This window comes from Phlebotomus argentipes, unplaced genomic scaffold, assembly GCF_947086385.1.
Source record: "Phlebotomus argentipes unplaced genomic scaffold, Phlebotomus argentipes genome assembly contig_5, whole genome shotgun sequence".
NCBI classification, from domain to species: Eukaryota; Metazoa; Arthropoda; class Insecta; order Diptera; family Psychodidae; genus Phlebotomus; species Phlebotomus argentipes.
The window spans coordinates 9,610,521-9,840,709 of record NW_026776165.1 but is presented as its reverse complement, the minus strand read 5'-3'; the positions used below and the strand labels follow the sequence as shown (position 1 = coordinate 9,840,709).

At 41.5% G+C, this 230,189-nt stretch overlaps 30 protein-coding genes, 1 long non-coding RNA gene and 3 other non-coding genes across 55 annotated transcripts; 19 read left to right on the top strand and 15 right to left on the bottom strand.

Annotated features, from left to right (window-relative positions):
* Positions 1 to 8,541: 8,541 nt before the first annotated feature.
* On the top strand, positions 8,542 to 43,837 carry LOC132255382 (protein kinase C-binding protein NELL1-like). Its single transcript, XM_059751386.1, has 15 exons — positions 8,542 to 8,733; positions 9,542 to 9,921; positions 28,742 to 28,864; positions 32,055 to 32,205; positions 32,381 to 32,675; positions 33,939 to 34,094; positions 34,161 to 34,386; positions 34,978 to 35,154; positions 36,119 to 36,238; positions 36,614 to 36,874; positions 36,969 to 37,307; positions 37,368 to 37,633; positions 37,702 to 37,938; positions 39,099 to 39,119; positions 41,102 to 43,837. The coding sequence occupies exons 2-15, from the start codon at positions 9,831 to 9,833 to the stop codon at positions 41,288 to 41,290; spliced, it is 2,652 nt and encodes an 883-aa protein (XP_059607369.1). The 5' UTR covers positions 8,542 to 8,733; positions 9,542 to 9,830; the 3' UTR covers positions 41,291 to 43,837.
* A 1,201-nt stretch (positions 43,838 to 45,038) lies between these two features.
* On the bottom strand, positions 45,039 to 46,162 carry LOC132255380 (ribosomal RNA small subunit methyltransferase NEP1). The gene is made up of 2 exons (XM_059751384.1): positions 45,845 to 46,162; positions 45,039 to 45,695 (listed from the first exon to the last, which is right to left on the bottom strand). The coding sequence occupies exons 1-2, from the start codon at positions 45,989 to 45,991 to the stop codon at positions 45,126 to 45,128; spliced, it is 717 nt and encodes a 238-aa protein (XP_059607367.1). The 5' UTR covers positions 45,992 to 46,162; the 3' UTR covers positions 45,039 to 45,125.
* A 216-nt stretch (positions 46,163 to 46,378) lies between these two features.
* Positions 46,379 to 61,923, top strand: LOC132255379 (homeotic protein female sterile-like). Of its 4 annotated transcripts, none has more exons than XM_059751382.1 (13): positions 46,379 to 46,663; positions 47,284 to 47,446; positions 48,858 to 49,916; positions 50,271 to 50,985; positions 51,974 to 52,297; positions 52,392 to 52,550; positions 53,875 to 53,994; positions 54,073 to 54,195; positions 58,178 to 58,248; positions 58,436 to 59,291; positions 59,354 to 59,843; positions 59,906 to 60,074; positions 60,155 to 61,923. In XM_059751382.1, exons 2-13 carry the CDS (start codon positions 47,402 to 47,404, stop codon positions 60,218 to 60,220), a joined length of 4,197 nt encoding a protein of 1,398 aa, XP_059607365.1. In that variant the 5' UTR covers positions 46,379 to 46,663; positions 47,284 to 47,401; the 3' UTR covers positions 60,221 to 61,923. The 4 variants fall into 4 exon arrangements, with proteins under 4 accessions (XP_059607365.1, XP_059607364.1, XP_059607363.1 ...); XM_059751381.1 differs by having other exon boundaries at positions 52,392 to 52,562; positions 59,909 to 60,074; XM_059751380.1 differs by having other exon boundaries at positions 52,392 to 52,562.
* On the bottom strand, positions 61,556 to 62,865 carry LOC132255381 (uncharacterized). The gene is made up of 2 exons (XM_059751385.1): positions 62,733 to 62,865; positions 61,556 to 62,629 (listed from the first exon to the last, which is right to left on the bottom strand). The coding sequence occupies exon 2, from the start codon at positions 62,611 to 62,613 to the stop codon at positions 62,068 to 62,070; it is 546 nt and encodes a 181-aa protein (XP_059607368.1). The 5' UTR covers positions 62,614 to 62,629; positions 62,733 to 62,865; the 3' UTR covers positions 61,556 to 62,067.
* Positions 62,866 to 63,971: 1,106 nt separating this feature from the next.
* Positions 63,972 to 65,052, top strand: LOC132255972 (uncharacterized). Its single transcript, XM_059752147.1, has 3 exons — positions 63,972 to 64,040; positions 64,137 to 64,940; positions 65,023 to 65,052. The coding sequence occupies exons 2-3, from the start codon at positions 64,158 to 64,160 to the stop codon at positions 65,050 to 65,052; spliced, it is 813 nt and encodes a 270-aa protein (XP_059608130.1). The 5' UTR covers positions 63,972 to 64,040; positions 64,137 to 64,157.
* LOC132256274 (uncharacterized) lies at positions 65,024 to 68,431 on the top strand. The gene is made up of 2 exons (XM_059752599.1): positions 65,024 to 66,094; positions 66,167 to 68,431. Exons 1-2 carry the CDS (start codon positions 65,136 to 65,138, stop codon positions 68,427 to 68,429), a joined length of 3,222 nt encoding a protein of 1,073 aa, XP_059608582.1. The 5' UTR covers positions 65,024 to 65,135; the 3' UTR covers positions 68,430 to 68,431.
* A 179-nt stretch (positions 68,432 to 68,610) lies between these two features.
* On the bottom strand, positions 68,611 to 74,436 carry LOC132255971 (anillin-like). The gene is made up of 7 exons (XM_059752146.1): positions 74,290 to 74,436; positions 73,942 to 74,214; positions 72,742 to 73,882; positions 71,524 to 72,677; positions 71,006 to 71,461; positions 69,055 to 69,227; positions 68,611 to 68,993 (listed from the first exon to the last, which is right to left on the bottom strand). Exons 1-7 carry the CDS (start codon positions 74,305 to 74,307, stop codon positions 68,888 to 68,890), a joined length of 3,321 nt encoding a protein of 1,106 aa, XP_059608129.1. The 5' UTR covers positions 74,308 to 74,436; the 3' UTR covers positions 68,611 to 68,887.
* Positions 69,284 to 70,962, top strand: LOC132265782 (BTB/POZ domain-containing protein 3-like). The gene is made up of 2 exons (XM_059766556.1): positions 69,284 to 69,671; positions 69,868 to 70,962. Exons 1-2 carry the CDS (start codon positions 69,411 to 69,413, stop codon positions 70,960 to 70,962), a joined length of 1,356 nt encoding a protein of 451 aa, XP_059622539.1. The 5' UTR covers positions 69,284 to 69,410.
* Positions 74,437 to 74,631: 195 nt separating the features above from the next.
* LOC132256281 (vacuolar protein sorting-associated protein 29) lies at positions 74,632 to 75,408 on the bottom strand. Its single transcript, XM_059752614.1, has 2 exons — positions 75,299 to 75,408; positions 74,632 to 75,242 (listed from the first exon to the last, which is right to left on the bottom strand). The coding sequence occupies exons 1-2, from the start codon at positions 75,299 to 75,301 to the stop codon at positions 74,697 to 74,699; spliced, it is 549 nt and encodes a 182-aa protein (XP_059608597.1). The 5' UTR covers positions 75,302 to 75,408; the 3' UTR covers positions 74,632 to 74,696.
* Positions 75,409 to 75,452: 44 nt separating this feature from the next.
* Positions 75,453 to 76,019, top strand: LOC132256283 (cx9C motif-containing protein 4). The gene is made up of 2 exons (XM_059752616.1): positions 75,453 to 75,626; positions 75,711 to 76,019. Exons 1-2 carry the CDS (start codon positions 75,563 to 75,565, stop codon positions 75,845 to 75,847), a joined length of 201 nt encoding a protein of 66 aa, XP_059608599.1. The 5' UTR covers positions 75,453 to 75,562; the 3' UTR covers positions 75,848 to 76,019.
* Positions 76,020 to 76,021: 2 nt separating this feature from the next.
* On the top strand, positions 76,022 to 76,236 carry LOC132256282 (NADH dehydrogenase [ubiquinone] 1 alpha subcomplex assembly factor 8). The gene has a single exon (XM_059752615.1). The coding sequence runs from the start codon at positions 76,030 to 76,032 to the stop codon at positions 76,234 to 76,236; it is 207 nt and encodes a 68-aa protein (XP_059608598.1). The 5' UTR covers positions 76,022 to 76,029.
* Position 76,237: 1 nt separating this feature from the next.
* On the top strand, positions 76,238 to 79,837 carry LOC132256278 (GPI mannosyltransferase 1). The gene is made up of 2 exons (XM_059752601.1): positions 76,238 to 76,375; positions 78,564 to 79,837. The coding sequence occupies exons 1-2, from the start codon at positions 76,238 to 76,240 to the stop codon at positions 79,767 to 79,769; spliced, it is 1,344 nt and encodes a 447-aa protein (XP_059608584.1). The 3' UTR covers positions 79,770 to 79,837.
* Positions 76,388 to 78,383, top strand: LOC132256277 (probable cytochrome P450 4ac1). The gene has a single exon (XM_059752600.1). The coding sequence runs from the start codon at positions 76,584 to 76,586 to the stop codon at positions 78,114 to 78,116; it is 1,533 nt and encodes a 510-aa protein (XP_059608583.1). The 5' UTR covers positions 76,388 to 76,583; the 3' UTR covers positions 78,117 to 78,383.
* Positions 79,823 to 79,895, bottom strand: Trnar-acg (transfer RNA arginine (anticodon ACG)). The gene has a single exon. It is a non-coding gene; the product is annotated as a tRNA-Arg (tRNA).
* Positions 79,896 to 80,448: 553 nt separating this feature from the next.
* Trnar-acg (transfer RNA arginine (anticodon ACG)) lies at positions 80,449 to 80,521 on the bottom strand. Its single transcript has one exon. It is a non-coding gene; the product is annotated as a tRNA-Arg (tRNA).
* A 108-nt stretch (positions 80,522 to 80,629) lies between these two features.
* Positions 80,630 to 87,917, bottom strand: LOC132256611 (huntingtin-interacting protein 1). 4 transcript variants are annotated; one of them, XM_059753126.1, is made up of 10 exons: positions 87,645 to 87,755; positions 85,289 to 85,460; positions 84,730 to 85,151; positions 84,530 to 84,591; positions 83,937 to 84,465; positions 83,707 to 83,876; positions 83,529 to 83,638; positions 82,618 to 83,463; positions 81,923 to 82,394; positions 80,630 to 81,748 (listed from the first exon to the last, which is right to left on the bottom strand). In XM_059753126.1, exons 2-10 carry the CDS (start codon positions 85,319 to 85,321, stop codon positions 80,847 to 80,849), a joined length of 3,546 nt encoding a protein of 1,181 aa, XP_059609109.1. In that variant the 5' UTR covers positions 85,322 to 85,460; positions 87,645 to 87,755; the 3' UTR covers positions 80,630 to 80,846. The 4 variants fall into 4 exon arrangements, with proteins under 4 accessions (XP_059609109.1, XP_059609110.1, XP_059609108.1 ...); XM_059753127.1 differs by lacking the exon at positions 87,645 to 87,755 and adding an exon at positions 86,574 to 86,592; XM_059753125.1 differs by lacking the exon at positions 85,289 to 85,460 and having other exon boundaries at positions 87,645 to 87,917.
* Positions 87,918 to 88,028: 111 nt separating this feature from the next.
* LOC132256615 (uncharacterized) lies at positions 88,029 to 88,622 on the top strand. The gene is made up of 2 exons (XM_059753132.1): positions 88,029 to 88,309; positions 88,475 to 88,622. The coding sequence occupies exons 1-2, from the start codon at positions 88,239 to 88,241 to the stop codon at positions 88,620 to 88,622; spliced, it is 219 nt and encodes a 72-aa protein (XP_059609115.1). The 5' UTR covers positions 88,029 to 88,238.
* Positions 88,550 to 89,140, top strand: LOC132256614 (mitochondrial import inner membrane translocase subunit Tim10). The gene is made up of 2 exons (XM_059753131.1): positions 88,550 to 88,819; positions 88,880 to 89,140. Exons 1-2 carry the CDS (start codon positions 88,666 to 88,668, stop codon positions 89,014 to 89,016), a joined length of 291 nt encoding a protein of 96 aa, XP_059609114.1. The 5' UTR covers positions 88,550 to 88,665; the 3' UTR covers positions 89,017 to 89,140.
* A 62-nt stretch (positions 89,141 to 89,202) lies between these two features.
* Trnar-acg (transfer RNA arginine (anticodon ACG)) lies at positions 89,203 to 89,275 on the top strand. Its single transcript has one exon. It is a non-coding gene; the product is annotated as a tRNA-Arg (tRNA).
* Positions 89,276 to 89,317: 42 nt separating this feature from the next.
* LOC132256613 (integrator complex subunit 10) lies at positions 89,318 to 91,269 on the bottom strand. Its single transcript, XM_059753129.1, has 2 exons — positions 90,783 to 91,269; positions 89,318 to 90,726 (listed from the first exon to the last, which is right to left on the bottom strand). The coding sequence occupies exons 1-2, from the start codon at positions 91,242 to 91,244 to the stop codon at positions 89,320 to 89,322; spliced, it is 1,869 nt and encodes a 622-aa protein (XP_059609112.1). The 5' UTR covers positions 91,245 to 91,269; the 3' UTR covers positions 89,318 to 89,319.
* A 38-nt stretch (positions 91,270 to 91,307) lies between these two features.
* On the top strand, positions 91,308 to 94,945 carry LOC132255750 (molybdenum cofactor synthesis protein cinnamon). The gene is made up of 4 exons (XM_059751896.1): positions 91,308 to 91,376; positions 91,437 to 92,027; positions 92,640 to 93,664; positions 93,727 to 94,945. Exons 1-4 carry the CDS (start codon positions 91,346 to 91,348, stop codon positions 93,865 to 93,867), a joined length of 1,788 nt encoding a protein of 595 aa, XP_059607879.1. The 5' UTR covers positions 91,308 to 91,345; the 3' UTR covers positions 93,868 to 94,945.
* A 327-nt stretch (positions 94,946 to 95,272) lies between these two features.
* Positions 95,273 to 105,119, bottom strand: LOC132255635 (dopamine D2-like receptor). Of its 2 annotated transcripts, XM_059751738.1 has the most exons (10): positions 104,404 to 105,119; positions 100,347 to 101,043; positions 98,827 to 99,017; positions 97,986 to 98,095; positions 97,280 to 97,744; positions 96,731 to 96,817; positions 96,454 to 96,672; positions 96,257 to 96,391; positions 95,710 to 95,810; positions 95,273 to 95,638 (listed from the first exon to the last, which is right to left on the bottom strand). In XM_059751738.1, exons 2-10 carry the CDS (start codon positions 100,726 to 100,728, stop codon positions 95,424 to 95,426), a joined length of 1,905 nt encoding a protein of 634 aa, XP_059607721.1. In that variant the 5' UTR covers positions 100,729 to 101,043; positions 104,404 to 105,119; the 3' UTR covers positions 95,273 to 95,423. The 2 variants fall into 2 exon arrangements, with proteins under 2 accessions (XP_059607721.1, XP_059607722.1); XM_059751739.1 differs by lacking the exon at positions 96,257 to 96,391.
* A 17,763-nt stretch (positions 105,120 to 122,882) lies between these two features.
* LOC132255464 (PDF receptor) lies at positions 122,883 to 129,485 on the top strand. 3 transcript variants are annotated; one of them, XM_059751514.1, is made up of 7 exons: positions 122,883 to 123,118; positions 126,214 to 126,366; positions 126,742 to 126,849; positions 127,059 to 127,219; positions 127,624 to 127,878; positions 128,538 to 128,828; positions 128,899 to 129,485. In XM_059751514.1, the coding sequence occupies exons 2-7, from the start codon at positions 126,267 to 126,269 to the stop codon at positions 129,286 to 129,288; spliced, it is 1,305 nt and encodes a 434-aa protein (XP_059607497.1). In that variant the 5' UTR covers positions 122,883 to 123,118; positions 126,214 to 126,266; the 3' UTR covers positions 129,289 to 129,485. The 3 variants fall into 3 exon arrangements, with proteins under 3 accessions (XP_059607497.1, XP_059607496.1, XP_059607498.1); XM_059751513.1 differs by having other exon boundaries at positions 126,156 to 126,366; XM_059751515.1 differs by lacking the exon at positions 122,883 to 123,118 and adding an exon at positions 124,894 to 124,987 and having other exon boundaries at positions 126,156 to 126,366.
* A 76-nt stretch (positions 129,486 to 129,561) lies between these two features.
* LOC132255466 (transcription factor MafK) lies at positions 129,562 to 130,496 on the bottom strand. 2 transcript variants are annotated; one of them, XM_059751518.1, is made up of 3 exons: positions 130,313 to 130,496; positions 130,140 to 130,229; positions 129,562 to 130,094 (listed from the first exon to the last, which is right to left on the bottom strand). In XM_059751518.1, exons 2-3 carry the CDS (start codon positions 130,179 to 130,181, stop codon positions 129,711 to 129,713), a joined length of 426 nt encoding a protein of 141 aa, XP_059607501.1. In that variant the 5' UTR covers positions 130,182 to 130,229; positions 130,313 to 130,496; the 3' UTR covers positions 129,562 to 129,710. The 2 variants fall into 2 exon arrangements, with proteins under 2 accessions (XP_059607501.1, XP_059607502.1); XM_059751519.1 differs by having other exon boundaries at positions 129,562 to 130,076.
* Positions 130,497 to 130,572: 76 nt separating this feature from the next.
* On the top strand, positions 130,573 to 131,821 carry LOC132255465 (dynein axonemal assembly factor 10). Its single transcript, XM_059751517.1, has 2 exons — positions 130,573 to 131,523; positions 131,583 to 131,821. The coding sequence occupies exons 1-2, from the start codon at positions 130,628 to 130,630 to the stop codon at positions 131,788 to 131,790; spliced, it is 1,104 nt and encodes a 367-aa protein (XP_059607500.1). The 5' UTR covers positions 130,573 to 130,627; the 3' UTR covers positions 131,791 to 131,821.
* Positions 131,822 to 132,064: 243 nt separating this feature from the next.
* LOC132256284 (uncharacterized) lies at positions 132,065 to 133,584 on the bottom strand. The gene is made up of 2 exons (XR_009468214.1): positions 133,134 to 133,584; positions 132,065 to 133,074 (listed from the first exon to the last, which is right to left on the bottom strand). It is a non-coding gene; the product is annotated as an uncharacterized LOC132256284 (long non-coding RNA).
* A 162-nt stretch (positions 133,585 to 133,746) lies between these two features.
* LOC132256308 (succinate dehydrogenase [ubiquinone] flavoprotein subunit, mitochondrial) lies at positions 133,747 to 136,662 on the bottom strand. The gene is made up of 5 exons (XM_059752648.1): positions 136,497 to 136,662; positions 135,143 to 136,366; positions 134,653 to 134,820; positions 134,238 to 134,591; positions 133,747 to 134,175 (listed from the first exon to the last, which is right to left on the bottom strand). The coding sequence occupies exons 1-5, from the start codon at positions 136,548 to 136,550 to the stop codon at positions 133,996 to 133,998; spliced, it is 1,980 nt and encodes a 659-aa protein (XP_059608631.1). The 5' UTR covers positions 136,551 to 136,662; the 3' UTR covers positions 133,747 to 133,995.
* Positions 136,663 to 136,733: 71 nt separating this feature from the next.
* Positions 136,734 to 140,162, top strand: LOC132256306 (1,4-alpha-glucan-branching enzyme). The gene is made up of 6 exons (XM_059752644.1): positions 136,734 to 136,860; positions 137,415 to 137,717; positions 137,900 to 138,072; positions 138,141 to 139,081; positions 139,202 to 139,337; positions 139,396 to 140,162. The coding sequence occupies exons 2-6, from the start codon at positions 137,626 to 137,628 to the stop codon at positions 140,121 to 140,123; spliced, it is 2,070 nt and encodes a 689-aa protein (XP_059608627.1). The 5' UTR covers positions 136,734 to 136,860; positions 137,415 to 137,625; the 3' UTR covers positions 140,124 to 140,162.
* Positions 140,163 to 140,258: 96 nt separating this feature from the next.
* Positions 140,259 to 142,438, top strand: LOC132256309 (serine palmitoyltransferase 1). Its single transcript, XM_059752649.1, has 4 exons — positions 140,259 to 140,468; positions 140,535 to 141,037; positions 141,394 to 141,957; positions 142,015 to 142,438. Exons 1-4 carry the CDS (start codon positions 140,418 to 140,420, stop codon positions 142,307 to 142,309), a joined length of 1,413 nt encoding a protein of 470 aa, XP_059608632.1. The 5' UTR covers positions 140,259 to 140,417; the 3' UTR covers positions 142,310 to 142,438.
* A 61-nt stretch (positions 142,439 to 142,499) lies between these two features.
* On the top strand, positions 142,500 to 143,550 carry LOC132256310 (zinc finger protein 431-like). Its single transcript, XM_059752650.1, has 2 exons — positions 142,500 to 142,742; positions 142,805 to 143,550. The coding sequence occupies exons 1-2, from the start codon at positions 142,500 to 142,502 to the stop codon at positions 143,534 to 143,536; spliced, it is 975 nt and encodes a 324-aa protein (XP_059608633.1). The 3' UTR covers positions 143,537 to 143,550.
* Positions 143,432 to 153,662, top strand: LOC132256307 (cyclin-dependent kinase-like 3). 2 transcript variants are annotated; one of them, XM_059752647.1, is made up of 6 exons: positions 143,432 to 143,532; positions 151,208 to 151,397; positions 151,466 to 152,692; positions 152,753 to 152,809; positions 152,868 to 153,443; positions 153,518 to 153,662. In XM_059752647.1, exons 2-6 carry the CDS (start codon positions 151,230 to 151,232, stop codon positions 153,557 to 153,559), a joined length of 2,070 nt encoding a protein of 689 aa, XP_059608630.1. In that variant the 5' UTR covers positions 143,432 to 143,532; positions 151,208 to 151,229; the 3' UTR covers positions 153,560 to 153,662. The 2 variants fall into 2 exon arrangements, with proteins under 2 accessions (XP_059608630.1, XP_059608629.1); XM_059752646.1 differs by lacking the exon at positions 143,432 to 143,532 and adding an exon at positions 147,864 to 147,989.
* LOC132256311 (zinc finger CCHC domain-containing protein 24-like) lies at positions 143,759 to 146,812 on the bottom strand. 2 transcript variants are annotated; one of them, XM_059752651.1, is made up of 4 exons: positions 145,995 to 146,812; positions 144,856 to 145,101; positions 144,625 to 144,789; positions 143,759 to 143,902 (listed from the first exon to the last, which is right to left on the bottom strand). In XM_059752651.1, exons 1-4 carry the CDS (start codon positions 146,178 to 146,180, stop codon positions 143,771 to 143,773), a joined length of 729 nt encoding a protein of 242 aa, XP_059608634.1. In that variant the 5' UTR covers positions 146,181 to 146,812; the 3' UTR covers positions 143,759 to 143,770. The 2 variants fall into 2 exon arrangements, 1 of the variants encoding a protein (XP_059608634.1); XR_009468215.1 differs by having other exon boundaries at positions 143,830 to 143,902; positions 144,051 to 144,789.
* Positions 153,663 to 153,693: 31 nt separating the features above from the next.
* Positions 153,694 to 161,429, bottom strand: LOC132256305 (SH2 domain-containing protein 4A-like). Its single transcript, XM_059752643.1, has 4 exons — positions 160,828 to 161,429; positions 155,392 to 156,160; positions 154,548 to 154,808; positions 153,694 to 154,475 (listed from the first exon to the last, which is right to left on the bottom strand). Exons 2-4 carry the CDS (start codon positions 156,143 to 156,145, stop codon positions 154,180 to 154,182), a joined length of 1,311 nt encoding a protein of 436 aa, XP_059608626.1. The 5' UTR covers positions 156,146 to 156,160; positions 160,828 to 161,429; the 3' UTR covers positions 153,694 to 154,179.
* Positions 161,430 to 166,309: 4,880 nt separating this feature from the next.
* Positions 166,310 to 229,640, bottom strand: LOC132256273 (solute carrier family 12 member 4). 10 transcript variants are annotated; one of them, XM_059752594.1, is made up of 22 exons: positions 229,486 to 229,640; positions 224,446 to 224,999; positions 223,053 to 223,092; positions 222,846 to 222,999; positions 181,313 to 181,392; positions 179,918 to 180,038; positions 178,664 to 178,797; positions 177,964 to 178,046; positions 177,795 to 177,897; positions 176,839 to 176,944; positions 176,593 to 176,722; positions 175,709 to 176,049; positions 174,942 to 175,098; positions 174,331 to 174,843; positions 172,128 to 172,490; positions 171,662 to 172,067; positions 171,488 to 171,595; positions 171,112 to 171,165; positions 169,719 to 169,856; positions 169,437 to 169,645; positions 169,223 to 169,362; positions 166,310 to 168,852 (listed from the first exon to the last, which is right to left on the bottom strand). In XM_059752594.1, the coding sequence occupies exons 4-22, from the start codon at positions 222,946 to 222,948 to the stop codon at positions 168,761 to 168,763; spliced, it is 3,381 nt and encodes a 1,126-aa protein (XP_059608577.1). In that variant the 5' UTR covers positions 222,949 to 222,999; positions 223,053 to 223,092; positions 224,446 to 224,999; positions 229,486 to 229,640; the 3' UTR covers positions 166,310 to 168,760. The 10 variants fall into 10 exon arrangements, with proteins under 10 accessions (XP_059608577.1, XP_059608578.1, XP_059608579.1 ...); XM_059752595.1 differs by having other exon boundaries at positions 222,846 to 222,975; XM_059752596.1 differs by having other exon boundaries at positions 222,846 to 222,975; positions 223,053 to 223,074.
* Positions 229,641 to 230,189: the final 549 nt, after the last annotated feature.

The window sequence follows — 230,189 nt, the reverse complement described above, 5'->3', positions numbered from 1 at the left end:
TTGCAGAGTGCTCGCGCGAAAAAGGTGTGTCTTTCCCACTCTTGCGCATTCATCAATCTCTTTCTGCCACGATCCGCGTCCAATTCAATTTTTCTAACCTCCGACGCTCTTTCAGATGCCTTTTTTCTTCCATCCACTTCTTCAGCTTTTCAGCACGAAATTGATCCAATTTCGACTTCTTATTTCTCTCTCTCTCTCTCTTCTCAAATTAATGATTGCAATTGAGTTTGTTGACTTGCCCAAAGAGTCTCACAAGACAAGGCAAGAGATATACTTTGCAAATAAATCAATTTATTTAATTTATTCATCAATGGTGGACAAAAAATGCGCCACCAAAGCAAGTTATTTAATAAGATTTGAGAAATAAATTTACATAGAATTATTGCCTTTTTCAATTGCTTCAGTCTCTCTTTTTCGTGTCTCACTCATTTTGGTATGTAAAATTGGCAAATTTGATGGTATTTCGCGGACTCTTTTCTCAATTCATTGTGAAGCTAATTTCTCAACTGTTATCCAGACTTTGACTTCAGGCTTCCTCTGAAAAAAATACCTAATTTTCAGCCTCAAAAACTCCCCCAAAAAACCCTCTAAAATGGCGCAACTACTAATTTGGCAATTTAACCTTTCATAATCTTTTTTTTTGGATTTCACGCAAGCGAAGCGATTGCAATTTTGGTGGAAAAAAATAGAGGCACAGAAAAGTGTGTGTGGAAAGGTTTGAGCAATATTTTGAGCAGTGAATTCTTATCTCCTCAGATATTTTTCCACCACTTCTCACGACTGATAAGGGAAAGTGTAACTTATGCAAATTTCCAGGCGAAAACCCGACATCGTATCGCTTGTTTTGTGCACAGAAAAAAGGCACAGTTTTCACGTGATTAACAATGCCCAAAACTATACTAGCTTGGGAAAGTGGGAAAAGGTTCTGCACGATGCTCAATTGTCCACAATTCTGCGTAAATGATCTTTATCGACGCTCAATTAGACTGTGAAGATAATCCAATATGATAGAGTGTCTGGAATATTTATCAGTCAAGTTCAATGAACGATTGGATTTCCGAATTTGAATGCAGTTTTGATTGTGTTGAGTTTTCCCAATGAAAATCATTATGAGAGCCAAGCAATTTACAATATTTACAACAAAGGGCATCAATGAAACTGTGAATATTATTTGCATTCAACCCTAAAGGGTTAAGAAGAAGATATTCTGAAAAATTCTGACTGTATGATCGTCATTTCTAAAAATTACCACGAAATATCTCCATTTTTGATCGCTCAGTTGCATTCACTACACCACTCAATGTACGCGTAAGTAATCGTCAATCTCGAACTCACGCACTTAAAAGCTGAAGTGAGAAAGAAGATCATGATTGAGATGCAGAAGGTGTGGATGGAAATTAATCCCGGCTGAGCATCTCGTGTTTGTTTTCGCCGATCGAGACGGAAGATAGCGACCAGTTCAAACTGCGCGTGAATTTTGATTCCACAGTTAGAAAAGCATTCAAAAAACTGGGCAGGAAACTGTATCTGGCCCATTTTCGGATTCGCTTCGTGGGCACATCTTCAGAATAAAGTTTCTTCTGGGCAATTTTAACGAGTTCACAAAATCGTGAAACGCGCTCTTGTGGACTTGATAGTTTTCTCGCCACACTTGATCGTCCGATGGTGTGATTGAGGCATGGATTCTGAGGAATCGACAGCAAGATTGGAGAGAGAGAACAGGTGCGCGAAATCAGGTGAATAGCCAGGTGAAATTGCCAGCGAGAGAGAGAATACCAGATCCTCTCTCTTTCCCTCTCAATTGCCAATCCAATCGCTCTGCGTGTCCTGAAAGCGCGCAGGACGCCGTCGCTCTCGATCGATCTTTCCCTCTCTCTCTTTTTCTCTCTCTCGAGAGAATGATCTCAGCGATCGTGTTGCAATCGATCACTCCCGCGAGAGCGCGTGTGAATGAGCGCTCTCTCGCTCCGACTGACACACTGAGCCGCAGTCGCTCGGTGACCTCTTTTCGCCAGCGCATTCCACTCGCGAGAGCCGCTCGCGCTCTCCCGCCGCTCTCCGACCACTCCAGCAGAGATTTCCATTCGTGTGACACAAATTGGCTCCCCTCCCGGCCCGCCGCACCGCCCCGCACACGCTCTCGTCTGCTCTCACGATCTCCGAGGGACTTTCTGACGACATCACTGGGAATTTTCCCAAACTGGCCGCACAAAGAGCCTCAATCGCGAGCTTTCAGCCTCTCTAGTCCACACTAACCTATCTCAAGTCATCGTGCTGCCTCTCTCGATCACCCAAAGTATTTGTGCAAGTGGTAAAGAGTGGCTTTATCTAATTAAGTGCACTGACTCTGCATCGATTTTCTCAATGCTCCACCGAAAAAAAAATCCACATTTAATTTTCACTAGTGTCAATTGAATAATTGACAAAATACAGATCTACAAGGGCGAGAAAATATGGTCAGAAGTGGTGTACAAATCAGTAGAAGTTTTGAAAAGTGGAAATACTTTAATGTTTCGATTTTCTATCGATTATGTTACTCATAGAAATTGATTTTTTATCCAAGTCTTTGTTGTAAAAGATTTAAATTACGATTTAAAGAAGATTTTGAATAAGCATCTTATTTCTAAAATCAAACTTTAAATGTCTCAAAATATTAAATATCACAATTATAATTAAATAATACATTTAAGAATTTGTCGATAAGTCCAACAATCGAATTTCATCACGTATAGATTCTTATTTTCATATTCCAACCCCTTTTTGTATTCAATTCTTAGCTACGTCACTGCTTCTAAGTTGCAATAGGTAATTAGAGAAACTAAGTATATGAGCAGAGTTAGATTATGTTATCCCAACACTTCAGAAACTTGGATAACTTAAACTACATACTTTAAAAGCTACCCAACGCTCTTTACTATCGTAAACAATGTCAAATCTAATCGCATTTCCCCCATTGTGTGAATTTGAGATTTTGATGTGAAGACAATTTGACGAGTGCCGAAAGTGATTATCTTCCTTTACCATCAGGGATAGAAACAGCGAAGACCCTGAAATTCACAACCCGACGTCCTTGCTTAAATATGATTAAAAAAACGCGCGCAATAAACCTCCTCACAAGGACACTCCCTGAGAATTTCTCTCCCTGTGTCCTTTGTCATCCCGCACGAGAGCACAATTCCCACGCAAAACCCACCTTTGTGACTCTTTGCAGAGCGCGAAACACATTGCGTTTGCCCTGAAATCACAACTGCAATCGACCAATTGCGCCACCAAAACGGCCTTTTTGAGTCCACATGGGTCGGGAAATGCTGAAAATTGGGCCCTTTTGCAGGCAAAACTCTGTGCAGAGTGTATGACGAAGGCGGTTACCATTCCATGGAAAATGCGGAGCGAGAGAGAGAGGGAGGGAAGAGTGAGAAAAGGGAATGAGTGTATTGATCGATGAGGAAAATTTCCTCAGTTCCAGCGACATTGAGTCTTCTTCAATTTAAGGGACAGCGAATGGCAGACGTTCTGTGGATTGTCCAAGGTCCTGTTCGGGAACGCGTTTCGCCTCTTCAAATTTTTCCAACCATGCGAAGAGTGTGTAATTGATGAATTATGGAAATTAATGCTCTTTCGCAGTGAGACTGATTGATTGTCTAGATAAGAGATAGGATTTATCAGCTCTCCTATCTTCAACACACAAACTGTGCGTACGTGTTGTAGGTTAGGTGAAAGTGCAGTTGCAGCACTGCAACTGTCCAAGTGTGATTTGAATTTAAAAACCACTTTGACAGTGAATTTGCAGAGAAATGACAACTCTGTTGGGACGCTCATTCCTCCCGGGATCCATGGAAAGTCCCCATCTCCAGGGGCAGTCCTTGAAATGCTTGTGTGTGTGCGTACGAGCCGTGTCCTTGAGCTGCCGAAAAATCGACCAGCACAATCCCAGAGAGGCTGGGATGATGGCGCGAGTCAATGTACTTGCCAGTGAGGCTGGCCCGTGCGTGCGCCGACGCTGGAAGTGCGCTGGAAGTTCACCATAACCCTACTTCCGCCCCCGCCCGTCCCCAAAGGTCACCCTGATGCCCACCCCCAGCGCCTTACCTTCGGATTCTCTGGGAGAAACGCCTCGCTGGCCAGGATTCCTCCTCAATCTTGGCGATGGTGCGGCTGCAGTTGACTCTGGGGGTGGACTGAGCTGGGGATCAGCGCCCTGGCGATAGACACGCACACACACTGACACTGCTTAGCGGGCGTAAAATCCTGTCACACGGCGGCTGACGTTTCCCGCCGGCGGGCTGTCAAACGTCACGTACACTTAGGCAGGATGTCCGTTGCCGGCGTCCCCGTGGCGCCCCCTGGGTGCACAAGGAGGACAGCGCCGGCCAGAGCGATCGAACGGTTCAGGAGATAACATGATTCCGCCGAGACAGCTATCTGGCCTAATTTTGACGCTGTATTGGTTTCTTCGCGGTCGGCTCGCGCTCACAGCCACATCCAGCGACACACATTTATCTCTCCACTTCTTCCCACCTCTGCGGCTCTCTCCGATGCCTTCACTACACGAATTTTCTCACAGGTCGATCGTCTTCTCGTCCGCCTCGCCGCCCATCCAGGTGGCCCTGCACACACTATAAATCAGAAGTGGGATGGCTCGTCCCGATTCGCAATCCGCCCGAAAATCGATACTTTCCCGAAAAACGCGACTCTTGACACTATTTTCATCCAGCGGCCTTCATCGAGCCGCGGACTCAATCGACTTTTCTGAGCGCGCGCGCCAAATTTTCCGACACTCTCTCCCGCCTGGAGCGCCCCACAGCCTCTCGTATCCTGTTCGCCCTACTTTCGCACTCTCTCTCGGGGGGGCGACAGTCAGTCTCTCGCGCAGAGGAGGCGATCGCGGTGTTGTCTCGAGCGAAGCCACACGACAACTGACTGTGGCGAGAGAATAGTGCAAGTGAACACTCTCGCGCTCTCTCGCTGCCAATCTGGCTTAGAGCGAGCGGAGAGAGGCTCTCTCGCCGTCGCGGGGCGGTAGAGAGAGAGCCGAGACGCGCTTCAGGAACGGAGACATCTAATGATGAACATATGCAGCTCTGGAAAGGGTTAGCAGCTAATTATTGAAATGCTTGTAGCACGTGTGATTAAAATCACGATAATTTAATGATGAAGAGAGAACAACAAATTAAATATAAAAAAAATAAAAAATACAAATTATATAATTTTTACTTTTATCTAAACGTGATTTACTGGAATCTTGATATCCTTACCAGCAAAGCGTGATAAATGAGAGTAAGTAAAAAGACTTGTTCTTCTAATTAGACATTCAATAATATAATAACTTGTGGAACAACGTTTATTTGTTCTTCCAAAAATTTAAAAACTTGTCACAAATAATCCAGCCTTCAAAGAACCTAAATTGACTTTATTAGCTCTATATAGTGTCCCGATTCCCATCGTTGTCCAACAATTCATGTAAAACAGATGCTTTTTTTCAGAATAAACATGGGGGAGTTATTTCGCTGTAAAGAGTTTAATGTGTTTTCTGTAAAAAAAAAAGAACAACAATAAACAGGTGTACATTTTAGGGGTTGTTCAATTATTTCTCATCCTTGAAATTAACTATAATCACTCACAGAGGGTTAGTCATATTTCCCACTGCGACAGCTTCATAGCCGAAATCAAGAGTGGTTGAGAAGCTCTGGCTGAACTGGCCAATCTTTGGAAATTATACCATTGGAGGTGCGCCCTTCAAGGATGCCCTCGGATGGCATCTCGTCAGCGTCGCAAACAGGCCTCCCGCGAGTGTGTCCTTCACCGCGCCATGTTGTTGCGATAGGTCAATTTACAACTCTCCGACGTGCGCCCATTTTCGCCCCGGGGCGTGCCCAGATTGGCCCCCGCGGGGGCGCAATCTTGGCCAAATTGCCCGCGAATTGCAGATGAGCAAATCATTGGGATTGTTGGCCACTGAGGCACCTTCGGTGCGGCTCAAGGAGCAATTTAGCAGCCTAAACACTTGTCGTATGTCGCAAGAACGCGACAAGGAGACATAATTTTTGGGAATGACTTATCAATTTTGGTGACTTTCCCTTTATTGATAACCTCGATAAACTATCACTTTACTTGATGATTCCCGAAAAAAAAATGAGCCCAACTTTCCACCCGCTTCGCATGCGATATCGATTTCTGTCACTGCCGACCTGCTAAATTGCTCCGCAAATGCATCCACCCTAATTGAATTCCTCAAGAGGAGGGAATACATCATGAGAAACCATTTAACTATCTCGCCAAATTGACGATGCGGAGAGCGTCTCTCGTGTCACCCGAGAAGCCTCGACAAATTGTCTGGCGTCCTCCGTTGAAGGGTGCGAAGATCCGTAATGATGATGATTCGGTGACGAGGGACGCCAATTTATCGGCAAAAAAAGGCCGAGACGCGGCAGAAAAGGAGCATCGTTTGAGCCCAACAAAATGATATGATGAATTTGACACTATTTCCGGTTAATTTGAATCGGGCGAGGAATAATGACGGAACAACTGTGCGCGATGGCTTCAATATGCGGCATTGGGACCCTTCCTTTTGCCACACCGTATCGTGTGTTGAGGCAATTGATGCCTCCCAGGGTGGAAAAGTCCTCTTTCCCTCCTATACGGAAATTGTCTCCCTCGAATGAGACGCATCATTATCGCCGAGAAACATTCACTCAGGGCCCCGGAAAAAGTGCTGAGATGGACGCATAAGGAGGAAAATTATCGCGAATTTGACAATCAGGCGCCCTTTGTCGACTGAAAATGGCACTAGAGGGAGAAAATTGGGGGAAATGCCAGCCGCAGAGGCAATTTTGCCGGAAAAAGTGCTTATCCAAGATTATCCATGATGATCCTCAGCATTTATCCCAACAATGGTGGAAATAACAAAGATTCCCTATCGCGCTGTGTAAAGTGATAAATTGACTGACAATCTCGGCAAAAGAAATAAATAATATAAATAATTCATATACGGTTTTTCTGCATGTAAACTTTTAAATTGTGTGTTTGTGGAGCAATCAATTTGACTTTCAGATGTGCAACTTGACATACGTTTGCAAAAATTATCCCTGAGCGTGAAAAGAGCTGAAGGCGCATCTCGCAGGAAGAAGAAGCGTCAGCAGAAGTCTGTGGCCATTGAGAAAAGTACCTGAATTTATCCACGGGCAACACGATGACAAGGCATCCAATTTCAGTCGTCTGCGAGTGGCTTTGCCAAATGTGCAATTAATTCACGCCACTCACATGTTCTCAGCTCTCGGAGAGCGAAAATGCCTCACTGAATTTCCTATAGATCAGCTAATCAATTGAATTTCGCCAACACAAAACTCTTGCGCGCTTCCTTCTGTTCTTGCCATTTGAAGTCCATTGAATTCCGTGTCGCCTTTCGCCTCATCATCTTAATTTTTTTTGTCTCTCTTTCGACCTTCTGCTGGGAAAAATCTCACATTTTCCTTCGATTCTCGCTGAATTGACGGAAAATCTCACTTGGTTCAACGGTCAGGTACAATAAATTCCAAATTGTTCGCACTGGCGATTTGCCTGCGCCGCGACACGCTCCGCCGGCCGCACCTGGCGTCCCTGCCGCGACCAGAGATCCCAAATCCAATCAGCAATTACCACCGGTCATGGCTGGGAAGGCCGGAGGAGGCACGAGTCGAGCGGTCTGCACATCCCTTGACCTTCTCCGTCTTTTGCCTGTGACGCATCTGGGAAGACTCAAAAATGACCTGGAAATCACAACTGTGAACGCAGAGTTGAGCCGGCGACTGCAGAAGGACTTCTAGATGTGATTTAATGAAATATTTAAAATTTCTAGCAGATATTTTGATGTGATTCCATTTTCATTCGCTTGTTTTGGATGTACTTTGGATAATAGTTATGATCAATCTTAACACTTTTTAACACTAAATGCTTGTGATCTTCATCAGATTTCATTTATTATTGTGTCAATAATTGAAATTATACCAGCTAAGGCGCAAGAATGAATGATTTTGTGATTATATAGTTGCTTAGTTTGTCTTAAATTTAAAATCACGCATGCGAATGCATAAGTTTCAATCGCAATCTTCAATCTGCAATTTCATCAACTCTCCTCTCATCCTCGTCAATTAGGCAAGACAACGCCGAGAAGTGATCCTTTCCTCCACTCTTTGTCGTGTCGCTCGTCCGGGATCGCTTCTGATTTATGACTCACAGACAGTCCGCTTCCTCGAAGTGCCCCGGAACAGTGAAAACTAATTTGGCGTGACCCTCGAGAGGCGGCTGCAGCGCGAATCCGTCCGTGAGCGCCCGGGTGTGCGTCCGAGGGGCAGGTGAGGGCCCTCCCGGGTGCTCCGTGGAGCGTGGAGGCGCGGTTGCGTTTGAAACGCTGCGTGGTGGCGCGCCAGAGAAACTCACCGCGAGTGGTGAGTTCGTCGGCGCCGAAGGGTGGCCGGCGGCCGGGCCGAGCACCAGCCGAGCGGTGGTGCCACCATTTCGGGCGTCGAAGGAGCCGTCCGGTTTGTGGCATTGGCAGTTTAGTTGCTTCGAAGACTCTGTCGTGTGTGGTTTGGCAGACCTCCTGACTTGTTTCCAGCTCTTGTGAGACTGTGTGCGGATTTGCCTTAGTTGAGTGGAAGAATTTCTCAAGTGGACTTTGCCGACGTGCGTGAAGGTGAAGTGAGACGGTGATATTCTGCGGACACTGTGCGTGAGCGAGAGACTGGCTTTGGCGAGGTGAATCGCGCGAAAAGGCGGCAATTTTTGCACATATTTTCGCTACACAACCGCACAAGTCGCGAGACATCCCGGGGACTTCCTGTGAATTCCACCCCACGAGGCGCCCTTCCGCTGGCCCCATTTCTCCGGCTAGCGCTCCTCTCTCCCCCTGTTCAAATCACCCGCCCCTCCCCCCAAGTGGCGCCCTCACACCCGAGTCCACCACTGCACACTCACCCCAGCGGGACAGAGAGATACACCCCACCGCGAGTGCGAGCGAGAGGGTGAGTGCGAATTCCCCCCGCACAGCCCAAAGACAGCTCCGAGCCTCTCGCCACCCCGTTCTCGCCCCCCTCGCCGCGAGGGGCGCCCGGCGGCCCGCGACGTTGCCTTTTTCCCTACCTCTCGGCACCGGCTCGCGCCCCCGGGCGCCTCCGCCGGACTCCCGGAGTGACCATCGCGCTCCGAGGGTGTTTTGAGTGGTAAAACCACAGGATTGGGCAATTGAAGTGACTCCAGCGAGCCTTCGCGAATCATTTGCACACTTGAGATCTCTTCTCTCGGCGGACATTCGATGCCTCAGATTGAGGTCTCAACAGTCTTAAACCCGCATTTGTCTCAGCAGAGATCTTCTCAGTGATCAAATTAGTCAGTTTTCTGTGAAATTATTCTGCTTTTCTGCAAATATCGCAGCAATATTCCATGGTGAAATCCCTCCAAGCGCTTTAAGGACACACTCATTGCTCTTCCGTATGGTTTTCGGTGGAAGATCACGGATTTTCGGAGCCGCGAAGTGGTTGTAACGAAAAACCCGCAATAATTGCAGGCAAAGCAGAAGCGCGCGTGGGAGAGAATTGGAGAAAGGTTGAGAAAATGCCGAAGAGTCGCCTGGGCGACAAGTGAGACTGCCCGAGACAGCGAACAGGGACGGAGATTGTAGAGGAGAGAGGAGGACAGTTAAGGACAGTTCGGGCTCAGTGGGACGATCAGTGGACTGAGGCCGACGGTGCGTGCGTAGAGCCAGGAATCTCCTGCCGTTAGGATTGTGATGGTGCTCGCCGAGGATTTTCACCAGGAGCCCGTCCGGCTGAGGCCGCGATCCGAGTAGCTCTGCCATGTCAACACTTCCTGGGGGCCATTGGACATCCTGGGGATGTGTCCAGGCTCTCATCGTGACCTTGGCCATCCTGCTTCTGTCAGATCCAGGTAAGTGTGTTTCCTCGTGTCCACGAGAACTGTTCCCAGAACAGACGAAATTGTGGGGTTGGAGGGATTGCGTTACGAAAAAAAAAGAAATATGCTAAAGAGGCGGAGCATTCATTAGCATGCACAATGAGGCAGGAATTGGTGGAGGGAGAAGAAATTGGCGGATTCCTTGACACTTGTCGTTACGACCTTTGTGTGTTGATGCGACAATTTTTCCATCGTGACTCACTGTTCGCCCCCCCCCCCCCCCCAAAGCCCCGAATATTTGGTCACGAGGGGAGAATCCAATGGTGAGCGGCCGCACTTTCCGGGACAGATGGAAGCTGGCGGTCTCGCGTGGTGTTTTTTTTTTGGCAATCCGTGCACACTTTTGCAATGTTAATGCCAAAATTTATGGGCTCAATTTGCATGTTTCTAGCTGACGCTGTACCACAATATTAAATAATAATGCAGCCAATTCAATGAATTTCCTCCGTGCTCTTGTGCATTTTAAATTTTCCATTCTCGCGAATGGCATATTTTGGGCGCGAAACAGCCGCGAAAAACGCGCGCGCGAAATGTGGAGAGGAGAAGCATGAGGCGATTGTGCTGTTGCTGGTGGAAATTGAATGCAAAATTAGACCTCGACTTGGGTCACCAGCAATAATCAAAATGTGTGACTAAGACAATATAGGTTTTAACCCATATCAACTCTTTTGTCTACACTCAATTGGTCGCGCTAGAAGGCCACACAATTGCCATCGCGAGGCGTTTGTGTGGTGGATGGAACACTTTTTGGGAACAGTTCTTTTTGGGAGAGTTAATTTGAAAACTACATAAAATCGACTCACACTCGAGGCATTTTCTCTGCGTCATAAATCTGCTAACGCGCGCAATTGTCACTCCTTGACGTTTTCCTTCTGGTTGGAGGTCAAGAAGGCCCCTGAATACATGGAAGGGTGATTGATTCGAAGGGCTGAGCGCGACCCCTTTCAATGACATTTCCGTCATCTTACCCTCAGCGCCGATAGTGCTTATTGTCTCGTCATTTTTCACCCACGAAAAGGGAAAGGAGAAATGGATGAAACCACAAAATACAACTATCATTTCAATCCTCAAAATTTCGTGGTGGCGAGAGGGTGAGGTTTGACTGTGTTCGGCCAATTGGAAGCAGTGAAAATCGAAGTTGCTTAAAAATTTATATGGATTTTTATTGGATGATATTGAAACGCGCGCGCTCACACCAAAAGAATCTCAATTTCTGGCCTCTCTTGGGGCATTTCTCAGGAAGTCGGTGTGTCTGGGGAGGATGATGTTGCAAATTGAAAGTGAAGCAGAGGCATTAAGAGCTCATGTTTTATTAAGGGTTCTGCTGGATGAATGGCAAATGTGCATTCTGGGGTTACAAATGGGGGAGAAATGTGATTCTGAGCTTAGAAAGTGATAAAATTTCTGATTTCTGAAGGAAATTATGAAGGAGATTGAGAGGAATTTTTGCATCTTTTACGAACTGAAATACGAAATTTGTAATAAAGCAACGATCCTTAATTCAAATGATCTTTGTCGAATGCTATTCGTACGATAATTGAGTGACTGTCTATCGATAGTCATAAACTCTTTCGTATAAAACACTTTCAGTGGGAGATGAAATAATTCATATCTTTTGCCCTTCCGTAATTCCAATTTTGTCTTTCCTTCGCATATCGTGATTTGCAGGAAAGTTTTTTCCGCTTTCCAAGAATTTTGCCATGCGGGGCAGAAAGGCGAAATGAGACAAGAGACGCGCGCGCTACAAGAGAAAATTTTGCGGAGGCACAATGAAGAAAAATTTCACCCCATAGAGAAATATTGATTAAGAAAATGTATGAAAACGAGAAGAAAAAAAAAAGTGCCTGGCGAACTACAAATGCTGTGCCGCGAGACTTGAGAAAAATGGTAAAAGAGAAGTCTCAAATGTGTATAAAAGAATAATTTAAGTTATGCGCATGTTTCGTTCATTAAATCCATAAAATATGCTCTTTTTCTCTGGGTGTTCTTCCTCTTTCTCGGGCCAACACACCAAAAACAACCCACAATACTTCTCCCAAGTGTGGTGGAAATTTTTAAATTTTCCTCATATGACTTTTCGCACAAGGCATTTTGTCAGTTGAAATGCAGCAATTGTGGCTATTTGATGGCCTGAAAATCAACCCCTTATCGCGATTGGTGGCACGGAAAATGTGCCAGAGCGCCATTTATCTCTGGGTGAAAATTAATTTCTCACCTAAATGCCCCACACCAAGCGCGCCCCCGTTCGTGTGTCCATTCATGTTGATTTATCGCACGGCTCGAGGGTGAGCTTATGCATTCATCTGGCCTGTTCATTGATTTGTGACAGAGCGGCTGATGCGATTAGGACGCCCTCAGATGTGTGCCAGTGACGTTGAGATTTCTATGGTCATTCACTGCCACCCATCAATTTATCATATAATGTGCGGCCAGGGGGATTAATAGCGCACACCCTGTGCAAGGGGAGAAGAGAGAGAGAGAGAGGAGTTGTGGGGAGGCGCAAATGAATGAAAATCACACCCAGTGGTTCACTTACAAATTTTCCATGACTCTGGCTAATTAAGTTTATTGAGGGATGAATAGAGCGTCCATTTTCATTCAAGGATTCTCGGCCTGTAAGTGCGGTTGGGAAGGCACTCACACGGGGGTGCTTTTGGTGGAGTTTTCCATCGGGATTATACATACATTCCCGAGTGAGTCACTGTCAAGTGATTTATATTCCTGGCAGGATTTATGGGGATTTATTAAAAATCCCCAGAGCAAATTTTGCACACAATATCTCATGAATAAATAAAATTTGTATTTGAGCGAGGGCGCCGGGGGGAGGGGTGGATTGGGCTTGAGAACAGTTTCCCAGATTAGATGGAGATTCTTTTTCGGCAATAATGAAAAACAGTTCCTGAATTCACTCAACATACGCCAAAATCTCTTGGCAAGATGCACTGAAAAATCTGTATAGCAATGAGCATCATAATTATGGGAAAATACGGAAACAAAATCCCAAATTATGGCAATGAGTCCCATCCGAACTTTCACACAAATTCTCAAAGCCCCAAAAGCTTTCTTATCATTTTTAAGGTAATTATTTAAGTTCACTTTTCCGATACAATATTGTAATTCTTATCATTCTTTATTGTATCGTAACTTTTCCTTTAAAATTTAGCTAAAATTTTCTATCATCATTGTGAAATAGAAAATTAAATTATAAATGGAAATGTTTCTCGTGATCTTTATGGCAATTGTCACCATATCGTTATGGTAAATCTGCCGAAATTCCACACAATATTCCCTAAACTATGGGAAAAATTGCCATGTATTTTCCTCAGTGTGTTGGCAATTTTATTGCAATCTCCTCTCGTGCCATGTGAAAGACAAATGGGCAAGGCTGCGGGATTCTGGGAGCCTCTCTTGGTGTTTCTGGGTCATTGGCGAGCGTGTATTGCTCCAGGGGAGAAACCCCTAAAACCCTGCAAGTCACTGGGAAGGATATTTGGGTGAGAAGGTGTGTTGGCTGGTGGTGTGAGAATCAATTACACAGGCCCGTACTTGACGGTAAATAATTGATATATTGTTTGTCAGGTGCAAAGTGTGTCAGAGATGCACATCATGTTTCTAAAGTGTGTCACAATGTGTGTATTTGTCCTGGACAATTAATCTCTTTTTCTCGCGCTTTTTTAGCCTTTTGTCGCGCCGCCCGGTGATGGGCAAAAATTGAAAATCAATGTGAGGGTAAAGTGTGTGAAAAGTGTTTTGTACGGGAAAATACAGAGTGTGTGGGAAAAATGAGAAAGAGTCGATAGAGAAATTTTTGGCATTCACCCAAAATCAATAGAATAATGCTCTCTCTCTTTCACTGTGGAGTGAATTTTATGTGTAAAAATAGATATTACACGTAAGACAGTCAATTGCACACACACTCCAACTGAATTATCGATATTTTATCAATAGAGATGATCTGAATATTCACAATGGGAGCGCGCGGAGTTGAGGAGATTCCGCCGTGTTGCGGTGACACCAGCTGTGGGGGCTCCGCATACCACGCCAGTGTCTTTTGCATGGGGGGGTCTGTGGCTAATTATCGACCTTGCCCTCTTCTCCGTGGAATGTCTCGAGCGCCCCCCGCGCGCTCCCCTCGCTGCTCTCGCGTCTAATAATGCAGTAATGCGAATATGCTCAACATTCCAGAGTGTGTGAGGCCAAGAGAGAATCGGTGCAAGAAAGGTGGCTGAGCATTGAAGGCATTGTTCTTGTCAGTCCCATCAAATGTGACTTTTTTCACACAATGCCATCAGCCCATGTGGCTGGGTGAGAGAGGTGGGCTCTTTGCGAGCTCCGGGAGCGCTTCTTAGATGAGACTCAAATGGGGGAGACGCCGTCAAATTGCACTAATCGCAAAACATGAATTGACTCTCCAAGGAAAATTGTTTCTTTCAGAGCCGTTGCAAGATGCCACACTTAAATTCTCCGTGGTGCCAAAGGGGGAGATATTCTGTGGATATTGGAGAAAATTTTTGAAAAAGCTCGAATATAATTTTCCATAATTAGTTTTTTCAGTGCGGAATTTGCTTTCTCTATGATTGTGATTGTGGCTTCATAGACCGCTTGGCACCATTTGCAGACAGGTGTGTTCACTTCACGCACCCTCAAAAATGTGCATTTAGCCGATAATTCGTACAGTGTTTGATCTTTATAAGCTTTTTCCCCCTTAAGTGTTAATCTGGTTGTATTTTATCCTTTGGTGACAGTTTTCCTCCCAAATAATTGATATTTTGCCAATGAAGATACTATTGAAAAATCATCGTTTCTCGTAAGTCACTGGACGTTCTCGAAGCCATTTCCACTGCGCCAGCTCTCTAGATAGTTGCCCCTTGTGTGAAATGAAGAAAGGAAGGAAGACAAAAGAATCCCCACAAGAGAGATGAAGAAAAAAATCTTTAAATTCCACATTCCAGAGCGCGGCTCCATTGGAATCAGCGTTTTTTTCTCTCTCTCTCCACTCTGCCCCCCTTTGCCCGCCATTTCTGCATTTGTATTTTTACCTCCTTTCGTGTGTATATTGCATTTTGTGTCTATACAAATATTTCGTTATATTTTCTCTTAACCATATTTATTAGCATTATACTTTTTATGGCCGGTGCCGTGCGCGTCTCTCTTCCCCATCCAACGCTCACCATGTCTTAATAGTTAAACAATAGAAGGCAGGAGATAATACCGTCAATCTCATTAACATTACTATGTTCCATCGTGGAGTTTTTTTTCTTTTCTACCATGATCGTTTTCTCGAAAAAAATAAGGCTCGATGCTCTACTAGATTCTCGCGTCTTTTGGTGCCTTTGGCTCTCTCTCTTGTTCTCGAAATTGCAGATTCTCAAGCGATTATCTGGTATTCGTCTCTTGCCAATTTCGACCGAAAGCTGTGCACCATGAGTGAAATGGTCCGATTTCTGTGCTAATTGTGTGAGTAATTGTGGGAAAAAGTCCATCAAGGGGGGCTTTCTGAAATATTTACGCATGTGGACGCACCGTTTATAGGCATGCCCAAGACAATTTACCTTCATTTTGACTTATTGTATTAAATAAGAGTGAGAGAAAAACATGGGATTCTTCAAAGTTCCTTCCCCTCGTCTGCGCGAGAAAAACACATCTCATTTTCTGACTTAATGCCGCTTAAACTGCACTTTTAAGTGTCTTTCAGTGATTTTCAGGTATTCCATGCATTTCCAGGGGGGAGAGAAAGGTTGATGTATTTGGGAACAGTTTGAATTTTGCGACTACAGACTTTAGTCTGGTGCTTCATCGAATCGTGAGAATCACGTCATATTGATATAATCCACCAAAGTACTCTGAAAGTTGAGAAAACATGACTGTGAAAGATTATCATTTGAGCCCATTTCGCCCTCCCTTGGCGAAGCAGAGCGACGACATTGAGCAGATGAAAATGGGGAATTGTCTTAGATGAAAGCATCTGCATTTGAAGCGACAGGCAATAAATAATGTTATTTTCCGCATATCAACTGCACTTTCTCTGCGGGCGATTCATGTTTTCTGTCAATTTTGGGAACAGTTGAAGACGACAAATCATCAAAACCCACACATTGGCATTCCTCACGCCTCGCGCGTGGGCCATTATATTGCAAATTACCAATTCATTAATTGTGTGGCGAGAAGCTCGTGTAAAATCTGGTCAGTGAATTGTTGAATTTCCAGGCCAGCGGCGCTGCCGAGGGTGAAACTGTCGCCGGCAGAAGAGATTTGGGAACACCCCTTCCATGTCCAGGATGAGGGGAGGATTTGGAGGGTGGACACCCTTGTTTGTCCTCAATTTGCACGCCGAGTCACCCAATATCGCCAACATTTAATTCACTTGCCAAAGAGAGATTCATTTCAATTGATGCGCCTATCTTAGGGTGAAATTGCATCCATTCATATTGATTTGCAATCGATCTAATGGGCATGGAAGGCCACAGTCTCTAATTGCTCTGTGCACTGCTAGGAAATGTGATGGTGATATTGTGAAAGTTTCTTAGGGGGACGTGGGGCAATGTTGTTCTGAAAATGTTGTTTCAACTGCAGAATTGTTTTCCTTGAAAAACTCGTCTGAATGCATTGAAATAAGCACTACACTAGAAAAAAAACCCTCGTTTTCTCCTCAAATCTGTGTATTTCGCTTGTATTGCCTTATTTTCCAACGTAAAAGACGGTTAATGTAAAAAATAGTGTAACACAATTGCCCACACGGGGTGTATTTGTGCATTTTCCACCACCCACTAATCAGTCGTGCGCGGGAGGAAAAGTTAATGCATATTTAAGATTTCTACTTAACCCTTTATAATCCGTAATAATGTATCACGCGAATGGTGGCATTTTCAGTGGAAAAAAACATACAATCAATTCTCGACAACAAAATTTTCATTTGCGGTGATTTTCAATTTTCACTTATTTTAAGGAGTACAAACACTGTCATTAAGGCTAGAAATTTCCATAGAACAACACTGCCTCATTTCTCCCTAATAGATTTTCTACTCCCTGACAATGTGAGCAAAAAAGGAAAAAGAAAGGCTGCAGTGTATTAAACCGACAAAAACACCCTCAATTTTGACTGTAAATTTGTTTTGGGGCAAATGCAAATCACTCCTCAGGTTGCCTTCAGAATATTACCCTAAACACACACTAATTTCCTCCTAGTCAATAATTTGCGCTATGTAACACCATTTAAAAGCCATAAAGACTCCCTCTTTTGCCCAGACACAGTCTAAGGCGAGGGATCAATTCAATTTTCTCTACGTGACGGCGCGATGGAAATTCAACACGGATGAAAGTGCCTGGATGCAATTTCCATTCTTTTCTCATTTGTCCTATTATTGGGGTGTGAAAAATACGCTGCATGAAACTTTATGGGAGGAAAAATGTGCGATGAGAGCGGAAAAATTCATCACTTTCCCAGCCTCTTTGGTGGCTCCCGAGGGATATTAATCTCACTTGAGTTCTTGCTCTCTCTCTCTTTCCTCCCTCTCTCTCTAGTGTTTCTTCTTGGGTGGAATTTCCGCGATGAGAGGCACTTTTTGAGGAAGTGCAGGCTTTTCCCCCAAACGAAACATTGCTCGCAGGAGAGAAGGAGTGTCTTTTTTGTCATATTCACATCTCGCCTACTTTTTATTAAGTGTTTATTCTGGGGACATAAATAAATTATTAATAGGACAGCGCGACACCCCACGAATGCATATCTCGAGGGGGTTGACGGTGTCCCTGGAAGTTTATAAATTTTTCACTTAATGCGAATGCTTCGAGGGACTGAAGCGTGAGGGTTGGGCAGAGCAGGTCAATAACTCGTCGGTGACAAATTCATTTTTTATTTATTTATCATCCACTTTGTAGCATGTCGTGAAAACAGAGGGTGGTTCTCTGCCAACATGAAAGTGAGCAAGATACGAAAATATACTACAAGTATTTCGATAAATATTTAAAAATAGAGGTCCATCTTTGGCTGGTGCAACCCTCACGACTGCTTTGACCTTCTTCGCTTGGTGGGAACGTGCAGCCCTTCAAGGATCCCACGCTTTGTTGGTTAAGGGTGTGTTTTTCTACAAGTCGACTTTCACTTCCTCCGCATTATTCTGCATTGTCTGCATTGTATGGATCTGGCCGAAATTTGGATATGTTATAGCTGAGACAAGACCTTTCCAATGCCATCCTTCTTATGGGGCTTAATGTTCTAAGAGTGGAGATATAGAAGGTTCAAAGTTCACGTCAGTGCTTAAGAACACGAATTAGGGCCGTTTTGAATTTTTTTTTGTATCAAAATTGGATTGTGTCACATTCTTGAGTTGTTTGCGTTGCCCATAAGTTAGCCTTGGCGTTTGCTTATCACATCCTTTCTTCTCGCAGTTGTCGCAGCTCAAAGAGAGCGTGATTTATCAGGGCGCACGGGTGTCTCCTTTGAGGATGGTCCGTGATTTAGTCGGGCAATTGAGGCGTGATGATTATGATTTGTTGGGGCGCACAATTTCGGGTGAAAATGATGCGACAACTTCCAAATGACTTTAAAAATAATCCCACCAGAGAGTGGAACTGTTTTCACAGCGAAAATAGACGTCCGACGCTGAGACATGGTGTCATTCTCTCATCCTAATCCCATCAATTATTGCAATTATCTGCCAAAGTGTGTTGGCAAATGGCAATTCTGGCTGTGTGTTGGGGTGGAGTCGCACGCGCATAAATTGCAATTTGACGAGAGAGTCAACTGCAATTATTCGTAGTGGAGACGACGTGCCATTAAATTGATTGTCACAGAGTGGCGCAATGTGGAAAATTGGGCGCGGAGAATGAGGAAAAACAGAGGAAGACAAATTAGTGAATAATTCAGCTGAGGGAATTTCTGAAATGCTACAAAACGGAGCTGAAAAAAATCTGGGAATTCAGGTGCCGGTAAATAATTCAAATAGTCTAATGAAGCCCCCGTTTGTTTTGTTTTCTGTGTTCGCCTGATCGGGGAGACAGCGAGAGAGAATCACATGATATGCGCTCACGAAAATGTTGGTAGTACAATTTATTGGACTGGCATGCACTGTGGGAACCAAATGAAAATGATGGGAGCAACACACCGGGCCACTCACCGTAATCGCCATGCTTGATGAAAAATAAACCAACACGCTGTCGATGTCTCACATTTAAATTAGAGACATATATTGGAGGAAATTTTCCATCTTTTCAACACACAAGCGCAATTCTCGGCTACTCGGGTGACCCAAAGGCGGCTGCCGTGGCAGGGTGGCCCCCGGGGGGACCTGCAGAGATGCTCAGCCGAGAGGAGTAATAAACACAATCCGCCCAATATGTGTTTATTAATTTCGATGATATAGAGGCTCTGGCGTTGAACAATGAGAGATAAAAGAGGGAAAAGGGTATTCCATTGATTCGGACCAATGTCTGGAAAGGCTTTCGTAATGCATACAATTATAATTGTATTAGTATCTATATTTGTAACACTTTCGATCGCTGATCAACTCTTTCATTTCTAATTAGTTAGAATGACGCTCTCTTGTGTCAATCTAATGTAAAAAAAACCGACGTTTGGCGTAAGTTGTGAAGGTGATGGAAACACCCTGTATTCAGTTGCCACTTTGTGTGTATAAAAAGTATAAAATATGGACCCATTGAGATGATCGAGGAGGCGATAAGCGAGGCAGAAGGTGCTCTCGCCGAGATCATCAATGCCTCCATCTGAATATCATCCATTTGAATGAAACAATTAGTATGATAATCCAATTAGACTATTACAAATTGACTACAATGTTGGCGATGAGACGAGCACAGACGCGTGGAATGTTTGTCTCTCGTCGCGCGAACTCCCGCCAAAAAGTCATGGAGTGACACCCAATTGGCCCACCGACGATCGATTGGCTCAAACGCAGAGATCGGATGATCAAATCTTTGCCATATCAATAAAAGCCGCATGGCGGGTTTCCAGTTGACGACTGCGCGCCCTCATTTGCGCGATCCTTTCTAAGAAAAAGAGCCGATGCGCGGAATTTGGAGATCGCATCGTGGAGAAGAGCATACATTCCGCATGCCAAAATATTCATTGTCATGTGCAGAGAACCGGCTTCGATCGCTGATGCAATTCCTAACCAATTTCGCTTCTGTGACTTACGTATACGGATTTTATTTATTTTTCGCCCCAATGAGTGATCTCGTGCAATCGCGAGAGACAACAGAGAGAGAGAGAGAGAGAGAGATCAAAGAGGCGAGATTTCAGCTTGGCCGACGCACAACTGAGTCATGATTATAGAATAATATTTCATTGAAGGGTAGGCGATCGCAGATGTGGCTTTCCTTGCCATCGCGCCAAAAAGTGGTGATGAAAAAAGGAGACAAGTGATCGCGTAGAAAGTGTTATTGCATGGCGGCGGCGACATAGAAGAGCCATCAAATGCAATATTTTGTCTCGAGAACACACAAGGGAACCCACAAATTATCTCTCTGGATGTTGCGATGAAGTGATGTTCGGCAACGTGTGAAAATATTGTATTCATCTCGCCGCAGAGTTGGGCTGAATTGTGACAAATGCTTCACTTTACAATGTCATTTATGAACGAAAAATCATCACTCGCTGCAAATGCATTCTTGCGTCAATGGAAGAATTTTTTCAAAGGGGAAAAGAGGCCAAAGATGTGTCAAAATTCAATTATTCTTGAATTTATCAATTAAAAAATCACTTCTTTACACTCAAAAATGAGTAAAAAGCATGAGAGCGTGTATGAAGATCATCTCTGCTGATCGGTTTTTTAAATATAGATCAGACTGAGAATATTTTCCAAGACACACGGATGTTGGACTAAACATGTGTTTCGTGTAAATTAGCTTGTTATAATTGTCATGCAAGGATTCCTCGCTCTCACACTCGATCGTCAGTGATGTTCGAAGTATCGCAGATTGAGAGAAAGACTCAGATGACATCCTCATGGTGTGCTGCCTTTTTTTGTCAAAGGCACACAGAGAGACACACAACTTGTTAATATAGTCGACAGATTGTGATAAATAGGCGATAAGTCTTCTCTTGTCGGATCATTTAACGCGCGGGAACTGAGAGGAAAAAAGTGATCCTCTCGATCGGTGTTTGAAGATCAAAATGTGTGTCTGTCGACAAATCAACATGATTTTTGAGCGGAGTGTGCTGTGAAGAGAGGCACGATCGCGAAGGCGTTGCTCGAATTCGAGGAAATCTCTCTCTTGCCTGGAATGTGACGACATTTGAGAAGGCAATTCATGCGAAGATCGCCAAGGACAGATGCTCAATTGCTACAAAATTGCGACTGACCCCCAAAAATGCCGTTCCAACACCGATCACGAGAGATCAATTGACATCGGCGCAATCAATTGAGCGCGAGAGGCGTGAAATTGACTCCCTCCGCGTGTCGCTTTGAGGAAAGTGTCCCAGAGAGAAATGCCTTATCGCGCGATCTTCACTATATGGGTTCGACATGTAGTCTTTTGTGCATACAAACGATCGATAATCATCACTGTCGCGAGCAGTTCTTTTATTGTCGGCGAGACCACACTCCAATCCACAACACCCAATTTAACAGTCAATTTAGAATCTTTACGACAGCATTAAAATGATCATAAAAGCACTTTTTTTTTCTCTCCACCACAAGAATCTTGCGTTTTGGGGAAGGATCGCGACTCTCGCCGATGCCCGCCGACAATGATCGTGCATTGAATGAGTTCTAATTAACATTGCGACCATTGCCATCTATTTAATTAAAAGATGGTTTTGTTCCAACAGAGATCCACCTTTTTCTCACACGATCACGTTTTCTTCTTCCGTGTTACCCGGCGCAATTGTCTTTGGAAGAGCGGCACAACACACACACACATTTCGCGAAACATTCTCCACACTTGGCCTGGGAAATGCGCGCACACACAGTTGAGAATTCACTTCAAGAAGATCGCGATCGTACGATACTTGCAAGATCACTTTCAGCATCTATATTAATAGATCATTTCAATGAGCTTCCATTCGGCGCTTCAAATGAGACGCGCGCGCGGGATTTATTAATGAAAAAAAGCAAACTCAATGACACCTCAGATAATCTGAGAAAAAGAGAGAGAGAGAGAGAGAGAGAGATTTACACCCGTGAATCTTTGCCACCTCAACGGCTTTATTTTAAGAGCACATCAACGGGAATGAGATCGTCTGGAGAGATGGGAAAATAGCAGTCCATCAATTAAACAAGCGCGCGAGTATATTTAAAGCCAAAGCCTTCTAACACAAAATTTATCCCACATGATTGGTATCTTGTGTGATCGACGAGAGCAACTCATGATCATGCCAATGACCTTCACGCCTTACGGGGGGATCTTCTGTTCACCGGCAACCACCTGAATTGTCGCCACATAAATTTGTGTTAGTGGAAATAATTCACCCCCGAAATTTCACATTTCTCCTGTCATCCATAAATCAGGTCAAATTAATTAAAGCCACCGCGGGATCCGAGCTCAAGATCATGAGACAACATAATTCTCGTGCAATAAATTGTCACGTCAGCCTCTTGGGCGGTTCTCAGGTGTCGTGTGGGGTTAAAGGGCAGACTTTACTCCTTCACCTCAATAGCGCTGCATTGCAGCACCCTCAATTATGCTCTTCAGATGAGACTCTGTGAATTGAGAGCTCTATTTTACAGTCAGGAGCGAAATGTGGCACAAAACGGAGTAAAACTATAAATGAGAGGGCGGGGCTTTTTGGCGTGGATTTGTGTTTTATGGGGCAATAGTAAGAAATTGTCATTATTGAAATAACTCTAATGTAAAAAAAAATTTCATGCTTTGCGTATTTTTTAATTACATATTGATTCTAAATTTTCTGGAAATTTTTTCAAAGTTTCCTTACACTTTCAATAAATATCAAATTTGTCAAATCTTTTAATTCACGTTGAATTAGTCAGACATTTGTCGTTTATGGAATTAATATATCTTTCTTTCTTCTTATCTAAACAGTTAAAACAAAAAGTATTTTTATTTATTCATGGCAGTGAAAAATATATTCAAGCCAAGATGTTTCTGTAAGAATTAACTGAGTTAAATCAATGACAGCAATAAACAATAGTTTTCAATTGTTTTCGTTCATCTTATGCTCTTATGTAGAAGTCATAATTCCATTTTATATGAAGACAACGAGCTTCCAGCGCCCTGCTGACCCTCGTCAGCAATGCAGAACGCAGCCAGGGAGATTGATATCGGCCCCCTGGTTATTTCTGGAAGTGCACGGATTTATGGCATGGTGCTTATGGAAACGGTCATCAACTTCCTCGAGAGCTGAGAGGGCAGAAAAAGAGTGTCTGTGTGCAATTCATGTCCATTTGCATCGATTGCGACTCGCTTCATTTCCAGCTCTCGTCACTCTTTAATCCCTTTCGCAGAAGGGAAGCAATAGTGAAATCAATAATGTCGCCAATGAAACTGTTCAAGGCGACTTGAAGTTTTCCTTTTCATGGAACGCCGCACACCCGACTTTTTTCTGGCGGGTGGAAAGTGTGAGAGAGAGAGGGAGAAATATGCTGAGGAAAATGTTTTTCACTCTATTTCTCCGGTTCGTAGTTTGTCGAGACTTTTCCACATTTTTTTTTCTTCTCTTCCACATTTTTCGAGGGTGAGATTTCTTACCTCATAATCAATAAATTGATCTTTCCTTTTGTTCTTTCGAGATTCTTCGCTGGCGAAGGAAGTTTTTCTCGAGAGAAAATAGAGGAAAGAAATAAAATTATAACTATGAGAGTCATTGAATTGGAATAAATGTTGGAATGTCTGCAGAATTTTGAGTGAGGCAAAGTTTGGCCAAAACAACTGTTTATGTCACTTAAATGGCTGTTTTGCGAGGCACAATCGATATTCAGTGATTATGTGAAGGAAAGGAGTGAATTTTTCAGGGTGATTTTCAAACAAATTTCACCATATAATCTGACTTTTGCCGAAAAGTGTGCTCTTTTGACGTCATTTTCATGACAAATCCCAAGTGAATTGCGTGCTTTCCACCAATGCTGCATTTATTAGCCATTCGGCAAGCCCACGAGACACAGTGAAAGGGGCGTTGAGACTTAAATGGACCACTGGATCGATGGATGGAAGAGGAAGAAGAGTGTCTTTTTGCCAAGAAAACTCTTCCGTGAATGATTCATGCCGAAATGCGCGGGCACTCGGAAAATCTGGCCCGAGACAGGAGAATTTTCGTCTGCTTGTCACAATGCCAAGCTCAATTTGTCTCGATGCTCTGCTGTTGTTTGAATTATTGCTGCCTGACTGATTGGAAAAAGAAGAAGAAAAAAAATGTCCAGAAGTCTGTGGGGGACCTTCAGAGTTTTCTAACCTTACTTTTTCCACACTACGACTTTTTCTGCCCACGCACTGACCGTCTGGCGGGCGTGCGATTCCTCCGGCAGACGCTGAAGCCAATTGGCCACATCAAAAGTGAATTGGCAGTAATTGGAGATGATTCAATTGAGGAAAGATGGCACGCGTCTCTCTTTCACCTTTTCGCATTTTCTCCGAATTCCACACTCACACACACGCACCTTTCCCGCCTTTTTCTGCTCCACCTGGCACCCCTATTCCCGTGCACCGTGGTTGAAACTCTAAACTGCCAAGGGTCGAAGCATCATCCAAATATCGAATTACTTGATATTACAAAAAAGAAACCACCGATCGATGACTGTCTGCCGATGATTTTCGGGCAAGTTTGCTGGCCTTTTTTCGGGGTGTCGCTTCGAAATTGCCCAAAAACAATCAATAACTAGCTGTATATTGTGTGCATGAGAACAGGGGGATTGCCTCAATTGCGGTCTTATTACATTTTCGGAGGGTGTTTTCAAGTGAAAGTAACAATGTTACATAAGGTGGGTTCGTTGATTGTTCTTTTTTTGGCCCTTTCATGCATTTTTTGTAGAGCACTGGCTGGAAAAACCTTCTGTTTAATGTAAAGATTTTAAGGGGAAATTAAAGGACAAATTGATTTACAAATCATCATAGTGAGTGTTGTAAACCTGCTGAAGATACCCATAGAATACATTTACCTAAAATTAGCATTATTTTTAGCTGATTTACTTCTGAGTCGAAGTGCTCATAATCGAGTAGTTGTCATATAGAAAAGCGCTCAGACAATGGATGAAAACGAGATAAACGTATGCACAATAACACATTAATTCGCGATCTGCAATTTGTGTAATTAGCTCGGGTGTTGTTTTAGTGAACTATATATTTGACTGGCACGTATTTTTATCATGCGACATCTATGATCGTGATTGGCGTACCAGTACTTTAACTAATCGGCGCTATGATCGCGTATAGTTATATCACTTCGACCTGAAAAAGAGAAGACATACTTAATTTTACCACGTGTACCAATAATAGTTAGTTTTATCATGCTATATCAATCTGCTTTTCATTTCTGGTGGTAATTTCTAGGTTATAAGACGATAATTTCCGTTTGTGGTTTTACTGCTGGACATCAAAGCACTGCTCATGGGGCGTTTATCTGCCACTGGGCTATTTTACCAACTCAATAGGCAATTATTTGATTAGATAGATGACCCCTCGGTTTCTCCCCATTAACACTTTCCGCCCGACTTCGATGGAAATCCTGCAGAGTCATTTGTGGCGCCCGCAGGACGAATGTCTGCAGATTTATTGTGTCTCACTCGAAGTTTCTGTTGCTGGCTTCCGTTTGCCCCAACCACGCATCTTTCACGTGGTCTCGAGGGCCCTAAAAGTGTGTGTGTGTATGTGTGTTTGTGTGTTGAGTGAGGAAATTGAGATCGATTCGCCATAGTCCTTCGAATTGTTGCAAATTTCAAATGCTTGGCGAGAATGGAATTTCGTTGCAGAAGCATGGATGATATTTTTCAGCTCGTAAATCAGTATGAAATTGCCGGCGGCGATTTATTTACTATCTCCGCCCTGAATTTTAGTCAAACTGTCGTAAAGTAATACAATGAAATATTAATGTGACTTTATTGGACAAGAGGCAGGAATTTATTACCACTGGTAAATGTTGTAGACATGGTATATAATTTCGGGATGGGCGGGGGTCATGTTTTTGGCAAAATATTAGGGTTAAAGATGTGAATTTTCCTGGGTGGGAAAAGAACTAGCCGAGACGCCGAACAGTATGCAATAGTATAGATTTTTTCTAAGCTACGCTCATGAATTTCTGCGGTGAAGCGGCCAGAAATAAATCATGAAAATACTCACCTTCTCACTCCTTTTGGACTTTCTTTCGGCATTGCGTGCCTGAAAATTTAAATGCAGGTGGGAATATAGCTAATTGGCATCCAACTATCATCTTTTTTCTGCTCTTCTTATTCCCATGTGTCCCTAACTCAATTCGCGCTGCGTCGGTGTTGCAAGAAGGGCGAACCTTCCATGAACTCGTGTCCCCGATTTTATCTGGGTGTAAATTTGAATTTTCACAGGGCTTCGGGGTATTTTGTGAAGAATCCACACATATCGATTGCCTTTTCCCTAACACAGTTCTTTTTTTTGGGGGTATTTTCTGCGGTTGCGGAAGACTTTCTGTGTGCACAAGAGTGAAAAATTGTGGCTGGCAAGAGGTCCACTTTGGCCACGCGAAAGTGGATGAATTCATGTCATAAAAAATATATGAAAAGGCGGCAAATGAGCTGAAATTGTACAATTAAGCAAACATAAAAAGAATGTTTGGGGCCTTTTGAGGCAGCAGAACAAATAATATGGTAACATGCAACGAAAGAATTTTGGCGAAGGTAAAATCAATTAAGAGACTCTTGTGTGGAAGTTTTCTCAAAATAAAACAACACAATCTAGGTTGAGAAGAGTTTCTGGTTTAATTTAACACTGAACAAAAGTCAAGCCCTCGTCTTGGTGTTTGTTTTTCTTTGCTACTTGCTCATTGATCAATCAAAGCAGTCCAGAAGCCCACTCAACGTTGAATAATATGAGCTTTGCATAAAACCAATAGATAACTAAGATGTTCTCTGGTAGAAAATTGTATTTAAAGCGCAGATAGAAGCAAAGCCTTCACTAGTTCATTGGAAATAGCGAAATAGGCAATATCCTAATAAAATTTTCACTGTCCTTTTGTGCATATTCATTCATTCATTGAACATGACCTAAATTCCTTAGGTGTCCTAAACAAATTCTCGCTACTGTATACTTCTCAAGTGAATTAAGTACTCTTGTTCATCTGCTCGGTGTTATTTTCTTCCCAATTGACCACCCTTTTCGCCCAAAATTTCTCCCACACACAGCAAATACGGGCGACCAAATAAATCTGAGGAAAGAGCAAAAGAATGTTTGTAAATTTCTCAAGACATTGTTTGGCATTCCCTGCCTCCTTTCGTCAACAAACTGTTCCACTCGTGATAAGATAAGAGCCTCATCTGACTCTCGTTGGTGGTCAGTATGTTGAGTAACTCTCTGAGAGTGAGGCCAGGTGGATTGGAAAACGAGTCAGACTGGAGTCCGCTTAATGGTTGTTTGTGGTTGTAAGATAAAAGTCAATCTTCTGACTTCCTTGCCACAATAAACACTAATTTTTTCTTCACCTCTTCTGGGTTTGGAAATGGACATATTCCACTCACCTATTGACCTCTGCGTGGGTTCACAAGGAGAGAGGGAGATGAAAGTTTAAGGTTCGGGCTCGGGGAGTGACTGTTAATTGATGGGGAAGTGTTGAGGGGTTGAAAAGATAAATAGCCAGAGGCAGCAGTGAGACCGGTCTCTGAATTGGCATCGACGAAAGGCTTCCCGATTATTTACTTGTAATTTATTGACACTGTTTATTTAGCGTACATTGAAAATGGAGTGGAACAATTTGGATTTGTTGACTCAGTGCGCGTTTTATATCTTATCTCGTGAGAAATTTCTCTATTTTAACACATTAGCTCTGAATAAATATGTTTTAATATATTGCCACACCGCAACTCCCCACTTTAATATGCACTGACGAGGTGAAGAGTGGCTTGTTTCTATGCCTTAGACGTCTTTTTTTTTCAATGTTATTTGTAAAAATTTCTCCTATGTTTTATTATATTTTGCCACACACGAAAAAAAACATACACATGTGTCTACTTTTCTTCCATTGTTTCTATTGGCCTTTCTTTGGGTTTCACGCCAATAAAACATCAGTAGAGTTAATTGAATCTAATGAGATTTGTTGAAAGTAGGAAATGTGTCTGAATTGAGGCTATATAGTTTAGGGGTTTTAAATTTTTCCGACCACTTGTGACAGCTGTCAAGTGTCACGCATGACGGACAGTGGATAAACCCCTCGCGCAATGCAACGCGAAATCCAGTTCTTAAGTGCCTCCGTGAGGCTGGCACGCGAGCAATTTTGCAAGATTAAGCAAATTAAGTAAATTAATCGATGGAATTTACTGATAAATCGCTTATACAATATTTACGGTTTTAAATATTGATCTTGCTTCAAGACCAACTAATTGAGTGCCTCCGCGGGGCACCTTTTTATGGTGTCTTTTCTGCCTTTCCAACTCAATTACAATTTACAACTTGATGGCTAAGCGCAAAAAGTCCCGCCTCGACTGAGGGTGGGATTATAAATGTTTGCTCTCTCTCTCTCACTGAGAATGGGAATAATGAACCCCCCATGAGAGGGTTAACAACCACTTTCTGAGGGCATTTTGTATTGACATGAGCCGCACGAGGAGTTTGAGTGGCGAAGGCGGCAATTTATTGATCAAATACCAATTTGTCCCGGGGTTGTATTATTTGATCGATTAACATTGTGATTCTCTTATCTTTGCAGCGAGCGCTTTGGATCCTGGCATAGATCTCCTAGAAGCGCTCAACCTCTACACGAATCACTCCTTCTACGACGGTGTCTCGCTGTCGGAGGATCCCCAGCAACGAATTGCTTATCATCTGCAAAGTGAGTGTGTGAATTTTGCGTCAGAGATTGTGATTGTCTTGTAGTGTTCCTATGCACGGTCCTATGACATTCTATGGAATCTTCAGTGGACACTCACAAATCACATGCACAAGTCATGAATTAATACATTGTAGTTTATTGCAAAGCTCTATATTGAAAATGGTAACGATTTACAAACAATTCTAAGATTAGGATAAAACTATATTTCATTCATGACAGCAGTTTAGATCGAAATTAAATTCCCAGTCAGAACAGTGCGCATGAAGTTGGAAAAACAACGTTTTAAAATTCGACACGATACCATAAAATATGCTCAGCGAACGGCAGAGAATTCTCTTATTTCATCTACTGACTCATTTGTGAATTTTACAGTCGACTTAATGGTAGTCGTAAAGAGTTGAAAAACAATTACTTCCTCCTGAGCATGTCCTCTTGATCGATATTCTCTAAGAATGTCTTTCGAGACTCTCGGGAAGTTTCCCTAGAGTGGCGGTTGTTCATAAATATCGGCCGAAGGCGGTGGAATCGATGGGCAGCCGTCCAAATGCTGTACTGTCTCAGGGGCGAATTGACGTCCACTCCAGGATCAAGATAAGGAAGTGCAGCTGATTTCTTCGGCACTGCGAAAGTTCCTCAACACTTCCGCTTGCCTTTCTCCCCACCACCGTGGCTAATTGCAAAAATCAAGACAGCAAGAGAGGAAGAAGAAGGTCTTGGAGGAAACATTCAGCAGTGGCGCATTCGATGAAATATTTCACATCGATGCGGCCAAGATAGGGAAATGTGGTCGAAATGTGTTACCAAGCAACAAATTCACGGCAAACATTTCATGTTTCAAATGCCGGCAAGTCTCGAGGGTGGCGCAAAAAGAGTTGGAAGGAAAAAAACAAACGCGCGTCGTAAAAGAATCAACTTGCCAAGCTCGCTGTCGGTCTATCAACTTGGAATAATAATGAATATGGGGGCAATGAAGGGAAGATTGAGATGGAAATCTCGAGTGATTTCTCTCTGTTGGGCGAAGTTTTATGTGTGTGTGTGTGTGCGGAAAAACAAACCCTAACGGAGAACCGTCAAAAGGGTGAATCATCGCAATAAGTGCTAAATTATCGCCAGCAATTGTCAAATTGGTGGGTGAGAGAAATTGTAACGTCTTTAGCGGCGAATGATTAATAACACAGCGTTCAGTTGTAAATAAGGAAATGATGAATGCGGCTCGAGACAATTTGGAAGTCAATAGAGCCGATAAAGCGGTTATCAATCATTTAACGATGGATTCCTTGACAAATTGACGCCTTTGCGGTGATTTATATGCCTGCCAAAGTGCGCCAATTGAAAGCCCTTCACGTCAATTATCGTCAGGAGGAGATATTCTGGCTCTGTGAGTAGCAATTTAACGCATTTGGGTCAGTGAAGAGTTGGCAAAATTAAGTGGATTCTCACCGATAAAAAGCCACCACCAAATGGTGCCTCTTTTCCCATTTTCCCTATCGATCCAGCCGAAAAGCGCGTTTCCTTCCTCTCTCTCTCTCTCTCTCTCTCTCTCTTTGTCTCCCAAACCCATGAAATACTATATCAAATTTATTAGCCTTCAATTTCACTCTTTACGACGACAAATCAACTACTGCTGCTGATTATTGGTATTTGTGTTAAACAATTTTACGATTGCCTCCGAGGACCCCATTCGATTTCGCCTCATTTTGTCACACACGCGGCCAATCGCTGAGCTTTTTCTCTTCTTTCCGGGGAAATGTTTTCATTTTGAGTGCATCCACTTTTCCTGGGGGAAGAAAAACAAGGCGATTTCCCTTCTGGCGACATCCTTCAAAGACCAGTCTCACTTGACATCTTGATTGCCAAAAAGGAGGGTTGATTTTCCCCCGGAAGAGGGAGAAAAGTGGCGGAAATTGTGAATTAAATTGTTCTTTGATTGTAAATTGCAACATCCTGACATCATTTTGATCTTATTTCTCAGAAGAAATTTATCCTCTTAGGCGTTGTGGAATAATTGAAATGTGTCGCATGAGAATTTGGTTCCGATATTATTGTGTGGTTGAGCTGGGAAATGGGAGAATTTTTCTTCATTTTCTATCAATAAAGCTGAGTATCTTCTTGTAATTTTAATTAAAAAAAAATACTGGATAACCATAATTTGGCATCAAATGAATTTGCTTCAAAATGACGCAAGAGCATTTCCTTCAGCAGTTCTAATATGCAGATTTAATTTTGTATGTGTGAATAGCAATGATTTGGAATTTCCGAGTGTTCAGGTTACAAATCTCTAAATTAGCCTGACTTTCTGAGATTTCCCCAAGTCTTCTAATCGATTGACAGCGATTTAACAAGTCATTATGATAATGACATAAATAATTCATTAAAAATTCTAATTCCAACTCATTTCCCTTCTCGATTTAAATAAATTGCGCTAAACATCTTCTCGCACTGCCAATAATCTGTTCGAGTTTATTGCATCAGAAAACGTGGCCTGAGACTCTGGGCTGATCTGCTTCTCGTCTGTGGCGCATGAAATGCAAGAAATGCCGATTAGCCATCTCTCGCGCTCTTGATTAATGTCCCCAATCGTGGCACTTGTTCAGCTGGATTCCCCTCGAAAGAGTCACTCTCGCTTTGACAAATTTTCCACCACAGCCACTAAATCAGTGCAGATGCTGAAGTGAGAAGAAAACCCGCCTAATTTTGATGGTATAACAAATTGCCATGCGTTGTGTTGTGTTGTGTTTGTGTTTTTTTCAACGGTGGCGGCGAACAGTGAAGAAGTTTTATTTTACAAGATATCAATTTTCTCGACAAATGTTTGGACATTAGTGTCAATTCACCTTTCCACACACACAAAATAGTGAATTAGTGGTGAAAAAGAATTCTCTAATTTATCACACAATGAACTTCTCACTTGGATTGTGTGTTCTCTTGAATGGAGATGAAGTAAGAAGTGGGAAAGTGGTTTTTTTTCTTCTTCTTCTCTCTGCCTCGCAGGTTATGTAAAGCCCTCTCATATAATCACTCAATTGCTCTGCGCGCCCCTGATTTGCATATTGCGAGGGTGACTATTTAGTGCCCTAGGCTGAGGGCAAAATGTCCCACGGCAGGTCATGAAATCGCCTCATTATACAAACCCTCTCGAGAGAGATTTAATTCAATTATCAAGTGATTCTAATGTTGCTCTCTTTTGCAGGTGGTCATCGAAATTTACTTCTTCCGCCATCAGTTTTCATTCGCGCAGCCAATTCAATACGAAAAACAAACGAATTCACACTCGCGGCTCATTTACGGCAGGACAGAGATAATAGTGGGTCCATCATTGCGTTCTCTTCTGGTGCAAATAGGTGAGATTTTCCTTTTTTAATGATATTTCTCTTTCTTGAAATCCTGATGGTTTGTCAAGATGTTTGTGTCAAGATATTTGTTGGTCGCAGGATTAAATTATCACATTGAATTACGGTCTTTAAAGTGAGTCTTTGGCTGATTTTCCACTTGCTGTGGTGTTCTTAATCTTTGCAGGTATCTTGAATTGCAATCGAGTGGCCGCCGTGATGAGTTGCGATTCCATTTTACCTATACGACATCAGAAGGTGTTTCCCAAGTGCATGTAGAATCCTTTCCGAAAGTTATCATAGACGATAATAAATGGCACAAGATAGCACTCTCAGTAAGTGGCTCCGAAATTCAACTACTAATTGACTGCCATCCATTGTATAGACGAGTGACACATTTTTTACCAGATAGAAATTTTAGTGCTTCCAATATGCAATTGTTTGTTGGACAGAGGAATCAACAAAATCATTCTTTATTTAAAGTGAGTATTTTTTACCTGTTCTTTTTTTTTGTCATATCACGTCATTAGTGATCAATATTGCTGGGGAGGCAATTGTGTGGCGTCACTTGAGATTAGATCGCAGAAGAGAGACCGGACTATTAATCAATTAGGCAATTAGGAACAGTGGAGAGATTAAACACCTCCGCATATTTTCTCGACCTCTTGAACCCCGCAATCAAATGATGACGATGATAAGAATTCAATTAGAGTCACGAGGAAGAATACTGGTCACTGCCGGAGGATTTCAATGCGCCAAGGACTGGCGGTTGTAATTATTGATGTGACATTAAGTGATATGTGTACTGCTTTTGAAATCATCCCTGACGCATACAATGAACATTAATCCCTCGATTCTGAGCGACAAGAAGACTACTTGTCCACCCACGTGAATGAATTACAGAAAAGAGAATTTAATGGCCAAACAGACGAAAAATTGTTTGAGTTAATTTGGTAAACAATTTAATTATTTCCATATCACTTACTTCCACCCCCACAAAGATACATTATTTGGTGAATGAAGGGAGAGAGAGAGAATGTCATTCGCGGGAATTCCGGGAAGAATTCCTGAAAGTAAGAGGGTGGAAAAGTTAATAGGCATGAAAGTTGTGTTTTGCTATTCGAAGCATATTAGATTTCACAATTTGGAGTTTAAAGCATTCTCGCTGTACACAGAAAGGAAAAAAAAGTAGGAATTTGTTTGTTTTTTTCTTATAATATTTTCGGAGGTTATGCAATATATAAAAGATTTTATATGTCTTTTTTCATAATTATATTACTGAATTACGAATTAACAAATTTTGTCACTTTTTCTACCAATTTTTCTTTCTGTGTATTTTATTAATGCCACAATTGCAATTGCCATTAAGTATGATTTAAATGTTAACATTGCCCATAAGTTGGCGCGAAAGGTCGCCTGAGCACATTCAGGCTGAAATTGTGCCCTATTTTCCGGCCTCGCATAATGAAACTATCTTCATTTTCCCTTCGGAGGAACACTCGTAAATCTCCTCTGGCTCCCCTTCCGCGCCGTGCCGAGAGAGCCTTCGCAAGGGGAATTTAATTACTGCGCCGAGTGCATTTTTGGGAGGCATTGAGAGCGCCACAGTGACTTTTTGTGGGTGAACGTCTTGCACGGCACGCAAAGTTGTCATTATGGGCGATGGGGTTGTGTTGAAAAGTCTCTAGGGGCGCTTTTGCAGTGCCGCAGTGGCGCGCTCTGTCTAATGATTGTCTGATTCGCAGGGTTACATTCAGGACGCTCGCGTGATCCCGAGCTCCTATGGCTACCTAACGCAGTGTCCCCACCTGGACACGCACTGTCCCACGTGTGGGCAATTTAGTCACCTGCAGAGCTCCGTGGAGGAGCTGCGACAGAGTTTGGAGGATCTAAAACAAAGGGTATGTTCACACACAAATAGTTGATATTGCGAATCTCACAACTGACACGACTCGCACTGAATCCAGCTAGTGGCTGCAGAAAGTCGCGTTCTGGAGCTCCAGGAGTGCGACTGCCGGAAGTCGTGCGTGCTGGAGAATGGCACGCGCAAGGAGGACGGCGAGGCGTGGGACGTGGGATGCGAAGTCTACAAGTGCGACCGGGGCAACATCAGCCACGGCGCGCGAGTCTGTGATCCTTTACCGTGCAAGCATCCCGTCACCCTGGAGGGTGAATGCTGCCCAAAGTGTTTGAGTGAGTACGCGAAGTCCCTTTCTGCACGTCACTAACTCAGGACGCCCGTGGTGGAGGGGATTGAAGAAGGCTCGTGCTGAGGGCAAATGTCTAGGCAAATTCGGAGGTTTTGTACTTCATTTCAACAACTAACAAATGAAATCAACTGAAGGTTATAGAAAATAATTGGAATTGACTAATATTATCAATTTAATGGACGATAAGAGGGAAAATTTAAGGGAAAATTAGGGAAATTACAAAGTGATTTCAAAAGTCAAACTTCAATTCGCTCTACTGAAGAATGGCGATTTTGACTTAAGTTAGAAGCACAATTTAAAGGACAAAGAAACATTTTTTACCAAGTATTTCCACATAAGATTTCTCAAAGTTTCCTTTTTTCCTTCCCGGATTTGTTTATTTTTTTTCTGCATCTTCTTTGGAAACTAAGTGAAATTATTGTGGAATTCTCTGAATTTGCCTATGAAAACTAATTCTAATTTTTTTGTGTGGCTTTCTTTCTTCTGGGGAAAGTTCTTGCATGTGGCGGATTGACTTACAGCATGATTGAGTGTGTCTTGAACCAATGTTTCCACCTTTTCTTCTTTCTTACAGAAAAGTGCTTCATCAAAAAGCAAGAATTTGAACATGGTGAAAGGCAAATTCTCGGATGCCGCGACTGTTCATGTATAGATGGAAATATGAAATGTGATATATTAGAATGTCCAAAGTTGTCATGCCCAAAGGAGTTGCAATTCTCCGTGACCGATGAGTGTTGCAAGTTCTGTCCAGGTGATTACGATGACAACCACGATGGGAACGATGGTGACGAGAGTCGTGGCGCGGAGGCGTTCGATGAGGACAACTTTGTGAAGCCTATTAAGAGATAACACACGCGCGAACGCACGAAACAGAAAAAAAGAGCTCAAGACATCCTCATGAAACAGATTTGCTAGAAAGAAAGAACAAAAAAAACGCCATAAATCTCCTTGCTTTTGCCAAAAAAAATGATAAAAATGTCCAACTCAACAATTCAAAATGTTACAGTGAGATTGCAAAGTATTTTGATGGTCTCCTTGAAGCATGAGAGAAAAAAAGAAAGAGAGAAAGAGAGAGAGAGAGGAGTTGGTCACGAGCCAAAAAACATTTAATCATCAATCAGGTTTCACTGTACTTGGTATTTGTGTTTTAACAAATTACCTTTCTTAGCGACGGAACAATCATTAGTTAGGACTATTTTTCTATGTATTAATCAATTTCCACATAACGCTTATCATTTGTGACTTTAGATCTTAGATCGACTCTTAATGTTAAGGATATCATCTCATGAACATTCCATTCAAATGCTTTCCATTTTTGGCAATATATTGAGAACAAAATTTGACGATATTCTGGCACAAAACATATGGAAAACCATGAAAATGTCGTACAAAGAGCGCATTAAATTGCTTCAAGAGTATTATTTTTTCACCCCTTAAATTACTGAGAACTAACTTTAAGTATCGCTTTAGATTCTATCTCTCTACCTCTTGTTAACTATCCATATATCCATATATCGATATACTCTACGCATCTGGCCACGCATTTGTGTCTTGCAGCCTCTCTCAAACCACCCGCCATCCTTCCTCATTGTGCGTCTGTAAACATGGGCTCTAAATACCACAGTCTAACAATCATTCTCTTCCCACCTTAACCCATTCTTTCTCTTCATGTAACTTCTGTGCATACTAAACACGCGCCAAATCCGCGGACACAGGAGACGATTACTGCTCGAAAGGTCACGCATGTCATACTAATGCTACGTGTCTTAATCTTAACACCAAGTACACGTGTACCTGTCGTCCGGGCTTCCAAGGAGATGGGTTTCATTGTGAGGGTAAGTGTGACTGATGGACCCGCTTGACTTTCCTCCCTCTGAGACCCTTTCGGGCCCCACTTGTGCTAACCTGGGCTTCAGTATTCTATTTCTAGAGAAGGGTGACTTAGTGGATAGGCTGTGCATGAGTATCCTACTAAATTTGTTTAATCAATCAAGCTTGTTGAAGGCGCGCCTTCACCGCCGAGAGACATTAAGAAAGAACGTACGAAGCTCCACCCATTTGTACGCTCCACCCATTCCACTTACTGAATTGCCTCTTGTGAAGTTCGATGCTGTGCAGCTCCTCCACTAAATCACCCCGCCCACAAATGCCCCTGAGCGCAGGATTTGGCCCGGAGAGCTCTCAGTCTGACCCGCTTTTCTGCTTTGCAGATATCGACGAGTGCGCTCAACAGGGCGGCCTCACGGGCAACCACTGCCACCTGAACACGCGCTGCGTCAACACGTCGGGATCGTACGTGTGCGAGTGCCTACCCGGCTACAGTAGGTTAGACAAATTCAACTGTGTGGAGGTCAACGAGTGCGACACGGGGCAGCACGCGTGTCACGCCAACGCCGAGTGCATCAACACGCAGGGCTCCTACCACTGTCGCTGCCGTCCCGGTTACTCCGGTGACGGCTACGACTGCAAGCGTGAGTATCCCAGTCACTCCAAACCACGCCCATTCGCTCGCTCCGCCCACGCAGAATTCTCAACTCTAAGCTGCTTTTTCTGGTATCTTTTCAGCTGTGTGCAACCAAACGTGCCTAAACGGGGGCCAATGCGTGGCGCCGGGCGTGTGCTCCTGCCGTGTGGGCTTCGTGGGTGCCTCGTGCGAGCAGGACCTGGACGAGTGCTTGGCCGGGATGCATGGCTGCCGTGAGTCGTCCGTGTGTGTGAACATGCCCGGCTGGTACTACTGCAAGTGCAAGCCCGGCTTCCGGACACGCGACACGGACTGCGTGGACATTGATGAGTGCCGCCACGGGACGCACAGTTGCCACGCCACGGCGCGCTGCGTCAACACCGAGGGTCACTTCGAGTGCCATTGTCCTCCCGCCCAAGAGGATCCCAATTGTCGCCTTAGTGAGTTCGCCATTGAGTTCCATGGCGTGATTGACGCTGATTGTGACCCTTTCTCTGCAGGTTGCATGTTCGAAGACAACGAGATTCCGGATGGCGCCAGTGTGTCGCCGCAGAATCAGCCGTGCAAGGTGTGTACTTGCGAGCGCGGCGTGATCTCGTGCGCAGACAAACCGTGCAACTGCTCAGCGTGGCGCGGAGGCGCCGGACGCGATCTCTGCTGCCCACAATGCGACCCCAAGGAGTCCTGCCAGCACCAGGAGCTGAAGCATGTGGTCTTCCAGAGTGGCGAGCAGTGGATCTACCAATGCCAAACATGTGAATGCCTCGTAAGTGGCGCAGATGAGAATCGTCGACAGTGTTGTGTGTCTCTCAACGCATTTTGTCCTTTTTGCAGTACGGGGAGTTCGATTGCTGGAAGTTGGAGTGTCCGCCGCTGACGTGCAGCAATCCGCTGCCTCTGCAGCCGGGCGACTGCTGTCCGCGCTGCGAGGACGACCCCTGCAACTTCTTCGGCAACGAGACGAGCGGCGCTGCGTCGGCCGGCAAGCCGTGCTCCTACCAGGGCCACGCCATCGCCTCCGGACAGACCTTCAACGATCCCTCCAGCCAGTGCACCACGTGCGCGTGCAAGGTAATGCCCCGTCCATCCGCACTCTCGCTCATTCTCTCTTTCCTCCCACCGACCCACGCGCGGGCAGTTGATGGGGAGCCAAAGGGAATCTCTATAGCGAATTTGCTCTCATTAACCACCATTAATTGTGCCTCTATCAGTGTTTAACTAGGCATGAGCCATAATTTGTCGTTTCTAATACTTTTACCATACTTCATTTTGTTGTATTACCTTGTTTTTATTCGCTAGGAGCCGCTATGCTGCCGCTAATATTAACACAAAAAGAGAGAAAATCTGTGGCAAAATATTAATATGATTCTAACCATGAGCGCCGATAAAAAAAGCCCACTAAAACTGTGACTTGCGAATGAATGATGGTAGATTTTAAAGAAGAGCAATTGGACGTTAATCTTTATCTTAGTGAGTTACTTGTTGGAACGTTTTATTCGTTGCCTCTATAGAAGTCTTCATGACACGTTCGGCTGTAGAAAAGTGAGAGTTCGAATGATGAGTATTTGTGGTATTTGTAATGTTCTTCAACACTGAGAGAAAATGCGAAGCAAATTTCTAATAATTGCACCGTGAGATCGATTGTCATGCAAATGCGGTATTTGATTTCTTCTGCAGTTTTAATACGGTACAATTGGGCGGGGCATGTGAGTGGGCGTGGACAAGAACAAAACAGTCAATTGACATTGGTTTTCTCTCAGTGTTGCATTTGAATATTCAACGAATTCAACGGACTTGATGAAATCAATGAACTGATCATTCGATCTTCTCACATGATGATTTGCGCGCGGAGAATCACTGTTAATGTGATTGAAAAGCTTAGAAAGCTTCTTCCCAGACGAAGAGGAAGGAATCGTGCTGTGTTTTCTGACATGAAATCACGTTGGAGGAAAATTTATTATGAGAAAAAAAAAGAACACACTCGAAGTTTCCGCTGATCTTCACGTGTTTGCATTTATAATGTTTTGAAATCATCAGCCCATTTTTGAGACTCATTCAATGTGACTTTCATGGTTCTCGCCTCTCTCACGGTGCATTTCCCGGGGCGGGACAGGCTCTCAGTTGTGGGGATAGGCCGTCATCTTGTGTGTGAGTGAGAGAGAGAGAGAGAGAGAGTGAATGAGAGAGGAAAACACAGCGCCAAAGTGTAACGCCTGCGAATATTCTTCCAGGTCCCCTACTGTGCCCAACTGGTGAGCAATTCCGCGTGTTGTGTGCATCGGTAAAAAATCACTCTTTAACTACACTAACTCGCTTTTCTTGTTCAGTTTCTCAAATGAAAGCTCCCTCGGGTTCTGCCTGTGCCGCCTTGTGTCCCGCTTCTGGCGCTGCACTTCGTGTGGCGACGCCGGAAAAGGGCCGCAAAGGCGCGACGAGGAAAGCCCGAGGGAGATTTGTTGACGTTTTTCCTTAGTTTTTTTTTCCTTTGTGATTTACTTTTCACATTTATTTTCGTCGAATTTTTCCGTTAAGTTCAAGTATTTCCTCAGTTGCTGATGAACACAGTTGATTTTATTCCACTTTATAGTCTTTATCATAATTGCCAAATATACACTTTTTCTGCTATTCGGTTGAAAGTTCGAAATATGGGTATATATATATATATTTACAGTGGAACCAAATGAGTTATTCTAGCGATGATGGTCGAAAATGGGGAGTTTCTCATGCGAAAAATCGCTCAGAATCTCCCCAATTTCGATATGGAAAAACTGCTCCTGGTTTTTTTTTTGTTTTTCATCTTGAATTTCTAACCAAAAATGATAGAAGCGAGAAATGTGCTTCGAGCTCAAAATGCTTAAGCTTTTTTGTCTCTGTGACTCATTTGTTGTTGACTTTTTTGTGGTGTCGAAATTCTAACAATGTTACATATATATATATTTTATCTGTGCGACAAACTAACCAATATTTTTTGTCATATACCCAAAAGAAGACTTTCATTGCTTTGAAATAATATTAATGCAAAATTGCCAAGTAAATTCCGTAATTTTTATCGATTTCAATTACACTATCAATCTTTAATCCTTATTTGGTGGTTTTTTTTCATTGAGTTTTAAACTGTATTTTTGATTTTATTGAATTTTCCTATGATTTCTCTGTGACTTTCAACAAATTTTTGTTACATCTTTCACACACAAAAAGACCTCTCACGAGATTGTTTAACATATTAGCAAAAAATGCACCTCTATGATCACTTATTCATCTCACTTTATTCACATTCTGAGAGAGGATAATATTTTTTCTAAATAAGTTTTGATATATATTTTTCAAAGTTTTTTCAATCACGGAAAATGAAAAGAAAAAAAATGCAGCACGGGCACAATTTTCGGCATGTTGCAGCGCACTTTTCCCCGCAAAGCGCGAAAATTCGTCTCTTTTTCTTCACTTTCGAACGTGTTTTCTATTTTATTGTTCGAAAATACAAAATCGACGAAGATTCGATGTTAGATTGCATGCTAGGCATGATCCACAGAAGCACCATCACACTTACTTCTAGTGCTAAATGGAATTCTTACAGCGATAAGATAGATGATAGAAGTATTAATATAATGTAGTGATTTTTATTCATAGATTGTGCCACTTTTATTAGCATCGTAAAACTTTTGGGGTGCTACAACTCGAAGGATGGCGAGAGAAAGGGCAATTTCATGACTGTGCGGATATTACATTTGATTCTGGAATAATTTGGGCGCATTTTACTCACTCGTTTTCTTTATCTTTTCAATTTCTCAAGGATTTTTTTCCTCATCTTTATTCACCTTTACTGTATGGTGAAGTTCATACAGTGGTGTAGTTTATTAAAAATATAGTGGAATTTTCATGTTGGTAGAATTTTTTTTTTCATTTGGTATTTTTTTCATTGGGTATTTTCTTTTGTATTTCTGAATCCAAAACCGCCCTCGAGTTGTGCACTTCAAGAGACTTTTCGACATTTTGCACTGTGATGGATAGAATAAATACTCTTGCGCACCATTATTTGGTAGACAGTTTTGACAAGCGTGTGTGTGACAGTCTTGACAGCTGTCAAGGTTGGCACACATTTTGAAGTTGTAACGGAAGAAGAGCAGACGTGAGAATAACTGAAAGTGAAAGAAAAATCGTGAATAAGATAAAGCGACGATTGGACACTGAATCAGTGTGAATTAATGCACCTAAAAATGGCTTGCCTTAAATCCAGGACGGGCGTCTCTGCTGCAGCTTTGGCAGCTCTTGCGCTGACCCTGCTGATCACCACGGATCTGCAGTCACTGAAGCGTCTCATCGCCATTTGGCACCGCAAGCAGCGTCCGCTGAGACGCCCACGCCTGTCCCACTGACATCCTTGCTGAGGCCCGCGGGCCCGCCGACGCGCTCGCCCGGCGTGTGAGCGAGAGATAGTAGAGCCCAGGAGATGGCGCGGCGAGAGTCTGACCTGTCGGAGCCACGATGATACTTTGCAGGAAAAAGTAAACACCATGATTCAAATTGAGATGAGATGATGAGAGAAGAGTGCCGCTGAAGAAGCCTCGAAGTATGGAAAGTCACACTTTAATTAACAAATGGATTCTATGAAATGAAATGATTATTAAATAATACTGTTGCATTGACATTCCTTTGTGCGGATAACTTTTATACAGACACCCAATGTTTGTTGTGTTGTACACAAAACGACAAAATACCTTTTCACTCTCATTGATTTTGTTGTAAAGTTTCATGGGAAAAATGTGTCACTTTAGTACCGTTTTAGTACATAATGGTACGTTTTGTTTTTGTATGAATTTTTGTATGTAAATTTCTTCTGTATAGCAAACGTACGTCCTATTTAAATGTCAAATGAGGGAAGAAGTGTAGGATTTATCAATTGAAATCAACCAAAATGTCTATTTGTCTTCTATTTATATTTGAATTATTTGTGCAAATCTTTGTTTTTTTTTAGTACTTCATTGCATGTTCCTTTGAATTTATTGGAAAACTAAGGGATTAATATTTTTGGAAGAGAACCACGTCAAATTTACCAAAAAATGTGACGTTTTTGTTCCTGATGCGAAAAGTGAGGGAAAACATTTTGAGATGAACAAAAAACAGCAAAAAAAATCAAGCTTTTGCGACAACATTAAGAAAGAGAAAAAAAACTTGTTATTTAATTCTAGATGAACCCAAACTCCCGTTTAACGAAGAACATAGTTTTAAAAAATGCGATTTTGAACAAAATTATTGATGAGAAATCCCACAAGAAGAAAAAAAAGCGGAAAAATATGCATAGAACTTTCATGCTAAGCGACGTTGGGCGGTGAGAAACAAGAAATAAGAAAAAAAGCACAAATATTTAAACAAAAATTAAAAACATGTTAAATAACTTTTAGTTCCTTCATTGTCTTTTAGATGTAAGAGCGCGAGCGCGATTGAGAAAATAGTGTGAATTTGCGAATTTCTTTCTTTTCCAAAAACATAAAATAAGCAAAAAAAAACAAAAATATTATATTATAAAGTTTTTCACAATTGAAAAGAGATGAAAAGTAAGGGAGAATTAGTGAAATGTGTATGGAAAATTCATGAAATTGTCCATGAATGTTAGTGTATTGATTAAAGAAAGGAAGTAATAATTGAAGAAAATAAACTTTAACAATTAATTATGAAGTCTTTTAAATGCCTTTTTGTGTGAGGCGACAAAAAACAACCCTTCCGCTGAGGAGGGGGGAGAAGAAATTGCACTCTTGTAAATAGAGGAAGAAGATAATTAATGAAGAAGAAGAAATCAAGTAAATATAAATGAGAGGAAATATTTAAATTAAAGAAATAATGTTTTAATTTCACTTAAGCCTTGTGTTAATCAATTTTGATGGATTTTGTATATAGAGAACAAATACTTAAAAAATGAATTAACAGATAATAAATATTTATTACACTGAAGGAGGGGAGAAAGAACACAAAGGAGAAATTTAGGCGTATTGAAAAATTAAAAAAAAAAATTTGAGAAAAGTGAAAAGTAAATCAAACATTCAATTACAGAAATTTCTAAATATTAAAAAAAAAAATGAAAATATCTCACAATTTTTTCATCACTTCTCAACAAAGATTATTATCTTTTGACGAGCGTGAAGAAAGGGAGAATGACAAGGAGACCTATTTAAAAAGTAATCTATTAACAACATTGATGATGGAAATGAAGAATGGAGACTACGTATTAATAATAAAAAAAAATGAAGAAAAATTAGCACAAATAAAAATAATTCTTGTAAATTTTGCGATAGATATAAAATATATTATAAATATTTAAAAAGAAAAAAAATATATTGTTAACTATGTATAAACAGACGCGAGGAAGAATAAATGAAGGATGTGGAATTAAATTGGAGGAAATTGTGACAGAAAATGCAACTCTTTAACAGCAAAAAAGGAAACTAGAAAATAGAAGAGAACTAAAGAAAAAAAAATGAACAGAGAATCAGAGATGAAAATCGAAAATTTACCAACCAGAACACATTATCAGAAATTTTCCCCCTCTTTCCCATGACAAGAAATGCTCACAGCAAAAGCGCCAATTTAGTGAGAAAGAAATTGAAAAAAAATATAACTTTTATCATATCTTGAAGTGAAAAAATGCCACGAAAACCACTAAACTAAAAAATTCACTAAAAGACGATTTGATGGGGTGGAAAAAAGTACTTTTTTATATAGAAGAATTAGGAATTTATGAAAATATAGTAATGAAAAAGAAAATCATGTTTGACTTTTCTTGCATAAATTTGACACTCAAAATATAAAGAACAAAAAAAATTACTTCACTAGAGAAAATGAATAATTTTTCGTGATAAAATTACCTTCTTTTTCTACACACAAAGATTAAATAAATGATGAAAAAAAGCATTAGTTTTCGAGTTGAATGTTGTAGATTTTTGAAAAATTAAACTCACTGTGAAGAGAATTTAATTTATTTTTGACTTTTTTTTGTGTATATTTATTGAGTCGAGGCGGAGATGATGAGGAAAATTGCTGAAAGAAATCACTTTAATTTTTGGAGATGATTGAATGTGCGGCAAGAGTCCCACGTAAATTGCTAGAATGTTTGTTTTTCTTCCATAAAATCAAAAAAAAAACACGATATTGTAAGAAATATTTTCTGCGAGAATTGAGAAAAGAGGCACTGCAATAAAACGATTGATTTTCACGGTGGGAAAAACACTCTGTCTCTTTCTATGGTGCTGAAATGCATTGTAAACTACTTCTTTTATTTTTAAATATTGAGAAGAAAATGGAAAATATTTCTAATATTTGCTAGTCATTGTGAAGTTGAAACGGGAGAAAGAAATGAAATTCAATTCGAGAGGAAGTTTCGAGAGGCAGAAGAATGAAAAAAAAAGTGGAGGCGAGAAACCTTTAAGAAATATTATTTTTATTACAATAAAGTATAGTTTAGTAATTGCGATGACGAGAGCGAAAGGGGAAAAGAGAGTTAAATATGAGGGAGAAATGAAAGAGAGAGAGAGAGAGAGAGGAAGAGGAAAATTTTATTTTTAAAGAAACAAGAAAAATAATAAATTTGATGATGAAGAAATAAATGAGTATAACTGACACATTGATTTTGTTATAATATAATGTGTGCCAATTAATATTTAGTGAATAATAAAAATAAATAGGCTGCATTCTATTCATCGTTTCCTTTCTCAGAATCTCGAGAACGCGGCATTTTTATAAACTTCTTTCACAACCCATTTATTCTACTCTGTCTTTCTCAATTCACTTTTCCGTGTGTCGCAAATGAGAAAAAAAACATCCAGTAAATTGAAGTCGAAATCAAAGCGAGAATACTGAAATTTTAGGTTTTATTGGGATGTCTAAGTCATCAGGAGAATTTTGCTAAAGACTCTTTTCATTAATAAATCGATCATAAAGTGCGAGACTGACTTTTTCTCTTGGCGGATTTGCAGCACATACTGAAGGTTTGGAAAATGAAAATATTTCACAAGATACATTTTATGTGTTGGATTATTTATTGCTCGATTTATTTTGATTGTCAGATTAATAAGCGCAGAATTGCTGAAGAACAGCACAAAGTTTGAGAAACTCTGCATTTTCTCACTCGTTATAGTTCAAACGAGTCTCTCGGTTTTGCCTACCTTCAGGCGAATCTACAGATAAAAAATGCATTCAAATCGCTCTTTTCGTCTATTCTTAGAAAATACATTTTACAACAAAGTATATATAATTTAATAACAATCGTCCTACTCAACGGCCCACGCTTCCTCGAAAGCGCTGCAGAGCTTCGTGCACGTGAGCGCCGCCGAGAGTGGGAATTTGCTGATAGACACCGACGCTTCTGTGTAGTCCACGTCCACGTTCCCATGCGCGAACGCTCCGATCACCACCACAATCGGCTGATCCTTGGGCACCAGTTCTCTGCAGTTGCTGACCAGATCGCCCGTGAAGGACATCGTGAGTTTCTTGCAGCCGGCCGGCAAGTGATTCGCGATGGGATTCTTGATCACCTTCAGCAGCTTCTCGCCAGTCGTCGTGTCCGCGCGGATGCAGAACTTGTTCAACAGCTGCACCATCATGCCGGCGAAGCGCTTGAACGTGCGCGGAATTCGAGTGGCGGGATTGATCTCGATCAGGACGTTCTGGTGCGTACGAATAAACACCTGAAGCAATCCGGCGCGGTTCAGCGGACTGTCCAGCAGCATCAAGAGGGATTGATGGGTGATGTCTGGCCGACAAGAGGCGGCAGTGCGATTGTGCTTCCGCAGAATTGATGTGTGATCATCGCAGTTCAACAGCTCGAACACATTCCCAACCTGGAAAAACGGCGGACAGAAAACATTGTGAGAATGCCGACGCTTGGCCAGCCGGGTAGTCAAAATCATGTCATGTGTGAGGTTATGCGTTCTGCGTCGCGTCGAAAATCGATAAGCACATCTCGGGCGGTGTTTGGGCGATTTCTCACCTTCGTGACCTCAAGTTGAGCCCCCTCGAGCACGACAATCAGTTTTCTCTCGTTCAGGCACACGAGGCTTCCCTTCTTCCTCTCGATCTCCGGCGTGTCGTCTGACTCCACAAAAGCAGGCGCTTTGCGCTTCTTTCCGTGCTTCATAGCTCACTATTTTGTGTTCACGATCCTCACAGACAAACTTCAAAGATATAACTGCGTGACACACCGTGCAGAAGTGTTGTTTTCACGTGAAAATCACCAACATATGCTGATGATTGACGGTGCGACGGAAACCCACCAACGGCAATTGGTCGATGAATTTAATCGAGAATGATTGTGAAGTAATCGAAAGAGAAAATGTCTGAACTTCCGACTTCGAGTTTATGTGGGAAAAATTGTGTAAATTTGTGAAAATTCACTCTCAAATTGGCGATAAGAGTGTGTGAAAAATCATGCTCGAATTTTCCACGATGCATGCTGCAGGTATTTCGCAAGGTGATGCAACATAAAGTGGTGTTTGGTGGAAAATTGTCGCGTCGTGATGCGCTTTTGCCTCGAAGACTGTGAGAGGAAAAGGCGAACTGCGAGTGATATTAGTTGGTGAAAACGATTGAAAAATCAATCGAAGAGACCCTATATCGTCGCAAAAGTGTCCTATCCGTGCGTGAAATGGTGTGTTTGATGCGCCCAGTATGCGGATGTGCGTGAAAAAGGTGGAAAACTGAGACGCGTGAGGTGGGAAGTGTTGTGTTATGCGGCAGCTGCTTCTGGAACCTTTTCACGAGCGACGCCGCCATAGCAGAAAGCACCTTCTCGACTGTGAAAGCCTCTCCCGTGAGTTTTTCACCCGCATTCCAGTCCTCTTTTCCCACTGTGACCACACAGAAAGTGCTCATGGGGCCACGGGGGTGCGACTGGGGGTGTTTGTGGCGGGTCCGGGGGCACAATTAGGGGGGAAAAGTGAGCAGAGTGGCCAAGGGTACTCCGGCGACGCATGAAATCGCGCTTCTGACATTTGTCGGACAGCCCGCCATATTAGCAATTGAAAATTTTTGCAAGGACTTTTTGGGCCTTTCCGCAGGCTCTGCGGCCCCAGTTGAAGTGTCTCTGTGATCCGTGGGGCGCAAGGAAGCGTCTAATGTTGCTCTGTAGAGTGTTAAAAGTTGTAAAATCGCAGCAAATGCGGTTGAAATTGAAGGTGATTGTTTACAAAAATCTCTTAAGAAGTGGGGCCCCTCTTAGCCAAAGCGAACCGTCCCGTGCCAATAGCCTGCTATAGTACACACATTCTGACGAAGGAGCACCCTCTAGGGGTGCAGGAGCCCACGTAGCGCCCCAAATGGTCAAGGTCCCGGCAGGTTTTGTGGAAATTTCGCCTCTGGTGGCCCATGAGCACCTCCCTTTTCGCGCCATCTTCCAAAATGTCCGAGAATCACGCCTCGAATCTCTTACAGACTCGGCCGGAGGTGATGCGACTCACCAGATGATCTGTGGACACTTTTAGAGAGACTTTGTGAGAACTGAGAGTTTGTGTGTTGTGAAGAGCCCAAGGGAAGCCACAGCTTGGGCATCATGCAGCAAGGATCTGATCCCATTGCCGACTCCAACAATTTCACGGTGAGTCGGGGCGCCTGGCGTTGAGTGCTTCCGGCCAGCCCGGAAGAGTTTGAGGGCCATTGCGAGAGATGTTCAATGACGGCGTGTGCGCCAAAGTGGCGGCACGCAAGCCAATGACGGCCAGTTTCACGTGAGATTTCACGCTTTTTAGGCGGTATTTGATGAGTGTGGATTTTTGGCAAATTTGTGAACTCGAAACATTATGGTGAAAACACAGCATTTGTAATTTGTAATTTGTTCACGATCATCTCTTTCTTCCCCACGCGTATCGTGTATTTTCCTTCCTACTCGCACAGTGGCTGTCTCGACATGTCAGAGTCAGACGCTGACAAAGTAGGAAGGAAAATACACGATACGCGTGGGGAAGAAAGAGATGATCGTGAACAAATTACAAATTACAAATGCTGTGTTTTCACCATTACGATACAGTTCAATGAGAAATCGCAGCGCGATCGGATGTTTTTGCGATAAATTCTACTGGCTCAAGTTTAGGGCGGGAAATGTCAAATTGAGCGGAGACTGTAAACATTCTATTAAATCACGCATCTGGAATTGAAGAGTGTAATGAAAAATAAGAAAAAACCATAATAGAGAAAGCAATCAATGATAAAATACACAAAAATAATGTTATTGTGAGAATCAATGCAAGCTAAAGTACTCGACAGAATTACGGCTTAAGTTGAGAGGCGACTTAAATTGCTTTAAGCTCGAAAAAGTCATGCATTTTGCGAAAAAAAAGATTTACGCTATAGAGGAAAATGCAGTTCAAAGCAAAATAGTTTTGGCGGGAAAATAGTCTCATTTTGCAATCTTTTAAAACTAAACACTACAGTTTTTCCAAGGAAATTAAAGTCTTAATGTGCGGAGATCAGGAGGGAATTCAGGAATATGCGTTAAATGTAAATATCTATTGGATAAATTTAACAATCGTACTGAATATTTTCTATAGAATTCATGGCAAATTAAGCTTCGTCGAGTACATCTCTTATTTTAAGAGATGTGATTTCCGATCTCTTCATAAAAGCGCGAAATTCTTCCTTCTGCTTGCATATCCAGAAATTTATCAGTTGTGAATCAACCGCTGAATATCTCAATACTGTATTTTGTCGAGGTTTCAATTCCGATGTGTAAACATTATTCCACTATTGACAGGGGGATTTTTCAAGAGCAGAAACAATATTTATATTATGTTGTTACTCTTTGTTATGCTAAGCGTGCTGTAAAATTGATAAGGCAGCGTCTCTCGCTGAACTTGCAAATCTCACAGAATCTCTTTCCCGCCGAAAGTGAATCTCTGAGAGAGTGAGAAATTGGCGGCCGATTTCGCCGACTTGATTTCTGGGTCAAATTATTGGTTGTTTTGGGGGCACTTTTTGGCGGAGTGAAACGAAATCTCTTCTGTATTTTACAGTCTGGCCCCGCGAAGATGGAGGCGGTGAAGGAGTCGCAGACGCGAGGTGAGCCTCACGTGGAGCCAGTGAATGGCGTCGTGCAGCCGCCGGTTGTGCCGCCGCCAGATCGGCCGGGGCGCAAGACGAATCAGCTGCAATTCCTCCTCAAGACGGTGATCACGGCGGTGTGGAAGCACCGGCACTCGTGGCCATTCCTGCAGCCCGTGGACGCCAAGAATCTCAATCTTCCCGACTATCACAAGATCATCAAGCAGCCGATGGACTTGGGCACAATTAAGAAGCGCCTGGAGAATAACTACTACCAATCGTCGAAGGAGTGCATTCAGGACTTCAATATCATGTTTTCGAATTGCTATGTGTACAATCAGCCCGACGAGGATGTCGTGCTGATGGCGCAGATCCTCGAGAAGCTCTTTCTGAACAAGGTCCAGCGGATGCCGAAGGAGGAGATTGAGATTGAGTCGTCGAGCAAGAAGAGCGGCAAGAAGAAGGCGCGCCCTATTGGGCCGCCGGGGACGCTGATTGGTCCGGCACGGGGGCGTCCCAATGCGACGCCCTCCACGACGCCTACGGCAATGATGGGCAGCACTGTGACGTCCACGGGTGGCGTGCCGCCAAACTCAACGGCGCCCGCCGTGGCCGGGCTGCCGTTGGTGCCGCCAATGGGGATTCCCGGCAGCACGAACACCACAACGACTGCTACAGCAGCGGCACCGGGCGTCGGCACGGCCCTGAGCTCTGCACTCCCTCTGCCCGCCACCGGTGGCCAACAGGCGCCGTCATCCATGATAAGCACGTCAACGGCGCCGGCGGCCGGCGGGCAGCAACCCGCGGCAGCGGCCCAACCGCCGCCGCCCTATCACGTGAATCTAAACAGTTCGCAGCAGACACTGCTGGACTCGGTGATGCCGCCACAGCCGGTGAAAGTGAAAAAGGGCGTGAAGAGGAAGGCGGACACCACCACACCCACCACGGCGACCACCTTTGACTCGCACTACACGCCCGGCAGTGGAAATGACTCCAAGAAGATCGCCACGAGACGAGGGAGCGGCCGTCAAGTGAGTATCCTTGCTGTTAGAATCCTTAGAACTGGTGAATGACTGGAAGATCAGAAGGCAGATTTGATTGTTTTTCTGTTCACTGATCATCCACGGCATTCAAGAATGCACGTGTTTTTGTTTATGTTGGCTCACAAGAGCAGCAATAGAAAGAATCGCTTTGAAATTCACATGCGTGAAATTTATAAGTGAAATCTATTCATAAATCTTGTCGGTTGAGCGGAATATGAGCTACGCGTAAAGTATTGCACTCTGCGTATAGCTTTTCTTCCCCAATTCTCTGAAGATTCACGTGCTTATATTGTGTGTCAAATGCGCGATATGTAGGCTAATAAGGAGATGCCATCATTTCAGTCGACGCCGTACCCCAAATCTCCGATGACGTCCACTGCGGGCGCGTCCGCTGGTGTCGGATCAGCCGGTGGTGGGGCGCCGAAGAACAAGGAGAAGCTGTCTGAGCCGCTGAAGGCGTGCAATGAGATACTGAAGGAGCTGTTCAGCGAGAAGCACATCAGGTATGCGTGGCCATTCTACAAGCCTGTGGACGCCGACCTGCTGGGTCTGTACGATTATCATGACATCATCAAGAAGCCAATGGATTTGGGCACGGTGAAGCTCAAGATGGACAACAGGGAGTACAAGACGGCGCAGGAATTCGCGGCGGACGTGAGGCTGATCTTCACCAATTGTTACAAATACAACCCCAAGGATCACGATGTCGTGGTGATGGGCAGGAAGCTGCAGGATGTGTTCGAGATGCGCTACGCCAATATACCCGATGAGCCCGTAACGAATGTGGGCGCCAGCGGCGCGGGGCCGGTGTACGGCGGCGCTGGCGGCAAGGAGAGCTCCTCCAGTAGCGGCGAGTCGAGTGACACAGACATGGAGTCCAACTCGGATGAGGAGCGCAGCGCCCGGCTGAAGGTGCTGCAGTCGAAGCTGGTGGATCTGCAAGAGGAGATGCGAAAACTCGTGGAGGAGTCCACGAACAAGAAGAAGGCCAAGAAGAAACTCAAGGAGAAGAAGAAGGTCACACCAGTGGGACCGGGAGCACCGACTGCGACAGCAGGTGAGTCTCTGTTCTGGCACTTTTCAGCCTCTCTCTCTCTGCAATCAATGGACGCACATATCAAAGGGTGGTGGAATTGAATTCTGTTTGAACACCTGTTTGAAGTGAGAAGAGATGAAATTGAATTACAAATTGCGTTGATGTATTTACAAAGTGCGATGCAATCACGGCAGTTTGCATTTCAACGCTGCCGGTGATTTTTTTGTCCCTTGAAAAGTGAAATGAAATATAAAGCAGAACTTTAAAATATATTGTGGGGAGATTTTGTGATGCATTGCGCTGCAAATTTTTATCATGACTAGAAATAATTGAATCTAACGGAGCTTTCATTGATGTAATCAATATCTCTTGTTATCTTTTGCCTGCAGCTCTTGTTTTCTAGTCAAGATATTCGATTGTGTTACAGTGATTTTTGATATTTCATTATGTCCTCAAGTTTCAGAGTTTTACTGATGTTTATTCAACCTACTCTAGGCTGAATTCAATCCACATTGTGCTAAGGACATTTTTGAGTGAGGATAAATAAGTTATCTGCGTAAAATATTGCGGTATCTTTAATGTGTTAAGAGAACACATCCTGTTCTCATCACTGCAATGCCACAATCACTGTATAGATTGGCAATGCAAATGATATTTGGAGTGTGTTTTATACCGCTTGTTGCCTGTCTGTCTGTCTCTGTGAGGGTGTCGTAAAGCAGTGCATAATGTGAAGACTGACAGAATTGTTTAAAATAGAATTTATTATCAGAATATTCTGTATTTTCAAATGGCACATTATGAGTTGATGCCACAGTTTAATGAGCATAATCATTTGCTGTGTACTTTATACTTTATGTGATGCCAATTTTGCAATTGAGAATCGTAACGACTCTGACTCTCTTTGGCATTTGATGCTTGCTTCGATGGGAAATGGAGGGAAAGCGAAGGAGAATGAAGAGGCTTTGCGTGTGGGAGGAAGGCTGATGGGATGTTTCTTTTGCTATTGCAGGTCACTCGAGTGTAGGGAAACAAATTAGTCAAACTGCTGGTCCAAATGCCCACTCGATGGCGATGCAGGTGCCGCTGAGTGCGAACGCCAAGGGGGCGAAGGTGAAGGGCCAGAGGGCGCCCAAGTCCGCCACCGTCGTCAATTCGGCGCAATCAACGAAGAAGGTGAAGGCGGCCAGTGGCAGTGGCGGCGGTGGAGTTCGTGGGCCGGGCAAGAAGAAGCAGATAGCGACGCACAATTTTGACTCGGAGGAAGAGGACACGGCCAAACCAATGTCGTATGACGAGAAAAGACAGCTATCGCTGGACATTAACAAATTACCTGGTGAGTTTGCACTGTTTTTCTTTTCTTTTTTTTTGCCGGGAAGGGGGAAATGAGCCTTTGAGATCGCTTATCGTATGACCTTTCGCTTTTGCAGGAGACAAACTCGGAAGAGTTGTACATATAATACAAAGCAGAGAGCCATCCTTACGTGACTCCAATCCGGATGAGATTGAGATTGACTTTGAGACCCTGAAGCCGTCAACGTTGCGCGAATTGGAGAATTACGTGGCGTCGTGTCTTCGCAAAAAAACTCGTAAGCCTTACTGTAAGTTCCTGCCAATGACACACACTGCTTTTCGAAAAGAAAAAAAGAAAAGAATACAGAAAGAATAATGATAAAGAGATACAGAGAATGACTGAGAGATACACTTTGAAAAGAAAATATGTATATTGTAAAGATCACAGGATTTGGAAAAAATTCTAGAGAAATGTTGTAACATTAGTGGACATTTTCTTATTCAATTGATTGATTTTAATTATTACATTGTTATTATTATTTTGCCCACGAAGTGATCCTTTCTCTACTATTTTCTCTTGAAACACATAAGCTCTAAAAGACAAAAACTGTTTATTCACAAGACTTTTTCGTTAACATTTTGTGTTATCTATACTTTTCCTTTTGTGTTTGCTATTTTTTTTTTATATTTGTTTACTAATATCACACATATTTATAATTTTTACATTGCAAAAATAGATTTTGTAATTAAAATCCTGTGTAAAATTCTCACTAGTTAGCTTCTTCTTTACCTCATCAATCGTCAAACAAATATCCAAGTGTAAATAGATTAAAAATTGAAGAGAAATTTAGTGAAAATATTGAAAAAACACATTTTTGAGAAGCATACCAAAGAAACTCAAAATGAAAGATTTGAAGTAGTGTTCGTGTGATTGGATGAACTACAAAATCACTTTAAATTCACAAATTTTTAAATTATTATTACAATTTTTGTCGTAGTTTGATATTTCTACATCATATCATTGTGGTTATTTTTCTTTGAGAAAATCCTTAAAGTCGGCTTAGAAACAATACTTTATGCCTCTTTAACATGTTATAAAAAGAAATAAGTATTTATGGTTATGAAATAATTATCTAATACAATTGAGATAATATTTTTGCATGCTAGCAAACTTTGTACGTTTTCTTAACTGTTTTTGCTTGTTTCTGTAACTAATCTCAATGGAAGGTGGAAATATTTTTACTTTTTTAATTAACCAGTGATTTAATATGCCATTTCTAAATATTTATGGATAGAATATTGGTGGAATTGTATTGAGAATGGATTTCAACATTACTTAAATTACTTCACTTCGTTCTACAAATAACATTGGGTAAAGTTTTGGTACAATTAAATGATAATTGTATAAGACAAATTGGCACATTTGTGAAACTACAAGATTCAGTATGAATTTGTCTGTTGAAATCCAATTCAGAGAAATGAAATTGGAAATGAAGTTTACTTGCTTCTTCTGTAGTTGATGGAATTAGTGGACATTATGTGATGATGCTGAAGAAAGTGAGAGAGAGAGAGAGAAAGTGGCTGAATTGTATCAATTTTTGGATATTCCTATCATTGCAGATAAGAAGATGTCGGGAAAATCAAAAGACGAGCAAATGGCAGAGAAAAAACAGGAGTTGGAAAAGCGACTTCAGGATGTCACTGGACAATTAGGGACGTCCAAGAAAGCAACGAAAAAAGGTAGAGAGAAAACACGTGAAGGCTGACAATGTGGAATCCTTTGCTGAACTCGAAACGCTCTTCTTTGCCTCTTTGCAGATGACGCGTCGAAAGTCGATGTTGTCCCGTCGGGACGACTGTCGTCGAGCAGTAGTTCCACCGACTCGTCGTCGTCAAGTTCGAGTGACACAAGTAGTAGTGATTCCAGCGATAGTGAAGCAGGTTAGATACAAAAATAGACACACAATTAATAGATTAAAAAGAAATTTATAATTCTATAGAGGAAAAGTGGGTTGAGAAAAGGAGCACAGAAAATGTGCTTTTGTCTTCAACGAGAGATAAATAATTTATATATTACAAAGAGAGTTATAGGACAAGTATTGAAAGGAGGAAAAAGAAGAAAAAGAAAGAGATAAAATCTACGCAAAATATTTAGTCATTCATATTAATTTCGTCATTGAATAATATAATTCATTTCTTTATGTGTGAAAAGAAGAACGATATTTCAAAAAAACCATTGCTAAATTATTAATATAAAGTGTTTGTACAAGTTGTAGTTCATTTTTGAGGAAGAAATCAATATTGAAAAAAAAAAATCATGTTAGGAAAATTTTGTTCAATTGTCATCATAACTGAAGAAAAAACTCACACACACATTTCTAGGCGTTTAAGGAATTCAGATGCAAATAAATAAAAAGATGATGTACAAAGATTAACAGTGAGGACATCAGAGTGTGACAACTGTGGAATTCTTCATTGGCAAATTGATTATACAAATTTGAAAGTTATTCTGCTAGACGAACATTGATGAAGTGTTTTCGCAGCCTTTTAGATGTTATCAAACGTGCAGAGAAGAAAGGTGTAGGAGATACAATATTTGTAACGTTAACACACACACAATTCAAAGACCTCAAAGAACATGGAAACTGATATTTAATGCGTATAAATGATAGAATTACTATTGTATTCTGTGTAAGGCAAAGATAAATAGGAAGTCTTGTTAGGCCATTAGTTGTTAGTTGTTTTTTTTCTTTTCTTTCCTCAATCCAAATCAAAAATTCAATGCTGTCGCTTTTAAGAACCATCAACATTTAATTCTCTACAATTTACAGCTTATTTATTATATTATTCTATTACTAGCGCGCGCGGTGGAAGTATTTGTTAATTTACTGCCACATGTTTTATAAGTTATTGACGATTTTTCTCTCTTTCGTCATCAATTTCATTTTCCCAGCAAATCAAATATTTTTATTGCTTTCCTTTGTGACAATTGCGGCGCTTCAACAATGCATTTATGAAAAGAAGAAGGAAAAAGGGATGATAATAGGACAAGCCATAGTTAACTTGGGAAGAGCAAATAATTCTCCATTTATTATTTACTTTTGTGTGTGCGTGTTTTACATAGCAGAACATGAGAAGAGAAGAAGAAGAAAAAAGTCTATTATGCACTAAAAGCCTAAAGAATACTGAGAAAGCATAGATTTTAACAGTAAAAAAAAGCAAATTACACAAGAAAGGCATTATTAAAGTTTTCCGGAGAGCAAGAAGAAAAACATTCAAGTAAAGAAACAATTTAACATTAATTAAGAGAAAAAAGAAGAAAAGATGAGAAAAACACAGAAATATATTTAAAAACAAAATATACTTAATGTATATGTGTATAAAAATAATCTTTAAAGAAGAAGAAGAGAAAGTATTACTAAATGTAAATATAGGAGAGAAGGAAGTGAACAATGAGACACACAATATTTAGTAATGTAGGATTTTTTTCTTTCGAAAGTAGATTTTCAATTATACTTTCCTATATATATTTTTTTTCTAATTTTTCTGTAGAACAGAATATTTCATTTTCCAAAACATATAAAGTTAAACAGAACAGTAAAAAAAAACCAATGTAAAATGCAGTTTTTATCTCTAAAGAAAATTAATTGAAGAAAAAATCATTGCTTTGATAGATGAAGAAGAAGAAGGAGAAGATTAAACGACATATTGATAAAGCAAATGTGAGTTATTCTAAAGAGAAGAAAGAAGAGAAAAATTTACCTGAATATATAGAATCATTGATAAAACATACAAGTGCATAAGAATGTAATTCTAAGAAACTTTCCAGTCAAATAATCTCTATATTTTGTATTTAATAAGAGGTAAATCACGGGGGTTTTATTTTTCACAAATTTTTCCTTCAGCTTATTTTTCTTAATTATTTAACTATTATTGTTTGTCCTTTCAGCACAGTTTTCTTTCACAACAATTTATGACTCCTTTGAGCGTTGTTATGTTTTTGAAGCAAATCGGAAAGAATGTTGATTTCCTCTTGACTGAAATCAAAAAGAAAATGAAAAGAAAAGAATGATTGTAAAGCGTTTTAAGTTAACTATTTCCTCCCGCATTGCGAGTGACGTGAGTTTACGTCTCAAAATGTAAAATGATGAATGATGTGTACTGGGGCAGCCACGCCGTTGAATCTGAAGATGATCTGAGCAGAACACTTTGTCCAGAGTATTTTATCTCTAAGTGAGTCCCTGATTTTTTTTTCTTGCCATACACAATAAATTTTTTTCTGTTCACAATTGATTTCCATCGCATTGAGAAGTGATGGAGAGATTTTAAAGATGAAAAATAAAAACTCACAGAAAATCAAAACTTCTTAGCCAACAATGAATGGAAGAATAAATCTTTGATTTAAAAAGAAAGACAAAACAAAGGTGATAAGGTGAAGAAAGCAATAGAGAAAAAATGAAGAGGAGAAGAGAGAGATGAGATATCAAATGGTTAACATAGAGTCTGATTGAGAGGGTGCAAAAGGAGCGAAAAATCCGAGTCTCTTCTTCAGCGAAAAGACAGTATATTAAGCCAATTATTATTATGAAAAGAAAAACACAATCCCATTGATAAATCATGCATCCAGAAATTCACAGAAACAAGTATATATTTTTTTTATTTTCTCTTCAATGATAAACTACTATCTCTTTATGCTGTTTCGCGTCTTTGAGGAGCAGACAATGTGTAAAACGGATTGATATTCTTTGCTGTCTATCTTCTGTTTAGCATCTTATCATTTTTTCCTCCCGGAAACACTGCACTTCTTAAGCATTTGCATTTCGCATCGAAGACACTCGAAAGTGTGTCAATAATATATTTCTTACGAAATTCCATCAAGTGTTTTGAGTCGATGAAATTGCTTCCGTTTTCGCGTCTTTTCTGTTTGCTTTTGTTAACAACAAAAAAAAAGTGATAAAGAGAATCTTTGTCCAAGTGTTTTGATAAAAGCGCAACCTAAAGAACATTAAAAAAAACCGAAAAAAAGTCGATGAAGAAGTTTAACATGGAGAAATCGCTGTGAACAGCGAGAAATGTGAGTGGAAATGAATTGAGATAAAAGTATGAAGAGATGAGAAAAATTTGCAATAATTCAGAGGCTGTCAGCTTTCCCCATTACACATTGTTTGCACGGTTAAAATGGAGGGAATATAGATTTTTCCTGTTTCTTTCAGTTTAAAGAGCATTTTCCGCCCATCCTGCAAAAAATACAAAAAATCCTCTTCTCTCTTTGTAGAGTTCTTCCAACTTTTTCCCTCTACGATCTTTTCTTTCAGCGAACATTGAGAGCATCCCAAAAAAAGCAAAAAAAAATACCGAGAAACAATTGATTTAAAAGCAGAAATGGAAATCGGAAATGATTATTTATATTTCTTTTAGAAAAGAGATAAATTTCACTAAGACAAAATGGATTACAAAGTGAAGAAAGGGAAAAGAAGAGATGAAAGATTTCGACGAGAAGTGAGAGAAAAGATACAGCATAAATCTTAGGATTGTAATGTGTAAAGTTAAGAATTTTTTATATTAATTATGCATAGAAAATATACAAAAAATAATAATAAATATACATTATAAGAAAATCTTTTATTTTCTTTTGAGGAGAAATGAAGAGAGACAAATTTCGTGGCTAAGAAGTTTTTATTTTCTCCCACGTTCCTTTTTTTTGTAACATTTATGTTTTTGTCTTGGGCATAGAAATTCACTGTTTTTTTTCGGTATCGAAAGATCATCTTTTGCGATAATCGTGGCTGCCTCACTGATGATGAAATTGATTGTTAAATTAAGGTATTTATTGATTGATTTCACTCTATAGTTTAATGAAAAGTATGTTGAGTAGATGTATTTGAACACTGTTTAAAGGTGATTTTTTCGCTCTTTTCCTCAGGCACGGGAAAGTCATCGACATCGAAAAAGCGCGTGAAAAAGGACGATCTTCAGTCGAATAATAATGTCTCGGTGAGTTTCGCAAAGGAATCCATATATGAATAAATGTTAATTTTGTGTGTTGTTAAGCTTAATGTGAATGATTGTTATTGCACAGAAATATTCCCGACTCGCGAAATTGCGCAAGAAAGCGCATTTTTTTATTGATGAAATTGTAGCTCCTTGAGTGAATGTGTTTGACCGTGATGTTTCTCCGCAGATGCCGCAGAACACGATGGCCTCCAGCCTGCCAGTCACCACGCAGAGTCACTTCAACGGCATTATCCAGACACCGCTCCTTCCGGCACCACAGCAAACCTCCCAGGCACCGGTGTCGGTGGCGCCGCCGGTGAGCCTGGTGAACACCAACGGCAGCATGAAGCACCCGATGGTGAGCATGAGCAGCGCCGCTCCGCCGACCATCTCGCAGGCCAGCAGCGCGGTGAAGCAGGAGCTGAGCGCGCCGCCGCCCATACAGACGGCGCCCATGAACATGATGCAGCAGCCGATGCGCGGCCCCGCGCCGCTACCCGCGCCACCAATGGAGCACCAGATGCCCAAGGCGGCGGCTGTCCAGATGAGTGCCATGGCCGGCGCAGCGATGGGCAACGGCATGAGGCAACCAGCGGCACATCACGGCGCTATGTCGGGCGGCTATGTGGATCCGCTGGAGCAGAGTCTGGCCAGTCTGGAGCAGAACCTCAAGTCGGAGATGGCCAACCACCATCCGCTGGACTTGATTGGCGACTTGAGTGCACAGAGTATCATTCCAAAGAGCGAGGCTGCGGCGCCGCCACAACCGCCCGCCGCCCTCGCGCACCAACAATCGCTTCTGCAGCAGCTCAGCATTGAGGCGATGCACCATCAGCTGCAGCAGAGCATGGCTCACGCGACGTCCGGGCCGAATGGCTTCGTGATGGACCACGCGACAGCGTCTCTCAACGGCATGGGCGTGCTGCAATTCCAGCCGCCGCCCGTGCCGCAGGGGCCGCCGTCCGGAGGCCACGTGGCGAATCCCATGGTATCGATCTTCGATCCGGCAATGTCTGGCCAACTCCTCAACCGCGGAGGAGCAGGTGAGAAATTCTCTTGGGCGAATCTTCTGACGAATCACACTGACAATCTGGCTTTATTTCAGGTACAGCGAGTCAGCCGTCAACGCCGCAAACGCCGCAGCAGTCGCAGATGCAGCAACAGCTGCCGCAAACGCCCACGAGTGCTCCTGTGAAGCGCGAGGAGAAGTTCCTGCTCACGCCGAAGCCCATTGAAGATCTGCTCATGGCGCCGGTGCACGACAAAGTGAAGGCGGCGACGAGTGAGGCGAAAGGTAACTTTGCACAGGCCCTTAAACCGTCACACGAACAGAATCTGAAAAATGCCAGCTCGTGGTCATCGCTGGCATCGGCGGGATCGCCGCAGAGTGTCGCGACGCCGCAGGCGAAGCCAAAGCCGTCAATGGACAGTTTTCAGCAGTTCAGGAACAAGGCGAAGGAGAAGATGGACAGGCAGAAGTTCCTGGAGCAGCAGGAGCTGAAGAGGAGTCAGAAGGAGGCGGCTGAGAAAGAGCTGAAGCGACAGCAAGAGCAGCAGCAGAAGCAGAAGAGCCAGGACGAGCATGACGCGCCGAGGTGAGTTGATTCAAATTGAGGAATGTTGAGGAATGCTTACTGATTGTGGGTGTTCTGTAAAGCAGAAAAACCGGGGCGGAACCTCTGCCGGCACGCGTGGATGAGATCAAGGAGTCACCACAGCGGAGTGGATCGCCAGGAATGGGCGCCAGTGCGGCTAATCAGGACAGAGGCGCCGCCAGGAGGGCCGAATTGAGGAGATTGGAGCAGGAGAGACGACGAAAAGAGGCGGTGAGTGAGAGTTTTATACACTTTCAGTGAGTCTTCCACTGTGATTTCGTTTTATTTAATGGTTATTTCCACAATTGCAGTTGGCCGGCCAGATTGACATGAACATGCAGAGCGATCTGATGGCGGCCTTCGAGGAGTCACTGTAAGGCTGGCAAATGCTCCGGGCAGAACCACCGAAGGAAGACGCACTCCAAGGAGTGACGAAGACAACGCCAATGCGAAAAATTACACACTTACCGTGTAGAGTATTATCATTTTAGCTGCAGAATTTTATTGTGCAGACGCTTCATCACCGCCAGTCGTTTGTTGAGGGAAGTGAAAGGGTGTGGCTTTCTTTATTTTATTTTCACGGGGGAGAAAATTTTCTGATGAATTATTTAATAACAGAAACAAAGAGATGAAGAGAGAGAGAGAGACAGGGAGTATGTGGAAATATGTTGTGATATCTCTCCCGCCCATTTCCATCCTTTTTCATTCACTAATATTGTTTTTAATTTATTTGCAAAGGCAAGAAGCAAGAAATGTGCAGTGAAAGAGAGACTTTGATTTTTCTTTTATGAAGGCAAAAGAACGCGGCGGGATTTGGGTGTTCTTAAGGCTCTTGGTGGGCCTGTAAATTGGACGGAGAATACATTTTTAATATATGATAGATTACTTCTTAAGTGTGTACATAGAAGTGGAGAACATTCAGGAGTCATCTGGTTTTTTTTTTAATAGGAACTCTCCCTAACTTTGAATAAACTCTCAAGCGATAATTGCGCACTTGGGTGGCGAAAATGAAGCTTGAGGATAGATTTGAAGGGAGGAAGAGGATGATGAGGAAATACCACTAAAATAACTATTAAACATATTTTAAATAGCCGTTTAGAATTATTGAGAAAACACTTGAGCGTAGATTTCATGGTTAAAGCGAGAGAAAGAGAGAGAGAGAGAGAAATAATTGCGATATAGATTGGTGGTTTTTGATTCGCAAAAATATGTAGACCGTAACGATTTTGTATTCTAATTTAAAATGATGAGAAGGTAGTTGAAAAAGGAATAGAAAGTGGGAATAAGAGAAGGAAGAACGATATATATATATATATATATACATAATATATATATATATATAAATATTTAAAAGTGGATAAAAATAATTAATTAGTGAAGATGAAACTTATTATTAACAATCTATTAAATATTGTATGTAAAAATAGGGATTAACAACCAAGAAAAACATGTGTAATAATTATTAAAAGAAAGAAACGGGAGAGTTTTACTTTGATTGAAGAAAAGTATAAAACTACAAAACAATAGATATTTAGTGGGGAAGAATTTTGGAGGAGAGAAAGAATATTATAGAATTACTTGTAAGTAGATTTGAAAGGAGTTAGAAAATTACACAATCACTACATTTATTCTTCTAAATTGAAAACGAGGTGCATTGATTGAAGAAAGGCATTATAAAAAAAAATCAGCAAAATCATGGGAAAAAACAATAATTATTTCATTCTTTTATTTGTTTATTTGTATATTCAATTTCTTGTCGTCCTTCTGGGTAATTCTGGACTCATTATTGACATGAAGCAGAACATTTTTTAAGAATAAACCACTATTCGATTGATAAGGAGCGTTGAGAGAAATTCAGTAAACTACACAACTTAATCATGAATTAGATATTAAGTCACTGCGAGCAGAAAGCGCATGCATGAGTGTGGCTAAGAATCCTATTCGTATCACTTTTACGTAATAAATCAACTTTGATTAGTGCGAAAACATGAATCGACTAGAAGGAGAAGAAAAAAATACACAGAGATTGAGACAAAGTCACGCAGGATGATAAAAAAAGTCCAATGAGAGATGAACAAAAGATGAAGAACGAAACAGCAGCGGATGAATTATTCTTTAAAATGAAACCCTAGTTACTAGTTTGAGCAACTTTTAAAGAATAATACAAAAATAAAAGTACTATTTTAAGGTAAAAAGTGAACTTGGCCGTGTTTTTTCATTGTCTTCACACGCCGTACTTCGTCAGGTAATCCTCAACGTACTCGGTGAAGAAGGGATTGTCGTCCATGATTTCATACATCGATTGCTGAGCTTTGTTGAAAGTGTAGCACAAGCAGGCGATGTCGTCAAAGTGGAGAATGTTTTCGTCTCTCAGAACTTCAAGATAGTCCACAAAAATTGCCGTATTTCCCTGAGCGGCAATGTGAAGAGCCGTGTTGCCGTCCTCGTCGACGCTCTCGAGTTCCTTGACCAAAAGATTGTCCGGAAAAGTGTGCAAGTAGTGAAAAGTATGCTTGATGATCTCCAAATGTTTCGCCTCTTTCGCAATCACGTGAAAGAGACGAAGTTTTTCGCCCACTTCTGTTTGCCAATACAACACATCGTCGCAGAAGAGCTTCAAGAAAGCCTGTAAGGAACTCTCTTCGGGTTTAGGTTCACTCTCGAGGAGTTGATTTAGGAATTTGATGTTATTCTCCATCGTAGTTTGCTCGTTTCCCTTTGAAATTAGCACGTAAGCTTTGACAATATCTTCCTTTCCAGTGGGCAACATTGTGAATTTGGTGGAACTGAAACAGAAGAAAAAAAAACACATTTCACAACAATGAGTAACGAATATGAATTGCGTCACGCCACAAAATCATTGTATTTTCTCACTATAACTGAATTTACCTTGGAATTTGGGGAATAACAGCTCCTATTGTACGAAATGATTCCTTTAAATCCACACTGTGTCTTCTCACTTCCTTCTCAATTCAGCACGTTCGCCGCAATAATCCGTCAAACACTGTTTATATCCACATGTAAACTGTCGGCTCTGAACGACGACAGCAGCTTTGAAACAGCTTGTGAATGAAATACAGTACAACCTCGAACTTACACGACATTCAGCATTAATTTGACAAATCAGCGAAGTCAGAAAGATTGAATATTAACCATAAAATATTCTGAAACGTCTGTGTTTAGATATTTAGTCTAAACAGAACCTTTTATTGAGGGATGTTTTCATTTCATATTCATTTGAAAGTCTGAAAAGAAACGGGATTGCACAATTTGTTCAGGATTAACACTGCCCCGCTCTCCCCTATACAAGGAAGTCCTTCTCTGAAATCTAATTATTGATAAAATGGATAAAATAAAGAATATTTCATAAGATTCTCAATAATAATACGAATATTGCGCAAGATTGTGAAATTTTAGTATTTCACAACATGGTGCAATTTGTTAATTATATCAAATATTTTGTGTAATTAACGAATTTAAGGCTTAATTTCGCGGTTAAGTCGTATTAAAAAAAATATCCTTAATTTCGTATATGGTGAAAAGAAAAAGAAAACGTATTTTAAGGATCAAATGATTTTCTGAATGTGTAATTTCGGCAATTTTATTATCATTTCAATATCAATTGTATTGAAACTAACAACATTTGAATTGTTATAAATAATAAATTTGTTTAAAATCCTTTTTTAGTCACCTTTATTAGCTTCAAAGCAAGCATCCTTTTGAATATATTATTGATTTACTGTAGAAATTCTCAAGTTTTCCATACATTTTGCGCCTGATGCATTAAAACACGAATAAGGATTCTCTGTCTTACATATGTACATAGCATATATGTTCGATTCTGCGCAGAAAAATACGAACACGCTATCACACACACTGACGCATTGCGTGGAAGAACTCCCCACAGATGCCGGTTTATATATATTTCGTTAGTGTTCTGCGGCGCCGATAAGAGAGGCTTTTAAAAAGCATAAACTGAAGCAATTTTCTCAGTCTTTGGTTATATTTTGCCGAGTATTCAAGCGTGGCTTTTAAGGCTAAACAATCTGAAATCGTGAATTTCGCATAATTACAGCATTTGCATACTTGAATTGTTTAATAAAGAAGATTTTCCCAAAAATACTGCCTGAAAATCAGTGAAAATAGTGAGAAAAATTGGCAAAAAAACCCAATCTTGCGAGCACTTCTAGTGTCGAAGTGAGTGTGGGAATGAAATCATTTTTTGTGCGTGTGTGAATTATGCGAATGAACGCCCGGATTAAAACGAAATCGTGTGAGTTTTCTTTCTTGTAGTCTTCAAGTTCAGTGTCGAGTATGACAACGCCAGAATCATCACTTGCGGCATTCTATCTGCGCCCTAACCAGCCTCACAAGTCTGAAGTCACGGCAGAACACGGTCACGTGTACCAGAAGGAGCTCTTCTTCTACTTGTGCCTGGTCTTGAACAACTGGGAAGAGTGCAGATACTGGACAATTGGCTTCGAAGTGACAGATTTGAAGAAATTCGATGATATTGTTGCGGAATTTGAAGTGAACAACGAGGAATATTCCTTCTTTATACAGACTAAACATGCCGCACATGCCGACAAGAAAGTCACGCGAGATCACATAATTCCACAGCCAGGTATTCAGCAGAAAAATAAAAGCCAGGAGAAGAGCTTTGAGATCAATCAATACTATGAAGCCGTGGTGAAGAGTAAGAAATCTCCAAATCGCACATCGAAGTTTATTGTATTGACAAATAGTGAGATTGATCTTGATGAAACACAATCAACGGATATTCTAACCATCGTTGATGAATCAAATGCAGTTTATTGTGAATTGTTCAGAGAACTCAAGGACCGCTGTGAAAGGGACATGAAAGTGATCAAATTTGCCAAAGAAATCCCTTTAAGTGGCGGTGCGAAGATTACTGATGCATTCTTCTTGGACAATTTCTCTTACATTTCCAAATTTCCGAGCTCTCAAGAACTCATGATCATCAATAATGTTCTGTTGTCGCGCAAATACAGGAATTTCCCCACCAAGAATTTCTTCAAAGTGCGCAATAATGTGTTCGAGTCGCTGAGCCTCGAGAAAGACAGCGAAGGGAAACTCGTGAGGAATCCGATGATTAAGGAAAAATTCAACGAAATTATTCAAAATTCTGTGCTTGAACTGGATTTTCCTACATTCTCAGCTGATTTCTGTAAGCAATTCGACTGGATAGATTTCTCAGAAGACGCGCTTCAGTGTGTGAATGAGGGTCAGAAGGAGTTTTTCTGTAGAGGAAGTGGAAAATTATTGGCTTTCATGGTTTACAAGGCAATCTTGGCGAAAGAGAGGAAGCAAAATCGCCTAGCAAATGTATTTTGCATACCATTTTCCAAGCTCACAGACTACAAAGATGCCCTCAAAGTGTTCAAGCAAAAAGTGGTGGTTTATGTGGACACTGAAGAAGTTCAGGAGGAGTTTGATGCCTATGAAAATGCCATATTTATCTTCAAATCGACTGACAACAATTCAGCAGCCAAAATTTGCTCTCTAGACGATTTCAGCAATGAAGCTAGAGAAGAATTCTTGCAGAAGGAAGTGGAATTTCAAGGCTGTCCAGTAAAAGTCTCTCTTTTAACTGACAATAAGGATGTGCTGACGGAAATCCTGCAGGCTTTCTTTGACAACAACCAACAGACACTCAAATTCGGAACGAAATTGCCTGTTGACGACTTGCCGAAATACTACATTGATCGAATCTTTTCGATTTCGCCCAGAAGTGTGGGGAAATTGAGGGAGGATGATATGGTGAAGGAGGAGGACATTTACACGCCAGGAGAGAACACAATAATTCAAGGCTTGGCAGGAGTTGGCAAATCCACGACAATGCTGAGGATAGCGCAAAGGACAAAACAGCAAAAACCCTGTCGCTTTGTTCAATACATCGATCTCAAGACGCACAGCGACATTCTACACTTCATCAAAGACAAGGGAATAAAGATTTCCTCGACAGATGCGTGGGAATTCACCAAAATAAACTTCCTCAAAATCAACGCAGAGAGTGAAAAAGTGCACAGAATCGAGAGACTGCTTGTTGAAGCTTATCTTGAGGAAGAATTGCCGAAGATCGTGATATTCTTGGACGGATTCGATGAAATATCACCGCTCTACAGTGATCAAATCATTGAGATTGTCGAGGGATTGAAGTTGAAGAAGATACAAATGTTCATCTCAAGTCAAAAACACTTGATACAGACCATCGATAAATTGAAGTTTGAGTAGGTTTTTGATTTTTGTACGGATTTATAAGAAATCTTCTTTTATATTGTTGCTTTCTTGCTTCTTTTCAGGTTGAATTACATTTTGGAACCCTACAATAATGTCATGCAACGCCAATTCTTGCGACTTTATTGGGGAAATATCTTGAACACAATGATTAGAAGAGGAGAACTTTCAGAAGATGAAGTTGAGAAGCAGAATATTCACGTTTACACTAAGAAATTCTTCAAGATGTGCTACAGATCAAAGCTCACAGACATCACACCTAGCATTCCTCTCATGCTCAACATCCTTGCGGATCACTATGCGCAAGAGTGCATGGAATTCTGCAAGAGAAGCAACAAGAAGTGGTCAGAGAAGATCCTAGAAGTGGACGTTCTCATGATATATGACAAGATCTTCCAGGACAACTGCAGGAAATTCTACAGAAAGACAGAGGAAAAGCAGTCAAATATCTTCATCAAGGAGAAAGAAGTCGATGTGTTCGCAATGGTAAGACAGACTCACATGGAGATTGCGGCCAAGAATCTTCTCCCAGAATTCTGGAAGGAGACGGAAAATGTGAACATCGAGAGGAGAATGTACGAAATCTACGGAAGAGGTTTCATCACAGGCAATAAGACAGGCGAATACTTATTCATCTACGACACTTTTAAAGAGTTCTTTGCGGCCGATTGGTTCACAAGGAAAATCTTTCCGGCGGATAAGATCGTTGATATTGAGTTGCTGAAGTGTCTTTTGAAGAAGGATGACAAGAATGGCAGCCAAAAGATGCAATTTGATAGATCGCTCACAAGTTTCATATACAGATTCATCTTAAAGAGACTGCAAGATGTTAAGGAGAAAGTGAAGTTGGAAGAACACCAAGCAGAAGCCAATCAAATATCCGATTTCATCCTGGAATTTTTCCATTATGCGTGGTTCAATAGGGAAATCTCTCAATTGGAGATTGTCTTTGACATGGCCAAGACTTTCTGTCCCAATGACAAAGTCAGACAGATCTGCAAGAGTAAGAAGCTTCTGGAAACCATTCCGTTTACTTCACCATTGCAACTGGAACTCACTGTCAAGATCTACGATCACTACCTTGGCCCAGAAGAAACCAATGCGGTGTTCAAGGAGCGAGACATGGGGAAGATCCTCAATTTCATTATAAAGGAAACAAACTTTCAGCTATTCAAAGAGTACACAGATTTACTAATAAGCCGAAAAATAGTCACTCACGCAGACAATTTACCTGAGAAAACCTTCAATCACTTCAGGAACTACTTGAGAAAGCAGAAAGTTTCCAGTTGGATGTTCGTCAAAAAAGTCTTATTGTGGCACTACGAACTTTTGGGCACAACTGAAGACGATATTTTCACATTATTAGATGAAGTCCTGAAGGAAGAACAGTTCAAGGATCGTCTTTTTCTCGGACATTCCTTGGCATCATTTTGGGACTGGAAAGAAAATGATCAGAACTTTATGAAGACAGTCTGCAGCCGCGCAAATGCATCTAAAGAGCACTACAGATTTCTCTATGCGCTGAATTCCATCACGCGAGAGGATATTTTTGAAGGAGCAATGCAAATGCTGAAAGATGAAAAATGCAGCTTCATTTGCCACGATGGCAAGTCAGTTCTTTGTCACGCTTTTGAGAGCAACAATTCATTCATAGTCGAGAAGTTGTTGAATTTACTCACCAAAGAGGAAATTGAAGCACAAATTAAGGACGAAGTTTGTGGTGGAAATTCAATTTTGAAGCAATGCACAAAGGAAAATCATCTCTGTGACATTTTCATCACTGTAATCCTGAAAATTTTCGGGGAAGAAACTATACATGACTTTTTCACTCCAATTGAGGACAGAAAGGGTAAATCATTAGAGATCAACATAAAATTCCTAAATACAATCTTCAAAAAGAAGATTCAAGTGAAGAAAAACCTACTTGAGGATTGTATGACAAATTTGTGGATTCAAGTGATCAATAAGAACGCAAAACTTCTGCATTCAATTGCCAAGGAAGCGAATAATGTTGAGATCGTCAAACATGTGCTTAATTATGTACAAAAACGTCCAAACGGTTTACTCGTTGCGCAACTTCAGGCTGTCGACAACGATGGAAACACACCTCTTCACATCGCCGCGCAGGGAAATCGAACCATTTTCTTTGACGAGGTGGAGAAAATCCTCCCAGAATGGTTGCTTTCGGAACTGCTCTACATCAGGAACAAAGATAAAAAGGATGTTTTCGATTGTATTTACGATAACAAGGACAATCCCATGAGTGGCGAAGAATATTTTCAAAAGTATGGCGTCCACAAAGTTTCCAATTCAATGGAATTAATGTAATTGTCTGAAATGTAAGACAAATAAATATTTAAAAACATAACAAATTGTCTGAAAAAGGTGGAAATCTCTTAAAATAAGAGACGCGATTTGATGAAATTGTTGGTTTTGGGCGGTGTTAATAAACGACTAATGTTTGTTTCCACTATTTCTGCTGAGAATTGAACAACAAACATGTGCTGTCAGATACATATTTGAGAATAATCCTATGGATTCTCTCCTTTTATTAATTCCTTAATACAGTTACAGAAGTAGATTAACAAGACAATCTTTTCAATTTCATACGATCACCAACAATATTTTTTGTGGTTTTGAATGCGTTATAATGGTTACGATAAAGAGTTTTTGCTCGATATAATGCTGATTAGTAGTGGATTAAATCTTACCTGAAGACGACAGATAATTAATGCTTTGAAAAATGACACGATTCACATAGAGTCTTTAGACAAACATTTCTACATTTATTCCGCCGCCGCCGGACCCCAAGATCTCAGCAAAGACAGCGCCTTATTGAAGCTCGTTTTCCATTCATCGCGTTCGGCTTTCGTATCTGTCGACAGAAGATGTCTGCAAGAGGAGATGGAAATCACTTAGTGCACTTAATGAAAATGATAAGTTCTACACTCACCTGACAATTGTACTCTTTCCTCGCTTGAGAATCACTAATGACTCCTCGTCAGACTCCCTGCTCGGACGCTTAAGCTCCAGCAAAAGCGTATTCATGCGCGCACAGACATCTCTCGGCACCGCTTCGACTCTTTCTGAGCAGCACGAGTACAAATCAATTCTCCCCATTGGCGGCTGCAAGAGAAATAGACGGAAAATAATGATGAACCACCACTTTCACAATCACTGCAAAAGGCGCCTCTTTCTACACCTCATCGTATCGAATTATCTTATCAGACAGTGCCTGATAAGGCTCGCTATCTGCCGACCAAGTCGACTCTCTGGCCGCAGTTGCACCCCTGAAAGCCCCCCGTGAGCATGTCCACAGCCAACTGGTTCGACGCAGATGCCTCTGCTGCGCCCTCGGATGCCGCCCCGGAGCGCCCCTGGCAGGCCACCAAGAACAGCATCCGTGACCGGAATGCCCACTTGCTGGCCAGCGAGCTCATGTCGGACGTCGCATTCGTGGTGGGACAGTCAAAGGTGAAAATTCCGGCGCATCGACACGTCCTGGCCACGACCAGCGCCTCCTTCTACGAGGCCCTCTACGAGCGCCCCAATCCGCCGCCAGAGATCGAGGTACGCCCAAACTCAACCCGCTTTTCGTCTCTCCATACACTTGAGGTGTGAATCATTTGCGCGGTGAGGTGAAATTTGGTGGATTCTCTTATCAGTGAATGTTTGGCTTTGGTGTGTGGAAATGAGGACACAGTGCAGGGAAATTATTTTAAATGGATCACTTGTGACTCTACCATTTTGTCCTATTCATTCTCAGGTCAGCGATGTGGAGGAAGTCCACTTGCGCAGCCTTCTTCGCTACATGTACTGCGATGATCTCGACATCACGTCTGAGAATTGCTTCGAACTCTTGCGCTTGGCTCTGCGCTTCGGCATTCGCCACATGGAATTGCTCGTGGTGGATTTCATTGAGCAGAGTCTCTGCACGGAGAATGTACTGGAAGTCTTCCAGCAATCCACATCCATGGGCTGTCAATCGCTCCGCGAGAAGTGTTACCGCATCATCGAGTGGACAATCCGGGAGATTCTACAATCTGACAAATTCGTCAACACCTCGCGAGAGATTCTCGGGCTGATTCTGCAAATGCCGCGTCTCAATTGCCGAGAGGTTGACATCTACCGGGCAGTGATGCTCTGGGTCGAGCATCAGTGCCTGGTGCGGGATTTGCCCACTGACGGAGAGTCACGCAGAGAATGGTTGGGCCTGGATTTGCTCCACCTCATTCGATTTCCTACAATGAGCGCCGAAGAGTTCTCTGAGTGTGCAACAATCGATGGCTTCCTCACGGCTGATGAGATCTCGAGGATCTTCCTCGTGATCATGGACAAATTCAGCGGAGCCATTGAGTTCTCACACATGCCCAGATCCTCAGTGATCTCCTTCGAGACATCTCGCAGCATTGTCATCCTCAATCGCTTCATGAAGTGGTCGCGAGGCTTCAATCGTACCATCAGCTATGATCATCACAGCGTCCTCATGAGCGTCACGAAGCCCACGATCGTCGCGGGCTTCGGATTGCTTCTCGATCAGAGCGACGTGTGTCTGGACGGAGCTGTTCTGTCCTTCGCGAAACGCGACCTGGAGTTGGACAAGCTGGAGGACGGTAGTCACATCAACAGGATCGCCATGAAAGACAACTTCTACATGGTTCACGTGCTGCTGCAGCAGCCAGTCTTGCTGGAGACACACGAAATGTATCTCGTGAAGCTCATGAATCCCACCAATGGCTTCCAGACCATCTCTGGCGAGGTGAGAGAGAAGATTGCCTTCGGCAATGCCAGCATCACCTTTAAGAAGCCCACAAAGAGTCCCTACGTCAACGCCATCGCGGAGATCCTTATTCTCAGCTAAATGAAATAAAGACGATTGAAAAATCCCCCCACTTCGTACTCACCTTCTTGCTCTTCTCATCGTCCGGATACTTCCAGTAGTTCAGCATGTGTCCACGCAGACGACACCAGCGACGCTGCCACGCTCCCAATCCCACAACATCTTCGAACATGTTGAGGAAGCCCTTGTGATCCACTGTCACGTCCAATTGGCACGCCACTTTCATCTGCACGACGCCCTCGAGAGGACTCGCGCCAGTCGCTCCATTGAGAGTCCACGACGTCCTCTTGGTGTCTTTCAAGGAGAAGATGACAAAGCCCAGCTTCTCCATTGTTGGCCGGCGCACAACTCCTGGTCCAGCTGGCGATTGAGGTATTGGCATGACCAGACGCTTCTCACCTTTGCGCCCTTTAGGCGTCAGCTTCTTCGACGCCTGCTTCTTGCTGCCCGCAATGTGATACTTCACGTCATGCGGAAGAATATCATTCTGTGCATCCATTCCGTAAATTTCAAGTGTGATCTGGAAAGGATTTAGCAATAATATCAGCAAGCAAAAGCATAAAATAACAGCTCATTTCTCACCTTAAAGTCCTCATAAACGTCGGTCATTGTTAACTCATCGCTGAACTTCACGGCCAGGAGTCCGGGAAGTGTGATCACTGTCTTTGTGCTCATGACAGTTTCATTGTACTTCAGCAAACAGATCAAGTGTTGTCCTGAAATGGTGTTCGATGCCAACTTCCTGATGTAATCCTGTCGCAGCGGCAAAGTGATCTCTTTCACCGTCAACTTTCCATGATCCTGCGGTGATCCTCGTGGGCGCAGCGTCTGCTCTACTTTGAGTCGCTGAATCTCATCCTGAGCCGCCTGGCGTCTGTGCGTGGCCACCAGAAGATGTCTCTCAGCCTCCACAGCTTCTGTGGAGCCCGAGAATTCAAATGTGGAAGCGCAGAGATTCAATGCTCCGCTAGCTTGAGCAATAATCTGATGTTGCTTCTGCACTTCCTCCTTCAGACGCTCAATTTTACTCTCCACCAGATAAACTTCGTGACTGCCGCCAACAGGTTCATCAGTGTAGCCTTCGGATTCCGTGGTGGAATCCTCTGTAGTCTCCACGCGACGAATCACCTTGCAAGGCGGCGTGGTTTTCGAGGATTGCTGCTTCCTATAGAAACTCACCGTGTGCACCAAAGTCACCACCTCATCATCCTTCTGAGACTTCTTGGGCGACACTGTTATTTTCGAGGACACTGGAGTCTCAAATCTCAGCTGTTTCGCCGGCGAATTCCTCTTGTACGAGAAACTATTCGAGGAAATTGATCCCTTTCGCGGCGTATTTTTCTTACTGGATCCCATGGAATTGTCCAGTGCCTCATCGAGATAGTCATCCATCTCGTCCACCTCCTCGTCGCTGCTATCAGTGGCCTGCGCCACTGAGAACACCCGCGAAGACTCCGCCGAGCGGATGGAGTTCATCACGGCGCGACTGATGCTGCCCTCAAACATGCTGGAATCATCAGCCTCCTCGGACTCCATAGCACTCTCATCCTCCTCGAAGATCTTCGATCGCCGCTGGCCATTGCTCTCCTCCTCAGACACCGTGGCAGTAGTGCAGTTTTGCTCGTACTCTGCAAACTCCTGCTCCGCAAGATTCGGATACAGATCGCTCTTCCGCAAGGAGTGCTTCTTCACGCGCTTCACCTCGTCCGAGCTGGTGTCAGGATCATTCTCGCCATCTGGAATGAAGATTCACTGAGTCAATAGGATTCTGGAGGAAAGAATGAGTATTCAGTCACTCACCACTTCGGCGCTTTCCTCCTGATCCGAAGGAAGTTGACGGCATCGGCGGCGGCGGAGGCGGCTGAGCCGGCTCTGTCAAGGAAATCCCCTCATTCTCACTGTCAGACTTCGGAGTCTGATGGAAGCGATTCATCAGGATGTCCATCTCTTGTTGGCGCTGTCGCCTCGTCTCCTGGCTGATGGCATTCTCGGAAATCGTGGCTCCTGACGTCATCAGAGCCGCCACGGTGTTTTTAATACCACCTCCAGTGGCCTTAGATTCAGCCTTCTGAACTTGATTGTATCCACCAAAGTTCGGACGGGATTTCTTCTCCTCCTCCGCTGGCTTCAGCACAGGCTGAGGCCCTGGAGCCACTCCCACTGGCCTGGGAACTGGCGCAGCGCCCTTATTCTTTTCAAACAGCGCCATTCGCTCCTTCAGAGACATCTCCGCAGGATCCTTGGATGCCACTTTAGCTGGGCGAGACAACGCGCCACTCGCCTCGAAGAGAGCCGCCCTTCCCGTCACCAAACCTCGCGTCACATTCAGCTTCTTGGGCGAATCCTTCACATCAGTGTTGCGATTCGCATCGATCGTGGACTTCTTCAGTGAAGACTTCCTCGTCTCATTGAGAACATTTTCTCGCTCTCTATTCTCATTCTCTCCGTATTCGTACACGAGATTCTTCGTGGATTCACGCTTCTTGAATCCCTGCGACTCCAGAGCATCCATCACCGATTTGTCCCACTTCAGCTGCTTCGTGGGCGTCTTCTTGGTGACATCCTTGGGCAGAGTGTCCACCACTTGAGGACGCTTTGGCACAGCTCCAGTCGCTTTTGGAATGGCCACGTTCTCCTTCTGCACACCCGAATTCTGATCCTCCCAACGGTTTATCGAGTCCGCCAGAGCCGCCAGCTTCCCCATGCGATTCCTCGGTCGCGGCGGCTCAGCATCTTCCGTCATCTTCTCGTGGAAGTTCCCTTCCGTCCTGTGGATTGGCGATGAGATGTTGTGCTCAGCGGAATACAGCGCTCCCAAGCGCTGCAAGCGGCTCTTCGACGCATCTCGAATTATTGAGGCAGTTGATTCATTCAGCAGCTCATTAGTCTTCAGCACATTGCCATCGCAGTCCACATCCAAAGCGGTCACGTCGCATTTCACCTTCAGAATCCCCAGAAATCAATGAAAATTTCATGAAACTTTCCAACCTTTAGACTCACCCCCACATTTGAGTCCGTTGTGATGTTAATTTCCACGGATATGTTATCAAATTTATCAGCATCACTCCCACCAGTCGTGTTGGTCATGTACGTCAGCACATTCTTCCCATCTGAACCCCTCTTCTCAGAACTGACCTTCCGGCCGGGAGACTTGCTGCTGCCCCCAAGACTGCTGAGGCTCGATTCAGCACTATTTTCCCCCAGAGGCACTTTCGCCACTGGATTGCTGATACCCAGTTGCTTACTTCGTTGTTCCGCACGATCCAGGATTCTCTGTAAATGAGCCCCAAATCAACAGACACCCAAGAATCTCCCGGAAGTTCATTGGAACACTTATGCAAGACAAACCTGCGTAAAAGGATCCATTTCCAGACGATTCTTCAATTGTTAAGTACACTTCTCAACACTCAGATGGATTATCACACCATAAAATATACGATAGTTGGGAGAAAAGACGAATTTTCAGGGAAAACAAAACACCAGTCACAGAGAACAATTGCAAGCTTGCGGTTTTCTTACAAAATTTGAATTGTGACGTTGCAGTGCGGCGTCTTCGATGCGAACGCCACTTTTACAACTGTGACTCGATGGTGAAACAGTCGGTGTGTTTTCTTGTTGGAAACAACCACACTCTTTTTCCGGACTTCTACCTAATTTTCATAAAAAATCACAGTAAATGCGAAACAAAAATACTTCTTTTTCAGTGTATTATGGGCCAGTTATGTATAATTCCTATGTATCTTTAAATTATTTGCTTAGTTCTTCTTATACTCGATTCTCTCCACTTTCACCTCGTCGCCGATCAGCTGGTACACGTACGTGACCACTGTGGCGCTCTGGATGTCCATCAGGACGAAGGATGGGGTGGCGCGCGCAGTGGTGGCCGAATAGGCGCCCGTGGCGGAGCCCGGGTTGATGTAGAAGCGCGATTCGTGCTCGTACGCCTCGAACTTGTGGGTGTGACCCGAGATGAGGATGTCGACGTTGAGCTGGCGCTGCAGGAAGGCCAGCGCCTCAGGATCACCCCATGGCATCACTTTGTGGCCGTGCGTGAGGCCGATCCGGAACTGACCCACCGTGACCACCTTGTGGTCAGGATAAGTCTGACCATCGTCAAAGTCACCCCGAACGATGTGCACATCACTGGCGAGCGTCTTGAGATAGTCATACGAGTCCCGCGTGCACAGGTTCCCCGTGCAGAGGATGTGATGGATGCGGCCAGGCACCAGGAGCTTCTTGAACTTTGCCGGAAGCGTGCTGCATCGATGAGGAATGTGAAGATCGCCCAAGACCAAAACTAACTGAAATGAGATCAACTTAGAAGCCTTGAAATCGATTCAGGACAGTAGTTACTTACCATTGTATATCTTTATCTGCTTTGTCTATTCCCAGAGACAATTTAGGGGCGAAAATCAGCTTCCAGCAATGATTTGTTTTGCCTCCTGCACGGAAGATTAAAGTTTCACTGGAAAGCGAATGTCAAGGAAAATTTCAGACAATCATCTTCATGACTGCAGCGCCATTTGACGTTCGAGCGGCTTTGGAAACTTCAATTCCTCTTGGAGAACGTGTGTTTTTCTGGTAAATTCTCAGTTTTTTCTTGGATTCTCCTTTCATTTTTATGTTTAAAACCAAGAAGGACCCCTGCAAAGTGACTGCTTGCAAAATCCAGACGTGTCTCAAAGGTAATTCAGTCAAATTTTGCATTCAACATTATTACGTAAGTCCTCCGGACACTGAGAATCCTGTGAATCTTCCCGCTGTTCCAGAGAACAACTTCCAGGAGAGTGCGTGCTTGGAGGTGCTGGAGGAGATGCGCCAGTGCTGTCTGAAGTGGCACAAGGAGTCACTCTGCTGCTCGGGCATCAAATTGGAGAAGAGCTACTTGGACAGGGCGGAGAAATGAAGGAGCTGCCGTACGGCCCCAAAAGCGCCCAGCCGCGCCGGACGTTGATCAGCAAATACCCGCGAGCGTTTGTCATCATCGGCTGCACCGTGTGCACACTATTCCTGTTCTCGCGGCCTCTGTACGACGCCTTCATCCGCACAGATCGCGTGCCGCACCCAAAGTGGGGCCCCAAGAACTAAATGGCGGCGATGGAGTCAGTGAAGAAGGCGAACGCTAGACTAAGAAACTATCCAGTGTTGATGGGAAAGTGTGGCGAGGCGGCCGCCAAATATGCCGCTTGTGTGACCAAAGACTTCAATGTGAAGCACAAGAGTTGCCAGAGTGAGTTTGACGCCCTCAAGTCCTGTCTTCAGCGCGCCGCGAACAGCCTCAAGACGCGCTTGTGAGATGCTGGCGTTTTTCTTCAGCAAGGTGCCTTTTGGCACCCACCTGGCCATCAATTTCGCCGTGAGAATCGCCCTGATCGTCTACGGAGACTTCATGGATCGCGTCTCGCACGTGCCCTACACGGACATCGACTACAAGGTAGGTTCCATAAGTTCTCCATTCGCTCTGTATAGATTATTTGGCTGCTCTGGCTGGTGTTCAGGGACTGTGTGTTTGAGAAGATGTGTGATTACTTCTGATAAAGCGGCCTGGAGGTTTTTTTTCCGACGGACCTCCTGATAAGGCCAATCGCGAAGACACCGTGGAACAGTCGTTGGTGAAATTTAGGCGAGGAAAGTCACACAAAATGCTGGCTCTTGTGCTGATTCTGCAGAGTATCGCTGTGCTCCTGGTGTTGTTCAGCTTGTCACACCTTCTGCGTGTCCTCACGAAGAACTACCGCCTAGCCAAAACCCTCAATGTGCCCGGACCGCAGCCGATTTGGCCCATTTTGGGCAACATGGGTGCCGTGCAGTTCAAGGATGCCGTGGAGATCTTCAATCTGGCTCGGGATTTGGCTGTGCAGTACAATTATCGCTCGTACAAGTTCTGGGGCTTCGGACAGTTGCACATGAACATCATAAATTGTCGCGATGTGGAGACAATCATGTCGTCGTCGAAGCACAGCGACAAGAACTTCCTCTACTACTTCCTGCATCCCTTTCTGGGCACGGGATTGCTCACGGCGAATGGGAAGAAGTGGCAACAGAGGCGACGGATACTCACGCCCACCTTCCACTTCAACATCCTGAAGGAGTTCCTGGCAATCTTTCACGAGGAGTGCGAGAAGTTCATCGATTTGCTGAAAGTGGAGACAAAAAAAGGCGATGGCACAAATCTTCCCCCTCTCACCAGTCACTTAACACTCAACACCGTTTGTGAGACTGCGATGGGAGTGAAGCTGGAGACTTACACTGGCTCCAAGGAGTACCGAAGCTCGATTCGGAGCATTGGAGAACTCTTGCTGCACCGATTCCTGCGGCCGTGGCTGTATAATGAGACTCTGTACGCGTTGAGCGGTTACAGGCGGAAGCTAAATGCTCATCTGGTGCCTGTCCATGCCTTCACCAGGATGATTATCAAGCAGCGGCGCGTGCAGTTTCTGGAGACGGGAAAAGTGCCCGTTCTGGATGAGAATGAGAACATTTATGAGACGAAGAAGAAGCGATATGCCATGCTGGACACTCTTCTGGCGGCCGAAGCAGATGGATTGATCGATGCTGAGGGAATTCGTGAGGAAGTGGACACTTTCACCTTTGAGGGTCACGATACAACTTCAGCTGCTCTCACGTTCATCTTCTTCCTGCTGGCGCACCATCCGGAGGTGCAGGAGAAGGTGTATGAGGAGATAATGATGGCCATGGAGGTGAATTGTGGTCAGTCTCTGGCCACAAATGAGCTCAACGAACTCGAGTTCACCAACAGAGTGATCAAGGAGTGTCTGAGACTCTATCCGCCCGTGCCATTCATCACGCGCTCAGTGACGGAAGACATGAAAGTCGACAATGAGACAATTCCCGAGGGTTCCATTGCTCACATTCACATTTTCGATCTGCACCGCGATCCTGAGCAGTTTCCCGATCCCGAGCGCTTCGATCCGGATCGCTTTCTGCCTGAGAATGTGGAGAAGAGGCATCCCTTTGCCTATGTTCCCTTCAGCGCCGGTCCGCGGAATTGCATTGGGCAGAAGTTTGCGCTGCTGGAGATCAAGGCTGTCCTGCAGCACGTCCTTATGGCATTCAAGCTTTCGCCTGTGACGACGCGCGAGGAGATTGAGTTTGTGGGCGATATAATTTTGCGCGCGAAAACACCGATAAAAGTGAGATTCCATCTGAGATAGATTCCAGAGGTCGGAGTCAAGGCTTTGGAGTATTTTGATAAGATGAATCAATTCGGCTGAGTTTTATACACTGAATTCACACAGACGAGAAGATTAATAAAGCAAAAAAGTGGTCAAATTATGTATTTTTTCGTTTGGTTATTTAGATCGAAGTTGAGCAAACGTGATAAATTGTACTTATTGTAGAGATTATTGCTTTGATATCAGTGATTCATGTTTGCATAGAGACAACATGCCATCGAAAGATCAATGTTTGAATTCCAGATGGGCGCCAGGGTGAACAATCCCGATGAGAAAATAATGTTACTAGCCAATGTGACCATGAATTTCACTCTTCAATTCTCAGCTAGAAATTGTGCTGAAGAAAAAGAAAGCAGACTTTTTACTATACTTTTGCCTTAATTCACTTAATGACAGACTTACAGCCTTTTCCACCTTTCCTTCCAGGTGATTACAGATGCTGCTGCCCATGTTCTCAATGGCGACAGCCCTTATCGCCGGGAAACCTTCCGCTACTCACCTTTGCTGGCATTCTTGGTGCTTCCAAATCATTTTGTGCACCGGAATTTCGGCAAATTTCTCTTCGTCCTCTTCGATTTGGCCGTTGGAGTGCTCATTCGGCGCATCGTTGACGATGAGTATCGCATAATCTACCAGAGAAACGCCCAAGTGATGATGGAATCACTGCCAGGGAGGAGGAGAGGAGCGCACAAGCGCATGGAAGAGGCTGTGGAGGTGACTTTGCGGAAGAAGAAGGCTTTGGTGGGTCAATTGAGCGCCTACATGTGGCTCTACAATCCCTTAACTATGGTGATTGCGACGAGAGGTAATGGAGACGCTATTGCTAGTCTCCTCGTGCTCCTGACTCTGCACTTTATCCAGAAACCCAAGATTTCTGGCTGGAATTGCTTCGTGGCTGGCATTTTTCATGGCATAGCGATACACTTTCGACTCTATCCTCTTGGATTTAGTCTTGCATACTACTTGAGTGTGTCCGGGAAGAGTTTCCGAACAGCTGAAGAGTACTTCAATGGAATGTGGCCGAATAGGAGACAGCTGGCACTGGTTGGAGGAACTCTGGGCACTCTGATGGCTCTCACAGTGTCGTTCTATGTGATGTACGGTCAGGAGTTCCTTCATGAGACGTACATTTATCATCTGATAAGGACAGATGTGCGGCACAACTTCTCAGTGCTGTTTTACATGCAGTACTTGAGATCTGTGGTGCCGGGAAGTGGACTGGAGAAGGTCTTCACCGCCATACCGGTCATCTTGGTGCTTCTGGCCATTACTGTGGTGTTCGGCAGGAGTCGCCAGACGCTCTCCTTCGGCCTCTTTGCCCTCGCCTTGACTATGGTCACGTACAATTCCGTCGTCACGTCGCAATACTTCATCTGGTACATCGCTTTGCTGCCCATTTCGGCCAAGAATCTGACCAAGATGGGCAAATCCGCCGTGGCGTACGCTGTGCTGTGGTTCCTGGCGCAGGGAGCGTGGCTTCTGCCAGCGTATCTGCTGGAATTCCAAGGCTGGGACACATTTGACTTCATCTGGCTGCAGGGACTTGTATTCTTCAGTGTAAATGTTTTCATACTCTCGCGCTTGATTGCCGTTTATGAGACACCCAGAGATTTTACGGTGAAGCAAAAGTAGTGGAAAAATGCGTAGAATTGAATAAATGATGGATAAAAAAAGATGGAAAAAATCGATCCTGCCAGGAGTCGAACCTGGAATCTTCTGATCCGTAGTCAGACGCGTTATCCATTGCGCCACAGGACCACACGTCATCACACAGATGCGATGTCCATCACATGATCATGACTCACTGAACACAGGGTGTTCCAAAGCGAACGCACATGCGATGTACAACAAATATCAAGGTTAAAGACATTGCATGAGGTTTTCCAGCAATAAAAGCGAAAGTATTGCAACTAATACATGAATAGCGCTCTTGAATTGAGATTACTCATCATCTTGCAGAAAGTAAAAGTTGTACCTTTTGACCAGGAATTCAATGAAAAAATGGTTAAAAAAGGGAAAGTAGATTCAGAAAAAAATAACTTACAAAATTTACTCTATTATGTTTTTTTCTTTTAACTTTTAAAAATATTTTTGAATACATTCATAGCTTATCACGTAATCTAATTTCCATATGAAATAAGCTACGTGCGTTTTAACCCCGTTTTTTTCTTCTTTCTCTGAAAATTGCGTTTTATATCTATTGTCTGATTTTTTCAATTTATTTTTTATCTTTTTAATCCTCTAAATGTATATTTTGAATGAGCTTTGACCAAAGAGTGTTGAGAGGTGGTTGCAAAAAATGTGCAAAAATCGATCCTGCCAGGAGTCGAACCTGGAATCTTCTGATCCGTAGTCAGACGCGTTATCCATTGCGCCACAGGACCCACAGAACCTACTGAATCGCAAAGCAGACCACTATCTTGAGGGGGTATTTTTGAATATTTCCATCCCTCTTAGCACTCAAAACTGATACTAAAAGAAACGAAAATTCGGATAATTCCACGGGTAATGAAGCCCCGCAATTTATTAAACTCTCTCCTAAGCCTAAATCTAATCGACAATCTTGCAAATTTGTCAGAAGATACAAAAAACGCGAAATTGTATAATTTGTCACAGAGATACAATTAATCAATCAATAGAAAAGTCGGTACAAAAGGAGTGATGATGCTGAGGAATTGTGATGCTCATCTGTACGCTTCTGGAATCTCTCTACTCCTTCCCATCCTCGCCGGACTGGTAGTTTTTCCTCCTGAACGCCGCCAGCATCAGTCTCTCCGACTGCAGCGACTGCTCCAGCTCCAGCACGCGCACCTTCAGCTCCATCTCCATGCGCTTCGCCTGGTGCACCGTGAGGTTCTCCAGGTCCAGGTCCTGCGAGTCCTCCAGGCGCTTCGTGCAGTCCTTCGCCGTGGCCACCACGGCCGCCGTGGACTGCGTGACGCCCTTCGAGGCGCTGCCCAGCGCCGCCAGGTTGCTGCTGCCGCGCGGCGCCTTCACGCGACTCGCCACCACGAGCTGCGTAGTGGACGCCGCAATCTCCTGCGCGGCCACCACCAGATCCAGCTGATGCTTTGCGTCGCCGGACACCGCCTTGTTGGCCGCCGTGACGAGGAAGTTCGCGCCCTGTGCCACCGCTTTGGCCGCCGAGATCAGTCCCTCCGTCCACTGGTGGTTGCGCTTGTAGAACTCCTTGGCCGACGCCGTGCCCTTGCCCACGGCCACGATCTCGCCCTGCACCAGTCGCGACTTTTGCACCAGCACGCGAATGGCCCTCATCAACGTTGTGCAGGCGTCCAGGATCTTCTCGTTCACCTCCAGCTTCACGCCCGAGTCCGAGGCGCGCGACTCCGACAGCATGTCCTCAATCCGCTGCGCCGCCTCCTCGATCGCCTTGTCCATGCTCGCCAGCTCCGTCTCGAACATGTCGCCGATGTTCTCTGTGGGATCCAGCTTCTTGCTCAGCGCGCCAATGCGCTCCGCAATGGTCTGCAGATGAGTCTTCACCTCCTCCAGGCACGCCGTCGCGCCGTCTGTGCTGCCCGTGGCCAGGAGACTCTCAAAGAGACGCAAGTGATGCTTGTTGTACCACTCCCTGAGGTCTTCGGCGATTTCTGGAAGGAGGACAGAAAAGAGATTCAATAGATTCGGAAAGACAATCAAATGTTTCTCCTTATCTTCACAAAAAAAAAAGTTTTTTTTCCACTGTTTGAACAGTTTTCCTGCTTTGAATCATTCCTTTTCTCAATAATGAAATCACGCAGAAAAACATTGAAAAATACACTCACGTTCTCCACATTCGATGTCTGACGTGGAATTGCACACAATCACGCCCTGAATCTGCACTGTGGCCATCAGATGTCCAGCCATGATGATCTTCCTGGCGAAAGGCTCCACGCTCGCATTGTCCGCCACGTATTGCTGATGGCTGATTCCCAGCTTTGTCAGCACATCCGTCAATTCCTCAGCCATGAGGCCAAAGTACGCTGGACTTCCCGCCGCTCCGCCGCCGAATTCCTCCTCCGTCATCGTTCTCGTGGCCAGACTCTCCGACGATTTGATGCACGCCTCCAGGAGCGCCCTCACGACCACCTCACCATGGATCTGGGCGTCCTTGAGAGCCGCCTCGAGATTTCCCACCGTTTGCAGCGTCGCCGTGTGCTTCTCCTCCAATTCTGTCTGTTGATGAAGTAAATCTTGCAATTCACACTCAATATCGCTCTTGTCCACCGCCAGACGATCATAGTTCTGCACGAGGATCTGCATTTAAGTGGGAGAGAAAGAGTGAGACAAAGAGATACACTTCCGGATGACAGCCTGGGCGCCTTCAGTGTTCTTTGTGAGGAAATGAGGAAGTGTGAATGGGAATGAGATTGTTGTTTTCTGTTACCGTGTCTCTGAACTATTATGTCTGCTTGTGGTGTGGAACTGTTGAGAAACTGCTAAATGTTAGTGGTTTCGCCACAAATATTGAATAACTTACCTCATGTTTTGCCTTCATCTCCTCAAGATTACCCCTCAAACCATCAACTTCTGCCCTCGCTTCACTCAATTGATCTTCCAAGCTGACCTGAAGTTGCTGCATCTCATCGGATTTCGCTCGTAAATCCTCTTGAAGTGCTTCCAATTGCTGACAAAGGTCACTCTTTTCACTTTTAAGCGCTTCTCGCTCCTCCTCAACCATTTGAATCTTCCCTTCCAATTCGCTTTTCACCTCTTCGGCCTTCTTCACTTCCTCCTCATATTTACAGTTTAGCACCTCCACTTCCGTCTCCTTCTCCACCTTCAATTCACTCAATTTGGCCTCAAGATCCTGCCTCTCGTCCTGCAGACTCTTCACTTGTCTCTCAAGATCCTCCTGCACTTCGCCACTCTCTTTGGAATTCCGCTCAACTCGACTCTGCAGCACTGCGATCTCCTCTCTCAAACCAGTAACCTCACCATTATGCGCCTCCTTGAGGCTCTCCACTTCTGTGGCCAGAGACTCTCTATCGCTGACCAAGGAGTCTCTTGTGGCACTCAACTCTTCATTTGCATTCTTCGCCTCGTCGATTTCTCTACTCAAATTGTCACACTTTATCCGCAATTCTGCAATCTCAGCTGACTTATTGGCCTCTAAATCTTCAAACTTCTCCTGAATCTCCTTCAGTTTCACTTGCATTTCCTCATTCTCCCGACGAGCCTCACTCGAACTCTGCTGCAGATTTTCCTCCACTTTTGCCTGCTGATGCTGAAAATCCTCAAGCTGACACCGAAGATCTTCCTTCTCTTTCGTCATCTCAGAGACAATTTTTGTTGATGACACAAGTTGCTTACTCACTTCGCCATGCTGAAAAGGCAGCAAATTGCTTAACAAGATCTCATTTCATCTTGCAAAAGCTTAAACAAACTCACCGTTCTCAGGAGCTTCACATGTTCATCCCTAATTTGTGAGTACATTGACTTCAGTTTGTGGAATTTCTCCTCACTGGCTTTTGCACGTTCTTCCTCGGCGATGGCTTTTTCTGCAAAACAAAACAGAAAGTTTAGACTTGGCTTGATCCACATGGTATTTCTGAGGTAAGACACTTACGCTCTAATGTCGGTGCACTTTGTGCGGCCAATTCCAATTCCTCCTTCTGCATTTTCAGCAATTCCATCTCCTCTTGAACCTGTGACAATTCAGAGTGCATCGAAGCCATTTGCTCCTCGAAGCGTGTCTGCAGCTCTCGATTCTCCACCGAACCACTCTTCACGGATCTCCTGCAGATTCCAGAGAGACAATAAGAAATATATTCCAGTTTTCACCGGTATTTTTCTCACCCTAATCTGTCCACTTCCATCTGCAAATGCCTGATCAAATCGTCCCGCTCAATGATCAATTTCTCAAAGTCCACCGACGGCTGAGGCGGAGGCTGCACCGGGACGTGCTGCTGCTGCTGCTGCTGTTGCATCGACATGTCCACGAGATTGTCCACAAATTCATCCACTTCGGGTTCCGCTTCTTGCTCGGGAATCACCACGACTGGCGCTTGATACTCGCCAAAGTCCACTTGGGAGGAGAAATTGGGCGCATTGGCCGGCAATTGAGGCACTGTGATGAGACTGACAAAGTACTGCAGACTGCGAGACTCCTCGTAGAACTTGGACAGCTGTCCAAAGGCCGTGCGGAAGCGCTCGCGATGGCCAATTAGCAGTTCACTGGGCAGATTTGAGTGCAGTTTGAACATTATGCGCACCAGAAAGTCGTACAGAGGACTCGAGTCCTGGATACAGGGAATGAGAGGCGCCACACGACACTGACCAGCCGGTGTCATCGAGTTCACGTGAAACATTGTCAGACTCTTGAAGACTGCAAAGAGAAGAGTGAGCATCAATTGCCAAGACATCTTTCACCATCTCTCAGCTACACTCACTTGTGTCCTGAAGTGCGATAATCTCATCCAAATAGTCAAACATCTCCACGGCCAAGTGAAAACTGCAACAAGAAGTGATTTAATTCACTTTCACGCATCAAATATGTGCGTGTGTGTTATGAAATATGCATCAAAATGAAGCTGATGTAATTCAATTAACAGTATTTTGACATGCATGCTTGAAAATCTCTCACACTCACTAGTAATTGATGTCATTGCCTCCAATTTGCTCCAATTCACCCTTCTTCAGCGACATGCTGCCCGGAAATCTGGGATTCCTGTCGTGAAACTCCAATTTGGTCACCAGAAGCTTCGTGTACTGCTTAATGCACGCTCCATAGCCATCCTTCAGGTGTCCCCACAGCTTTCCCAGCTCCGTCAGCATCCCGCGCTGTCGCATGGAGTGCTGACAGGCGAGCGGATGTCCCTCGCGCAGGACTTTGTGCAGCAGATGGCAGAACTTCCATGCTGTGATGCGATTCTCTTGCAGTGGCTGACGCACGGCGATGGCCCAGAACGAATGAGCGCCACCGCTGTGGAATGTCCCGATGATCGCCGCTCTGGCGTGCTTCACTTTCAGCGGAAATTCAGCCGAGCTCAGAGCCTTGCTAATGCTGATCGTCTGGAAGACAGACAAGACGAACACCTTATCGTGAGATTATACCCAAAATAACACCTTATAATCTATATGCAAAACGACAGAGCAGATATAGAAAGAAGCGAGAGAGAGAGAGAGAGAGAAAATGTTGATTATCTTACCAATTGATAAAAGGCTTTGTCAGAATATGACATAATTGCAGGGTTTTTCTTCTACTCAACAGTGTTTTTCTTGGTTAGTAAAGCACATAAGAGAGGCAAGAGTGCAAAGAAAAGTGGATTAGAGTCACAATATTTGCCTATTTCATGCACTTTAATCCCTCTTTCAGGCAACCTGTAAGTAGAAAGTGAATGGAAAGAATGATCACAAGACTGATAAATGAAGTAAAAGCCATACACTTTGTCCAGATTGTGGTGCTGTAAGAATATAGCGATCTATAAATCAGCTTTCGACGTCGTAAAGTAAAGAAAAAAACTATTGAGGGCAATTCGCTAAGCTCCGCCTATGCAAAAGCCACGCCCACTTTTCCACTGTCCACATGAATTCATGAATAATTTCTCTCACAACCTGAGCAGTGTGTGGCTAAAAATTCACTGAAAATCGATTCATACTCTTATCAGTCGCTGATTTACTGATAGTGAAGCGGTGAGAAATTAGCAGGGTTCTCTTCAGGTACAAAACTCTCGATTAAAACCATTAAATCAGCACAAAATGCCACGAAGAAATTGCAAAGAAAGACAAATTTTTAAATGTTAAACAGCACGAAAAAGTACTTTTTTACGCTGCACGCGATATTTCCTAATTAAATTACAGTGAAATTGAGAGAGACAACGAACACCTGTTCCACTGCTTTGAGCGAACCACAAGCGACTAACGCCAGTGACTGATTGAGGACACAAAAAGCCACCTTCTTATCACTGAGTCATGAATCAGAAGCCGATAAGTGAAAACTTTTTGTGATTTTTCTGGATATTTAACTCGCGGGATTTTTTTCACGGGCTAAAGTTACTGCAAATTCCTCGTATTTCCATAGATTGGCAAAATTAAATTGAGAACTTCCCTCCGTCTGTTGTATACACAGAGAAGAGTAAATAAAGTTAGTCATTGAGAGGAAATTCATGCAAACGAAGAGACGAAGTGTGGCAAAAAAACACACTCTTGATTGTCTCTCACGATTGTGAGGGGGGAAAAAGACGATCGATGATCGGTATTAAGAATTCATGACTTCTTCCTACAATTTTACGCAAAACTCATGCACTGTTGGCGAGAGGAAAACTCGTGAGTCCATCAACTGGAAATGTTTCTACAACTCCACAGATGATTCTGTGTGTGCCTAAAATTCCGCCCGAGGCGAATAAAGGGGAGGAAATGCAATTAATTTGATCAAGAAACCATCTCTAATCTCTTGCCAATGTGCAGACGGTCGGCAAAGAGCGAATTACTCACTTGTTTGTCTTGCCGTAAATTGTACATTCTCAACAACAACAACTGCCCAAAAATCCAGAAAGAATTCTTGCGTGTCTGGCAACCATTTTTGCCCACTCACGGCATTTCAATTAGTGCCTCAAATTGTTTTACACATGCAAAAAAATATTGGCAAAATTAATGCATTTCGGATTTGCAGTCAAAATTCCAACAAACCAAACGAATTCACCTTCTGCGCAAAAACCGCAAAAACACTATGAAGAAGTGCATTGAGACGCAGCGCCGCGAGTTGTGACTAATAAGTGCAAATTATCGAGATAAAAAGACCTTCAACATTTCTATTCAATGCGAAATCGCACTCTGTTGATTGCGAGGGAAAAAATACGGTTCTTTTAATCAACAATGCAGCCTTTGGGCGGCTCTGTGTAGTGAATTTTGCTCAAAAATCTAATTATTTTTTATGTTGTGAAATTTCTTTTTTTTCGTCTGCATTGTGCAAATTTAAAAAGGAAGTTGAGTTTCAGCAGTGTTTTTCTTTTCGTCATGCAGATCACGACAGTTTACAAATTACAGGGAGAGCCGATGGAAATGATACAAGCCAGTAATTAATTGAGTCTAGAAGAGATAATAATCAAGAGTGTTTTTTATTACCTGCGCTTCAAGTGTTAATAGCATTTCTTCTTCTATTTCTGCGCCACAGACAAATTATCATAAATCTACATAAAACAAGTGATGAATGAATTGTTGTTTCCAGTTCGATTACAATAACTGTAGCTGGAATTCAAAGACTCTTGTGATCTGAAAGCAGTGCTATTGCCCCACCCTGTGACCATCAGAGTGTTTTGCAATGTAGCGCGGCTTTGGAGCATTGCTCAATTCATCCACAAAAGGCGGAGAAAAGCAGAGTGACTGTGCGTAGACGAGAGCGAGTGCGTTTGAAAAAGTGGCTCGAGAGGAAGTTGTGAATGAATAAATATAGATGAATGGAGCAGAAACGAAGCGTGGGCGACCAGAAGAGCGCCGCCACAATTGGGTGCAGCGATGCAGCGCCTCTGTGGTCACACCCGGTCGCTCAGCCCTCCTGACACTCACCAGGCACTTGAGAAACTGCTCCTGCTCCACCTCGGCGGGCGATTTCCGCGGCTGAAGGACTCGCGGCAGCGGAATTGAGGCCATAATTCACAATCACTCGCACTGATTTGCAATGATTGGCGCTTATTCTCCGTGATTTCGATGAAACTCCACTGAAATTGTGCACTTCGATGATTTATGAGAGAATTTGTGGTGTGGAAAAGACTCCCAGAAGGGATTTTCCCGCGGAAAAACACACTTATTTGGGGACAACAAACAAACTCGCAGCAACACACGACTTTTTTCTATGGAAACTCTCTGGAAAATGCACTTTTTGACAACGCCTTGGCGATGCAAGTGCACTCTGGTGGGAATACTAATGCCTAAGCAAATTCCGCTGAATTTTGATTTTTGCGATATTTGTGAGATGATTTCAGCTGATAAGTGAAAAAATGATTAGAATACGAGGTGACAAAGTTATTTCCTCGGTATTTCAGTGGTAAAAGTGGTGTATTTGGGTGGAATTTGCGTGAAAACTGGCGGATTGTTTGGCTTCAACGGCTGAAATGTCAAAATCATCCGGTGGATTGTGAGTCGCAAAATTCTCAAAATTCAATGCTGAAGCGTGATGTTGAGCAACATTTTCCCATGAAACTTGGAAAAGCAGGAAAAATCGGCGTGTGTTGGTGAGTAATCTCCAGATCTCATTCTTAAGTTTCTTTTTTAATTCAATTAGTTTGAGGAATTCCTCAAATCTCTGCTTTTTTGGGAGAATTTCGTTTTTTTTATGTTCTTTGAGGTTATGTTATGGTGACTTCCTGGACTAATTTCCCAGGAATTTTCTCTTCCAGGACAGTGATTACGGTAGCTGGAGTGTACGCATTTGTCCTCTCGAAGCGCTCAATTGATAATCGACGCTATGAGAACATGAAAGTGAGGGAACGCATGAGAAAATCCAACTTTGGCGAATACACACCGAGTTCAAGGAAGTTTGAGTGAAGATCCAGAGGAAGATTCACTGCGTGGAGACTAGAGAATCCCCATGATGGCTGCCGCACAGCTAAAACCTGCCGAACAGGCGAAGTTGCAGATGATGCAAGAGATGGAAATCGAGATGATGTCGGATTTGTACAATAGAATGACGAATGCTTGTCACCGGAAGTGCATTCCACCGAAATACAATGACGCCGAGCTAGGTAAGACGCCCTGGGAATATCTCATGGGTCCTCTGTGATACATAGTGTGTCTGGTTTCAGGGAAGGGCGAGAATGTGTGCATCGATCGGTGTGTGGCGAAGTTCCTGGACATTCACGAGCGGATCGGCAAGAAACTCACCGCCATGTCCGTCCAGGATGAGGACTTGATGAAGAAGATGGGCCAGGAGGCGAAGTAGTGAATTGCTGGGCATTTTTTTTTAGTGATAGACACTCTCAAATACAAATTAGTAGTGGCGAAAATGAGTTGCTGTACAATCGTTCTTCCGTGTACGCTAAGCATAAAATCTCATCTAACATGAATCTATTTTTGGTCTGGACTGATAAGCAACACCGCGGCCGGCCGCTGACCTGGTCAAAGTGTGGGTCCTGTGGCGCAATGGATAACGCGTCTGACTACGGATCAGAAGATTCCAGGTTCGACTCCTGGCAGGATCGATTTATTTATTCTTTTGCCCGAATTTCTTCTTTATTCAATCCTTTTACTTATCAAAAATACTCTGCACGAGTTGCATGCCCTCCTGCACGATGAACTGCGCCACGAGGACGTCTATCTCCTCGCCACTGCGCGCAATCTGCTGCTTTATGATGCCCTTGAAGTCCTCCTTCACTCCCTTGTCGCTGCCTCTCGTGCCGATCCTGTGCGGCTTCGGCGCCTGCGGCACACTGAGCTCCAGACGGATCTCCTCCCCTTGCGGATTCCACATGAACATGAACTCCTCGATCATGTCCACGTTGATAATGTAGCTGGAGAAGAGCGGATAGGTGAAGTTCCTGCGCGAGCGGATGATATCGAAGATTGTCTCCGCGAAGGACGTCTCAAGGGGCCAGTCCAGCTGAAGCAAGACCAGGAGATTGCCCAGAATGGCACTGCTGCAGGAGGAATCCATCAAGACCTTCTGCTTGAGGACGCTGACCAAGACTTTTGTGCAGTACTGCGTGATGGCCTTCCTGGTGAGCGGCAGGAGCACCAAGTGACGACCTGGAGACACACCACAGAGATTCTTCAGGTAATCAGGCCCAGGATTCGCAGGCAAATCCGTCAGTATGGCGACAATTTGATTGAATGCCGTTCCATTGATGTTTCCCTGACTCAGAGACAGACTCAGGAGTCTCACTTGCTTGTCAAGGGTGTCTTTCTGGGCTTGCAAATTGGCGTGAATGTCATCATTCCTGCCCAGATAGACGGCCAAATCGAGGAGGAAGCGATTCACCCACTCAGTGATGGGCAAATTCATCAGCAATTGCCCGAAATCCATCTGCAGAATCTCATTGGAGTGCAGCAATTGCCAACAATGGGCAGCTGTGATCAGACAATTGGGCGTTTCCTGGTTGCACGGCGGATTCACAGCGATCTTCACCGGTTCATTGGGTGGCAATCCGTCGGATGAGCGTCTCTTGGGTCCTGGACCCTCTCGGAATCCCTCCACAAGAATATAGCTGACCTCGGCGTCATGAATCTTGTGGCTTATGTTGTCAATGTACTCTTGCAGTGAGAAGATGAACAAAACCGAGCCCCAGAAGAGGATTTGCTTGTTCTCAGACGGCTTTGGAGGGGCCGAAGAGACAATCTTGATGAGTTTCTGCCAGTAGACTTCCTTGCTCCACGAGCGATTGTATGGCAGGAAGGCCTCCCATTTCAGCACACTGCCCAGCGTCTCCACAATTTCGAAGATCTTCCGCCAGCACTCGGTCTTGTCCTTGTCGTCCTCTTCCTTCAGCAGCTGCTGCACATAATGCTCGAGGCAGATGTTGAGAATCCTGTGCACCAGATCACTCGAGAGCTCCACGGGGCGATTGAGGACCAGCGGGAGGGTCTCGTTGATCAGCATGGAGCGATACTGGGGATTCGTTGCCACTCCCTGAACCAGTGTTTCCAACAAGCGAGGCTGAAAGAGACAAAAATCGTTTAGAATCTCTTCGCAATTGCCTTCCGGAAACTCACAATGTGCGTGGAAATTGCCTGAGGGAATCTCTTGAGCAGCAGCAAGATCATGCGGCAGTGATCCAAGTTGCTCTCAGAGTGATTCGCCGTGAGCAGGAGAATCTTGTGCTGCACTTCTGACGAGATGTGCTGAAACATCTTGAAGTAGAAGTCTTGCTCTCCGGAACCGCCCTCGGGCACTCGCCTCAGGGCGGCCGTAAGATTGGATATCTCCACGGACAGCTCATTCCACAGGTCAGCCGACTGATTCTGGAACGTGATGACGATGTAGCTGAAGCACTTGGCAGCTTCCTCGTAGTTGTTCTCCGACTTCTCCAGCTTGTATGCTTCAAACTGGATGCCGAAGTCATTTGGATAGAGAGTCTTTGCCGTGATAATCCACGCCTTGGCCTCGTAGGGATCCTTGAGAAGGCCACTCTTGGCCCTGGAGATCAGGTACTGCTCCTCCGTGAACACATCCATCGGCTTCCCGGAGCTTTCCAAAACAAACTTTCCGAATCCGCTGAATTGACACAACCTCACATTTCGAGTGGTTGTGTTGCAATCTCGTGCTTCCCGAAACGATGTCTAAGCTGCATTTTGCTGTGATAACAGGTAAGAAAATCACTTCCTGGACATCTAAAGATGGGCAATGTACTGAAAAGTATCTTCTAGTGAGTGATACGTGCGCGGAAGATGCGAAACTCGATCGCAGCGGACCGGCCTTGAAGAACTTTCTAGAGACAAAATTTCCCAGTTGCTCAATCCACTGCCAAATCATCCCAGATGAGCAGGCAGTCATTGAGTCCCTTCTCAAAGCCTTGTCCGACATCAATTCCGTAAATGCTATCTTCACAACTGGCGGGACGGGCTTCGCCCCGCGTGATGTGACCCCGGAAGCCACGCGGAACGTCATTGAGAAAGAAGCTCCGCAATTATCTCAAGCGATGCTCATCGCCAGCTTGGCCGTCACGCCCATGGCTTCCCTCTCGAGGGCTGTGTGTGGAGTGCGAAAAGCCACGTTGATTGTCAACCTTCCGGGCAGCCCAAAAGCTGTCCGGGAGTGCCTGGAGGCTATTTATCCGGCGCTGCCGCACGCGATCAGTCTGCTAAGAGGAGACTCCAAGGCTGTGGCCACAGCTCACAAGGAGCTCCAGATGGGAAAGTGCGATTGCTCAGGAGGAGCAACGTCTGAGCGAGGCTCAAAATTCCCTATGATGGAGCTCAAGGATGCCCTGGAAGAGGTCTTCAGAGCCACAGAATCATGTGAGTTAACGGCTTTTATTTCAAATCCGCTGAATATGTGCTGAGAAAAAAGCTTTTCGGAGCATTTCGGAGGGTCTTTCGGGAAGCCGGCGAATTTCTCTGCCATTTCGGTCAGGGTGTCTTCAGTGAGTAGATCGTAGTAAAGCTTGCTCTCGATTTTCCCTGGGAAAATCGGTTTATTTTACTTTGAAATGTAACCCAAAAGTTTCCTCAGTGTCCATAGAAGAGAAATTTGTATAAATTGTGGTGAATTTTGAGGTGTTAAAGCACTAAATGTGATGGCGTCAGTTTCAATGTAAGTTTTTACTGGATTCTTTTGGTATTCTTTGTTGCAAATTTATGCTGATTTCGCTAACTTTTGCGATAACTCAAGTTTCGCAAAGCAAGCAATATTTGGCTTGGATTTTTATATAAACAGATCCGTATAAATATAACCAGACATAAATACACAAGATACAAGGAATTCGACGAATTCGAACTCATTCCTTTTTCGAGAAAATCCACCTGAAATGGATGAGCAGTTTGAATTCCTGGAATATTGAGCTGTTAATACGACCTTTCCCTGAACTCTGCAGGTAGAAAGTGCCTGATTTTGGCTTCTATTCATTCCAGATCGCCAAAAGCCTACGACGATTGTCAGTCCTCTGTCTCTCCCGCCCTTCCGGGCGTCCATCAAGGATGGCTACGCCGTGAAGTCCTGCGGCGGCGGCGGAAGGAAGAAAGTGTTGGGCAACGTTGCTGCTGGCTTCGCTGCCATCGAAGAGGACTTCAGTCCTGATGCCTGCTTCAAGATCAACACTGGAGCGCCAGTGCCGACTTTTGCCGACGCTATTGTTCAGGTGGAGGACACGAAATTGTTAGAGACTGACGGAGATCAGGAGCAAGTGATAGAGATTCTGGTGGAGCCCACAGAGAATTGCGACATCCGACCGATTGGCTGTGATATTGTGCAAGGCGAGGAGCTTTTCCTCGCTCAACCGCCCTTCTGTGCTGCTAAAATCGCTCTGGCGGCTTCAGTGGGTCTCGCAGTGCCCCCAGAAGAGCCCATCAAGATCGCCATTATTTCCACGGGCGATGAATTGATTTCTACAGCGGAAGGAAAGCTCTCAAGCGGTCAGATTTACGACAGCAACACGCCGATGCTGAAGAAATTACTGGAGAACTTTGGCTTCCACGTGAACTCCACAATGATTGCTGGAGACACTTTTGACGGGCTCAAGGCTTCGGTGGAGCGTGCTTTTAAAGAAAACACACTCGTGATCTGCTCAGGTGGCGTTTCGATGGGCGACAAGGACTTTGTCAAGTCTGTCTTGAGAGATTTACGCTTCGAGATACGCTTTGGGCGTGTCAACATGAAGCCCGGAAAGCCCGTGACGTTTGCCGTGAGGAGAGATGGAGAGAAGAAGTTGTTCTTCGGACTGCCTGGGAATCCAGTGTCGACATTCGTCACATTCCATCTGCTGGTGCTGCCGATGCTGCGCTTCATCGCCAATCAGCCGCGACAGAAGTGTTGCTTGCCGGTTATCAAGATGAAACTGCTCAACGATCGAATCCCTCTCGATCCTCGGCCGGAGTTCATGAGAGCCTCCGTGAAGTCCATTGGCGGCGAATTGTGGGCGTCAGTGACGGGAAATCAGGTGTGTAGAGCAATCTTGTGAGGTAATTTCTTAGAGGCTTAATCGTTTGCCTGGGATTTCAGATAAGCAGCCGCCTGAAAAGTCTGATCGAAGCTGATGTGCTGCTGCATGTTCCTATGAAGGATGCCGGAAAGAGTTCAATTGCCAAAGGTGAAGTTTTGGACGTTACAATTCTAAAGCTAGATTTTATCTCAGGGTCTTAGTTAAGAGATGGGATTATTAATTCGAGGTTTCTCGCTTTTTACCCGTCAAAAAAAAACGCTATTTGCCAATACTTTGGGATCCAATTGGAAAGAAGACTTTTCAACACTTAATGCTACTGATTGTAGTCTTTTTGATCTTATTCGATGTTTTAATACATTGGTAAGATAATTGATTAATATTTGAAGTACTTTCTTGAAGAACTAGAAATGTATTTCTTCTGCACTTTTGTAACTGAAAAAAAAGAAGAAATTCAATTAATATCCGGCTCGAAGGACCAAATATTTTATTGGTTTTTTATACGAAATTAGAGATTTAATTAAAATTCCGGTTAGAAGGACCAAATATATATTGATCTATTATGATTGATAGTATTGGTGAAACTAATATGCTGCATTACAGCTTAATGTTAATGTTGTAGAAATCTAATTAAAATTCCGGTTAGAAGGACCAAACTATTATTCGTTCTTTTTTATGTGAATGTCCGCTGTCCTTTTGAATGACAAACGATATTCATATTTCGGTCAGATTGACCAATTTTTGTTATATATTCCTAAATGATTTTTAGAGAATCTAATTATAATCCGGGTCGAAGGACCAATGAATTATTGATTTACTTGTATTTAATATCAGCTGTGCTGATGTGGCAAATAGCGTTTCTTGGGCATATTTAGTTAACAAATAAAGGAAGGAAAATGTCACGTTTTTATATACATGTTAAAGTTTTGAATGAAAAAGGGAATGGGAATATCAAATAATTGAATGATAGCACATTCACTTTCTTACACTGTTTAAGGGAATGAACACTCGAAAAATGTTAAAACTATACTGTTTACTGTTTAGACTGTTTACAATTATACGTGGAGCCTTTGCAGTTCACAAAAAGCTAAAAATTGACTGATGTAATACATTTTTTAATAAAATTATTGTGTACAATTTTTACTTCTATGCGGAAACAAATCTATATCACAAATAAATTTTCATAGAATTTTTTTTTAACACAAATCAGATTATTCATACTGTATAATATGATGGTTAAAAAGCAGAAATGAAAATGTTTACCGAATAAATTAAAAAAAGGGAAGAATCTATGTTGTTCTATCTGCAGCATTTCAACTAAAAATTATATTGCGAGCAATACTTATTTGCTTATCGAATTTGGTTATGACCTGAAGGGCAAAGTAAGTATATTATTTATTTATTCTTATTACAAAGTGAATTATAATGTGAACTGTTAATTAAAATATGTTTACTTCACTCTATATTCACTTTCTTAATTTAAGAGATGCGTACAAACCTTTATCCAAAGCACGATTTCTTTGCTCCCAGAACCCGTCAACTTAATCCTCTGCAGGACTCCAAACACTTGAGTTTGCAACAGAGAAAAGACCATTTAAGCAATCGCTTTCATATGTTTCTTTTATTGAATGTCTCATTTTTTTTCTGCCACTTGTCAATTTTTATCGCTATCTTACCTTCATCATAATTCCAGATAATTTTGTTTGTCATTTTATTACTTGATTTTTTTTTTAATAGTTCTAAGATAGTTTTACAGAGGTTAATTCCCAATATGTATAATTTTCTTAAATGCTTTTCTAAATTCGGGATTAAAAACAGTGTAAATCACTGGGTTAACAAAACTATTCATATATCCCAACCATGTTGTGAGGATAAAAGCTGTGACTCCGGGTGAGCAGCTCAGGTCCAGCTTTGTACAGATGGCATCCATGATGTTGCATGTGAAAAATGGTACCCAGCAAATAAGGAAAACACCTGCGAAATTGCAAAAGAGAGAAATTGTTAGTTTGTGACAAAGAAGTCTTTATGATTGATTGCTGTACAACCTAAAACTATAGCCAGTGTTTTCGTGGCTTTTCTCTCCTTCTTGGCGGACGATTTCTCACGTTTCTTCTTGGAAGCTTTGTGGACCTTGTATATTGTGAACCTAAGAAGAACATTGACATTGTTTAATCTTCTCATATGCACACTGAATTCATGCTTTTATGTTTTTTGAGCTTAATTGAAAATTAAATTTTCACTAAGAACAGAAGAAACGAGAACAATGATGGGAATATTCAATTTGTGCCTTTTCACTGAATTATTATTCAATAGCTAATAAGATTGCATAAATTTATCATTTCAATTCAATGTGTCGATGATTTATGATTACTTTATAGTTTCCTAAGGATAATATTTTTTCAAGTCTTTTGCAAATTTTCATGATTTATCTGGTGACTTGAATGCTCTAACAATTATTGTGTTTTCCTTCTGTTGCCTTTCCGGATTTAAATCTACAACGAAGAATTTAATTTCTCTTGGGCAATTTCTACGTTTGGTTTAAAGGGCAAATGGGATAAAATCAAGAGATCTTAAGGTCTACTGGAATACTACCTAGATGCTTGTGAGTTTTTGTTCTCCTTCCTGGAGCCGCCGGATGAGATGGTCGATAGGGTGGAACTGTGCCGTGCAAGTGTTATTGCCTCTTGGAAGCCTCTCTTGTCGAAGGGCATGGGTTTAACGGTCACACTACGGGGCGTCGGTTAGGTTAGCAAATGTGCAAAAAGGGGCTACAAACTACTCAATCTTACTTCAGCTGCTCGGACTTTGACGACTTGCTGCCTCCCTTGAGATCGTTTCCTGACGTCACATTGCGATTGATGAGAATGCTGCCGATGGCGAGTTCGGAGGTGCATGGCGGAGCCACCATGATTTCATCCGTGGGATGGGGCGCCGCCTTGGGCGAGTAGCGCCCCTCGTGCTTCCCATTGCCCTCGTTGGCCGTGGGCGAGGAGATCTGTGCCATGACGCTAAAAAGGACGAGAAAGAGTTGAGAAAAGTGTGTCACCTCATCACGCAGTGTCTTACTTTCCAGCCTCCTCAACCACTGTGGCCAGGATGAATTCCGTGGATTTATCATTGACAATGACATGACAATCATCAACGTCCGGTGATCTGAAACAAAATGCCGTATCGATTAGGGGAAAACCGGGAAAATTTAAATATGTGGTTAGCTTTGGAGAGCAATTCTCAGTGCTTTTTTTTCCTACTTTTCCATTCGCAAATAGACCACATTTTCCCATATATGAAAAATGAAAGTGAGAGGCAAATTGACGGGTAAATATTCAATGTACTGCGGTGGCAACAAATTTGTTTTTATTGCTGCATTTGTTGGTTTTTCTACTGCACGACTTGGCAAAAATACACAAACGCGAGGCGGAAAAATATTTCGAGTGAAAACACACCCCTTTCGGATCTTTACACTGCTCTCAATTGGAAATGAGTGTCCGTTTCAAGTCTCTGTCAGCGAATTTTCGCCCAAGCAATCTCAAGAATTCCCTTGACTTGAGTGTTGAGGAAACCATCGAGACACTTCTTGCGCTGCGCTAAATTGAAATCCTCTCAGTGAAAACTCACCCAATGATGTCATCTTCCGCTTCTCCCGATCCTGACGCTGTATTCGTGAGTCTCTCCTCGTCTGCGATGGGATTAGATCCGTTCTTGCTGAGCATCGTCTCGGCAAACTTCCGCGTCTCCGCGATGTTCTCAATCACACTGCCGCCCGTCTCCAGGTCTGATATGTTCTGCTTTCGGGCCGCGCGCTGCTTTCGCGCTCGACATCGCAGTGCCTTGAAGATGTTCCAGTACAGGAACACCATGATGATGCACGGAATGTAGAAGCTACTCAGCGATGAGTACACGATGAAGTCGCTGTTGTAGAACACGCACAAGTCTGGCACGCGCTCGGGCGTGTTGTTGAGGCCCAGCACGATTGGGGACCCAATGGCCGCTGAAATGGCCCAGACTAGCAAGATGGTCAGGCTCACGCGGCCGTTATTGCGATGTTTCGCGTACTTGATCGGTTGCGTCACGGCGATGTATCTGCAGAGGACACGATTGAGATGTTAGTTTCACTGCTGCTCATGTCGCGATTACAATATTTTCTCAAGACTCCATTGCGGAAATCCGTAATAAATTCATTCTTCATCGTCAATTCATTAAGATTTCGAAGAGCTGATATTTCCTTCTGACTGTCCTCTTTAGGCAGCGCTTTGGCAACAGGTGCAGAGTCAACAAATCAGCGCCTTATAATCTAATGAATATGGAAGTACTGAAGCCTCACCTGTCAATGGATATTGCGACAAGATTGAAGATGGATGACGTTGAGCAAATTACGTCCATTGCTATATAAAAATCACACACAAAATTGGGCAGAGACCATGTTCCATTCACCTGTTGAGATGAGAAGAATTGCACGGAATTAGTGGGAGTTTTTCCGTGTGGGATTTTGCTGCAGTTGATAGAGAGGCAGAGACACTATCCCCGGGGCAGCTAATGCTATTATCCAGCTACACTGCAGCTCGTGCAAATTGTCCGGGAAAAAGCCGCGGGGAAAATTTGATTCTTTTGCAGAGGGAAAATTTGATGCTGCAGCGCAGAGTATTTGGCCAATTAACTCAATACAGAGCGAACTTTCTCCATTAATGCCGCGGCACATAGTATTAATTTGGATAAATATTTACTGGGTTTTTCGGGAGGCGGCGCAAAAGTTATTTCCCAGCAAAATAATAATTAATTTCCCAAACGACAGACTTTTAATCAACTCCCCCATGTTTTAGGCCCAAGCAGACATAATAACAGACCACTGCATGATTTCGGCGGTGAATTGCAGAGTTTGCAAAATTGGGGATGAAAAAAAAAACTGTCCGCAACATGAATATCAACATGATAATACACATAGGTTTTAGTGAAGTTGAGGGGAAAATCTTCTCTTAGTCGACGGAAGTGGAACAACATAATCTTACAACTCTGTGGCAACAGATTGTACGTTAAAGCTGTCCGGCACTTTATGCTAAAACTTAATAACAAATCTGCATGCTGACGATATACTGTCCTGCAGCGTAATGCAAATGTCTAAATTGACCGGAAGGTGGCAATGATTAGGGGCGGGATTTGCACTTTACCAATATGTATACACCAAATGGCATCACAACGACAGCTACAAGCAAGTCCGCTATTGCTAGAGATACGATAAAGTAGTTGGTCACAGTTTGCAGCGTCCTCTCGCGGCACACCGACATGATGACGAGGACATTTCCAAAAAGCGTAAAAAACGGGAAGAGGATGAGAAGGAGGGCCCAGTAGTTGTATTCAACTGCAAAGAGAAGAAAGCAAGAATTCACTCAACACTTCCTCAGCGACGTAAACTCTGTAATTTCAATTATTCCATCACCACAATATCCTGTTTCTAACTATAAAACTTTTGCTACTTCCGCAATATACGCAAAATTGACTGAAGGATGTTCTCTCAATGCCGGAAATTAACTCAATATGCAATTTTATCAAATATCGCTCAAAACCATACTTTTCAACAAGAGAATACAGAGAATTATGGAACAAATTTTATGAAATTTAATAAATGTTCATAGATTTCTCGAACTTGTGCGCAATTATACAATTTTGATGAATTTGACATAACTCTTTTGAATCCTGCTTTAATTGCAATATAAATAGTAGCAATAATGTCATTATGAGTTAACTAATATTTATGTCCTTGTTGTGTTGCAGAAATTCATTTCAACACGAGAACATTGAAATTGCCTTTTCCCTTTTGCCAAGTTTCTAATCAACATAGTGTAAAGTCTAGTGAATGAATGCAAACATTTACTGTGGAATTCAGGGACTTCACGTGTTCCAGCTTCCCTTCATTATGTTACCTGTCGAAAGTCCATTCAACTGTGAATTCAAGAGAATTTGTGAATAGCTTTTCACATCAAATGATATTCAATGCTGAATAAAAGAAAACACGTGAAAATGGTTTAAAAAAAAACAGACTTTCCCGGAATTAAGTTACAGTATTCAGAATGATATGCCAGCCACAGTAAATCAGGATAATGAGGAGAACTAAATATAGAAGCTTCGGGATTAAATATTGTAAAACATAAGTTATTAGCGTTATTACAATTTTTCACTGATTGCGGTGAATGTTGCAATTTCACTCACATTTCACTGCATTGCCTGCAGTTGACAATGTTGTTATGGTGATGTACAGATGAGCATGCAATTACCGTGCGTACAGAGGAAGAATTGCTTTCTATCAAAGCCCTTGTAATGCATTTAATGAACAAATTCTAGATGACAAAGACTTGAAAGCTCATCCCTCTTGACTTTATAGTGAAATGTGTGGCTTCTTTGTGTTATTCTCCGGTGTAATTATGCTTTAAGTTCTGACATACAATATGTATTTAATTAGTTAAAATGATTACGATGGCAAATATATGCAAAATGGATGGTTTACCAATGTTGCATTCATAAATGCATGTGGCTGACAAATATTTCCCAATTTAATTTCAACAAAATTGAATCTGTCGCATTTAAATTGCCTCTTTGACTTATGACCTCGCGACCATATTCACTGATTAAAGCCTCTATGAGCCAATAAATCGTCCGAAATAATTACAATTGCATCTTCCAATAGCTTTACCTGGCGTGGTGATGGCGCACGTGGTGTTGAGCAATGAACAGTTGAGTGGAAAGTCAAAGTCGGTCCCGGTGAAGTTGTTGGCGCCCGCGAGATCCTCATCGGTGCCATTGTAGTTGTAGAAGTACTCGCCGAACTCCTCCAGCAGCAGCATGAAGTTCGTGCCCGTGTCGAAGCTCTGCTCGTACTTGTGGTACTTCCCGTTGCCGGATGTCTCATAGAACAGGACCCAGGTGCGGTTGGCCTCGCGCGGGTTCGCGGCCGCGGCCGCCTCGGACGTCAGGACGGCGTCTATGACGTTTGATGTGTTCGTCCTGGTGGCGTTCTCAGCCAGAAGCCGCCCATGGCCCGCCGCTTGCGTGCCGTTGAAGGGTGGGCTCGTCATCTCGACTTCACTTGTTCTTGCTCACTTCCTCTGGCGCACACTGATTGAATTTCCCGCCTCTGCTCTCAGCACAATCTTATTTCCTAATTCCCTGCTGTATAATATTTTGAGCGAAGGTTGTGCCTCTCAATATTCACATTAAAGATATATATCTTATATATTTCTTATCTAATTTTGCATTGTTGCCTTTGCTTTGGAAAATACTGATGAAGCTTCTGGATGTCCTTAACACCGCTACACATTGTTATCCTTATGGAGTGAGACGTGCCGACAGATGGCACTGTTCGTGATTCTAATTTCCTGTTGATGATTAATCTGCAAAGAGGCAAAAGTGCCCTATTAGACACACTTTATGATTACACACAGCAAAAGGAACACACAAGAGATGGAAAGTAAAGGGAAATATGCATTATTTTCAAGTCGTTTAACCTCAACAACCACATTTACAATGAATAAAAACTTTCAAATTTGAATTGAAAGTTGGTGAAAAAAATCCATGAATTGCGCAAAAGTTGTCTTCATTTCTCCAAATTATCCCTCATTGTTTCTCCTTTTTTTTCTCACGAAGCTCCCAACTTTTAACCTTATCAACTTTCCCGATTAAATCCACGCGAAGAAGTTGTCTAATTTTTTTTCCTCTCCTTTTGCCACCTGAAACTTAACTTTATTTTCCCATCTCCGGGTGGCTCATGATTCACACCGTGAGCTTCATCTCATGCCTGAAATGCACAGACGAAGGTGTCTCGAAGGCGATTCTCAGACGGTTTTTTCTCCATCACACACTTTTCGAAGGGAAAAAGGTATGAAATACACTTTCAAGGATATCACACGCTAAGGAACTTCTTGACGTGAAGATTTAAGATTGCGCAGACTTTTAGGATTCTATTGGGTGTTTTTCCAAATCAGTCTCTCTTGCTCAACTTTCTTGTCTTTTGCATGTTGTTTACAAACGAGTGACCCAAAATGTGACGGAGCGTGATTTAAGGAGGATAAATAGCACTTTTGGTTCCTTGATTTGTCGCGCCTTCCATGAAAAAGTGTTGAATTCTATAGAATATAATTTCTATTTAATTTCTTCTCATTGCTGTTCTTAGAACTAATTATTTGGCTGCTATCCAATTTCATTTGCCACCACAGAGAACAATTTTCTGATAAAATCAGATTGCAAAATAATCAATATGATATGTTTTAAAGATATTACAAACTGGGAAAAACTTTGACAAGTTTCTCTCAAGTTAAAATTCGAAATCTCTTCTTTTTTCCTAGTTTAATTAGATATCAAAGATAAATATGAAAAGCAAGAGAAAAATCCAAATATTGATCAAAGTTTTCCAAAGTTCATTTCATTTCTGAAATGCAAAATAGACGAGAGAAAACTTTAACACTTTGCTTTCCATCTTATTAAATCTCTTCTGAAATTGTGTTTTAATAGGGAAAAAAATATAGAGGAGAGCATTTAAATTCTATCTACATTTTCTGCGTTGTCAAATTCAAGTTTATGTGTTTATTGACTCAAGTTGTACAACTTCATTGGAGCCTTTTACAATGTCTCGCTCTCGAGAACCCTTTTGGCAAACACACGGCCAAGGCGCTGTAAACAGGTTTAGTCAAATAGAGGGTCTGCGATGGTCAGTAAATGGTGAAGGAACATGCGAAAACGGAGTCAACAAGAGAAGCCGACATTCTCGGGGAGTGATTAAAAATCCCCCCCGCTTCAGCCTTGGACTTGGGGTTAGAGTTGCAAGGTTGGGTCATTTGCAAGTGACCCCGAAGTCCCTTAATATGGGGCGTGAAAGTGCTTCGGCACCGACAGAAAGCCCAGGGTGTGTGTGATACTCTGCAATTAAAAATCAATTTCTCAGAATCACCTGAAGCGCCTTTTCCACCATTTGAGAAAGAAAAAGGAGAAAGCCCGGAGTCTTTTTGCTCTGGTAAAGAAGTATTAAATTTATTTTGCACTTCCATCGCGTGCTGGTGGGAAAGCGCCTCCTTCTCAGGATGATTTACAACTGAGAGCTCCTTCGATAAGTGTAATTGCCACTGTAATCGCCACCATTAGAATACAACATTCCCGCACATTTTCCAGCAATTATACACTCATTAGGATTTATTTGTTAATTTTTGGTCGACGCTCGACTCACTCTTGGTTGGCAAATTGAGACATTATATCAATATTTACTCCCTCTTTTAGCGGTGGGAAAACTTTCTTCCCAATTTCCCACCGCAATTGCTCAGAAATTTTCCCAACCAACGACTCTATTTCGAATTTATGAGGATCGTTGCGGGATTATTTGGCAGTGTGCTGAAGCCCGGATTTCGGCTATTGTGTGTCTGCAGCTCTGGGTAAAATTGGGACAAGCTCAGTACCTCCATGGCTCTTTTATATGTGCTTAGAATTTCATTAGAATGCAGGCACATTCACATGGGGCTTTGTATTTCTCATTTCCTCCACTTCGTCTTTATCAGCACCCAACACTACAAAGTGCACTGTATATTTGCCTTTATTCAAATTGAACATCGTCGCTGTGGCTCTGCAATTTATCGTCCCAGATGGGCTGCCTTTTCTCCAAGTGCCACTTTCTTGGCCCAGCGTCTTCTACACTCAATTTCGCCATGGCATGCAACAGGCTCAATAAATCCTTATCTCGAGTCACTCATCCTCGGCCACGAGCTAGATAATTCCCGTCTTGGATATTCACCTACTTTGCCAAGCTCAAAATTCACTGACTTCACCCAGAAAAGTGTGTTTAAAGAAAATTTTTATGTCTTTAATTCGTGTCAGAAAGGAATGAGAATTATTCAATTCAAGAGTGGCAATAGAAATATCAGTTTTCCCCCAACAACGGCATCAATTATATTACCAAAATGTCCAAGAAAAAAAAATTCAAGACAGAAACGGTCGGGTTTTTTAATAAAGTGATGAAATACAATTAACAGAATACAAAAAAAAAATTCCATAATTGATTTCATAAAGTTGGCATGATAACTACAATCGGATTCCATTTAGTACTGTTTGAATTCAATTAAAAGTGACATGACAAAATCATAAATATTTTTTTAATAATAGAAATTGTATTCCTAAAATTTGGATTGAAAAAAATCATATATTTTTATTTATTTAATTATTGTATGGACAAATTTTGGCTGATTTTCATTTTGAATAAGCAATAAATACATTATAATGGAAAAATTTGCTTTCCTAATAATTTCTTGCATTTGTGTTATATTCAACGCACGTCTCTTCAGTTAAAATAATTATTCATCAAGTGTTTTTTTCTGTCACAAAAGTGAAATTAGAAGCAAAGAATATTTTATTCGGTGGGATTTTCGAGAGAATTTCTGAGAATGCAAATTGTTTCCTTTCATCTTTCTCTTTCTCATAATGAAATGCATTTAGGAAGGCTTTTTGTAGTCCCAAACGAAATGGTCAGAGTTTGGAATGCTTAATGAAAATCTAAATAGTGTGAATGAATTTAGAAAGGAGTTTTTATTCAACATTTTGTTTCAAATTATGTGTATCTTGAGATATGGTTTCCATGCAAACCCAAAATCCTTTATTCAATCATGAATAATTCTACGAAATTCCATCCACTTTGACTTCTGCATGAATTTCTAAGCTACAGAAAACTGAATTATCGTGCAGGAGAAGTGTTGAGAGACTGAATAAGCACTTACATTACCCCTTCTGCCACCGATGATAAGTTAATTTCGTGCTCTGGTAGACTTTTAATTCCTAATTTTCTCCGCAACGCGAAGCAGAAGAACGATAGAACATTTACTGACTTTTAAAGCATTAAGATTTCATTTATTTGAGTTACTACTTTTCCACGCTTTCTTTTGTGTGAAGACTTATCACAGTCACAATAGGAAGATTTTTCTCTCTTTTTTTCTCTTCACAATGATTTTTTTTTTCTCACTTCAATTCACTTTGCGAAAATTCCACCTTAATGTTTTATGTATAGAACTTTAAAAGCTCTCCTCCAGCGTGCTTGTGGATTATGGTTTACTTTAGCTTTTTGGTTGTTTTGGTGATTCCTCAAATTACATCCCGAAGATATTTTCCATTTCCTCTGCAACGCAGCCCGTCTTCAAAATAAGATTGTGTCTCTAAGCACACGAGACTTTAAGAATGTGCGATAAGCATCGACATTGAATGTCCACTTGATGCTGAAGATTGTAGCATTAAATTGTCGCCAGCATCCGCAATTTTGTTGCAAGTTTAAAATTCAATTATCACTTAATTTCTTTAATAAAATGTAATTTATAGCACTGAAGATTGTTGTAAGGAAAATCCACTTATTGGATGTGGTGAGTGACTGTGTGAGTGCAGCTTAGGATGCGGAGATCAATTTTGTACATTTGATATCTATCTTCCTCCAGCACTCCGTCCTTCTGCAAGAGTGTCCTGCAGAGTAGAAATGGAAGAAAATTGTGATGAGATAATCCTCGAGGCGTAACATATAATATATCAGCGATTTACTCCTATATATTAATATTTGCTATGTGGGAAAATCGGTCTCCATTTCCACTGTGCGCCTCCAAGTCAAAATGAACACCCAGTGAGAGATTTTATCTTCACCCACTCGCAAGTCTTGCACGGAGATTCATGTCAGACTCACAAGTGGATTGAACTGTGTCACACTTCTTTTTCATCATCATGTTTCGCCTTCTCCACAATCATCTTCACACTTCCCTCTCGCATGGTATCGCTTACATGGTTTAGCCAGAGATTGAGAGCCTCATGCTCGCCGAAACTCATGGATTTGGCAAAATTCTCATTTTGCCATGAATTTGACTGAGATTTTTTTTTTTAGAAAATGATATGGACAATTGACTTTTGATTGTGATCTGCAATGAAGCAAAGTCACGCAGCAATATCAAATTCAATAAACCTTCTTTCTTACATATTCACACTTGTATTCACATCACTTCATTGTATCTGTTGAGTTTTCCGCAGAGTTTTTGTAGAAGAATCGCTGAATTCTTTTTAGTTGATTTTTAACTATAATTAACAAAGTGATGATCATACAAAATTTGTGAGATAATCGACAAAGCTGAATCAAGAAGCTTAACTAAAATCTGTTCTGCTCTTAAGGCGTATAATTTGTATTCATCTGACAATCAATTTATCATGCCCAATCACTGATCATCCAATCTTTCTGGCAAACAATTCATTAGACGTTAATGGTCTGCCACAGTCTATCCCAGAGCGGTTCTGGGTGGGATGAAATCTGCATAACCCAGAACCCGTGGCAGACAATCTGCGTATGAGTATTAGTTGAGTTAAGCCTTCAGCTTACCCTCGAACACGTGTTAGATAACTTTCGGCATCCCGAATGACACATTAAATTGTTGTTTACTGCAAAGTCTTAAAGGCTTTCGCCGGGAGTATTGTCATCTCACGCGGAACAGTTAGAGTAATGGTGAAAGTTTTGAGCAGCGCCCTGTTAGGGTAATTTTTCACCAAATGTCTCACCTAATGTCTTAATGGTCGGCCCCGGAAAAAGGGTATACACTTTTCACACGTCACGTGCGGCTCCTTCCCTCAGGGAGGAAATCTGTGGTGAAAATTGATTCGATTCGCGGTGGATTTGGAAAGTTGTGCCTCTCTAATGCTTCACCAACTGATATATGCCTTGCCCCTGGCCTCGGGAATTGAGAAAGGGAGACCGAGAGAAAGAGAGAGAGAGAGAGAGAGAAAGGTCGTGTGGCAAGGCTGAAAATTTGGCCCATTTTCTTTTGAACTCCCCCAACATAAGACGATGATCCTGAAGTAATCTCAGCCCATTTCCACGGCACTCCAAAAGGAATTGCCTCAAGGATGTCACTGGGAACACATCCCTCAATTGACTCAATGCGGATTTCCACTGAGACTTTGCAAGGTGTGTTAGGGAGGATAATTTGAGAGATCAAAACGCTGTTCGCAAATTGCGAGGGAACCGCCGGAAAGCCCAACCATTCGGCAATTCCTCCACTTGTTTCGTTTGCAACTCACGCAAACTACATACAACCAATAAAAAGCATAATATACATATTGAACGAGATTTTTTCATGCCTCCACGTATGTCGAATATGTGTATAAAAGTTTTATAGAATTGCCACCCCGGCGCCCAACCCAAAAACCGAGACTCTGGCTGTGCGTGAAATATACTGTCACACATTGAAAATAAAGATTTCCTCAGTAAGCACATCAGTGCTGGAATTGGAGAGACGTTCTCGGCAATAAAATAATTTACCTGAAATATTTACACACTATGCAAAGCATTCGGGTCCGTTAAAGTTTTATGAGCTCCTCAAGTACCATCACGCTGTATCGATTTTGCAAAATTCATATCGTCGGCAAATTTTCCATATTAATCGCAAACTTCAGCGAAAAAGGGGGAACGACATCAAAGAGCTTTTTCAGCATAGCACTCTGGTCGGGGGATTGAGACATTTTCAAATGCATCTTCGAATACAATTGCAAATATTCATATATATATTGCTTGGGACATAAACTTTCTGACTCATTCTTCTGAGTTATTCAAAACTTTCTCAATTAATAACATTTGCAATGTATTCAATGAATTTGTCGCAAAACTTGCATGTCATAGTGTTGCAATGCTTTTCTTCTGTGAAATTGCCATTTTCTCGTTGCAAAGCTTTTGAGTGAAAACATTGCAAAGACCATGGAATGAATCCACCCAGAATGGGATTCAAATAAAAGCGCATTCCTTCGCTACTTTACCTGCCGGAATTTCACCGTAAATTCAGTGGAAATTGTGCAAATCCATGGCTTTTCGCATCAAATGCTTGTCACCCAACATCTGGTAGAGAGAGAGAGTCAATTCATTGTGATTTAGGTTGGTTTAGCGCTTGAGTGGTTCTGCTATTTGTTTAATGTATTCCACGTCCAATATTGCGGGTCATATCGCACTTGTCAATTGACTTTAACTCATTTTATCAATAGACCATTTCACACACGAATAATCAATGACACAATTGCATACAGTCTGATTAGAGTTCGGCCCATAAAGCACTTTGCTTTTCCGGACGCGCTGCGGGAAAAAAAAACTTTGCAATCCTCAATGGCTTTTCGGGCGGGTGTTTTAAAATTCAAATCAGGCGCACCCAAAGTTTTGCTGGGCAAAAACTTTTTCCCCTGGGCTTTTCCCCCCATGTGGTGGAATCTGAGATATTTGCTGTGGCTGGCGAAAAGAAGTCAAATCATCTGAATTTGATCAGGGAGGAATTTGGGTCAGATGAGAAGTTATGGCGAAATTAGGGACAATTTGACGACTGTCAATGTGACAAAAAGTGGAAAGATTTACTAAATCTCATGTCTATCTCAACTTTAAATCATCACTTAACTCCGCAAACAGCAATCAAGATTTTTTTTCTTACAGAGACGAGTAATATTGATTGACAAAATTGAGTGTGTTCATGAGAATCCGTGCTATTGTTGCCACAACACTAAATTGTCTCCTCTTCGCATCATCTCTGCACTGTTGGCAATTTAGAGGGTCGCTTTCACTCCTTTGTTGCAAGTGATTTATTGATTAATACATTGAATGTAGTTTAACTATACAAAGACTCCTATTTTTTCCCACACTCGTGTTTTTCCGCAAAACATTGGCTACATTGTGAGCATAATGGATGAATGTGACCGTGTTCGTAACATTTGCCACATTCAGCTCTATTTTATTCATGTATTTTCTATGAATTAATTTTCAATGTGAAATATTGATTAAATTGTTGTAGTGTTAATCCATCATTTCACTTTATCCCCAGTGAAAAATGCAATTTGTGCGGAAAAGGGGAAAAGTGTTATGGGACACTTTAATCGGAAATTGTGGTGAAATCAAATATATTTTCCGTTCGCATGTGTGAACTTTCACAGATGGTGACGCTTCTGCTGATGAGATATTAGACAAATTCCGTTCCAAAATTGAATTCCCTTTGACTGTGAGCCGAGCGCAAAAGGATGCTCCCACGAGATCCTAAAAATACATGGAAAACACTGGAAGTTCGTGACAGTGGAAGAGGTGCGCTGTCTTAATTTAGGGCTCTCGCTGTAACAACATGTACCGAATTTCATTCATTCGGCCACGCTCTATGGCAAAAGAGATATTAAATTTGGCAAACTCGGGGAAAATCTCAGTTTGTACGGCGGAAATTCGCCTCTTGAAATTCACAAAGTCACGTTCAATGCTTGGCAACCTGGCAGGTATAAACTTTTACCTTATTTATAGGTTTTGGCGGTGGAGCAAGATTTTCAAATTGTATTTTCTCACGCATGTGTTCGTCTTCTCTTCTGCTCTAAATTATCTCATGTAGTGCTATTGATACCATTAGGTGCCATAAATTCAATTTATGACAGACGAAGAAATGTGAAAGTGAAGCCGGAGAAGGAACGAGAGAGAAAAAAGTGTGTCTCGGGAAAAGTGTTTGTTTTAAAAAGGTGGAAAGCAGACTTTTTGCGTCCTGTGGAAAAAGAAATGACGAAGAAAAGTTTACTTGGGTTTGATGGAAGAGCGTGTGCGAAATCCACAAGAAACTTGTCCAACCGTGTGATTCAATTGAGTTCATTTTGATTCAAATTCACAACAATTCGCACATGAGGCAAAAATTCCTTTTCCTCCAGAAAATAACCTGCCTTATGTTAGTCGATGTGAACAACAGTGGATTTCCATATTCCAAAAAGAGAGATATCCTGTGACCAGACAACAAATACTCAAATTTTGAATTTGAATCTCTTCACTCGATTTGCTGCATTGCAATCCAATTAATAAATCGTGATTTGGAATAAAATTCCATTTTTTATTACAGTTTTCTTCTCATTTGTTTTCATAGGATTAGTTGAATTTTATTTCGACATTTATTAATGCATCCTAAGTTAGATGTGTCGAGAAAACTCTGTGTATTTTTTCTCTTCCTTGTTTCAACTGTCATTTCCCAATCTACTATATCCACAGACACATCATTTGAATACACTCTATCATTATTCCTCACAATTGTGAAACAAACAGTTTCACATTTATTTACATATTATTCTCACATTAAAATTCTCACAGTTTGTCACAATCGATTTCCAGAACGTTCAGAAAAAAAGTGTGACATTGCATATATTTATGGCACAATTTGCATTGAACATGCTTGGGAACGCTTTGATTATATTGCGAAAACACTGTCAAGTTGAATTTTTGTAGTATTCCAACGAGTTTTTCCAGGCTTATTTGATTTATATGAAATTTAGCAAAAAAAAAACAGTAATTCAAATAATCCTTATAGGATTAAACTAGATATTGTGATAACCCATTTATTTGGAAAGGTATTAATGGATATATAAAGGCGGGGTAAATTCACTGGGATCGAAATTTATAGCCATGCATTATATCACTGTTTTCAGTGTATACATAACACTTTACCTTGTTGACACAAAATCCTAAGTTCTTAGAATGCTTCATGCTTTTCACGGGAATTTCAGAGATTTTACCAGCAATGAAGAACACTTTCGTCGCACCTTTATTATTTTGTTAAAAGCGTGGAAAAACTAATTATATTTTGCCTCATAGAGCAGCAAAAGAGTTTATGAAGTTTTATCTTTGAAAAGCGTAGTGGAATATGAAGCTATTTAATAATTTAATATTTGACAAACTTTACAAAGAATGTTAACGCCAAGAATTTCTGAAAATCATTGCAGAATTTCCCTTTTACACTGTTCGTTCACACACTTTTTTTTGTAAGTTAGGCGTAAGTGACGAGATTCTGTGCTGTAAAAATAAAATGCCAGCAGTGTTGATTGATTCTGCAATACATCAGAATTACCACCCAGTTTATCGTTTAATTTAAATAATTCACACTCCATTGTGGAAACAGGATGAGGGAGACACCGAAGCGGAAATCCCATTTAATGTGAATGCGGATTTATTTACTGTGGAGATTAATTTAATACACCTGCTAAGAGAGGGTTTACGCCAGAGGCAGTTGGGGTGGAAATAATCAATTTTTGTTCGCCCTTTATTCCGCCGAAGGGATTTTTGTTGTCTAATACCTCTTATACAAGGTATTATTACATTTTCATTCTGCCTTTTTTTCCCTCCATCGCCATCCAGTTGTGAATATACGAATATTTCCGCACGAGATGAACGTGGAAATGCACTTTTCCTGGACCAGTGGCGAAAGGTAAAGTTTAGACACTGGGATTCGTGGCGTTTAAAATCAAATTTCACCGTATTTTGCTTCAACTTAATCGCATTAATAGGAGTTAAATTGGATCTGCCGAGTGGCAGAGAAAATACCACTCTGACGTGTCTCACCCACACGCGAGGATGCCACCCACACCCTATCAGGTGGTGTATTTTGGGAGGAAATATTAAATTTAAAATTAAATCGGGAGAAATTGTCTGCTGAAACATCCAATCCACGCTCTCGAAATGCTATATTAAAAGTGACTTTCTTAGCTCTCTCTCTCTCTCTCCCTCTCGAACGAAGAACATCGTCGGCAGAAGATATGGAATTCCTCCAATATGGTGACTCGACAGAAATGCTTCGCATTCCTCCAATGGCTTTAACCAAGCACACAGACGTTGGGTGGAATTTTTTCCTCGTCCCTGATTTCTCATTGCGAGCTTTTTCCCATTTCCCCGTAACGATTTAAAACCCATTTTTAGTGCCCACCAGAGCATTCACTCTGGGGTGGTCGAAACAATTTTTCTGCAATTTGAACCGCTCGGGATGCATTTGGTGCAGATAAATTTTATTACCAACGAACTTGACGCGCGTGCTGAATCTCGCACTTCTCTTGCCTCAAACGGAAATTTGAGGTTCCACTGGGGAGTTGGTCGGTAATTGAATGGGAAATGTGAGTCACACTAGTTGTCACTGTGGGTTAAAAAGTGAATTAGAGGAGTTGAAAACAATTAAAAATACAAAGTTAGAGGAGTCTAAAACTCATGACGCAATGAATGATGGAGAGAAGTTTTCGATTTACGTATGTATGAAAACACATTCGAAAAAGCTATTTATTCATTATATAATTCTTCAATGTGAACATCGAGAAAGTATGAAATATCGATCGAAACATTTATTTTTCTGTAAGTGTGAAAAATACTTGATATTCACACAATGTGCTTCCGATTCTTTGCTATGCAAAATTCAAGTGTTCTTCGAAGCTTTGTGGCCTCTTACGTCGCCTCTTCGCTCCTTCGCCGTGACCATTATTCCTCAATCAACATGCAATCATTCACTTGAACCCGAGAGCACAGGATCCTTCCCCTGCCCATCATTCAAAGTCTCGAGGTGGGATTTTCGTTTCGAGTCGATCTGTGCACTTCTCGATGATTAAAGACAGGATGAAACATTGAAATTCATATGAAGGAGATATCTCTAAAATTCCTCCTTTTCACAGAATAAATAATGAGCTGAGTGGATTTAGATTCATAAAATATGAGGCCACGGCGGCATTTATACAATGATTTCCCCGATGGATGGTAAAAGACGAGCGAGAGTATTATGGAAATTGATGCAAAAATTGAATTTTAAATTTATCTTTACATTCTTCATTTTTCACACAAAAGACGCGCTCAGAGAGTCAAGTTTTGTTAGTGTGAAAATCAATGTGAAGGAATATAAATCAATCCTACTAATTTGCTCACTGAATTGGCTGAAGAGGTGAATAATTGGTGAAACTTTTTCCGTGAATGATTGTACATAATATACTCTGAGTTGTAGTTTGGAAGCGTGGCAAAACTTTTCTATTTTCACTTGCACACGAAACTTCAAAATAAACAACAGCACGCCTACACTCAAATATGTTTTTAAGGGAAGTTTGGCGTATGTGTTCCTCTCTGCATGAGCTTATTTCAATATTTATACGGATTTGCACACAATCTCGCATATTTAATAGTTATTTACTCAATCACATGACTCACACCCGTGGAGACATTTTCAACATACATCCATGTCTCCCCGCAATTTTTTTTAGCACTGACGTATGCAAATGCCACGAGAATTCACCTGGAAAGAGGACTCAGTCGAGTGGAAGGCGGAAGAAAAAGGAATCTGTCAGAAAGTCTAAATGTCTTCCAAGCGATCTTTTAGCATTATTTTCACAACATCACGTACTTGAGGCACGGATGCAACGTGAAAGCACTGCAAAAACACCCAAAACACAATGAAACACGACAACGGAGAATCTACTGCTATTTACGAGGTTCAATTGATATGTTATGCGCAAATTGTCGAATATTTATTGAGCAACATATTTTATCACCCATTTTAATGACGTGTATCAGCCTAGCTGCTGAAATATTCTTCACTTATACACCAGATTGGAATGTTGCCAAGAAATGGCTCTTTAGGCAAATTGTTGCATTTCACAGATTATCTGCTAAATCTCTCATGAGAAATCTTGTAGGCGAAATTTATTCTGAGCAAGGATATAACCTTCAATTGTGCGATTAAAGGTTGTTTATCTCTTTTATTTGACTCCTAGTGAATGGGAGAACAACACGAAGGTAAATTCACGTGCAAAGAGTAATTGAAGAAGAACATGTTATGTCCAATGGAAGCTGAACTTCACTTGTCATAAAAGCAATCACAGACAAAAGAAAAAAATCGTTCGTAGCTCCGCCCAGTTGAATGCCCCGCCCATAAACCTAAGCTGAGTAGCAGTTGATAGAGAAAAGTTGAGATTTAGTTCAACTTTAAACTGAATTTAAACATTTCAAATTATCATCAAAAACTCAGTTTCTAATAAATTCGCAGAAAAAGTTTTATTTCGTCTTTTTGTGTGAAAATTTTGTGCATTTTTCATACACTGAAAAAGCTGATAACTTTTTATGGTGCGTCAATTATTTCACTCAACTTCCTAGTGCTCTCTGCAATTGAATGTAAACTGTTGTCATTTGATTACTTTCCCATTGAAATTGGTTTCATTTAATTATACTGTTGGGCTTTTGGTCGAAGTGAATACAATTTCATACAAGCATTGCTGATTGAATATTGGAAACACCAATGCGGGTGGGTAAATTGAGAACATGATAGAAGTGAGTGGTGTTCTTTTTGGTGACAAAGATGACGCATATATAAAATTCTGGAATAATTTAGTGAAGTTAGAAGCAATTTCAGATTACAGACAAAGGCGTCTTCTATCCATGAACTCATTACATTGTGCGCGAGGTTCTTCTATTTTGAGAACATTATAACCACTATAAATCATGGTAATTGCAGATGAAATGGCATTCGGTAGCCTTCGAGCATCTTTCATGTCAAAATAACCGACAACCTTAACGCTTAACCGAGTTTTGTGGTCAATTTTGCCGAATATGACTTTCCAAAATCGAACGCTCCTGGCGGATCTCCTCCGCCCCGAGGGGGGCGCTCTTCCGCTGGCGATTTGTGCGTGAATTAATTGACGACATGGGGGGCTATATGGGTGTGTGTGTGTGAATTGTGACTTAAGAGACTCCGCAAGGCTTTCGCCGGGCAAGTTGCAATTAAATATCAGGGATTTCCATTAATTGAATAATTTATGATATCATTTGGACTTTCACTGAACTTTCCACGCATCTCTTCACCTTCAGGCCATGCTTTCGCCACCCTTGATCCACTCCCACCCCCGCGGCAGGAGAAGCGGGAGCTTTTTCCTGGTGCGGCGGCGGACAAGAAAGAGAACGCCTGAGGGAAATTAATGCATGGAATTTAGGTGGATGGGTGTCTCTCTCGCTCGCTGTCTCTCTTCCCCCCCACTCATCAACTTTTTTAGCCTCCCCACAAAGTGCGACCCCTGCTCAAGAAGAAAAGTGACATGGAAGAGAGACAAGGAGCGGAATTTTCAACTCAACATTTGCTTATCGATTTTGTTTGACAAAATACTCCAACATCATACCCTATTTGGCATGGTTGTATTTATGTTTCTCTCTTTTGGAGTTTATGCTGATGGAAAAAGGCGAGGGGGGCGGGAGAGAGAGAGAGAGAGCGAGTGAGAGAGCTTTTTCGGCACTTCACATACGACTTCAGCGTCGCTGAATTGCCCACGACCGATGGGGCCTCACTTCACATGCCAAACTACACTGCTGTGAATAATTACAACCCCCTTTCGGTCCCCAATCGAGGGGCGGCTTTATTAAGCACGTTGTGTGCCGTGTGCATTGCTATTGACGTGCGTTCTTTGATGATGGCGCAGCGCTTTAGGGGCGAAACACGTTTGCAAAGATCACCTAATGGCTCTGTCAATATTGCACATTAAAGCGAAATGTAAATGTGTAGGGATAATATTAAAAGTTTCACCGTAAGTGACAATATTTGGGGACAGTTTTGCCATGATTACTTTTGCAGGATAGGAGATATATATAGACTGTTATACTATAAAGTTCCTGTGAAATGATTTCCATTTGCATGAGCGATAGAGTCAATATGAATCGTCGGAGAAACATACAAATTATCATACTGTACTTTTACACACCTATAATCACTCTATTCATAAAGCAATTTACAATTGTCAACTTCTATTGTAAATAAAGTGAGTCGCTGTGAACACATAGCATATGCCATGGCATTTACCTTATGGCATGTGGCTCAAGAAGAGCCGTATATTAATTATGGAAATGCACAATTTAGTCTCACTTGTTGCAATTTTGAATCTCTTCCAGATGATAAAACCCACCAAGTTGTCTGCATTAGATAAATCTTTGCCCAGAGCTTGATTGTAATGTGGTTTTCGCTGCAGGGCTTGAGGTGAGAATTATTCACAGAAGTGTATAGGGTTTGGTGAAAGTGTGCGGGAGGCCACTGCCGCCCATTTTCACCATACAATTTCCTTTTCATGTCCTCCTCTAGCCCCACAACAAGGTGTATTAGGTGGGGTGGCAGAGAAAAAATTTATATTGCTGCCACATTGGGAAATGGAATAAAGTTATACGGCCGATGGTATTGGGCGAGAGACCCACGCATCGAGAGTCAAGAGGGTTTTGGGGGATGAGTGGGGCAAAAAACTACATAATTGGATACTTGCCAGCAAAAAACTTTCTGCCATCACATTCTTATCCCTTCTCTCGAGGCTGTACCTTCGTTTTTTCTTCTGCCAAACGATCCCAACATCCACCAGAGTCACTTGAAAAATCCAGTGGGAAAGGTGAGTTTGGCTGGAATTCTGAGGGAAATCAGCACATCAGCACACACTTATCCTCTGCACCATTCAGTTTACTTCGTGCTGGGGAAAATTTCACACATTTTATCTATTTCCACCGTTCACCCCCATTCCCGAGGCACGGAGTCTACTTGGGGGTCGGTGGGTGGGCGCCCTTTCGCGCGAGAGACACTGGTACAAGTCGACGACTGACACTTGGGCAGATGACAATGGGGCCCAGTGTTAGAGGTTACAGCGGAATCCCATTCACTGCCTGGGGCGAAGCTCCGACCAGACAAATTACATAATTTTCAATCACGACCCATAAATCCCATGAGATTTCCATCTTGAAGGGCTTTTCTCTCCCGACTCTTTTTCCCTCTGATTTTTTTTTCTGCCTTCTCGCACTAGTCCGACGCCTCAAACCTCAGCATCTCACAACTATTCAATACTCGACGCCGTCCCTTCGCACACCCTCAAGACAATCACTCTTCTCTGGTCCTGCAAGTGGCCAGAAATGCGCCCACAATTCGCCCCAGTCCGCGATGATTCTGGGCAGGGAAAAATTTCTGTTGGAAGCGCCACAGAGAGCTTTTGCAAAGCAACACACAACACTTGAGAGTATCTGAACTCACACACGCTCCGCAATTATGGCGTAACTCCCACAAAATATTCTCTCGCCGAGAGATTTTCCCACATCCATCGATATCCAAGGACCACAGGCGGAGAAAGGGCAGGCGCACCACATTTCGGGGCGAGAACACACGGGCCAGACAGAGAGGCATCAAGCGAGTGAGAGAGACAAGTTCCCCTCGCCGAAGCTTTTGCCACACGCTCTCTTCATGCTCCTCTTGGCAATAATCACACTCTCTCGGCGATGTGAGTCGCATAGGCTTCATTCAGAGCGTGAGCTTTGGAGGCACCACAAGGAAGCATACTTTAAGAAAAAGGACATTTTCAAATTGTCTCCATAGTTTCATTCCTGGAAGTATGAAATGAAAGCATATCAAATCTCACCTTTAACCCTATTTTCCTCATTCTGCCAAGACAGTGACTGAGGAACTATATCCAACCACTTGTCCTGGTCAGGATTTGATCCTGAGACCTCTGAGGCAGGTACCTGCAGCCGCCTGGACTCTCACGCCGTGCGCTCTCTTTGGGTATGCTCGAGTGTCTCTCTCCAAAAGTCCTCCGTTGAGTTTCCCAAACAGCTCACGCGCTTCAACAGAAGAGCTTTCCACTCAAAACACACTCTGGTGAGGAGGAACGGAAAAAAATTAGGGGAATAGATGGAAATAAGGACACTCGCAAACTGAACGCATGTCGTGCCCTCTCGCTCTCTTCCCACTCGCTCGCACCCTCCTGAGAGACTTTCGCTCTTTCTCTCTTTATTACAACCCCCGATTGGCAATTGAGATTGGACTCTAATAAATTGGAACCACTTTGGTGTTATGATTGTCATTGATTGAAGCTACTTTGCGATTGCGATTCAACATCGACAAATAACTCACACGGAGCGTTCACTTTCATTAAGGGCAACCGTCCAAAATAACACCCGAAAGAGTGCCAGCGGCGCTTGGGTGGGGTTCTCTTGGCAAATAACCCGCAGAATAAATTGGATATTTTTCAATAAGACAGATTATATTTTGGTGCGTGTTTTTCGCGAGGGAAGAGGTGTGGAAATAAGTATTATTTCACGATGGAGCATTCTCCACACCTTCCCCAACTTCGGTGTGGCTCTTTGGCTTGCAAATCTAATCATCTTAGGGGTTTTGAGGCGCAATGAATGCTTTCATTAATTAATTAGTAGATTACTATTATTTCCGCGTTTTCCCGCCCATTTGGATGTTCCGCCCACGTTGAAGTTTCAATCCTTGTAGACGATACACAACGCAATACAGTAATAATTCCTGAGGACTTCCTTGTCTTCTGCTTTTCCAATAAAACATCTAAAAATAATTTGTTTGATAAATCTGATCAGTGTTTGTCTTTCTTCGCTATATTGAAACTTCCATGTGAGCCAAAATTCCAATGCAATGTTTTTCCTGTTCACCCGAAGCGACTTAAATTTTTCAGCATTTCCAGACATTGGATTCTAATGGTGCATTTTGGATGTTTGTAACGTGAGTACATTGGATTTTGGATAAGAAGAGCGTGCTCTCTGCCCTCTCACACCGCCAAAAAATCCACCCATAGTCGCCCATTTGGAGGATGTGAGCTCGTATTTCGTAGATTCAGGTGAAAATCAATGGAATCGTGAACGGAATTGCGGAGGAGCTCCACTCCATTATCTCATTACAGCGTGTCGACAGAGGAAACACACCCGAATCGCGTCACTCAGCTAGAGCTCAGAGCTTTTGCTGTGACACAGAGAGAGAAAAAAAGTGCTGTCCCAAGTGTTGAAAGCAGAAATTATCTGCCTTGTAGCATTGTTTGCTGATACGCTTCTCCACACCTTCTGCAGCCCCCCAAGCAGACAATCTTGTGTGATTAATTAGGCTGTCGTGTAATCTGAACATTCAATAATGTTGTCATTCAATTAATACATAAACAAATTCGTTCATTATTTGATGGGTATCAAATTGAGGAGGAGGGAATGCCAAGTGGACGGTTTAATTAAAATAAATTGTCAATTGTTCATTATAGATTGCTTACACTCCATAACAGTCGACCAATCTTATCACACCCCCGAAAAGCGATATTAATTGCCAGAACAATTTATATTAATCCCTCGAGTTTCCTCGAATTTCTACCACTACTTAAGGTGCCGCCCTGTCAATTTTCTCCCCTGTTCATCGCTCAAATGTCACAGGGCTGCTCATTGAATATGCAAGATGATTTAAATTGTGTCAAGCTCACTGAAGTTTGTCATGCATTTTTGATTATTAGTTGTGCTAATAATAGAACATATAGAGAGGAAGCGTAAAATCTAATGGTATATCAATAAAAGGGTTTTTCTACACTTGTAGTCAGTGAAATACAGCACACAGTTGAAGAAGGTTTCTGAAAAAATGTCAATCTTTTTCTCGTGTGCTTTAATTTTGGATCCCAAAAATTAAATCAAGGCTCTCGGCTGCTCAAGAGTCCGTAGTTTTCCACTCAGGGAAATGAGAGTTGCCTGAAGAGTGTTGTAATAATCGACAGCCTTTGGCTGTATAGTGGCAAAGTGTATTTAAGGGAGCAGCTGCGAAACTCTTCACTATAGCCAAATGAAGGAGGCTCTCTTGTTTTACAAAAGACGCTAATTCCCTTGCGATAGAGCATCATTTGGGACGGAGGTCAGCGGATGGGAGACTTAGGCTCTTGGGATGCGCTGCCGTTGGTAGGCGCAAAAATTCCTCGGAAATGCGTGTGCTTTGGAATTTATGAAAATGCGTGAATGAAGGGAATTTGCTGGAAGACGGCGAATCATTTAATTAAAAAGTTTCTCTCCACTCACTATCATAACTTTTATCACAAGGCGAGGTGCGGAATGGAAAAAAATTCAACATTGAAAGAAGACTCATATTGACTGTGTGTAAAACTTTATGTGTAACTTTCAATAGGAAGCAAGTGATGTAAATTGAATTTTTTGTCTTCTCGCAGAGGATTTGTAGGTCGGGTGTGGGGTGAGGGAGGGTGCACAATGGCGGGCGTGCGGCGGGAATATCTTCACGACCCTCCGAGGAGCTCAAGTGAAAACGGAAGGAAGGAAAAAGTATCGGTGACAATAGGAATTTTGCTTAATCTTTCATAAAACATTCGCACAGTTTTTTTCTGCCTCTCCGCCACGGGCACGAGAGGAAAAAGCCCCAATACCAGCGGAGCTCCATGGCAATTCATACAGCAATAATCACATTAGGGCGAGGCCCGAGGTGTGGACAGGACGCGGGGTGGGAATCGTAAAAATCAATCAGTGAAAAAATTGAACAGCCTCTTGATGGTGAGTGAGAGAGGCAAAAGAAAATTCTTACCCTCCATATTCATCCAATCAAATTGTGTCCAGAGTGGCGCTTTTTCCCAGCTGCCAACTTTATGGTCGGGGCCCTTGGCGAAAAAGCTCCATGATTTTACAGCAACAAGCACCTCTTTGCAAAAGGGGGGGCGCCCTGAAAGGCGCCTCGCCACCCTCTTCATCGGGAAAACATACGCATTGAATTGCTGTGGCAACAGTTGAAGCACTTTGATGTTCCACACCCCCTCGGAGCCCCCGCACAATTGTTACCACTGACTGGGAGAAGGGATAAAGAGATTCTCACATAAATTCAGGCGGGAAGCTCTGTCGGGTGGGCGAGGGTGGAAATCACATGAAAAAAGATCCCCACAGTTTTCCATTAGACACACGTATAGGCAGGGTATAAAACATGCTCGGCTCTAGGACTCTTTTCATCAGGCACGCAAGCTGCCAAGGCCGGGGTGGCCCCAGCTGAGGAGGTGGCGAAAGGGAGAAGAAATTAAATTTCATATATATGAATCTTTATTAATGAGACGAGACTTCATTTTGGACACTGACGGTAAATTACGTGTGCGAGAGGAGAGATTGAGAGAGATAAGACTCGCCCCTTGACATCTGCAGCAATAAGGATAAGCAGGGAAGATTGATTATGGCAATGCGAGCATTGGAAATGCATTTTACATGTCGTAAATTCAACAGGAGGCTCACATGATGGGTAATTTGTGTCACAACAAATTTATTTTCGGTCATGGCGCTACACTTTGTCTACGATGTTATCTGCTATGCCTCATCAAAGTTATATAAAATTTATGAAGCTTTGCATCACTGACCCAAAATTGTGAGCATCCATTCAATACTAGTCCTAGTCAGTAAGTAAAATATTGCCATCGGCCATTATTTTGTAATACATTTGTTTGCAAAATGTTCTTTATTATTTTTATGTCACAAAAAAATCATATTTCAAGTCTTTCGAGCCAGAAAAATTGTTCAGTGTCCCTTTCAGTAATTCCGAGAATCTTATACTGCCATCAGACATGTTATAGGAATATTCCTATTTATATCCTAAGACCATATATGATTGTCTGATGAAATTCTGATGGATTCCAAAGTTCACTTCAAGATAATCCCACACAAATTCATAACAATTGCAAAGTATGTACTCCGCAATGCTTTAGCTTTTAAATAGCTTATTACAACACCGAATTTTCCACTTCATCGCCAGAGCACACATTTTCTTAAACACGTATTCAAATCATTTTGCTACCTGGGCAGGAAATAATATAGTAATTCTATGCAGAGTCATGCTTTCCCACTAATTATAAAATATTTGCGTGTGTTTTGTAAGTAAACCATGAAAAACATGTTCCGGAGGAGTGAATTTCGCACATTCCTTCTAATTAACACAAAAATGAATTTGCAGCAATTTGCTGCTCACATTGGTTAATTCCGCAGGAATATTGCAATAAAGATAAGAAACATTGTTGGACACGGCAAAATGGAATCATATAAAACAATCATGTTTACACCTCACTTTCGAGATGGAGGAAATAAAACCACTGCACTTTTTGCACAAGAAATTGTGCAGCCAAAGTGCAGGAAATTGCGGTTCAAGTCGGAAAAGTTTAATAGCGAAAAGTTTTGGGGCAAATTTGTAAATTTCCGCAGAATTAATGCAACTTGGCACTGTCTCACCTGAGGCCAATTTTGTTGCAGATGGAACTCTCTGAACGGCGCAAAAATACAACAATTCTCACATGTGGTAACACTGCAATCCTTTCTATCGCGAAGCTGAAGGGCATTTCAAAGTGAATTCCGCGAATTCTGGCATTTAGCAATTGCACACAAATTCTTCTCAATTCGCTCTTTCTGCACTTTTTGCGCTCTTTCAGGGAACGGCATAAAAAAGCCATTTCGACAAACCCAAAAGTAAATAAATTAAGTCAAAGGGGAAATTTAATCGATAGAAGTTTTGTGCGATAAATTTACGTGAAATATCATTGAGTGGAATCAAGAGAAGGACCAGCAGAGAAACAATAAAAGTCTCAATAAATATTCGTAATGGGCTGGAGAGTAGAAACTTATATTGACTTTTGATATGGCCAAGATATACCTTTGCGATATTTGGTATCGTTTAAAGTTTCACTGCGTCCAATATTTTCTCGAATGTGCCTTTTGTGCTCCTTCGCATTACGCTCAAATATCAGAATTGAAGGCATATTTTTCTTATGGTTCAAAAGCTTTTGGGAATTTTCCAATACGTGAATCTGTGTATTTCGTTGATTTCCCTTAGGAATTTTCTTGTTTCATTTTTTTACGAATATTCTAACATCTCAGTAATTATTTGACATTCAAAAAATGAAAGCTCGGAAAGCTCTGTAAATAAAGTGTATATTTTAACAGCATTTTATGCAGCTTGAAAGATTTCGCTTGAAGTAATTCACCACAATGCACATAAGAAGCTTAAATTGTGGATATTTTTAATCTAAATTTCTGTTTCAGTTTTAATTAAAAATATTCATACACTCTCACTTGATATGAATGTTACAGCAATTCTAGGAATAAACAACAAGTCGTCACTTTTTGTGAACAAAAGACTTTCATCACTTCACATTTGAAGCACATTCAGTTGCATGAAGTTCTCATAAATGCTGTTTTTTATCGGAAGCAAAAAACTGTGATAACTTTTCGATCAGAAATGAATAAAGTCACCACCAGAAATCACAGTGTGGCTCTTTGCAACTTCCGAATAAATCGCTGACACTCGTATTATTTGTGATATTTGATATCAATGGCAACACTTTAGCCACTCTGATTGCTTCCTAAGAACTCACAGATATTGCCAACATGTATGGCAAGCGCAACTCTGGTCGTGGCCTCTAGAATTTCATGCACGGCCGCAACCGCATCTCTGGGCACACAATGCTTTGGTGTCACGTTTCACGTGCGACTCTTCGCCGGATGGATTTCCTGGACACACACACACACGAGGAATATCGTGTCCCCAAGGATGGGCAAAGCGGCGAATTTATAATTGCGATTGCGCACTCATCATAGTGTGCCTTATCGGCCAGAACCATAAACTTTCCAACCGTCATGAGAAGCATTTGCATCATCGGCGCTTCGCCAGTTCAGTTGCATCGCGACCACCTGAGAGCCTAGCTGAGAAGTTCTTCTCCTGGTGAAAAGAGTGTGAGTCAGTCTGTGTGGTTCTGTGCACACTTTTGGATGTACTGTGAACACTTGAGCGTGAAATATTCATCAAATTGTGCCAATTGCGACGATCACGCGTCCTGAGCGACACTTTCAGCGCCAGCAACGGTCTACGAGGAATACTTAAGCCTTAATGTGTAATTTATGATTATTATTTTATATACGTTCCATCTATTTTCATAACTTTCGCCCTCGTTAAAAATACCCTCCCGTCCACTTCGTTCTGGCCATTAACCAGAGACCCAAAGAGAATCTCACGGCGGTGAGAGTGGATTTTTCCTTACTTAATTGGTTGGTTGTTTATTGAAGACATTACCCTCCCCGCGTGCGTATCACCAGCGCAACATAAAAGGGTGCCTTTTCATCGCAGTTTTGGGCGATGGAAAATTAGCGCCACACCGAGTGGATTGAGAAGCCGTTACGAAGATCGCCTGAAAACACTCCCGAAAAAGCTCTTGAGCTCTTCTCCCTCGGCATTTCCTTGAATTTATATTGGCGTTAATGGCGGGAAATTTTACGCAACATTTTCCAATGATGCCAGTCCGCCCATTCGACATGATCACACACACACACCCCACCGATATGCCTCAACAGGTGGCTCGCAGCGTTCCTTCTGTGCGCAAAATATCCTATAAAAGTCCCTAATGCGTCACAATGAGAACCGCGTATTTCCGCATCATCGCCAGGAGTTTGTCCGTTTGAATAAAGGCGTCCCGCTGACAGCAACAGAACGAAATGTGCATTGCACAGTACATGAATATGTGCTAATTATAGTGATGAATATAGCAGGTGTTATGCAACATGAGACCTGTGGCTGCTAACTGTGTTTGCATTATTGGTAATTTATATTTATTATCCAGTATTCAGACAATTTTGTAGTGCATGGAAATATGAGCGAACCAATTACCTTTGACAAAGTTCGACAATATTGCAAAATGATAATTTTCCAGAAAATTTAGTTTAATCGTAACCCATTTCCAAGGAAATGAATGCCATCAGCTTCTCGACTATAATGTGTAACAAATGAAATTGCGTCACATTCTGTTTTGTGCTCAATAAACTGCAACTAATCATATGAGCAGATTATAATTGTTGTAAGCCGATTGTCCGGGTTTCTCTAATGCGGAGGAATTCAATCAAATTGGATAAATTTGTCACATTCTTTTGTCTCTGCTATGTTGGATTTAATTGAAAATGTTTAGTGACAAGTATATAGCAAGATTCTTCACTTAATTGCATAGCATTCTCATATCTTTATAAGGGTATTTTGGCTTTTCGTAACATTTTTGACGTTTTTATCTCCACGGAGTATTTAAATAGGGAGTGGCTTTCAAGTGGGCGAGATTTTGAGAATTCTACTGTGCAAAAGAAATTGTAAATTTCATAAAGCACATCACATAACAATTGAATAAAGAAAATTTAGTTCTTTTTCTCATTTCTACAGTATTACTGAAAAATCCTTAATTCACTACTTCTGATAATACAATGGTTTCTATGACAACATGAAATTAGTTGCATCTCTGTCTATTATTGTCTTTCCTGGAAAGTAACTTTCTTTTTTTTTCCATCAAGAACTCTTTCCTAGAAAGCATCTGAGGTCGTTGTCATGATCGGATATCGGATATTAATCTGTGCCATTGTTTGACTAACAAACAAACACACACTGATTCATGTGCACATAAAATGCTGTTTAATGTGTGATAAGGTGAGCAGGGAATAAGGAATTTCCCTGTATTTCAGTGGACGCGTTTTTCTTTTAAATATATCATTCATAGTGAATGAAGAAGCTTTTGAGATGCAGTATTCAAAAGAATAAATTGGCGTATTCCCAATGATTTATTAATTACATGCCACTATCCTCGAGAGAGGCACTCAGAAAATCCCTTTCTCATTTGGACTTTGGCTAGGAACTTCCACGACTGACCCTCTCAGCTTTGCTGAGGATGTAAATAAGACTTCAACCCGCCACATTCACTCGTCTCGGCGAGTTATTTCAGTTTGTTTTGGTGAGTAAATACCGAGCGGAGAAGAAATGCGAAGTGAGTTGGAGTTGTTGAATGCTGAAAACTTGCTAACGATGTGGGAAATATGTTGCAAAGCCACGTGATTGAGCCCTCGTGTGCCGCCTTTCCAATCCTTCCCAAACAACTATTGTGCACCCATTTTCCATTACATGATATTCTGTATTAAATTCCATTGCGTAACACTCCCACCCATGGAAAGAGGCGACTCGCACGGTGAGGAAACTGTTTGAGTTTGAAATACAGAGGAGAAAGAGAGATTTTGCAATGAAAGCAGTATTGAGGGGTTATCTCGGAAAAACTATAGCATATTTTCTTTGTTTTTTTTTTAAATTTTTCAAAAGTAAGCTGAGATTTTATTTAGAATTTAGCAAGAGGATGAAGAAGATGCTAGAAAAGCAATCATTTATAATAAGAAAGACTAGCACAATAAAATTGAAGCTGCACGACTTCTGTTACAATTTTAGAAACAATCTAGAAGTCTTCGATAAACATGATGAAAAACATGTAATTTTATATCTGGCTTCAAATTCACCTACAATTTATTTTTCACGACATACAGAGATCTTCTGAGAATTGCAAAATTGGATGAAAAGAAACTTTTCTATAGCTAAAAAATTCAACAGAAGTATTTGTCAACCAGGCGTCTCCACTGGTTGAGATGGGGACGCCTGGTGATTTAACTCTCATGCCGTTCAGTGATATTTATTCCATCAAAAACACATCTTTGCGCCAAATATTGCTTGAGTTCATGCGGTAAAAGTATTTGACCATTGCTTTTCACTGTGAAGGTCGCGCATTAGTATTCCACTGCAGGATCTTCTGTGATGTTCGACGAGGAGGTCTGTTGAAGTGCACGGGGTATTTGAATGTCGATTTTGCGATTGAGCGCTCACAGGCAAAGGACGCGAAATCCTTGTGATGGCTCTCGATGACGGCGTCTTGAGTCATCGTATTGAGAGTGATTGAAGGATGAAAAATGCAGCAAAGAATCCCCAAGTGGCCACACAAAAGGGCATCCGAGAGGGAAATTGCAGAGATTGTCACAATGAAGAGGCGCAGCGCCTCAAGAGATGCCCTCAAGTGCAGATGTGCTTTCCCCCCATCTTCCACATGTCCCCACACCACATATTGATTTTTTTTTCACTGCCAGGACTTGCCCATGTGTGATTATGCAACAATGCCTGAATGCCATCGCGATGTCCTTTCAGGATACACGCCAGAGTGCCAATGACAGCGCTAAAGCACTGACGGAGAAGGAACAATGCCCATGGACGGTGACACAGACTTAAACTACTTCTTGCTCAATCGGACCTTCGAGTCATGTGCCCTCAAGTATGAGGACTTCACCATGCCCGTGACAGGTGAGTGCGGAAGAAAAGGCCGCCCAAAACATTAATTTACCAACACGAGCGACATCCTTAATTCAGCATCTTTGCATTTATCTGATAAGAGACAGAGGCAATTTCCTTCTGAGAATGCCTCGAGATTGTGATGAGATTTCTCTTCTCAGCACACTTTGGATGTAATCCGGTTTTTGTCAAAGCACAGATACACAAGAAATTCACCTTCACAGTGAATTACAGGAGTTTTGTCAGAGAAGAAAGGATGATTACGTAGAAAATACTTCTTTGAGATTTTGGCTTTTGTAGCGAAAATAATGAGTCATTTTAATTGAAGACACTCTCTAGGGAAAAAGCGTTCCAATAAAAACACATCATAAGCCATCATTCTTTCAGCTTCTTATTGCAATTGGACGTGGGATAGCGTTCTATGCTGGCCACCAACGCCAGCGGGCACAATCGTGAGACAGAAGTGTCCCTTGCGCCACGGCCTGGACCCAAGCAGTAAGCGAAATTGTGATTTCCCATTCATTCATTCACGAGCGCCCTAATGACTCTCTCTCTCAATGATGTCAATCAATGGGAATGTTTAATCTTCCTCTGTCACAAAAATTCAACACACTCTTTGACTCTTTCCATCAATATGGAAATACAATTTCCACCATTAATCATCATCAAAAGCTGTGCTGTCGTGAAAATCATCTCAATTGTAGGATACGCCGAGCGGCGGTGCAGCGTAAGAGGCGAGTGGATAGGAAGGAATGGCTCTTCGGACATCCAGAATTACACTGGATGGACCAACTATACGCCTTGCTACACGCCGGAAATGCAGCATATCATGAATATGCTCTACCTCAACGGAAACACCGCCAAGGTGAGTCGATCGCAGTTTTACGGATCGTAGGATTCATCACTGAGCATCGTATTTCGTCAACATCTTGATTATTCATGCGAAAATTCAATTCGCATAAGTAAAAGTTGCATGAGAAAAAAACCCGATGTGAAAATGACTTGAATGGCTGAATGCATATAAAACTTCCTGAGCAGAAAATAGCCAAGATTAAAGTACTTGTGAATAACCAATAAAGAGAAGAAGATCATTTCTTATTGATGAATTTATAGTTTGTTTTCTAAAGAAGCCTAATATCTTTTGTGTGTTAAGAAACTTTCTTTCAATTGAGCTCATATTCAAAGTATTCAATTATAATTTTAACAAAAAGGACAAAAGGACTATGAAACTATAAAATTGGTGCTTGGAAATTGAATTTTATATTGCAGGATAAATTCAATATTGCCGAGCGAACGCGCGTGCTGGAAATTGTGGGCTTCAGCATTTCCTTAGCTGCCCTCATTCTCTCCCTGGTCATCTTCTTGCGCTTCCGCAGTCTCCGCAACAATCGCACGCGCATCCACAAGAACCTCTTCGTGGCGATGGTCATCCAAGTGCTGATCCGCCTCATTCTCTACATCGACCAGGCCGTCATTCGCGCGTACAACGACGGCTCAGTCGCCCGCCATGGAATCGACAACACGGTATATTGAAAGCCCATAGTCCTCATGAAGAATGCATGCAAGAACCTCTGAACGCCGTATGATTAATTTTTGAGAAATATTCCCACATTGAACTTGAGCCAGAAGTTTCCAATTCTTCGCCCCTTCTATATTTAATCACCCAAACACAGCACACCAGCGATGCGAGAAATTTGTGCAGACTTCAGCAGAAAATCCTGGCCAAAGTGCGGCAGTAAATACCACAAAGTGTTGGCTTTGCCATCACGAAGAGGCCCCTCAACATCCCCAAATAGGAGAGAATTATGCCCCAATTTTTGAATTATTAAGTACACTCTCTCCGGGATGCTCCATGAGTGGCCACACAGGTCACGTTTTTATCATCTCCACTGCCTTTTCAGCTGTTTTGACCATAAAATACTCTCATGGCCCGATGGGTTTGGATATTGCGATGAAACTTTAATATTGCTCGTATCTATAAAATGCTCACTCCGCCTCCCCTTTTCCTGCACTCACATTCTTCAAGAGGGCACACATTGATTTTGCAACCTTTCACGCGCTCTTCCAGCACGGATTTTTCCACTTTGGCCACTCTTATCTGCACACGTTCCGGTGACTCGAGCACCGAAGAGTGTGCAATTGATGGACAGCAGAGCCAACAAGCATTTTCTGCATACTTTCAGCCCCTTCTCTGTGAGGCTTGTTACGTCCTGCTGGAGTACGCCAGGACAGCCATGTTCATGTGGATGTTCATCGAGGGCCTGTATCTGCACAACATGGTGACCGTGACTGTGTTCCAAGTACGCTTTCCCTTCTTCACCTACATCGTCCTCGGCTGGGGCGGACCAATCTTCCTCACCGCCATCTGGGGCACAATCACGGCCAAGTATCAGGCCCATCAGCAGTGCTGGTGGGGCTACAATCTCACCTACTACTACTGGATCCTCGAGGGACCACGACTCACTGTCATCCTGGTACCCCTCGCCGCCCTTTTCTCTCTCTCTCTCCCTTCTTCACCACTAACTTCTTTGCGCTCCTTTGCAGCTCAACTTCTGCTTCCTGCTCAACATCATCCGCGTGCTGGTGGTTAAACTCCGCCAATCGCAGACCAGCGACATCGAGCAGGTGCGTAAGGCCGTGCGGGCGGCTGTGGTCCTCCTGCCATTGCTCGGCATCACCAACATACTGTCCATGACGGCGGAGCCGCTGAAGAAGTCCGTCCTGGAGTTCGCGCTCTGGTCCTACACCACCCACTTCCTCACGTCCTTCCAGGGCTTCTTCATTGCACTGCTGTACTGCTTCCTCAACGGCGAAGTGCGCTCGGCCCTGCTGAAGAGCTTCCGCGCCTACATTGACTACCACGGCGTGTGGAACACGCAGCAGCCGCGACGGCAGTCCTTCTACAGCGTGGCCTACACGCCAGCCATGGCGTAATTACCATCAGAACTCTCAGTGCGATGTCAGGATAATGTTATACAATTTTACACGAAAATAGAGGATTTTTCGCGCATTCTCATCTTATTGGGTACTCTAATGGGCGATGCATACGATTGGGCGTGATTTTTTCGCTCACTGAATATTTCGCTTTATAGGAGCAACTGGAACGTTCTTTAAAATCGAACTTGAGTCAAGATTTCTAGTTAGATTGTCTTCAAAAACAGCACAGAAATTATTTTCTCTACTGTAGAATGAGTAAAAAACCGAAAATATCCTGATATTCATTGAATTCACTAGGAAAAATTACAGTATAATCACCTTAAAACTAAAGTAGGCTATTTATAGAAGGAAAGTACGTCAAAACTCAATTATCCTACCTTAAGCAATATCCCTGTTCCCACTAAACCAACTTTATCTACTCATAGAGAGTCCAATTCCGGCGGCAGAGGAATTTTCTGGGCGATGGCAAACTTCCGCAGAGCCTCGAACTTGTTCTTCCACGTCTCGACGTCCTCTCTGATCTTCCTGTTGTTCTCCTGCATGATCTCCATGTCGTTCCACTCCTGCGACTTCTCCGTCTCCAGTTCATCCTTCTGCTCAATCCTCTTGATCCGACAGCTGGCAGCGTAGCCGCGATTCTTCAGCGTCCGCCGCCGCTGTTTCATCCGCACGATCTCCTCGCGCGTCAATCCGCGCAGCTTCAGCGTCCTGTTGAGGTCTCGCACGGAGATGGAGACCAGCTCGTCGTCACTGATGTCCGGAATGGGGCAGGGCGACAGCGGGGCCTGCAAGAGGGAGACTCTCTGCTGAGTCTTCAGCAAACTCTTCCTTCTCCTCAATCTGCATACCTGAGCCCCCTTGCGCTCTCTCTTCGACTCCTGTGGCATCATGGGGGCAGTTCACGGCCTTCCCAGCGTCCTCCAGAGACTCTTGCTTGTCTGCAAAGTGGCAAAAAGGGAGGAGTTTTAGGCAATGAAAAAAGTGCAAGTCATTTTGCGTATAAAGACGCTCTCTTTCTCACCTTGATTTTGGTATATTCAGTGCAAAATCCCTTTGCACAACGATGGTAGACCAAATTAAAGTACTTATAAGTATATTGGTTGAGAAATCAGGGGAAAAATGATGAAATTCACTGGATTTTTGCGGAAAACTCTGCAGAGTAAACACGCAATTTGACAATCAAAACAGGCTGAAATGTTAATGAAAAAAGTACTAGAATAACTGTCACAATTTCACTGCCAATGTTTTTGTTTTGATTCTGGCGCTTTTTCATAACAATTGAGGAAATTGATCAAACATTCGGTGCGGAATCCTTCCATCCTGTTCACCGAATGCAATGGACAAGCCCCAGATAGTGGAGTTCCTATCCCAGTCTGTCAATTACTCCGTCTTCGATGTGAAATGGATTCCACGGACGGCAAAGTTTGTCGTCGCCGGCTCGAGGCCACAGGGCTCAGGAGTTCTGCAAGTGTACGAATTGGAGGAGAACACACTGCAGCTGAGACATGAGATCAGCCAGGACAAGTCTCTCAAGTGCTGTTCGTTCGGCGCCTCTCGTATTCGCAACAATCACGTGGCTGTTGGGGACTTTGCCGGGAATCTCTCAGTGCTGGACGTGGAACGTCCGGAAAGCCCTCTGTATGCCGTGAAGGCACACTCGAGCATCATCAACAGCTTGGACGCCATCGGTGGGGCTCAGGTGAATTGTGGTGCCCCGGAAATCGTAACTGGAAGCCGTGACGGAAGCGTGAAAGTCTGGGATACGCGGCAGAAAGACTCACCAGTGGCTTGTGTGTCCGGGAATTCAGATTCTGGGGGCAGAGATTGCTGGGCCGTGGCCTTTGGGAACTCCTTCAACAACAGCGACAGATGTGTGGTGGCGGGATATGACAATGGAGACCTCAAGATGATAGATCTCCGGAAGATGCTCCAGCGTTGGGAGACGAATCTCGGGAACGGAGTTTGCGGAGTGGAGTTCGATCGGAATGACATCGAGATGAACAAACTAGCTGTGACGACACTGGAGGGCGGTCTGTTCGTGTACGATGTAAGGACGCAGCATCCCAAGAAGGGCTTCGCGTGTGTCGTTGAGAAGGACGCCGGACGATCTCTGGGCAGCTGTGGCACCATCAGTGGCGCCAAGAGCACCGTTTGGACGGTGAAGCATCTGCCGCAGAACCGCGACGTCTTTGTCTCATGCGGCGGCAGCGGATCGATCAGGCTGTGGCATTAGTGAGTCCTGAATCTCTGCTAGATTAATTTTTTGCTGATCTTTGCGTTCACCTTTACAGTGAGTATCCGGACAAGAGAACGAAGCCTTTGCCTGACGGCACGGAGGCTGGCGTCGAAGGGAATCTGCAGATGCTCTGCTCGTCAGTGATCTCTTCCCAGCCTGTTCACTGCTTTGACTGGTGTACAGACTTGATCGGATTAGCCGTTTGTGGAGCCTTCGATCAGACAGTCAGAGTCCTGATCTCTACCAAATTGAACTTGTATTAGAACTACAAACAACAAGTTATAAATGAATTAACTGAGAAATTGCATTTTTTTTTATATACGCATAATTATCATTGATTTGTGTTCGAGAAAAACTCGAGAAGAATCGGAGATAAAAATGCGTTGATCAACAAGGTATCATTCAATATCCTGCCCAACTTCCATTTCTCAAATTCCAGCCATTCGGCTTATCTGAAAAGAAAGATCATCCGGAAGCATCAATCTATCATTCAGCAATTCATTCTCTGATGTTGATGATCTTAAGTAAAATACAATCTTATATTCTTCGTGATTTATATTCTGTGTACAATTCACATTTACAATTTTCACTTACAAAATAACATTGCTAGTCTTGTAAGATTAGTCGAAGTCAATTTCTCAATGACCCAATTAAGGTCAAGACAAGAATTGGTTGTAGCGGCAATTAGATTAAATTTGTAACATTCAAGTTACGATTACCAAAATAATTTGCATCAACGTTATTACTAATAAAATGCTCTGCCAATTATTCCTGATCATTAGAAAGTTTGTTACCAAGTAACAGTAAGGTTAAGTTAAGTTTACTAAAATAGTAAACATTATTACTAATCATTTGCTCTGCCAATTATTCCTGATCAATTTAAACTTTTGTTACCAAGTAACACTAAGATTAAGTTCACCAAAATAGTAAACATTATTACTAATCATTTGCTCTGCCAATTATTCCTGATCAATTTAAACTTTTGTTACCAAGTAACAGTAAGATTAGGTTAAGTTCACCAAAATAGCAAACATTATTACTAATCATTTGCTCTGCCAATTATTCCTGATCATTAAAATGTTTGGTTACCACCAAGTAACAGTAATGTAAGATAAATATATTTTATCTTACAAATAGTTAATAAACATGTTCCCTCTTCTTCTGATTAATATAATTTTGGTCCTTCGAGCCGGAACTTAGTTAGATCTTTAACTTTAAAAAGTCAATTATATTGATACGTATTTCCTCTCGCATTTTCCAATGTGAAATTTTCAAATAATCAGAAATCAACCATAATTGTTAATCCCCCCTGTCCCTTTTCTTCTCCTGTGAAATCCAGAAGCCGAAGAACTTCGAACCAATTATGGTAATTTCGAGCCGGAAAGTAATTGAATGCATCTCTAGTTATGCGAAGCGCAGATAAAGTGGCGAAACGCCAGATAAATGCCTTCACTTGAAGGATTGCAGAAATGTTAATCTCTGAGTTGCTTCTAACTCCTGAATATGGTGCCAATGAAGCGAGCTGGTTAGCATTTGGTCAGGCAATTCTGAAAAAAATGAAAAATACTGCATTTTCAAGAAATCAAACAGTGCAGGATTTCCTTACCTGAAGTAGCGTTCTTCTCAGAAGATAATATACCATACAATTTTGACAGAATGGCGTCCATTTTGGCAAACCACGAGGCGTCAAATTATATTCTTTGGATCTTTAGACACGATATTCCACTGCAAAAATCAGTTGATAAGCGCCTCAAATCAGTTGCACAGCATCCAGATTACGCAGAAGTCTTCATACATTTGGTATAATCACATTTAATTTTAGATTATGCGCCATTTCTCCATCGCTTTGGCCTTCCGTGACTTTAAAAGCCGTAAAAACCCCAGAAGTCATGTAATTTTAGTATGGATTTCACGTTTCTTGGATATCCTGTTTCTTGCGGTACATTTTCCAACACTTTGCGGTCACAAAAACCACTTCCAGGTAATAAAATTAAGCCATTGCACAGAGATAACACCAACTGCAGTATCCCAATAAGGAGTGAAAGACAAGGGAAAAGCGCTTCGTGCTTTTATAGCCTCGGCAAAGTACTAGAACAAACATGGCTGACGCGTCGATGAATTTTTCACTGCCACAAATTCTATGTTTACATTCAAATTCCTTCACAGTTTTTCACCAATAAAAGTTCTGAGAAAAGTCCTCAACAATTACAAGAAAAACGCTTTTTAAGAAATATTCTCTATTTCAAATCAATTTATAAGCATTTTCACAGGTGAAAATTTTCAAAAATTGCCAATTAATCGAACACAAGAATTACAATTCCGCCAAAACACACAATTAAGTACCCGTTCCTCTTTAATTAAATACTCGCTGCGTGTTGGGGACTCGTTGGGGACAATTTACATAGTTCAATTCATGATAAATACTAAGAAACTCTTGTGTGAAAACGAAATAATAACACCACCGACTCTTAATAGGAGCGAATGGCAGGCGGAACGGAGTCGCACTCGGAGCTCAGCGTGTTGTCAATTACGCCACGGTACTTGATGGTCACCTTTCCCGTCTCCGGATCGCACCACGTGAGCGTGTGCTTGCGCCAGTGTTCCTCCAGGGGCTTCTTCTGCTGCCCTTCGAGGGGTTTGCTGTAATCCTGCAAGGGAGAAAAGGACTGTGATTCTGCATCTTCGCCAAGCGACTTCAATTTTCACTCACGTATTCGTCGATGCGCGTCTTGAAATCCTCCCTGGCATGAGCACCGCGAGATTCCTTCCTGTTCTCTGCCGCCACGATTGTCATCTGCGCATTCAGCAGTAAATTCTGCAACTCCAGCGTCTCCACGAGATCAGAATTCCAAATCAGCGAGCTGTCGAACACTTTCACATCCTTAAAGGACTTGTACACATCCTTCATCTTCTCCACGCCCGCCTGGAGCGTCTCGGCCTCCCGGAACACCGCCGCGTGTGTGTGCATCGTCTTCTGCATCTGCAGTCGCAGCGTCGCCGTCGGAATCGCGCCATTCGCGTGCCTCAGTTCATCCAGATTCGCCACGGAAAACTCTCCAGCGCTCTGGGCAAGGACAATGAGTGACGTTTAGTTGGGGAATTCAAGTACATTCGACGCTACTCACCGCCTTGAGGTCCGGAACTCGGTCGCCCGGTCGATTCTCAGCGGCTATCGTCTTGGCGCACGCTCGGCCAAACACCACCAGATCCAGCAGCGAGTTGGCGCCCAGCCTATTGGCGCCGTGCACCGACGAGCAGCCAGATTCACCGGCGGCGTACAAGCCAGGAACGATCTGGAAGACAACGGGATGAAGTGTCGTTAATTGGGTCGCATTCTTGAGATAAGATAGACGAGAATCATTGCAAATTAATCCTTATTTAATCGCTCTTGTTAAGAGTGAAGCGCGATAAAGAGTGAGATTAGAATGAAAGTGGAAAGAACAAATCGGATTTTTAAGCGTTTCTCTAAGATTTACGACTGAAATATTACAAATGAAATCCTAGTTTTCGCCGTCATATTATGAATTAATATGACGCTCGATTGCAGAGTGATTTCATTCGAGATTTCCCACAAATGTGCGGAGATTTGAGCTAAATCTACAGAGTTCAACTCGCCTTATCATTGCCGTTGCCGTCCGACGTGAGCACTTGACCCTTGTAGTTCGTGGGCACGCCACCCATGTTGTAGTGCACCGTGGGGATGACTGGAATGGGCTCCCGCGTCACGTCCACGCCGGCGAAGATCATGGCCGTCTCCGAGATGCCGGGCAGGCGCGCCGCCAGCTGCTCCGGCGGCAGGTGGTGCAGCTGCAGGTACACGTGGTCCTTGTCCGGGCCCACGCCGCGCCCCTCGCGTATCTCGATGGTCATGGAGCGCGACACGACGTCGCGCGAGGCCAGATCCTTGGCCACCGGCGCGTAGCGCTCCATGAAGCGCTCGCCCTCGGAGTTCACCAGGTAGCCGCCCTCACCGCGGCAGCCCTCGGTGATGAGGCAGCCGGCGCCGTAGATGCCCGTGGGGTGGAACTGCACGAACTCCAGGTCCTGCGACGGGAGCCCCATGCGCGCCACCATGGCCGTGCCGTCGCCCGTGCACGTGTGCGCCGACGTGCAGGAGAAGTAGGCGCGCCCGTAGCCGCCGGTGGCCAGCACGGTGTTCTTGGCGCGGAAGCGGTGAATGGTGCCATCCTCCAGGCACAGCGCGATCACGCCGCAGCACTCGCCGTTCTCCATCAGCAGATCCAGGGCGAAGTACTCCACGAAGTAGTTGCAGTCGTAGCTCAGCGACTGGCCGTAGAGCGTGTGCAGGAGCGAGTGGCCCGTCCTGTCCGCCACGGCGCAACACCTGTGCGCCTGGCCGCCCTTGCCGAACTTCAGACTCTGTCCACCGAAGGCGCGCTGGTAAATCTTGCCGTCCGGCGTCCGCGAGAACGGCATTCCGTAGTTCTCCAGCTCAATGACGGCCTTCGGCGCCTCTCTGGTCATGTAGTGAATGGCATCCTGGTCGCCCAGCCAGTCTGAGCCCTTCACCGTGTCGTACATGTGCCACTTCCAGTTGTCCTCCTCCATGTTGCCCAGCGCCGCGTTGATTCCGCCCTGCGCGGCGATCGTGTGGCTCCGCGTGGGGAAGAGCTTCGTCACCACGGCCGTCTTGAAGCCCTCCGCCACCAGGCCGAAGGCCGCTCGCAATCCCGCGCCGCCGGCGCCCACAACCACTGCGTCGTAGGTGTGATCCACCACCGGATACTCCTTGGAAATCGCCGAGGAGCTCACTTTCGCCTCCGCGTCTCTGTTCACGCTGCCATGAAGTTCCCTCGAGGCGCCGCCCAGCAGTCGCGCCTGCAGGAAACACATCAATTATCAACATCATCGCGCCCGGCTTCCCGGAAAGCGCGCCCCCGCACTTGCCGAGACCCAGAAAAACTATTACATAACGAGGTTATCTGCCTTCTCCCCCACCAAAACCCACCTTCTTCGCCGTGCCCCGCCCAAGGAGTTTCGGAAGCCGGAAGATAGCACTCATGATGGAATCCTCGTGTCCGCACCAAGAGTGTAGAAGCGTTGGAAAAGCTACTTTTCAGCTGAAGAAACCCACTTTTTCTCTGTTTTTCCTGCGACACTCTTTTTCACCGACAGCCGCGTGAAGTTCACCGCGAGCGCGTGCTGAGGTGCAAAAGCACCCAAAATGGCCCCCAAAAACACCCAAAGGAGGGGAAGTGCGATTGACCTTGAAAGTGCACGTGAGTTGTCAAAACACCGCAAATCGGAGGATTTTGCACAGCGAATTATTGGGGAAATATGTGGTAATTTGAGAAGAATCCAGTGGATTGCAGGTAAGTGAACACTAAAGAGATTGTTTTGTCGAAATCACGCAAAGTTGCTGTGTATTTGGAGAGAATTCCAATGAATGAAAATTCACCATGCAAACTGCTTTCCATTTTCCTTATTTTCCCTAGGAAATGGAATGAGCTTGAAAGAAATGTGAATTAATATAAATACAAAATATTATTGATCAATCACACAGATTCAGAGGATTTATTGAAATGGTTTCTTTTCTTTTAAAAGTTGTTTGTGTAACGTTGAATTTGCAATTGGATAAGGCGAAGCCTTTTTACCAGATGGGAACCAATTTGAGGTCTAGCTTTGATTCACTAGAGAAAATCAGTGGACATGCTTTAGCATAACGTCTCGAATTCTGAGAGCTCTCAATATTCAGTCTGTTCTATATTTGATTCATTGTCTAATTGTAGCGTGTTATCAGTGAACTTCTAAGCTAAAACTGCACTCAAACACCCTCAAGAGATTAGGCTAATTGGCATATCATGCCATAAAAACATTTTAATTGGCCGCCAAATCGACTCTCACTCGCTTTTGTGTTTGTCCGAAGCATCAGCGATAGCGACAGGAGGCGATAAAGCGAAGGAGGAAGCGAGAGAAGGAGAGAAGAAGAATGTTACGGCATCGCCAAGTGTGCGCAAAATCGTCAGTCTCGAGTCAGACTTGCTCTGGGGTGATCTTGGGGAGAGTGCATGAGTTGGCCATCCAGAAGCGTCTCTCTTCTGCACTGAGTGTTGCGTGAGCGGTTCTGCGTGAGTGCCATGGATCCCATGAAGATTGCGGTGCCGGAGATGGACAAGCTCTTCTCCATCGACGGCTACTTGAGGCTGCACGAGCGGGAGTTGAGACGCAGGTGAGCGAGTGATCGAGGGCCTCTCGGCCAGAGCCCTCAGAGTGCACTTGGTGGGCGAAAGATGCGTGCTGAGTGGCGAACGCGGTCGGTCAATGTCACGCCAAGGTCGAATTATGGAGTTGATTTCCAACTCGTCGCGCCATGGAAGTGAACTTTATCAGTGCTGTTTTTCCACTCGACAGACACGGCGTGATCAAGGACTGGCTGGACAAGATAGCCAAGAATGAGGATGGCGGCGTGGATGGCTTCTCGCAGGCCTACAAGTACTTCGGGATACACGTCCAGCCGGACAATGCGGTTGTGGCGCGAGAGTGGGCGCCGGGGGCGCAAGAAGTCTTCCTCACGGGTGACTTTAGTGAGTATTTTGGCGTCTACGTTATCAGCTGTCTGCTGTTGCCAATCACGACATTGCTCTCTTTACAGATGGGTGGCAATGGGAGGCGACGCCGTACACGAAGCTGGAATTCGGCAAGTGGGAGCTGACGATTCCGCCGAAGGAGGACGGCTCGTGTGCCATCCGACACCTGTCGGAGATCAAAGTGATCGTGCGCACGCGGGATGGCACACTGGTGGACAGACTGTCGCCGTGGGCGAAGTACGTGGTGCAGCCGCCCAAGGAGGCCAACCAGGGCACGAACTACAAGCAATACCTGTGGCATCCGCCACCGCATGAGAAGTACATGTTCCGCTATAGCCGTCCCGCGAAGCCCAACTCCATGCGCATCTACGAGTGCCACGTGGGCATCGCCACGGAGGAGCTGGGCGTGGGAAAGTACAGGGAGTTCGGCGATAAAATCATTCCCAGGATCGTGCGGCAGGGCTACAACGCCATCCAGGTGATGGCCATCATGGAGCACGCGTACTATGCCAGCTTCGGCTATCAGGTGACCAGCTTCTTCGCCGCCTCCAGTCGCTACGGCACGCCAGATGAGCTCAAGTACATGATCGACATGGCGCACAAGGCGGGCCTGTACGTCCTGCTGGACGTTGTGCATTCCCACGCGAGCAAGAACGTGGCGGACGGCCTGAACAGGTTCGACGGCACCAACACGTGCTTCTTCCACGACGGCGCGCGCGGTGAGCATCCGCTGTGGGACAGTCGCCTGTTCAACTACACGGAGTACGAGGTGATGCGCTTCCTCATCTCCAACCTCCGCTGGTGGCACGATGAGTACAACTTTGATGGCTACAGATTCGACGGCGTCACGTCCATGCTGTACCACTCGAGGGGCGTCGGGGAGGGCTTCAGTGGGGACTACAATGAGTACTTTGGCCTCAACGTCGACACGGACGCTCTGGTGTATCTCGCTGTGGCCAATGAGATACTGCACAATCTGGACAAGGAGATTACCACAATAGCCGAGGTGAGTTTGTTGCTTGATTGAGGCATAAAAGAAATCCTGATTTCTTGATATTTACCAAAAACACACTCCGAAACTAAAAAGCTAGAAACTAGAAATGATCTTGATTTTTATCCATTTCAGGACGTTTCCGGGATGCCCACGCTCTGTCGGCCAGTGTCTGAGGGTGGTGTTGGATTCGATTACCGCCTGGGAATGGCGATTCCTGACAAATGGATTGAGTATCTTAAGGAGAAGCGCGACGATGACTGGAACATGGGTAAGTTAATGCATTCCAGTGTCCTCAGCAACTCTGACAATCCACCATCTTCTTGCAGGCAACCTCGTGCACACCCTGACGAATCGCCGGTGGATGGAGAAGACCGTGGCGTATGCAGAATCTCACGATCAGGCACTGGTTGGCGACAAAACGCTGGCCTTCTGGCTGATGGACAAGGAGATGTACACGCACATGTCCACCATGTCTGGATCGTCGCTCATCATCGATCGCGGCGTGGCGCTGCACAAGATGATCAGGCTGATCACGCACTCGCTCGGTGGCGAGGCTTATCTTAACTTCATGGGCAACGAATTCGGCCATCCCGAGTGGCTGGATTTCCCGCGCGTGGGCAACAACGACTCCTATCACTACGCCAGGCGCCAGTGGCACCTGGTGGACGATGAAATGCTAAAGTACAAGTTCCTCAATGAATTCGACCGTGCCATGAACATCCTAGAGCTGCGCTACAACTGGCTCTCCAGCCATCCGGCGTACGTGAGCTGGAAGCACGAGGACGACAAGGTGATTGTGTTCGAACGCGCCGGGCTGCTCTTCGCCTTCAACTTCCACCCTTCGAAGAGCTTCACCGATTACAGGCTGGCCGTAGATGTGGCGGGAAGGTACAAGATAGTCCTGAACACGGATGATCCGCTCTTTGGCGGCCACAATCGCGTGGACGCGAAGGTGGATCACTTGTCGACGCCCGAAGGCTACGCCGGAAGGAGGAACTTCATCCAGGCCTATCTACCGGCCAGGACGGCCTTCGTGTATGCCAAATTCGATTGAGCCCTGAAAAGAGGAGGGAATAAAGGAATTATTCAGTTATTTGTCGATGATATTCAAAAATCTACGTTTTTTTGCAGTGTATTTTGACAGTTTGTCAATTTTTGGCGATTATTTAGTCGTGTGATTCATAGTTTGCGGGTGTGCTCGAGATTCTGTGAAAATCATCAGAAAATCAAGGATTTTCACTCCAAAGAGTCCTCAAAACTATGCAAAAAGATCCTTGAGAGGCTAAAGAACAGATCTACAAAGTGAAAAGAGTGTTTTCTGTTGTAGTTTTAACGAAAACCCGATACAATGGGCACTTTGCCACACATCGTGTATGAGATTCTTGATATCTTCCACAAGGTGAGATTCCTGGTGAATTGGCGCGGGCCGCGAGGGCGATTTCTCTATCAGATGTCGTCATTTTAGGCCTCCTTCTTCGCCCTGTCACTGCAAGCGGCTCTCGTGATCCTTGTTATTTGGCTAATTCTGCACAAGAACAAGAGCAACGAGAAGTCCAGGAACCTCTCGGCTGAGCAGAAGGCAGCCCTGATCGCCAACTGGACGCCTGAGCCTCTGGTCGGAGACACACCGCTGGATCATCCGGCACTGTCTCCGCGCCTCGTCACTGGCCGTGTGGGCAAGAGGATCACCGTGGATGGGCGGGATTGTCTGAATCTGGGCACTCACAATTACCTGGGATTGCTGGAGGATGAGGACATCCAGGAGGATGCCATTCGGAGCCTGAAGAAGTACGGCGTGGGCTCTTGCGGTCCCAGAGGCTTCTACGGCACCGTGGACGTGCATCTGGACCTGGAGGAGAAGCTGGCGCAGTTCATGGACATGGAGGAAGCTGTAGTCTATTCTTACGGCTTCTCCACCATCGCCAGTGCGATTCCGGCGTATGCCAAGCGGACGGACATTTGCTTCGTGTGCGTATTAGAAAATCATGGGCTTGACTTTATTCAAATTCCTCAATTGATTGTGATAAAAATGATGGTTTATTAGGCTCAGGCGCGCCTTCAAAATCAAAGCAATTGAGCCATTTTCTTATCTGTTGAATAAGCTTAGTATATGCAATGAAGTCTCTCGCTTTCTCATGGTCTCGTAATGTTGAATGAAGAGGAAACTATAGCTTCATTTGGCAATTGAATGCTGACACAGCTCTGGGAAATGAATTTTCCCGCATTGAAAGCCAAAAGCAGCAAGACTGAATGAATACATTCAATTGACCTGGTAAAAGGGTTAACGAAGCAGTGTAATTCAATATTCTGTGTTTTTTTTTTAGGGATGAAGCGGCAAACTTTGCCATTCAGAAAGGCCTGGACGCTTCGCGCTGCACTGTAGTCTACTTTAGGCACAACGACATGAAGGATTTGGAGGAGAAACTGCTGGAGCAGAGCGCGAAGGATGTGGAGAACCCCAAGAAGGCCGCCAAGACGCGCAAGTTCCTCATCGCCGAGGGCATTTACATGAACACGGGTGAGATGTGTCCGCTGGCGGAATTGGTGGAGATGCGCAAGAAGTATCGGCTGAGATTCTTCCTGGACGAGAGTATCACGTTCGGCACGATGGGCGCCACAGGCAGAGGCTTGACTGAGCACTTGGGTGTGGATAAGGACGAGATTGACCTGATCTCGGCGTCTCTCGAGTGGGCAGTGGGAACAATTGGTGGATTCTGCGTGGGATCGTCATTCATTGTGGACCATCAGAGGCTCTCAGGCTTGGGATATTGCTTCTCAGCCTCCTGTCCACCGCTACTTACCCAGGCAGCGCTCAGTGCGCTGGATAAGTTCAACAAGCACCCAGAGTTATTCGCTGAGATTCAGGAGAGCTCCAGAAGGATGCAAAAGTGAGTAAAAATTTACTCAATGACGCTGCGAATTGAACGCTCTTGTCTTTCTCGCAGGAAATTGGAAAATCTCTCTATGTTGGCTCTCCGCGGGAATCCCATCTCACCGGTGAAACATCTGTACATCAGGCAGGAGAAGTCCAGCAAGGCTGAAGTCACTCTCTTGACTGACATCGTGGAGAAGTGCATTTCTCGGGGACTTTGTCTTGTTAATGCGCAGTATTTGGCACATATTGAGAAGAAGTGTCCTCGGGCGAGTATCCGTCTCACTGTGAACCGTCTGCTAACGGATGAGGACATGGCGTTTGCCTTCGAGACGCTGGAGAGCGTCAGCAAAGAGATCCTGGCTTAGGTTTTTGCCTTCATATTGACTCTGCACGGCATTTTAGCATTTCACGCGGCAGTAATTTTTTGTCCAATAACAATGAACATTGTGTTCGCATTTATTCCATCGTTAGGCACTCTCAAATATATATTTAGTAATTTAAGGAGTATTTTTTTCTGCCCAGAAGATCGGATTTCGGGGATACTCAATGTGAAACATGTTTCATGAAACATTGATTTTGAAAGATGTACTGGAATCCGTCTCGCAGCTGAACGTGTCAGAAAACGTAAACAAACACCGCAAAAGAGGATTCTGTGGAGGAGTTCCTGGCAAAATGCAGAGTGCTTGTCGTCTGTGTCTGGCCAAGGATTGTAAGATAAAGTCCATCTTTGAGTATGAGGATCAGAAAAGTCGCCACAATGAGTTGCAAGAGTTGATAAAGGAGGCGACAGGAATTGAAGTAATGCATAGGTTTTTCAGGGGGAATTTGTGGTCAGCAAATTAAGAGATTCTCCTTTGCAGATCAGCCAGGACGATATGGTGATGGGACTTTGTGGAATCTGCGCCGGAATGATCGTGACAGTGGTGAAATTCAAGAGGAAATGCCTGAGAATCAACGGTTTCATGAGGAATATGAAGAGGAGTCTTGAGGAGGTCAAGAGTACTTCCTGGACAATTCCTGTCCATGTGGAGCTGACTGTGAATGAGGAGAGAGTGGAAGGGGCCAAAGAATGCAGCCAAGAGACTCCAAGCAGCGCCCAAATGGCTGGAAATGGAGAAACTTCAATTCCTGAGTGTGGGAAGAAGACCAGGAAGTTCTACTCTCGCAAAGGAATTCCCACCAACGATCCAGGGCTTTGTGACATTTGTGGTGGACATTTCAGCTACCTCAGGTCGCATAAACTCATCCATCAGGAGTACTTGAAGTACTCTTGTGAGGCTTGTGGCAAGAGATTTCGCAACATCAGCAATTTTCGGCTGCACAAACTGCGCCACAAGGAGCCCAGATTCTCCTGCCACGCGTGCGGTCGCGGGTTCTACACGAAGCCAAAGCTGGAGTCCCACTTGAGGATCCACTCGGACGAGCGCCCGTTCGCCTGCCAGATTTGCAGCAAGAGATTCCGGGAGAAGAAACACCTCGCCGTTCACTTTCGCATCCACACTGGCGAGAAGCCCTTCGCCTGTGCCATCTGCGAGGCCAGATTCACCACGAGCGCCGGAGTGGCGCAGCACAAGAAGCACAATCACAGGTAATTGAAGTGATACACAAATTGTTACAAAATGCCAGAACGTTTTTAATTATAACTTTTCGCAATTTCATACAATATTTATGCGAGGATTTATATATTTGGTTCTATAACTAAAATTTAATTTTTACTGATATTATAATGTAATTAATTTCAGTCGTCATGAAACATATATGAATTTTAGAATAATGTTTTTTTTTGAGACATAAACTTGAGAGAACTTTAAGTAGATGTTTAATTTTTAGAAGACGGCCGAAAAGCAATTTCTCTTTCGGCAGTAGAAACCCAACGTTTTGCACTTCTCGCAGAGCATTTGGGGGTGAACCTTTGACTGGTCCGACACGTCCAGCCCATCGGGCTTCTCAAGCGGTCTCTGCAAAGAAAGCGAAATGTTAAAGACTTTGTACAGTAATGAATTTCGTCTAAGACGTATTTCTTCAGAGATTCTTAGTTATTCCAATGGGAATTTAAATTCAGTTGCATTCCTAAAAACACAAGGATTTGGGGGGCAGTTTTCGCACCACCACGCCTTCTTTTGCGCATGCGAGAGGCGCCTGAAGCACTTCAGATCATACGCGATCATTCCCATGCACTCCTCGTGGAAGATCCTGTGGCAAGAGCCACAGCTCCAAATGATTTCTCCCTTTGTGTACTTAATTCGGCAACCGTTGCACAACATCGCGGATTAATTGGCGCAGAGCAGCACGCTGATTGATTGATGGAACTGAACTGAGCTTAATATCCCCATTGCCTAATCCTATCTTCTTAATTCTTTCCTCATAATCGCCCTTGTGTGCTGGCGAAGCAGGAATTTGTTTACTCGATAAATTCACAATTTTCGCATATATGAAAATCGCATTGTTATGGATGTTGATAAGTGGGAATGATACGGAATATTTATGCTGACCAACTTCTAAAGTTCTAAACATATACAAAGTTTATGCCAGAGAATTTAATACTCGCCCTAACAATAACAACTTCACTCAGTAATTTCACACTCTGAGACTCTCTCTCTCTCTCTCTCTTCGCCTGCGAATTGAGGTTTCTGGAGCAAAACGCCCGCCCTCTCGCCAAATCATCCCTTTAGCGATTTACCTGCTTGTGCGGGTAGACGTTCACTTGGCACTTGATGCACTCTTGACCCATGTTGGCCCACGAGTTGCCCGACATCCACTTCCTCTTGCATTTGGGGCATTTGTACTCCCCGAAGCACCTCTTCTTGCCCTGATACGGCGTCTTCCCCTCGGCTTTCGGTCTGGCCTGCAGAGATTATCTTTTATATTGTACGTGAAGAGAGCACAAAAGGGGACGGCAGACAGATTGTACCTTCGGGCAGTCGCGGATAAAGTGGCCCTTCCTGAAGCACAGGTGACACAGGTAGTTCGCCGGGGGCGTCTTCTGCACCTTCTTGCTGTCAAAGTTGCTGGAGATGTCCAAATTGCCCAGGGCGTCTATCAAATCGAAGATCTGGTCGTAGGACGACGACGGCGGCGTGAGAGACTCGGACTGATGGTTGTGGGAGTAATTCTGGGCCACAGGATAAGCATTCCACAGCGCAGGCATTGACGATTGCTGATTGTGTGAAAAAATAGAGACCAGCTTATCCACGCAATTTCGTGTCTAGAAAGTCATATTTTGAAATATTCACCGGAAATTCAGAGACATGAATGGAAACACGTGTGTTCATTGACGACACAAATGATGGGGAAAATTCAAAAATAGTTTAATAAGTGGGCATTTGAGTGAGTAAATTTCTCATAAAATGTTGGGGGGAAATAAATAATTCGAAGAATTGAAGGTTTAGTGGTTGGAAATCAATTTCTCAGCAATTGGAGTCATTGATTAACATTCGCTCTACTTATCTTATGTGCCGTTGGGCTTTTGTGGTCAATTCCTAATGTATTTAACTAGATCTTGGGATAAAATCAATTTAAGAGAAAACCTAATTTTTGAATCCTGATGTGACGATCTTTTATCCAGTTATCTTATATAGAGAAATATAGGATTTTTGAACATAGTTTTGGACTGAAAATAGCAAGAAATGACCAATTAAAATAGATTTGAGTAAAAACAGCTCGAATTGATATAGAAAATTGAATCAATGCGCATATAAAATGCTTCGATGTCCGAAAACTGCCTTGAATTAGACACACTTCCTAGATCATTTGTCCCTAAACTCCCATCATATTACTTCACTGTTGTGATAGTTTATTGACTGATAAGAATTTAACAGTTCATTAATGACAACACTCGGGCATAAAAACGTGCGAGTGATTTAAAAATAGCGCAGCAGCGCTGCTAAGAAGGCAAAAATTGACACAATTGAGCGCGTGAGTGTGCGTCTGATGAAGGCAGAAATCACCAAATGGGCGATTGAAGGGTCGCCTCGAAAATGAGTAAATTGCCGACCAATTAACATCAATGGATGTGCATTGGCGCATTTGGGGAAAATCGTGTGCGCTCACCATGAAGGCGGGCGGCGGCGGCGGCGGCTCGTCCATCAAGTAGTACATCATGTGCTGCGGCTGCTGGAAGGGCGCCGAGGAGGCCTGGTAGGAGTAGGGCAGCGATGAGCCCTGCGAGGGCATCTTGGAGAAGCCGGCCGAGTTGGCGACACTCGGCGAGAGTTGCGACACGACAGTCGGAGGCATTGTCTGTGGCGGTTTCCAGGAATAGGGCGCGAGCTCAGGCGCTCATTTCCCTTCCCGAAATGCGAGCCAGAGATATGCGGAGTTTTCTTTCACTTCGCCTTCTCCAGTTGATGTGGCGCACAAGAGGAAGAAAAATATCTGTATGTCTCTCTGACGGATATTGAATTCGATCTCAAGCGTACACCCCGCACTGAGAGTGTCTTGATGTTTAGAGCTCTCTGAAAATATCTCCTGCTATTTTTAACCTAAAGAAAGAAATCGTTTTACAGAATTCACTTCAACCACGTTCCTCGCACGAAACTTCTAAATATGCAGCACATTTTCCAACATTGTCCAATTTTGGCACGTTTTTCCGTCTGATAGTGATGAATTTTTACTGATTTTTATGACACTCAGTGAAGCAGAGTTCTTTTGAGATTCACTTTGTGTTGAATTTTCGTGTAAATTCCCCGGTTTTTCGCACTCTCTGTCACACTCTTAAGTCCCCTTATTCACACCAAGGATGAGCACAAGAGATGTGAATTTCTCTCGGCGGATTTAGAGGAAGTGACTGGATAGAAGGCGAATCTTCGACTGATTCGATGTGGGAATGAATGTGTTGAGCCGCCGAATGAGATCGACGATCACTCGCGCCTGAACTTCTTTCTTTGCTCGCGGGCTGCTGCCCAGGGGCGGAGGGAAGGGTGAGATGAAGAAAACAGATGATCACTTCACGAGTCGCGTGTGATTGGCAGAGTGTTGGTGGGAATTCGTGGGGACTTCCTTGTGGTGCATTTTCTCCGGCGGGAAAGGCACTTGATGGAATTCAGTAGCGGCGCGAATTCGGATAAACCATTACTCTAAGACTCCCTTTGAGTCTTCAAGTGAATCCTCAAAAGGATATTGTGTCGAATTAAGCAGAAGAATTGAAAACTCTTTAATTCAATAGAAATATAGAAACAAAAATTATCTTTTTAGTGCATAATTTTCTTCATTCCAAGATTTCTTCTCTTGGAGTTTTTTTATGATGTAAAATGGCATTTTCTATGATGAAAAAATTGGGACTGAATTAAGATTGAATATTAAAATATTTCCAATGAGATTCTTTCGAAAGTGTTTTTTTTTGTATTAAACTTCCAAAGCGACACTTTGAGTGCGACAATTGATTTGTATTTTGTGATGTCCTGACTGAATTTTCACAACAATACACATTGTTTGATTGACATTCACGCTAAATTTTCACTTTGCACTACATTTTTTCGTCAATTTTGTTTTGGTGCTTCCTCGAAGGCTTTATTTGCATCATTGCATAGCAATGTGGGGAATTTCGTTCGTCACCCATAATAATTCAAATTAGTTGTTACTACCAATTATGGCGCTCTTCCCTCTCTGTATTTTTTATTAAGGAGCCAAACTTCCTCCGTGCCGCTGGGCATAAAAATAATTCAAGGTGTACACATGAGACGGCGAAAAGGAGCTTCGCAACCCTTGCGCCACAGCAAACGGCCAAAGAAAAGTCGAAGGGGTTTCTGTGGTTTATTTAAAGGCACTAAGAATTTCGTTTTATTCCTCGAACTGGCGTCTCCATGGCGATTCAACAAACCTCCAATGTGAGCCTCTTGCCAAAAGCCAAAGCTCGCACCTGCTTTGGGAGGGAGTCAGTTTGTTTCAGCGACTCTCGCGCGACTGTTGACTCGTCGGAGGACGAAGAAGTGCAGTTTTTGGGTGAAAATTGTGGCCCTTTTGAACGGCACTGGAGTGGAAAAAAAAGAGTGCAACACTGAGGATTAAAAGCCACTGTTGGAGGATTTAAATCCTGGATATTTGCGAGTAAATATTGGCAATTTCTTACGCAATTTCGTGCTGGGGAAAAACTGATCGATTTGTCTCAAGGTTGTTCTTTAACAGCGTCTTTCCTTCCCTGGCTTTTCCTCTTCTTGTATATACGGCATTTTCTGCAAATTGACTCCTGTTCAGTTGCTATTTACCCCGAATATTGTCATTTCTTGCTTGGTGATTCCATTTTCTTTGAACACAACAAAAGGAGCACGACTCTCCGTTTCCTTTCGCAATCATAAATGCAAGAAGTTTATTATTATCGAACACATTTAAATTACATTATATTCGACAATCGATTTCACAAAAATATGCGATCCCAGCGCAACCGTCTTCATAGTTAATTCTCTTTTATGTTGCGATCTATTTTTATTCAAATTAATCGAATGTACGAATTGACATTATTTTTTTGTTATATTTTTATCCATGGCGCGCTCTGCCGTGCGTCAAATATTTTCGTAGTGATTTATGAATTTAATATTCATACTTTCTTTCTCTCCCGCACGCCAGACTGTCGGGATTTCGTACATGGGAACAGTGTATTTGTTAAAATAATAATGAATAATTGATGGAGTTGCCTGGGCGAGGAGGTTCGAGGTTAGATCCTGGATAACGTGGGACAACATTTTCAATTCGTGTGAGACATACATAATATTAACTTGCTTCCTCATGAAATATTTGTCGACTTGGTCTTCCTGAAAGTAACAATTCGCATTGCATAGAGAAGACATAGAAAATATACGTGAAAAATTTCTAGTTTCATTGTAAAACTTCTTGAAGCACTTTAATTGTTTGTCTGTCTAAAGAGGAATTTAACTTTATCTAAATTGGACTATTAGGAAAAGCGATAATAGAAAGTTCTCTTCAGAATGGTAAAAATCTTCCATAATTCCTAAATTGCATAGAATTTTCATCATTTCTCATGATATTTCTAAATAATCATGATTTATTTGTCATAAGAATCTATCTTACAATTTGGAACATTAGCAGTAAGGAAACTTTTCCGTTACTATGCCCAGACTCGAAGTCCGTGACGTTAATCACTTACTATCCTCATGCATAAGTAATGTCCCTAGCCGAATGCTCCTATCAAAGTGTGAAAATCGTCCCATAACGCAACGTATAAACCACATTTCTTCGATCTTGAATAATAAATGACATAGCAGAGTGGTTGTGCGATTGCGGCATGAAAAATACGCCGAAGTAAAATGTACAGGAAATATGAGGTGGAAAATTACGGGTGAAGGAAAGGGTGAATTTCCTGGAGTGACGGGAGGTCGCTCAACTTGTCCAATAGCACTAAATTCCCGCCTTGTCTTCCGGCAATAAATTCAAATGCCTCCCTCTTTGGTCTAATTCAATGTCATTCACTCTCCGAGAGTGTCTATCGACGGCCCGTCGCATTACTTTCATGATCCCCGAAGTGCGACTGTAAATATGTGAATCCTTGGGTAGGAATTTGCAGAGCGCTATGGTTTAGGTGGTTTTTGGCCGATAGTTTACAATATCGATTGACTCAGTTTGTATCCTTGCATCGTATCCTCACGAATTTGGTTTTACATTGCTAAATATAGTCGTTTTGTCCGTGTTAAATTACAATGAACATGGCGCGGTTTATTTTGGTCTCGATAGAGACAGTTCTTCATTCATGTCGCTTGCATATTTCATGTCCTCGTCTACAAATGGGGAGCGTTCCTTTATCCTTGTTCTCGGCGAAGGCTTTCCTTTGCGTGGAATGATGACCGACAGTATTAATGCTTCAGGACGTCGATTTACTGCGTGAAATGTGCGTTATTGTTCTAACATTCCACCCAAACTGCAATCAATCAATTGTCTTTGGGTATCTGAATGAATTTCCAGTGACTTGTGATTAACATTAAGCAGCATAAATTGTTGAATCAACAATTGCCACTCATTTGTGTGTATATTTTCCATCACACACAACACTTTGTATTGATTATTCTTTCTTCTTGGCTTCTGTGGCACAAATTGTAATGTATTCCTGCCATGCCACAGGTTATTGACTTGACGATTTCCCAGGACAATTAAAATATCAACTCCTTCTCTCTGGCATTTTCTAGGTCTTCTCATTTGTCGCGCTCATCAATTTAGCCCGAAGTTTATCCATTTGTACCATCTGTTCAATTTGTTTATGCTCGCGATGAAGGAAAATAGTTTGTGTATAGTCGCGATGAAGAGGTAAAAGTAATTCTTGCGCCACTGAAACTATGTCAAAGTTAAAGCGTGCAAAATGTGTTGATTATTTTAAATGCTCTCGAGGCCCAAAATTGGTCGTGCTCTTTTCCCATTCCCAGTCTGGGTAAAGCTCACTGGAAAGGTAAACTTTTCGCCACTCTCTTGACTTTTTGCAGCTCAATTGCGTGCTATTTTGTATGAGGCCGCCTTTTCACGAGAACCCTTTCTCGAGTCTCTCCGTGGTCAGATCAACTCGAATATTTGCCCAGAAGTTCAACATGCAAACACTCACGAGTTTGATGAAAAAATTTGCTGAGTACATCAAAATCCGGGGATTTGAAATCACAAAGACTGAAGCTCAAGTTTGTGGTCAAGGTCTGTGCAATCCTTGGAAACAGAGGCGTTCTGTTGAATGGAATTGCCTGACTTGATGGAATTTGCCTAAGCATTAAATCAGTGAAAGAGACATCAATAAAAGGTCAGAGTGATAAATGGCGTATTGGAGGGAATTCGTGCGTATTTCGCGAATAAAAGTAGTCACAATTTAGATAAATGGCGTTGATACAATAAAATCGAATGTTGTATTTAAGGAACGTCCTTTTTTTACTGCGCACACGAGGATTTCGTGTTACTTCAAGCAAAAAAAGCTGCCTTTTTCACCCTACAATTTGTATTGCAAATTTACATGACTTTCATAATAGTTTCCAAGGAAAAAAGGAGTAATTATAACTTAACAATTGAATTGACATTTTTCTTTACTGTATTTTTCTCATTTTTCCGTGAGCAATAATACTAAAATCAATGTGAACGTGTACAATTTGACGGAGAAGAAAGCGTAACCTTTTCACTTAATATGGTTCTGAATTATTATTACTCCTTTGTCTACATATCCTATGGTATTTGCAGAAATACCACAAAAGCGTGTCCTTTAGGTCTATATTTATTTGGGGTCTATTTTCGGATTGCCATTCACGTCAGAAGGACGGCTGTTTATATATCTAATTACACATTTGTAGGTGAATTCATGAAAGGACAGTGATGGAGAAATACGACGTCATTTCGGTGGTCGGCGAGGGAAGTTATGGTCTCGTCATGCGATGTCGACATCGTGAATCTGGTCAATACGTGGCCATTAAGAAGTTCTTGGAGACAGAGGACGATCCCACGGTCAGGAAGATGGCAATGCGAGAAATTAGAATGCTAAAGGTACCTTAAAACTATGCCTTATATTGGTCTTATCGGGTGTGTTAATGGTTGAATTTTTATACTTACAGAGATTGCGTCATGAAAATCTGGTGAATATGATCGAAGTGTTTCGGCGAAAGAAGAGATTTTTCCTGGTCTTTGAGTATCTGGAGCACACGGTTCTTGAAGAACTAGAAGCCAGATCCGGTGGTCTAGGCTTCGTCACGGCACGCAAGTACATTTACCAGGTTGTGAGAGCGCTAGACTTCATTCACTCCAACGACGTGATCCATCGAGATATAAAGCCCGAGAATGTTTTGGTGTCTCGCCTGGGAATTGTGAAGCTGTGCGATTTTGGCTTCGCCAGAACCTACGCAGAGAATGAAACCTTCACGGATTACGTGGCGACGCGATGGTACAGATCGCCTGAGTTGCTGGTTGGAGATCCGAGATATGGGAAGGAGGTTGATATCTGGGCGACTGGCTGTCTCTATGCTGAGATGATGACTGGAGAGCCACTCTTCCCGGGTGAGAGTGATGTTGACCAGCTGTTTCAGATTGTCAGAGTCCTGGGGAAAGTCAACGCCAGGCATCAGGTCTTGATAACGAGAAACACAATATTCAAGGGCATGAAGCAAGAGCAGGACACAAATCTCAACTCAATCTTCCCGGAATGGAATAGAGACAGTCTAAATTTTCTAGAACAGTGCCTTCAGATGGACACAATGTCACGTCCGGACACGAGAAAACTTCTCAAACATGATCTCTTTACGAAAGATGACTTTCTGGATCAATTCCTGCCGGAACTCAAGGTGAAACTCAGTCAAGAGGCTCAACTCAATCCACTACTCAAGCGAATCCAAAGTGTGGGGAATTCGGGAAAGAAAACCATTCCAATTGACGAAGCAAAGACTCAACAATCCGATCGAACAACGAGGGAGAATAAGATGATGCCGAATGCGACAAAGGAGCGAATCGGACAAATAGGTCTGTCCTTCCTCACCACCAGTCAAATACTGGGAACAACGCCCAACAAGATATCAGTGGACGTGCCACCGATGAAGTCTGATGAGAACAACTTTGCATCCCTGAATTCGTACAAGAACTACTTCAGCAATCAGCATTACAAGCTTCTGTCGCAACTCAAGTCTAACAGCATAAACACCAACAACTTGGGAAAGGATGTTCTGGGATCGAAAGACAGAGTTTTGTCGGCGCACAAGGATAAGATAAACATGCAAAATTTGGATGCAAACATTCATCCAGGATCACCGGTTCAGTTCCAGTCATTGCAAATGGAGAATTTACAAACTGATGTTAGTCTGGCTACAATGTTTCCGATGAGAACTTGTGTCTAATTTAATTGATCTTTTTAGGCTAATCTTGGCAAGAAAGAGCGTGGAACGTATGGAATAGTTAGTCATGGAGATGAGGTAGTTCTTTATACAATTCTTACTATCTGTTTGTCTCTAACTCTTGATTTCTTGTCAGAAACCCGCCAATCAAACTCTTCCCATGGATATCAACAGTCTGGCCATTTCCGGCAGCATTCCGCAGTATTTCTCCAACAAGAGGCACTCAAATCTCATGAGTACCTTCCAATGCAACCAGAAAACCACCACAAATCCTATTATGGCAAAGCAGAGTCCCATTCCCATTCAACTGACTGTTAACCGACCGAATCTTGTGAAGAGAGACCGGGGAATTCTGTTGGATGCAGTTTCAAACTCGCTTGGTATCGGTCAGGATCCACTCAAGACCGACACGAGTCCCAGGATTCTCCTGGGACCACCCTGGCTGACTGGCAAGGACTCCAAGATCACGGCGCAGATCGGGAAGAAAGGCGGCGGACTGACGGACTGGAAAAGTATAAGTCACAGCAACAAGTTGCAAGTGTCGGGATCGCACATTCTGGACTACAACTCGAGTACTAGCAATCCTGGGAACGATCTTGTGTTGCCCAATTGTCCAGGAGCCTCGACGAGTCCTTACAAGGGCACGAAGAAGAAGCTGACGCCAATGACGGGGATCCAGATTCCAGGAGAAAACACAATATTTCCAACGCCGGTAAGTCTAGACAGTGTTTCAATCACATGAGAAAGAATTCAATTATTAAGGATATTCTCTCTGTTTTCTTGCAGCGAAATTTTTCTCCATCCTCGGATCAAAAAAATAACACTTGAGAATAGGCAAAAACCCGTAAAGAATAGAATTACCTCTCTACCAACTGTAAATTGAATACTGCGCAAAGTTAATAGCCTATAATGTTAAATAAACTTTTTTCAACTGATGAATCAAACAGAGGCTTTTATTGCTCAAATTATCATTTATTGACTCTTAAGCACCAATTTTCAGCAAACATCTTTTTATGATTGTCCCTTAATTTGTGTGTAAATACAAATGACTTCTCTAAAAACACAATTATTGGAATCACAATTTTTACAAAATTTCTTTCGAAAAAAATAACATCTCTTGACTTTCAGGCTACGAAGATTTTTAGAAAATGATATTATAAAGACTTAAAGTAGGAAATTAATTTAGCGTGTCATCTATACATTAACTCAGTGAATATAATGAAGTTTCTTTCTTCTCTAAGATTTAAAGAGTAACTTAATCCATTGACTAATGAAAAGTTTATCATGCATTGTTGTATTGAGTAACCTTGTTCATGCTTTTATCAAATGGAATTCAAAGATTTAACTCTGAAAAAAGTAAGGTAATTACAAAACTTAAATGACGCTTCAGCAAGTATTTCGCATAATAATGAAGAATCAACATCTATCACATTGAAACACATCTGACTTCAGTTCTCCAGGTGCGTGTCGCCGGGACAGGGCAGGCGCAGCCTCTCCTGGCCCAGCACTGTGATGGGGATCATCTGGTGGAAGCGGATCAGGTCGTTGAGACTGTCGTGGGCCAGCTGATTGGCACCCAGGAACTGATAACGGCCGTTGGACGCGTCCACCAAGTAGTGCTTGCAGCGATCTGTGTCCCGATAGGAAATGGCGTATCCCCAGACCTTCTCGGACACCCGGACTAGAAAGGATCCCGCCGGCTGGGGTGCCAGCAAGTGCTCAGCCTCGCTTCTCGAGAGGAAGCCTGAAAGAGCCAGTGAGATTGCGAATGTTAGAGAAATCTCTTAATTTAAGATGCGTCACTTAAGAAACCCACCGTGAAACCACGTTAGCGGTCGATCGTGATCGTCCATTCCGGCTCCTTTGGGCACCTCCTCGTCGCGATACCACTTCAAGACGGCCTCATGATTGGCAGGACGAGACTCCAGGTTGTTCAGCTTCGTGTCTGGCGTGGAATCATCGCTGTTCTGACCCTCAGTTTCCTCAATTTGATCACAGCTCAGAGACATTCGATGCACTTCGCGAGCCTTTCGCGCAATTTCCCGCCTCTTGATTTCCGCCTGCTTCGCCTTTCGCTCTGGAGTGGACAAAAATAAGAAGGATTGTTAGTTACAAAAGCCAGACAGTTCAATGATTCACTCGGCGACACGCTCCCTCAAACAATGTCGAGCGAGCGAGACTGGCGAAAGAAGCAACGCAAAAGAAGGGACAGAGAATTTATTCCTGCGTCGGCAGAATATGCTCAAAACTCGACATTATTTTCTTGATAAGAACAACGCACTAACGGAAGTGGGAATTTGTGCCTCATATGATATGAAATTCTTAATTTATTAAAGCTCACAAGTTGCAAGACTTCACTTCCGGCACCTCTGTTTGTTTTGCCGTAATGCGGAGGTCACACTTGCTTCTCATTGTGTAACACTGCACATTATGGGCGTTTAGTTGGTTGTTTAAGAGGCAAGACTTTGTTGCAACACTCACAGAGAGGTGTCTTACAATTTTGTCAGGTGTGAAAGAAGCATGGCGAATGCAATTTCATCCCCTAAAAGCTCCAATTTCAAGTACATTTTTCCAATTCCTGACGTGAGTTTTGCTTGTGCACTTATTCACATTGGGAGAATTCAAGCTTATCAATAATATGGTAATAAGAGTGTCATTACCTTGCTCCTTCCACAGCTCCTCTTCCTTCCTGGCCGCCTCTTCAGCCTCTCGCTCAGCGTCCTGCTGCTTCTGTTGCATCCCGCGCAGGATCTCACAAGTCCTCTCGCCGATGAGGCGCTGCTCCCAGAGCGCCACTCGCGCAGCCACTTTCTGCGTCGCCTTGCTGTTCAGCGAGATCTCCTGCAGCACATCCCTCTTCTTGTCCCCAGCATTGCTGTTGATGTTGAAGTTCGCTGTTGACGGCTTGTGCGGCTTCGCGGGCGGGGCGGGGTTGTTCTGGCTGTTGTTGATCCTCTCTCTCAGTTCGTCCACCGAGCAGTAGATCTCCATGTCCTCAATCTTGGGCATCTCGTCATCCTCGAGTTTGTGACTGATCTGGTCCAATTCCATGATATCCGACAGCTTCACCTCGACGCTCTTCCTCAGTTCTTGCGTCTCCTGCTCAGCCAGTTCCCGGGCACGCAGTTGCGCCTCCTCGGCCAGGATCTCATCGATGGTCTTGTCGTTGGGATGCTCGCCCATCACCCACACCCACGGATCACCGTCCTCGCCCATGAGGAAGGTCACAGTCTTCTTGTGACTGTTTCTGGCGGATTCGCTGCACGACTTGCGGCACTCTTCCTGGTCCCAGGCGCGCCACCGGCGCACCTGCTCCTCCCTCATGATGCAGAAGAGCGTCTGCTTCTCGGTCTCATTGAGACCCTCCAGGAGCTCAGGCTCCACGCGCATGTCTTGCAGAATCTGCTGCAGCATCTTTGCTGGGGATATCTGAGGAGGAAGGGAAGAGCATCGAGTGAGTTTAGCGAACTTTGCGTTAATTTATGTCCCAAACAATCAATTTATCATATTAATGTATATTCTCCCGCTTATTGTACATTATACAAATTCATCAAACCTTTTACGCTGGAAGGCAGAAAACCGCAAAAGTGCAAATGCCTCGAGCTGAGACACAACAAAAGGAAAAACATATGCGGGCTTTAGACATTCTTATATAATTAATTCATCCATATCAGTCGTTTTCATCTCACAATTACAGGCGTGAATCATGTTCCGCGCTTATGAAGGCGTCTTCTTGGAACGCATTTTACAATTGATTCGAATGACCGTAGTTTTGTATTTGTTCGGGAGTTCAACGTGCCACTTCCTTCCGTGTGTCTTCGGCACTTCAAGCCAAATGATAGGCTAATCGAGTTCGATTGGAGTCCCAAAAAATTGCGGATGACTCGCTTAGCGAATCACTGCGCAGTTGAATAAGCAATCGCGTCTCTTTGTGCTATGAAACTGCGATCTAAATGGCTCATTGTTGGCACAGCAATGATCATAATTGCATAGATAGTCACACAAAGAAGTCAATACGTTTGTAAATAATGTAAAACTCTGTTTAGTTATGCTCTCTATTGCGCGGCACTTTTTTTCCTGAAGAGTCTCTCTGACTGGATAATGGATTGTTATTAGCAAATTATGCCGATTTTCTATTTATCTTCAGCTGTTCACCTCGATTTTTTTTTCTGTGTGAGCCAAGAGAGCCTCAATTTGGAGGAAAGTTGGCGAAAAATTTGGCGAAATGGCAAAGTACTCAAAAGTGTTTGGGTGGAAACGGTTAAGGATACTTGACACATAATATTAATTAGCTAAACATTTAAAAAGACACAATAGGTAATTAGAGAGCCACGTGGGTGTCATTATAGGTCAAGATTGACCAATAAATGGCCAATTAATGCTCACAACAAGTGGCAATTTTTGCATATTAGCAAAAAAATATATTTGATCTTCAGGCATTAAATTTGCAGATGATTGTGAATATTTATTCACCTCTTTTATATGGTAATGAACTCTCTCACATAATTTCCAAAACAGAGCGTCAAAATTGCACATTCAGTGATTTTCTGACTTGTTATAATACATAAAAATTCTCCAAATAACCTCACGAGTTTGTTAATTATAATCTTAAAAGTGTTCATTACAATTTGAAATCTGCAAAAGAGCAAGGCAAAAATGCGTATATTTATTGTTATAAGTCTTCCTAACTGTGTGAAACTGTTCATTTTCCTACCGAAGAATTAATTCACTGTGCGCACGCTGACTTTTGTTTAAAAAAAAAATACCCATAATTCTATACAAGCAGATTCGCGCCTAAAGTTCATGCGCATTCAGCGGAGGAAAAGAAGGTTGACCGCGAGATTGAGTGATGAAATGACTTTCAGATTGCAAACCTTGGCCAGAGAGACAAAAGAAGCGCCGGATAATTGTCACAGTGGGTTTTTGGGTTGGCGTTCGCGCTCAAATCGCGATCCAGTTGCGACACTTTTCCCACTATTTGACGCCCAGAATCTCGCATATGGCGGAAAGTGTCATGTAAAATACCTCTTTTGTCTCAGCTCACGCGAATGCCAATTAAACTGACTCTGCATTTAATTAAACCACATTTTTTTCAAAGCTCTCACGACGCTAAGTGACAATGTCAAATCCATTGGGAAAGAGTGCGAGTGCCAAAAAGATTTGTCATCACATAGATTCTAAGATAGAATGCGGAATTATTCATGGAATTCTGAATACATCTGAGCAATCAAGCTTAGTTTTATTTTCTTGATCTCAGCCATATTTCTCTTTCAAATGCGGTTAAATGCTAAAGTGAAAGCATTTCAGTAGTTAAATATTCATTGATAAAAGTCTGTTGATTTAAATGCATAAAATTGGCAAAATATATTAATATAACTTGTTATGTAAATATCGTCGAGTTCATCACCTTGTATCTCATCTATACTGTGTTCTTTAGTTGTGGATTCAAACACAAGAGTGATTTTTCTGCACAAATTCTGTGCATAAAAAGACTTCTTTCGAAGCACAAGCCAATTATTATTCTAGTCTGAAGTGCAAATACAATGATAGCTGAAGAAGCCAACGATACACAGTGATTTTACATTAAACATCAATAAAATTGTAATCAATTGTGGCCCTGTTTATGTTGTACATTGCAAACTGTTTAGAAAAATTAACGCATTTTGCCGAGCTTTTCAATTACAATTTCCTCAAATCAATTGTATAGGAAATGTAGTGCGAATTCCTGCCCTTTCCGTTCAGCACTCACAAAAATCGATAATTATTAAGCAAATTATCGAGCAAAACCTCTTCTCTGTCGGTTTCGAAGGGAAATGCATGTTAAATTTTGCGTACGCGGGGAAAAGTGGTAATGAATTAGTGCATCTCCGTCCGAAATGCGTGCCTGCAAATATTCAGCGTTTCAGTGAAACGCACGTCGTTTTTCTTTCCTCAAACAATAAATAAAGATTTATTAGCCACACCAACGCATTGCTGTTGAAGTATTTAGAAAATACTTCAGCACTTTTTTTTTGGTGAAATGAGGTTCCTGCTGGTCGTTTTTACTCAATTTCTTTTGCATTGTTTTTTTTTCTTCTTCTGTGCACCGAGAATGAATGTTTGTCTTTTGGTTTGCTGCTGAGCAAAAAGAGTAAATGTTACGGCTCTCTTGTGAATAATGTTTTACTAATTGGTTGGGATGTTAGAAAGTTTGATTATCATATAAAGTTGTAGTTGATGATTCTTCGGTAAAAAGTGATTTTGCATTGATCACCAAGAGTGGTTTGCTTCAGATAAAGATGAGTGTTTTGGGGTAAACATTTTGGCAAAGTGAGTGGTTTTATCGCTGAGCAGATGTTGTAAATTTTAAGTGAAATTCATGGGGAAATATCGATTAAACTGATGGTGTATTATGTGTTGAGTCTTTCAAGAAGGCCCAGAAGAAGAAGAAAAAAGAGCCGAATAATGCTCACTGTTGGAAGCGAACAATATATGCATGGTTGTATCAATTGTTTCTTTTAAAATAAAATGTTAGTAACAGTCACTGAATGAGAAAATAAACTTTTTATTTCTTTAACATTAAAATTTTCAATGAGGAAAAGACTCTTCGTGCTCATTAAAGGTGAAATATTTTAGTCCATGTTACCGGTTTTGTGTTGCGCGCGCACTCTTTGCTTTAAAACAGCTTAACTGTTTGCAAGCAAGCACCACGAAAATCAGGAAAAATTCACATAATACCGTATGGTTTTAATTATGTACAATTTTCCCTCCTTCGCAGCGCATCATGCATTTTTTGGGCGTGAAATAGTCAAAGAGCATGAGAAGAAATTACAGCTTTCAGGGTCTTCCGTCGAATTGAATTCTCAATATAAGAGATACATATATAATCATTAGGAAATCGTATTAAATAATTTTTCAACAATTTTCCCGTCCACGTGAGTGAATCATTGAGTGGCCAGTGATGCGAATTTCTGTCCTCTTCCAAGAAATCCACGATGATTTCGCAGAATTCACTGCCAGTGTGACAAAATTATCGATCTATGCCTTGAGTTTTCTAACAAAGTGTGGCCAAATTGCACGAAAATCGATCTTGAAACCGGATTAAATCCACTTGCGACACCGAAAAGCGTGAAATCTCAGATGAAATATCAAGATAGAGCAATTATTTAAGTGCATTCAGAGGTATATGAATATACATTTTTAAAGTTCATTTTGCAATCCCTGAGAAGCGTTACAAGCCGGTTTTCCTGATAAACCACATATTTGCAGTCTCTCTGTCGCATTTATTCGCCTGAATAAGTGTGACCCTGAATGTGTATCAAACCAAAACAATTTTATCTGAATTATCTCGGCTTCGTGTGTAATTCAAGCCAGCTTGTCTCAAATATTTGTGTGGTTGAAATTATATTTTTCCTTCAATATCACAACCAGAGGAATTGCGATAAGAGTGTTTGATCATTGATTGAGAATGATAACGCCGTTTCTGGGCGTAAGGAGAGGATTATCGTGGCTATTTTGAGTTGGAAAAATCATTCTAAATAAAGCCTAGCCTGCAGAGGAAGTCAGTGTGGTAACGAGAACCGTGTCAAGTGGCTGCATCGCTTGCAATTGAGATCAAGTATGGAGTGTGCAATATAATAATAATAACAATAAATTACCTGAGGCTAATCTCTTAAGTACTTGCTGAAGTCTTGTTTTAGGAAAGAGTCTTGACAACGACACAACGCATGTTTCCGTTCTTTTTTGTTGTTGGCAAAAGTCAAGCAAAACAGTCAACTTGAGGTGCTGAGAATATTTCTCAGCATTCTCGAGGCATGACTGAGTGTAGTTGCCATCCGAGTTGATTTTGAGCACCTTTAATCATACTGATTACCCGACCAAACATTGCTGCGAGCTCAAGAGTATCAGCAAATTGATGTGCGTAACGACAAAGCTCGGCAATCTTCCGATAAACAAACACACAGTCTTGCAAAGCTCTGCCTTATACGGCCTCACAGACGCTCGACGGAGATTTCCGTTGAGGCAAAAGTGACTCATACTTTGGGCAGAGTTGCTGGAGAAAAGAAATGCCTCGCGGCCATATGAATTGAGTGAACATTGCAGCGATATATACTCACTTATGGGAATCTCACTCGAGAGGGTTTTTATCTCTGAGCGTCTGGAACTGCGAAGGGCTCTTCTTGGAGAGATGCGAAGATACACGGATACGAATGTTTCAAGCCACTTTCAGCCAATGTTTTATGACATTTTTCAGCTCACTTTTTTTGTGTCTGCCGCCTTTTGAGGTCACACAATTGAATTTCTTCACTTCACAATTCACAAGATCTCTTTTATCTCACTTGCCTCTCCTCTCCCTCTCTCTCTTTGCTTCGATCTCCAGTAAGACGAAAAAAAATGTACTTCACGTATGAACAGATGAGAAACTTGTAGTGATATTTAGTGTTGTATTTTTGCGAAAAGATACAAAATCTCTGGCACTCAAAAGTCGTCTTTTCACCTTAGACAATCCACAGAAGATATATAAAACTTCTTCTGCTGCAGAGAAAGAGAGACAGAAACTGATATAGTCCAGATAATGTGGAACACTGAGAGTGGAGATCGTGCTTCTTGTTATCCACTCAAGGCGCAAGTCGACTTCCAACTGCCTCGGCTACACTTTCAGCCGACTGACTGCACCGTTTACCCGCCACAAAGAAGTCAAGTCAATGAATGTATGAATGGAATTGGGTTTGGCTTAGTCGACGCCACAGTGTGTGTGTTGGAGACCCGTCGAGTGAGTTTATCTCATGCCCAAGCCATGCTCTGAGGCGCACAAGAAGATGTGGAAACGATCGCGGAGACACTCAATATTTTTCCCCAACAAACACTGACGCACACACTTGAAGTCCAGAGCAATTTTCCAATTTCTCAGCGACAAACTGGAAACACGTGGACTTCCTCATTTCAATCATATGCGCCTCAAAATTCATCGGCAAATTTCAGATGTGCGAAATGGAAATTTTCACAAGTGGATGACTGATAAAATACCGTGAAGCCCGATAGTCATAATCTTGCCCATACCTTCAATTATCACCTGTAGAGTGGCTTTCGCAATGTGGGTCTTAAACAAAGCGACTGAAGGGAGATTAAATGGGTCAGTGAGTGCGCGGTTTCTCACTTTGGACGCAATTTTGGGAGAAAGAAAGACGTCATTGTTGGTAGAGTTGGAAACCGGTCTTTTCTCGATGCTGTTCTCAAATTTTTATTAAAAGACTTTTCACTTTGCATCAACTTATTCAAGTCTTTTTGTGGGATTAAAGCTCTTAGCCACTGTAAATTACCACACTTGGATAACTTATGCTATAATATATTAACATACGATTGTTGGGAGAATATTCAGAGGCTCCGCCCACTCGAAAATCCCGCCTTCTTATCAGACAAACTAATCCAATTGAACAGAAAAGTCTTTTAATTCCTGTAAAAAATTATTACTTGCACACGTTTCCTTTGACCATGTCTTTAAAGCCATCCGCTAATCATCAAACTTATTCCTCAACCTCTTTCAAATAATTTAACGACTTCTGGCCGGAATCACATGATTGTCAAACAAGTTCCAAAAACAATGTGGAAAAAATGCGGAAAGGTCATGAAATCAGGAAATGGCCACAAAAAATCTGTTACTGGTTAAACGAGGCGAATAAGTGCTTGGCAAAGAAGCCAATGATTTTCTCATTTCTTCAGTTTGGGAGCGAAAAGTGCGATATTTCGAAAAGTGGCTTGCGAAATCCTCTTACGAAGGCCCAACCCAGTCTTTGTCATCGATCATCATCCAGAATTGAAAATGTGAGAGATTTGCCAAGTCGTGAAATACTTGTGAAGTGAATATTCCTCAGAACACGCTTTGCCTCTCTCTGCAATTTTCAACACTTCACCACAATTGACCTTAACAATTTGTGTGCGGGGAGTGAGAAAAAGGCGCCTTTGCTTGTGTGCATATGTATTTAGATGTGGTATTTTTTTTTCTTACAGTAAATATTTACAAATTTCTGCACAAAGAAATTCACCAGAGAAGAATTCTCACATGCTCTCCAGAGAGAGTCTTCTCTCTTCCCAGAAAACCGACCACTTTTTGGAGCACATTTGCAGTGTCACTTGGAGCAAAAAGTCCATGATTTTTGACAAGGAATTTGACTTGATAATCTTCATGAAGGTTTTGCAGATGGGTTTTAATGAAGAAATCCCCGAAAGTCTGTGATTAATTTGTGTGGAATGAAATTCCTTCGATTCACACTGGCAAATATTGATTCACAAGATTGCTTTCCGATAACACAGTAATCTCCGTGAAGAAATTTCATGAGGAAAAACTCTTTCTTATCACCAGAACACACAGCAAGAACTCATAAAATGATAAAACGTGCATTTGTGGTCGTCAATTTTGTTTGGGCACAAATGAGATGTTATCACACATGAGCATTTGTTTAGCAATTTACAAGTTTTCAAACACATTTTTTTTGTCACACTTCGCATGTGACCAATATTTGTACAATATTTCAGTTATCAGCGTTGGAAAAATTCAAGACAAATTGAGGGTTTATTAATTAAAAAGAAAGCCTCACACATTAAATCCATTTGGAGCCAGACTACACAATGCCTTTGGCATCATTCATTTGCTAAAGAGATGTCTTTCAAATGGAAATTTCAACTATAATCTTAAGTGATTTTATGCCATATTTGATTTATCATAGCTCCCCATTTTTTTTTATTGCACATGAATTGAAATGATCGCGTTGGAAAAATTGCCTTTCTTTTAATGTCTCTTGGGTTTCCATAATTCAGCGAAGAAGAAAAAAAAGACATAATAATTCCATCTGAAATTGCCTTTCTGTCGATCATTTGACAATTATTTGGTGCATGAAATTGATCTTTTATTCCGCAGAAAAAGTCAGTTTTGCCCATGTTGCAATAAAAAAACCACCAAATTTGTGGTTGTAAATAAAGTGTTTTTGGCGTTGATTGGAAATTTCACTTCTTGAGAAATCACACACCAAAAAGCCGTCGCCCTCGCGCACTCTGTCTTCCATCAAAGTCACAACATCTGACAGCATTGCCCATGTTAATCATCATCTAAGTAGAATTTTTAGAATCTCCGGGGAGACAGAAAACAAGCCTCCAGTGAGTTGCATTGTGGAGTTCATAAAACCATTCACGCTAAAGAGTGAGACATTCTATTTATAAAAGAGCATTTTACAATCAGGGGAAGATAAATGTGTGCGCACAGAGACGATAAGTACACCAAATAAATACGAACTTTTGGACGCGTTTCGTGGCCTCTGGCGAGGAACTTTGGTGACTCCGCGCCCTGATCATGTTAATCAAAATATTTAAAATTCCCAGAGAAAATGGAAAACATTATGGAATCCGGAAAACACGGTTTTCCTCACTTTACCGCTTTACTCATGCGTAATAGCGAAGTGTACAATTCGGTTGTATTTCGTACTTCATGAAAATTCCATGAATCATGCGGAGTTTTATTTGTATTATTATTTTTTTTGACTGAATCCACCCAAGAATGATTTTGCTAAATGTCGGAAAACAATATTGTCTTTGTAAATTGAATGGGAAGTATAATATAATGAGTCTCTGGACATTGTCTGAGACAGACCAATAAATATAGTAATAAATATCAATGCGTCTATTGTGAAGAATGAGTTCTCAACTTTGAGGTGTGGCGGGTTTTTGAGGGGACCTCAATTTGAATGCGAGAAATTGTTGTCTTGCAGAGGCTAAACTGCATTATAATAATGAACGTGATTTGACTGATCAAATTCATCAATCGCTCTTATTTCACGAAGTTAATTAGTTACTTTGTGTTGTATGAATTGAATATATGTTTTATACAGTACATGAAATGATAGATCAATTGACGTGGTAAGTGTTTACGATGTAAGACAATAACACAAATTGTGCCTTTGGCAAATACAAAGAGCGTAACACATATGCATGTTTCTCGGGATTATGAACGTGAAATTCGTGTGAAACAAAATGGAAAAGCATATGCTGCACAGAGCATGGTTTTAGCCACAACTAAAAACCTGTCAATATTAGAAACATAACAAAATATCAATCCTTAAAGCCTAAGACAAAACTGAAGATTGATCTTGAATTGTTGCGAGTTTATTCTGTGTGTGTATTTGAAGGGCAATGAAAGAAACTCGTTATAATTTATTTAATTACTTGTCTTTATTATAACATTTACTATAATTTCTTCAATAAATTTTCTCATATGATAATAGTACATTTTCATCATCCTCTCTTTAGATATATAATATGTTACGATTTTAACATTGTGTTACAAGGGTTTTTTTTTCTTTCTGTTCAATCATTTTTTTTTGTATTGAATGCGTTTCACATGTTTGTCTTTGTGAAATTTGTAGGTTTACAGTAAAGTTAATCGTTACGGAGATTTCTCAAAGGTACATTAGAAAAGAAGATGAGTGATTATTGTTTAATTTCTCAATTGTTATGTACCACTTATGGCATAAAATTTCTTCCTGCACTTGAACATTTCTAATAACCGAATGCTTTTTATTCTCATGAAATTAATACATTTTGCATCTATTATGGTCAATTCATTCTAATTCCATTTAGAAATTCACGGTGGACACAACAACCAGAAAAGTGTAAAAATAAGTTATCTATTGTTGTTAACTGTCTACAAAAACTATATGTTACAACGTTCATTATAACAAATGTCAACAAACTCAAATGATGCTCAACGCTTCTATAATATAGTTTTGTTAATTTTTGTATTTTTAAAATACTGATTACACGTCTCTTTTGATTCTTTGATTTTATCATATCCATTTTTTTTTAAATTATCCTCTACACATTAGTCATTTTCAATAAGAAAAAAACATTAGTCTTTTTGGCAACTTTTCATCTTATGATTGTTTTTTTTTGGTTTTCTTCCACAAAATAACACAATAAATTTTTTTTTCAATTTTACCTGGTGGCAAATCAATAAATGTTCATTTCTTTCTGAATACCGATGTGGAGATGCTTGAAAAATACTTGTTCAGTGTGTCGCAGCTGGAAATACTTTGAATATTCTTCTTTCTACACTTGTTATCATGAATTCAAGTACAAAGACCACTTAAACGGTAAATGAATGTGATTCCTTACTAGTTGAATAGAAAATAATGCTCTAATTGCGGTGGTGAATTAAAATTAAGGTTGTAATTTGTTAACTTTACATTACATTTAAGTAAATTTTGCTTCTCTGCTGATCGTAAAGATGGAAAAAATTCTTCTCTTAGTAAGCTGTTACCTTAATTCAATGTGTCTCAAGTTTGTCGCATGTTGTGTCGTTAAACCTAATGAGAGGTTGACACTTTTGACAATCCTTTCATCTGTTACTCTTCAAAATTGTATCATTTTTCTTGCTTTCCTAATATATTTCCTAATTTTTTTGTGTATATTGTATTTAATTTTTTTTTCTAACTCACTTTTCATTTTCATTATATTATCGAATAACTTTTGTCATTGGTTTTCTTTTGTCTACACACATTTAAATTACTTTTTTTCTGTTCACTAGTCATTTTATTTTGTATTACATATTTCTTTTTTTTTCTTTATTAAACTGTATTTTTTACTTTATATAGGCAAGATCTATTAAATGTCTTAGAGTTAAGTTATGACTGGGACATTTTTTCCATAGAAAAGAACTGAACGATTTATGAAGATCTTGACACAAAGATGGATTTTCCGTTAAGTAAAAAATCTTCCGCTAGATTAATTATGTCTGAAAACACCATTGAAATGACAGTTGATTGTGTTGGGAAATTAAATGAACTCTCAAATGCTACGGGATTGAATTTGACGAAGAGATGAAACAAAAGTCCATCATATTTTTTTTCTCTCTCTATTTTCAAGTTTTCCAAAAGAGTTTTTTCACTCGTTCTATAATCTAATAGTATTGCTTGAGAATTGTTCGGTTTTGTGATCTAATTTTTTTTATTTTTTGTCTTTTCCACTTAATTGTCGGAAAGTCGCCCATGAAGAAATCTCGAAATTAGTGCTCTTCAGATATCCTAACACTCTTTCGCAGACACAGCAAAAGTTGGTTTTTTGTCATAAGTTTTGAGACACACCCGGCGGGTAAGTTTAAGTTTTTCTCTTCTTTAATCCTAATATTCTTCACTCGCAATTTATTTTACGACTATTTTGTTAAAATCTGTATTTTTTTTTCTACCTATAGAGAATTACAAGAAATGTTCTCGTTACAATTCAAAGAATACGTTTTCTTTTTTTCTGTGGATATTTTCCGTTGAAATATCCATTTTTTTTGTATTTTTGGAAAATACCTTTTTTTGGTTTAACCGTTTCACATACCATTCTTGATCTCTTTCCACTATCAATTTCTCGTTTTTTAACCCTAATTTTTATGCCTAAATCATTTCCAATTTTATTATATTTCCAATTGTTTCTCCTATAGTAAACTTTTTTCTATCTTGAAGTTCTTTTTTATTAATCATTTCCTATAGTTTGATTATATTATAGAGACTTTGCAGCGGTATTTCACTTCTTCATCATACTAATTCTAACCATATTAGTTCGACTCTGTCGCATTTCCCTTTCCATTTTTTAATGTTTTATATTTGATTCACAGTAAATGAGCTGTTTTTACTTTTACCTTAAACACTTTGTCTCATAAATTTACACTTACTTCGCAACTTTTTTTTTGACTTTTGACTTTTAATACTTTTTTTTTCTTGGAAAACAAAAGAAAGAATTCAGAAATATATTTTCTATTCGACGAAAACAAGATTAAAAGTAAAATGCCGAGAATATTGCTAAAGAATTTCATTTTGAATAATGTCTTTATTTTACAGTTTGGTCGCTTTAGCAATTTTAGAGGAAAAGAAAAATCAAAATACCGAATTTCGTTTCCGCAAGTAGCAAAACATTTCATTTAAGGCACACACATAAATTTTTTCTAGTCTGTTCTAAAAAAATTTTTCATATAAATGAACACAATGAGAAAGAAACATTAAAATAATGAAATACTTTAGCCAAATTCCCAGCGCCAAATTTCAAAGGGAAATAGAAAATATATTGGAAAAAAGTACGAAAAAGGACAGTCTTATTAAAATATACACGATCTTTGAAATTTTCTCAATTGTAATTGATTTGAAAATTTTGCAATCTCTAGGCCAAAAATTCACTTACACTTATTAATTGTTTTCCATAATTTTCAAAAGTCGCTCATGCAATGATTATTTAATAATTTCTCCTTAATCCTATTTACAATTTATGGCAGTTTAGTTCGTCTAAGAAGAACAAACATACAAACAGTAGAAATAAAGTCGTTAAGAAAAAATTGTTCTTGCTTAATGTCTCTTAAAAATTATAAATGGTTCACCATTTCTGTTCCTGTCTCAAGTTTTCAAGCTGCATCTTTAAAAAATATTCCCATTATCTTGGATAATAGTTTCTCTCTCTCTCTACAATTTACTAATAGACCTCATCGAAAATATATTCCTCAAAATAATCTCTTTATAGAATTTTAAATTCTCACTTCAACAGGAATTCTCTAACGTGCTCTAGACTGGCGGAAAAGTATAATAACAAAGTGATTTTTAACACTTCAAGTAGCTTTTATATATCATCTATATATATTCTTACTCTTTTTTCACCACAAATCAATTAAAAATTCCCTCTTTCCACCTTCTTTGTTCTCAACAAAATCGCTTAAATTCTGTGAGTCACTAAAAAACACTTTTGATTGAAATTGATTTCTTCAATATTTTTTTTTCTTAGCTAAAAATACTCTCATCGCCACTATAAAGGTTTCACTTTACTCCTCTCTCTTTTTGTATTTTACTGTTTCATATTTGTCTTTGGTAAGGATAAGAACTTGTGTAGCTAATCACTTTTCCACGTGAATGTGAATTTCTTTTGCTAATTTTAAGTAAAATCTAGAATTGAATTTATTTCATAATGATAAACACGACATTCAAATTTTTTCTCCACTATTTCTTTTTTTTATCTTGTCTCTCTCACTAATTATGCTTAAGAGTAGATTGTGATGACTTCTCGGCCACCACCACGAACCATCAGCACTCTCTCGAGGCCTTCAGTAAGCACTTCCAAGAACTCCATATCTGCAAAGGACACGCATACATTTACCAATGCATTATTAATGCTCGCGTGAAACTTGAGCAGACGCTGATGAGGATAATCTTCTGGGTCAAATAAAGTGTTTACTTTGTGGATACTAAACGAAACGGACATTAAAGAAAATGCACGAAGACCTTCCTTCATGATCACACAGAGAATGACTGGAAAATAAATGTTCAATTGCGTGAAGTGTTGAATGACTCAACATTTGCACTGTTTTGTTCACATTTGTTGGTGACACAACATTAAGATTTACGATACTCCGCGCAATATTTGCAGTTAATTTCAACATGACCGAATTGGAAGCAATTGCAGCAATCAGAATTATCAGTACAATGTGTTCTTTCTACTTACAATTGCTCTCTCGCTCGATGCGAGTATCCTTTGGAGGACCAGGTAGATTCAAGATAACCAATTGAGCATCATGCGATTTATTGACGATGACTTCGTTCAATTTCACAGCCGTGTGCATCCTTCGCACGTTTCCTTCGTCTCTGCAGGATAAAAAATCACACACACACAATGAGTTCCAGCGGATAAACGCCTGAAAGTCATCAGCGTCACTTACGGTTTAATACTGGGCTTTGATTTCTCAGGTGACTTCTGGTCATGTGATGCCTTCTCGTCTGCTCCGGAGGTCGTGTCATCGTCGTCGTCCTTCTTTATGCTATTCGCCGGAGACGACGCAGATTTCGTGGCGGACGCGCCACTTGATTTATCACCACCCTTCTCATTCTCCTCCGTGGACTCCTTTGTGTCCTGCTCCTTCTCCGAATCCTATGGAGGGCATGCGAAGAAGGAGAATATATATTTTAGGACTTTATGATGCGAAAAGTGGGCCAAAACTCACATCATCGTGATGATCCTCATTGTGGTCGCTCTCATTGAAGATATCGTCACTCTTGTGCTCAGTTGAATCAGCAAAGCGCACTTTCGTCGCCGACTTCACCTGATCATGCGGATGATGATGGTCCACAATGGCTTGCACCTGAAAAACGGAGTCATGCCCATCAAGTTCATAGAAACGCCCGCTTCGCCGCCACACGCAACGTGGTAGAGTAAAAAAATACAACAGAGAAGTAAATAAAAAGCTAAAAGCTTCTGGGTTTTAGAAGATGGTCCTAAATTTTTGTTTTAGTTGTGTTTAATTTATTTGGAGGCTTTTTTGGAAATCTTTTTTTTTTGGTTCTTTAATTTGCTTCTTTTTATCTTTTGCGCTATAAGTGTGTAATGATCCTAGAGGTAAAACTCAAAAGGTAAAAGCTCTTGCAGAGTATGTTGATTGCAAATGGACATCACATGCTGTAAATTGAGTATGACAAGTACTGAGCGGGGCGTTTTTGCAAGTAAAACAACAGCGAGAAAGGAAAATAGCTTGTCCATCTGAGTACAAACATGCAAATACTCATCCACAGTATTTATGCATGATGTATGATATGGGTGAAATCAACATACAGAATGACTGACAGCGATAAATGATTGTATGCATGTTGAGGATGATAAAACTGCTCTCGTGATAAAATTCTATTTTCCCATTCATTCATTTGTGGTGAATTTATGAGTCGTTTCGCGCCCATAAATAATCACAGAATGGACGAATTCAAATATTAGCTACACGAGCTTTAAACTACACGAAAGCTCCACTTTTTTCCATTACAGTGAGACTTGCATTTAAAGAAGCTCTAGAAGTACGAGAAGATGATCAAAGGGTTATCGAGGAACATCTTTAAAAACTGACATAATAAAGATTTTCGCGAGTATTTTTATAAAATTTATATAATTGTCTACATAACAAATATTTGACAAGAAAATCTGTCTAAGTTCGAAAACCTAATTCACTGGTTTATTTTTTATAACTAATAAAAGCCTGAAATATTTGAAATATGAGTTAAATTTACTTCTTATGTGAAAACATGCCTTTTCAATCATTCTCCTAAGATCAATTGAAAAAATAATAATAATTCACAATGAAAGAGCACAGAATGAAAGTATGTGAATGACTTCAATGAGGTGCTGATCGAAACCACGGCAAAATGACGGAAAGAAGATTTAGAAAAATCACTATCTAGAGTTGATTCTAAAAAGGGAAAAATCAAGAGAATGCGTCATAAAATTGATCTTGATCATAGACAAAAGGGTGAAAAAATCTTTGCACAAAATTGAAAATAAAAAACTTTGTAAAGGAAGGTGTGAAAATAAAACGGGGTTAGGCAGTCTAGCCGGTTTGTTGGTGTGTGCTTTACCAGAGGCAATTTATCCTCGCCGGTGCTTTCGCTGAAATCCACCAAAGATTGTACCTTCACCGTTCAAAGTGGGGGGAAATTAAGAAAATTTGAGTGTTTGCTCTGTTCTTCTCAATGACAGAATTACAATTAGAAATACAACAGCATAAATATCTTACACAGGAATAAATAATAAAATTGTTTTGCTCTTGAATTTCTACAAAAAAGCTGTAGAAGATTCTTCATCATCGTCATGAGTGAAGATGTGACATTTTTCTTCTTTTTTTGCATTGTCTTCACGTGACGACAATTCTTCTTTTCTTTTTTGTTACATTTCACAACATCAGACAAAATGTACATATTTTGAAGGATGGATAGAATGTGAAACATCACTCACCACGCCAAGGGATTCTTTCTTGTTCAAGCGCAACTCGCGCAACATTTGGTTCCGCTGCTCCATCATCAGGGTCCTCTCGTATGTGTACGCAGAGATGTCACTGTCCATCTGCAATGCGCAAACACTCGTGAAAGAGCCTCTTCAGCTGCACACGCCGCTCGAGGGGCCACTCACCATCTCGACCACTTCCACTTCCGCCTCTATGCGCAAGTGATAGAGGAACATCTTGAGGTCCTTCTTCAGCTGAATGGAGTTGTCCTCCATCTGTGCTACAGTGAAGATCCTCAATTTGCAGTTACGCCACGTGCGGTGCTGCTTGAGCAGGAAGGGCAGCAGCATCAACAGGCCGCCATCGTGGACAATCCACCAGATGTCGATGTTGCCGTAGATCTTCTCAGTGGACTCGGGGAAGAAGTTGATGCCCTTCGGCACGAGCAGCGCCATCTTGGCGTTGGACGCCACGCGGACGGTCTGCAGGAAGCCCTGCCACGTGCGCGCGTCCTCACTCTGGCGCCAACTGTACGGCCAGCCCAGGATCACCGTGTTGGGCTTCATCCCGCCCAGGCCGATGGTCTGGACACTGCAACGAACGGACAAGGGTGACCGGCTATTTCGTGATGAGACAAATTATGTGGCTTACATGTGACAGAGTCCATCGACGGTGTTCTTGGCTATCAGGACGTCGCAGAATCCCTTCACCTTCTCCTCCTCCATGATCTTCTTGAGGCTCTGCTTGGCTGCCGTGGCTTCGCCGCTGTTCTTCGTGAAGTCGCCAGGCATCACGGACACACAAATGGCCAGGCCCTTGCCTGCCTTCAGCTGCGACGCAAAGGACAGCAGCTTCCTGTACTTGGGCGTGAGTTCGGTAGTCAGCTTGGCCAGAATGAGAATCTGCGGGCGCCAGTTCTTCGTGTGCGGCTCGCCCTCTTCCAGGCGCAGCATCGCATAGCGCGCATTCGTGAGGGACATTCCGCGGATGCCGTCGCCCCACTCCTTCTCGGCGCTGCGGAGGAAAACATTCCCACATTTAATCTCCCGATGAAGTCAAGCATGGTCAATTTCTCATTATCCGCACATTTCTGTTTGAATAAACGCGCGCGCTTCTGGATGGGAAATTGGATATGAATTTCCATGGCAATTCCAGAAGTATCGAAAATATTTGTGGAGTATAAAATTCAATTAAAATGCATGGAATTGCTCAAATCCTGCCTTTATCTTCCAAATACATATAATGCTGGAGAACACATAAATTTATAGATTGAATTGTCTTTAAGCACATTGAAATTGCAATTCAATTGAATCAGCGCACAAGTTTTTTTCCTGGAATTTGTGAGTAAAATTGCATTTTTGCTGGAATTTGTGCTACAATATCTGAATTTTATGAATAATATTCCACAACTGAGAGTGATTATAAAAGTTTTCGTGAAGCTTTTGTCATTCTCTAAGCCCAAGATTTTCTCACTAGAGATTATCTTTGTTTTTCCTCGCCTAATCACTAAATCTTCCACCGCCTGTAATATGGATATTGGAATGCTGGAAGCATATTTGCTAAATGTAATAATAGCGACTGACGAGGGAAGCCAATGATTGTCTGGATTCTCATTAATCACGTCGTCTCTGGGCTTGTTTTAAACTTAAAGTGCTTTATTATTCCGCGCTCTCCCGACATTTTTTCCGTCCCTCGTCCAGAAAAGCCACCCTCAAAAAGCCCAACCAACTTTTTCTGCGCTCTCATTAAAGTAAATTATTAATTTGCCCACACTCTAGCTCATGGCTTTGCACAGTACACAAATTTTATGCATGAAACATCAAGTTCATGGAATATTCACGCGAGTGATGGGCATGATTTTTCATTGGGGAGCGCCGCACTGCTCGGGTAATCAAAAGAGTTTTCCTCCACAAGTCCCTCGAGTGTGACAATATTTGTACGTCGAGTGTGGGAACTTAAGAGGGGAAACGAAACCAGAACATCTACTATTCATGGGTCTCTCAATGTGCCATCCTTGTGTGCACCTGACAGAGAAATCGTCTGAATTTTTAACAGATTTTCAGTTGCCAACAATCGCTTATTGATCAAAAATACGTAGCGAAATGCACACAATTCAAAGTTCAAATCGAGCATCACCACACACATACCCAAGTTCGAATAACGAAGAGATAATTTATCTATAAGAAACTTTTCTAAGAATTGTTGTGACACAGCCTGAAAATTTCCTGGAACTGCTGATCAGGACGCCAAGAATTGTTTTTCCACTTCATCCTCCGCTTTTTGTCTTTGAAACACATCGCATTGTGTCATGTTAAGCTGAAGTATTTTCGTGATGTTGTATTAAAGTTTTTCATCACATTGGCTTTTGCGGGTTAATTAAGGAAGATTAGCAGGTTGATGTATTAAATAGAGAAGCAGAGCTTATTATGGTTTATTTTGCTGAAATTCATTTTCCTTTCCAGGAAAATTGGTAAGTCCTATTTGAAGATTTTTGTTCAGTCATCTATTTTATCTATTGTCAATTTCAGTCATCTATTGACTCATAATTTACTGTCGAAAATTAGGGATTCTCTCCCTTTCTGCTCTCTTTCGTCTTTAGTTTGACTTTCTGTTCAGAAAGAAAATGCAGAAAGTATGGAGAAATCTAAAAATGTGCCCGGGAAACTGCTGGAAAATATAATTCCTTTTGGCTCAAGTGGAAGTTTAGCAGTAAATTTGATTCATTTGACTTACGAAGTGATTCTGACACTGAGAAACCGCAATCGCTTAAGTGAGACAAATAGCTTTTCTTGGCACAAGAGCCTTCGAAAGTTCTGCGCTGTGGCGAAGAGAGTGTCTCCGCCTTGGTACTCACCCTCTGTACTCGATGTACTTGTAGATGAGCACGGCCATGCCCATGGCGATGAGGGCGAAGTACCACGACGTCATGAACATGACGGAGATGCAGAGGAAGAGCCCGATGAAGGACAGCGACCAGTGGTAGTACTTGAAGCGCGGCCGCCAGTTGGGCGTCCGCAGGATGGTCTGGAGGAAGCAGGCCAAGTTGACGAAGCCGTAGCACATGAGGAAGAACATGGAGAGCAGCGGTGCCAGATAGTCGACGTTGCCCAGCAGAATGCCGCACTGGCAGATGCAGACGGTGAGAATGAGGGCACGGGTGGGTTCGCCGCGACTCGACGACACGGAGAACGGCGCCAGGAAGGGGATGATGCTGTCGCGGGCGATGGCCTGCAGCAATCGCGGCGCGCCCGTGAGACTCTGCAGACCAGCACCGAGGGTGGACAGGAAGGAGCCGATGAGGATGACCCACTGGTTGGGCCACGCCATGTTCGCCACCACCAACTTTCCACCTATTGACTGCCCGAATCTGGCACGCGGAAGAGAGAGAGAGAGAGAGTCGCGGATTAGTGAATTCGGTCGCGATAGCGCACATTCATCACAGCCATTGTCGCCGGGAATACTGACTTGTCGCGCAGCAGGAGATTATCCACCGTTCCGGCGAACAAAAGGACACACGACAGATAGACGATGCTGGTCGTCAGGATGGCACAAATTGTTCCGATGGGAATGCTCTTTTGGGCATCGGCCAAATCGCCAGATCGATTTGATCCGGCCATTATACCTGAGAAAGGAAGCGAGCATGAGTGAAAATTGCATGTTGAATGGCTTTATAATTTGTCCCAATTGTGGCTCATCGGGTGTGATGAAAAGGGTTTGAGGTTTGCAAATAGGTAAACACCCACAATATTTATTATCAAATATATGGCAAAAATATTTGTAGTGCTTAAACATGATGAAAATTAAATTTTGCAAATATTTAGCTATTTATGACATCCCTCTTAGGGCTTCATTATGTTCCTCGCAAACCCTGTGAAAATGAGTACAGTAGTGGCAGAATAAATAGCATCACGAAACTTGCACGGAGAAAATTTTTATGGTGTCACTGTGAAAATTGTCATCTTGAAGCTCTTGAAGTGTGAAAGTTAGAAATTTTTCAACTTATAGTAACTGAAAGTGTATTTTATGCTATATTTTACGACACTGAGCAATATATTTCGCTATTGTTCCAAAACCCTTTATAGCACTCCTGATCCTCTTCCTCACATCATTAAGCATAATATTTACCGCATGGTCACGGATCTCACCGTAAACCACACGCCTTTATGGGGGCGAATTTTACGACACCGCCTGACTGCTCGGGATAAGGAGGCGGCGCCAAGGGAGACACTCACCAGTGACGGACGGAAAGAAGATGCCGATTAGAATGGTGAACGAAGTCGTGATGTCTGCGTAGACTTGATTGAAAGACGGCTTTCCGAGCTGCTCCACATCGCCAGGATTGTGCCCATAGGTGATGTATTGCCCCTCCTCGAGGAACGACGGCAGGATGTTCTCGAAGAACACACCACTGGCCAGTCCTCGGATGCCACGCACGATTGATATATTGTGACTCAAGAAGTACGGATCGCACGGTTGCTCAGCACAGAAGAGATTCCACAGCTGCCCACCTTCTTCCTGCGTACAATTCTCAACGGCAATATCCTTCAGCAGACGCTTGCCCAAGACGCACATGCTGCAGGCGAGAGAGAAATATCATGACAGTTTTTGTGAAAGATTACACCCACATCTATCAGAGTGTGTCTCTCTTTGTGCGGCCTGGTGATTACTCTGCGGGTCGCAGAGTCACCACGACATTCCACTAAAATCTTCCTATTTCCGAGAGAAAATCAAGCCAAATTGTGTATTGCAGCACTTTTGGCTGTTATTTATCCCCTATTTTTTCGCTATCTTTCACCAAAAAAAATCACGATGAATCAGAAATTTTATAGATTTCCAGGAAAAGTCTGACATAAGAAAGGATTCTTTCGACTCTGCTTTATCGCTGATGAATCTTGCAGGAATTTTTCAATGGGCACTCAAAGCACAATAGGACTCTAGTGGGATGTCGCTGCAGAGCCACACTGTTGACACAGAGAGACAAAGAGTGGAAGGATGAGCAAGGTGTAAAGGTGTTATGAATAAATCGGCAACAATAAACAAAAGGACGGTGAGATCTGGACGGTGCAGACGTGAGAGTGTGTATAAAATTAAATTCCTATTGCCTATGTTGCCCTACTGTAGCTTGTCGTTGCCATGGATGTTGTCAAAGATGCCCGCGTAGACGGCAATTATGGAGAAGATGACACAGGCCAGAGCCACTGATGCGAATTTATTTACAAACTTCACTCCGATGAACACGATTGTACCTAAAAGAGAGAGAGAGAGAGAGAGTGTGAGAAAAAAAGGATAGAGATTTCGAGAGGATTTACATTGACACTCTTGAGAAAAATCCCATCCTCGTAATCACTATTGAATTACTCACCCATGATAAGCAGGAGAAATGTGCCGTACACCCGGAAATTATTGTACATCGCCGAGGCGTCCTTTGTGAAATCACCGAAGATTGATAGCCACGGAGCCATGTAGGTCTGTTCATGGGGATAAAGAGGGCCGTGGGTAAATTGGAGTATTTCTTCATTGATTGCGTCTTGTCATACATCCTAGCCGACCGAGCACAATTGCCTCAACGCACCCTCCGGGATATTTGGTCAAGTTCATGTTATGAGTCCCCGAGAAATGCCATAACAGTAAAAGGCAATAGTGCCGAGGCGATAGCAACAATTTAGTCCACACAAAGTCCATTTCAGTGGGTCTTATTGTTCCGAAAAGCGATAAGAAAGGGAGAAAAGCATGCTTGCAGGACCTTAACAGCCTTGCCTTCTCAATATTTCTGCAGTTTGGATTCCCAGAAGCTTGCAATCACCTAAGAGAACTTACTCTATTTCACAAATTTCAACATCAAATCATTGAAACATTATCAAAAATTTAAGAAAACCTCGGAAGATGTATTAAGAAATTCGCAAAAGAGCTCTTAAAAATCTTAAAAGTTTACAACGTTCGTTGATTTCTATGCTCACTCAACAGAAACTCACTAACAATAAAGTTTGTGGTGTGTTTATTTCCCTGGCAACAATTGTTGTAGGCATTTTCAAATCAAGGCTGGGTGTTTTGGATTGATGGACGGTTTCGGCGAACCCTTTTTATACTCAGATAATGACTTTATAAGAAGCGTGTTTTCTGCATAGACTCACATCCCTTTTCATAACAATTGCGAGCATCAAAAGCTCATATCTTTCACGTTATTCGTGGAAAAGGTTGCTCACAACTTATTCTCATAACATATATAATACAAGGTGGAATGTTTCCTGATGATTATCATATTTCCCACCCATGCAAACACTCTCCTCCACGTGCAGAGAGCGTCTTGAGGCAACTCACCAGAACAATTTCCACCGCGCCCACGATGTACATGGCAGCTGCTAGCGTTGTTCCCGTGTAAAACAGCATCCCGACGGCGCCACCGAATTCTGGGCCCAGTGACCTGCGTGGGTGAAATTCATTCCATCATTTTGCGCTACGTTTTTGCTGTACGCTTTTTTATCCCTACCGTGAGATCATGAAATAACTGCCACCAGCCGGTACGACACCATTTGTCGCAATTGCAGACATCGAAATTGCTGTCAACATAGTCTGCAAAAGAGACAAAGTTATCCGAAAATGCGACCAGAGGCTTAATTTGGCAGTGGCCGAGAGGGAGATAATGTGGCCAGAGGTGGTGTACAGTTCAGCAGATGTATTAGAATGTGAATTTGAATATATTAAATAGTTTAATCATAGAAATCTATTCATTAAAATAGAAATTCTTGTATTTCAAATGCAATTTTTCCGAATTGCAATAAAATTGCGCATTTAAACTAAGTAAAAATCCCAATTCTGGAAGCTGAGTAGAGAAAAACAGCAATAAAGTCAGACATAACCTCAAATTACTCACCCAACAGCTGTGATTCTAAACTAGAAAGATTCTAATAAAGATTTTGTAAAATTGTAAAATGAAAAATATTGTCTGAAATCCTCAGTTTTTAAGTTGTAACTTAGATTTCAGTCAGTTTTCAGTTGATTTTCAGGGTGATAAAACCCAAAAATATACAGCAAATGTTGCTGAATATCGTTGATTTCAATCTCATTTATCACAATTTTGTAAGAAAGCAGTTTAAGCAAATCATGGAAGTGTCAGGATTGTGGTGTACAGATTTCGGCCATATTATCACCCCCTTGGCAGTTGATTGGTATCAGTGGCTGGTACACACCACACAGCAGCATGTCAGAACGATGAGGAATCCAAAAATAGCACCCGCCGTCCCCACAACCCATGTTAGACGAATAAAAAGGATGACACCGAAAATGTTCTGGATACAAGGGAGATACACGCCAATCAGTGTGCCTGAAAAACACAGGTAGAATGAATTGACATGCTTCATAAAAGAATCATACTCGAGTGGCGGAGACCCGAGTTCGATGGGCAATAAATCATGAAATCAGCTCAGCATTAAAATGTCCCCCAAGAAATATTCCCGCACAATTGCTTACAAGAAAAGAAAAAGGCAAAAGAACGAGAAGAACTCTCAATTTGGTGAATTGAATTGAACATTTTGTCACTGAAATTGTTTCTGTGCGTATTGATAAAGCATTCTCACTCTGTCGTGATGTTTTCATCTTTTACTACCGCAGCAATTTTATTCCTTTCCCCATATCATGAAAATGCACAATAAAGCTTACGATTAATAACCTCAAGAACGGTATGAGAGGTATAAAAGGTGAAAATAAAAGTATTATACTCATTAACATTTTGCAATATAATGTAATAATAAATTAAACAGACAACAGACGTCACATTAATTTTACATTTACCACGAAATATGTAAGGTCATTAATGTCACAAGTATTTGTAGTCAATTGACCAATAAATTGCCAATATCATTTTCTCTGTTCGGGATGACAATCAAAATTATTATTCTGTAAAAATCAATGTTGTGGCAAATGATTGGAAAATGACAATGTTAAATTTTCAAGCAGATCAAAAGACCCATGAAAAATGCGAATTGTCACATCAATTTTGTGCATAAGCAAGAGAAATGTTGGCAATTATTAAGTACAGTCGCACCTTTGCTAGAAAATTTAATCTATATTTCGGAATATTATATTTGCCACTGTCGTAAATCTAATATTGGAGAAAATGTTTTCGTCATTACATCACATTGATTATAATGGGAAAACCATAAATTCTCCAAAAAATTAATATCCATTTCCTTTTTATGTGGCTCCATTGTGAGACGCAATAGATAGTGAGCATGACCTCAATGAAATTCTCTTGGTCTTTTGCTATGTTTAGCCTATTAATGCGTGATTCAACACATGTGGTGTTGCATATCAAGATTACTTTGGGGCCTAATGCAAATTTCAGACCAAAATGCATAATTAAAGTGGTTAATTTCGTATAATCAAATTATTCACTCCAGAATAACTATCTGCCTATGCAGGTTGCTTATCAAAGGGAAACTCACCCATGCGGGCCGATGGTGGTGGAGGCTTCGAGTCCGCTTCCGATGCAGCTGGAATCGTATTGGAATAATTCGCCAAGGAAGATATAAGTGTTGATATTCGTGGCCTTGTATCAATTTCTTCCTGCAAATTCGTAAGATAAGACAAAGAATTTGAGTAGGAGTGGAAGTTAGTTGTGCATTTAACATGAAATGAGATTCTGTTTAAAATCCTGAAGGTTTATTAATGAGCTTTTGTTGCTACATATTATCTGGATGAGATGTTATAAAGTTCATGCTAAGATTCAGATGGATGCTTTAGGGCATCTTCTCTTCTCCTCGTCAACACAACTTTGCTATTTGCAGCAGATGAAGGATATCCTGGCAGGATTCAAAAGTAGAGAAATCTTGACGATAAGATTATGGAAGATGATTCAAAACAACTGACTCGTCAAACAGTATAATCATCAGATTGTAGAAGCCATTCCAAGTCTCTTCTCTTTACAATTAATGTCCTTCAAAGTTTTTTTTTCTTTCTGACTGTTCTCGGCCAAAATTTCACCTTTAGTATATATTCGTTCAGCTCTGGACAGAATTCTCTCGAATTTTCCAAACGAATGCTACTCACAGGTTTTTTTATAGCATCTTACGGAGCATTAACAATAGCTCTCAATTTGTTATGAATAATAAATTGAGTATTCGTTCGTACGAGAAAGGCAAACGAATACAACGTTTGCCTAATTCTCTTACAGCAGGGATTTTTCAAAGAATTTTCATAAATCCTTCACAGGAATTAAACCGCTCTTCCTAAGTGTTCTCATTGAGAGCTTTTGTGTTCGTTAGAAGTGATGTACTACGCCGCCGATGATGTCCGAAAGAACAAAGAGCCTTTGGACGTAAGAGGGTCAGGGTTTTCAATTTTCCCTCCTTTTTGGTTGGTCCGAACCACGTAATCTGCTCAACACAGGAGAGAACTTTAATACTCTTGTCGATGAACTCATTAATGGGATCACCCAATTAGGAGGAGGTCTCATTAGCACGAAAAGGGGTTTAAATTGAAGGGGTCGGGCGAATGTGTGTATAACTTGAATTGGGAGCAAAAGGGAGGCGCAACGGAAAAAAAGAGGATTCGAGAGCATCATCATAAAATCCCTCCTTCGACTGGGTATTTATTGCTTTACCATATAGAAGAAGGTCTAATTCTGCTACCAAAGAGAACTCGTTTTTATTTTCTCATCCCTTTTTTTCTTCTTCTTCTGAATGAAAATGGACTTGGTTCAATGAATTTCAAATAGCAATTTTCCCTCTCTGCGTCCATCTCATTCACCTTTCAACCCAGCAGTGGTTTCACTCGCCATGCAATCGGGGTAAAAGCTCAAGTGACTTTGGGAAAAATCACTATGCTATGGCTATACTCACCGAATATAAATAAAGATTCGTGTCATAGTGTGTTGATTTTTCGTTGTTGGCAACAAAGGGTTGATCATCCGTAGCATCTCCTGCAACAAAGAGAAATCACATCAATTTCCTGGGATTTGAGAGGTGACTTTATGCCAAAAAAAAAGTCATATCATTTTCAATTGATTCCTGTGCAAAGTGTATTGGATAAATTCAATCGATGGAAAATGGAGAGGAGATTGAAGAGAGCACTTCTTCCTTAGTAATAAGACATTTGCCTGTCGATTGGGGAATTAAATGAGAGATTTACGATTATAGTCTGTCAAGAGAACCGTTCGAATATTCCCATTAAACTTTGTAATCTCGACTATTTTCCCTCTATATCTTTCCATTTTCCTCATTTCACATTCAATTTCCCGAATTATTCGCTCAAGAGCACTCAGAATGTCTATTAAATACTTGATTGATTACTTTACACACGGATTATGACGATAGCCTCAAACGATAAACTGACCAACTTCACTTCGAATCCAGAGCATTTCGGCACTGTGACGAATATATTCTTGGGCTAAAGTAGATGTGGTCAGAAAATTAATTTACCATTTATCCCATCCCAGCGCAACTCCTGTCACTTTCACTCCAACGGTCTACTTGTTGGCTTTGTCGCTCAATAAATAATTTCCCTGACAGTCAGTCAACAAAATTCACCATAAAATGCAAAGTGATACTCAATCGACAACCTTCGAGGCGCCAATCGTCAATTGTGATACACGTGCAAAGTTATTTTTGGCCACGCCAAGAGCTTACATGCGAATTGTTTCCAATTATTTTCACCACTGAAGCGTGAAAGTCGCGTCAAAGGAGGGAAAATTATGTCGCGCGGAAAACACTTTTCACAAGGCGTGTCCAAAGGAAGCTAACAATATGAGTCAAAAGCAAGGCCAAGTTGAAAGTTCAGAGGTTGAGTTTATGATACAATCAAATTAACCAATGAAAGCATATTTGATGTATTACAAAGTTATCTTCCTCAAGAATTCTCACGGGCGGACAAATGACGCACTTAACTAGCTGTTTGCGAGAGAAATTACCACAGAAGAAAGTTTTCTGTCCCTGATTTTTCCACCATTTTTCCCATTTCGAACTTCCATTGGCTTGATTGCGGCGAGTGCAAGAGGATGATCAGGTATCCGTGATGACGTCAATGAAATTTTCCCTTAAATCCCAACAAGATTATTTTCCCCCACCAAAATCATGTTCAACATCCAGAGGAACCTCCGTCACGACGTCGAAGTATCTATTTACACCATCTTCCCATGGAAAATCTCAATCAAAATAATACTTTAAATAAACTGGGTCACCGGCGCTCCAAGAATTCACGAAGACTTTAGGGAAAAGGAGTTAATATTTCACAGTTTTCCTTCCAACTTGGAATCGATTTTAGCCCACGGGAAATCTTTTAGAGTTTCGATTGCAAAATAACAGAAAAAAACACACTGAATTTTGATATTTTTCATTCCTCGAGTGGATTTGCAATTTATCGAAGCAATTTTGCTTGCGAAATTGAGACTCAGTTATCTCATATTTAGCTTGAAATTCTTCCCACACCAACACAAGTCTGCCATTTGATATATTCACTCCCAAAACATCCTCGAACATCGCCTATAAATCGTCCTTGTGTGATCCCAAAGTTACTTTATTGATTTTGCAAACTCTTTCTGATAGATTTATGCTCTTCGCAAAATGAACGAAACTCCAGCCAAAATGTGTGTTGTGCTTTTTGCAGAAAACACCTAAATCTGTGTCTCAAAACACCCTAATTTCCGCACAAATACTCCTCAAAATGATCTAATAAACACTTAATTATAGAATTCATCCCCTCAGTGTAACTAATTAAGTGAAAATCGTTAGTAAATGATTAAATGGCACTTTTTCACCTTAAATTGTTCCAGAAAATTCACATAAATTAGTGGATTTGGCAAATCCGACATTGAAATTTATACCAGGAATTTGTTTTCACAAATTTATGTATGTTCCGAGAACGTTTTTTGCATTAATTATCTTTATTTGAAGGTTCATTTAGTAAAATAGGGAAAGAGATGTGCACGAAACTTAATTAAACACCAACGAGTTTCATTATTCGCAAAGGACAATTCTGGGAAATGGTTTGATTTCGTGGAAAATACCTAACAATGTCGACCATTAAGGGTGATTTTCGTTCGTTTGAAAGCCACAAAAAAGTGATGTTATATTTTTCCATTGAAATTTCACCTTTCATTTAGTGAACAATGAATTTATATATGCAAAAAACACCCGGAATTCCAAAAAGCTCTCATGATTGAATGCGAATCAGTACAAATGATGAGACGTATTAAATAATTGAATGGCAAACATCACAACAATTTGTCGCTTTTAACAATACCGAAAAATATACCATTATCTCTGGTATTTTTCCCCCATTTGACAACAATGTCAGAGAGAGAAAAAAAATGTGGTATTTGATGACACAGGAGGGAAAAATAAGCCTCGGGAGATTGCATTTTCCCTCCTCAGTTTCTCTTATTTCGTGGCCAATTGGTGGGAAGAGCCGGAGTGCGAACGCTTGTGGGTGTGATGAGGTCAATTACAAGGGTGGGTCTTGTAAATTTTCCTCTTCTTTCATCTTCCGGTTCCGGCATGTTTCGAGGATGTACCAGATTTTTATCTCCACTGAAGCTCATGGAGCAAATTTTATGAGAGATGAAAATGTTTCGCTTTTGCCAATGATTTGCTGATAATGACAAAAACTCAGTCGGCATGACTTTTGAAGTGTGCGCAATTTCTGTAATTAAATTTGAGGTGGAATATTTTTGCGTTATCAGTAATGAAATTGTTAACATTATGAAACAGAGAAGTGAATATAAATTTTCATTAATTTGTTTCGCACGAGCAAAAAGACAATAAATTTGCATGTTGTGAATTGTAATAAAATATATCGTTCCAAAGCTCTCAAGTGTTTTCTAAAATAGTCTCACCATTTTAATACCGCCAGCAAAGCTCTCGAATCTATACCAGCGGTATAAAAAACCAATATAATCCCCGAGGAAAAATCACAGACACATACAAACCATGCATGACATATTTTTATCCCTGCAAAATACCATTACAAAACACGATGCAACTTTTCCATAATTGGATGGAAATCCCATAAGAATTCTACGAGACGCGCCCCAGCCGAGACGTCCAATGAATAATTTATTATGTAACCGAGCGTAATTTGAAATTTTATATTCGAGAACATTGAAAAATGCAAATTCTCGGCGCGCGCGTGTAAGGGAAAATTGTGGGTGACTTTTGCATTTGAATGCCGGCGCAGAGTTTGCACAATGTTACCTCAGAAAACAATGAAAAAGGGACGAAGAAAGGAAGACATTTTCACATGTATATATTTTCCAATTAGAATTCGAGAGTTTCAACTGCCAATGCAGAGCTTTTGTGTAAAAAGCCATCTGCAATGTAGGGAAAATTTCATGTTTCATGTACCACACAAAAGGGTTTTGCTCTTCAAGTTAAATTTGCGGCAAACCGTTTGTTTTGCCGCTTTGTACACATGTTTGTACAGTCACGGAGTAAGTGTACATTATATTGCGAAGGCAGAGAATTTGGTTGCTTCTGTGTTTTTGAGAAAATCAATAATCATGCATAATAAAAATTTAATTCAAATGTCAATATAGTGTGGATCATATTAAAACAACCAGTAATCCCACTTCACTGGCATAGCCAGAAAATTAATTTACGCAGTCGAGCAGCACAGGCTTTCCGGCGTAATCCTTCGACAAAATCATGCTAATTGAGTGATGATTGAAAGTAATACATATAGACCAAGGGGGAGATATGGTGATCAGAAGATGGTGTACAACTCAGTGGAAATCTTTGGAAGTTAAAGTGAGCAAAACTTATAATATTTGTTTATTAGACTTCCCTCTGATTAGACACTTAGAAAAAATCATAGTAATACTTTTCTACGTTATGTAACAAGTTTTGGACACATTGAGTGAATAATTCGCATTTCAGCACATATATTCTTCCTATGCCTAAGTCGAATTGTAAAGAAATAGCAGAATTAAGGATTTGCATGCGATAAACATTGCTATGCTGGATCCTTGATGCCAAGAAACGGTGTAAATTGTACTAGAGTCAAACATAAGCTCAAAAATAGTAGTTTTTTTTTTTGGTTAATTGAGTTATATTAGGTTTTGGTAAGTTAGCGTGCAAACAATCTAAGAAAGTCCATCTCCCCCTTGATATAGGTATATTAAATGATATTTTTGTGCTCCATTCGCCTTCATTATGGGATTTAGCGCTACTGACGAGATCTTGGCATATTGATGCCGAAATAGTGCCGTGGAGTTTCGCATGGCACAGTATTTGGGATTCAGTGTCACACATTTTAGTAGTTAAGCCATTCACTGGAGGCACGTAAAATCCCACCTCGAGACTCTCCTTCGTACGCCCTTTCAATTTTACATGAGAGGTGGATTTGTCGACTCACACCACAGACACACGTTAATCCGCATCCCAGCGATGATGATGACGATGACGTTGTGTCAAAGGGGAGCAGATCCACCGAGAAGGCGACCCGATGAAATGTAGGTCACCCAGCATTGTCTCTCTCTCTATCTTTGGCAGAGAGAACTGACACACCCTAATCGGAAAATGCCTGAGGCTCGTGGGATTGCCGAAGCCCTAAGATTTCAGCGCCATTCGAGGGGTTCACAGTGCAAACATTTAGTCTGAGAGTCGAGAAAAGTGACTTGCTGGGAGTAGTTAAGGATCATCTTCTTATATTTGCATTTTCGTTTTGCAGAAATCCCCTATTTTGAATCATTCCGAGCGTGAAATTTTTACAAAAAGCAGAGCAAATTCTCGAGTTTTTATTCATAGTTATAGCAGGATTGCCAAAATGAATAGCAAATATCAACTCTATTGTGGGTATTAGAGTAAGTTTCAGTAAGAACCTTGTCTTTCTGCATGTTTCTAGGATTCCCAGTTTTTCACCCCTCAACAACACGACGCTGTGCCACAAATAAGAGGAGATTCGCACTTATTCACCTTCTTCTTCAACCCCCATTTGGGTGTGGAAATTGTTTCTGAATTTATTAATATCGCCCTTGAGCCGTGGATTGGCCAAACGTGCCGAGGCAAAGGCGAAAAGAATTCCATCTGCCACTCTTATTAATAATCTCAGTTCGTGTTTCACACACACACATCCTATTGAACACATCAATATTGGGTGAATGTAAAATATGCTCTCATGATGCTTCCAACTTTCATTTTCACTTCTCAATAATTCAGTGCGTGCTTTTGCGAAGAGGCGAAATCGATTTATTTATCAGAGAATGAAAGTAGCAGAATAACAATAATCTGGCGAATACCCTAATATTGAAAGTGTGAATATTTAATCCTATCATCCATACAGAATAATGAGAAGAGCACAATAAAAGCTAAGGGTGCTAACGAAATGGGCTCAAAATGGACTTGATGCTGGCAGGAAAGCATGGGTAATATGAATGAATGGCAGCACTTTGGGGGGTTTTCAAGAAAATTGGTTTAGAATCGAGGAGTTTTCTTTTATTTTTACTCCCAACATTTCAAACAGTCATTCATGGAAATTAAGCTCAATCTAACTAATTTCCATGACAAACTTTTGCCGAACTCAGATGTATTTCATTAAACAATGTCAACAGGAATTTCACTAGAAATGCAAATAGTGTATTTAATGAAGTTTATGACGATGCAACTGTGGTCAAAGTCAAGAAACTCGAGAAAAGTCCAATTAGTATGCTATTTTAAGTGGTTGTTCTGAGAAATCATGTTTTTCTTAATTGGATAGAGAAGAAAACTCTGGAAAAAAGAATGAAAATATCCTAATTTACCAACCGTCATAGGCAACATAGCGAGAGAGAACATGAAGCGACTATGAGTGAAAGCAACACGGAAAAGCTCCATTGTGGAGTTTTTAATAATAATCCTTGAAGTCTTATTAACATGAAATTTCACTCTGCAGAATGCACAGCTTTTCGCGTGGGAAATAGCGCTATATAGTAATTGAAATACACATCACTGGGCGAAACGTGGGGATTTTTCGGTCTTTTCGCGGAGTTAGCAAGCAATACGGAATGGCCTTAATGGCAATATATTTTGCGGGCGGAAGGAATTGACATAAAATATTTATTGCAGTGATTTATGAGCTCCAACCATGTACAACATGGGCCGTCCGTAAAGCTCTTCCATGGACTCCCAGAAGATCAAATTAAATTTAAATGCTTGTTATGTTCGCAGAATGGCGACTGAGAGATGCGTATTGTGGATGGAAATTCACTAGATTGGTACTTGAAGATAATGTCAGAGGTCAAATGGACTTGCGAGATGAGATGGGATGGATTTTATTCCATTCTAATTCCTCCACAATTCAACACTGAATGTTTAATATTGAATAGAGAGCACGGTAGGAAAGTGATGACGTATTTTTTGGGAGAAAAAGAGACCCATTCTTGGCGAGATGGAAAAGAAAGTTATCAATAATTTTATGACATATCAGCCCGCCTCGTCTCAAGACAGCCCGCACTTTTCCTCCTTCAACATTGACAAAGTGCTGCAAGAAGGCATCTTGAAACTTTTTCCCCATCATCGTCCCGCTTTCTTCTGCTCTCTTCCCCAATCCCAATCTACTTTGCTTATTGCTTTCGCCAACGTGGGTCGCTTTTCTTGGCTCATCTCGCACCACTTCTTGTCTCACGATGTTGGGCATGAAGATGAGGATAGAGAAAAACGGAAGTTATTTGATTTATCGACATAAACGGGGTGTTAAAGTAATTAAGGGGGGAAAAGTTTCGTTGGACGAGAATATATTTCTGAAGCTACACACAGTAAATATTTACATTGGCGAACATCTTTCACTCTGCAAGACTTGATGTTGCAACTTTTTAAATGCTCCTCACACCATCGTCACATTCCTCTTGGCTTGAAGGATATCACAGTGCCGCACCAACAACATAAGGGATGAAGTCAAATTTTTCCCACAGTGGGAAAGTGAGTTAACATAGCGAGAGTATTTAATCAATTTCACCCTGACGCTCAACGATGCGATGTTCAACAATTCAGTGGATGATGTTTCCCATTTTGACGAATTGCTGACATTATTAAAAATTCTCATTCCCACGCCATCATTGCTGACAATGAGAATTTTTTTTTTTATTATTCCATAGGGATTAAGTACAAATGGAAATTGTGCCTCAACAACATTTTCACAAATATCTGACTGTGATTTATTGATAATCTCTTCCACAGTATCGCGATGGCAAAAAATATTCCATCACATGCTGATGCTCGAATAGTGGAAAACGTGAAAAATCACGATGTGGTGCAATAAAACTGACAACTCTCGTGAGAAACAATAAGAGCGTGCGTTATATTTAGTCATCAGGGGAAACAGATAGATCGCTTACCAATGACTTAAACAGCTTGTGTCTTTTCTTTTACACAACCAGTCTTGTATGAAGAAATCAAAGTGTTTACTAGATCATTTGCATAAGCTCACAAAAGAGCATATGCAAAACTGCCACCGAGAGGAAAAGTCGCAAAAACTAAAACACTCCACGCTCTAGTCGGGAGAACAAGTACAAATTGGTTTTCCTCGAGGCGCTCAACATAATTTTCTTTTCCCGGGCGAGAGTGAGCGTGAGCAAGTAAGACCATTTCCATAGTCATTCGCCTTAAGATGCAGAAAATGGGTGTGAATTTCTTTTCACTCGCTTCCTTGGAACACTCTCTCGGCGTGTGTGTGTATAAAAATCACACAGAGATTTGCCGAGGGTGTGCGTGAAGGATAAGAGAAATCATTTTGTATAAATATTTTATGCCACTCCCGGCTGAGCTGCTGAGGAAAAGGATGTGGCCCAGGAGAAGTGCCAGCAAAAGGAGAATCGCGCGGAGAGTCATAAAAACCACACCACCGCCCCTTTTCCAGAACTTTTCCCCTCCGCAATCCCAATTATATTGTGGCTGCGAAGTTGCCACATATATATGAGTTGGCAGGAAGTGTTGTGAGCTTTTCTTGGGGCTCTCACAAAGTCGCCTGAGAAAAATCTAACCACGTCTAACTATAAATATTCATGACGGTGTGGAAATTGCTGTCATTTGCACGATGGGATAAACTTTCCCGCACCTTCGCTTCGAGTGCCATTATCTCTTTCCCCTTTTTACGGCATTTTTTTTTCTTCAAATTGGTCTTCTTCGAAGAGAGTATTTTGATTTTGCTGTCCGAAAGTCTCGGGTCGACCCTTAGATTTGATCTTCCGATCTAGATTCTGTCTGGATAGCTCTGGTGGCCCTTTGGAATTTACATTGAAACTTACGGCCTCTTTGCAGGATTTTATATCCCCATTACATTTGCACGAGAATATAAATCAGTTCATGCGTAAATGCGCATCTGTTTCGCTCAGTGCTCAGTGTAAAGGATTAGAAAATAAAACATTTCGCAGTTATGTGAGTACTTGCACATCTTTTTACACAATGTGACGACATCTCACCAGCATTTGTTGTGTGTCCTTAAGCAAAGCAATTATTGCATAGAAAATTATATTTCTCCCAAAAAGCTCAGTATTTACATAGTGTAAATTAATAAATAAAGAGCATGAATCATGCTGCCGTAAAAGCCTCTCAAGATTTATGCGCAAGAGGCCATTTGGTGCTCAAATTCGTGGGTTGCTTCTTTGTCGCGAATTTCATTGCATTTAAAATTACTCCATAAAGCTTCAGATGCTTTTGTATATGACAGTTAAATTTTACGAGTCTCCCTGCTAAATCATCAGCGCGGCCTAAGCTGGGATTAGGATCTGCATGCTAGATAGGGAAGTTTCATGGGAGTCTGTGTGGAGGGACAAATCACAGCAAATAGCACACCTCAATCGCTGGCGGATGAGACCATTAAAAATCCCATTTTCTCTACCACAAAGAACGTCAATTTTGTGTGAGACTTTCACATTTGACCTTTTATATCCCGGTCAGTAATAGAATAAATAAAGCACGCTTCACTGCGTATATCATTTAGAATTATTGAGAACTGTGATGCACATGACAAATAACGAAAAACAACAAAGGGTGTCCTCGAAATGAACAGGACTGAGGATAAGATCTTATCGGTTTAAAAAGGGGTAAAATAGAAGATATTTAGGCCTGGAAATTAATTAATTTTCTCTAGTTCGCCACCGTTGATAAGCATTGTGAGAGTTGGAGTGTAATTTTTCACATGAGCGCAAAATTTCAAGGGCCTAAACCTGGCAACACCTGACGCAATATTAATTTCTTGTTGTGGGTGAAGATTACACACATCAATACCAATCAGTCTTGCCATCTGAGCGGAGGGAAAATCATTCCATGTGGAAGTAACATTTCCCACCATTTTCCCTTTAGCATATGAAATATTTTTTTTCTCGCTATAGTATTAAAGTAAATGGCGTAAAAGAGAAATTGTGAGAACTCTTGGATATATGAACACATTTTCCATATTTCACTGTTGTTTCAACTTCTCCAAGGAAATGGCATGTATTATCCTTAAATCTTTCAGCACATTTCCTCAGAAAGCCAGCCAGAAAGCTCTCTCTCCTTGTCCGTTGGGTGGCAAAGCCACGGGGAGTTTTCTGCAAAACTTTTCTCCAAATTATGCACTTTGGGTGGAAAATTGAATTTTTATGGCCTGGCAACGATCAGTTCGTTTAAGAATCCATGTTATTAGTGCCATAATGGATATCGAATGGCTAAACTTTGGGGTAACTAGAGGAGTTTATTAAAAAAAAAGAACGTCGATGGCAAGTGAATTATGTAACTCATCGCATTGTAGAAAGTGCGCAGAGTATCACAAATTCACATATTGCCAGCACAAGCAGCGTCAGTTGTTAATTATGCGATGGTGAGCGTAATCCCATATATAAATTCTGAGTAAAACCCAACCAAAAAAGTATAATACTGGCTCCTAATGAGAGCTCACCTTATTTAATATTTATCTTGCTATCCACTTTGTTTTGTTCCACCTCAAATCTCATTAAAATGTTCATTTTATCGTGAAATTCTCCACCACAGGAGCACTCCCATGGTTAGCTTTCACGTGCAACTTCAGTGTCGGCAATTTCGCCTTTCATCTCCATCACAACCGCTGGCATTTGTACTGAGGAATGGCCAGTGGGGAAGTTGGAATTGAACCACACATGTAACAATCCTTTGCTCACACCACCTTCTCCACGTCACATCCGGCTTTCACTGTGCTATTGTGCAAATTGCAAAAGTTGCGAACACGAAGCTTTCCGCCGGCGCGCTGCAAATTGGGTTATGTGCAGAGTAGAAGGAATTTGCATGGAAAATTGATGAAAAAGTGATTGGAAAAGTGTGCCCAATGGATTATAAGAGCTCTTCACATCTAAGTATCTATTTTTCAATTGCTTCACCCAACAATAAACAGTCATTTCGTCGCAAATCAGAACAATTAACATTTCTAAGACTGAGGGTTTTCATGGATTTTCCGAATGATTTGAGGGCTTTGTTGTCAAGCATTCTCAACTCATTTGACATTTTAATTAGGGACTCACTGCCATTTATAACAGACATATTTTGTGTGTGTGTGTGTATTTTCCCAAAGACATCTCGTTTAGATCCCTTAAGCCAGGCCATATTTGCGGGAGGACTCTTCTATTCATAAATGCTATATTTTGCAACCTCACCAACAATTGCTGTTGATGTTGCCTGAAATGAAATTAACATAATGTCTACGAGAGACTCAATGAAAATTAGGAATCTTTGGGGAGGGAAAAGACACACAGAGTGAATTCACACAACGGATGTGGAGCCTCTTTATCATTCTTGCCTTAGTGCTTTCGTGGAGGAAAAACCCATCCTCAAGATGTGTAATTTCACTACGAATTTTCCCACCATCTCTTTCCCTCTCTCACACTCCAGTGGCTTTTTTTGGTGGGTTGATCGCCGAGGAATTTAGAAAAATTGCCATCCCTTCTGGCCTCATGACACGTGCGGTGGTTTAATAATATTCCATCCATGTTACATTTCTATTCCGTGTCGTCTTTCCTTTGACGCTTCTTTTCTGACGCAAATAAAAATTTCCTTTTAGACGATTCCTCATGAATATTACACACGCCCAGTAAAATGCTTCCAATGTACGGAATCAGCATTTGAGATATCTTTGCGTCTCTCCTCAGATAAAAAAGCATCCCTTAATATTCTAACATGGAATTGTACATTTACTTTTCTAATAACACAAATGCGCGCACCTTCAGACGCTTCAGCACTTTATTTCCATCCTCCACAGTAATAATCTTGTAATGATTCTGCTGCCAGAGGATTATTCTATGTGCAGAATATATGAAATTTAAATTTGTCCACAAAAGACGTCCTTTATCTGTTGATTTTGCAAACGTACTTGCAAATATTTTCATATTCACATACACAGTATGTTCTATGGGGAAAATATAAGCTCGTATGTCACGTTTCGACTGTGGGGCTTCAATTTATGGGCAAGAGTATTAAAATTGGGACACAATGTCTCAATATGTATATCAAGTAATCCTTTTCTGATATGGATCCATGCAAACTTTCCATTAAATTGTGATTCTGCTTAACTAGCTTCAACTTTTAACAATCCCTCTTTAAAGTCTTTCGGGTTTCCTTATTATTGAAACCTGTGTGTAATAGCAAATAATAAATTGAAGACCCTCTCTTATGTCTGAAGCTTTAACCTTCCCACTCATGAAGAAAGTCTTTGGGTGTAGAAATCAAAGAAATTCTGTAGCACTTGAAGCGAAAAAGCATCCAAAATATCCAACTGGGAATGGGCACAATATTTCAAACACATTCATTTCTCAATGGGGCGGAAAATGCGGAGGGTGAGTCATAAAGAGTGTGGTGTATAGTCATTACAGCCCTGCCAGAACCTCCCCGGAGAGAACTTCCATCCTGAGCTCCAGCGACGCTGTGGTCTATTCGGTTGACATCCCTGAGTTATTTCTCACGTACAATTAGGGCCAGAATACATACATATGTGTGCAGGGTTATTAATTTTTGGGCATCTTGAAAATGTTTTCACCTCAGGGAGTTAATTTAGAGTCATCTCTTATGTGCGATAAATTTCCCCTTCGCCCAGAGACCCATTAATTAGGGATAAGACAGCCAGGAGCTCCTTAATATTCAGCATCACCATCAGCACAAAAGAGCTCATTCAAGATGGGCAGACAGAAAGTGGAGAGATTGAAAAGCATCTACCATATGATTACCACACTTTATTGATTAGTTCCGATCTTCTCACTTGCCATGTGAAATATAGTTATTGGAGAGGTTGGGCGAATTCATTTCCCCTGACTTACCCAAAATCTTTTCGTCACGTCAAAGAAAGGAGCTCTGAAACAGTCTCTTATACAGTTATTTCTTATTTTAGTGTAATTACTCTTATACGGATATTAAACAACCACGATTGGCACAAAGCGAACACACAGAGTTTGCTTATGGTGAAAACACAGCATTTGTAATTTGTAATTTGTCCACGATCATCTCTTTCTTCCCCACGCGTTTCGTGTATTTTCCTTCCTACTCGCACAGTGGCTGTCTCGACATGTCAGAGTCGGTCGCTGACAGAGTAGGAAAGAAAATACACGAAACGCGAGGGGAAGAAAGAGATGATCGCGGACAAATTACAAATTACAAATGCTGTGTTTTCACCATTAGGATTGTGAATCGTGTGAGTGCTTGGAATTCTAAGTGTTCAATAATTATTTTCACAATATTTTAAGCATAAACACAATTCTGATTTTCTGAGTTCAACTTTCTTCAAAACATTTCATCTACATCTTCACTATAAGTTACTATTTTCGATCGATCTTCAAATATAATTTGATGTGTTTCGATATCAAAGCAATCTTCTTGATTGTCCATCATCAACAGTGACATCAAATTACATTTAATTAGAATATGTTTTTCAACTCGAAAAAACAAATACAAGAAAGAAAGCAAATACAAGTATAAAATATTCAATAGATAGATATCGAATTGGAATTAGGCTATCAGAACAATTTATTTCTCATTTGTCTCTCTATTGACCTTAGAGTTCAACAAAATGAGTCGCAGGTTAGTAACCTTAATGGCCAAGGAAGGCGAGAAATGGAAAAATCCATCATAATTTTGCTAATTGACAAATTTATGCCACTCAAGAGTAATATAACCCAATTTAATTTTATTTATAGCTTCTCTCTCTCCCTCTTTTCTCTTGTGCCTTTTTCCGCGAGGTAAACACATTTGCCAAATTCCCATTGCTAAATTAAGGTTGTCCAATAAATTCATAGAGAAGTGTGCTGAAGAGCACAACGCAGTCTATTACAGTGTCTCATATATAAGTGTATGCATATATATTATGGCAACGCGTTGAAAATTGTGCGTATTTTGTGAGTAAATATTTTGAGAGCGGCATTAGAAAAATTCGTGTTTCCGTATCATCGCAACTTGAGAAAATACAACCCTCAATGTTGAAAAATATTGTGTTCCATTCGGGGGCGGACGTGGAATGTGGGGTGAAATGAGAAAAATTCAAGCTGAAACTTCCGACAGCAGGGGAGCTTTTTCGGCCCGCGACGGGCCGAAAATCTTGGGTGGTGCTCAGATCGGGGATGTTAGATATACATTATTCACCTTTTGTCCTCTGGCATTCGCCCAGCGGCGTGGCGAAGGAAAATCTTTCTGCATATTTTAGCAGACTAATAGACTACAAACAGAGCCGCCCATCAGGGCATATCCTAAATGTTCCTCATCGTGAAATACCTGAGCCAATATTCACCAAAATAGCGACTGCCATTTACATATACAGTGGGTAATTTTACGCGATTTTGGGTTGCAAAACTACCCAAGTGAGATTTGAAGAGATGGAAAATTAGCGGAGAATTGACAAAATGCTGAAGCAATTGCATAAATTATTCCAACACACAGAAGCAAGAGTGAATTGATGTAAAGTTTCTGCGGAATTCAATTTTGCTCAAATTTAATTGGATTGACGAGCAGAAAAGTCTCTCTATTGCTCTCATTCCTTTTCCCAAGAGGACTGAATGGAAGGAAGAGATAAAACTGTATATATTTTTTGCTGCTTTTCATGCTGTGCAGCTCAATTGCTCTTCCCTTTATAGTCGTCGAGTGTGGGACAGAAAAAATTCAGACACAGTCTCTTTTTGGTGTCCGTGAAAAAAATAAATAAAATCATAAGGATGAAGCCTCAGTAGATTGAATGAGTCTGTAATTTTGATTCCCACTTCTGTCGGCACGAGACTCCTTATTTTCCACCCAAACAGCAGGCTTGAGCAACACATAACATCTAATTGTAATTGGAGTTTGTCTCTCGCAGTCTATTGCTCGCGACTTCAATGGCGGTGGAGAAGAAAAAAAAATCTCGTCCCGCCAAGGAAATCCACTCAATTTTCCACAACAACACTCACCAAGGGGTCAATGATTGGCTTTCACTCCGCTCACGCAGATTTCTTGCCAATTTACCAACAGAAGAAATTGATAGAAAAGGATTTAAAGTTGAATTATTCTTGACATAATTCTCCAATTATATGTCATATTCATATTCCTGCGAGACACAGTGAATCTGCTATTTTCCCAGAATTTCCGTCGCTCATCGCATAAATTCTCACTTTACATTTTCACCACATCATAATATTACACATTGTCAGGCGTGTTTCCCATTAGAATAAAGCTTGTCGTGAAACTTTGTAAATTACTGCAGCAATACAGAGCTTTGGAAGCGAAGGAATGTTAGTATAATTAATAATAGTGAAAATGTGAATGACATTAACAATGCACAACTAAAATTATTTGCATGATTGATCGGTTTAATGTTACAAAAGACCCACTGAAATGTTGCCTAATCAACCTTAAACACACTGAATTTTAAGTCAATTTGTTGGTCAATTCACTGAACTTCAATATTTTGTATATAACACTGTGCAACACTTTTCTGCCCTTTTTTGAGGTGTGGATTTTCTGATTCCTTGAGTCATCAGCTTTTCAACGGTACCTTCCTTTTTTCCCTAGACCCTCAAGTTTTCCTTTTAGAGCCTATTTTCCATTTTCCCCTATTTTCACCCACTTTGCCGCACTTATGTGCTCATATCTCGCCCAATTTTCCACGGATTTTCCTCAAATTAGGCTCAAATGATAGCTATTGAAATTACCTACTACTTTGTAAAACATTGTGAGTGTTTTAGATCACTCCTTGTTGGTCAAAAATGATCTTTTGTGAACCACTAGGTAAAAAATTCACCGGGTTTTTTACCACTTTTTTCTAAATATCTCCGAAACGAAGAAACTTTTATGTTGGATTATTTTTCCTATGTGTAGAGCACTTCAGGGGATGCATTTCCTCCATACATGCCGAAGTGATATCTCTTCTCTATCTGCCGGAAAAACGAGGTTTTCCCTCGACAAATTTTGCTTTTTTATGCTACGCGCACCCGCTAAAAAACTGAAAGAAGGTACATTTTGCTGTCTACGCATTCATTTAGATGATGATAATGCTTAGATGTTAAAATAAAAGAGAAAAAAAGCCAATATCTCGACTTTTTAGCTATTTTAGGTATTTTTTTGGTCTTAATGCAACTACTCCATAAAAAACAAAAAAATACTTAAAATAGCTAAAAAGTCGAGATATTGGCTTTTTTCTCTTTTATTTTAACATCTAAGCATTATCATCATCTAAATGAATGCGTAGACAGCAAAATGTACCTTCTTTCAGTTTTTTAGCGGGTGCGCGTAGCATAAAAAAGCAAAATTTGTCGAGGGAAAACCTCGTTTTTCCGGCAGATAGAGAAGAGATATCACTTCGGCATGTATGGAGGAAATGCATCCCCTGAAGTGCTCTACACATAGGAAAAATAATCCAACATAAAAGTTTCTTCGTTTCGGAGATATTTAGAAAAAAGTGGTAAAAACCCGGTGAATTTTTTACCTAGTGGTTCACAAAAGATCATTTTTGACCAACAAGGAGTGATCTAAAACACTCACAATGTTTTACAAAGTAGTAGGTAATTTCAATAGCTATCATTTGAGCCTAATTTGAGGAAAATCCGTGGAAAATTGGGCGAGATATGAGCACATAAGTGCGGCAAAGTGGGTGAAAATAGGGGAAAATGGAAAATAGGCTCTAAAAGGAAAACTTGAGGGTCTAGGGAAAAAAGGAAGGTACCGTTGAAAAGCTGATGACTCAAGGAATCAGAAAATCCACACCTCAAAAAAGGGCAGAAAAAAGTGTCATTTTTGTTGCCTAGTGTAATTGGAAACTATTCTTGAAACTATGTCCTCATAAAAGGCACTTGAGTGTCAATCAACGAAGAACGCATTTACGCTATGTGCAGCATGAAAACAATGTCCTGACTCACGACCATTGCAAAATTCGGTCAGAGGCACAAATTTCGAGAAAGACAATTGCATCGTGCTGAAAGGCACGGAATATCGTCGCCATGAATATGAATTCGACAAGAGAGTTGACAGATGAAATTTCAGTCCTGCAAAATTCATCGCATGCCACACAATTCACAGTCCCCACAGTCATCAATATTGCATTGGTATGCGTGTTATGGGAGGAAAATATCGGCTCCTGACGTGCATTTCATGCGACATCCTTCGGAATACTTAATATATTGTGTAGTACTATTGAATTGTTCAAGGGCGTGCCATCGATTTCTCGCCGGTGTTGAAGAAAAGCCTCGACGAAATTATAATTATATCTCCTTGACACTTTCCTGTTCGGAGAGGGAAAAAACCCCCATCGCCGTAATCACTCTCACAGCCTTGCACAATGCCGTGGAGGGAAAAAAATCCTCACTGGGTCAAGTGACACTCCATTGAGGAGCACATGTGCTATGCGGGCGTATGTAGTAGACGCTCTGGATACGACGTCTCCCCCACAATCTCACCCTCTTCTGCCAGAAGGTTCACTGTTGTGGAAATCCAATACGCTTCTTCACAGGTTACGGCTAATTGTGGGTTCGCCTATTCGAGTCCCTCACAATTCACTGTTCCGATCAAGTAAACATCTCAATTATCCCGGTCTATCCAGTGACAAATATGTATTGTGGATGTAAAAGCAGCCCAGAAATAAGCTAATAATCATCATGGCCTGAAGACTTTCGCTCTAATGTGTGTAATCTCATTAACTAGAATTTACTAAAATTCCACCCAAAAGGCCGCTTCTGAAACTAACAAATTATCATCCATAGAATCATAATTCCCATGGTGGGAAATATCGAAACTTTGACTTCTATGCGACTCACACCATTTTCTAATGAGTTATTATGAGCAGAGGAAGGAAAACAATTACCCACATCTGGATAACTGGAGGGAATTTGGTGGCGGGATTTGAATGTGTTCTTCTTCAATATATACACAAAATGTTCACGAGTACAGCATCATGTTTAATAAATATTTGTGTTTTCCACTGAAGATTCCGCTACACATTACACATATACAGCGCGCGTTCTGCTGGTTTATTGATTTTAATTCAGAAAAATAAATTTTGTGCAATTAATATCGGAAAATATATTGTGTTCCAGATAAATTTGAGCCAAAATAATGTGAGCAAATGGAAATACTGACACAAAACATTTATCCAGCTCAAATTAAATTAGAACTTGCATTGTGAGCAAACACATTTTTCCATTCTCAAATAATCGCATCTGGTTACTCACTATGGGAAGCTAAATAAAATCCAATTTATTAACACTCAATAAACATAGCAATGCTGCAAATCTATATTCACAGTTTGCAACTCCAAAAATAGTTCGCAGCAAAATGAATTAGTGAAGATTTTCAAATTCTGTGCAATTTCCCCATCTGGCAACTACGTGATATGCATTTCTGTCAGTTTATTCGCTAGAGAAGTGCAAACAATGATAGCTTTTCACATGACTAAAGGGAATTTGAATATTAAACTTAGAACAACTCTTTGGGTTGTAATTATATTAAACAGGAAGTTTTTGACACACATACTAAGGAAGACATAGTAGGCAAAAGTGACTTCTCAATTTAGAATTTCAATCTTTTCAAGCTATTCTTACAACTTTAGCTGTCAAGGAAACAGAAAAGTAATTTTTTTAACTCTTCCGCTGACAGGATATTGAGCACAAAGCCTTACATAACACAAAAATCATAATAATTCACAGAATATTTCAATTTGAGAGGGATAAAAAGAGATTTGTTGAGACTTTCCTGGATAAAAAGCATCTAAATAAGAAGAAAATGAAGCAGAAATAGAAATAAATTTGTTTACTATGATATAAAAACTAAGAAAATTAAACTATCAAAGAATTAAAGGTTTTCTTGAAACTATGCACAGAAATTATAATGTGTTTAGTGTTCTTGATAGGACTTCAACAGTGCTTAAAGTTTCACCAAAATTATATTGACTAAAGTTGCCAATCGTGCAGTTTTTAAAAGTTTTGATACACAGAAAGAAATTCATTTACAAAAATCTCTGTGCTTCATTTCAAATAATCCAATCAATTTGCTGTCATGAGACATTTTTTTTGCAATCGCAACATTGGATTGTTAAAACCACTTTCCAAGAATTTTCCTATGTGGCCACGTTTCTTCCCCGACGAAAGTTTTTTCCAAATAGCATCCACCACTTTTCCATGGCAAACCGTAGGAATAGCGAAGCTGCAATTTTCACAGCGTCATTCGATTGGCAACAATATGTGAACTTTTGGCATACCTAAATATAGAATTGTGCCGGATTTGCAGACAAAGCAATTGCAATCAGTGATGAATACTTGGCGAAAAAGCTCTCAATGCTATTGTTATTGAGATTGTGTAAGCTTGACATGCAAAAAAAGCTATGGTGAAGCAAAAGAATTTTACGACTTGCTGTCTTAATTGAATCATTTGCTAAAGAATAGCTTTTTTATGGATTAAAGCTATTAAATCCTATGACTCTTTATGCATATCTCGATATCATTCACACTTCTGAACGAATTATTGCCGTTGTTGTGTGGCTGAAATTGGACTTGTGCCAACTTTCTGTGCATATACAAATGATAAGAGTGAAGCTTCTGTCACGAAAAACTACTTTTTAGAAGCTAAAACTTTCGGAAAGTTCGGTTTTGATGGAAAGTACAATTCAAGCTGTTGCAAGGAATAATAAATTTCTAATTTTACATAACCAGATTGTAATTTAAAATAGTCACAAAAGGATTTGTCATTTTCACTGGTCAAAAATCCTCAAGGAAAAGTAGTTCAGAGGGGTTTTCAATTAAGTTGTGAGCATCCACACCTATTTATCGATTTTATTGCGTCCCAACAATGCGCTCTAGCGTTGCATTCGCACTTCTTCCACCACCTGACTTCAATTTAATTAAGAACAATTGACTGGCAGCACGAAAAGTGCTTCGCAGACACTTTACACCGTCGGAGCCATTTTCTCACCGACAGATAATAATGGACTTTAAAAAGAATTGTGTATTATATGGGAAAATGAGAAAAGAGGATTCTCTCACCGGCTTCTGCGGACTTTGCTGGTGATGATTCCGCTGGCGGCTGCACAGAATTGCCAGCACTACTCTCACCGCCCTCCGTCTTCTCCACATCTACCGTTACGCTCTTCTCGCAATTTCCCGACATTTTTCCACCTCCCGTGCAGTGTCTTTTGAGCCAATTTTCTCAAAATTTACAGCTCTCTAGGGGCGGTTTTTCTTTACTCTTTTGATTTATTCTCACAATTTTCCTCTATTTCTCAATCCCTCTTCAACCAATTTCAGCGTTCAACAACCATATATATGTATAGAGTTTGATTTTCAAAGCGTTATCACTAAAACTTCACTCTTCTAACACCACGATAAATTTTATTTATAATTCTTTTAACCTTTTAGAATTCAATTAATATATTATACTATTTAATAGATCTCTAACTGATACTTCTAACACTGAATTTAGAAGATTTTTTTTGTTTAATTTTATCGTTACTTTTAAAATACTTCTATGCCTCTTTTGAGCAATCTTTATCTTCACAGAATCAAGAGAAGTGCGTCAGACGCACTTTGCGGTGATTTTTCAAATCGAAAAGGCAGGCTTTGATGCCCCAGTATTTGTTGAACTATTGCATAAATCGCATCGGTGCTTTTTTGGGTGTTTTATTTCATATTTCTGACAGATTGTGACCTGAAATATGCATATCTGTGGAGAAAATTCTGTGCTGTGAAATTGAGACCGGCCATTTTGTGCTTCACCAACGAAATGGCCTCCATTTTGTTGATAATAAGATTTTAAACGCTTAGTAAAAGGGATTTTCTGCAGCGAGAAAAGCCGCATTTTTTCACCATAGCGTCAAAAATTCCCATCGAAAATGGGTAAAACAGTGGCTTTTCTAACAGTGTATTAATGGTGAATTTCCAGCTCGTGAAAGCTCACTGACAAGCTTTAAAGTGCCGAGAGCCGTGAAGCCGTAGGAAAGTGTTTTGAGGCAAAAGTTTTGTCGCGTGTGTGTGAAGCAGTCAAAAGGACAGTTGTGATAATTGGAACAGTGATAGTCGCAAATTTCTTTCTATCGCCGAAAATCACGCCCATCGACTGGGCTCACAGTCTTGGGGAGGGTGACAAGAAATTATGTCGATGGTGTGGAATTGCGGCATCAACAAATATCACTGACTTGGGAAACTTTCTTTCCCTCACAATCACCGCCACTGACAATGGAGAACGGTCTCAATTTCAGCTGATTCCTCGCCATCATCCCCCCAAAAAAAATTTGCCTAATCCCATCTGTCAATCTGTATGGAGTGTTTTGTGGTGAAAAAGAACATTCGTGATAGATGTCATGGTCATATTTTTCTTTGCAATTTCCCACTGTTTCAGAGCATCACAAGCATTTCACTTGATAAAACACATTTTTCCACGCGACAGAACAAAAACACAAGAGTCCACAAAATTTTTACACGAACCTCACCAACGAGAAGGGATATTTTTCGATGGGATTTCTTTCTCTCCTTGTGAAGAGTACCAAATACAATTCACCATTTAACGGAGCAGAGAATTCCACCTGAATCACTCTCGTAGTGTGACTTCAGCACTCTACTGAGGCGGTTTAGGGGTGAAAATCTATCGTGGACCAAAAACAGCGCCCCAAATCTATTGGCATCCCTTTCTGCTTTGGCCCTCCCCAGTCGAAAGCTCGCACTGCTGAGCTTTGGCACGAGTGAGACACTTGTGGTGATTGCGTGGAGAGAGACTGTGAAAAATCCATAGAATCGCATGCCTGGGAATCTCCTCATTGTGGAGCAGCATCCCCTGATGTACCGCTCAAATGGGTGCCATGTCGACAAGAGTGGGAACAGTTTTGTTCAAAACTTTGCTATACACGAACTTCGACAAAACACATCTTTTGGTTAAGAAAGAATGAAAATCGGATGTCAAACCGATCATGTACAATTAGTAATTCCAGTTCAATCACAGAATTAAGTTCTGGATTTGACTTTCAATTCCAATACTAATATTCCCCCCATGAAGCAAATGTTGACACATTCCAATAAGTGAAAGATAGCATTTTCTGTATCCTTCCTTAACGGCATCTTCTGTGTGCCGAACATTTTCCCCTCGAAAATGAGGCCACATGGAGCCACATCTCGTCCTCTCGCTCGGCTCTCTGACTGCTCGTGCGACCTGACAAAGTCAGTCGTACTGTGTTTCTCCCCCACGAAAAAGAGGGGCACGCGGCATTGCGCAGAGATTGTGGGCTATTAAAGAGGCATAATAAGGCTGAACCCGGGAGTTTTATTTATCTCCTTTAAAATACTCCTTTTTAATCCTCCTTCAGCGATCACCCCTCCCATCTCCGCAGGCGATTCACTCACCAATGTCTAGTCATGGCGTGAGAATTCTCTCCCTTCGCCCTGACCATGGCGCGTTCCACCTGTGAAAATGCCACTTGTCCTACATTCCCCACCCACACTTGGACAATGAAAGTGACACAAAAGGATGTCCAGGAAGTGAGCAAAACATCGATAGAGAGGAAAACACACAGATCATCTCCTTTGACAGAGCAAAAAGGGCAAGTTGGGAAGGACAGCAGAAAGCTCAGCGCGAACTTCTGCCCACATTCTCTATTATATTCCTATTCTCATCGTGTTTTCACCCACCCCCGCCCAACCCTGAGCCAAATGAACGCTTCAACCCCAGCGAGACTCTCGCTTTGCCACCACCACTGGCCAGGAAAAAACTACAATCATTTTTGTGCATGAATAGCAGGAAATGGGGAAATTAACTCAACTATCGTGAGTCGCAATGACGTCAGAGCGGAAAAGGTGGTATATATGGATCAATTTAAGTACAGCGCGCTGCGGTTATTGAATTACGCCGGGAAACTTTTCCTCCAGCATCCTGCGAGGCGCTTAGTCCTTCAGCTTCACGGTAGAAAGACGTATATTCATCAATATCTCACCATAAATGAACCTTCATTAAATCTAAGGATGAATTCAAGGCTTGGCAAATCCTTCAGCGTGCTCAATCATCTTGATGACAGTAATCAATCGAACGTACCTGAAAAGAAAAGAGTTTCCTTCGTGAGACTCAGATTTTTATGTCGAAGATAAAAAAAATTCAAGTGGAAATGAAGGCAGGATGAAAAATCATTTTTCATATTCATTTATTTATTTCATTCATTTATTGGCAATCACTGAGGCAATTTTTCGGTGAATTTGAGAATTTTGCTTAAAATTGTTTAATGTCTGATAGAGTAGGATTTTTTCTCTATAGTAAGCTCACACATCTTAGACATAATTCAGCAAAAAATTGTGCTTTTCAGCTCATATTGCTGTGCTTTTGGACATTTTAAGTAACTTTGCCATACGGAAAGACCCATTGCAGAGTCAAATGAATTGATGGATATCCGAGAAAACTTCACACACTTTCAGCTCGACAACATTGTCATTCACAAGCATCCAGATGTGACTTCTTGATGGAATGATTCCTAGCATATCACCTGTCCATTGTGACGTCATGTGCATATGGGTCAACACTGGAATTGCAAAACTAGCAATGATTGCACATCTACCTTCATTTGCACACACACACACCCCCTCATTTTGTCGGACATTCAGTCAGCTTATAGTGCAATTTCTGACGCTACTAAATATTCAATACATCATTCGCTCTGCGATGATGGATCATATTTCCCAGCAAAATTCTCCCCTGAGAATCATCCTCGCAGCGTGATTTAATTGAAATGCTATTTTCAATGCAAAATGTTTCTGATACAGCCAAAAAATTTTCATGTTCAAAGTGAAATGAATTTATCAATTGCCGGACAGGAATATTTATCAAAAAAAAATATATATATAGGGGGAAAAACCCAATCTGACATTATTGCAAAAAAAAAACTCATTTCCGTTTTCAAGAAATTCGACGCACCCACAAAGAGACGAGGGCGAAAGAGAAGCGCCATGGACACATTCGGAGGTCACACGAGAAAATTGTTATGCCTGAAGCACTTTCTCTCCATCTTCCTATCGTAGTGTCGCGTGAATTTTCCCCAACCCACGCCCATCGCGGCACGGGGACAAATTCACCAATGTAATTTACGTGTAATTAATAGTCTATTCCCCGAAATAGAAGCCCCAATGCGTCTCTCTTTGGCTATTTTGTATGTGAAAATGAAGAAACCCAACACCATTCCAGTCTGATTCGAGGGTGAACGATGAGAAAAGTGAGAGAAGATGAAGAAACCTAAATGCTTAATTAATTGCTGTGTCAGTTTGAACTGAGAGCCTCGAAGGGTGAAGTTTTTGCCCACACCGACAGCACCGTCTTGAGCATGCCGCCTTGCAACTGACCATGGGAGGCATAGAGAGAAGCACGGATGTGGCATCATTTAACTATACCGAATTCGGTGGAGGGAACAAAGCGATTTGGCATTTCCCTCAATATTAAGCACACTTCATCTTTGCAGATTAGGCGGACCGCCTCACCCTTGATTTGAGCGGAAGTCGGCAGTTGAATGAGTTAGCGCCTTCGGAAGACGGTGGTTTGGGTCGCTCATTGATTTTAGATTACATATCAATCAGGAAGAGAGATTACTGTGGAGAGCATGATAAAATCCGGAGTATTACAAGGGTATTATATGACTGTAATTATTCAATTTAACACATTCAGACTGATTAATATCTTGGTGTGCATGATGATGATTAGAGGTAGGAAATGCGTGAAATTTTACTCATTCCAGTTGCGGATCGAGAAAGGCAGAAGACTTTGTTGGACTGAAAAGCAATCACAGAACTTTAAATTGTCTTATCTTTAACAAGTGCAACTGTTTCAAATCTTGTTCACTAAATATCTGTTTATTATTAATAACATTTTCAATTATATCGATAAGCTTTATTCACTCCCAATTGCATGCATATGCAATAACATCAAAGCGATTCGGTAAATTCTATCTAGGCAAGTTATTAAGAGCGCATTGGGTTACAAAATGACCTCAATTCAAATGCTCATTATGCTACATAAAGTGCATTAAAAAATCATCCAACATGCTTCTGCAATGCAATATCACGGTCATTAATGACATGACGCGAGCATATATTATAATGCCACCCATTTGCCAGCAGGACACATGCGTCACTGATGAATTCCCGAGTTACTGGCAAACTATAAAATTTGCACGAGTATGACGTGATACATGACCGAAATCATAGCAAAAGGTGGAAGGAAAAAAAAAAAACAGAATGAGCTCTTAAACTTCCATCCATCTCAATTGTATATTCATGGTGAGCGCATGAAAAATGATTCGCACCTCGATTGATCACCGTGAAATTGTTTCGTCAAAGCCTCGAAGGAGTGCAAATAAATTGCCCTTTTATTTATTGAAGGCACACTATCAATAATTCCAATCAGGGCTAAAGCTCGCAGGAAGTACAGATAACGATGCGTGAAAGTAATGGAGTGCCGAAAAGATATGGGCGGCTTTTCTCAAATCGGATTTCAGTGTGAATATGTATGTATTCTGGGGGGAAATTTGAATTTTTGAAGAGAAACTTAATTAGTTAGATGACAAAAGTAATTTTCCACATTTCTCTGTGCTATTCTTTAGTTTTAATCCACGAATATTTCAGCATTTTCTCTGGTTGGTGGAGAAAATCGGATTAAATTCCATTTGGCCAGCGGAAAAGTATTTTATATTTCATGACAAGAGAATTAATTCTCTTGAGGTTGGCTTTTAATAACTGAAAAGAATTGCACTGAATGAATACAATGTGGATGATTTACGATGGGAGAATAAGTAATGTTTCATGCTGTTCAGACATCAATTGCTCCATAACGGATGTGAATCCTCGCACTGTAATGTGAAATTGCCTTTCAAATTGTCCCAATTTCTCTCTGCTGTATGGTTTTTGTTGTGAACATTTCCAATTTATTTTACTGACTTCCCTTTGAAGTTCCTCCTCCACCCCAGAGACAAGAGAAAGTTCGCAAAGAATATACTCACATGAGGCGCATATTTCCATGTTTCATCTCTCAGGCAACTCATTGTGAGTTTTCTTATACTGCAGAAAACATGAAAAGAAGCTTCAACGTGCGAACAGACTTGAAATTTGAATTTACCACTACAGTTTGTTGAAATAGTTGCTCAAACTATTTTCTTTTGCCCAAAAGGACTTGTGTGATGTTTGTGTAAATTAGTTGCCTTTGCTGAGCTCATTTCGTAGAGAAATATTATAATTCTGTGAGTGATCAAACGAAGCAAGAGTCTCAAGAATTCACTCAACTGTTCATGAGTGTTGTTGGATGTTATATAAATAAAATAGGCGGCCCAATTAAATCATTAAGCAAGAGAAGTTTCTAAAGCACCCTTAAAACTTCCCTCGGCAATTTCCTTCACCTGGAGAATTTCACTGCAATTTATCCTCTTCGCAGCAAGTTTGAAAAGGTATCTTCTACGACCAACTTTTACGATCAATGAACGCAAAAAAAACTGTATCATTTTACGAGATTGAATTTCATAACGCACAAGAAGATATAGTGCAGAGGGTGTAAAATTCAGATGGATTCTCCACTAGTTGAGGATGAAAAGACCCATTCTCAATTTATTACCACGACAGTCTCAAGAAAAGCGATTGAAGTAGCAAAAGTGCCTCAAATATTGATTGGGAATTTGAATTTCGCCCTTTTTTTAGCCTTTTCTTCAGCTGACGCTAAACGTGGTAAACTTTGCGAATGTGCAATTGACAGAATTTATCCTGGGGGTGAAATTAATCAATACTTTCCCAGCAAAAGCTCTCAGCTATATATCATACGGGAAGATTTATATAACAATGGGATTTTCCGAGTAATTAAACGAAATTTCAACTCACTATTTCATTTTTCAATTTCATATTGCAATATTTATCTTTATTTAATGAACATTTCTACGCCTCAAATGAAGCGCACACTGAAACATCCAATTTTCTAGTAAAGCTTTCAGAGCTTTTGCATACTTTCCAACTGCAGTAGCGTGAAAAAAAAATCCCATTCACACTGCAAGAAGTGAATTATCTTCATTAGAATGCCGACAAAACATTCTTCATTCTCACTGCAATTCACCGCAGAAAGTCGTTCGATGGTGTAAAACAGTGAAAAGACGTAATGCAACTAACCACTTTCGCATGGCGAAAAGGAGCAAAAGAGCGCGAATTCACGACGCCTGGATGACGCGTCGGTTTCTCACTGTGCTTTTTTTATGCCACTTCGCGTCTTCTCGTCATGCCTTGATGTCTCTAACTATCTCCATACCGCAGAGTTTCTCTACCCACAAACAACCCCACACCGCACTCGCCCTCGTTTCTCTTTTTTTTATATTAAATAACACCCCAGTTTCCCAGCTGAATCGAGCTAACGAGTTCACTGTTCTCGGCGTATGGAAATAGTGAAGCCGCAGAAAGCTTTCCCACACTTCTTGCCAATCTCCTCTCGGGCGTGAGCAAAGAAAATGCCACTGCTAAAGTGCAACTGTGCGCTATTGATTTAGTAACTGCAAATTTAATTAATGGATGTTGATTAATTACTTTAGCAAATACTACGGCAAATATAAACTTTCGCGCGCGAAAAGTTCCGTTGTGAGATTCAAAATATTCTGCCAGAGCTGGAAGTATTGAAACAACAAGTCATGTTATTTCATGTTTTTAGGCGATTGAATTTTAGAAGAGTATTATATTGCAGAGGTTAACAAGTTAATCCTCATTTTGGCAGTATCACATATAAAATCACTTTGGTTGTTTGTAAACCAACAGGTGCAATTTCAAAGCTTGACACCTCTGCAAATATTCGACTTTCGGTATCAGTCATCTGTCCACTGCGTTTAGGCAAATATGTCAGGTGTGATTTTTGCGTCATCACTGCAAAAGTCAACAGTTTTCGGCAACTGATAAAAATGACAGAGCAAGAAAAGCCCCAACTTAATAGCAACAGTATATAATCAGTTCTGAGTGCAGGGGTTGTAATTACAGGCATGACAATGCTAAAGCCGGATGAAAAGGACGTCAAATCCCTTCGCATCGGATGAACTGGCGATGTTAATTCCGTACAGCTCTTAATCTCGCTGTCTGGGGCGAATGTGTAAAAATAAATTTTAGTCAAAAGTGAATAATTTATTTTAAATTGGATTTTCTGCCCTACCGCAACTCCCATGGCGTGAAAAATGGCCCATGACGACAATAGATGGGCGGATGTGGAATTTTTCACACACCCTGGCGTGCTGGTTCGCGAGAGAAATCACATTTCTCCCGGTGGGTGTGAAGGTACAATCCGAATTGGGAGATAAATTTGCAATAATCCTTCTGCGTTATGATATTAAGCAAGTCCACGCGTTATCCTATCATACGGAGTATCCTGAAATAATGACCGGAGGCATAAGTCTGTGTGAATGGAATTTTTGAAACTTTCCACCCAAATAGATTATACAACAACTTTGAACACCTCTGAGCGTTTCAAAGTGAAATGAATATGTGATTGTCATATCACGAGACAATTTCTAATGCAATAATATTATTATCGAGAAATCAATGGAATTTCAAGAAACAAAGACGAAAGAGTAACAACTAATACTGAATAGAATATGCGAGTGCAGTTAGAAATTCGATTTCTATTTCACACCAACTGTAGATTTCCCAGATCATGAAATTTCCTAATAACTAAGAACGGAGTTCAGAGGAGAAGCCACACAAAACATTATATCAAATTTACAATTTCAATATCAAGCGATGAATGTAAAAATTTCCTTCGATCTGTGACATTATGTGCGAAACATGCGTTGGCGGATGTTGGCAAATATTTGACGTGGATTAATGGGGAAAAAAATTCCAATCATCGAGTTTGCAAATGCCAGGCATTTGTAATCTTTTATCAATAGAGGCACAAATTGTATTGAGAGCACTGATTATTCGTGGGCGTCGGATAAGGCGTTTTCTTCCATACCTTCTGTATCGTACAAGTCCATTTCCAGTTCCACAAGTGGTCCATTCATGATGCTTCTGGGCTTCAGACCTTTCTTCGATTCAACTTTTCACACTGATTGAATTTTCACTGGGCGTTATTTGGTGGGAAAGGACGAGACATTTAAATCTCACGCGCGTTTCAGCAGGTCAATGCAGAAAAAGCGGCATTGCGCGAGTGAAGATCGAGAAGCCACAGCAGCGATATTACTCCTGTTGTGTCATTATGTGTGTCCGTGAGCTCGTGACAATCGCTTTGGCATAAAGTTACATTGAACGCGTATGTGGGAATCAATTTAGCATCCTCAAGTGCTGTGAATGCACGTGTTGTCGGAAATACCACAGAATTCCCTCAAATTCTTTCACCTCACCGTCACTCAACACTATTTCAATAGATATTCCCTTCTGCACTATATTTTATATCCCTAAACTCATTCTCTCTCACACTTCAGCGACAGAATGAATAGGTTTATTTGCCAGTGAAAGACATTTTCTCTTTTGCCACCCTCCAGACCAATTTCCCATCGACTCCACCAAGCAATATCAAGCAATATTTTCTATTTATATTCACATATCAAATTGGAATTATTTGTGGTTTATTCTGGCTGTGTTGCGTCACACAGACACACACGAGAATGGGGATGATAAGTGCACCCGCTGAGAATCTTCGTCACACTCTCACCAGTGGAAATAGGGATTCAACTTATTGAATTCAGTCCCACACATATCAATGAATCTATAGATTTAAACTCTCAAGATGATTTCAGTACACAAGAACAGATAAATATACACAAGTTTAAATTATTGGAAACTCCGCCCACTCGCAAGCCACGCCCAAATTCTCTGTCGCTACATGGAATTGTTTATGTTTTATTACCGATTCATATCCGAGGTTTTTTTTATATAAATGAATACAATCACATTGTAAATCCACTTCAAATTTTTTTTTTAATAAATTATACAATATGGAAAATAACATTGAAGTTAATTACGGAAAAATTATTACTTCCGGCTTCAGCAAAATTGCTCTTATTGATTTTTCATGGACTGAATGGAGCGGGAATAAAATATGCAGATTGTGTTGAATCTCATCAGACCCGCAATTATACACTCAGGAAATTGAACTTTCAGACCATAAAGGATGTGACAATAAAAATTTATTCCCTTCAGCGCAATCTCGCTGCTGAAAAGTCCCTCTCCAATCCAATTATGCGTCCCACTGGTGGGGTCAATTGTTCATGTCCGTATGACCAAGGAACAGGCGAGAGGGAGATGCGAAAGGTCAAGGCATTGAGTGGCACGTTTTATGCTTCGTCTGAGCACATGGTCTTCGCTCCACTTCCGATGCGCCCCAGTCCGGATGGACATGGCAATAAAAAATGAGGGCTATCAGGCGATTCGACAGGCGAGGAAAAAGGCAGACGTGTGCAGAATAGAGGTGTGTTCTTGTTTTTCAATTAACTCCCTTCGATTTCTGGCAATCTCCCCAAAAAGGCACAGATATTCCACTCTGCTCTCTCACTAAGCTTTTTTACTATCCAGGAGCCATTAAAAAATTCAAGAGATCTCCTCTCTGTGCAAATTCACTCCTCGCGCTGATCAAATCACAACCCCAAACCCTGTTCGAGGGTGACAAAGAGCTGGCAAAACTATCCCAATATATGATTGAATTACTGCGTCCCACGCACTTCACCGAAAACACTGCCGCGGGTGGTTAAAGTGTGAAAGAGCGCTGTGAATGGTGAAAAATCATCCTTGGGGACAGTGTCAAATTGGATTTATTCGGCGATGTGACAATTTTCACCTATTCACGTGGAAAAATCGCAAGCAACTAACATCGGTGGCACTCTTATCGGCCTGTCGCACATTCTCTAGCCCAATGCCTTCCTCCCTTCTCTAATTTATTTCCTACTTATACGTCACACAGACATTCACCCTTGATTCCCATGCCACCCGCTCACCTTCAACCCCTTTGCGCCCACCCGCGCGCTCTTTTTTTTTTAATAAAATAAGCCCCAACCACGCTGGCTGAGGCACGCACACTCGCCCAAAACATGACGAATGATATTGAAAAGCTTCTCCTCATCACGAAGCTTTTCACCACGCCGCACACCCGGGAAGACTATAAAAGTCAGAGACATTCGCCTCACGCCCAGAAGTCGCAGGTAAATTCACCCTCTCCACATTGCGGAGGTGCGCTTGAATTCTTCGACTTCACCTCTCAACACGGAAAGCACCCAAACTCCACACAAATGTAATCATTTGTGCGGGGTGAAAGCGTGAGGAATTTGCGTACACTCAACCTGCGGAATCGTTTACATTTTTCACCCTCATGTCGGAAAAAAATAAATGAAAAATCTGTCAAGCACTTAAATTTTCATGCACATAAAGCGCCATACGGAAAAAAAGCCGAAGGATGTAGTTTAGCATATATACATATTTTCATTATCACGAAAAGATATTGTTTGTAAACGCCGGGAAAGTTCCGGTTTTCTCTGCATAATAAAAAAAGGAGTGAAGCATTTTGTGGTGGCTACTAAATAAATACAGCTGCACAAAGTTTCAAATACTTTATATGGCACATTGAAAAACTTTTATTAAAGTATCAGATATATGGCTCAAGCGAGGCTCTTTGTTTCAAAACCACAAGTGTTTTTCTTTGAATTCAACTAATGTATAATATCTGGCTGATTGTTGAAACACACAAGGAGGAGATAGTATGCCTTAAATCTGTATATTGAAGTATTTTCTAAAACTGTTTGCACGCAATTTCCACTACATTCATTCTCATTAAGCTGGGTACAAGATTTGAGTCCAGTCTTATAAAATCTACATCTAATTGTGGGATTAAAAGTAGTATTCACGAAACGAATATTTTAAGTTTTCTACTACATGAACTTGCTCACTTGCTTGAACACCACTTCTGACTATATTATCTCCCATTGGAAGCACATAATTAGCAAAGCCACACTGAATAATGAACGTCTTTTGCAGCGATGATGATACAGACAGTGGAGAAATGCATCTAAATTTTGCATGGTTTTCCTCTGATAAAAACTATTTACGCTTGAAAGAGATTAATGTTGTGATTCTTGTGTAATTTCCCAATGGATGAAAAGTGCATATCACATGAGCGACAAGTGAAAAAGTCGAGGTTCTTTTTGCTCTGACAATGCAATATTATCTTCATGTTGCAGGATAATTTCGCGGTAAGCGCTGCAGAGGACAAATGTACACATTTTCAACTCTGACAGATGAGAAAACTTTCCACGCGCACAGAGGCGTAGAAGAGTACACAAATTTGTCCTGTTTGTCACGTGAGGTCATGGATGAAATTTGCGTTTTCCGCTCTCGCCTTGGCGGAAAACTCATGAGACATGTAATATAAGGGTATTGATTGATTCGCAGGGCTTTGAAGTTTTGCTGGGATTATTTGCTGATGGGAATCTTATACTGCTGCAAGACATGCGATTTCCTGATAAGCATCAGCATCTCAAATTCAATGAAACCCGTCATTTCAGATCACTCTCGTGGCGCATATCATGGCAAACAAGAAATCGATAGTCTAATGAACGTTCTTTGCCTTTGGCCACGAAAATTTCACACCCTCGCGCGCGCGGGGTTGAAGGTGAATTTTCCACTTTACATGGAAATTCAGGGAGAAAAGTTGCTTAATAGAGAATTTGTGTATAAATACCTTCGTGTCTGCCACTGATTTTACGTAAGCTTATTAATGAGAAGCTTTAAATATAGCATTCTTGAGCTTTGAACTTTGACTGGTAATGCTCAATGCCGAGTGAAACATTGCGGAGAGAAAAATGCAAATGTTTTCATCCTTCATCGTCTTAAGTCTGCTATAAGTATTTTATTATGTATCTTCTTTCTCAGAAACACATAAATCGTCTTTGAAGAGAATTGAAATTATCTTTTTGTTCTTCTTGTTTTCAAGAATAAACTCATTGAGTTTCTACCTGAGATACAGTCAAATTGCATTTTCTCTCGAGATGCTTCAACTTTTTTTTCCCTTCAACAAACTGAAAAATTCAATTTGTTGTCCCACTTTTGGGCATATAAAGGCACACTTTGCAACACACAATGCTCATGGCGTCGAGAGAATGCTTCTACAGCAGCATCCAGAGAAAATCGATAGCCCAATAATTGCGTGAGAAAATACTTCAAGAGGCATAGGTTAAAAATTTTCGCTATTATGTTGGCATTATGAAGATGGATATAGTGAAAATACAACGCCTCCATAATAGCTTTGAGCCTTGCGTGGCACACAAATATGGTAATTTCGTTTGATTTTCACAAATCAACGAACAAACACTGGAAGAATATGCCCGGAAATAGGTTTGCGCTACTTCAGTACACTCCAAAAATGGTGTGTGATTTCGTGTGCTTGTGAAGGATGGAAATTGGAAAGGAAGAGAAATGTGTGTATACTTTTTTACGATAAATATTCCCACGATTTCCATAAGAATTCCTCACACACGCACCAAATATAACATTCCTTCACATTATCCTTATCATATTTTCATGCGAAATGCTGGCATTATTGCAGGTTTTCCGTGGATTTTCTCATGTTAAAGTGACATGTGGTGTGTATTTCTAGGACTTAAGCATTACATACAAGAATATATTATGGAACAGATTCTGGGACATTCGCTATATTTGCCATACTATTAAACCTTTGGCAATCTATAATACATATACATAGAGTGAAAGCTTTCACAGAACCGCTTAAGAGCATGGCAAAATAGTCATTCATCATGCATAAATTACAGTGATTTGGCTCTTTTTGAATTGACGAACAGATTTAATCTTTATGTGAAGAATTAAATCTTCCATTCTCACTTCAATTTCAATACACTTTCTCACTTCACCAGTGCGGAAATCATTTCCCTTTCGTGCTGCGCGAATCGGGGAAAAAAGTGGGCCGAAATGTAAATTTTATGGTCATCCTTTCCATCCATCTCTGTGTAGTGTGAAAATCCCTAATATCGTCTTTTAGCACCCCCCAAAGAATAATTTGCATTCTGCTGACTTTGTACATTTTTTTCCGCCATCCAATTGGCTTCAACTTTTTGACCCATTATCCATATTCTACAATTTGTTTCCTGCAATAAATTCTGCTTCCTTTGCACTTGTTTGCGCGCTCTTTCGAAAGCTCGTTGAAATTGAAGTGCTCGAGAGACCTTTTGAAAATTTCACTCAAGAGCTCCGCACTGTTTTCCACCATTAAATTTCTTCTCGTATGAATTTTCCCGAGAAAGTCTCAAGAGTTGGAATGCATTAAAATTGTGTAAACCTTCCCAAACAGACAGAGTGGTAATCTAAAAAGACTTGCTAAAATTATCTTCTTGCGAGGTTAAATTGTGAGAAGAAATGTGTTCAAATGAATTACTTTAAACCACGCCCACTTTGATGTTCCGCCCAACTGTCATACAGAATCACAACACACATACCCATTTTTGCGTACTTGCCATTGATAGAAGTCTGAATAGTGGATTCATATTTCTTTGTAGGAAGCTTACCTGGAAAGAAAACAAGGACAGAGTTATAACAATAGCATTTGTAGCCTTTGTTTGGAATAAAATCAATATCTCTAGAATTATGGGCGCAAGAACATCTCCACTGTGCTGAGAGAGACACTGCAATATGCAATACGATGCACGAACATATCGAGCTGCTAATGCCGACTGATTAGTTGATGAGAGGATAACTAGGCATAACGGATGGAATATAATCAACCGAAGCCCCCAAAATCTGTGTACTGAGCTTCCGCTTCCATATGACAATTTAGCGCGCACAAACGTGATATTTTATGCAAATTTCGGGGAAAAGTATAGACATGTGTTGATGCATAAATTTGCATATAGCGATGCCATGCCAAAATCAAAAAAAGGGATTCTCCTTCAAAGTCAATTAACACCATTCGACACGTTCTTGACTGCATATCCTGGCATGAGCATAAAAATCAATAAATTGAAAAAATATATTGAGAGCAAATATTCCAATTTGCATGTTCGGAAGCATTCCATTAAATTTTAATAGACACCCAATATGCATAATTAATAATTTAAAATAACAACTATTGCTGATTTATTATCAAATTATGCATTGAGTGCAATTTGGGAAATATGATAGATAATTTTGAAATTAATTTTATTAATCAAAACACTAATTGTTTATAGTGAAAATTCAATAAAAAAAATTGATTTTCCTGCCCAATAAAGACAATCCAGGTCAAGTTTGTTATGCAAATCTATGGCAGAATAAACAACGCTTAGCGGCAAATTGAATACCAATGCGCAGATTCATCACAATTTTACTCAGCATCATGCAACTCACAGTGATTTGCATATAAGGAAGATAGAAATAACAAAACTGGATATTAAAAAATACAATTGATTTCCCTACAATATCATCTTTGCGTAAAACACACTTTTACGTGTAATGCTTGAATGGCGAATAAAGCGCAGGTTTGACGTGGCAAACATCAAAAGCTGAGTTGCGTGGTGGAATTCTAAATTGCATGAAACAAGGAAGACCAATATTGCAATTGCAATTTCCACCTCCGCCCCAATTCACGTCACGGTATAATTTAATATTCTTCGTCCTTTCGACTATTTATCAATCCCCATCCGAATAGACAAAGCGCTCGAGGCTAGAGCTCCAACTGAGTGATAAAAATGGAATTGTTCTGTACTTGTAATGCGAATCTCTCAAACTCTCTTTATAGAGATAAATTGAGCTATTAATTATGATTAAATTTCTCTTGGGATTCTTTTCGTAATAAAATCAATTGAAATATTCCATCCAATTTTAGTCCATAATAATTATTCACATAAATTTGCAAAAATTTTTGATCATATATTAAAGTACAAAATTTTATCATATATATGTTCAAAAAATTGGAATTTTTCTCTCCCAACTGGGTGGAGCTTTTGAACTTGTGGTTTTGCCCGTATAAAATTCATGACTTTAAGTACACAAAAAAGACTGCATCAATTTATCAACTACATTCCGTTGAGTGGAAATCCTTTGAAAAGTATATATGTATTCACATGAAAACCCTTCACATATGTTCTCACATGAGAGTGAAAAATCAATGAGAATGTGAGAAACAGGAGTGAAAAGCTCAAGATTGAACAATGAAGGCCTACAAGAGCTTTGGCAAATTTTCAAATAAACATTCCCGAGCAGAGGTATCATCTTGCTCTCATTTGGGGTGGTCTTATGTTTTTGCCAAAAATGTTTATTCGCCCGACGTGCATGGGAAATTCAAGTTGAAAAGTTACTGAATCCCGATGGCAAGATAGGGGAGCGGCCCTGCGAGGGGTGGTGAGGAAATGTGGGTAATAAAATACGATATAGAGTTGGTGATGCGCTCGTATTTCCCCCCAAAACATTAAAACTTCATCAAACCGCCTGAAGAGCTCAGAATGCCGTCTCTCAAATCACCTGAGATATATAATATATATATATATATATAATGTGGAATTTTGCATTTTGCAAGTCCCGAGGCATGCTCTTGGGCATCATCGTAGAACGCGGAAATGGGTGGAGCTGTGACATAAATAATTCGCCATGAACAAAGAGAGCGCGCGGAAAATCATATTGAGAGTGTGCAATAAATCTCACAAAGGACTGGACTGAACTCTTCATCAATTCATCTGACTCTCGAATTCCTTTTGCTCATAAATTGTCATATAAATTAGCCGCACATATTTCAATGACCGCTTGGGTATCATTAGAAGCAACTCTAAATGCTGGGCCACATATTAATTATTACCAATTGAATGGATAATTAACAAAAGGCAGACCGCTAATTAATCTCGCCCCTCGTCCAGATTCAGCTGGGACTAAACTAGTTACATCTACTCTATTCCCCCTTCGGAGAGATCGATTTGCCAAAGTTGTCTTCGGCGGATTCTCATGCAACATTTGGGGACCATTCTCAAAACTGTCAATTTCACTAATGAACCACACGCGACGAATTTGCCTTCTTCGGACACGAGGCAATTAATTCCTTAATGGATTTCTATTCATTGGCCAGAAGAAGAAAATACATATATGGACTCGATATGAGATACAAACACTCCATTCGTCTGCAAATGCTTCTCTTCATCATGGGATGAGATAAGAAAACAATTCTTTCAGAAAAATACATTTTTTCATTGATTATCCGTAAGGATTTTATCACGAAACTATTCGCAAATCTGTTATTTATTCTGTCACCACTTAAGATTGTTTCAATCTAAAAAAAAAATATATATTAAAAAAGTCTCAAGGATCTTTGGTTAAACAATTGCAGAATAGAAATTGAATTTCAGTTAAAAATTCCGTAAGAAATAAAAGTCTTTTTTTCTTCTTTGCTTTTGGAAAGATAAAAACTTTCAATTTAAAGTGAGAAGCTTTCCAAGGCAGATTGAAGCAAAGAGATAGGAAATATGTCTTAAGTGAAATCATATTAAAATGTCATAGAACAATCTGGGAATTAACTTTTCAAATTATTCACCATGCTAATTTGCTAAAACACCCAGAGATTATGTCTTAAGATAATGGATGAAGAGTGCTCAAGTTGAAAATTTCATGCAATTGTTACTCGTCTAACGAGAAATTGCGATATTTTTAGTCAAGTTCTTTGCAAGTCGATATGAATCTCTCCTAAAACCAATGCAACTTTCGGCAAACTTTGGCTCTTCATGTTCATTCATTTCAACAATTGCAGCTCAAGTATGAAATTACATTTTCCACTGTGAGAAAGACTGCATGCAAGGGAATAGAATTAATTGTTCAGAGCAGATATTCAGAGAGCTTTTTCCAAATATGGAAAGTCAATACTTTCATTCTGTTCTCGCAATCAGAAAAATGTTAAATTTTTCATTAGACGTTCGCACATCTTGATTTTGGAACTCAACATCTTGAGATTAAACTCTTCTTTCAAAGGTATTTGTACAATATTCAATCACACCACTTATCGTGAAATTGCTCGCGAGATAATCGACATGGAAACCAAGAAGTCGTCTCGTGTGTTTGTCTGAGAAAACCCAATTTGTGGGAAAAGCATTTTTACGACCTATTTGTATCAATGGATTGCTTGAATGTTATCAAGAAAGTCCTCTAATTTCATTTTTGCGCTCTATCGCACACAATTGTCTCCAACGGACTGAGAAAAAAACCTAAGAAAACACACGTAGATAGTCTTTCGTCAATTTGTCATTTGGCTAACACACGCATTTGGTGCGAATTCTGGTTGTGGCCAGTTCGTTTAGGATTAATTGCCCTTGTTTGGGCATTCACACCATTTATCAAAAGCAGAAAAGAGGTGCGAATCACGTTTCTTTGCGTGCCACCCCAAAAAAATAACACACTCACACATGTGATGAAATTGTGTCATAACTTAGCGATATGATATACAACTCAATTTAGTCCAAAAAAAAAAAAAATCAAAGGCAAAACAGCAAAATTCCACTTTTCCCGTCAACGCCGAATTTTTAGCACTTCTTGCACTACTCTGACTCAGCAAGGGCATGTCAGTGAAAAGTTTCTACATTCACAGTGTTCTTTCAATTATATTTTTTGGCAAATTTCCCCACTTTACATCAGCCACACACTAATTTAATTGATATCAAGCACACTCTGTCATGGCACGCAATGAAGTTTGAACAACTTAATCGGGAGAATGACAAAAAATTTCGACATGAAAATCATGCAATTGGGAATGAAGGTGATTTTTTGGTAAGAAGGTTAGAATCAAGGGGGACATAATAGGGTCAGAAGTGTTGCACAGCTTAGCAGAAGTATTAATATTACTGAATTTCTATTGATTATTATAATCTAGAAATCTATTCCTTTTATAATAGTTGTTTGTTCATGTAATAAAGGATTTTTCGTGCGAGTTGTGGAAGTAATATATAAATCTTAGCCATTATTATCTCAACTAACTTCTTCATCATCTCAACTTATGTAAAACTTTCAAAATAAATTTCCGCTGAAAATTCCTTCCTTGAAATTTCATAATATTGCACAAAACAAATATGTTTCAAATTTAATAAAAAGGGTTTCGTGATCTTACTTTACTCGATGCTTCACATCCATGAGGATATGAATTGTGTGGCTTTCGCCACCGCCTAAAGTGCTGTTTCGTGTGCATAAAGTTAGGGCTCCTAAATGGTGTCAAAGTCTACCTAATATAATCAGTGTCAAATGGATACTGTACACGAAAATAATATATAGATTATGGTCGGGAAAATATGACACCATAATTTTGCAGTCGATGGTAATTGTTTGTTGAGGAAACAATTATCCCATTAAAGCAATTTCATATAGAATTTCCTACATCGCGCTGGAAAACGAAAACGTGGAATTTTGCATCAACAGTAAATAACTTGCCGCAGGAATCTCGATGATAATATGAAATTACTCCTTTGCTGAGAAACCTTAATTGTAGAGTCAACATGGACGGAGTAATTAAACAAGTGTATTAAATTTTATCGAGTTCCCTCATATATATATTTCAGGAAAATCTCCAATCAATCAATAGAGTCTCAAGTGGAAATTAAACAGCAACTTTGACATATCTTATTATGTCAATATTTATCTGGATTTACATTTATATCATTTCGTTTTTATCTCATGACTGACTTTTAGCACATTTGGTCATGAGACAAAATGACTGTCATATGAACAGCACGTGAGATTTATTTAACAAGATAATTCTCCTAATAGCCTGTTTCTCATATCATCATTTTACTGGTTAAATTATTAAATTTTGGGTTACAACCTTGGTTACAACTTGTTTTGCTTTGTATGTGTAAAAGCAAAACTGACAAGCAGCGGTGCTAATGATGATTATTGTTATTTGTACTAAAACACAATTAATTTATCTCTCGCACTCTCTTTATGTTCTTCGCCATCGCGAAATGGCATCACTTTACGATGTCATTTTCTCCTTAAGATTTAAGATAAGATTCACGTTTTTAGCAAATGTCTCTCTCTCTCTCTCTGCAATTTTACCCCATTTAATTGCCTATTTAATTGCTAGTTGAATGCCATAGAAATCACACAGCAAAATGACCTTTTATTGGTCCAGATGCGTTGCAAAGCGGAACAATATAATGTCGAATAGTGACCGCATGAGAGCTTTGACGTTCTAATTACATTCATCGTTCGCTATTCGGCAAACTTGTGCCCTTTTGTGTCATAGTGAATCCTTTGTAAAGCATATTCCATTCTGGAAATGAGATTAGCAAAATGGAGTCTCCCTTTTAGTCATACCAACGAAGACGATGTCTCTTTAGAGTAACTCAATTATGCTCCCTCTTGTTGAATGGCAGACATGAAAGTTATTCCATGTATTGTCATCCGAACCTTAAACTCTCTCACGTTTCCCAAGCAATTCTCATACTTTTCCGTACATTTTCACCACATCGGAGCTTTGAAATGTTGATATGCTTTTTAGATGTTGTTGCAATTCTAATTTCAATGAGTTATAGTTTCACTTTTCACTGCTAAAGTTTCGGTAAAATCACAAACACTTCTATGGGAAATTCTTAAGGAAAAGCTACGAGAAATCTAATGAAATTAGACCTTCACCTCTCATATCATTTTGTACACGAAACTTAATGACTATTCCATAAAGATCGTATTTAAATAACATTCATGGAGTGTTTTATACGAAAATGAGACATTGATACACTTTGTGAGCTCCTCAAACATTCGAGTAATAAAGCAATTTTATTTATGAATAAAATATCATTTCAAAGACTGTTTCTGAATATTTCAATAGGAAAATGCGAAAGTTTCAGGTATTGTTTAACAGAATTAACACAATAATTAGAGCAAATGTATGTTTGGAAAATTCAATTTTAAGTAAAGTAACAATATTCTAAACATTAAAACAACGTTAAATAACATAACAATTCAAATTAAGACGATTTGCTGTATTCACAGTGAAATACTCTTATAAATCAAGACCCCACACTCCCCTAATCTGCGCTTTATCCAGTGAAATAACATCTTAATCTTGTCAGCTTGGAGTTCTAGTATATTCACAAGTGCGGAAAACAAGGAAATGCAGAACTATAAACACACCGTATATAATTCTATCCATGTTGTGGCTTTTCCAAAGTGAAAATCTTAGACGAATTTGGCCAATTGCCAGAACTTTTGCTCTCCCCGGCAAAGCAAATGTGTTCTCAGCAGGAATTACAGATGGATTTGTCCAACCTATCATTGACCTATTTATTTGCATTTTGATACAATTTATACTCACTTTCTTCCCCATTTCTATATATTTACTCAAATCAGAAAAAATAGGTCAGGAAAGCTCAGTCTTTGGCAACGATTTCAGCTGATAATTTACACTTCAGGGTCAAGTTAATAATTCTGCATGAATGGAGTTATTCATTATTTGCTAAGTACAGAGGAAGAGACATAAAGCCAATACATGGTGAATGGCAAATAATTACGTCTCAACAGCACTTGGGTGCATTTTTACGCGCAGGGATTAATAATTCAGGAAATAAAAGCAAATTGAAGTAAGTGTGAGGAATTGCATAATTTCTCGAGAGCTCTGATAATGTCAAGAGTCATTGCAAAATCTGCACACATTCTGAGTGGCTATCAATTAAGAACCAGGAACTGTGATATTATGTAATTGAAATATTATGAAATTTTCACCAGAAATTCATCGCCTTTACCAGCAACTTTGTTCAATCATGATGTAGTGTTAATTATTACAAATTGGACAATATTAAAACTGATGTAAAAATGAAAAATTCATTGCCTCTTCAGAGCAAATGAATTCATCATCACATATTTACAAGTGACTAAAATACAGCTGAAGTGAAGCAATTCAGTCTTTCAATTTTGATGCTCAAGAATTTTCTACGCAGGAAAATGTTTTATTAATAGACTCAAAAAGCTGACGATGAAAAATTCTTCTTGGCCACTTTCTCATTATTATTATTATTTATTAACAAGGAGAAAAAAAGGGAATGATGAGGATCTTTTTGGAAACTAACCTGGAGTTCTTTCGTGGAGAAGTCGTCCTGTGGCCGCCTCTTCGTCCCGCTCCAACTTCGGCTGGACTCCTTCTGCCTTTGTTACTTTAAACCTGTCCGGCATTTTCCCGCTTTCCCAGCGCCAAGTCGGCTACTTTGGCAAATTGGACAATCACTGATTAAATATGTATAACTTTTGTCTCTCAGAATATTCTCCTAAAAGTTCACCTTTTGCACCCCTCAGCGAGACCTGATGGAATACAGACAGCTAGAAAATTGCTTTAAAATTTAATCCTTTTTGTCAAACCCATAAACCTCTTCTCTGTGCTCTGGCTCATTGGCGTTGCAAACAAAAAAAGGGCGCTAAAGTGCCGACCGTACCTTTTCCCAATGCGCGCGTGTTACTATTAAAAATTTAATCAAATTAGTACCAGTTGGAAAATGAATTGTCAACAGACGACAATAACAATAATACTCTTGTGTCCATAGACACTATAAATAAACCACTTTTCCCGTATACACATATTATCATGGAAAAAAAATATCGATGTTGGAAAATATATTAAACAGCAAACGGTTGTATTGTTTGCAACTGAGTGACGCTGACTCTTCGGGCAGCCTCACCATCTAATTGATTGAATTGTATTTAAGTAATACATAGCATACATAATAATAAAGTTCTGTCTCTCTCTCTCTCTCTCTCTTTCACTCTCTGGACACTTAATTGATCCACACGCAAACGCGTCACAGACTTATTTAATTGAATCTGCCGGATCGTTGTATTTCTCCGCCAGTTTTGTAAATGAAAAGCACATTTTCAGAGCACACTGGCGGTCAGAGAAGTAGTAACAAATCATTCATTTATGTAGAGGTGGAGCTTTCATGTGGGTGGAGCTTAAGGTATTATCAATGAATTTAACAATACTCTCCTCATTTCGCAGTTAACTGTCTTTTCACGAGTTGTATTCAACATTGTAAAATAAACGTACAAGCATATTTTCAGGTTAGGATTAATTTTTTTTCTGGTAAATACTATGATTTCTTCCCCAGTACAGCTTTTTAATAGAAAATATAACGAATTTTGTAAAATATTACATAATATTATCTTGAAATTTGAAGAATTTAAGTATAAGATTCATGTTCTCGTATCTTGCATTCTTCGGCCATAGAAATTCTGCGTTCCATGAAACTTGTTGCATGTGTCACCGCGTCTTTCCCAGGGACTTTTCTTCGAAAAGTACAATTGCCATGTGTAAAAAAGAATATTATTATTATTATTGAAGTAAAGAGGTATTTTGAAATGTCAAGAGACAGAAAAAGAACTTTTAATTTGCATTTCAGGCATGTTACACTTCTTCTGGCCGCCAGTGTACAATGAACGTCATACGTACAACGATGGCACATTTAGTAGCACCCAAAACGAGTGGTCTTTCCCACTGAATCCACTTGATGGATTATTAAAGTTCCGAAACACTGTCGCTAAACTATTTCCACAAAAAAAAGGATCTTCTCCTCAACACACGTTCTTTCCCACCCACAAAAAAGGCGCAGAAAAACACACCCAAATATGCAATCTCGCACTTCTCACATAAGAGACGCGTCTGAGCTGAAAATTCCTCACCCTCTCTTTGGCATGTGTGCACAGAAATGTTCCTTTTGCACTTGTGCAATGTCAGTTGACTTCTTAAATATAGAATCCCACCCACTTTGGAGCACTCGCAACGCAGAGACCTTGAAATGTATTAAAGTGGGAGACACATTAAATAAAGTTGCAATCGATATTTTGATGGTTGAAAGCGAAGAAGTTTTAAACATCGATTGTGAACGGCAGGAAGTGTATATACACTGAATTGCCACGTTCTCTCTTCCCAGGATGTTCTCGCGCACATTCACCGGAACAGCGCAGAAACTATGCAAATGGCTGTTTTTCTTCTATTTCTTTTTTCTGATTCACAACAAAACTATTCTCCTCAAGAAGCACTGGTAAGCGCAATTTCACACCGCAACAATCGCACTCCTAACGTGAGGACAAAAGCGTCCGACCGGCCGAGAAACTGCCAATGAAGTGTGCGTCGGTGGCCAGTTTGAGAAATTCGTTTTTGCCGCAGACGACGAACATCCAGAGTCAACATACACTCGGACACACGATAAGATACAAACACTGTGTGTCGCAGCCTGCAAGATAGAGTGGGAAAAATACTCTCTTAACCGTCATATCGCAAATTGATTTTCACACTCATGATTGGATAGCACACCCAAATCATAGTTGGACAGATTAACTTATCGTTCTGCACATGAAATATTGACAAGGCGCGGGCGGGTGAAGCCGATAAAAGTGTGTTAAAAGTGTGGCAGAGTGCTCGCCACTGCATTTTTACAGTAATGTGCTCAAAATCAAACTATAAACAAGCAGCAGAGGATTGAATTTGCGTGCGCTTTATCACATTTCAAGACAATACCTTACACAGTGGGCAGAGCTTTTTGAAAGGCGGTGATTCACAATATCAAAAGAATGATTTTGCCTTTAATACATACAATCAAGCATTGAATTGCTGAAAAAAACGCATTAGAAGCGAATCAATTGAAGATATTACACTCTTAAAGAGGCGGAGCATTTGAGTAGGCGGGGCTTCAAACGGTTACAAAGACCTAATTTCGGATTTGACAAATCAATGCCTCTTCTGGAGGCCTAACTCTCGTCTGCACAATAAACTGTCACTTGGGAAGAATAAGGTTTACTGCTGACGTCAGTGCAATAAAAGAGCAGTAAAAGTCACGAGTATTTATCAAGTATACACATTTTATATGTGGCATTTAACACCGATTGCAACATTCGCTTCCACATACATAATTGTCCTCTGAATAATGGGATTGTTTTCCAGAAAAACAAGCAATAAAAACACATCGTTTAGGGACACACAAAAGGGTTAAACTTGAGAGTGGCGTGAAGGTCACGAGACACGCGTTATCACACACAAAAACATCATACTGAAAAGTCAAGACATTAATCAATGAATGGCAATAACGCCCCTCGTCGTGGCGCACCTTCGCGAGCATTTAAGGAAAGGCAGTGGGGAAATTCTAAGTGGAGGCTCTTCGACGTGACTCTGTGGGTGAAAAAATACTCACTAAAGCGTAGAAGAATTGCAAGATTATCCTTGAAATGAACTCACGTTGAAGCACTCATTCCAATACTTTCGCAATTAATCAGAAAATGTTTCGTGAGCATAAAATCGAGGGTGGAAAAGAGGCAGAAAAGCACAGAATGTTATTATCTTATCACAGACACTATTGTACACAATTTTATATTGATAAGATAGCAGAGCACTTTGATGAATATTGTGTCCTATTTTTGACACCTTCAGCACCAGGTTGGGAAAGTGCAGGAATGCCCAAAAAGGTTGCTTATATGTAAATTTATAGTCAACAAAAATATAGTCACATTGAAGCAGGTGAAATTTCCTGGAACATCGCAATGTTCAATATTGATTTGGCAATTATCTCGCCGAATTAGCAAGTGACTGCCGATGACAAAAGCACTCATGGCACTTATTGACAGACAAAATTCAATTCTAACACATTATTTGTCTATAATTTTTCCCAATAAAGTCACTTCAGTGCAAAAAAAAGACCAACAGCGTTTTTTTTTCGTCTATTTCAGGCGAATTCACTGGAAGAACAAACAAAAGTAAGGAAATTCCAGAAATAACAGAAGATTCCTCTTCTCCCATGATAGAGATCTAAGAAGATATGTTGAGAATTTATGACCTGCGGAAAGTCATATTGCGATATGAATTTCGCTTGACACACACACACCATATGAAAATGGACTGGGAAAAATGTCAATATTCAGTGTACATTTGAAAAATTCACATCCCCAAAAGGAATAGCAAATATAGCATATGGAGATTTCTTTTTTTTTTATTAGTAACATTCTCTGCTTCATTACACTTTTATAGAGGCGCACAAATCAACGAAACTAAATCATTCACACCAACCACACGTGTTGGAAGCAATTGAAATTAATAATGTGACATAATACTTATAAATTCAAACGGCAGAGATTACGCACAGAGCCCTAATTTGCCACCGAATATAATTAATTTACCAGAATTTATTCAACCTGTGGACAATTACTGAAAGTGTCGGCAATCTGCATTATAATTGAATATACACATTTTGAACTGAAACTCAAAGGTTTCAAATGTCAAAGGTTTGTCAATAAATTGAATAATTATTAATTGCCTTATTTTAAATGCTATAAAATTTGAATTGAAATATCATATCGAAAAATTCATCCTATTTTCCATACATTAAATGTAAATTTCTAAACTGATTCCCACTTAAACTAAGGGATGTTAAAGATACATTATACTAGTTTAAAACAGTCTTTAGTATTTACATGAGGCTTTAAATTACGATTTAGCTCGAATTTTCATCACTTTTGTTCAAATAAATTGAAAAAAATAGAATAACTTCTGTTCCAATTCTCAATAATCTCGATGAATGGAAAACTCTCGGAAAATTTCTGAAACTCAATCAAACTATTTATTTGATAATATAAAGAAGATTTTTCCTTCCCTCTGTATACTTCAGATCCAATTATAAACTGTAAAATTCGAGAATAAATACATTTTCAAATGAAACACAATTTTTAAAATAAAATTGCTTTCTCCAATTTCTCCAGGAAAAGCTATCGAGTTCTTCAAAAGCTTCGCTTTGTCAGTTTTCCCAATTATTTTTGCAATATCAGAGGAATTCTATTTGCATCTGTGAAACTTGTGTCACTCACAGCGATGGCAACTGTTGGCTTCTCTATGCGTGCAGACTATAAATGATCGGAGGGGCTGAAAAAGGGGAGTCTGTGGCGTTTTGCATGGTACACACTCACTCGACCTCTGTGCTTTCAGAAGTGCCCATCGCAGTGCAATATTTTGTCTGTCGAGCCACTCAATGCTCAGTGGTGGTTTTGTCACTAAACATTCATATAGAGCCGAGTGACTGACACGATTTAATCTCATAGCTCACACCCGCCGCCCTTTGGCTTGCAGGCAACATGAGGCAGCTTGCCTACACGATATAGACTCAATAATTCAGTGTGAATTGGTTACAGGGCGCGAGCAAACCTTCGTCAATAATTCACAGAATGGATTTGTAATTAAAATTAAATTAACGCGCACAAGAGCTAAGTTGCGGACAAAAGAGTGAGATAATGAACTATTCTGCTGATGCTATGGAAACATAAAGTATTTCATATTCACTATTTGGCAGAGTTGATCGACAACTCATTTTCACTGTTGTGCATGAGAAAAAGAGTTAAATTTTTCGGGAGAAAATACAAATTTTAAACCTCCATATTCACCTGACGTGATAAATGCCGTCAGAATGTCCATAAAATGCCACTGAGCGCCATGTGAAATCGGCGCTCAGTGGGGAATAATTCAGTTCGGCGACTTGAGGAAGCGCTTCAGGACATTGTCAAATGCACTCCATCGTCAATTTGCCTATGACTGATGTCCTGACACTCTTCGCCCAAAATATTTATGTGGGAATCGTGGAGTGAAAATGCCAACATTTTCAACGAAAATCCCTCAACTGTGATTCATGCATGAATAATCGACTTTGGCAGTCAATTGCAAAGCACGCCTCTTTGATGCACACAATCTGCCGTCTTTTGCCATTCACACGACTGAATCGCTAAACTGGCTTGAATATCTACTGGATTCTTAGGTGTTTGCAAATAGAAATGGATCAAAACATATTTCCTTTTGCTCTAACCAAATATATGTAGTAGAAACCAATATTCTTCTGATTCTTGCCAATAAAAATGTGTATATGGTGAATTTTTCTATAAATTTCATTTCAAAACTCAATTGCGATGAACCGCAATTGCAATTTGGTAGCCAATATGAAACGTGACAAATTTTTCTATTTATATACTATGGAGGAAAAATTAAGTCATGGCGAAAATTCATTTTACAATTATTCTGAACACTTTTGTGTGAAAAGCATATAAAAAATGTAAGAAATTGTTTTGATATAGAACTAGAATTAAAAAAAAAACCTTTTTCTTCTATTGTGCGAATCTGAGATAATCTCAGTTTAATATTTTATTTATGCTGAACGCGTTAATAGAACATTTATCTTTATGTGACGCACGCGTCTTTTTTTTATAGATTCCATGACTCACGACAATAACGCCAGCGAGACACCTTCTAAATCTGAACTTAAGTGACTTAAAACATTTCACGCTTGAGCTGAAGCGGTTTTTTTTTGGGGCGGCAAAAGCGCCCAAATTTAATTGCCGTGAATTTTCACTGGATTTCAAGCGGCGTGGATTTGACGATTGATAAGCGCTAAAAATCTCTCTTTGCACCGATTTACACAGTTGCTCGAATTGAGCCTTGACGATCGAAATGCCAGCGTGTGTCGACACTTTTGGGGCGTCTCGATCAGCTGTTTTCCCAATCGATATCGATTTCTGCAGTGCCTCGGAAAAAAGGCCGGCGCGCGAGTGCAATTGTGTGCGTGCGTGTTCTTGGAGATTCTGAGAAAAGAAGTGAGCGACATAGAGTGGAAAATCGATGGAGAGTGGCAGGAAAGCGGCGGAAAATAGCCCACAAAGTCACATTCAATCAATACGGCCGTCTCTGGCGCTTACCTTCGTGTGATAAAGGCGAGATTGGAATCCTTCAGAAGGACTCATCAGACGGCGAGACTCGCCAAGGATGTGCCGTTCGATTGCACTGAATATTCACGCTGTCTTCGCGCTTGGCGCACTTTTCGCGGTATTTGCACGAAATCACTGGCATCCGAGGAACACGTTGCCAATATTCCCCAACGGGTTTTCACGTAATTCCCATCGGAAAATCACCAATTATTTCAACACATTTTATACCACTCTCAGTGTTTTTGTTGACACACTCTCAAGTCGACGTCTAATAAACAAACGACACTTCAGTGGCCGATCACAGGTGGCGCATTGTCGCAACCCGGCGGATCGACTCCCCGGTGGCGAGCCCCGGTGGCGGGCGTCCGTCGTCAGTCGGCCCGATTGTCTGCTGACGGTCAGAGTGGTCAACCGACTGTATGTAAACAGTCGGCCCATTTGTCACCTGACCAAAACGGACATTTGCCACAGACATTTACATTGGAGTGTGACCGAAAGTCGGGAGACATTCGGGCATGTGTCGGATGTGCCAAAAATGGCGCCTTTGCGTATTTTTTTTTCATGGCGAATTAAATTAATTATTTTGAAGAAATTAATTAACTCCCAGTAATTATATTTATTACATGCGCGTTTTTTATGATCAAAAATATGCCGGCATGGGCGCACGATAAAGAATTTAATTACGGCTCGGAAAA

Coding starts and splice junctions, on each gene's coding strand:
- LOC132255382 (XM_059751386.1), top strand. CDS start 9,831: ATGTCAACACTTCCTGGGGGCCATTGGACATCCTGGGGATGTGTCCAG. Junction 35,155..36,118: donor GTGTTGCAAGTTCTGTCCAG/GTGATTACGATG, acceptor CCGCGGACACAG/GAGACGATTACTGCTCGAAA. Junction 36,875..36,968: donor TGACGGCTACGACTGCAAGC/GTGAGTATCCCA, acceptor GTATCTTTTCAG/CTGTGTGCAACCAAACGTGC.
- LOC132255380 (XM_059751384.1), bottom strand. CDS start 45,991: ATGAAGCACGGAAAGAAGCGCAAAGCGCCTGCTTTTGTGGAGTCAGAC. Junction 45,696..45,844: donor CTCAACTTGAGGTCACGAAG/GTGAGAAATCGC, acceptor CCGTTTTTCCAG/GTTGGGAATGTGTTCGAGCT.
- LOC132255379 (XM_059751380.1), top strand. CDS start 47,402: ATGCAGCAAGGATCTGATCCCATTGCCGACTCCAACAATTTCACG. Junction 52,563..53,874: donor AAAAACTCGTAAGCCTTACT/GTAAGTTCCTGC, acceptor CTATCATTGCAG/ATAAGAAGATGTCGGGAAAA. Junction 59,292..59,353: donor CCTCAACCGCGGAGGAGCAG/GTGAGAAATTCT, acceptor GCTTTATTTCAG/GTACAGCGAGTCAGCCGTCA.
- LOC132255381 (XM_059751385.1), bottom strand. CDS start 62,613: ATGTTGCCCACTGGAAAGGAAGATATTGTCAAAGCTTACGTGCTAATT.
- LOC132255972 (XM_059752147.1), top strand. CDS start 64,158: ATGACAACGCCAGAATCATCACTTGCGGCATTCTATCTGCGCCCTAAC. Junction 64,941..65,022: donor AAGACAGCGAAGGGAAACTC/GTGAGGAATCCG, acceptor CTACATTCTCAG/CTGATTTCTGTAAGCAATTC.
- LOC132256274 (XM_059752599.1), top strand. CDS start 65,136: ATGGTTTACAAGGCAATCTTGGCGAAAGAGAGGAAGCAAAATCGCCTA. Junction 66,095..66,166: donor ATCGATAAATTGAAGTTTGA/GTAGGTTTTTGA, acceptor GCTTCTTTTCAG/GTTGAATTACATTTTGGAAC.
- LOC132265782 (XM_059766556.1), top strand. CDS start 69,411: ATGTCCACAGCCAACTGGTTCGACGCAGATGCCTCTGCTGCGCCCTCG. Junction 69,672..69,867: donor ATCCGCCGCCAGAGATCGAG/GTACGCCCAAAC, acceptor ATTCATTCTCAG/GTCAGCGATGTGGAGGAAGT.
- LOC132255971 (XM_059752146.1), bottom strand. Junction 73,883..73,941: donor CAACGGACTCAAATGTGGGG/GTGAGTCTAAAG, acceptor GGGATTCTGAAG/GTGAAATGCGACGTGACCGC. Junction 69,228..71,005: donor ACGATGAGAAGAGCAAGAAG/GTGAGTACGAAG, acceptor TTTCTCTTGCAG/CCGCCAATGGGGAGAATTGA.
- LOC132256283 (XM_059752616.1), top strand. CDS start 75,563: ATGTTTAAAACCAAGAAGGACCCCTGCAAAGTGACTGCTTGCAAAATC. Junction 75,627..75,710: donor AATCCAGACGTGTCTCAAAG/GTAATTCAGTCA, acceptor CCGCTGTTCCAG/AGAACAACTTCCAGGAGAGT.
- LOC132256282 (XM_059752615.1), top strand. CDS start 76,030: ATGGCGGCGATGGAGTCAGTGAAGAAGGCGAACGCTAGACTAAGAAAC.
- LOC132256278 (XM_059752601.1), top strand. CDS start 76,238: ATGCTGGCGTTTTTCTTCAGCAAGGTGCCTTTTGGCACCCACCTGGCC. Junction 76,376..78,563: donor ACACGGACATCGACTACAAG/GTAGGTTCCATA, acceptor CTTTCCTTCCAG/GTGATTACAGATGCTGCTGC.
- LOC132256277 (XM_059752600.1), top strand. CDS start 76,584: ATGCTGGCTCTTGTGCTGATTCTGCAGAGTATCGCTGTGCTCCTGGTG.
- LOC132256611 (XM_059753125.1), bottom strand. CDS start 87,728: ATGGCCTCAATTCCGCTGCCGCGAGTCCTTCAGCCGCGGAAATCGCCC. Junction 83,877..83,936: donor ATGGAAGTGGACAGATTAGG/GTGAGAAAAATA, acceptor TGGAATCTGCAG/GAGATCCGTGAAGAGTGGTT. Junction 82,395..82,617: donor AGATGAAGGCAAAACATGAG/GTAAGTTATTCA, acceptor ACTTAAATGCAG/ATCCTCGTGCAGAACTATGA.
- LOC132256615 (XM_059753132.1), top strand. CDS start 88,239: ATGCTGAAGCGTGATGTTGAGCAACATTTTCCCATGAAACTTGGAAAA. Junction 88,310..88,474: donor GGAAAAATCGGCGTGTGTTG/GTGAGTAATCTC, acceptor TTTCTCTTCCAG/GACAGTGATTACGGTAGCTG.
- LOC132256614 (XM_059753131.1), top strand. CDS start 88,666: ATGATGGCTGCCGCACAGCTAAAACCTGCCGAACAGGCGAAGTTGCAG. Junction 88,820..88,879: donor ATACAATGACGCCGAGCTAG/GTAAGACGCCCT, acceptor GTCTGGTTTCAG/GGAAGGGCGAGAATGTGTGC.
- LOC132256613 (XM_059753129.1), bottom strand. CDS start 91,244: ATGGATGTGTTCACGGAGGAGCAGTACCTGATCTCCAGGGCCAAGAGT. Junction 90,727..90,782: donor AGGCAATTTCCACGCACATT/GTGAGTTTCCGG, acceptor TGTCTCTTTCAG/CCTCGCTTGTTGGAAACACT.
- LOC132255750 (XM_059751896.1), top strand. CDS start 91,346: ATGTCTAAGCTGCATTTTGCTGTGATAACAG. Junction 91,377..91,436: donor GCATTTTGCTGTGATAACAG/GTAAGAAAATCA, acceptor AGTATCTTCTAG/TGAGTGATACGTGCGCGGAA. Junction 93,665..93,726: donor CGTCAGTGACGGGAAATCAG/GTGTGTAGAGCA, acceptor CTGGGATTTCAG/ATAAGCAGCCGCCTGAAAAG.
- LOC132255635 (XM_059751738.1), bottom strand. CDS start 100,728: ATGACGAGCCCACCCTTCAACGGCACGCAAGCGGCGGGCCATGGGCGG. Junction 98,096..98,826: donor CATTTGGTGTATACATATTG/GTAAAGTGCAAA, acceptor TCATCTCAACAG/GTGAATGGAACATGGTCTCT. Junction 95,811..96,256: donor AAAAACTCACAAGCATCTAG/GTAGTATTCCAG, acceptor TGTTCTTCTTAG/GTTCACAATATACAAGGTCC.
- LOC132255464 (XM_059751514.1), top strand. CDS start 126,267: ATGCCCATGGACGGTGACACAGACTTAAACTACTTCTTGCTCAATCGG. Junction 127,220..127,623: donor TCAACGGAAACACCGCCAAG/GTGAGTCGATCG, acceptor TTTATATTGCAG/GATAAATTCAATATTGCCGA. Junction 127,879..128,537: donor GCCATGGAATCGACAACACG/GTATATTGAAAG, acceptor GCATACTTTCAG/CCCCTTCTCTGTGAGGCTTG.
- LOC132255466 (XM_059751518.1), bottom strand. CDS start 130,181: ATGATGCCACAGGAGTCGAAGAGAGAGCGCAAGGGGGCTCAG. Junction 130,095..130,139: donor GAGAGCGCAAGGGGGCTCAG/GTATGCAGATTG, acceptor AAGACTCAGCAG/AGAGTCTCCCTCTTGCAGGC.
- LOC132255465 (XM_059751517.1), top strand. CDS start 130,628: ATGGACAAGCCCCAGATAGTGGAGTTCCTATCCCAGTCTGTCAATTAC. Junction 131,524..131,582: donor TCGATCAGGCTGTGGCATTA/GTGAGTCCTGAA, acceptor TCACCTTTACAG/TGAGTATCCGGACAAGAGAA.
- LOC132256308 (XM_059752648.1), bottom strand. CDS start 136,550: ATGAGTGCTATCTTCCGGCTTCCGAAACTCCTTGGGCGGGGCACGGCG. Junction 134,592..134,652: donor GAGTTCCGGACCTCAAGGCG/GTGAGTAGCGTC, acceptor GTCCTTGCCCAG/AGCGCTGGAGAGTTTTCCGT. Junction 134,176..134,237: donor AGACGCGCATCGACGAATAC/GTGAGTGAAAAT, acceptor TCTCCCTTGCAG/GATTACAGCAAACCCCTCGA.
- LOC132256306 (XM_059752644.1), top strand. CDS start 137,626: ATGGATCCCATGAAGATTGCGGTGCCGGAGATGGACAAGCTCTTCTCC. Junction 138,073..138,140: donor CTTCCTCACGGGTGACTTTA/GTGAGTATTTTG, acceptor CTCTCTTTACAG/ATGGGTGGCAATGGGAGGCG. Junction 139,082..139,201: donor AGATTACCACAATAGCCGAG/GTGAGTTTGTTG, acceptor TATCCATTTCAG/GACGTTTCCGGGATGCCCAC.
- LOC132256309 (XM_059752649.1), top strand. CDS start 140,418: ATGGGCACTTTGCCACACATCGTGTATGAGATTCTTGATATCTTCCAC. Junction 140,469..140,534: donor TTCTTGATATCTTCCACAAG/GTGAGATTCCTG, acceptor TCGTCATTTTAG/GCCTCCTTCTTCGCCCTGTC. Junction 141,038..141,393: donor CGGACGGACATTTGCTTCGT/GTGCGTATTAGA, acceptor TTTTTTTTTTAG/GGATGAAGCGGCAAACTTTG.
- LOC132256310 (XM_059752650.1), top strand. CDS start 142,500: ATGTTTCATGAAACATTGATTTTGAAAGATGTACTGGAATCCGTCTCG. Junction 142,743..142,804: donor AGGAGGCGACAGGAATTGAA/GTAATGCATAGG, acceptor TCTCCTTTGCAG/ATCAGCCAGGACGATATGGT.
- LOC132256311 (XM_059752651.1), bottom strand. CDS start 146,180: ATGCCTCCGACTGTCGTGTCGCAACTCTCGCCGAGTGTCGCCAACTCG. Junction 145,102..145,994: donor CGCCGCCGCCCGCCTTCATG/GTGAGCGCACAC, acceptor TCACACAATCAG/CAATCGTCAATGCCTGCGCT. Junction 144,790..144,855: donor TTATCCGCGACTGCCCGAAG/GTACAATCTGTC, acceptor TAATCTCTGCAG/GCCAGACCGAAAGCCGAGGG.
- LOC132256307 (XM_059752647.1), top strand. CDS start 151,230: ATGGAGAAATACGACGTCATTTCGGTGGTCGGCGAGGGAAGTTATGGT. Junction 152,693..152,752: donor TGGAGAATTTACAAACTGAT/GTTAGTCTGGCT, acceptor TGATCTTTTTAG/GCTAATCTTGGCAAGAAAGA. Junction 153,444..153,517: donor ACACAATATTTCCAACGCCG/GTAAGTCTAGAC, acceptor GTTTTCTTGCAG/CGAAATTTTTCTCCATCCTC.
- LOC132256305 (XM_059752643.1), bottom strand. CDS start 156,145: ATGCTGCAGCAGATTCTGCAAGACATGCGCGTGGAGCCTGAGCTCCTG. Junction 154,809..155,391: donor GGAGCTGTGGAAGGAGCAAG/GTAATGACACTC, acceptor TGTCCACTCCAG/AGCGAAAGGCGAAGCAGGCG. Junction 154,476..154,547: donor ACCGCTAACGTGGTTTCACG/GTGGGTTTCTTA, acceptor TGGCTCTTTCAG/GCTTCCTCTCGAGAAGCGAG.
- LOC132256273 (XM_059752588.1), bottom strand. CDS start 200,986: ATGTCGGGAAATTGCGAGAAGAGCGTAACGGTAGATGTGGAGAAGACG. Junction 180,039..181,312: donor CGAATCTTTATTTATATTCG/GTGAGTATAGCC, acceptor ACGAATTTGCAG/GAAGAAATTGATACAAGGCC. Junction 169,646..169,718: donor ATGAGGATCATCACGATGAT/GTGAGTTTTGGC, acceptor TGCCCTCCATAG/GATTCGGAGAAGGAGCAGGA.